This window comes from Polyodon spathula, chromosome 20 (assembly GCF_017654505.1).
Source record: "Polyodon spathula isolate WHYD16114869_AA chromosome 20, ASM1765450v1, whole genome shotgun sequence".
Lineage (NCBI taxonomy): Eukaryota > Metazoa > Chordata > Actinopteri > Acipenseriformes > Polyodontidae > Polyodon > Polyodon spathula.
In genome coordinates this window covers 2246221-2512500 of record NC_054553.1, presented here as the reverse complement: position 1 = coordinate 2512500, position 266280 = coordinate 2246221, and the positions used below count along the sequence as shown (strand labels likewise).

The window sequence follows — 266280 nt, the reverse complement described above, 5'->3', positions numbered from 1 at the left end:
GTTTTTCAGCCCATGCTTTAGATAGCTGCTTTTGTTCAGCAGCTAAAACCAAAATTACAGACTGCCCTTGCAGATTATTCTGCATTCCCATGTTTGTTTTACTTCCTTGGTTAAGACAATGAGAAAGCTGCTCTGAATGAACCTTCTTCTACCTTGGGAGATTAAACCTGACTAAATGAATTGTGCCGCGTACTTAAGAAACATTTCATTGAAACCAGTTTACCAGCATGGTCTTGCTGTTTCAGTAAATTGGCTATAAAATGCATGGTGAGGAATGTATTAGTGAAGTACATGGCACACATCACTGATGTGTCCTATTTTAGAAGGGCTGTAAGAGGTTGTAAAGGGGCGCGGTCCTTTCTAGCATACACGCATCAAGGGAATGATCATAACCTCCCAGGCAAATCTATGGGTTTTGTTTGCCTTGCCTTCGAAAAAACACAATGCTATTTTCCTGTGCCATCTTTCCTGTTGATGCTTATAGAATTCTGTCTGAATATTTGGAAATGGTATAGATCTGTATTGGATTTCTTTAATTGGATCCCAAAGAAACACTTACAGCCATATGCTAATAAATACTATTATTGACAATAATAATGTGATTTCAGAAATAAATTGCCATATGCTGCATTGGCAAAAAATAAGTCACTGTTTTTTTTCTCTCTGCTGAACATGTATTATACACAACAGTCTTACATGTTTAATTAAATGCAGAATCATCTCGTTCTCTTGTGAACTAATTAAAAGATATATATGTATTTATGATGCATATATATATATATATATATATAATATATATATATATATATATATATATATATATATATATATATATATATATATATATATATATATATATATATATATATATATCTGAGTGAATGAAAACAAGGGTTTTGTCCCCGTCAAACACACACACACTCACACACTCACACACACACTCACACACACACACACACACACACACACACACACACACACACACACACACACACACACACACATTTTTTGTTTGGTAACACTTTACATTAAGTGCCCAGCGTTACAATGCAACAACTAAGTCACAAATTAAAAATGTTGGCAACTGCTTGTGCCTTTTGTGTAACTACACCTGCAATGACAGTGTAATTACAGTGTAGTTAGAAACACTAACTGTGAACTGTTACCCTGCAACAGCAATGTGACCCATATCATTTTCACTTTGGTGGTGTCATTGTGTCCTGCTACCACACTGTAAACTGCCTTCCCGTGCTGCAAGTATTAGAACCCCATCGAAGGCTCACATGAGTCATTAAAACTTGTGGCACAGGAAGCGAATGGCTTCACTCGCGTCAAAGTGAAAACATAGTCTGGAAAACTTTACCAAAGCACCTGGGGCTTATTGGAATATTGTTATCCTAGTAAGAGGGAGGGAAATTGATTTTAAACCCCTTTACAAAGTTCTGTGAGCAGAAGCATCAGTTTCAGTTTTCTTCCAGCCTATATTTGCATACATTGTTGTGTTGCAGTGCTTTCAAACATGCTTGTCTCCATGTCCCTTTGTTTTACTGTTCAATGCTTCAAGATGCAGTAGCATGACAGATGTTATATGCATTTAAATTGTATTGTGTTGCATTGTCCCCAACCACTGAATGAATGCCATTTTCTAATCCCACAACATCTGGCTAGCATAGAACGATATACTGTTTTGGTGAAGATATCCACTCAATAAGGTAAACAAATTATGCATTTGCAGCTTCGGGGTCAGTAACTTGAATACAAATATGTTTTTTTTTTTTTTTCTCTCCCCTGGTCCTATTCACAAAACGTTAACTCATGACTTATTTAAAAAACATTTTATTCAAAGTCAGTTCTTATGAAAAAAAAATGATATTCATTAAATTGTTGTAGGGCGACTGTCATGCAAACAACATTGCTGTATTGTTTTCCTTGAAATGAAGAGGTAAGCCACTACAATTATAATTTAATGATATTGTTTACTCTGGTGTGTCTATTATAAAGTGTAATCAGCTTCTGTTGGATACATGATATCTCACAATTAAACTAATAGTAGTCACCTTACAGTACCTGCATGTCATGTTGCATACAACAAGTCTATCATTCATAAAACAAAAGCTAATGCATACACATGACTGGAGGCTAGAGGCTAAGTAAAGAAATAAAGTGGAACAGATCTCATAGTCAATTGCAGTCTCAAGGCAACAGATCTATTATAATTCCTATCTACATGTCAGCCAGCTATGCGCTAGAACGTCACCTGGGGATAAAGAGGAGGGCAAGCTCCCCCTTACGAAAGCCTGCCAAGGCAGTCAGTGGAATCAAGTTCTCCCACAATGCCATGTAAATACATACTGGAAAGCAAAGCAGACTTTGAAGGGCTGGACTGGAATTTTCTACTAGCCTGTCTTTGGAGCCAGTAAACTGTACACAGAAACAGCATTCAATATAAAGATGTGGTATACTGGAACCACATATTCTCAGTACAATAGCACTGCTCAGCTTTACAAAGGAGGGGGGCTAGTTGGCACTCGTACTATTGGGTTAACTCACTAACCTCTCAGGATTTGTACCTGGATTCTGGAAGAGAAATGGGTTGGTTGATCTCAACAGTGGTTCAATTCACAAAACCTCAGTACAACTCAAGAGCAACAAACAGGTCAGAAATGAAACACGCTTGCCCAGTTATGACCGCAGCCAAACGCGTTTGCCTTCGATTTTCATTAGCACTAAAGTGTGGCCCCTAATTCACAAGGAGCACATTCACAAAGTGTGCTTACACTGCAAAACAATCCAGCTCATGGGTTACATGCATCTCACATAATGGTAATAAACCCAAGTCCTGTGTCAGAGCCTTGTACTGCATGCAAACCCTGTCCTGATTGTAATGCATTACAGTTATTATCATAATTTTTATTTTATTTTATTCTTTTTCCATTTGATTACATTCAAAATAACATTGATAGATTGGATTTATGGTTCATTTCACAAACACTATAAATGTCACTGTGTCCCTCCAGAAGCCACTGGGTCTTAACAATCTTCCTTCTTGCAGACTGAAAACATTCTGCACATAATGTCTTTCAAATCACACCTTGCCTATCCTTACTGATGTTACAAAATGATTGGCTTTTTTCAAAATATTGCATTTAATCTTTTCTCCCATGAAATTAATGTAGGGAAAAGAAAAACATTTTGGAAAATGTAATAAATCCTCTAGCCTACAAACAACACCTATACGTTTAATTTTTTTTTCTTTTAAGTTAAATGGGACACAATTGCATTTTTCACTGCCTACAGTATTTATCCTAATCTATGACGAATATTGAAATTATTTCTTCTATGCAGTATCTGCGTTGCAACAGCATGATAAGAAAGAAGAATGGAAGAATGACATCAGTGACTGGGTTTCTTCTCGCTCTGTTCCTCTTCCCATGTATTTATCATTCTAATTAATTATATTCACTGCCGTGACGCTAGATCTTTTTAGGTACTACTAATGAATCATACAACATTTACAGCCCAACCTTGAGTATAAGCTTAAAACTATAACTTAAAACAAATAGCTGAGAATAGCATTATGACAAATGGAATATGCATAATCAACTGTACAGAAATATATCAATATAAAAAAAAAAAGATTTTAGTTAGAAAGTAGTTAGAAGCTTTGTTTTCCAAACAACCATCTCCCCATGCAATCACGGGATGGCTATAGGATGATTGCACATTGAGATTATACTTGCTACAGTATGTTTGCAGTCACCTATTGCTGCATGCCGTATTTAGACAGATGATAATTAAACACTGTTTGTCTGTCTTAAAGAAACTGCAGCAAAAGAAAACAATTACTCTGCTGCAATAGTATCTTCTCCTGTGCCGCTGGCAACTTTATCAGAAGGAATCGCACTTTGCTCAATTGGATTTTTGGCTCATTTCACAGACATGATGTATGACAGAGTATTACTCCATTTTCACACTGGATACATTTGGATGTGCACCGAGTATGGTACACTTACCAAGAGTACACAGCGTTTTTCAGGGGAAGCGTCCTCAAATCGTTTCTCCTTCACACTAGATGTGTACTGAGCTCACTTGGAAATGTACTGAGTATACTAACATCTTGTCAAATGTGCCAAAAACCTCTTTCACACTACACATCCTCAATAGTACTGAGAACACAAGAAAATCACATGATCTCCTTGAACTGAATGCTGGGAAGTTCTACAGCCATGGAGAAAAATATGGAGAAAGTCCTGTTTTTTTGTGCTGCAATACTGTGGTGTTTTGTAATAAACACATTTTAAAATTTCTTTTCTTTCAGTCAATCTGAAAACTCTCTAAAAAACTTCATGTTTTTATTGTCAAGCAGCATTTAGATGGGAGTATCTTCCCATACTTCTGTGAGCGCTTCTGTCTCTTCGGGACTCCACAACATCCCCCTGTTTGCGGTTTCTGCTATTATTTACCACACAACAACCATTTCCACTTGATTGACACTTTAGTACACGTGGCGTTCTCAAGAGAACCAAGTACATTTTTCTTTCACACTGAAGCAAAAATAAGCGAACCACACCTAGTAGGAAACGACTTTACTCAGAACACCTCCCCTAGGTGGTCTTAGTACGGTTCATTTTAATCGTACCTGGGAACGTTTGGAGCTTTCACACTGAAGACCAAACGCTCCGATACATACTCAGAAACGGAATATTATAGGGAAACGTGCCAGTGTGAATGCGCCCTTGGTGTAGCTCTTGTGCCGATAGTAATTTGGTTTGTGATGAGGAACCTTGTCAATGTCCTGCCCCAGGAAGGGGTTCCCTGAGCTGCACAGCGAGAGGTTAATCCAAGTGGCTCCAGTGTTGTGTGGAAAGTCACCGCAACTTTTATTTTTATCAGCCTCTGCAAACAAGAGACATTTTATGGTGCATTGTGTGTGATCCTTGTGCTCAATAAAGAACCAAGGGCACTAGTTGTCTGTTATTTTGTACATGCTTGTGAAAGGAGGTGGAGGGACTAGTCTCATTGTTCTATCTGTGCAACCTCTTGGTAGCCCGCTAAACAGGAAAACATTTTAGTCTTTTTGCACCTTTAAATTACTTACAATATGCAGAGTGCAATATGCAGTGTCTCACATATCTTATGTACCAATTTGTTTGCACTGAAACATAATTCCATATCACTCCTATGATTAAAAACACAATACACAAGAAGCTTTTTAAACTATCTTGAAGCAAACAAACCAAACTGAGACCACGAGGAAACACCACAACCAGTTTATATAAATGAAGGGATAATCACGGAAACATTGAATTGAATCAGAAGGTATATACTTAGAATACAAAAGAACTTAAAAAATAAGGCAACACTTTATATCACGGTGCTGCTTATTAATGTTTTATAAATGTTTATAAATATATAATAGATACTTAATAAATGTGTTATAGAGTGTTAATAAAGCATTAAAGATTATTTATAACCATGGCAATAGCCATAAACAGAAATACAGTTTTATAAAGGGGGCAGTTTGTGGCCACCTATTGTACTTAATGTTTAAACGTAATTCTGTCTATGGCTATTGCATGGTTATAAACCATCTATACTGCTGTATTAATACCCTATAACATAGTTATTAAGCATCTTTTATAGCTTTATAAAACATTAAAAAGGAGCACCTCAATATTAAGTGTTATCAAAAATAACAATCTGTTTTTTTTGTTTATTTATTTATTTAATTATAAAAATAAATAAATACATAAAGAAAAAAAAAACAGAATAACAGAATACATTTCAGTAAATCATTCTGTTGTGTTTGTATGTTAATATCAGATGCTGCAATGTTACAGATGAAACAGCATTTGCTTTTTTTCAGAGTTAAGTGAATGAGTTCCCAGGTGGAACAACTTATACAGCAAATATTTTGTTTTCAGAATTCCAACTCTGTGGATCCTTGTTCTTTGTCTTGTTTTGCACTCTTTTAAACATACAGTGTTCTGCTCCACTTTGACTTCACTTCTTCTTGCATCTTCTGCACAATATTATTTTTTTCTCCTGTCTTCTCTTCCTGCCGGCTTATTTCTGCTGTTCTAATACAGCTCTGCTGACCTGAGCACTGCTCATCCGAGTGTGAGTGATCATATAGACATTGTCTGCCTCTTCAGTGTGTCAGACACGTGTGCTGGTGACACTCTCTCAGACCTAATGATACATTATACACCTGACCCCTATCTGATTAAATATATGGCTTCATCATCATGAACGCAAGCTTGTCCCTGGTTCCTCTCCACACTGAATACGATCTAGAACTACTGTATGTGGATAAAATTATTTAACGATAATTTTCCTAATTGGTTTCAGGTGTTTTCCACATGGACATTAACTGTTTACAACTAAAGATTACCCCACTGTTGCATTGTAATGAATGAAGTGGTGCACATGTATCTGTTTAGAGTTTCTGTTTTTAAAGGTAATGATAGTAGTTTTAATCATGATTTTAGTTGCATTACCCATGATACGCTGTACTTTATGATTCCTTTATCTAACTTCTTGGCTCATTGAACTTCTGCTCATTTGCCAGCGCAGTGTTGAACCCAGGTTGTTTTGCTCCATTTAACTTAATAAGTTTAAATAATAGCTTCCCATTTACAGCCCTTAACTGTCTCAGGTTTACTGTTACGTACATCAGGATCAATGTCCCTCCTCGTGGTTCTGTTTTTAAAGACCGCTGCAACCATGCTTTATAAAAGCCTGCATACAAGATGAAACCTCATTATCACCCAACCTTCAGCAAGCAATCAGACGACCAATAAAACATTCAGCAGATATATTGTATCATACCAGCCCTTGTATACTGACACTGCACCTTTCCAGGACAGCCAAGCATCGGCAGGCATTATCAAACCAATACCATTGTAGCTAATAACAGCACTGAAACCAAGTGAAATGCATGCTGTTGTGTTGTAATAACTGGTCACTTTCCCCCAGTTTGTCATTTCCTACCTTGTTAACATCTCCATGCAGCATAATTGTGTATTGCAGTTAAAACAAAACAAAAAAAGCTTTCTGGTGACACATGGTACACTCAATCGCACTTCCTGAAGCCCACCTGTCTCTCCTCATCAGTGGAGATTTCACAGTCTTGAAGGATTGTCACTGGTAAAGTTTTAATTGTGACAATATGTTGTAGAACCAGGGCAGGTCACTTTTCTTCCACAATAGTAGGAGGACTAGAGAAAGCGGGGGAAGTGCATTCCTAAATTACACATAAACACACACACACACACACACACACAAAAGCTGAATTTGACTAATGGGCATTACAAGGTAGAGCAGAGGTCCAAACAGTAGGTCAGAAAATGAAAAAGAGTTACTCTGTGTGTGTGTGTGTGTGTGTGTGTGTGTGTGTGTGTGTGTGTGTGTGTGTGTGTCGGGGGGGAGTGGTGTTCAACTTGTAAAACAGCAATTCAGTGTCTCTTTCAGGACGTGCTGCAGAGGACAGGCTAAGTGGAAATGTGCTTCAGAGCGCCGCCGTGTCTCACGCTAGAGATATCTAATCAATTGATAATAATCTCTATGGGGCTCATTATTTCTCAAGTAAAAAAAAGACCATTATTCAGCAACGGTTTTGGCCTGGTCTTTGATTAAGCCGTTATAAAAACCACAGAACCCAAAACGCATTTTCCACAGAATAGACTTTAAAGTGTTATCTGAAGGGCAGCCTCTCCTACAGCAGTGTCCACTTTAATCCTGTCTCCCACTTTGTGCAGCATTAGATTTTCAGCAGGTCCCTCATCCTCACCAGACCCAACTTGAAGACAGAATATGAACACGCTTACTTCTTAATTACTTTTCGCACCAGAAAAGTAGTGGCAGAACAGTAATCCCCTGCAACAAAATAATCAGGCTGTGTAATAGCTGATCAAAATGTGTGAAAAATCACAGGAAATGTACCAGCAGCAATAATTTCTAACAGAATGAGACAACAGTCCTTAACCCGTTGATTACAGTGCTGCTGAAGCACTTGTGTTTTTTCACATATCCAGTACTAGTTTACAGTGTTTTCACTCATTCTGAGTGGGCTATGTTCTACAAAACTTCCTTTACCTGGATTTGAGCAGCTTGCTTTGAGCTTATCTAGAGAACCCTAACTGAAGGGACGGAGACAGATTGAAAAGGACTTCTATCATCACAGTGTGTATGCATCATGTACAAATACAGGTAGAATTAAAAACAAACACCTGCATACTGTAGGTAAATGACACATAGGATACCAGGCAATCTCTCTCTCTCTCTCTCTCTCTCTCTCTCTCTCTCTCTCTCTCTCTCTCTCTCTCTCTCTCTCTCTCTCTCTCTCTCTCTCTCTCTCTCTCTCTCTCTCTCTCTTATAAACCCTAATTCCAGAAAAAAGGAGTACAAAATTCTACAAACATCATTTCATTTCATTTTCTAAAACTCAGTATGGTATAACTGATTATGTAAACATGGTACATTTCAATGAGAAACCAAATTCAAATTCATTTTAACTGAAGTCAATGGTGCAGTGTTGAATACCAAATGAAAAAGCAGTTCTCTTTGAAATAGACTGGCCTGGCTTGATTATATATATATAATAAAAAAAATTAAAAATTCCTAGGTTACCCTGCTTAGAAACAAATTAGTTTGGTGAGAGCTGTTTTAATAGTCTTGTTAAGATGGAACACTTGCTTTCTGTGGTCTTTGGTTAAAAATCTGACTGCCTTGTCTTTATATAGAAAAATATTCTCTCTCTATCTCTATTGTAATTTTAGAGAACTGGATTTGACTATTAAGCGTGTTGATTTTGACTTAGCGGTAGACCTAAATTTACACCCTGAGAATGCCCTCTACAGTTTACATTCCCAAGGTGTGCACCAACCTCGCACATCATACTGCCCTGCTAGACTAGTGTTTGTTTTGGTTTCATGCCAAAACTCATCCCAAATGGGCCACAATTAACAAAGCGCCTCCCAGCTCATAAATGCTGGAAAGTTAGCATGGCAGTACTAAGATGCCACCATGTGGACAAACTGTTGTATTGCTGTTTGTTTACTGCTTACTTGTTTTACAGGTTAGCTACAGTATGTAAAGCTTCAAATACATTAAATCATGTAACAAATCCATCCTAAACTTAAATTTATAAAGTACCAACAATGGGGCTACAAGCCCTGCAAAAATGCTACATGTACCCATTCTGCACAAAGACATTCAAAATGTATAACTCTGTTACATATATGGATCATATACATACAGGTGTTCAAGTGATGTATATACAAAACTGCAGGACGGGTGATGATAAAATTGTTTCTGTTAATGCTGACTGCAGTTGAATACTGTAGCTTCATTTCCAATAAATCAAGCCAACTGAGGTTCAATTAACAATTTTGTTTTTAGATATTAAAATTGTGTTAAACTTGCTGTGTGAATAAAATAAAAAGGCAGCTGAATATTGCACATAGGATGTATGGGTGGATTTTGCACAGATCTGCAAAAAATGTATACAATAAACTGTACAATGAGTCACAATGTATGTCTTCAGATTAATAATAAAAAAAGAATCAAGAAATCTAAATTTTAAATCTAATTCTGATTGTGCACAACTTCAGTTTAGGATTACCATATATTATGTGCACAACATTGTATTATTATTATTTACTTTACACAATAATATATATATATATAACCCATATATGCATATATATGTATATATATATATATATATATATATATATAATATATGATATATATAATATATGATATATATATATATATATATATATATATATACACACACACACACACACACACACACACACACACACACACACACACACACACACACATACATACACACACACACATATATTCTTTGCAGAAGGGGAAAGACTATTATGGAAAAGATACGATTCACATTCAAAAGAAATATATACTGGATAAGTCTTGAATGTACAGAAAACATAAAGAGTAAAATGACACTATTACAGATCTTAATTTTCATCAAAGTACAATCTGTGTATTCTGTCTTTCACACATCCCCTCATGTCTGGCACACATCATAAAGCAACTGTGAATCCGGCTCCCAGCTCAGGGGCACTTGTCTGGAAAATCACAGGTCAAAATGTCATTCTTCACAGATACTCTGAACTGGTAACAAAACCACATTACATTTCTACTCTCAAATTTGAGAATTCAACATTCACACCTTAGGGGGAAGAGAAGGAGAAAAACTCAATTGGATCATTAAGCCGGCAAACTGCACACACTAGTTGGACAATTAGAGTGATGCTGACATGTACACTCGTGGATTCAGCTGCTGGAAGATCCTCTATGAGCAGAACACTGCACAGATTAGAATGAAGGCTATCAAGGGTATATAGAGAGATACTGTTGGGTTTAAAACATTTTCCAGGACTGTTTTAACCAGTGTCAGACAATCTGATGTTTTCCATCTCCTCTGCAGTCATTGCAGTGCCCTGATTCTATACCCCGCTGGTGAGCTGGTGAATTGTTTAGTATTTCTGTCATCAAAAAATCAGGCTAATACAAATTTCTCCCTTTACTCCTCTGCAATTTCCATATTTACAAAAGACAAAAAAGACAAAAAAAAGATTTTTATTCAAATGATACAATGTAGCAATCTAATAGCAAAGAGATAGCAGAAATTATATATATGAAAGTCTTTAATGAAATGGAACAAATAAAAAATAAAACAAAAATAACACATAATACATAAACAGTATCTTCAATTTTAAAAAGTGCTGACAGTTATACACGTTTCGGATTTACCAGTTAACGACGTATAAATTTGTTGTGAAGTGAACGATTCTTGGAACCTGGTTATATATCAGTTGTGTCCCCCGTTGTCCCCCCCCCCCCCCCCCCCCCCCCCCCCACGTTCCCTATCCTTTGGTTTTAAAACATAGTTTTATTTAAAAACAGGCAGCATATCAAAACCATACTGTAAAGATTCTAAAATCCCAGCATGCTAGCTTAACAAGACAATCAACAAGAACAAAAATCATTTAAACAGAAGCAAGTCACGAAGTAAAACTATCCATTCTGGAATGCAGAAACAAATGAAAAGTGCATCAGAAGTGTTGCAAATTAAAATGTACAAAATGGCACAAGGTCTTTTTTCTACGAGCTAAAATGACTCCACTAACATTTGCAGTTCACATTAATAGTAAACATTGTATGTAGGTCCTTGAATACTGCCGGCTCGGTGACAGTTTTTAAGTCTGTTGGCAACTTTATGATTTCATTTTCTTTTCCTTTCGAACTGAGGAATCTGGGGCATCTGACTTTCTTTTCTGTGCCTGAACGACAATTAAGAAAAATGAATACATAAATACATAAATAATACTGCAAGGGTTTTGCCTAGCTAATGCTTTCTTGATTACACTCATCTAGTCCTTTAAATTGATGCCAATTGGTCAAGAATGGCAGGGCACTAGCACTTGTTATGAGACAAACTGCACAGTCAGCAGATTACAGCATTATAAAGAGTGTGCTAGCTTTTGTTACCTATAACATAAGGCTGCTAATTACAACTCATTTACAGATCACTGTAACCTGAATCTCCTGTCTCAATACAAAGGCCTACAGAAGGTAGCTGGGATAATGCATTGATTACACAGAGTATTTAAAACACAGTGAAAGTTAATTTACCGCTGCTGTTTTAGGCGCACGCTTCTTCTTCTCTGCACGCTCTTTCTCCTCGATCTCCATGTTCTCCTTCTCAATTAGAGAGATGAGAGTGTTGCAGCGTCTTTGCAGTTCCTAAAAGGAAATCGCATTTCACGTTTCATGACCGGTTAAAAACATATTCTGAATGAAAACCTCAAGCATTACTAGAAGAAAAGGTACTTTAAACATGCCCTTAACAAACATGCCAAACACCTGAGATGCAATTTCAGAGCAGCAATACTTTATCTTTAGCAGTGCCAAAAACACACCAAGTAAAATCTACGACAATAGTTTCAACACGTCACCTGTTAATTTTACAAAACTAGAATAAGGAGCAAATTAAAGAATGGGCGAAAAGCTTTGAAAATAAGACCGTGTTTCTAAATACTAAGAAAAAAAAAGCTCACAGTTCATACAGCCTGTGTGGTATTGAAACTGTCCACCAGATGGCTTCACAGGGGCAATAAACATTGACTGGGGCAGCGCATCTGTAAAAGGTTTATCAGCCAGCGAGACCTCTTCCTGTCCGATAAGGAAGCACACTAAAGCAGATATAACCAGTGAATCTCAGAGGGGCATCAGGAATTATGAGCAAAATACGAGATTCCTTTTCAGGGTGTTCGGCATTTTATTGCAGAAATCACATGTTTGTGAGTCAAATCTATCAAGGACCTGTCTAGCCATTATTCCTGTCTGCTTTATATGCATTACATTCAGTTATCTGTAAAATAACTTGATCTATAAAAAACAAGTAGCAAAGTTTTTTTTTTTTTTTTTCTTACAACAAAAATGTTTAAATGAATGCTCATATAGTATATGATTGCTGAGCTTTTGGGATTACAGCAATGAAGGATGGTGTCTTTTATTATTCTGTGGCCGTCAAGTTTGTTTGCTGTAATGTAAATTCAGAAAAAAAGAAATATTAAATAAGTAATCTGTTGCTGTTGAGTGATCCAAGCTTATGTAGATGTAACGTAACAATTTAAAGGTAAACGCTGAATAACAATTGATCAATCACAGTGCTTCTTACCGATTAACTCTTTGGCTGATTTAAAAAAATAAATAAATAACTCAAATGTGATTAACCCATTAAATACCTTTTTTTTTCTTTGAAAGCATCAGAACACAAGCTGTGTGTATGTAATCTGACATATCTAAATCAGTACTTCTTAACAAAACAAAATTTCAGGCCGGCTATGAAGCTCGGCACTTAGAACATCGAAGTTTACTCTACTGGGGGAAGGAAAACACCAAGAAATGGATCATTTTTAGGCTTCAGTTTCTTATTTTATATTGAGGTGTCAATAAAGCATCTGAAGGGCTATATTTACAGAATTAACAGGTACATTTAGATGTAACCTTTGCGGGTCATGAAATTAGAGTAAGCTATTACAACAATACAGCTAAAATAACAGGCAGGTGTCAGTTAAAAATGCTCCAAAAAAATGACAAAGCAGGCTGTCTTCAAATGAGGACAATGGCATTTAATGGGTTAAAATGGGCATCAACGTTTCTTAACAGAACATGTCCATTACATTTCAGTTTTGACCGGACTGGAATGATTTTTGTTGATGTGTATTTGATTTCTTTTTTTCTTACCATTGCTGTCCTGGACTTGATAAACCAGTCAAATCTAAACTGCGGTGCATTTCGAACACACTGCCGGAGTTCCTCGTAGACGTTTTCTTTATCAAAGCCCATCTTATGCAGCATGCAGATCAGAAACCGGTCCTCTTCCTCGGTATAGTTTTTCCCTTTGTTGGTTCCATACTGTATTCTCAGCTGGTGAAATGGAGCCTTGTACCTTGCAATCTGAAACAAGCAACACGTGACCATTCCCACTCAGGAGGGATGAAAGCATTAGTCTTGCATCGAGATGTGCCACTGTGTTAATAGAGTAATGTGATCAGCCTGCATAATAATGCAGCAATACCATTAGCGACCTTACCAAGCAATTATCACCAAGCTGCCTGTGTTGCTTTGATGTATTTGCATAGGGGGTGTGCTGGAAATGGCTGACCAAAAAAAAGTTGCCTAATTTTTTAATGGCTTTAAATCTTTAAATTTAAGACAGACATCGTATACAAAATACAAATCATAGAAACATATAGCACCCCTTTAAAAGTTTGCTATAGTAAACAGTGGCAAAAGCACAGTAGCAAACCACAGCAAAACGATAGTGACAGCACAATTTCTGGGGACAACAGCATGTTAAAACTATTATTAACCAAGGAAAAGCAGAATTAATTCACAGGATTCAAATACACCGCGGTAAAGTTTCATAAGCATGACCATCCCTCACCTTTGCATCCAGCGCTTTCTTGATGCTGATCCTCCTCTGAATCCGGGCTTCCCCTCGCTCAATCTGTGCCATTATTTTCTCAATGTCCTGAAGCTCATTGCAACGTTCCCAGAAAACAGCTGTCCAGAAAGGTAAATGCATTAACCACTGTTTTGCACATTTTTAAGTGTTGGTTTCTTAGAACACTTTTCTATTTGCTGGTGACCTGAATACAAAAAAATTCAGAAACAAAACCAGCACTTTTATAATGTAACGCATAAAAAACGTTTGCTGAAGGATACTACAGTAAAACACAGTGTAGGGAAACTTTGTGGAAATGGGTGGTAAGGATGGGAAGGACAATATTGCAAGTTATGATAAATACACAGTTTAAATTATACAAAACAAGAACAAACCCGAATATTCAATGACTTCCTCAGGTGTTTTCCCCTCCACCTCACGAGCAATGTTATCAATATCATCGCGGCCGTATTTCTCGTTTGCTTTTATAAACTGATTGAAGTCTCGCTTGTTCCAACTTGTGAAACCCTGTGAAGAAGCAGCAGACGGTGTACAAGTGTGACGTACAGCACACAGTAAAATCACAGCAGCCTCTCACCGTTTTAATTGAGACTTATTAACTGTAAACAAATGTGGCAAATTAAAAAAAAAACTGCTTTAAAACTGTTTTACTGTCAAAGTTTCAATGTCTCATCCATCTGAATAAAAAAAAAAAACTGTTAAGCTGCCAAGAATCACGTATCTTTATAAAGCCGCTGGGGAGTTTCGTACTTGGGTAAGTAGCTTTTCCTTCTCCTCTGTCTCCTCTGGTGTTAAAGGTTCAGCCTCATCAATCTTTCTCTGTTCCTCTTTCTGGACTTGAGTGGCGTTGGGAAGGTCAGAGTTCCTGGGAACCTTGATCCAACGGGAAAGCAGAGTTTACAGCGTGTTGGATACAGTAGCTCGATCAGTGCACACTGGGTCTGTTCCATCATTTACCATCCACCACTTGCAAATGTATGACATACTAAGCTGATCGCGCACCACGTGCGAGAGGAATGCTTTAAACAACTATACTGTCCAATGAAAGCCAAGAGTCTCTCTGCAGTAAATAGCATTAGTTGCTGTTATTTTTAACCCACTAAAAACAGATTTAATAGAAATGATATAGATTCTAAAATAAACGCATTATGCTACTATAATCGCTGTCTATTATTTCTCCTGCAGGTAACAGAACAGATACCTAGTTTTACAAACGTATGGGTACAGTAGTGACACCTTTATCCTAAACAGAGTACACAAACTTTCCCGTTTTGTAATTCTAACAAACAGAGATATTCACCTTATATCCTATAGTCTTCCTGTAGTAAAGTATTTCTTTCTCTAGCAACTCAAAGAGGCGTGGTGGAAAAAACTGGAAATCTTGAATGTTTGGCTGCTTCGGGGGCCGGGGGGCCTACAAAAAACAAGAAAGAAAATCCAAATGAGCCATTTTAAATTTATCCACAGTCTCTGTTTTTTTAAAACTGTACTGAAAAGCTTTACCTTAGGGGCCCTGGGTTCACTGACTCTGAGCGCCTCTCTGAAATATGCATCCACTGCATAATTAGCCTTGCGTTCTCTTTTCGGTGGTTCAATCCACTCCATCAAACTAAGCTGAAAACAAAAAATACACCGATGTGGATTCTGACTTCTGCATTAACGATCGGCTTGCTCGATACTTGATTCCAAGGTTAACTGTAAGGAAGGACCAAGCCAGGTATATACGCTAGAATATAAATAAAGAACATACTGTAGCTAATCTTTGTTAAATCCAGACTTCATCATACCTGAGCAACGAACACATAGGAACGGTCCTCCCAGGAACAGAAAGTGGAACACTTATTGGTGCTGTAGGTGCGGGCAGTTCAGTTCCTTTTTTGATATAGACTATCACACAGAAAACTTGCAACCGCCACACCTTTTATATGTGATGGTATTTGCTTTGAGACATCCATTGTGGCGAGTATATATTGTCCAACTTTCCTTTCAAAATAGTAAACATCAAAACATGAAGGCACTGCAGTGTGATTGAAAGTGTATGCGTATGGTTACCTTTTGTTTTTCCCTATAGTCCTCCCCCTCAAAGTTGTACAGACTAGTTTCTGTATCGACAGTGAAGTTTCTCAGAGAACTCTCCCCCAGCTTTTCCAAACGCTCATTCATTTCCGCAGTCTAAGGAGGCAAATAAAATACAATCTATGAATTAGAAATATTCAAATGCATGCTATTTTTTGTTTCACCATCAAAGAATGTGGTTCTAGCGTTGGGTTTATAAGGCGCTGGATAATGAATTCTATTACTACGGAGGGTGTCAAAGGTGAAAACTAAAGGGTCTTTGTTAATTACCTTCTTTGCACCCCTTTCAAGGATTGAATTGATGTCTTCATCTGTCAACTCGCTGTCCTTGGAGGTAAAGACATGAGTGGCACCGTGCCGGATCATCTGAAGCATTTCATCCTTTGCAAGTTTATTAGACTGCTGATCAATTAACCTCCCTAAAGGGAAAAAAAAAAAAACAAGACGAGCATGACATTTCTAATCTGCACGTTGATTATCTTTAATACATTTTGAAGATGCTTTCTTTACAAGTGGCAGGAAAGTGCAGAAGAGTTTTCAGCTAATGTTCTTGGTTTTGTTTACAGTACTTACTGCAGCCGCTTAGACAGTAATAATAGATACACTTCAAACATAAATGAGATAAAATATCAAGAGCTAACAACTGCAGGCTGACCAATTCCAAGCCGCATGGGAGCGAGAAGAGGAGAACGGTTAAATCTAATTGAGTTTGAAGTTTTTGTTTTTTTTTAATGACCTATACAATCTGTAACAGAAATATTCTTTGTGGCTCCAGGCTTTGCCCAATTGTATGAGTAATTCTGCAGTGTTATAAGATACCTTGCTGAATTACAATGGAGTCCAGTCTCAGCTTCATCTCTGCACGCTCTACAATCCTCTCCTCCACTGTGTTGTCAGTGATGAGGCGGAACACTCGCACTGCCTTCTTCTGACCTATACGATGAGCACGGTCCTGAGGAACGTTTGCTCATAATGATTAACAAAAGATACAGTTTCAGAGTACAGAGCTGAATTATTTGCATGTAAAGCATGTCACAAGTTGAGTAAAGCGCTATGATGCAGCCCGTTTTGCAAAATGAAATGTACTGCTTTGGGTCAAAACTTTTTGAATGAAAATGACTGGTACATAAAAATACTTTAAAGCTGCCCCCCCAACCCCACCAAAGTAACAGGAGTTTACAAACCATTGCTTGCAGATCTACTTGTGGATTCCAATCAGAGTCGTACAAAATCACAACATCTGCAGATGCCAGGTTAATCCCAAGGCCTCCTGCTCTGGTGCTCAGCATAAAAATGAATTTTGAGCTGTTCGGAGCATTGAAGGTTTCTATTGCTTCCTGGGAAAGGACACATTACTTAACATTAGGTACATTTTGATTTGTTTCTGGCTTGCTTTAAATTACACCCTACATTGCCAAATCTTGCTTTAATTAATTTTATTTTATTTTACTCTAACATGCCCCAAGTTGGTATATATAAATGCTTTAATCCTTCTCCTTATTTCAAAAGAATAATCCAAACCGTGCTGCATAATGTTTTGAGTAACTGGCAAGAATATAATATGCATTCATGTATGAGGAGTAAGCAGCAAGCACAACACCTCTCTTTCTTCATGGTGCGTCTGTCCATCAAGGCGACAGTACTCATGCCCTCGCCACATGCAGTAATCTTCCAGAATGTCTAGTACCCGGGTCATCTGACTGAAGATCAGAACTCTGGAACCTTATCACAGAAATCAACAAGGAACTTTCTTATCATGCAAATACTTTCAAAAATAAAAATAAACAATCTTCTAGTCTACATATGGAAGACGCAAATGCATGATCATCTGATATGAGGACGCTATTTGTTCCCCCACTTAATGCACTGGGCATTTTAAAAAAAGGTTTTCAATTAAATTATATTTATTAGTGCCCAAAACTACTTTTTAATTTTCAAAATTTCATGCATGAAATGAATTTCATTCTGCTTTACTGAAAATAACTGACAGCAATAATAACCAAAGTCCCTTTTACTGTGCATAGGGATTCAAACCATGCTTGAAATACTCCTCCTTCCCTCCAAGGGGAAGTGCTTACAGTTTACTGCACTTTGAAAATACAGATCAAATTCAAAGAGTATTTCCAAAACGAACCTGCTTAAATCAAGACCGTGTTAAAGTGTCCAATAAATCTCCCTTGGGTTCTAATGAAAGATAAACCCATTAAAACGCCTACCTTGCTCTTTCATTTTGGGGAGCAGTTTGTCCAGCACCACCATTTTGCCTCCGTTGGTGACGAGATGGGTGTCGGTGGTGTAAGGAGGCCCAGGCTCGGCCCCATCAAACAGGTACGGGTGGTTGCAGCACTTCCGTAGCTGCATCAGGATATTCAACAGCCGCATTTTATCCATCTTCCCAGCGGAATTCAGAATATCGATGTCCTTCATCAGTATCTTAGTGTACCTTCACAAGCAAAGAGATTAAAAGGTGAAGCATTTGTTAACCCGTTCTGTGCGTTTCTGAAGACAGCGGCTATCCGACCTCACCATTCTCTCTGCATTTTGCTGAGGCCAAGGTAAATTTTCACTTCTTTTTTCGGTGGCAAACTCTTCTCCACTTCAGCTTTGATACGACGCAGCAAGAAAGGTCTTAGAACCTAAAGGACAACACTAGAGGTAAGAACTCAAAGGAAAGAGGACACACTTCTCATATGAAAAAGTGCCACTGGCCAGTTTTTTTTTTTTTTTTTGTCGTTGCTGGAAAGTTAATTGGGTAGAACTGACACTTAGGGTTCTAAACAGCTGCAACATAAATATCTAAACACTGCCAACAAAAAACTCCTAAACCTGCTCTATAGCGGATGTCTTCCCATGATATCAATACTAATTAAGAAGGGCTATAAATATTCCTTAAGGGGAAAACGCCATTAGGATTATTATAGATTAAAATTATATACGTTAAAAAAAAAAAAAACAACGTCAACAGCCACGACTGCTAAAATCATTAAAGGGTACCTCAATGTCTAAACTGAGCTCAATACTTATTTGTTAAATAAATTACATTCAGCCCTGAACCTCTCCAGTACGGAGGCACTAAGTTCCTATGGGCTGATGACACTATGCAGGGAGTATTAAGAGTGGTGGAAGCACAGTGTTGATCTACAGATCTTCTTGTTCAATACAGGAAAGAAAAGTGATGTAAAAACAGGTGGAGCACTTACAGCATGCAGACGTTCGACAAGCTTCTGATCCCCAAGGCAGTTGTTGGTGTCGAACCACGAGTCAAAATCCTGAAAGAAAACAAACACACAATATAATTTCATGACAATTCCACGCTAACGAAGTCACAAGGTAAAGACAAAATGGAAAATAATTTGACACGTGACACCCTTCACAGGGTACACCAGCACAGCAAGTAAACCAATACAGTTTCTACTTGAACGTCATGTGTATTTTAACTGGAAGAGGCATCTGATGGCCAGGTCTGTGGGGAAGTGTGCATTCCCCTTTGTTAGCAGTGGGCAGATTCCCAAAGTGATATGAAAATCATGAAGGAGACGAAGATCAACTGGCAAAGAGCAGTATACAGAGACCAAGACAAAAATCACCAACCCCAAACCATAAATTCAGAATAACTGATATCATAGAAGTAAACCACACCTTACCAGAGGAATCAGAAAATAAATAAGTATTGTTTGCTATCCCAGAAAAGTTTATTCTTCATCATCTGAGTTCTGGATATACTGGGTGTATCTATATACATAAATTGTTTCTACTTTTTTGTTCTAATGCAACAATGATGACAAACAAAGTGTCATGACTCTGAGTCAGGAGACAGAAGTAAAGTAAACGCACATTAGCGGAGTTGAAGACGTCGGGTAAGAGGAAGTTGAGCAGGGACCACAACTCGTGAAGGTTGTTCTGTAACGGCGTCCCGGTGAGCAGCAGCCTGTTAGTCGTCTTAAACTCACGAACTATTTCAGACAGCTATGAAAAAAAATACATCAATGCAATTAAAAAGAGAAGAAAAGCTATGGCCAAAAGTTTGAAAATGATATCGCAAAAGTCTACCGGAAGCCATAATTGTAGCACAGTATTTCATTTTTCAGTTTTTTGTAGCGTATGTAAAACTACAAAGCGGTATGCAATGCAAGCAGGTTTCGTTCGACTTTATGAAGCAAAATTTGTTAATTCTGCAAGGTGATGCAAAACTTTTAGCCATGGCTAATGCCAAACGATGAAATAAAATAGAGCACTCTTTTCTGTTCTCTTTTCCTACCTTCGACTTCTCGTTTTTTATTCTGTGCGCTTCGTCTATGACCAGGTATCTCCAGTTAAACTTCTTGAAGACAGACTTTTCTCTGATGACCATCTCATACGACGTGACACAGACGTCCCACTCCCCTGGCACCATGACGTCACGGATGAAGGCAGCCTGACTCGTGATTTAAGCGTTAGTTGGGGGGAGGTCACATTGTTATTATTTTATGGCTGCTGTTCATCAACAGCACTATGCTCAAGTGACACGTCACATACTAAAAAGTGTTTTGCTTTTTAGTTTTTGTGCTCAACATAGTGAATACAAGTGTGTGTGTAATTAAAATATCACTATGAAGCATAATAACATTTTTTTTTTAATAACAGTAGAATGCAAAATTATTCTTTTCCCATGAATTCCATGGCCAAAATCTCGGAAAAGTCTAAATCTAACAGTAGGAGAAAGAAATGTCGGGAAACTCAAGTACAGAGGGTCGACTGTTGCATTGTTATCTCTCCACCCACTCACTCTCGCATCCTTGTCTCCGATGAGGCAGACGGCTCGCAGGGTGGGCACCCAGCGTTTGAACTCGCTCATCCAGTTGTGGAGAGTGGATTTCGGGACCAGGACCATGTGGGGTCCAGGAATGTTTCTGTAGTGCTTGAGATAGCCGAGTAATGCAATGGTCTGCAGAGTCTTCCCCAGACCCTGCGTCGCAAAAAAAAAAAACATGCAGAATAAACATGAATAAGAGAGATCTCTATATCTCCGATATCTTGCACAATCTCGTATGTCACTACAAGGGCACATGCAGTATTTAAAATGGTAACATGCCTGTCTATTCATTTACAATGTGAAGAGTGAAACTGTGAAACTGCAATGCACTGCAGTTGAAACGTTTTCTTTTTTTTTTTTTTTAACGTAGTATATACAGTGGTTCCCATAGTCATAGAGTAGTAATACTCTCTTTTTTTTTTTATAATAAATTAAGCACATTAAAATAGACATTATGATTGTGTGTACCATTTCATCAGCCAGAATTCCATTAATGCCATTTTCATAGAGTGAAATCATCCAGTTTAGTCCTCTAATTTGATAGTCTCTCAACGTTCCATTTTTTACATCTATAACAAATAAAATACAAAATTAGACTGTAATAGAGTGCATTCCATTTTGCTTTTTAGTGTTTGCAAACTAACGTAAATGACTACTTTAAAGAATGGCTTGTTAATTAAGCAAGCACACAAATGATCTACTCCAACCAACAGAAGCAATTAACACAGCGAAATGACATTCAAGACAGTCATTAAAAGAACAATTAATTAAAAGTTAGGCTGCTGCTTAAATAGTAGTTTGGCTTCGCTGGTACTGTAGTACTTTCACATTAATATCGTTTAGAAGCACCGATCAGTGATAAAACTGTTTTTGTCAGCCAAGACAACTGAATGAGACGTATCTTCAGATTGCTTACAGGAAGGGGATTCTTCAAATCTCACGCAGACGTTGGCTGTCTTTCTGCTCTCGGACAGCAGCTCCTCATCCTCCTCTTGTTCTGTACGCCGGTGTCGATAACTGCAAACGTTTACTGTTTTACATTTATGTGCAAAACTTAGGAACTTCCATCACCTTCTTTACAGTGTAAGGGTATGAGGGAACAACATGCAAACTTTAACAAAAACGAAAGCTTTAATAACAGCAATAATATACCAAGCCATGACATTTTACCTATCATGTCAGTCCATGACTTTTGAAAAAGTTAAACATACCAGTATAACATACCTTAAACACAGGGCACTACTGAACTGACAAGGCTGGTCATCCCCTTGCAAGACTATTTCTTGACCCTTCGCAATAACAAGAGCTGACTTACTCTCCAACGGAGAGCAGATTTTGTTTCTCGTCCTTCTTAACGCGCGGCCGTCCCAGCTTGACTTTCAGGGGAGATGTGGGGCTCTTCTGTGCTGCTGGCTGAATAAAGTGGGCAAAGAGCTCTGTCTGCTTTAACAGGAATTCAAACCTGTTGGTTCGATCTGCTTTCTGTAGAAAAATAAATACAAAAACTCAATGGTCTCTGAATGTACAGTATTGCAGAGAGCTATTAAGTGTTATTATAAGACTTGGGGAAATGTTTTATTGACTTAAAACTGAAAAACTCACTAGTTAATTGTACTTTAAGGAGGCTTTGATTGACAGTATAGTATTACTGCCTGCACTAGTTTGATGCTTTAACTGACAATACTGTGGGAACTTAAAGTAACCATTGGGGAGCATAGATTGCACACAAGCCACATTTTTTGAAAAACCTGGGTAAATCTAGGAAAGGAAATACTTGGGAGCAGTGAAATCATGCTGTACGCGATACTCTGTGATACAACAAGACGTATAATAAAGTACAGCACATTCTTAGTACAGTGCAAGCAGCGTGCAACTGCAAAAAACTGCTGTGCACATTTACCACAGTAAGCTTTTCTAAAGGGACAGGAGGACACCGGGAGAATCTCTTACCCTCTTCTCCTCATACTCCGGGTCAGCTTCTGTTTCTACCTTGCTGGTGGCTTTGGGAGGAGCACTGAGCTGGAAAGGAGGATCCTCTTTCTAAAATAAAGCAGTGAATTCATAAAACGCTCATTTAAAACTTGAGTTTCTGTGCGCATCCCGGTTTAAAGCAAAATATTTTACATCCAAAAAAGAGCCACTGGTTAAGAAAATAGTATCTTTCAATGTGTGTCTCAAATCTATGATTAGAAATCAAAAGCAGCATTTGAGGAGCTGCCTTTAGTTTGTTATTAGAATCATGGTGGGGGGGGACGGGGGTCCACTTAACTGTAACAGGTCAAATGAGACTCAGCAGTTGCTTGCATGCAAACGTTACTGGAAGGTAAAAGAAAATGATCCCATGAACTGTGCTTTATCTCCTGGTAGCCTTTGGAAGTCTCTTTCCAGTGCACTGTTATCACCTTGAGTCACGTGTGCATATTGCGCAAGAACAAGTGAGTCAACTCGGTCCATTACAACCAGTGTAGTTAAGAAAAACGCGCGTCTCTAACAGTGGTCTGAAATGAACAAGATTAAACAAACTCATGCAATTTGCGAAAAGATTTTATATTATTATTATTATTATTATTATTTATTATTAACAACAACAACATAATAATAATTGTTGTTGTTGCTAATAATAATAATAATAATATAATATCACTAATATAATATAATAATAATATAATAACACACTGACATGTACATGTTTTTCAAACCTTTTTAAGTTTGGAATGACATTGCAAATATTGTACAACTTTTAATCGAATTGAAAAAAAGCAACCTGTTTTGTAAAATGTATATATATATATATATATATATATATATATATATATATATATATATATATATATATATATATATATATATATATATATATAAATAAGCGAAATTGAAGACTACATGCTAACAACAAGCATAGCTCTCTTTACATGGCAGTACCATCTCTTAGTATCTGGCAAGATTCTTTGTACTGCACATGGACAGAAACCCTGGCATACTAGAATTTCACAAAGCCCACTACTTTCTACAAAGCTATAATCTCTCTTGCAATGCTTTCAAACCATGGTAGTTTAATAAAACACAGAGTGCAACTGTTTATCATATAGACTATTTAACGACAACTGCTGTATGCTGCAGATGTTATTCTGTACGCCCCCTTCCCGCCATATTCCCCAGTTGTAACGAACCAAAAAATATCAAACTTCTGTACCGTCGATTTAGTTTGCGCAAGAAAGCCTCTTGCAAATGCATTGCAAATCCCTAGCTCACCTCGTCCTTGTCTCCTTCGGGATCCCTAGACGTGGACGGGACCTCTTCATCTGACATTGCTGCTACACTTATAATTATATTTGTGTGTTATTTTTTTTGCTAAACAGTCATGTTTTACTGTTAGTTAAAAATAAAAAACTACGTCACTCTTTGGCTGTACCAGATCATGGTTCACGCCCCCTTGCATTACAGACAGGGCACCAGGATCTCGCAAGGAGATGGCGCCATAACACCGCGAGAAAGCGAGATCTTTTTTTAATCTGCTTTCTGACTCCGACTAGAAAATTCTATCAGCAACCCGTCCGCCAAAAAACACGACGTTCAAGCCCCCAACACGACACAGACACATCGGGTCCCTTCCTACGTCACACATTGGTGTTGTCGACATGAAAGTCGTGATGAACATAATGGACTGACGATCTTTAAGTAATTCGCTGATATCCCAATAGGTCGTTATTGACCTTAATAGTTCGCGCGCATTTGCTGCTGAATATATATATATATATATATATATATATATATATATATATAGATATATATATATATATATATATATTCTACAACGTCCAGAATCTTATGTGATTTATGTGCTATTGCTATACACGATAATAATAATATAATTATCTTATTATAATAATTATAATTATTGTACAGCTGTGGCCAAACGTTTTTGCATCTCGTACGTAGAGCATAAATTTCAGAATTGAGTCATAAATGAACAAAGAACATAATTTATAATTTAGATATTTTATTTAACATCGTGTAATCAAAGAAACTACAAAATGATATCGCATCATATATATATCTATATATATATATATATATATATAATATATATATATATATATATATATATATAGATATAGCATAGCCACTTATTACTAAGTAACAACACATATATATATATATATATATATATATATATATATATATATATATATATATATATATATATATATATATATATATATTTTTTAACATATTAACATTCCTAAATTGCATCACAAGTAATGTATACATGTATTTGTATGTTGCATAATAAATGTGTTGTTTTAATTCCAGTTGGCAGTGAATTGCAAATGTGCAACACGACACTAGATGTCAGAATAACATTAGAAATAGCTGCGTTTTCCACCGTTGCAGGAAGCGAAATAAGCAAACGCAAGTAAAAAGAATACAGCAGTTGTTAAAGAAAGCAGTCACTAGAAGTCGTCGTGTTAAAAATAATTAGTGCTCCTGCATTACTGGCTTCTGCGCACACAGTACCTGCTCGTTAGCACTGTTTAAACTCGAATGACAATCACACAGATTGCGTCACAAACTGAAGTGGTTGTTCGTTTTTGCTGTTGTTTTTGTTTTGTTTTGTTTTTTAGTTTGAGTAAAAGTGAAGTTTATGTAAGTATCCACTAGGTGGGGATGATTCTCATAGCAGCACAGAGTTTCAGTTCAACTGTAAGCCTATTATACTCACTGCGTGCTTCATTTTCCTGTCTGTGTGTCTATATTATAATGCACGGATGGTTTTTGGCAGGGCAACTTCATGAACCCCATAGAGTTCAAACAAACTGTTTCATCATTTTCAAATTTAAATTAGAAAGAAATGATGACTGGAGGGATATACAGTATTTCAAATTTGCAGATAGGTGCACTTGCGCAACATTTCTGAAGAGGTGCATATCAATTGGTAAGTGCATTCTTGTCTGGATATGCCATTATCCTAATGAAAACTTCCACATTGCTCTTAGCCTGCTGTATCCTGATCAGACCAGAAGTGCAGATAACAATGTTAATCCTATATTTTATGCAAAACAAATTAGGGATAGAGGCTGCAATCTTTAGTACATTATTTCAATCAGTGTTGTTGCAATGTTTTTCTTAATCTTTGCTCGTAAGCCCCCACTGCATCATTTCTACCTTCTCAGCAGTAAGGCTCAGCAAAGATGCACTGTAGAAGTTAGGCACAGAACCACCTCAGCCCCTTATATAAGCAACCTTTTAATGCTTCACAACTCTATTGAGTCGGTGTAGTATGACCTGGATTTGAACGCGAGCCCTTGGGGTTAAACAGCACTGGATAAAGGAAGAATATCTACGTCAGCACTCTGCGTCTTGAGTCTGTGCAAAGCTAAGAACATTCGACTTCAATTACAGACTGCTCAAGACTTTGCCATCTTGTCTCAGTCTTTATTCATTGTCCAAGAATCTTTAAAAAATATTTAATTTAAAGTTAAATGCGCTTCATATCAAACTGAAAATAGACATAACCCTGGGCCAGATTCTCAAAGCTATTAACTCCAAAACATCATTAGCATGATATTTTATACAAAGTAATAACACCCGAAAAAGTCACCAAACCAGAAATAAACGACTTGGACATCCGATGCCAGGGCTTGTGAGGGCTCTTGAGTGGTCTCTTATTTGTTCTGGAGTTGCAAAAGGTGTTTTTTTTTTTTCCCCCATCAGACAAAAATAATGCTAATGACGGTATGGAGTAAATAGCTTTGAGAATCTACTCCCCTATGATGCTTTGGTTCAGTAAAATGCCATTGCTGTCCTTTTATATTACCAGGGGTTAACATGAAGAAGCCCAAGCTATCAGCTATATGATAGTTCAACAAAATAAAAACAGTCAACCCATGTTGCACAGTGATCCTGATACTTAAGGTGACAATGTGGTCCAGTGGTTAAAGTCCAGGGCTTGCAACCTGAAGGTCACCAGATCAAATCCCACCACTGCCACTGACTGACTCAATGTGTGTGACACCAAGCAAGTCACTTCACCTCCTTGTGCTCCATCCTGCAGATGAGATGTTAAATCAATGTCCTATTGTAAGTGACTCTGCATATAATGCACAGTTGACATCCTATCTCTGTAAAGTGCTTTGTGATGGTGGTCCACTATGAAATGCACTATATATAAAAAAAGATATTATATTATACTGTAACATGCTGGACTAGTACCTATATGCTACCCTGTTATCGCTGTAGGTTACCAGTTTGGGTTTATTTAATTTAGATACCATTGCTAATGTCAAAATAACAAAATGTTACCAATGGGCATTGTAGCATTATTGCCTTTGGAAATTGGAAAGGGTACTTACTGTCCATGCAGACAGAGAGCAGTACTGTCAGATCATTTTCCATATATTTGGAGATGGAAATGCTTCTTGAACAACAGGTTTAACATGAGTAAGTGGGTGGATTCTTAATATGACAAGCCTCAGTGAGTCATACAAGGAAGCCAATTTAAAGGTTTGACATTTTATGTTGGAATACTATAAAAATGTGCTTTCAGATGTGGTTCTTCAGAAGCTTACATTATGGATGGGGTGTCAGGGTGTCATTAATTAACACCTGAACTTGTTCTTCCCTCTGTGAAGTCCATAGCATGAGGCACGCACAAAGAGGTAATACTCTAGTGTACTAATGTAATACACTAGTGTGTATTTGTTATCATCTCTATTACACTTCTCTCATTATGAGGTGTGTAGTATCACCGTTCATTATTGCTTTCTCATTATCCATCATTGTAAATGATTAAAAATAAATCGCTGTACCGTAGATACCTCTCCAAGCTCTCCAATTATAAAACAGTCTTTGTGGGTCTTTATATAATATTGTTATATTGAAGTCAGATCTTTATGTGGATCTTAACAAGATTTAGATTTAGTTTTTTTTTTTTTCTTTTCTTTTCTTTCTGAATGCATTCATTGTATTGTTATAGAGCATCTTGAATTATTAGTATTATTATTAGTTAGGAAACATTCTGCGCATACAAGACCTACTGCATCCCTAACCAGAGACTTTTTTGCATAAATAAAGACCAGCTGGGAGGCAGTGTTGGATTTGAAGTAGTTCTACTGGTGGTGGTGGGACCTCCCTCAGTGGTTCTTCCTTTGATGCAGTTTTAACCAGAAACTTGTCACTGTAAACACAGCAGCCTGATCACTGCTGCAGCCTTTATTATTATTATCATTGTTGTTTTTAAAAGCAGCCATCACGTGGTCACAATGTCTTGTCTGCATGCTTGTATTTATAAAGCACCATGTGCCTCAGTACTAGTGCATTGTGTTTAAATTAGTGGGAGGGGAGCCTTTTCTGTCACTGATCAGTGACTTGACTTCCTTCTCTCTGGCTCAGCAGTGCTCCAGAACAGAGAAATTGACTGGTGCTAGTCTCTTTCACAGCAGTAGCGTTTCATACAGTCCAGCTCCCACACTGGATTCGCTTTGTGCTCCGGCACTCACCTAACAACATGAGCGCAGGGGATGTGGTCTGCACAGGCTGGCTCATCAAATCACCTCCAGAAAAGAAATTAAAGAGATATGTGAGTAATACGAATGAAACTGTTCTCCTCGGCTGTGTATGTTCTGATGTATTCTCCTCAGCCTGCTGTACTGTAGAGTTGTAGTTCGTGCGCTGTCAGTGTGTGCACAGATCAGGGCCACAAACAAGAGCTGGTAGCAATGCAGCTTGGGTTTGTGTTTTACATTGTATTTGATTATGTTAAACAAAGACAACAAGCCATGCTTCTGTGACATATTTATTCTATTTGATTTTGAAACTGTGCTTTAGCCTTCAACAATACATGGTACACTGCATATTTAGAATCCTTTTACAGGGTGATTTGAATGTTTTTATTAACATGAGCATTTAGATTTTCAAATTGATTTCATTTGTGGAAGTATTTCACATCTTTTAATAGTCTTTTAATATACCTTTATATATATATATATATATATATATATATATATATATATATATATATATATATATATATATATATATATGAAATATGTAGATTTAGCGCTAAGCTCATTGTATTCCTATTACATTGAGGAATGTAGGCTAGGGACAGTTTCTAAAGGAAGATACTGTAGTTGGAAACGATCGAAACATGCAAGTGTAGACCGGGGGGTGGGGGGAGCGGAGGGAAGGGGCCTCTCCACTTGCAACTGTCTCCGGTTTTTGAAAATTAGGGTGTGTGTTACAAAACATAGGAAGCTCTATTACTGCTTAGCTGTTAGAAAACAGCATGCCAGGCAGAAATAAATGATGACAGCGTTTATTAGTTTTAGAAACTAGTAGAAACAAGAGGCTGCTTGATTATCCAACACAGCAGGCTCATGTGCACACTATTGGGGCATGGACTGTCTCACTATATCTGTGTGTATATCTAACAGTTTAAGACACTTAATGAGAGAGGCAGGAGTTTCTTTGCAGTAGGATATCCAGGACAGCAGGAAAAAACACACTCTTTTCCTCCCGGGCAATGACTAGTGAAGTAGGATACAGATGGACTCACAGTAGCAACAGACAGCTCTATAAACATTATACAAGTCATTAGTCATTATTTGTGCTTTTGTGCCATTGTTTGTTCAAGTTCATTGTAAAATGTGGATCTTCTTTACAGTAAAGGTTAGATTGACGTAGACTCGTCATGCAAAAAAAAGCTTAATTGGTCCGCAAATATAATGCGAGTTAGTAACAAATAACAGCTGAGGCAGCAGTCACAAACAGTTCTAGTCTTTAAGAATAGAATCTTATGCAACATTGAGATTGTCATTCTTTGAATTCTCAAATGAAACAGTATTATTCCCTCTGAATTTTAGTAAACAAGGCTTTTTATGTGATAAAAAATCAGTGAGTAAAATACTAAATTTGTAGTCACTGCTGAGATCCAATTACTGTACCAGATTTTGAGGACAGCGATTGCTTGTTTTTATTCTAAAGTCACTTGACAGTATAAGCCTGCTAAAATATGCTAGTTAAATATCTATGTTAAATTGATTGTTCCACACTGCAACTGGCAGGAAGAACACTAAAGTAAATACAAAGTGGGGTATGTTTTAATATACAGAAGCTGCGGGGGGGGGACGACGACCACGACGACTGGGACACACATTGAACTTTACTGTGATGTCATAATGTAGTTACAATTTCTGGTGCCATGGCAACAGGAAGACATGATCTCTGAGTCATCAATCTGAGGGGAGAACCTATAATTAAAACGCTCATTAACAGGCACATGACCTTTCACTCTGAAATGAGTTTCTGTCTTTGGTTACATGCAGAATGTCAGTGTCAGCCATATTTCTGCTTCCACACTTGTGATTTCCTTGTTAAACACACACTTTCAAATACAGGACAAATATGACACCTAATTGTATAGCACATAAATGTGTTGTTTTAGTAGTACCAATGTCAGTGCAATAAATCTCCTATACAGTAAAGAATGCTTACCATCACTCCTGCAAACATTAGCCTTTGTTTACTTGCTTTGTTTAATTATTACAAAGTGTTTAGAAAACTATAGTTAGTAAAACAGATATATTATTAATGTTGTATCAGCATTTCTCACTTGTTATGTGTGTTCATGTTTATTTTGCCAGGCTGTGGGTGCGCTCCTCAGTTTATCATCATCATTATTGCACAGCCAAATCTGAAGAGAATTGAATGCACTTGAATAGGCAATGTATACGTTATTTAAGGTTAGACTCTTTATTAAAAGATCTTCAGTGCTTAAAATTAAGGGAGACAAACGTTCAGACAAAGCATCTTATCTGTGCATTCAGTTCTAAACACACTTTATCTGTCTCAAATGCACATGTTGTTGGGTAGCCACATTTTCAAAGTTTTTACTCCAGTCTTTATTTAAATTTTTGAAAGAGGGAAAACGCCTGATCATTTTACAAAACCAGAACCAAGCAGCTGAGTATGTATTTCAGGTCATCCTAGGCACTCTCAAGGCCTTTAATTTTTTATGTTGTAATATTAACTTTTTTTTTTTTTTCCTCCTTCAAAAAATAAGAGTTAATCAAAGGAGTTAATAGGAGTTAATCAATGCTAATTTTGTTAAAAAGAAAAGCGTCTGGGAAAGAAATGTGGTGGAAAAACATTTCAGTTTTGTGAACAGTGGATTTGATTGGTAACATGGAGCACAAGCATAGGGTATCTAAAGAAAATTCAATTGTTAATTTGCATTGCAAATTCATACAGTAATTTAGCGATAAAGATTGCAACAGTCCTCTCTTTGTTCCTGTAGCATTCACATTGTCATGCAGTCCACAGAGAGCCTCTGTGACTAACACCGCAGAGTCACTAACTCACCACTGTGGGATGATTGTAAACCAAATGATATGATTCACTTTTGATGAGAGAGGTGGGTGTTTATCTATATGAGAAGCAGCTGCAGTGTAAATGCACTGAAATATTGGGACGAGCAAAGTGTCATTGCATCACCATTTATTGACTATGTGGAGAGTAACTAAACTGCATTCAGTTTAACAATAGCAGAGTAAAGCGCATAGTCTTATTGGCCCTCAGTCCCTACTAAATCTTTCTAATGGCTCTGGTGCAGCATTAAGAGAAGACCACAAGAGCAGCTTTGTACTGAACAGTACAAATACCATTGTATGAACCACTGGTAGACTGGTACCTCCCATGTAATACATTCGTATCTTTATATACAATATCAATGGTATGAACTGAAAGTTCCACATAGGTGCTAATGGGTCACTGTATCACCACTATATCGTACCAAATCCTTTATGTTGCATTTGCTGATGATACACTGGAATCACATTAGGTTGATTTTTCAAACTTCTCTGTAAGGCAGTTATTTCTCCCACTTTTTAACTTTCACAGCATTCACATTTTTGTTTGTTTTTTTTTTCCTGTGGTTTCATCCAGAATGCAGCTGCTAAGGTTTCATTTGTGGTAAAGCGTTATTAACAATAGCTATCTGGTGAAGTGGGCGTTGATCACAGGACTTGTTTTTGTTCTGATGTAGTATCTTTCAGGCTAAAGGCTGCAACCTTTCCCATCGTCTTCTGTGATCAGTGATGTGTGGTGCTTTATGCAAAGTTTTGTATGCGATACATACAGTAGATAAAGGCATTTTCTCATGCTAGGGTTGGGGAAGCGAAGATTTTCAGAGGAAACTTTTGTTTCACAACAAACAGCACTTTGAAAAACCACTCATGTTCCAGCTGTGGTATTGAGGCGACCCCTAATGTCCCATGGTGGGGGTCCTAGAATGTTTTACGTCACGTGGTGCCCCCCCACCTGCCACATTTCATTGCTCTGTGCTGAATGTCATTTTCATCATTGAACTGCATAGTGGATGACTGAATCCAGTCCACAGTGTGTCCACTTTGCTCTACTTTTACTTTACTTTGTGTGACCCTGAGAATGCACCTCTGTAGTGAGCAGTGCTCTGTGTCACAGTAGATGCTGGTACAGTATAAAAGCTGGTATCCTTTCCTGTATTGTTGACTTTGGTTCACAGCGGTACCGTTTTCCTTTTCTCTTTTACTTGTATTTTACATGCACTCTGATTGCAGGCAGGACGGTAATGTCACATAGTTTAAAAAAAAAAAAAGTATTTGTCGCTTTTCTTTTATAAGATGTGGTGTAGCGTTTGAATTAGTTTGAACACAGTAAACTATGCAATTAAAAAATGTGCCCTAGAGTGTGACATTATATGAGTCAGTAGCTTTCTGTGTGCTTGACAAATGCTTTTTTTTTTTTTTTTTTTTTTGGTGGGTTGAGTTGCTGCTTCTTTTGTCCTACTCGACTGCCCACAAGTTTTAAGAGCCTGTGTATGGTTAGAGATAACCCTTTGGCAGCCGTTACTGACATCAGCAAAAGTCACCCGCCTAGCTTGCTATCTGCCTCTTGCTAGAACGAGATATCTATTCCAAAGAAAAACTAATTCTGACTAAAGAGCACTGCCCAGCCTAACTCACAATGAAATTGCTTGTCTCCCAAAATGTGTTACAAGGCATCAGTCTAGTGATGGTGTTTTAGCAAATGAGTTTATCGAGAAATCCTTGATTTTTTTGTGTCCAGATGCCTCAAGGAGATATGAATTATTGACTATGCAAACATGCATGTGTTCCATACAGTTTGTATATAGTAGGCTACTGTTTTGCCAACCACACTGTTTTGCACACATCTTATTTATGTTTGAAATCTAGAAACTACCAGCAGTGGTGTACTTTTGATTATTAGAGAATTATTAGAGATTATTATAGTATGAAATGGTTAGTAAATGCATGCTTCATTTTTTTGTTCTCGGTTATAAAATGTTGAGGAATTAATAGGAGATTTAGGAAGCCAATAGTCACGAAAGAATAAAGATATTTATTTTGCATTGCATGTAAAAAAAGTCATATTTTGTATAGTTTCAATATGAGCGTCTAAAGAACAAACTTAAAGAAGAAGCCATTTGTATTAGGGGCTTGTACAGTAAGTTCTTTCTTTCTTCAAGGTGTGAAATTGCATTCCAATAAAATGCAAATCAGTCATGCAAATTTTGCAATAAGCAGAAAATGCAAAGTCCTCAGTTCCACGTCAACCAGTCCCATGTGACTGCTCAAAGAGGATCCAGGTAATGGAATACTTCCATCAATCTTACCTGCCGCACACCTCCATTTGCTATATAGGGCTCCAATGCTCAGATTTCAAAGAGAGTTCCCTGTTTGCTTGCCTGGCATGTCACCTGTGCAGTGTGTCTGGGTCAAAGCACGTACCTGGCTGTGAAGCATGGCAATCTTAAGTGGAAGCAGCTGGTTAGTTAATTACAGGAAAGAAGGTGGTGAAGGGGCGGGGACAATTGCAACTCTCGTGGTGAAATAACCAAGGAAGTGTCCGACAATATGAAAGCAAGGCTTGCAAACAAAGATTTCTGTATTCTAGTTTAGCACCAGCTGTATTTTTTTTTTTTTAAATCAATATCTCTGCAAGAACATACGACTTGAGACATATGTAGACAATGGACATGCACTACAGGTGACAAATAATACAGTTTTGATATATATATATATATATATATATATATATATATATATATATATATATATATATATATATATATATACACATTTTAAAAAGTTACATTGTAAAGTAGATGGTGATAAGTGCTACAAACTATTAATAAATAATCACAACAATGCTGTTAATTCTGTTCAGACGTTACAGGCTCTAGTATAATAACGTTGGCACGCAATGTACTGTACAGCAACACAGTCGAAAGCTAAATAAAGCATTAGCTTTTCTACAGTAGCAGTACAGATGTCCAAAACAACAGATGGAAGTCGTGATTAAAAATTAATTCTATTCCCATCACAGTTTCTACAGTGTGCTCTGGTGCAGGTACGGTGTAGGCCAGCTCATAAACACACTGTACGTAATGAAGCACACAGCATCTCCTAATAGCCAGCTCATAAACACACTGTACATAATGAAGCACACAGCATCTCCCAATAGCCAGCTCATAAACACGCTGTACGTAATGAAGCACACAGCATCTCCCAATAGCCAGCTCATAAACACGCTGTACGTAATGAAGCACACAGCATCTCCCAATAGCCAGCTCATAAACACACTGTACGTAATGAAGCACACAGCATCTTCCAATAGCCAGCTCATAAACACACTGTACGTAATAAAGCGCACAGCATCTTCCAATAGCCAGCTCATAAACACGCTGTACGTAATGAAGCGCACAGCATCTCCCAATAGCCAGCTCATAAAAACACTGTACGTAATGAAGCACACAGCATCTTCCAATAGCCAGCTCATAAACACGCTGTATGTAATGAAGCACACAGCATCTTCCAATAGCCAGCTCATAAACACGCTGTACGTAATGAAGCACACAGCATCTCCAAATAGCCAGCTCATAAACACGCTGTACGTAATGAAGCACACAGCATCTCCCAATAGCCAGCTCATAAACACGCTGTACGTAATGAAGCACACAGCATCTCCCAATAGCCAGCTCATAAACACGCTGTACGTAATGAAGCACACAGCATCTCCCAATAGCCAGCTCATAAACACGCTGTACGTAATGAAGCACACAGCATCTCCCAATAGCCAGCTCATAAACACGCTGTACGTAATGAAGCACACAGCATCTCCCAATAGCCAGCTCATAAACACGCTGTACGTAATGAAGCACACAGCATCTCCCAATAGCCAGCTCATAAACACGCTGTACGTAATGAAGCACACAGCATCTCCCAATAGCCAGCTCATAAACACGCTGTACGTAATGAAGCACACAGCATCTCCCAATAGCCAGCTCATAAACACGCTGTACGTAATGAAGCACACAGCATCTCCCAATAGCCAGCTCATAAACACGCTGTACGTAATGAAGCACACAGCATCTCCCAATAGCCAGCTCATAAACACGCTGTACGTAATGAAGCACACAGCATCTCCCAATAGCCAGCTCATAAACACGCTGTACGTAATGAAGCACACAGCATCTCCCAATAGCCAGCTCATAAACACGCTGTACGTAATGAAGCACACAGCATCTCCCAATAGCCAGCTCATAAACACGCTGTACGTAATGAAGCACACAGCATCTCCCAATAGCCAGCTCATAAACACGCTGTACGTAATGAAGCACACAGCATCTCCCAATAGCCAGCTCATAAACACGCTGTACGTAATGAAGCACACAGCATCTTCCAATAGCCAGCTCATAAACACACTGTACGTAATGAAGCACACAGCATCTCCCAATAGCCAGCTCATAAACACGCTGTACGTAATGAAGCACACAGCATCTTCCAATAGCCAGCTCATAAACACGCTGTACGTAATGAAGCACACAGCATCTCCCAATAGCCAGCTCATAAACACGCTGTACGTAATGAAGCACACAGCATCTCCCAATAGCCAGCTCATAAACACGCTGTACGTAATGAAGCACACAGCATCTCCCAATAGCCAGCTCATAAACACGCTGTACGTAATGAAGCACACAGCATCTCCCAATAGCCAGCTCATAAACACGCTGTACGTAATGAAGCACACAGCATCTCCCAATAGCCAGCTCATAAACACGCTGTACGTAATGAAGCGCACAGCATCTTCCAATAGCCAGCTCATAAACACGCTGTACGTAATGAAGCACACAGCATCTCCAAATAGCCAGCTCATAAGCACGCTGTACGTAATGAAGCACACAGCATCTCCCAATAGCCAGCTCATAAACACGCTGTACGTAATGAAGCACACAGCATCTCCCAATAGCCAGCTCATAAACACGCTGTACGTAATGAAGCACACAGCATCTCCCAATAGCCAGCTCATAAACACGCTGTACGTAATGAAGCACACAGCATCTCCCAATAGCCAGCTCATAAACACGCTGTACGTAATGAAGCACACAGCATCTCCCAATAGCCAGCTCATAAACACGCTGTACGTAATGAAGCACACAGCATCTCCCAATAGCCAGCTCATAAACACGCTGTACGTAATGAAGCACACAGCATCTCCCAATAGCCAGCTCATAAACACGCTGTACGTAATGAAGCACACAGCATCTCCCAATAGCCAGCTCATAAACACGCTGTACGTAATGAAGCACACAGCATCTCCAAATAGCCAGCTCATAAGCACGCTGTACGTAATGAAGCACACAGCATCTCCCAATAGCCAGCTCATAAACACGCTGTACGTAATGAAGCACACAGCATCTCCCAACAGCCAGCTCATAAACACGCTGTACGTAATGAAGCGCACAGCATCTTCCAATAGCCAGCTCATAAACACGCTGTATGTAATGAAGCACACAGCATCTTCCAATAGCCAGCTCATAAACACGCTGTACGTAATGAAGCACACAGCATCTCCCAATAGCCAGCTCATAAACACGCTGTACGTAATGAAGCACACAGCATCTCCCAATAGCCAGCTCATAAACACGCTGTACGTAATGAAGCACACAGCATCTCCCAATAGCCAGCTCATAAACACGCTGTACGTAATGAAGCACACAGCATCTCCCAATAGCCAGCTCATAAACACGCTGTACGTAATGAAGCACACAGCATCTCCCAATAGCCAGCTCATAAACACGCTGTACGTAATGAAGCACACAGCATCTCCCAATAGCCAGCTCATAAACACGCTGTACGTAATGAAGCACACAGCATCTCCCAATAGCCAGCTCATAAACACGCTGTACGTAACGAAGCACACAGCATCTCCCAATAGCCAGCTCATAAGCACGCTGTACGTAATGAAGCACACAGCATCTCCCAATAGCTAATCCACAGGTGAAAGGCTCATTTAGAGAAATCTTTGCTCAGCTTTGTTGCACAATATCGTAGATCTGCAATGGAAGGCCACCATTAACAATGGATATAGTCATGTTTGTTTTCTAGTTTTGTTTCAGATATGTTGATGACAGGGCAACACGCCCAGCCTTTAAAGCATCTTGCAATCATTATTTTAACATTTTATAACATGTAGTGTAAGCATACACTGTTCCATTGTATCAGACGTGGTCACAATTACAAGCTTGTCATTGTTTTCAATACGGTAGTTCACTTTTGTTTAACAGAAGTAGCCACCTTGTGATATCATCTTGCTTTATTGGAACTGCAACCTCTCTAATTTGAACCTTTGCTGTTAATTCATGTAAATATCAAAAAAATAATTTGTCAGCAATTGTCTCTTGTTGCAAAATGTGCTGACAAATCAGAACGGGTTAAGGAGCACACCCTTGGTATTAAGAAACAACATTTTTGTCGCAGCTTTCATTTTTTTGTATACAATCTGATTAATAATCAGATTTCTGGGCTGAGTTGCCTATTGAGACTGAAGGCTGGTTAATAATATCATCTTTATTTTTATATAGCGTCTTTCATAGTGGACCACCATCACAAAGCACTTTACAGAGGTAGGCTGTGAACTGTGCATTGTGTGCAGAGTCACTTACAAGAGGACATTGATTTAACATCTCATCCGTGGGATGGAGCACAAGGAGGTGAAATGACTTGCCTGGACTTTAACCACTGGACCACACTGCCTCCTAAATTTAAATCAAAGAAAACCTGAACAGCTTTGGGTGCTGGTGATTTTCAGGTGAAACACAGTGTCTTCAAGTCAGAAACAAGAAAATATAAAGAAAATGATGTCAGGTCTATTACATTGGTATTTAGTGTTAAATTATCAGTTTTTCTTTTTGTTTTATCCATGCTGGTCATCTAGACTGCCAATGGGGCTACAGAGGCTTTTGTTTTCAGAGGTTACAGCAGAAGCAAAAGACAAAAAGAGAGAGGAAGTGAATTCAGCACCAGGGTTTCTATCTGGTCTTACAGTATGTTATGCCTATACTGTGAAACGGTTTACATGTTCTTGTGTTATTCCTGTACTATGAAATCCTGTGTTTTCAGGGGATAGTCCTATAGATTTGGAAAAAGTAAACCAGAAGGGATCCAGGCACCCCCATATATGTTCTTATGTATAACATGCATACTCAATTAGAAAACATTCATAAGGGACTTCATCTTGGAATGTCTCAGAATAATGAGCTAGTTTTTAGAGGTTTAGTTTTTTTAGCACGTTTTTCACGTAAAATGAATGATGATACAGAAGAGAACTTTAAATGCACAATTATTTAAAGTCAGGCTTATTTTTGTTGTAATACCCATTAGCATTCTATGTGGTTGCCAAGTCTGTGACAGTTAAAGACATGTGTTATTTTGCACTGGGGGTTGTGATTTTCAGCTCTGAAGTGTTTGTTCCTGAGTTGCTGCTGCTCAGAAATGGAACACCTGTCCACAAAAAGGCAGCTGAATGTTTGGGAAGCTCCCAGCGTGAGCACAGCTTCTGCTGTGTGAAAGCAAAGACGACGACGCACTGAAAGACAAATGAAAACCCTTACAAATGACAAATAATCACAGTAATAGCATCCCCCTGATGGAACATTCATGCAGTTACCTTTCTCTTTTGTGAAGCCTTATTTTTGTCACAGGGTAACATTTTCTTAACAGTGGGTAGGGTCACATAGCCTTTTAAGTGCTACACCAAAAATTAAATTTGGATTAAAGCATTTCAAATCCAAACTAAAGCCAAACACAAAGGTATCATTAAATGAACCTTGTGTGCAGCATCTTCTTCAGCCTCAACAAACCTGGGATACAAAAACAAAGAACCGATTAAAGACACTGGCAAAAGAAAGTTGGTATTAATACATATTAAGGAATTCTTCATCAAGGTCTGTTTGTTTGTTTTTGGGTTTTTTTTTGTTTATTTTTTACAGCCCATTTGAAATCCCTTTCAGACATTTAGAGAGGGTTTATTAGCTTATTCTCGTGTTTCAAAGCACCTTTAAACCTTAAAACGATGTTTGTCAACAACCTTTTAAAAAAAAACAAAAAACGAAAGCATCCTTTAAAAACATATTGCTTTGTGCTTAGGCCCCAAGTCTCACGATTGGGTGTTCATATTTTCATAAATGTATCTCAAAAAGCTTTCTTGTTGTGAATTTTAACTTCCACCCCCAATCATTCTCTAATGATGTCCCAAGCATTGCAAGATGTGGTCTTCTTTATCTACAACTTAATTTGTGTTTGTCCAAAATTAAAAAAAAAAAAACTATTTTATTTAATTTTTCTACTTAATGATTGATACACAATGTGAGTTTCAGAATAGGGCTAAATCTGCAATATATTTATAGAATGGATAGATTACTTAGCGGGATATACCACTATGGTCATTTTCCAGGAACATTCAACGAGTGACAACTAAAACGTTTTTCACAGTATTTCAAGCATTCTGCAGAAGTCTCCAACTGCACGTTGAATATTGTTTATCACAAGTCAAACAGGCTGGTTACAAAGATTTAAAAAAAAAAAGTGATAAACCCATTTTCGAGCTGCAGCCCTCGTAGTGTCTTGTTACTATTATACTGTAGAATTTTTTTAGAAAATACATTGCACATATCAACCCCCACCACACACACACACACACACGTGCGCGCACACACACACACACAAAATAGCCTTTACACTGAGTTGTGTCCCTGTTGTATTCTTAACTCGTAATATTCTTTGTAGGATATTAAATCCATAACCTCATAAATGCAATCCAGTGTCCACATTTTATCAGCTTTACAATAGTTTCTGATTTCATCCACTCCTTTCCTGTCTAAACCAGATTTGAGATATACTTCTGATGATATTATGGAGGTAACCTGAGAGTGTTTACTTGGAAAATCAGTCAATTTGCAAGAAATGCATCATATTATGGGTTCTGTAAAACCAGTCAGAAAAGTTTAAAAGCTGAACATTCATCACACACGTGCAAGCATTTGACACAGACGCTTCTCTCTTGAGTGTATCGCATACCTCCTCTTATATCTGGAACAGTTTTCACCTGCCCAAAGCATTTCAAACAATGTTTGTTCACGCATTCAAATATTAGCAGTGCTACAGCAATCTATTTTTGTTCTGGGTTCGCTGCATTGAAATAAGTTATTTTCATAGAGGAAACACTACTAAGAGTTGCGGTATCCATCATGATAAATAAACACAAAACCAGTCGACAATTAGAATTGCAAACTGGCCCACAAAGGGTTATGTATTGGTTGTCATAACCCTGCTGCTCTGGGGCTTCATGTAAGGATGTTGAACGGGATCTCGTTGTGCAGCAGCTTCACAACAAGGGATCGCTGTAGAGATGTAGTAAGATTGATTCCTATGTGCAGTGCAGTGTGGCTGCCATGGCTGCTTTGTGACACTGCACAAACATGCTGGAAGAAATATTACATTAAAAAATCAAATAATCTCACAAGAAACAGCCATGCAGTTGAAAACAATCTACTGTTCATAAATAAAATTATCTCTCTTTTTTGTTTTATTTTTTTTCCTGGGAGTCACCGCTGACATACCTGAAATGAACTATTTGCACTCTTATTAGATGACCACCTGGCTATGCTCTGTTTTGTCATATCTCTGAAGTTACCTATCCTTCCTTCAAACACCCTAATACTTGACTAAACAGTTCTTGACTTTGAATAAATAAAGACATTTTTGTTTTGTTCCCTTAAATTGAATGCATTCTGCATGGGCTTTCAACACTTGCCAGAGAATTCCAGATATGATCATGGCTAGCCAAAGAGCTAGCCAAACAGACCAAAGCTGTTATTTTTTTTTAATTTTATTTGTTGATCCAAAACATTTTGAAACTATGTTACTGGCAACTCTTCATGTGACATTTTTCAGATTCCAAAACTTCATCTCACTCTAAACTAACTGGCCCGACTTCCATTAAAAAAAAAAAAAAAGAAAGAAAATAATATTAAAGTAAACCAGAGTGAATATCAGGCTGAATTCCAGGGGTACCATTAAAATCTATCTGTATAAACCTAGAGTTCTCTCTTCATGATACTGCTGCAAGATGGATGTGCACAGATGTTCTGTTTGTGTTTACATGCCAAAACTAATCAAAAACACAAGTGTTGTTGCTGATGGCTGGGTTATAACTTTCCATAATATTGGAGAGGTTGTGGGAATGTAGGACAATTAGTGCTGGATTATCTGTGAAATGGGGGTATTTTGGTAATGCGCATGGTTTTCCTTTTCTTAATGTGTTTGCTGCAGTGTTTACCATTAATGCACCAACAATGTGTCTTGCACATCAACTGAAGACGACACCCTTCTAATATGAATTCCCTGAGCAGCATGTTGGTTTTTGGGTAAACGTTGATGGAGTTGAAGAGGGTGGTGAAAAGAAGACCGTCTTCCAGTCTTGAGCAATTTGTGAAATATTGGGTGTCAGAACATAATCTTTTTTTGGCCTGCTGGTTAAATAAACAATACCCATATTTAACTGGCAACAGTACATCTGCACAGCTTAAAAAGTGGATCTGAAGCCACAGGTGGTCAATACTTGTGAACACTGTAAGCAAACAAAAGGTCAACATTTATAAAGTTGTCCCCATCTTAAAAAAGGGGAATTAAGTTATTTGGAAGTTATTATAATGCAGTGCGTTTAAAAAGAGTTCCCCTTCCATTAATACATACAGTGCATGACTGCTGATGAGGAGACTGACAGCTGCCAGCTAAGTGATCTGAGCTCATTTGCTCCATATTCAACCCTTAAAACAGTTACTGTACTTAACTGTATCAATTTATGAAAATTCCACTGTATTCTTAGAATATCTGTGAGCAGATAATGAATGAATCTTGAATCACATGAATGAGACTCACTGCCTCCCCCCCCTCCCCCCCTCTACCCAGGTGCATTGCCATGAACATGGAGCAAAAACAAGGTCACATGATTTGAGCTCAGTCACACATTATTTGTCTGTGGTCATGTGATTTGCTGATGGTCACAATATGAGACAGGAGGGAACTAGTCTCAACCTTGTCTGTTGTGTTTAATGATTTATTTGGATGGGAACTCGTTTTGTAAAATCCTAATTTTCAAAGAGAAATGGTGGCAATATTTAAGGCAGGAAGGCTCTGGTGTAATGATAGGAGAACCTGGGCTGTTTTGAGGAAAATGAATTTCAATGAGGTGGTAGTAAAGTACTTTAGGTTAGGTTACTATAACTGAATGCTTTGTACTTTGAATGAAGTTGAATTGACTCATATGTGCGCTTGCATACTCTTTACACATTTCTCTTCAGATGTAAAAAAACGAATAAATAGTGGTTTGTGGGTCAGTAGCTGATAGATCCATTTTGCCCAACTTCCTGTTTATTTTCCTTGCATTAACAATATACTAGCTTTGATATCATGAGAGCACTGGCACTTAGAGATATGGTGCTGCAATGCAACATTCACTAATATATATATATATATATATATATATATATATATATATATATATATATATATATATATATATATATACTGTAATCACTGCTGGTGTGGTTGACAGCAGTTTACAGTAAGCATTTTAAGAATTCATTGTACAATTTTTTTCAAAACTTTTGCAGTGGGTTTTTGCATATCCTGTAGCATCTGTCTCATTTTCGGTAAGTTAGGAATCATACAAAAACATCAGCTGCCATATATAATATATAATTTAGCAGCTGGCTTAGCAAGCACTACTGCTAAAATCACTAGGACTGTTGTACAAGTAGCTGGGATATCTATCCTCAATTTAGCCCTTCCCTTTCTAGAGCTGGTTACTGTTTTTGTTTTGTTTTTTCTTCTTCGTTAGTTTCAATTTGAGTGACTCAGACCGAGCCAGTTAAATGCACGTCTTGTCAGAACTGGGTATGTGTCAGCGTAATCAGCCACAAGGAGCCCTGCCGGCTGGATTGAGGTGCAAAGCGATCAGCCCTGTAGCAGCAGCCTGCCTCACACACTGTACTGTATGGTTTTATACTAGGCATTGATTGGCTCTGAAGCTTCAACTCTGCTCAAAGTGAAAGGAACATCGGACACAGACACACAGACACACACACACACACACACACACACACACACACGTCTTTGTTGCAGCCAAATGCACTCGCTTGGATCTTCGTGAGCTTTTGTTAATTAATGTACCTCCCGTCTGTAAACAGTTATTGCTGTCTAGTTATGTGCTAATGTCATCCTTCACAGGTGTGAACTGACAACCACATTCATGAGATGTATTGTTCTGTACATGGCTAGGTGGGTTTCTGTGGTATAAACAACCAGTTTCTTAGTTTGCATGAAATGTGTAGAAGAAAAAGAATCCTGTCTATGAACACAAGTCAGTTTAAAGTCTAAAGTTATTATTATTATTATTATAATAATAATAATAATAATAATAATAATAATAATAATAATAATAATAATAATAATAATACACTTTTTTTTTTTATTTCACACAGCCAGTTCCATTTAACCTTGACTAACATCCATTTGAATAAAGTTCTGTGGAAAGAAAAGTCGTTTTGCAGGCGCTTTAGTACACATGCAAATGTGCTATTTCCCTGTTTTTTTCAGCATTGCTCATATGAAAATTACTAGTGGCTCTCCCACACAGTTACTGTAAAAAAAAAATTAAAAAAAGGAGTTGTATTTACTGCTCTCCTTTCTCAAGAACTGTATTCTTATAGAAATATCTGGCAGTAGGCTTGAGGCAAGCCATACATTGTGTGCAGTTAACTTCCTCTTTCAAACGTTTTCTGATTCTGGGAAATGCTGTATTTCCCCACAAAAAGCCTGACCAGAAATAAAAGTAGTGATGTCTGAATATGAGGCCAACTCAGTTTGTAAACGCTTCATAAAAACACAATCCCATAACTGAAACAGTTAGGTAAAGTCTCTGTTAAATCAGGTGTGGGCAAATCTAGCACCAAAGTCCTTAAAATAATGTTTTCTGATTGTTACCACTAGCACAGTGTAGTCCTTTCTCATACAGCGACTACTTTACCAAACTTTATTTTTTGTTTGTTTGTTTCTAAACATTCTTTCAGTGCTTTGAAAAATCTGAAAAAACTAATAAACCCTTTCTAAAACGGCTGAAAAAAAGTTGTACAAACTATGATTTCGTTTATCAATACAGTGTGGGCTTTAAAGAAGAAAAAAAACTCTTAACAAAACAGTGCTCAAACCAGTTGTGTGAGCTGGGCTCAGCTAACCCATCACTTCACAACCCTAGTGATTCTCTCTGGCTCACTCCCTTGCTGTGCTTCTCCGTTGTCCCTAGGCTTGGCGGAAGCGCTGGTTCGTGCTGCGTCAGGGGCGGATGAGTGGAAACCCTGATGTCTTGGAGTACTACCGCAACAAGAACTCCAAAAAGCCGCTGCGCGTGATCAACCTAAACGAGTGCGGGGTCCACATGCACACGCGCTCCGACGCCGCCGTGGTCAAGAAGGAGTTCATGAATAACCACGTCTTCGTGGTGAAGACCTCCTTCCGCACCTTCTACCTGGTGGCCAAGACCCAGGAGGAGATGAACACCTGGGTGCACAACATCAGCCAGATCTGCCACTTCGGGCCCCTGGATGATGGGTCAGGTACAGTAGGAGGAAACCATCTTGTTCATATGGTCCAGTAGTGACCTCCTAATCTTCCACCAGGTCCATGTTGGTGATTCATAGGGCTGATTACGGCCCAGCCATGTGAAAAACATAATTTTTAAAACACACTTTAAGTTCTGATGCACTCCATTCGAAATTGAGAATCGTAAGGTAAAATAGAGGTGGGAGGTGGGAGGGGTGAGGATTTCAGTTGTTTTGGGATTGCTAATTGACTCAAAATGTGTGGTTTGCATTCATTTACCTCCAATGGTAATCACTCATGTGGATCACTGGTAACAAGCTACTGCATGAACAACAATAATAGATAATGACTCAGATTGCCGGGAACAAAAGGGAAGATATGAAAACAGTGATACTCTACACAGCCAACATGAGGCACACAAAGGCAACCATACACTAGCTATCATACAGTAGAACCACATTCAACACCTCCAGACCACTCCTCCTTTTTTTAGGTGGAAAATGCATTCTTTATTTTAGTGCTTTATGTTGCTACTTTTGATATTGTTAATATTTGTTTTTCATTTTGGCCACCTGAAAAAAGGCCAGAAAAAACAGGGTTAAACTAATGTTTTGTGCCTGGCTGTGGACACCCCGGGAAGCTGTGCTTAGATCTCTTAGTTTGGCGTCTTTCCCATGTTTAAAGATGGCAGGCAAATCTGCCAATAGGCACATGTACAGTAAGCCTTTCAAAAATACAAAAGTGCAAATAATCCTTTTAAAACAGCTAATTGGGATTTTCAGTACAAGCTGAATCTATGACAGAATATGAACATGAATTTTTAAAACTAGCCAAAAAAAAAAAAAATCAATGTTTTTAAGTGCAAGAAAAATAACATATTACAATAAATTAATGTATTAATAAACATCCACTGTGGCTGAGACACTCTTGCACACTATAGTTCCAATTGAATAATGCTTCTAAGTGCTAATTGGCTCAATTTGACAGCATACCGTATTGTATAACTGGCTGTTATAGTATGTGTGAAGAGAAGGCGCTTCCTTTTCACTGGTTAATGCAGCACACACAGGTGTAAGTCACTGGGGAGGTAGCCACTAGTGAGGTTGTCATCCAGTTTCATCATTTTTATCAGAGCTACCAGCAAAACGTCAGATGATTCTGATTTGTAAAGAAACGTGGTGCTGATTGAGTTATTCTAGTCATTCGTAGCAGTTGTAGTCATAGTGTATGTAGTTCTACAGCACTTATTTTAGGAGCAGAACTCACTGTAGTGCTTTACCTTCCATCATAACAGGTTTTTTACTCTCTCTGTCCATCCTGTTTAATCTACAGCCCAGTCATTACACAGGCTGTTCCACTGGTGCTATTCATCTGCACTGATCTTAGCTCGAGACTCGTTTTAATAACAGCTTTTAAAAAATGCCCTACGCTTGTTATCGAGGCGATCCTGGAGACAGAAAACCGAAATGTGTTGCTTTGGTTTTAATCTATTGTGTTTACTGGTGCATGGATTATAATATAAGCCTCACTCGCATTATTTCAGGAGTAAAAACATGTTTTAAAAAAATACAAAGTTCCAGTGGGCATCAGGCACTCAAACACTTACAGAGATCTGCAAACAGGTTCTAGCCCTCAACCACCACCATGCATTAACAGCATCAACAACCCCTATCACAAAACCAGCAAGGGCTCAGAGGAATGTGGTGCCACTGCTATTATAGTTTAAACAGTGTGGTAAATAAAAAAGTAAATGTAACAGTGATCACCGAATGATGGCAGAATTATGAAGGCAATAGCTCTTCTCTGAAATGTGCTTTGGTCTTTCCTTTTTTTTCTTTTTGTTTTGACATTGTGAATTTGAATTAAAAAAAAAAAAAGTCAGTTATGTGCAGCTTCCATAGTCTGACCAAATCAGTTATGTAGCTTGGCGACATGCTTTGTTTGCTGTCAGTGAACCTTTGTGACATCTGTTTATCCAAACTGTATCATATTGTCTTATGGCAGAATAATGGGATTTGGAATCTCAATGAAAGAGGCCAGCATAGAGATTCCCCTTGCAGCTGCATTCCTTTTGAATTCCGCTAACAGCAATGTGATAATGGGTTTACTTGTCACTTAAAGTCAGCAAGGCCCTCCTTGTCTCCTTCCACAGTGCCTCAAATACAGCTGGGGTCAGGTCTGCTTGAGGTTATCTTGTGCTTGACAGTAGCTCCTCACAGTCGCAGAATGAGAGGGTCAGCAGTACAAGAGACGCAGGGGTCACTCCGAGTTCACTATATAGACTGGACTGTCTGTGGAGAGCCTCGGATGTCAAATCTTTGACTCCATCATGAGGACTACATGGCAGATATAGTTTTTATTTATTTATTGGTCACTTTATAAATTCTTATAAATCCATTTTCAGGGGTTCTTTGATGTGTCCTTGTTTAAAGATCGCTAAAGTTGCTATATAACAAGGTGGGGCTGCCTGAGCTTTCTTTGTCATACTAACATGGCTGTATCATAGCCTCTGTCTCCCAGGCAGGACTGGTTGAAGACGTTTAGACACCTCACATGATTTTTGAGAGCACAGCACTTGTTTAATGCAATACTGTTTACCTGATTTTCAATACCAGGACATTTTCAAGAAGTGTGCACTTTCGGTCTAAACATACTTACAGACTTTGCATGTTCTTTGAACTGTTTCCTGAATATGGTATTAGTCCTTTAATGAGCATTTCACTATTTACATATCTCAGCTCAGCATTTAAAAATGGTTACGCTGAAAACAGATTGATTTTGTTGTTAACCCCTTTGCTTATGCATCTGAACACTGGTAGTGATTACCATTAATAAGCACACTCTGTCACAATCCAGACAACTTGGTCAGAAGTCAGATGCAAGAGGCGTCTTGCTTACTGTAGTCCTGGATATCACAAAGGGTCAAGTAAAAAGAGTAAACATTTAGTTAAATAAATTGTTAATTCTACGTTTCTGTTTTTAAATGAAGGACCCTGTGTTTTCACTAGAACTGCATTGCAGCTTATTGAAAATCAGATTTAACGTATTCTACCCTTTGCAGTACATGCAGCATGTTTAATGGAAGTCTGATCAACACAGTGGCTGCTAAGCAGACCTAGCAGTGTTTTTAACAACACAAGGTCAAGGTCCTTAGCTGTGTCCAAACAGACAGAGTGCTGTTTTAATGTTTTCTGCTTGAGTGTGTGCTTAGGCACTTAGGCTCTGAGTTTATGGGTTTACTGTGTGTCTATGGTGATGATATAACATTCTAGCAACGTTTTAATAATGCCTTTGAGATTTTTTTTTTTTTTTAATTATACTGATAAAGATGTCTATATGGCTCCTAGTTCTAAACAAACAAAAATAAACTGTACCCTTATTTTGATACATTTCTGTTGGAGACATTTGTTCTGGGAATTTCCCTTCAATAACATTAAAACAAATGTGTGTAAGGGGGGGTTCCCTATCTTTCAACTATATGAACAGTGGAATAGAATGTATTTTTTTTTTTTTTTTTTTTTGCATTTCCTTCATATTTCTGGGCAATTTTGGGAACTTTTGAGTTTACACTTTTCTTTGCAAGGAGTATCATTTAGTGGTACAGGTCTGCCTATCACGTCATTGCATTGGAGAAACAAACGTGGGTGCACCAGGCTGTTAAATCAGCATTCTGAAAGTGTATTCCTTTGACAGAATACTAAGGCATTTTTCAGTAAAAGAGTTAATTGTGAACACAGTCTTGGCTTTGAGTGGGACGGGGTCTCTTGAGTGAGTGTCATGCTTTTATTCAACGCCTCTGGTTCCAGAAGGAGGAGTGTGATTGATGTATCACAATTCCCAGTTTGGAAATTAAATCTCCCACTTATCTTAGTCATGCAGATATTATTTTGTTTGTTTCGTGGAGTGTGAAAATTCATAATGTATTTTTAAAAATGGTTTTAATGGATTTATTGAGATTCTCCGTAAAATGTTTTTTTGTTTGTTTGTTTGTTTGTTTGTTTGTTTTTATCTGTTACTGGCACCGTGTCTCAAATACAATTTCTAAAAAGAAAGTGAGATTATTCTTAAACTGGGCTGCCAGAATGAAATGCGCTTTAAATAGCAAATATCCAAACCCATTTCAACACTTCTGCACAACGTCGCTGTGTCAACACTGTGTTAACAGAAAATTGAGGGTATTTCTGTTGCAGCATTTTTTTTAAGTTAAAGTGTGTTGAGAACAGGTAGTTTATCAATAAGTTCCAGTTAGTATTTATTTATTTATTTTTAATATAAATAATTATATTGCTTTGCTGGTGTCCTGGACCAAACTGCCTTATCCGAGGAGTGCAAACATACCAGCACAAACCCTAAACACTGGCGTTAATATAGTGTTCCCTGCATTACTGTTTGTCACTGTTCATCCCAAACATGAACTCCTTACTATTGACAAGGTCTGCACTTCCATGCATATTCAGGCAGGGTTGCTCAGCAATGACTCTTGGTTCACCAGATAGACGCACTGTGGTTTTGAGAGCTTTGAACGGCTGTGCTGCTGTATCTTTTTCAGTTTAACCACTTCTTGTTGTGCATTAATAGAGAAGAATGTCAGGGAGCTCTGTATAGATTGTATGGAAGTGCAGATAAGACCATGTCAGAAGGAGAGTCAAGAAATATCCACGGGCATCTTCAAAATGGGGTAGGACCCTGTAAAGCTGTACTGTATGTACCCGTGCCATACTTTATGATTCATGAGCCTAGTTCTACAAGTGATCCATTGAACTGGAGCACACACGCAGGTACTGAATGCAAAAATCGTGGCATTGGGAATGCCGGTTCAGTGCTTCAGGGATTTTCAGTTCAGCAGTTCAGGTCACAAGCATGGTATGGGTGTGCAGTAGTAATGTGGTCTTACATAATGCATTTTCACTGCGGTAACTTAGAGGAGTGATAAGCAATAGCATTAGCGACATTATCAGTTTGGTATCGTTTTTCTTGTGTTGAATCTCGTTTTTTCACACACTCTGGGCTATTCCGGTATTTCAAATGCCTCTCTGTCAATTTCTTTCCATTGCTCTGTTTGCAAGTGGCCTTCAGCACATGAAAGTTGGTAGATACCAGTCTAAAGCTTTGTGCTTGATAAATCAGCATATCCTGAATCGAAGAGAAAAAAAAAACAAAAAAACATGCAACTAACAAACCAAGTAAGAAATCAGAAAATCACAGGAATGTAATGTTTAATTTAAACATTAACCAATTTCACATGGTTTAATAGAATACAGAGCACGGGTCCTCAGTTCCGGGACTGACGCGGTGAGCCCCGCTATTGGGAGGCTGATGGTGAAAGCCTTTTACTAACCTTCAGGCTGTATTGATATCTGCAGCCTTGCTCCCACTTCTAAGATCTGATCCCTATAACAGGATCAGTGTGCATTAAAGACAGGAGAGACTCATGAGTTTTTAATCACCACTTTCTTTATGAATGTCTTGAGTTTTAGTAGAGCTTTCAAACCACGCATATGCTATGAATGAAAGATTATTTAAAAAAATAAAAATGCCAGAGTGCACATTCCTGACATCTCTACTCCCTAAGACTCCCTGTGCATTGAATATCCACATTATTTATTTATTTATATACATTCCACTTAAAACAAATTATCTTTTAATGGTTTTCATGATGTTTCTGTAGCACAGGGATGTCAATGCCAATAACGAGGCTATAGTATAGAGTCTATAAAACAGGTGCTGAAATGTACATGTTCACACAGTGCATACATACAAACATACATAACGATATTGATCAAAGACTATATTGCTCAGACTTTGGGACAGCCTATTCCTGAATTTGATTGCGTGGGTGTCTGTCGGTGATCCCTGTGATGTCGGTGAATTATACACAGCAGCAGCTTTGCCTTTTCTAAATACTGCAGCTCCTGTCCTGCCCCAAGAGACCTCATTCTCTATCAGATACACGCTCCTGCCTCTGCACGCCACTGAGCTAATGCTGCATAGCGATCTATCACAGATAGTGTATCGCGACCCGCTTATATGCTGCTTTTAACAATAAGTGTAATGTAATATGTTTTAATGTAATTAAACATGTAATATGTAATATGTTTTAATAACAGTGGTCATATAGTTACAGGATGAGTGTGCACCCAAGACATTTCTAAAAGGTCTACCATCAAGCTACAAGCCTTTTTTTTGCATTTATAAATTGCTTTATATTGGTTTGCACTTCTAATAACAAGCATTGTGGTGCACTTTATGCCTTCTAGTTTTTGTGTGTGTGTGTGTGTGTGTGTGTGTGTATATATATATATATATATATATATATATATATATATATATATATATATATAGATAGATAGATAGATAGATAGATAGATAGATAGATAGATAGAAAGATAGATACAGTAGCTAAATACATACATATATATGCACACACACACACACACACACACACACACACACACACACACACACACACACACACACACACACACAGTACATTCAGCGCCTGCTCTTGATGTTGAAACACTGCTGTTTTTCTTATACAGTGTTTTTCCAGTGTAACTCCTCTTCAAGGAATCAAAGGAGATGTGGTTAGTAGAGACACAGTGTGTCAGAAACCAATGAGCCTCAACCTGATCTCAAATCTGCTCATATTAAACCCCGGGGTAGAGCTGTGTGACCAGCAGTACATGATGCTGGTAAACATAATGCTGAAGAGTATTGCTTCATGCAGTCACTGCACTTGCTTATGGCAGAAACCTGTATCATCTATTTTTACTCAGTTTCAGGAATTGATTTGCATGCAGTTTTCTTGGTAAAGAAAGGCTTTTCAGTCTATGTTCAACAACAGCTATGAATATCAAAGCAAAATAAAAATAAAAAATAAAAACAACAGCATGGTTCTTATTTAATGTGGTTTCTCAGGGGACAGGACTCAGCAAGCTTTAGGTTTTTCAAAGAGGGGGTGTTCTCAGTGACATTTAAGCATGTCAGACTCGCAAACTTTCAACGAGTTCTCCTTAAAGTAGAGATTAATACAGGTCTTTCCATAACACTGACGGCTCACAGCCCTGCTCTGGTCTTGCTCTATTTGAAATGGTAATTGCACCTTGAAAAGGGATTCTTTGATATATACTGCAGCCCTGGAAGAGCTGCAGCTCAGCAGTTGGGTTTGCCGGAGAGCTATTTCAGCCACTCAGGATGCAGGAGAGCAACCAGCTGTCAAAGCTTTCCCCCTGGTGGTTGAATTACAGCAGTGCAGCCTGGAATTGTACCTCATTGGAATCTTTTACAGCAGATAAATGTGAGCACAGCTGACCTGAAGGGTTATTAGCGCCATATTTTTTAAAATAACAGCTCTGTCACTACCCTAGATGCTGTTTAGATAAATGAATTAGTTGGAATGCTTATTTTAATAACAGCTGAAACCAATGAAAATTACTGCACTGCCTCCCAGTGTCCATAAAATGGACCACGTTTCAGGCTGAATCTGATTGTTCTTCAGATGGCTTCTCTGTGCATTATAGCATTAAAACAAACTGCTACATCAAAGGCAAAATGCAGGATTGGAATATGTTCCTTTAAAAAAAATGTTAAAAAAAATTATGCAAAAAAAAAATAGAAGTTATACTATTTTATAAAACGTGTCTTGTTTGTCAGATGTACTCGGGCAATATGATCTGAATTTGTGAACATGTTAGGTCTGCCGTTTGCTTTGATCTAGCGCTATTAATTCAATCACACTCCTGCAGGCTATTCTGAGGTGCTGAGTATGCTGTGCATGCATGGTCCTGGTCTCTCTATCACCTGTGAATGTAGTGTGGAATTTAGACCTGGGACTGCGTGTTTAGGAAGGGAACCTTGGTGTCCACATGAAAAGTGAACTCTTCATTACAAGGGAATCGTGAAAAAATATATTTTAAACTGAATTTGGTGTACGCGTCCAGACGGCTAGCTGGCTTATCTGTTGGAATTGGAATGGAATTGAGAGAGAACACGCTGCCAGTCATTGTTAATTTGAATTGCATCCAAAGAAATAGCACATACGTGAATAGGCTATTCAAATAACAACGGTAGCTGTTACTCTATGTTGCACACAAGATAAGGGAAGGGCTATCAAAACAACCCAATATCTTCCTCAAAACCTATTAATAATCATTCTGTTGTAAAAAAAAAAAAAAAAGTTAAGTTCTGTTTTATTATGTCCATCCAGGTATAGAAAAGACATTCTGTCAGCCTCCTTCTCTGTCCCTTTGTGTCCCTCTAACTCTTGTTTTTGACTTACAAACGAGATGACGTGATGTCACGTGCATGTCGGGAAAGGGATTGGTAGTTCAAGTAAACAAGTCAGTGTGTGGTCAGGGTGGAGCGATGCAGTTCTCTAATGTATTATGAGTGTTGCTAATGCATCAGCATGCACTGCAGTAAAAAACTCGATTTGCCTAGCTTAATCTCACAAGGGCCCTGCTATTACCAATTGAAATACCCATCATCGTTAATCATCATTGTTGTACCTAGTGTGCAATCATGCTTTATTATATATGTATCTCCAATTTCCCCCTCCAAACAAGATGAAAACGTTTATGGACCTACAATCTAATCAAAAGTGCTCCAAACCTTCAAACTAGGTCTCCCGGTCTCCTGGAACCAGATTTCAAACCACTGTTGCTGAAAAGGTGGTGTTGTGTTCCCAGAGATTTAGGCTGACCATTGCCCTTGTGTTTTGTCTTGCTCTTGTAGATTCAGTGGAGAGCCTTTCCCAGACTACCTCCTCTCTGCAGCCCTCCCCCTCGGCCTCCACCCACACCTCCAGGATCACAGACGACATCTCATTCTTGGCGCACGACCTCACAGCCGACACGGACACCACCACCACGGAGGAGAGCCACAGCGAGTCTGACTCCAGTCTGCCCCCGGACTACCTCTTCCTGTCACAGTGCGAGAGCGGGCAAATCAACATCCCCAGGCAAGTTCCACGAAACACTGCACACATCTCAACTGACAACAAACACGCTAGGGGATCCATACTGTTTACACAATGTTATTTCAATACAAATAAAATACTTGCTGCTTGTTTGTGTCAGTCTGGTAAGCCGGTTCGTTAAGATTATATGAGCTTTTTTGTTTTTCTTTTCAATATCTGTTTTATTTGTTGTTTTGTTATTTATTTAGGTATGTATTTGTTTATGTATTCAATTGTTTGTTTATTTCAGGTATAGCACCTGGTCACAAACAGACAGGTGGCTGGAGCAGAATTCATCAGACAGTGTTTTTGAAGACGTAATACTTTCCCCGCTCAGCTCCTATCAGCCCCAGTCTCCATTCTCACCTCTGGACACGGCATTCTCGTCCTCCACAGACCCTAGTACCTTCACGCCGGTCGAGCGTGGCGCCTCATCCCGGGACTTCACCTCTTCATCCCCCCTGACTGCTCACCTCCAGCCCGAGATCTTCCAGTTCGATAAAAACCTTGTTGCCTCCGCTCTGGGGGGCACTCCAGATGGGACCACGCCGCCGCCACTGCCCCCCAAGCCCAAGAGCTTCTCTGAGCGACGGCAGGAGGAGTTCACGGCCCATACGATGCTCGTGAACGGAAACGGTGCCTATGCTGTGCCGGCAACCAGTGTGCAGCGAAGAATCTCCCTGTCCGGTCTGGATAACGTCAGGAGAGGTAATCCATACTGAGATGAATGTGCATTACTAAGTAGCCCTGTTTATTAAATATGAGACTGCTCTCCTACAGTGTACTACAAAACCTGCACAAACTCCATACTATACAATTCACAATACTAGGACCTGAGTATGCTGCACACCTTTTATGTAACTCACAAACTGTATGGACAGTAGGTCACAGAAATTCGCCCCGGTGCTGTAAAATGCTCTAATTTATTTATTTTTTTTGCAGTTGAATTTGAAGGGATCTCTATAAGGAGCCGGGACAAGAGGTTGAGTCTTAATTTGGTAAGTAGCTTGTCAGATGTTTTGTAAATAAAATCACAGTGTGATCTATCCGTTAGAGGTGCGGAGAATGAAATGACCAATAAAAAACTAAACGCAATAACCTCATTTCAAAACAGTCCAGCTTTTTGGAAGTTTTCAAATGAAGCGCCATGTCATTTAGACAGGTGTCTAATTTTAAAATGTATTTTGCTTTCAGCCCAGGAGGGTTCCTGCATACAGTCCAAGCCCAGTGGACGTACCCGAGGACAGTTATGTGCCCATGAACCCTGGAGCCTCTCCCCCCATCTCTACCTTCGACTGCCCCTCCGATGGGTACATCCCCATGAGCCCCACCAACGCAAAGTTCCTGTTGTCCAACTCAAACACAGAGCCGGGACCTCCCCCAGTGAAACGGCACCTGAAACCCCTCCAGAGAGGTGAGAGAGCACGCACAACTCCAAAACATTGCACACAGCTGCTTTTTATTAAAACAATAAATAAGCCTAAGATCAAGTATTGAAAAATAAGCAGTATCTATATCCAGATTTTATTTCATTTTTTAGTTGTGTATTTTTTTTATATATTTTTTTTTGCTGCTATCCCTGAAAGTTTTGTCATTTGCTTTGTCGAGCACAGCAAGGCCTCCGCCACTGGATCTGAGAGGCCTTACCACGATCAGGGAACATCCCATCCATATGCCTCTCATAAGATCATCGACAGAGCCCTTGTAAGTACAGTACTGTGTAAGAAACACCCTTGTCTAGCTCAAACGTTGACCCATACACTCTAAGAGCAAAATTAATTTCAAAGAGGTCAGTTTCTTCTCTTTCATTTCTCGCACGCCTGCACCAGTGTCTGTCCGAGCTGCCTGCCTTTTGCATTTGACAGTATTTAAACCACAAAAGGAACAGGAAGTCAGCTGGTGTCACACCCTTATAGCCAGTTTTAATCTCTAGTTCAGCTGTTGGCTTCAATTTTGCATTTGTTCAACTGACCAAGTTAAAACTACCGGTATATTATTTACATACCCAGCATTTCCTTTATACATATACTAAATACATTTTATATATTTGCCAATAGTTAAAACCAGGACAAAATAAAACATAATAATAATAAAATAAAAACAGTACACAAATGGAATGGATACAAACAAATTAACCTCATAACAGTAAGTTCTATTCAAGCATTCTTAACAATCTGTGCATAACAGCTAGAGCATGCTGCATTAGAGGACAGGTGATAGAATACCAACATTACCGGAACCCAGTGTTCAGGGGGCTTTGTCCCAATTGAGCCAGAAGCTACTGCATTATGCTGAGGTTTTATTTTTTTTATGAAGATTACATTTTGACACTCACACAAGACACAATCAAGGGGAAACGGATGGGAAAGGGGATTGACATGGATTAAGGCTTGCCTGCAGTGTCGAGATTATATGACTTCATTGGATTTAAAGCTCAATTGACTGCACATTTTAGTTAACTAAACAGCTCAGTTACACACAAAGCTGACAATTCAGCCCAGATGCATTCATTATCGGTACTGACACCTTCATTGTGAACACGTTATTAAAGACTCTGTCTTGTGACCAAACTTAACTGCCGACGTCAATGGCTGTGCTTAGAATACAGGTGGGCCAGGATAAATTGCTAAAAGATTACTCAATTCAGCCTGAGCAGCTGCATTCACATGGACATTAACAGGCTCTAAATTCATTATTTCCTGGGAACATTTCTAAAGTAATACATTTAAATCTGAAAATCAAGATACAGTAATACTGTTATTGATGCAAGTAAGGAAATTATTTTGCACATTTACACTGTAGAATACAGGAGTTAATGAGAACAAGTGCCAAAATAAAGAAGCTATTTGCTTCATATAAGTCAGCCAACTAAACCCATGTACATGTAAAGGGCTTTCACCCCATCACAGTCATGATATGCTATTGCAGATGTTTTGGATGTAGGTCTCGGGGCAACACATTATCATACTCTTGATGGGGTTCTGGTCTGTATATCACTGGCATTGCTTTTTTATTATAAGCTATAGTGAGGTAAAGTAAACTGTGATAATGTTATGATGGTGTTAGATTTATTGAAATGCTTTTGGCGTGTTTTAGCATTGCATATAATTGTGATTAAACTATTTGGCAGATCGCAAGCATTTACAAAATAGATACTAGTTTCCATCTGTGCAGCCAGACTCCTATCAGTTAATATTAATAGGATGTTCCACTTTGGCACCACAAGTACTGTAGCATTGCCTAATTCTCTTTGAATGTGGTATCTGCTAACAGAGTCAAGGCATTCGACATTGAAATGCAGTGTAGTGAATGAAAAGCGCCCTGTCTGGGCTGTCACAGGGCAGTGTCATGAAACACATGTCGATTGTCTCTGTGTTGGCCTTGCTTCACCACATGTGTAAGAAGCAGCATCCTTCACCCAGATTGTGTGTTTCCAGTCCTTGCAACCCAGCACCAGGAAGAGCTACAGCCAGTGCCACATTCGGGGAGGAAGACAGCAGCTTCACTCCAGGGGTAATAATAATAATAATAATAATAATAATAATAATAATAATAATAATAATAATAATAATAATATTGAGCATACTGACTGCCATCCGTCTTCAATCATCGCTCTATTCCAGATGTGCTCACTAATGAACCCAATTCACACAGTTCAATTTTGAATAATTAAATAATGTTTAACTTTGTATTCTGTTGTCCGTCTCTTGAACCCCAAACTTTATTTAATTCCATATATCATTAATGTATATAAAATTGTATCATCGATTGAACCATGTCTGAAAGAGTAAATAAAAAAAAAAACATTCTCTTGTTATATTGGGGTCAAGCTCGATTTGCTATGCAGTCACAGCCCAGGCTGTATGAGTTTCTGTTTGTAACGATATGAGCTGGGAACCACTAGCTGCCTTAGACAAGGCCAGCATACAAGATAAAGCTGTGCCTCAATTCTACAGCCCAAACTGCTCACATGGTCTCAGTCTGAAGGATGTGCAATAGCAAAGGCACACCATATCAAACTAGCAAGAAGCTACTTAGCTGCTGGGAGGTGCAGTTAGAAGATTGTTGACACTAATTATGTTATTTTTATTTTTTTATTTTTTTTATGTGTTTGCAGGAGCATTTGCGTAGGAATTCTCCCGTCAATACGCAAATTTTCTTTCCTTTGCAGAGAAAATCTAACCTGGACTATCTGGCTCTGGACTTCAACTCAGCATCTCCTTCTCCTGTTCAGAAGGTATAGTACACCTGTAACCAAATTAATATGAGAGAGAGAAAGATAGAGAGGGAGAGGGAGAGGGAGGGAGAGGGGGAGAGGGAGAGAGAGAGAGAGAGAGAGAGAGAGAGGGGGGAGAGGGAGAGGGAGAGAGGGAGGGGAGAGAGGGGGGGGAGGGAGAGGGAGAGGGAGAGGGAGAGGGAGAGGGAGGGAGAGAGAGGAAGAGGGAGAGATGATGATGATGATGATGATGATGATGAGTAGAAAAGGTTAATAACCGCTTTTAAAATAGAGGACTTTGCAATTCAACCCAAATCAAATAAATGGGATAAGACCAGCTTGAGTGCCATTTCGCTGTGTAAAATATATATGCTGTATAATTTTACCAAACATTATTGAAACTGTGGTTTGGGGGCATTTATTTTATGGGAAACATTGTATATGAACATATTCCTGTAGTAATATTGGAGAAGTCATTTTTGTTATTTTTTTATCTCCCTTTAATGATCCAAGTCCCCTTTTTCTAGGGACTGTTGCCATCAGTACCGCTGCTGAGAAAACTGAGAACGGTCTCGTTAGAAATTTTGCTTTCACATCAATGCCACGTCTTTCTCTAGAAATCCACTTTACATCTGCAGAGCTTGAGCCCAGGATTAAATCTATACCTAATTATTTAGTTCTTCAGACGTTCATTCAATGCTGAAAAATGATGAAATATTCTAGTTTCTTACTCAAATAAAACGCCCTGCTAAAAAAGTAACAGTTTTATAAAGGCTCCAAGAAACCATTTCAGCATGATATCCCAGCCTAAACACAAATAAATACAAGCTAAATAGTCAGTGTTGTCTTTCTAAAGTAAATTCTGTGATTCAGAGCTGTGCTGTTTTAATAGTTGTGGCAATACAATACAATACAATTAACATAAGAAGAAAAAACACAGAAAAATAATTTTAAGTATTTAAAGTTTTTAGAAGAAAATATATAACTACAGCAAAAATGTCACATTTAAAAATGCTTCCTTGAGACAGGATCGAGAAAGCTGTATGCAAGCAGTATGCAAGCTGTGTGCAAGCTGTAAGACAGCTGGAAGAAAGCTGTGTGCAAGCTGTGTGCAAGCTGGAAGAAAGCTGTGTGTAAGCTGGAAGAAAGCTGTGTGCAAGCTGTGTGCAAGCTGGAAGAAAGCTGTGTGCAAGCTGTGTGTAAGCTGGAAGAAAGCTGTGTGCAAGCTGTATGCAAGCTGTGTGCAAGCTGTGTGTAAGCTGTATGCAAGCTGTAAGAAAGCTGTATGCAAGCTGTAAGAAAGCTGTGTGCAAGCTGTTTGCAAACTGTATGCAATACCTTTAGAATGAGAAACTGAAGTGATAGTTTATTCCATATGCAAACACTGAATAGAATTGAACTTTCTTCCATTAGTAATGATGATTTGTTTTTCACCATTGAAACAGCAATGCTATTGAGTACTTTTATTTAACATAAATAAAACAAAACCAATCAAACTGAACTAATAATAACAAGTTTCTAAGCCCTCGCCTCTACAACACTGAACATACAGGCCAGGTGCAGCCTGTTACACACACGTGCATGACTGAAACCGCATGGAAATGAAGTATTTAAATCAAGGCTCAAACTTAACCCTTTGTTGGGTCCAGTTAATACACACATTTAACAAGAAAAAACTATTACAAATGTATACCAGAAATAAAGTAAACATATTTAAATGGTACTGTTATTGATGCAGTTAATTTTGTGCATTTATGCTGTAGACTGTGAGTGAAAGGAAAGGTGTTACCAGACCAGAAGTAAACAACTGAGACATTTTATTTAGGGGCTTGTGCGTAGTCTGTTAGACTATTGGTGTTTTTTGTCCCATCTGACAAAAATAACACTTGTGATGGTTTGGAGTAGATGGCTTTGAGAATCTGGTCTGTAATGGTTCACAGAGACGGGGAACAATATTTTATTGAATACACTTTACTGTGTATCATTGCTTTTTTCTTAAATGTGACACTGGGTCATTTTTCAAAGGAGCTGTTGACAGAGCCTTGGCTGTATCCAGGCAACAGCTGTTTAAATAGAAATAGAATTGTCTTTGTGAAGGGTTGCATAAGCAGCTGTTTTTTTCTTTTTTTTCTTCAGATGCATAATACTTTCTAAGTGAGTTGATCTGATGGTAAAACAGTATTCTTCTGAGTTCATGTGTGTCTGTATGTATATACGCTCTTTATTAAGTGGTACAGTTATTTAAAATGTGAAAGAGTCTTGTGCATATAACATAATTACTATAAATATTCCTTTCATGCATTTGTATGTACTGTAGACTCAGTTTATAAGCATATTACTGTGCAGAAATTAGTGAAAGGTATTCTTCAATATGCACTGTATAATATACACCAGTAAATGGATATGAGGCCTATAGAGGTTGGTGATTGAGTAATGATTTAAGTCTGGTATGTAGTCCATTTAGACCAAATGCACGTTTACTAGCATGTAATCAATTTAAGCAATGTTCTACTCATCAGTGAATTCATACAGTTCAGTGTACCCATGCAAACAAAAGCAGCAGGGAGATCGTTCTTGTTATTTTTATCCCATAATCTGCTTTAATGACTTGGCATTCTTGTCTGTGCAGCTAAAAATAAAGGACAATACACAAATGCAGCTTTTTTTTATTAGAACAGCTGAACATCAAACAATAGCTGATGCAAGGAAGCCAATAATCAAGCAATTAAATGGAGATCATCTTGCACATTGCTAGCACTGCTTGGAATTCTAAAGAGCCATTCCTAGAACAGATAGGCTCCTGACTTTCTCTGGAATCTGCTGTTCTTTATACAATGAACAATGTCTATGATTGTAGCTGGCAAGAAGCATTATCTTGTTTTTTACTGAATAAACCTTAATTTCACAGCTCTCACAAGCAGCATACAATGCTAATGTACTAAAGGCCAGCTTTCATCACATAAATAAGTGAGCAGTAAAAGACATATATACAGCTGAGTCAGTTGTTTCATAGACACTTGTTATTAAACAATAATTGCATTCTCGTTAACCAGCAGCATAGTTACACAATTTAGTTTAAGGATCCATTTATAAAAATGTTTTTTTGTTTTGTTTAAATGTTGCTGCTTATTGACAAGAATGTGTTTTTTTAATGACACTCTACACTACTGGTAGAAGGATTTGTCTTGTTAAAAAGTAGTGCATGCTTTCTTACACAGTAAATGCCTTAGTTACCTGTAAGACTATGCCCTACCATTATTAAATTATATATAGCATTATTTATGACATTATAGCATGTGTATTACTGGCTGAGTGTTTTCCTCTTGTGTATGGTTTTATAGAAATGTTTTTCATAGGCAGTGGATATGAAATGTTACTCGACATGCCATGGGTAATAATTGTCTTCCTTTTTCCTTTTGGCACAAACACCTGCAATATATTTTATCCCTTAAACCCCTGACAGGCACTACCTACAGTATGTCTCTTACACACGTCTTTTCTGTCCCTCTCTAGAAACCCATGCTTGCTGATGAGATGAGGGTGGACTACGTCCAGGTGGACGAGAAGAAGACACAGGCCCTTCAGAACACTAAGCAGGAGTGGACAGACGTGAGGCAGTCAAAAGTTTGAACAAAACTTTTGAATTCCTACTGAAAAACTCACCAGCACTGGACCATGAGGATACAAGGGAAACCACAGTCCAGATAGACTAGACAGTAAGAAAAACCTGGAACTGACAGTCAGTGCTAGTCTGTGTCCCAAACATGTTAATGTTTAATTCTTCAGGATCTTCATATCTCCAGCCTCAGACTTGTAAACCGACTTTTTCCTGTTTTTTCAAAGCGAGAAACATCCTTGTTTGCGTTACTAATTCTAAAAGTGCTTGTAAGACCTTGAATTATATTAGGAGTCTGGAGTCAAATCTGTTTAGATCATTAGACTAGACACTCTTGTCAGTAGCATTGCCGTTACCACACCCTTATCAGCAGTGTTGTGGTCCTTTTTTATTTCTGTCCACTCATTATCTTTTTGGCTGAATCTTTCACCCTGGGCTATTTCAAGTTTAAACTTATTTTTTTAATGTTATTACACAACACACTAACACTAAACTTTATCTAATATTTGGTTGCTATGGGTATTATCATGTGGCATTAGTCCTTTGAAAAGCATTAACCTTAGGCATTCATCTATGCTGGAATACTGTAACCAAACTCATGTTATAATATATTATAACCTTAAAACATGTTTTATATATATATATATATATATATATATATATATATATATATATATATATATATATATATATATATATATATATCTCAAAAGTGCATTAATAGAAGTAAGCTAGATCTGCTCATTAAATGACCTCCATGTGGAGGCATCACCTTATTCTTTGGATCCACATGCCTGCTTCTTATAGATCTAGCTCTTTACTGTGAGAACCCTTTGCAGCTGCAGAAGGTGAAGTTTATTCTGGAAATAGTCTACTTTGCCTTAGTTTATGGCACGTCACTGGTGTCTGGACAAAGTTCACTTCATGATGAAGTACTGCATGTATCAGTGTGGATTCTTTTTTTTTTTTTTTTTTTTATGAATCCAAACAATTATGCGAGCCAAAAAAAAAAAAAAAACATCCTGACAGAAATTATACTAAATTATATTGTTTTTTATTATTTAATACACAGAAAATATAATTGTGCTGGTCTTTTAAAAACGTTCCGCATAGCTACAAGCTACAGCTGCAATCATACATCACTGACGCTGCAGTTAGTTTTGCAGCAAACAGAATGGCTCAGGAAGGCTAGTCAAGATTTCCGATATCCAACTGTGTTTTACACAAGGAAATTTAATTTTTGTTAGACCAATTATATATATGTGCCATCATATATATATATATATATATATAATATATATATATATATATATATATATATATATATATATATATATATATATTTTATATAAAATTAACACATGTTTTTGGTGTAACATCCAAAATAAGACATGCTATGTTCTGCGTATATAGATAGACAGATAGATAGATAGATAGATAGATAGATAGATAGATAGATAGATAGATAGATAGATAGATAGAATGTGAAGCTTTACACTAGTAGTGTATTATTAACATGTTATTGTACTAAGCTGTTGTTCATTGTTGATAAGGGTGAAACCTTTAATAACACATTTCTAGAAGTTTTATATCTGGATTCTGTAGGTAGGCACTCTGTCTTTACTGGATACTGCAGTACACCTAACGTTGGTCTACTTGATTAAAAAGTGTATGCAGTTTGTTTGAGACTGAACGACTGAATGTTTAAAGTTATAGATGAAGTACACCAGCCCATTCAATAAGTAGGCTTATACCACTGGAACTCGTAAGCACATCTATCTGCTAGACATTTTCTACATGGGTTTGACATGCATAATACTGTACCTTTCTGCATGAGTTCAGGGCTGCTCGTTTTCCATTTATTCAGGTACATTTACTTTGAATTAACCACTATGAGGGCAAGCTACTAAAATGCATTACATTTATTTTTACATTTTTAAATACGGTATGTTGTAACATTCAATGGTGTGAATAAAAGTAAAAAGGAAAAAAAATGTACAAAACATAGTGAACTGATGTCTAAGACATTTCTATTTATGGATAAAAGAATTTATGTTCGTTCTTTTCTTTTACTTTTTTATATATAAGTAATGTGTGGGTGATGGGGGGGGGGGGTGTAACCAGCTAGAAATGAAAGAAGAATTTCTTATTAAGATGCCAATTCAGTTGGCAGGTAAACTATAATTATTTGTCCATACGTATCTTAAAGGGATACTACATTTCTCAGGAATACAGACACACAGAACGTTTGGATTGTTTGAATGATCTAAACAGCAAGCGATCTCAGTCCCCCTCCCATTAACTCTGTATTAACCCTGCTGGTGTTTGACCACTTTATTATCAGCAAAATATCAGGGGCATAAATGTGGGCACTGGGGTTAAGATCCACTGCTGTTTATGTACTTACAATAGACCTCCATTCTAACCATGTCACTCTTGGAAAATAGTGCCATATATCCATTTCCATTGTGCCATATAGTACATGTTTTGTTATGCGTTCCATTTCCTAGTTGCTATGCACACAGATCACAGACCCCCAGTCTAACAGACCTGTTCAATAACAAATTAAAAAGGGCACCCAATTGGGTTTTATTGTTACAGATCCAGGTAGAAACAGAATCCCAATCCTGTTCTAGAATCCATTCTCGATGAGCATTCCGTCCCTGTGGTTATCCGACCCTAGGTTTGCAGGATAAGTGGTCATTTAATTCTTGGAGATAATGATGAGTCAAGCTTTTTTCACAATGGTTAATAATACCGTGCACTACAGCACTGTACCTGCAGCTGTCACCACAAACACTTGTACACATGCATGTCTCTTCCCAAGCACACAGTTGGCTTGCACGTGCGATTTTGGGGGTTGAATTAGTTATGTTTAACTGCGGGCTGTACAATGAGAAACAGGTACACACTCTGACAAATAGGACATTCAGCTGCAGCCTGAGTCCACACAGAACCTAGAATCATTGGGTAAATTATTAATTAATGTGTGTATTTATCTCTGTATTCATTCAGTTTGATTCTAATGCCAAATAGGACAAAAATGCCATATTCAGCAATGTACAGCATGTTGTAAGCATTGTAAACTACGTGGACATATATATATATGTGTGTGTGTGTGTGTGTGTGTGTGTGTGTGTGTGTGTGTGTGTGTGTGTGTGTGTGTGTGTGTGCGTGTGTGTGTGTGTGTGTGCGAGTGTGTGTGTGCGTGTGTGTGTGTGCACGTGCGCGTGCGTGCGTGCGTGCGTGCATGCATGCGTGCGTGCGTGTGTGAGTGTGAGTGTGCGTGTGCGTGTGCGTGTGCGTGTGCGTACCACTGAATAGGTTAAAATAGCTGTTATCTACCTGTGGGTAACTGCGAATGAGGCACCAGAGAGTAACAGGTTTGGAGTTCCATGTTTGAATTGAAAAATGTGTTCCTCATGAATGTTTGTTTGAAAATGTACTTCAAAGTTTTAAAAAAAAAAAGCATTAATAAGAATATCAGTGTGTTTACATGATCACAAGTCATCAGAGAAACCATTGCAAGGCATTTTACCAGTCATGGAAGAAGTTTATGACAGTGAGGTCCATGCACTTCAGCACACTGATAATGCTCTGAATTCAAAGGAGGAGGAGGCTCGAGAGTAAAAAACACACACATTGTTTTGCGATGTGGTTAAAACCCTAGCATGGATCTTTGAGACCTGTTTCAACACACTGGCACTGTAATCAGTCTTGCCATCTCAATGGCATATTCCATAGCTTTCCTGAGAAGACATAATGCTGTACTTGTGTTACACAAATAATCTGCTGTGACTGGTGTTTGCTTTTCTTTATAATATGAAGAGTTTTGTGTAAATACTGCACTTGTGTACAATTACTGGCTGAAACACCTTCAACACTGCTAATAAAATAAAAGCTGTCTGAAAAGTTTTACAGTACCTGCAATGTTGAGTTTCTTAATCAGCATACTACATCCTTAGTTATCTAATGCACAGTATCTTTGCCTACATTCAAATTTAATATGCAGAGTGAGGTCCTTCTGTCAGGAGATAATTGCTGAAAAGCACCTTGCAAAGAAAGTGTGTCTGTTGCCAGAATGATATCCGAAGACCACAAAGCTCTCTCGCTGTGAGACAGATAATGCAAGCGCCGAGGAAATTCTGAGCGTAAAACCAACATTTCTGCAGCACACCTGTGCAGGGGGAGGAGGGAAGAGTGGTTCCAAGACATATGATTTGGGTTCTCTCTTTAATAAATGATATTGTGATGAGCCAATTCCTTTGCTATGATGAGGTTTAGGATTTCTAGTGTATCTTTTGATTTCCATTTCAATGGGGAAGCTTTACCAACAGATTCCTGGAAAAGGTCAAAATCAGCATTGAAATGAAGATTTAAATAAATGAGACACACACAGAACCCTCGAAGAACCTCTGCTATCTGAACAGAATTCATAGCAGATCAGAAAGCTTTATTTTTTTTTAAATTTATTTTAAATCTGAGATTATTCAAATGATCTCCTGGGTTTAATCCCGTCCGTGTGGTTCACCAGAATGAGCACATGAGGGGAGGGGAATTTAAATTTAAAAAAGCAACAATTAAACAAAGCAGGGCTCTTTTCTATTTTACTGTTTGTGTTTTGGATAAATGAGGATAAGATTCTCACATTGTCCAGCAGGGGGTGCTATGGAGCCCTTCAGATGTGTCACAGCTGCATCTATGAATAACAATTTATTCCGGATGCTGTCGTGAAACCTACAGAACTTTTAGTTTTCCCAAAGGGTATTGATTTTCCACGGAGTGTCTGCTTTGCTGATGTTCTTCAGTCATTTCAGGAGAAGGAATGTGTTAGAATAAAGATGCTGGTTTTAGAGTCGGGTATTTTAAAACATAGCAATCTTGTGGTGATAATATAAAATGATGCTTTTAAAATAAAATGTAGGTGTGCTCTAAATAAGACACCTTAAGAGTCCCACTCCCTACCTCCCTGTTTTTGGTTCCATTTCACAGACTAATTTTGAAAACAGGCCTGCAGTACAGTAGGGGACATCAAGGGACAATAATTCTCAGCCTTTATACAAACGTTTATCTTAATAAACAGCATGGCCACTAACAAGGTTTGATGCTGCTTAAGCAGATTAGTCATCCGTTAGTCATAGTGGACCCATCTGTCATACTGTCAGCTGCTTAACAACAATCCAGCATACATCTCAGCATCACAGCATAGGGACTCTGTTAGCATTGTACAGTTAAGGAACTAAGTGAAGTTTCAAACCTTCCCATCTATCATCTTTAGCATTTCAAATGTACCTACTGAATCTATTTACTGTACTAAAAATGTTGGTGACAGACGGCAGTCTAATGCACAACTCCTTCCTTTTGGGGGCCTGGCTTTCAATCTTGTGTGTAAAAATCATCTTGGTTGTCACTGGACTGTAGTCTGTATCATTAATCAGCCACACAGTTCAGCACAGAGAAGCTGTGCATGCTTTGAGACGGAACTGATAACGGGAGCACAATTCCAATTGCATGCACAATTCCAGTCCTCATAGACCTTGTGGGTCAGATCCACCCTCTGATATGCAGGATTTCAGCAGATCCACACTCTGATATGCAGGATTTCAGCAGATCCACACTCTGATATGTAGGATTTCAGCAGATCCACCCTCTGATATGTAGGATTTCAGCAGATCCACCCTCTGATATGCAGGATTTCAGCAGATCCACCCTCTGATATGTAGGATTTCAGCAGATCCACCCTCTGATATGTAGGATTTCAGCAGATCCACCCTCTGATATGCAGGATTTCAGCAGATCCACACTCTGATATGCAGGATTTCAGTCTCTAGCTCTGCCAATCTAACTTCTTTTTTAAACTGCAACAAAAAAAAAAATACTGCTGTGTTTTAAAAAGCAACCCCAAAATGAACTGGCCATTGAACTTAATCATGCTCAGGAATGATCTGTATTTTGACAATGACGTAATGCAGCTTCTTCAAGATCTTCCTCCCCATAAGTTGTTTCAGACAGCATACAGTCAGAAGGGATTCACAGATATCTGCAGTCATCAGAAAAGCAAATGATCCACTAATGATTATCTTATTGTTCTGACCTTCCTTAGGAGTCCAGTAGAAAAACTGCCTGCAGCCCTGGGCATCTGAGGACTGTATACATTACACAACACAATGTTTCATTTCAGCAAATGAAGCCATGTGCTTTCCATAGAATAACTGATGGGCTTTAAGTTAAAACAATTCCATCAACATCATTCAGAAACAGCGCAGAGGAATCCAGCGAAGGAATTGTTTTGTTTAGAATTCTGCAGCTCACTCGTTATTAAAATATGTTTTACATCCCCTTCCGTCACTGCATTTATAAGAGTAGCATGTTAGGTTTTCTAGCTGTGTATCTATTTTATAGTGCATATATTTTTGTTTTTTTGGCAGGGCAGCTTTTCGAACACCAGAGTTCACCCAAACTATTTTAAAATTTCAAAAAATGTAATTAATAAATAACGACCAAAGGGGATGCATATTTGCATGTATTTTACACTCTGTAAAGAAAGAACTATTTAATAGATTAAGAAACTGCTAACAAGGTCAGTTTGAGAAAGTATAATTGTGCATAAGATTTGATGGTCTACTGTGTGTGTTTTAGTCACTTATGGAACGGAAAACTGATAGAATAACATGTTCTAAGCCCTGACTAAATAGCCGCATGCCTCTGTGTGCCTGCAGGAGAAATGATTTGCATCATCTAACCTTGCTTACCCTTGTTCAGTCTCATTCTCAGATTCCAGGTGCAATTGGACACGTTTCTGCTTCAATGCATGACTGTCACAGCTGGGATTGCACAAGGAACGGATAACTCATGACTTCCTTTGCATAAGCGGCATATATATATATATAGAGAGAGATGTTTCATAACAGGGTGACAAATGATGTGATTAATGTGAAATGAAGCCTAACAGTGATGCAGTATCTAAACAATGTAATCCTACGGTACCAATACATTAATGTAGTGCAAGCAACTGTGACATTGAGATCTGGGGAAGTCTACGAACAAATGCAAGTTTTTAGTCTGGCTTGTTGTATTTGATATAATGACACGTGTTTAAAATGAATAATCAGCTTGTCCTGTTCTAAGGGTATCTGGGTTATGCTAAATCCAGTTTGCCCAAGTCTCATTTCAAGTGTTGCAGAAAAGACATTTTATATATATATAATTTTCTAATTATTATTATTTTATTTGATTATATATTTTTTTCCATTTTCTCCCCAATTTGTTGCCTTTTTGCACCCCGCTAATTGACTCAGGACTGAAGTTAACCGCCATCCTGCCTTCCTTCTGTCTTGAGTCTGAAAGCTGATGTTGCCAGACCACTGTTTCTTCCTCCCTCTCCAGACCAGCAAGCTCTTGATTACATTTCTCGGCCCACACTGCACACAGTAGGGACGCTGGGGACCACAGTAAATATAGTCTACTTCTATAACAGTGCCTAATGTAACACTAAGTATTACAGATTGCTTTGCACTGAACTGAATTAAGTCCAGTGCAATACATGGCCAATAGGTGAAGCTGGAATCACAAACTTAGTTTTACAGTATGCACTGGGTTCTTCCTGTGTGTGCGTGCGTGCGTGCGTGCGTGCGTGCGTGCGTGCGTGCGTGCGTGTGTGTGAGTGGTTTGGAACTATTTGTTCTTCTTTTCTTTTGGTTTAATACTTTTGGTTAACTGCTTAAAATGCATAAACCACACACAACATGACTGTCTCTGCAGACTGCTGTTTCGAATGAGACCAAAGAAAACTGGGAGAGCTGTTTGTCCCACTTTAGTTTGAAGAATCCATTTTTTCAGTCTAAATCTCTAAATGCATTAGTAAAGGCAATGAATAACAAGGAATAACAGCTTGAAAACAAAAACTCATTAATGACACATTGCTAGGGTTGAGATCTCTGTCAAGTAATAAAGCAAAGGTTTCTCATAGATCCCTTCGATATAGTGCATGCTCCTATAACACTATATTGCTATGGCATGATTACTGTTTATGGCATTCTTTATAACTCATGTACCGATGCATTATATAGCTGGCTCTGGGGATCAGCCACCTGATCTCCCTAGGCTGGAGCATCAGCAGCTGAGCTGGGAGTCGGAACCAACTCCAGGGAGTAATGCAGGGATCCGTCACAGGGGCTTCCCTAGATCCAGCAACAATCCAAACCAATCATGGTTGCTAGTCGCTTCACAATAGCGACCTGGCTGCAGCTCTGGAGGCAGCACTCTCCCAGTCGACTCGCATGTTGTCAGCTGCTGTCATGACCTTGTGCTACTGCATCTATCTGCATCAGAACTTGAGAACAAAGGAAAAAGGGGTACATAAAGAGAGCATGACTTACAAGCAGTACAAGGATTTCTCTAATCATGGGGTCCCCACTCACCCACAATTTTACTTTCCCTTGCATTTAAAATCTATTATTTAAAACACTGCAGAGGAAGTAAATGTTAGAAATTATTTTATATGTGGGGTTCAGAATCTTACTTCTGGCTATTCTAAAGTTACTGTACAACCCCACTTACACAGCAAAAAAAATAAATGTAATAGAAATTTGTATTGTTCGATAAAGATATATAGCATGTTGTAATATAGCAAGTAATAAACTAAGAAATACAACAACAATAATAATAATAATAACACAATGTAAGAATCATCACTGTGCATGGTCATGCCAAGCTGGGGTTTATTTTATGCTGGATTGTTTCCTTGGTTGAGACACGATGCCGGTGAGTGATCAGTGTGGCAGAAGGTTTAGTTTCCCAGTGATTGGCAAGCTTTTAAAAGAAAGCAGATACTACTTGGCATAAACAAAGCAATTGCAGCCAGGTACAGGTTCCATTCCAAAACTCAAATGTGAATTTACACGGAGGCGAGAAAGACAATTCAATAAAGTGCTTGAAACAGCTTAAAGCATTTATTGTAAACATAATGTTTTAAATACATGTACAAAACATAACAAAATTTTAATCTAGCCACTTAAAGAAGGAGAAGCACAAATGCCTGAAAACAACTGTTAACAAGCACTGAAGATGAACCTTAAAATATTATTCGATATTTTCACAGGAAATTATAAGCAGCAGGAGTATAATTAGGGCTTCTAGTTTTTCGTTTTTTATTTTCCATCTCTCTCCATCCCTTTAAACCTTAATTAATAGTTGTTAAGCCTTAACTGAGTACCAGATTGTTTAAATTAGCGACACACTACTAGAAACTAACGCAGTGGAAATTAATAAGCTGAATGCAGCGATTAGAGCCAGAACGAAATGCAGGTTCAAATAGAATCGGGTGAGATCAAGGCACGTCGTTTGTTAACTCAGTCAAGATATGAGGGTAAAAAGAAACAACTTCCTTTGGGAATCAGTGTTTGACTAAGAAAGCGAACCGGCTCAAAATATGTTTAAAGGGACATCACATGACCAAAAATAAACCTCGAAAACCAGAAGCCATAAGTATAATAAAAATGTAAAAAATAATTCTTGATTGCTTTAACAGTGAAAACAACTAAGCTGAAGTCTCACTAACGGAACCTGAAAACTTGATGAACGTCATCAAAGGATTCAAGGCCTGAGCCTGAGGTGGCAACTAAAGGGAATATAATACAAAGTGTGGAGCAAAACTGTGAGCTGAACTTTCAAAAAGAAGCATTCTAAACTGTCTTGCTAGTGCAGAACAGGACTGTAGGCAGCGTGGGTCCACAGTCTATCGCGTGTGAATACAATACAACCTATTTGACCAGAAAGGCTTTTTATGTGCTTTTTATTCATTATGTTCTACTGCAGTTTCAACCCTGTAATCCGAAGTTTCTTGTGATCTCGGTAACAACACTTAAGCAAACCGAATAAATAGTGTCAGTGCAACAATATTATTTAATCTTAGGCACGGTATCTTCAAATCAATATATATATTAAACCATTTAAACTTGTATTACTGTACTTACGATTATGTCTGTGGAGCGCTGGGATGAAATCACATTGTGCAGCTGGTTTATGCACCAGGCCCAGTACTGCACTGCCACTAGAGTAAACAAGTGCACAGTTGTCAGTGTTGGAAACTCTGTTCCTTGGTTTCTTAATGGAGTCAGCACTGGGAAAAGCTATTACACATAAAGTATTAATATTTAAAAAATATTTTCATTTGTAACCCAAGACACTAGCTTTCACTTCAGTCTTTTCCATTTTAGAAGGCTCTTTATGGTAGACATTTTGTAAATAGTTTTGTTTTTTTAACCCTACAGGGCTAAATTCTCAAATCTATTTATTCAATTTATCATAACCCTTTTTTTTTTCTTTTTTCAAAAACTAGAAACAAGCCCAATAAAGTTACCAAACCATATATAAGCAACTGAGACTTTTAACTTAGAAACTTGTAAGTAGCATTGAGTGAATTGTAATGGTGTTTTCAGATAACAATTACGCTACCAAATATATGAAATAAATAGCTTGAGCAGAATCTAGTCTACAGTATATTAAAGATGAGGTCCTAGGATCTCAAATTCAACTTGAACATCAACGTTAACTTTAAAGATAATCTCACTTTTGATTAAGACATTCCCGTTATTTGGCCCCTATTAATATATATATATATATATATATATATATATATATATATATATATATATATATATATATATATATATATATATATATTATAATATACCAATATATGTACAACACATATATATATAATGTGTCTTTTTTGATGTACAAACATTAGTATGCATGAAACTGTTCTAGCAGTATACGTGCACTTTTACACTGAACTTTATAAAAATTGTCCATAAATTTTGCTCTTTCCCTTGTAAATGTGCTTATCTGTCCCAGTCACTCTATTTGCATTTGAACATCAAAAGTAAATGGATCAGCGATCAATGAAGAAGATCGTTTTCTCTGCATGTTTTAAATTCTCCCGTGGAATCTTCCCCTTGTCAGGCCTGTCAGATGAGGGGAATTAAGGCAAAGAAAACTGAAAAGCAACTTTAATACCATGACTGACAGCATATTTAATTGTGTAGCAAATAAACAAGTGGCAAAAGAACATACATTGAAACTTCAGAACTCTGGTATTGTACAATGTACTGTACACATCAACTTAACAACTTAAATGTTATAACTTACAGAAAATTCAACATCATAAACATATTTAAGAATCCAGGAATATCTTGATTATTTCATAACCATTTGCGCTGCAATTCAGAATGTCTTGTTCCTGTGCCTCAGCAATGCCCCCACATCAGCTCAGTTGAACTGAAGGTCAGTGGGCGTCCTCTGATCCCATGATTTTGCCTCCCCATTACGTGGAAGCGACAGAGAAATTGAGACACTCCCAATTAAATCCACAGCAAAGATCAGCACTTCTGCACAGCCAGAGCATGGAGTCTGAGTCACCATGCAATTTCGCTATGGCCATTTAAAATGAAACCTAATTACGCAAAACAAGACTGGTATATACTTTATGGCCTCCTATTCTGAGTCTCCTAAAAATTACTAAAAACAAAAAAACAAAAAAAAAGAAAAGCCTGTGGCTATAAATAGGTTCAAAATAACTTGCAGGTGTTTTGTGGTAAACAATGCACTTTCCAGACCATTGCTTTTCGATGTAATATGAAGGTTTATAGAGAAAAAAAAAGGTGTTTTAGACGCCTGTGTTTCCAGTGCTTTGAGTCATATCAGACTGAGAAACTAGGTAGGCTTTGCACAGGGAGCTGGCCCAGTTTGGAGGCACAGCTCAACAGCCAGCCTAGACTGATAATGACATGACATCCCCTAAGCCTATCCAAAAAACCCTTCTTTTGTTTGTGTGCCTGTTATGACATATGTGGCTTAGTGTTTTCTATGGTTTGTGTCATCGCCTGTACAGCAAGCTTCCAGTTGTGTGTTTCGCTTAGGGGGAGAACAGACAAGTCTCCAATGGGAAAACAGGGCATAGGGCCTCGTGTAAGGGTGTACATTGGGATAAATCATCCGGTTAGACATATACAATGGTGTCATGCTACTGTTCCATTGTCATTCTGTCAGGTTTTTGGTCCAGTAGCCACATTAAAAATACTTTTACATGCTTGTCTACCAGGAATGTACTGAAGGCTTGTCTCAGGCTGGGATCACCATCTTAATTCTACGTGCACGGGTAAGCAGTTTCAAATTCTCATTTGGAGCCTGGTTGAAATAAAAACGTGGACTGGAACAGGCAACTGGAATATCTCTAGGGTATTTTTTTTTGTTTTTTTTCCGACCTTGAAAAGTTCTTCTTCAATCTGAAGACACACACTGGAGGTCTTTCGTTCTATAAGCAGAATCAGAACAATGTGAATAAAGAATGGAATGTGCTAGGAAGCAGACAGCTGCTGTGGTTACCCTCTCAAGATACTTGCACAGTCGTGGGCCAGATAAACGTTGGCAAATTAATATAAAATCTTGCTAATGCATTTTATTTACATGTTGAATGATAATCCGTCAGTTCACATTTTCAAAACTGTTTTTTGTTACTAACATGTTTTACCTTTTAAAATTGTGCTCAGTTAATCAATCAAGAAAATAGCTGGAATAATAATAATAATAATAATAATAATAATAATAATAATAATAATAATAATAATAATCATTTAAAAATAACTTTAAGTATGCATCATTTATTCAATCAGCTCAATGTTAAATATTGATATTTGTTTTCTTTTGTATACAACACTGATAACAGTTCACCAAGTTACAAAGTTTCTATATCTAAAATCCATAAACGAAAAATAGAGAACATTTGTTTCTGTAACATTACAGCACCAAGCAGACATATATTTTCTTATGTGACTATTTACAATGTACCAAACATTATTTTCAATATTTGTTTGAGGCATATCGATGATTCTTGAAGATACTGAGATGGCTACTGCAACTGCAGTGCAACTGTGAGTTGTCAAACTTGGTTTCATTAAGAAATATTTCTTTTAAGATACAAGTAGTCTTGAAGAGATTTGGCACGGACACTATAAGCGCTTTATAAACTATATCTACTAATATGACTTCTCTTTAGAAAATACTTTATTTCTTCCTATGCAGTGAATACAAACCCCTGTTCCTTTTTCAATATACTTTCGTTTCTAGCTTCTCAGTTCCCTTTAATTCATACTAACAGCTTATTGCGTTCTCTCAGTACTGAACTGTACCATACACTGGACAGCTAGCTTTTATGCACACCTGTTTGTAGCAATAACCTTTGTGGACCTATTTGCTAGACTTGGAAACAAGAATGATTTTTCTGAAAACAAACAACAAACACACAAAAAAAAAAAAAAAACCTGTCATGCAACATGACAAAAATGGCCCTTAGTCATGATCCAAAATGTTTTTTGATATGCAGGCTTTGGTTTACAGAGCTGCCTATGATATATATATATATATATATATATATATATATATATATATATATATATATATATATATATATATATATATTATATATATATATATATATATATATTAGTCTTGCCTTTTTAAAATCAACTACTAAGCGTGGTGTTGAGAGTTTTTACAATTTGAAAAGGTTGGGTTCATATAGCACAGCTAAACCAACACAGCAAGCCTAACCCTAGACTGAATTACTGGGCTGACAATGTTGAGTAAGATTTCAGCAACGCAAGATCCAGATATCTGAATACACTATTTTACTTGGCATCACAATTCCACCACGCCATTACAGTGTCCAGGATACACACGTTGTAAATGATAGGGTTAAACCTGTATTTAAGCCTAACACAGTTAGAATGTAGTGAACTGGGTTTAAATAGCAGGCAGTAGCAAGACTGTAGTAACAGTTCTGTGCTGGTCCTTATAGAGAGCTAGTCAAGGACAGCATCGACTGTATTTCAGTTTTTACTGTAAGTCAAATGATTTACACTTTCAACAGTTGAAAGATAATAATGAAAAAATAAGTAGATTTTTTTTAGGAATTCCTTTTGCCACTTTGCATCACTACAGTAATGAATGGATTTATATGATTATCCTAAATAAGAAACAACAAATTTAAATTAAAAAACAAAAAAAACAAACTGATGTTGTTTGTGTCATGTGTGCAGAACCTCCAATGTCATTAGCATGCAGCACCTTGAAACTAAAACTAGCATGTAACTTAAGGTATATGTTGAATACATAAAATACAAATATTTAAATATATGCTCTTTAGTATTTACAATATGTACATGGTTTAGCTGCGTGTTGGTTGTAAGGTAATTCATAATTATTATAAGGGTTATTCATTTACTCAACTACGATTACTTCTGCATGTCAGGGGACTTGATTAGTGTGCAAAATGTATATTGTTCTTTCCATTCTGAGTCTGCTTACAGAATCACTCACTGCAGACAAGCTCTGTTATATTTCCAAATGATTAAAAAAAAAGCTTTTTATTGATTAAAGGTTTACCATAACCCCCTGCAAATGCCTCTCGCTAACTTTTAGATAGGAATTTTTCTTGCGTGTTCATACAGTTACTGTATATGACTAAAGATATGGACACTGCATTCCTGAAAGATAATATATTAACTGGGCTAGCAATATAAATCAGGGGTTATAGAAATGAACTGTAACTGGGCTGACAATTATTTATAAGCATGTCTTTTAGAAATTCAGGCCAGATATTAACCTGATTTCACTAATCAAATTAAATGAAATAATCCGACCAGAATAACCCTATATTATTTACCAGTCACATCAAGATCTGAACCAAGATCAATGCTGGGTGGTACCATGTCACTAAGAATTTAAGCTGATGCGTAGAAATCAATATTACCTGGCAATTTTTTTTTTTTTAAGTGAAGCGCAAACACATGCATGGATGTCATATATAAATTGTGCTATCAGATAAGTGCAACACTTTTATGAGAGAGGGGAGTTAAAAAAAAATATATATTATTCCCAAAACGTTTTTAATTTCGTTGTTGTTTGCAGACTTCTGCACTAAACTCCAAAACAGAAAAATACCAAACCTTTTTTTTTTTTTAAGATAACAAAACAGGCTTTTAAAAAAATAATAAAATAAAAGTTTGTAAAACAGGGTCCAACCACTCTATAATACTTTCTGGACGACTCAATTAGGAAGCACAAGTGCAAAGTCAGCAGGTGCTGTCTATGTCAGTAATGCACTTTATACTGGAATCTGACAGTATGTAATACACAGTGCAGTAATACTCTGATTCTAACCCGAGGTCTTCACAAATTGTCAGTGAAATCTGGACAATAGGGACCAGCTTACTTTTTAGCTCTGGGGTTAGCTCTAGTGTCTATGAACATGGGGTACGCATGTTAATGAAGGTTGCTTGGTTGCCGTTGGCATCACCCAAATCAGTCCCTTGCCAGCGGATGTTTCTAGATAGCTGTTCATGCACAGAGCAAAAAATGTTGCTGGGGCAGTTTTTAATAACACCTATCTATCTATTTTTTATCTTCCTCCACCAGTACTTTGTAATTTCTTACGAGATACATCATTATTAATGAAATAGCTTGCTGTAGAGGTCATGAAGATGCCTACACAAGACCCACGGGTTATTGCACTGTGCTTGCTAACTCATCCATATTGTACTTTAGGTTGTACCTGTTTCATTCTCTTTTATCAGTGCTGCGCTGCATGACGAACGACACACAGGACGCTGTTTTGCATTGGTCTTTTCATGCTTTTGCCATACACTCTGTACTGTATGTCCTGTGCATGCTGTCTGTGACACGTGTCAACTTCCATGCAGAATCGTGGCTGTCAAAGTGAAAGATCATTGATGCAAGCAAAGCACTGTTAATGCAACCAAAGTCCCGCTCATAATGTGCAGAGAGTGACCTGCAGAAGGGCTACTGTAGATAATAAAAATAAAATACAGAATGGAACTACAATGTAACTGGAGGGAGCTGAATCCAGCAGAGGTTAATGTATACACAGTAGCTACATATATAAAGTATCCTCTGTTTATTTTGCTTGGAACGGGAATCTCTGTATAACATGTAAACAAAAAAAAGTTACTCTGGTCCTCGATAAAAAAAATACCCTGTCAACAGCATTATATATCATTAAGAAATCCGCAAGCTGATTTGGTGCCTTGACCCATTAGAATACCATTGAACATATAATACCTGCATGTGAACTGACCAGTCCATGCAGTATTTAGTAGTAACAGAACATTTAAAATATGCAATAAAATATTACCAGACTAAACCTTGCTTTGCTCAGCCAGAACAACCTGCCACGTAATAATACTGACATCCCCAAAAAACAGCGAGAAACAAGAAAAGCAAAAGAAATGTCCATCCATAGCACTGTGCACTACAAAGCGCACTCAGAATGGCACAAATATTGAAATGGTTTTTCTCGTTTGTTTTTCTTTTTAGATAATATGTGTTGACGCAGTTCTCCTGCTAAGAAGAAGAAGAATGATGTTGTCCTGTTCTCTTTCCCGAAGGGCACAGCCAACAAGAAAAGGATCTGACAGAACACAAGAGTGTTTCGATCAAGGATTTTTGCAAGTTCCCGGGTTCCGTGGTAGCGGCCATCTCGAAATCAGTAGCATTCCAAATCACATTGTTCCTTTTTAGTTGTTAACTTATTGATCAGTATTTTTGTTTTTGTTTTACAGTACAGTCCTTCTCAAAAAAATAAGGTTGTCCTTCTAAAAAAAAAAAAAAACCTTGCTTCTTCTATTTTTTAAACGGCGTTAACCTGCTGAAGTTTTGCCAGAAGGGAGACTGGCCCCGTTTGGGTTCCGCAAACTCAAATACCTGGGACTGGGCCATCTGGACCATTCCGTCAGTCACCAAGAACTGTCCCTGATTCATCGGGTCCTGGGGAGGGGGGTAGGAGGGGGGAACAGACCTTGTTTGGGCTGCACCTAAAAAAGAGAAACATAGTCTCAGCAGTTAAGAGATACTGACCCTTCAAAGTCGCTTTTCACCTTCTCTGTAGTCTGTTTTGTGTTACATATTTGCGTTAGCAGAAGAGTACATGAAAGTGCATGCCACAATTGCAAATCAGTACCTCAGAAATATGAGTAAATGCAAGCATGCTTCAGTAAAAGGCTTTGGAGCACTGGTGCAGTAACGGAAGACGATGCCTGTGTTTGCATTACTGTGATTTGGAAGCACTGCAGTACGTGCCTTTATTGACCTATTACTTTTGAGACATCAAAACAGAGCATCCATACATGCAGAGCTTTGCAAGGGGACTCCAATACTAGCAGGGGGATTACAGGGGGGTCAGTGAGAATGGTCCTGAAGTTACTGCACATTTAAAGATAAGGCACAGAACATAAAATGACAGTGGAGTAAACAGAAAAAAGGTGTTGGTGACTTTTCAACCTTTACTGTAACGACTGTGATTATAGTTCATTCAGCATCATCCTTCATCCTCATATCTGGAGACAGATGTATTTTAAAGTATGACTGAAGGGCTTATAAGCCCCACTTTAAAAAAAAATCATGTTCCTTTACAGACTTGATTGGGTTTGAAGGTAGGGATTCTTGCCGTTGGCATCCCATTGCATTGCATTTCCAACGTTACCCTGCCCTCATTTCTAAGTGAATGGGGGTTTTCAAATTAAAACAATAAAAGCTGATGGCATTTCTCACATGTGTGATTACACAGAGATTTTATCTTTATATTTTTTTTTCAAGGGAAGGCAAAAAAAAAAACCTTGCTAATATTCTGAGCTGACCTCCTTCAGATAGGCCCTGGTCGAGGGCTAACTACATGTGAAATTAGGCTCCAGACACCAATTTCTCAAGAGAAACATGACTGCTCTCTTCATTAAACAATATTGAATACTACACTTTTCTCACATCAGCAACATTCCCTTCTGGAATGTTCTTTTCAGATCTTTTATTGTTGTTGTTATTGCTGTCAAGAGATGGAAGTGCAATAATTACCAACTGGTTAACGTTCTCAAATATTACAGATACTAGCAGATAACCTGTAATTTTTCTCTCTTGGTTTTATAAAAAGGTAGGGATGTAAAGAAGGCTAAACTCTCACAAACTGTGTTAAGGTAACACATTCAAAGTTCTTAAAGAAAGGAACAGAAATAGCAGTCAGTGTGTTATCTGGTACACAGTATCTTAGTTTTGCTCACCTTTCTGTTTACTGACTTTTCGCACAGTCATAGCTGCCTGTCTCTTCTGATACTCGGAGATTTCAAACCCTGGAAAATTAAGCATCACATAATTATTATAAGCACAGACCAATTTTGTAAAGTACTTACTGTTTCCACCCAGCAAATAACACCAATTAGGTAGCCAGTCAACAAACTAAGTCTCACATGTACTGTGATGTTTCTGGACTCCTTACCTATCTTCTCGTCTTCTTGCACCATCTTGCGTTCTTCGTGGAAAGCTCTGAGCCACCGTAGCTTCTCCTCCAGCTTCTTTGCGAGGAATAAGTGGATCTCTTCCGTGTCCTTGTTGTGCAGTTTGAAAGCGTTCTTGATGCTGACGTGGAAGTCATCATCACGGCTGTCCTCCGCGTCCATCACCTCATACCTGTCCATATCGATGCGTCCCTTGTAGTAGAGAATGTCCCGCCGTATCAAGTCCTGGAGAAAGCAATGAATACCGTCAGTCACAGACGTCCACATCACTACATGACTTGGTCCTGATGTATTATTCTGACATGGACACACGTCAAGCTTGTTATTTTCTGAAGGCAATTCTGAATGACAGCGTCCTATGTAACACTGACTCTCTTTCCAAGGAAGAACCAAAAATAAAAGGTCCAATTGAACCACATTGAAATGTACTAGTAAATTGAAAGAAGTGCACATGGAATCATTTCTGTCTTAAAATGACATGTCACGACAGTCAAAATCTGTATTGCGTTGAGTATTGCAATTCCACAGGACCTGCACTGGAGATTCTGTATGAATTGACACATTGTTTGTGCATGCAAGATAAACAACCACAGTCTCAGGGCACCACTTCTGGAATCATATGCACATGCTCCCTGGTGCCATCTCTCTTAATCTCACTCGCCTCGTCACTGACGAATTAACCTGAATTAACCTTGTGATACAGTACAGCCGAGACATGGTGAAGAGCCTTCTGATCATTTCTTAGGAGGAGGGGGACTGTTACATAAGATGCGGTCACCACGTATACTTAATCCTGTCACAAGACATGCATTCAAAATGCCTATAAGTGAGCTTAAACTAGGCTCTGAGAGTTTTAACTACTATTCCTTGATCAAATAAGATCCTTTATCGTCCCCCAATAGCGAGAGAAAAGAACTGTTATATAACACCTGACACTTGGTGGATTTCTCTACATTTACAAATGTGAATATATCCACTGCAGGGGAGTAAGAACTTGGGGAGTAGCTTGTTAAGTCTGGCTCTGTGATCCTTTCTGAGTTGTGGGATTGTTTGAATTATTTATTTTTGGGAAGCCCTTCTCTGCAGGAATCTTCCCTCAGCGCGCTCATGGATCGGGATTGTATATTCTCTTTCAAGTGAGAGCAGCACTTCTTCCTGTAACGATAACTTGGGATGATTCACGTTAATTCTGGCAGACAAAAAAAACTAAAAAACTTTAGAAACTTCACATCAAAGAAGATGTTTTCTGCTCCCATTTAGCAGTAAAATTCCAAGAACTCTTTCCTGGAATAACCCCCCCCCCACCCCTTGATGTTCCATTATCTCTGTTTAGATGTCAATTCATATTTTCAGATTAGCAAAAGCAATTAAGAGTCTTAGATAAATGATCTCAATGATCTGAGAGTATTTATTATCCATACCAACATCTCAACATAGAGTTCTCAAAATATTACACAGTATAAAAATAATATTAATAATATATATGCGATACTGAACACCACCCTCCCACCTCCATGCCCTTTGACTGTTTGAAAAACAAATCGCTGAGAAACAAGTGGAAGGAACAGACAAGGCAGCAACAGTGAGTAATGTGTTGACAGTTACCCAGAATCCTACTGTGCTTCAAATTGCCACATTAGCTTTCTATTTTGCAGCATGTCCTTTCTTGTCTTATAAACAAGGCAGAATACGCCCTTCATACAAGGGTAAATAATACAGATTAGTGGGTGACCCACATACAAGAAGCAATTAAAATACTGTCCACAAGCTAACAGTGCCTCCTCGGTGGTCAGAATATCCTCATTTGGTGCTCAAACATTTTGTCAGTTGAAATGTTAAAACTCAAGTGCCCTCAGGGTCCTACAATGGAACACGTTCTCCAGTTTATTCTGTCTTGACCCTGATCATTTTGGTGGCAATCCCTCCCCGTCAACTCTTATTTAGAGCACTTCTAAGTGACATCTGTAACAGTAAATATGGGATAATACTTCCAGACTGCGAAGCTGAAGATCATTAGCGGATAAAGTGTGAAAAGGGAATGAAATAATCACGCTGAAAAAGCCACTGACAATAGTCTAACAGTGACACTTATTGGGCTCTTGAGAAGATTCTGAATCCCTGCAGAGAACCATTTAGGTTCTTACTATGGGATGATTCGAGCCTTTAATCAGCACTCAAGGGAGACACTTAAAAGCTGCTTTGTGATTTTCAAAAAAAGAACAGGGAAAAAAAGCACAAAAAATGTAAGTCGTAGTAGAGAATATGCGAGGCTCGGACAATCAGAAGCCCCTTTGTAAATAGGCTGTAAATAGCTGCTTCTTTGTGTGGTGAAAAACAGAACCTTTGCTTCGTGGACATTCCAAACAAAGATAAGCACATTTCAAAGGCATGTTGTACTGCACAGTTAACTGAACAGGTTCGGATCAAGATGAAAGTCTTTCAGTTCATAAATAAGACAGGCACCAATGTTCAGACACTCCCATGATCCCCTGCTAACAGTATTATCTAGAAGCTGAAGTATATTATATTAGCTGTTGCATAATCGCAGTCATTGTTTACAGGAGTGTAATAAGTATTCAGCAGCCCCCAAACACCCCACTGATTGGACACCTACTGCATGGCAGCTGCAGCAAAAGCAGATGGTCACTTTATTTGCCATATCTTGCCTTTTCTGTTCCTGTGATTATCTACTCATTTACACAGCACTCTGAATCCAAACTTATACAAAATGATGCCCTGTCCTCAGCATGAAAAATATGCTATTTAAAGCCTTGTTTGCACTTTGTTTTAAAAAAGCCCCTGCTTGCCTCCAGCTACCCTTCTCTGCTTTACTGCGATGAATCAGGGGGCTGTTTAGAGTGGAGCTACCATGATAATACACATCTGAGCACCTGGGAAGAGGATCAGCACACAGGAGACCAAGTTATGCTTTGAACTACCTTGGATTCACACTGGCAACACATTCAGCCATCGTGCTATACAACTCATCAGGAGACCCCCTGTGTCTCAGTACTGTCCCCTTACTTGTTGAATAGCAGTGTATCAGTACATGATTTAGAAATGATAAATTAAGACATATTATTGAAACATTAACTGGCTTAAAAGGAGCAGCCAAAATCATGTATCATATTAAATGTATTATTTGCTATAAATCCATTAATTAATGCTGTAATAATTCAAACATTGCCTTTAATTTACCTAACCCTAACCGCAACATTGAACATTAAGTTGTTATCTTTCAATTGTCCGCAATGCAAACTGCATGACTGTCTGCTTAGCCCCTTGTTTAGATAAACATGTGTATGAGTAGTGATCAGGAATGGAAGGTACCGCGTTGTAAAACAGCCCTATCTGCAAACACTGCCCCTGCAAGACTGGAAGAGATTCACATCGTCCCCATAGGTTTTGCATCTTTCAAACAAACCTCTTAATTGGAGAACACACTGCCGGTGTATAAGTGATTGAGCTGGCTGTTTTCCCCCTACAAGACCCTGACAAAGTTATCTGGGTCTAAATCTTAACTGGATCTCAGAAACTTTTCATTAAAAACAGTAAATAATATGCTACCTAGAGTAAAGTTGACCTGAGTGGCCTAGTTTCCATCTCTGTTAGTGTAACTACCAGTATAAGAGAACCGGACACTTGAGTAGATCACAGCTGCTCGGCTCACCTTTTTACAGAGGACCAGCTGGTGGTCGAACAGAAAGAAAACTCTCTGCTGATTTCTTCCGTATGGCTGGTAAATCCATGACATCTCCCCGGTATAGATCAACTCTGAGCTTCTGTCCAGAATGTCATCACCCTGAATGGAAACAGAAGCAGCACTCAATGCATGGAAATGCAGTATAATACCCATTATCACAAAGGATAGTACAAAATCATATAGAAACACTGAAACAGATGCATTCTGAGGTCTGCCCACGCACTTTCATTACAGTATAGCTAACTATATACAGTATGTATTTGCATTATGTCGTAACATATACTCCACACAGAAATGTACAGATAAATGACTGTAAGCGCGTGATTGGTAATATCGATATTTCAAATGTTGACAATTATGAGATAATTACTCTTAACAAAAGACCTACAATGAGGGTTTCATTTTATCACAGCTGATGAAATGTTCTCTGAAAGATCTCTTCAGAATGCGCAGCGACATTGTTAATTCTGAGCGAAGGGTTTTACTGAACAACTGGGTGAAATTCTTCACGGCAACGAGCAAAGATGTCACCGCAGCTTCCCTAGCACACTGCAGCTTCCCTTCACACACTGCAGCTTCCCCTAACACACTGCAGCTTCCCTTCACACACTGCAGCTTTCCCTAACACACTGCAGCTTCCCTTCACACACTGCAGCTTCCCTTAACACACTGCAGCTTCCCTTCACACACTGCAGCTTCCCCTAACACACTGCAGCTTCCCCTAACACACTGCAGCTTCCCTTAACACACTGCAGCTTCCCTTCACACACTGCAGCTTCCCTTCACACACTGCAGCTTCCCCTAACACACTGCAGCTTCCCTTCACACACTGCAGCTTCCCCTAACACACTGCAGCTTCCCTTCACACACTGCAGCTTCCCCTAACACACTGCAGCTTCCCTTCACACACTGCAGCTTCCCCTAACACACTGCAGCTTCCCTTAACACACTGCAGCTTCCCTTAACACACTGCAGCTTCCCCTAACACACTGCAGCTTCCCTTCACACACTGCAGCTTCCCCTAACACACTGCAGCTTCCCTTAACACACTGCAGCTTCCCTAAACACACTGCAGCTTCCCTTAACACACTGCAGCTTCCCTAAATACACTGCAGCTTCCCCTAACACACTGCAGCTTCCCTTCACACACTGCAGCTTCCCTTCACACACTGCAGCTTCCCCTAACACACTGCAGCTTCCCTTCACACACTGCAGCTTCCCTTCACACACTGCAGCTTCCCCTAACACACTGCAGCTCCCCTTAACACACTGCAGCTTCCCTTAACACACTGCAGCTTCCCCTAACACACTGCAGCTTCCCTTAACACACTGCAGCTTCCCTAAACACACTGCAGCTTCCCTTCACACACTGCAGCTTCCCTAAACACACTGCAGCTTCCCTTAACATACTGCAGCTTCTCTAGCACACTGCAGCTTCCTTTAACACCCTGCAAACCAATATGAAATAAAGATTTCAGGATAACCTCTGAAATATAGGTAGGCTTCAGTCACTCTGCAGTATTTAAATGTTCATTATTCATGCATAGAAAAGACTGTCATTATACGGTGTAGCTTGCTAGTCTTGTACTGTATAATCGTACATTGTGAAATGTATTTTCAAAAGGCCAAGTACCTACTTTTAAAGCCCTGTAAAGCTAAGCCTGAAAGTGTAACATCCAATACATTGTAATTACATGCGTTATTACTGCATTAATTAGCACAATCATCAGTTGGCAGTAATCTGTACAGGATCACAAGGCAAGGGCCCAATAATTCCCAGCCCACAGCTTTCATCACAGTGCATGCTGTTGCCATGACAATTCCCAAGTGATAATACAGACATAGCTTGTTTCTATTATAATATCTTATACAACTTCCCATTAGCCCAGTAGCCAAGGGCTACCATAATAAGAGGTTGCTTACAACAAAACAAAGACTCTACAAAAACAAGAGCCTCCAAGCAGGTCTTTTGTACATAGTTTAAAGCATCACTGCAGAGTTGCTTTTTGGTTACTAAAAGCTGCCTGGGCTATAAGATGTCCTCAGGGTGCTGAATGTGCAGCGCTAGCACCCCCACTGGATCCCAGGGAACCACTGTGTTACTGGACCTGTTATTTATTTTATTTCTCTAGGATGAAATCTCAAAGAAGAGTTTTCTTTCCTCCAGCAAACACTTTATACTTGCCGTATAAACTATAAATAGAACAACTTACCACCTGGTTACTAAAAGATAACAATTTTTGTATTCAATAGGTATAAATATTTTTTTTTAAAAATCATTCATTTCAGGATGTTTCGGACAAAAGCCCTCCTTCAGCTGTGTAGCATGGGCTTTTGTCCAAAACATCCAGAAATATGTGATTTTTTTTCTGTGCTAAACCTTTATACTGTAGCTGACATTAACATCATCAGAAGATCTCATTAGAACACATGAAAACACATTCACTTTCAGACAAGTCTATTTGAGGAATGTTGCTGTACCTTTCTTTCTAGTGCACAGAGGAGTTACATTTAAGTCTAAGGAGCCCAAATCTAATGATATGAAAGCAAATATTTCAAAATTCAATACAAATTAAAAAAATAAAACAAGCAAAAAAAACAACAAAAAACAAAAAAAAAACAAAACGATTAACATCTAAACATGAATGAGTTTGTTTTCATGCTTCTTGATCTTTAACTTCCCCAGGGCCTCCATGTTAAAGGAACGTGTGCGTGTGTGTGTGTGTGTGTGTGTGTGTGTGTGTATGTGTGTGATTAAATTTATCTTCAGCATAATAAGAGTTTAAACAGGGCTTGAAAAAAAAAGCCTTCCCACAAAATCAAACTAGTCGACACATAAAACAAATTAGAAATACGTTGCCATGGTCTTACATTGTATCTAATCATCAGTCTGCTTTTGTCTCCTTGGTAATTTAGACAAACATACATCTTTTCTTGTAACAGGTTCCCTCGTTATCATTACAGAAGGATGTTCTGCATACTCGAGGCTCAGTGTGATTGATGAAATTATTAGTCATGAGCACCTCCCGGCTTATTAACAAGGTCACCTTTAGTTGCACTGTACAGCAACACGCGACATGACGTTAAATTGACTGTCTTGCAATCCCTTCATCGGAGAGAGCCGGGATCCGGATGTCTTGATGAACAGTGTATCACTGCAGGAGGAGATGTTGCTAATGAAACACCTTGTCACTTACTGTGTGGTGCGTAAGCAATAACTTACCTCTCCCATGCTGTGTTAGATGAAGACTTGTTTAACTACACTGCACTATCCAGAAGCTACACTGCAAGAGAACTGATCTATATTCTAGGTGCTTCTGTCAAACAGGATACTTGAGTGATGGTGGTAAAAGAGGCAGCACATACATTTGTTATGCATTCAAGTATGATGCATTCCTAGATCATAGCTGGAAGTGTTGATGAGGACCTTACTGAGCAAGTTAAATGAGTGGCAAAGATATGGAGATATGACTAAGGGTTACAAACCATCAGTAATGCATCTATGAATGTGTTATAAAGGATGGTTTACACTACATAAGACTGTTATTAATAAGCATAACAAGATACAGCATTTGTAAGAACATGTAATTAAGGCGTAAGATACCCTAAAATTACCTTGTAGCACAACACTAGCAGTGTGTCATTAGAATGCTAGTGTAATAAACTATTATTGTGTGCTAGTAACTGTTAATAACATACTTACAGACATGTATTAAATCGATATGGTTTGGGGATCTAGATCAAAATAGATCAAAGACGATTTCCACAGTGACATATCACTAATATTCAACGATTTCTTTCCATGAATTTGAGGACATCCTTAAACCCTGGTAAAATGAGATAAGGGTTTTGCGTCATCATATGAATGATAGTACATTGTACTTTCTAGAAGTCAAAGGAATCACTGCTCATTTCTGTCAGTGGAAACTGTTCCCTCAATCCCTACGGTCTCAGGTGCAGATATACAGTAGTCTGCCAGCTCCACTTCAGCATGCCATGTGGGGAGGCAGGACTGTACAGTTGGCACAAACATCTGACACATCTTGAAAAGGCAGGTGCTTCAACACAGATGCTTCATTTCTCTATTTTTAAATCGACATCTTACAAACTGACAGTCATAAAAATCTCATAAAATCTCCACAAAATGGTGAACTTATACTGTCCCTAATACACCGTCTTCCATCTACTGTCCATAGCTATTAAACCCTCCACAGGGCTGAATTCAGAAATAATAAAAGAAACTTACATTCAATGGCAGGTGTTTTGACAAGAAGTCTTTTTCAGAGCCGAATGTCATTAATTTAAGTTTCTTTGAGTGTTTCTATGTCCCTAATATAGATTTTTTTTTCCCTCTACCTAGTTTTTGCTCCACGAACTAAAAAACAGGAAGCCCTTTGTCCGTGGGCCTCAGCTTAATGAGCCATCTGCCTGTTATGGATTTTTTTCTGGTACCATGTTGACGGCACATGAGCTGCCCTGTGAAGAGGATTAACGCTATAGTGGGAAAGCACTTTTAGCATTTGCAGCATATGCTACTGCACACTGACTGCCAGCCTGCAGTCAAGAAGACCCCAGGCTTTTGGTTATACCTTAAATGAATCACTACGCACAGAACAAACACTACCACACTTCAACACTGTATGCAGGGGGCTTTCTGCTGAACAAGAACATAAGCAGGAGATACCACTGTCAGATTCGCACAGTCAGGGCTGAGAATAAAAAACTTGAATAATAACCCGAAGCAAACCTAAACAGTGAATATCACGCAGAAATATTCTTCTCTCGCAGAAAACCACAGGTGCAGTTTCAAGTATTACTTCCCAACATTTCTTAATTAAATTAACTGTGTATCATATAGTCCCCTCACTAAATTTTTCTGGCAGGCCTTCGGGTTTTCTGGGAACCTGAATTATAGCATTGCTATGCCACAAAATCAGTCAAAAAATCTCAAACAGAGATCTCAATTGGTATGTCCAGTAATCTAGCCATTGGCAAGCAGGAAATGCTTACTATTAACACAGATAATACATTAAATAAATAAATAAACTGTCCTGACCTACATAACTAAATGTTTACATATTTTATTATATGAAGCCCGTAGTTGACCAGATTTCAGTTAATACCAGTCAGATAGCATGTGGTTCTGCAGCACGTTCAGTAAAAGCCTGTAGAGACAGTGGTCCACCCAGCACTGCAGCTACTGTGAAACGAAAGCTGCTGCTGGCAATGCCGCTTCTCAAAACGTCAATACCGAAGAGCCACAAAAAGCTATTTCTAATCGCAAGCAAAGCTTCCCAAGTCAACTTCCCAACTGGGAATCCAAGTCGTTCACTGGCCCAATTTCCATGTCTTAGATGTGGCATTTTCAAAGACGTAACATTGATCGTTTAGGACTGTGAGAGAAGACCACGCTGTTCATTTTTTTGCCTCCCGGATGGCCTGTTTCTAACCCGACAAGCATTTTTAACCTTCTATGAATATTTCCCTTTTATTACAAGTCATCTTTAACTAGGACACATTATTGATTGAGCTATCAACAACCAGCAAGAGAAAACAGGGCTTTGAGGTACGACCCTCCCGTACAGCACCCTGTGACGGCTGCTAACGGAGCTAATAACTGTTAATAAAAGCAATTAACACTGAACCTCACTCAGGCATGCAGGCTGTAGTAATCATAACAGAACCAGAGCTGTTCTAACACCCCTACCTCCCATTCCAGGACAGAGGCCTGCCACTGCGCGATCTTGTCGATATTCTCCAGTCTCCTCTTCCGCTCGTTTATCTGCTGGGTTACATTTCTCATGACAGCCAGGCCTGCAGCCACGTATCTGTAGTCACTGAAACAACGGACAAAAATGCATTTGCACGGTGCCTTCCGAACTCAAAGCACTGTGCAAGACAAACAAAAGCAAGTCAAAATAAAATACACTTGTATAGAGAAAAGAAAAAACAAGATTAAAAAAATTACATTTTGGTATCAACATTTATTTATTTGTTTAAAGTAAAATTAAGAGTACACATTTTAAAACGCTGTTTAAAAGTTCATTTTAATAAAATGAAACTATAAAAGTATGTTTTTAATTTTGACTTAAAACCATTAGTTTAATTAAACACCACGGTAACAAACTGTTCTGCTTTTCTAGCCCCTTCTGAACAGATGTCTAAACAAATAAAAGATGAACCAGGGATTGCACTGGGTTGTGGCTCTCTAGTGGGATAACCTATTTTCCTGTTCTCATCCACTCACAGCTACCAGCCCTTCTCCCTGGCATGAGGGGGCTCCATGTCTTGATACAGGTGGTCACAAATAACATTTCACTGTCGTTCCTCTCCTGCATCAAAGTGTAAGAATGGAAGGTAATTTTTGTCAGCTCAAATACAAGCTCATGATGAGCAAATAGCCCTGCAACTGGTTATTCAAAGCAGCTGATTAAATGCCTGCCTGGGTTTCAGTGTCACCCGAACTTTACTGCGTCATTAGGTGTCAAACAAAAGACTCTGCGCTCGTACAGAAAACAACACAGTTTTAATTCCAGGACCTGTGCTCTTGGGTCTCCTTGAAAACCCCCAACCTAATTGGGGCTCCATCGATTAGATGCTTACTAATGCTTACAACAGGTAAAACACGGCTAAACTTGGTAAGGAAAAATATCCAGAACTCAAATATCCAAAACTGGAACTACCACGACAGCTTTTCCTTACTGATAGGAATACATATTTTAGAGGCACTTTTTATTGTATTCATTAATATCAACACTCTAGCAAGAAAGCTTTGTTTTTATATTGGCTATTTACAGAGATGAGGTGGCGGTCGTGTTATTTAGACTTGTAACAGCTTTAAGTAGGTTGTATTGTATAACATCCTTTTAATTAAGGGACAGAACATCCAAGATGTTACTTTTCAAAAATAACTGTGCTTTCTTTGCCCTAAATTAAAAAAGAAAAAAAAAATCTTCTGGAAAAAAACTGATGATCTTTCTCTGTGATCCCAGTGATGTCGACTGTTTGAAGGTTCATCTGTATTTAGCTGTAAGCACCGAGGCAGATTGTGCATGGTTCACCGAGACGGTTGACTTAGAACTGTTTTTCCCTTAAACTAGCTCTGAATCAGCTGACATTGAATTGGATGTGACAGTAGAAAATTCATTCTGACAGTGTTGCATTTCGTTGAATCATTTCATTGGGTGACTTGTGTGGTTTGGATTTTTGTTTCGTGGAAGTTTAAAACAGTCTAAATCATTTGACACATTTACTGACACATCAAACCCTAATTAACAACAGTAGAATACAATTTGGTCAGGAGCTCACTATAAACTGTGTGCACTGATTAAGCACAACAACTCATATTACATTAATAGAAGTCTAGCACGCTTTAACTTATTTATATCTTTTTAAATAGAACTTTTTATATGAGCCAATGTATTTTTTAATAATATATATAATATATATATATATATAATATATATATAATATATATATATATATATATAGCTATCTATATTACTTATAAAACCTGTGAATTAAAAGTTGAATAGCATCCAAAGTCCCTTATTACATACAGGTAAATGAAGTGCATGTAGTTGCAATATAGTTACCATTTACCAATATTTGCCATTGTTCATCCACTTCACACATTATGTACTTTACTGAACATATCCTGATCAAGCATGTGTATTAAATCTAAGGGATTGTACTACTGCACTCACTGTGTAAAATGTATAGTGTATGTGAAAAACAGAAGCTCAGCTCTGGCTGGATGGCTGGCTGCTATAATAAATTAATTCAAACTGAGATGAAAAAGAAACTAAAGCTAAAGCTGACATTTTTGTCAATAACGCTTCTTCTCAAAATACCCAGGGGGGAGCGATAACTACCAGCGTTGTTCTCTGCGAGGTATTTTGTGAGCAAAATGCGGTTTTGTAATTCTTTTTTTTCAGTGAAAACCTCAATTTCAAAACATACCACATACTTGTGAATTCCTCCCGGCCTGTGGTTCTCAGTGGCACCATCAAATAACCATATGTTCCATCTGAAGATATCCAAGGCCATGACACTGAAAACAAGGTTAGGTCCTGGCTTCCAAAGCCTGTGTTCTAACTTACTGTACAGCATTTAAGAGTCCTATACATCTAAAAGATAAAGACTGCACAGGGAACAGCGAGTGGGAGATGGAAGTGTTTTTTTATACTTGCGAGGGATTTTATATGACAAATGCTTTGGTCTTTCCTTTTTTATTGTGCTGTATTGTAATCAGTTACGTGTCAGTCATTATGCTGGACCACAGACTTCTGTCCCTGTGCTATTAACAGGACACATTGTGATATTTGTTTTCTGTTTAAAACAGTCAATTAAGTGTAAAATAAAATCAAAACCCAACTGTAGATTGGCTCTAAACTGACCCCACTCATTTGCAAATCACTTTAACCCTTTCAGTCCTCAATTATTTTTTGATGACATTAAGTTATATAATTAAAAAATGAAGTTCTTCATTGAGTATACATGAGAACTGGCCAAAACATTTTTTTTGTACATATATTTCTAAACTACCTTACAACTTACAATGTGATTTCTGATGGCATGTGTTAACATACAGCATACTAAGATAAGGCTGCACCTTGAGGTACCCCAGGACTGAAAAGGTTAAAGGAACAGGGCTCAGTGTTTTACAAGCCCTTTTCTATATTCAGACAATGAAGCATCTGTGCTCCCTGTTGATGAAGATTGTTGTTACTGCTTTGTAATTGACACATACTTTATGATACAGATGGGAGTCTCTTCACTGTTCTTTTTACATCACCTAGATAATGTCATGTGCACGCAATGTCGCAATGACATCTCACCAAGGAAAGGGTTATGGAAAGTTGGAATTGCGAGCAGTTACCTGTGGTCCTGGGCTGTGTACTTAAGCAGCTCTGCCAGCTGCAGGGGGTACTTGCAGATCTTCTGCACGGGTGTGAGGAGGAAGCCATCGATGGCGATGTCGATCATCTGCTGCAGCAGACGGCAGGCTTCAAAGAAATGCTGGTACCTGCCATCTTTCATTAACTTGGAGAGCTCCATGCACGCGTCCAGGTGGTTATTACAGTACTCAGAGTAAATCCAGAAGCCATCTTGCTGCAAAACAAATAAGAGAGGCCCAGGGAGAGGCACATCAGGCAGGCAGTGGAGGAGTGTAGATTAGAGCTGGGCAGCGTTCTCAAACTTAAAGGTTGACTCAGGGCTGACTAAAATGAGTAGTTTCTGCGCCATGACCCCTACAGCGGCATTTAGAATTATTTTTCCAGGACAAAACTCTGTGCCTTCGCCTGTGGCAGCGCAATGTGGATGTTGTTGAAAAACAAAAACCAAACAACAACAACAATGAAGGTTCAGCCACGCTGTGCCAAGGGTAAAATGTGCCCCTGTGTCATTGGCAGACACACAGGACATTAACTGTAGCAGTATCATTAGAGTTGTCTAAATAAATGCTTGACCTCACAGAAAGCACAGAGGATTTATGAAGTGCTCCACACCTGTATTTCAGCTTGAGTGCAGAACAAACTGGAAACGTGCTACTAAATGTCAGGCAGCAGTTCCACATGACTTTTTCAACTGCTGTAATTAATACAGAAAAGACACTTAATGTTGCATCTAATCATATTTCTTTGCTATAAATTTCAGTTAACATAGCCCACAATCAATAAAGGGAGGGACCGGGGTGGCTGTTCTTGATTTGTTGACTGATTTATGAATGGTGAAGGTAATAAATATCTAATGCATGTGCTTCTTTAATCCATAGACTCGTTTACATTGTTGCACCATAACACTTCCCCCTTCACCTCTTTTAGAGTCCCAGCAGAGCTGTCTTTTGACTTGTAAGCTGTTGCTATATTTAACAGACAGAAGCACATATAGTATTTCTATGTACAGTAAAACATTCGTTGAAGTTGAAGTGCATACCCCGATTTGGGATTCAATGCAAATCTTTAAAATAAAATAATTTACAGGCGTGAATTCATTCAGGAAATACAGCTCTAACATGATGTCCCACTTATGATTGCATGCTGCCATAGAACGAGGGACATATTGAGAATTGAAGAACCTACAATAGTTTTTGAATGGAAACACAGTAATCCCAGTTGGGTACAGAATTGTTACTGAAGTTGTCAGTTGAGGTGACATGAGGAATATCCCGTCAGTATATATAGGAAAAAGAAATTGACCACAAAATCTTCCTTGGTCTTAAACCTGATTGTTTGGTTAAGTATAAAGTGACATTAAATCTGAAAGCTGGTAAGCGTCGCTGCATTTATGAGCATGAAGACACATTCATATAGTTGCAGGACTGCTTTGCTAAGGTCACAGCTCTCTTGTCAGCTTGATAACCTTGCCTCTTTCGGTTCAGATCTCAAGAAGGCTGTCAGTTCTGCCTTGTGTGCAGATTCAGAAAATTAGGAACAGTGAGCTGACTATTCTGTCCGGTTCCATCAAGACTCTTCACACAGAGGTCATCTCTCAAGACCTTTAGCAGCCCTCAAAAGGATCACACCCACTCTTTCAAAATCAATAGGGGTGATGACAGTTCTAAACTATGTGGTTAAGCACAGCCTGAGCTTGAAGAAAGAAAAAAAAAAGTATTTCTTTTTTGTTTTGTCTTTCTGATTATGTGACTGTTTGGGAGGGGACAAACAACAACAGCACTTCATTTTTTTTTTTTTTTTTTTTTAAATACAAATTTAACCCAAAACTACAGCAATAAAAAAAAATATATAACAATGCAGTTTCCCTATATGCAGCTATTATCGTGGCAAATGATTGACCCAACCTACTACCATTCAGCAGAATTCCTTGAAAAATGAATAGGAGTCGGGTTTGTACCTAGAACATAAGAACATAAGAAAGTTTACAAACGAGAGGAGGCCATTCGGCCCATCTTGCTCGTTTGGTTGTTAGTAGCTTATTGATCCCAAAATCTCATCAAGCAGCTTCTTGAAGGATTGTCCTTCAAACATTAATAGGAGTTGATTCCAGACCCTCACAATTCTCTGTGTAACCTGACTCTGCAGTTGTGCAACGTTATATTTGTGATACATTTAAAGGCTCAATAGCTCAATTCATTTTTTAGCTGAAGATAATTCATGCAATAAGCTTTTTGGTTTATTTTTAATTTTTAATTTAATTGATGTATCACCAATTAAATATTATTTAAATCATTGCAGAATTGCTCATTATGTATTGCATTATTTTGTATTTTCCACAAATGCTATAAACTATTAAATTGAATTGAGCCCTAATACTGGGGACAGCGATGGCTGAGGTCCTCTGAGAAATTTAAGGCTGACAATGCCTCATTACCAAGTCACACACTATTTACTTACATGTTCTAGAAAACAAGGGCCGATTTCACTAAGATGAGGCTCCTCAGTGTTGTACTGCTTCTCCAGATCCCGTACAAAGCCCATCTGAAATCTGTAAATGTCTTCAATATTCCCGAAGATCACTTTTAGCTGATCGTCGCTGAACATGTCTCTCCGCTTTCGGCACTGCTTTAGATAACCCTGTGAAGACACCAAAGCCGTTCTCAGATCAGACTGTGGAACTACAGCACTGCTGCTGACATTAGTTATTGTTGAAGGAACCGTGAATAAAAAAGATGCAAACTTCCATAATTCATCTTTTAATGATTTCTTGCTGGAGAATTTACCAGATTCAATTTCATTAACAGAAGCACCATTTTAGCAATCGCTTGAACTGCAGTAAAAAGGGAGTTTTAACGGAGCGTGGAAGATGACTCACAATGTCTCATTCTGCGCTTTAGATGAGGGTCAAATATAGCCCACACTTTGAGAAATTCTGCTTGAATTCTTGCTGAATATCTGATTTGAATCAACCGATTTATTTAAAGTTAAAGATATTAACCTTTTCAGTATTGGAATATTTTTTGTTGAAATTAAGTCATATAACTAAAAAAGGAACTCCTTTATTGAGTATACATGAGAACAGGACAAAAAATATATATGTTTTCCATATATTTCTACACAACCTCAGACTGGGACCTAGGAGTCCCGTGAGGTTCTAACGTGATTTCTGAAAGTAGATAAGGCGGGACACTGAGGTCCCCCAGGACTGAATGGGTTAAAGGAATAGGGTTCAGTGTTTTTCTCTATTCAGACAATGAAGCACCTATGATCCCGTTGATGAAGATTCTTACTGCTTTGTAACTGACACGTACGTTATGATTTGGGCTTCTGTTTTTCAGTTTTTATTAATTTCATTTTGCTAGAAGGATGACAGAAAGCTTGGAGCTATGTAGCAGATACAGGCTTAAATTAATGCTGCAGCAGGGTGACTGGAATTAGTGAAGACAAGAAAAGAAAAAAAAAAAGCAGACTATCAGAGTGCATTCAAGTACTTTTCCATGTACTCCCTGGTGAGCACTAGCCCAAGAGAGAGAAGGGAAGAGAGCAACAGAACTCAAAGAAATTAAATGGCAGCCACTTTACTGATACTATGCCCTGCACAATAGTGAGGAGGTAGACACAATGGGATGGTTCTGCTCTTGGCTGACCTGCCTCATCCCTCTGAGTCCCACGGTACTTTTCCCCCAACTAAGGTCACCTTCCCAGCTTCACAACTAAGGATCTGAATCAACTTTAAAGCAGCCTGCATTATATATAGCAGATGGTTATAGCACCTGGATTACAAAACAGTAGACTCTGTATTCCTTACTGGCACCTGCTTCAAAGCTGCTCTTTGTTAGTATCCTTTAGATTGTTGGGACACTGTTTTGCACGGTTATAAATCCAAGTCCACAATGGCCACAGCGCTGTCTGTTCCAAACACAGAAGGCGCTTCTTGACTTTTAATGCTTTGCAGTGGAAATCATTCCTAAAGCAAAATACACATTGTTTTTTACAATAATGCAGAATTTGCTGTGCCTGACATCTGCTACCTAATAAGCACAACAAATATATTCCAACCAAAGCATAGTCCCTGACACTGAACGCTCACAACATCTGAGTGCAACATGGCTGAGTGGATAATTCTACCGCTTTGTTCTTGTTAATGAAACATGAAAATGGCCCTATTTGGAAACTGAGTGGGATGATAAGAGATGATAAGAAACGAGTCTATGACAAGACTTTCCTGCTTACTAAGACATCGTAATTAATGATATACTTTATATTTTAAACATAGAGATTTCAGTTGCCGGTTATGTTTTATACAGACGACATTTTACTAAAAAAAAAAAAAAAAAAAAAAATTAATGCTATTGAAGCACGTATTCTATTTGTGCGCTTGCTCAAAAACGTTTAGGTTTCAAACTCGTTTCAAAGCATGCATGGTGTGGTAAGGTGGTGGATATCAAATGCTTACCAATATATGTCAGTAATACCACACAAGAAACCTTGCCACCCCTTAGAATTGCAGTTGTTTGAAGACCGATGCAATCGCTCGGTTTCTCGGCTCACCTCACAGATGTCCTTCAGGTGTTTGATGTAGTGCCTCTCCGTGCTCATGATCTCATTGATCACATTGGCCCTCATCTGGTCCCTGTTCTGCAGCGGCCTGCCAAGGCACAGGCAGTCGTTGCTGGGGTCCAGGTGGCCATTCTGGACCTCGCTGGTCCCCTCTACAGCATCCACACCATCTTCCTGGTTTACCCATAGCTGGAGACATCCACAAATGGTTAGCATGGGAATCAAGAGTCGCGGTTGAAGACAACTTGATAAAAAAATAAATACAGTTAAGGAATCCTTCATGTACATGGTGGCGACAAAGGTGGACGTTACAGTTTACTTACCTTTACTCCATTCATTCATGTCGTTTATTATTCCGTTTTTTTTCTTCGTTTTATTAAATCATTCATCCAAAATCAAATCATGTTAAGTAATCAAAAGACATGTTACTGTACGGTTCAACAGTCATTCAAGTACCGTCTTCAAATAAAAAAGATCAATAAAGGGCAGGTTATAGCATTCGGTGAAATGCCATCAATTCGCCAATCCCCTAGTGACTGCTGTACATCGGCAAAAGTGAATGCAGATTTATGCCTATATGCATTAGCTAGCGGCTTTCAAGAGCCCAGTCCAGCACAGGGGGCCACTGCACTGGAGGAATCAGAAACAGACAATTGAGATGGCTGTGTTAATATCCAGATGCCATTTGTAAGGCTAGATTTGTTCATCCCCCCAGCTCCACTTATCAGAAGCAATACTAAAGAGGTATTGACATGTTACTCTGAAGGGTCGTTCAGATACGCTTTTGCAGCGCTGTTTCCATGCAAAGAAATGAAGATGAAGAGCGTCAGTTTTCTAAACATTCCTTGACTGGGTCTGAGTGATGGCAATGCAGCGCACACTGCCAAAGAGTTATAGCGTTTAAACAGATACAGCAAAGGGGGGCAGGGAGACTAAAGTTGTATAATAGTAATAATAATAGTAATAATATTATCTGTTGTTTTTCTCACTTATTTGGCATTCGAGTAACACATAGGTGTTTCGTTTTAGTTTATTCCTTCCTTTTAAAGTTAAAGAAAAGACACAAAGTGCTGTAGCTTGCCCACTTGTTTAATGTAACCTTCAGGGGGATACTGTTTTTGTGAATTAAGTCAAACCTATGTACTAAATACTGTCAAAGTGCTGCTGAATCTGTTGTGGGGTTTATAGTGATGGAAAAAAAAACCCACACAGCAGAATATTGATTTGAGATAAATAAAATATGAACTGGGAAGAACAAACATATTCCGCAGGATGTTCTGTAACTTCAAGGACAAAACAAGGGAAACCTTGAAGCCTCCTTTATATCTCTGCAGCAGCAAGGGATGCGAGTCACTTAAATGTCCTGGAAAAAGCATGTCACTTCATGTATTCTTTATATGAAAAAAATACTTTCTGTGTTTTGCCTGAGGGCCTTGTTCTAGCACTTCAGAAGAGCAGTAAAAAAAAAAAAAAAAAAAAAAGAATACAAAATTAGACAATGGCACTTAAAAAGTTACCAAAATCCAGACACTCTGAACCATAAAGCATGAAAGACTTAATCAAAATAGTAAATAAATAAATAAAGAAGCCTGCTTTTTATATAAATGGTTCGATAAGCAGACTATGTTATGAAACATAACTGCATAATTGAATTCCAATGTGCACTTATTTTTTATTCACAATAAAAAAAGAAAAGAAAAAAAGGCTTATTTACATGCAAGAAAGAAGCTGAGAATGGGGTATAGCACACTGGTTAAGTTGCCAGAATGAGGTCCTCAGCTTCTATTTCTAGCTCACTGTCTTGAGAAGAAGACACCCTGACATTCCCTGTGACATACCGAGAGGATGAGACTGAACCCAGCAAGGCACTTCGCTCTTCACAATTCACTAATTCTGCCTAAAATAACTTTCCCTGCTTGAGAATTTTCCCTGCTGGTTTCATGAAAACGCCATTTCAAAGCTTGCTTTTTTACACTGCCATTCCTAAAGCATTTTCTAAAATGCATGGGCTCTGATAATTACTCATCCCCTCTTTCACCTTCTGCGAAGGGCACCTCAGTGCTCTGATGTTTCCTTGCCTTGCCCCTGAGGGAATGTATTTTCATTGTAGCAGGATGGAAATCACTAGGTATATCTGCTCAGTGTGGAGACACTCCCAGATCGAGTGTGCTGGATTGTTAAACATGTTAATGGGAGGGAGTAAAAAATTGAAATAAAATGTCAAGAGGAACTCTCTACTATCTGCCATACCTGATCTGTTCCTGCCAACAATCCTCGAGCCATAAGCTTGCTTGTGGTAAAAACTGAAGTGCGGTTATGAAAACAAGGTCATAATTAATCTGAAGACTGTGACCTGAACACTGAACTAATCCAATAGGCCTTTCCATATCTCAGTTAAAAGCCTTGCTCTACATGCTCTCCACCTGCATCCAGGTGGGTATGTGGATTAGAACGATTGCACTTCACCCAGCAGCTGGTCTGGAAGCACTTGCATTGAGCTCCAATGCATGCTTCCTCCTGAAGTACTTAAACTCACTGTCAGTGTAGCATTGCCACGACAGCGAGACCAAAACGACTCAAGCCCATTGCTTGTACCTGACCAATAAAGAGCGGCTGGCAAACAGGGACACAGTGACGTCTGCTTTCTGTTGCTGGTACCCAGAATGCATTTGATGTGACTGAAAGCAGAAGATAGCCTTTAGAGTGATGTCGGGCTGTTCCAGCACCACTTTACTAAATTGTTGGACATTGCTGTAAGAACTCTCAATACTTGATTGCTTTTTTTTCCCCCTGCATGTACAGTGACTGGGAATAAAAAATACAGCAAATTGATGTAATTAGCATATGTTGAAGTTATGAAAATGTATCACCCTGGAAGCTTATCTCTTGGGGTGTGATATTTATGGACAGCATGTCCAATGTCCAATGATTAATATTAGCATATTCAACTTCAGGTCAGCAGGTCCTGCCATGAGAATAAGCTCAAACTACAAATTATAAACAAGCAGGTCAACGTGCATTGCAAAAGATACAGCCAAAAAGATTAAAGGACAGATTTTCAAAACTTGGTAAATAGATTTAGATTCCTCCATTTGTAACAATTTCCAAAGTAGAAAATCGTCTTTGCTTTTGCATTTCAACCTACATTAAAGCTCAGTTTTGCTCAGGGAAGTCATGTCACATTGTGAAATGTGACTTGCTTTTCGTTTTAGAGTTTTATCAATGAAGATTTGAAAATCAGACCCATAGACCTGCAAAAGAGGACAGCAGTCCTAGATAACAAAATTAAAATCATAAAACTTGGCCAAGACAACACAACAACATCACTGAAGACACCACAAATCTTAGCACTGCACTAGCCAAGCATTAGCTTCAACAGGCGCATGGACCAGTTATCAATTCCATATAATGAAACATTAAAATCAGAGGAGTCACTGATGGTTTTAGATCGATCTGAATGATGTGCCATGACCAAGTAGCTATGGGTGCAAAAGTGCAGGTTGACACTGGAAAGAGCATGCTTTTCTTTTCCATTGTATGGCCTGAAAGCCATTTTCTGCCACAGTACCAAAACGAGCACTACAGACGTCTGGAATTTACATTACGGGGCTGGTTTGTAACCGATGTAGGGGTATATAGCTTCAAACGCCATTTTAATGCTGTGATTCTTTTACCTCTTTTCATTGTACTCTGGGATCTATTCAAGTGATCTGAACACCTCCATCATCTAAATCAGTACAACTGGACTGTGTACATATACACATTTTTCTTTTACAGTCAGAAATACACTAGAGAGCCGTACATGTTAGCTGTCTGATTTTCACAACTCTGGTATACAAAGGGCTCTGTTTTAATTATCCCAATACGACCGGGATTGAGAATCTGCTGGTGTTTAGACTAATTCAAAAGTTCAGTGTGAGTTTTAAATTCTGTAGATTTTGTTTCCTATTTAAATGTCCCAGTCGGCTTTGGGAGTGCTAGGATAATCGGTATTGTTTGGCTGGTGTCTGCCTGTGCTTCCCCATTCCGTAAGATCACCTGAGACTCTGCCGTTTCAATCCTGCTCCTGTACTGTACGGTACTGCACCTTAAGTTGGAAGGGCACAACGTCACATGGTTTTGTGGACCCAGGATGCTCATGGCAGTGATTAAATCTCAATAACAGGTGAGCAAACTACAACTCAGTAAAATGGCTTTTGAATCTGCACACCCCTCAAGGGTCAGGGATGAGGATACTCTCTAGATAACGCACCTTGGAAGTTGTATTTTGATATCTCGAGGCTGCTAACGGGTTGACATAGAAATTCGATTTTGTTTGTGGATGAGGAGGGGAGGATTCAACCTTTAAAAAGAAACAAAAAAAAAAAAAACTTTTTTTTTTTTTTTTTCCAGCAGTCTTCCGTGAAAGATGATTGTGTGTGGGGGGTTTTTTTTTTTTTTTTTTTTTTTCCAGCAGTCTTCCGTGAAAGATGATCGTGTGTGGGGGGTTTTCTTTTTTTTTTTTTTTTCCAGCAGTCTTCCGTGAAAGATGATCGTGTGTGGGGGGTTTTCTTTTTTTTTTTTTTTTCCAGCAGTCTTCCGTGAAAGATGATTGTGTGTGGGGGGTTTTCTTTTTTTTTTTTTTTTTTTTTTTCCAGCAGTCTTCCGTGAAAGATGATTGTGTGTGGGGGGTTTTCTTTTTTTTTTTTTTTTCCAGCAGTCTTCCGTGAAAGATGATTGTGTGTGGGGGGTTTTTTTTTTTTTTTTTTTTTTCCAGCAGTCTTCCGTGAAAGATGATTGTGTGTGGGGGGTTTTCTTTTTTTTTTTTTTTTCCAGCAGTCTTCCGTGAAAGATGATTGTGTGTGGGGGGTTTTTTTTTTTTTTTTTTTTTTTTTTTTTTCCAGCAGTCTTCCGTGAAAGATGATTGTGTGTGGGGGGGGGGGGGGTTTAATGACGATGGATTAGCAGTGACTAAGGGTCAAAAGAATGGCTTTGAAAGGGTTAAGCTTTTCACGGGTTAATGAGATTGTCTGAAACCATTGCCTGAAAGAAAGAACGAAATAGCAGCATCAGAACTACTACAGTGCATGGCATTTTGACTAAACTTACCCTCACAAAGCTGGCAGGAAACCATCCTTCCTCATCGTCTATCTGTCCCCACCACCAGTCCTTATTGGATGCATCAAGGACCTTGATAACGTCTCCTGCTTTAAATGCCAGCTCCCGGTCGACCATGGTGACGTGATCCCATACTGCCTCAGCACTAACGAGAGTACCACCACTGATCAACTAAACAAGAGAGGGGGAAGAACAATACTGTGTGAGTTACAAGACTGTACTGTCAAGGTCTACTGAAGTCACACAGCATGTTAAATGTGTGCTAGTAAGGAAACTGATTGTGCTAACAATTACAAATAAACGTTTTATGTAGTCCAATTTATCCCAATTTACCATGGAGTTTAAAGTTTGTCCTCCCACAAGTTCACTACCGCACACTAAGAACTCTCCTGCTTATTATAGTATTCCCAGTATAGTACAGGAAAATAGGGTTTAAAAGCAGACAAAAATACAGGCTATAGACTTGCTTTCAAACACCCGGATTGACAATCTTCGACAACCTTACCTAAGTTAATATTTCTGCTCTCTCACATTTTTCTTATTTTCTAGTTTGGAAATACCTTCCAAGAAGCCAGGGGATTTAAAAATAAATAATAATAAAAAAAAGGCATCTTGTTTTTATTTATTAGTAATAAACAGTGTTAAGATCATGACGATGCTTAATTCGATTGCAAAACATTAATCCAGAGAACTTGTTTGTTCCTTACATAGCTCTAAAATAAGTACTTGTCTACCTAATTGGATTTGGCATCACCTGCATAGCAGTTTCACACATTCCAGGTTTTAATAGGAGCTTGATTAGCCACAGTTTACAGGTAACAAGCTGATGTGTGTCTTATTAGCAAAAACCGGGATTGGATCAAACTGGTATGCAATGGAAGCCTTATTTCCATCCCAGAGATGGTCAAGTCTGAAATACGAATGACTGAATAGATTAAGACCACCTTTCAGTACTTTGTGGATTACATGCCACGTCGTGCCAAGGCTATCATCGGGGCAAACGTTGGCCCAACCAGAAACTACTGAGGGTATCAGTCCTAATGAAGTGGTCAGGCAGTAAACCAGATCGTCTGTTTTATTTAAGCAAGTTTTACATGCTTATAAATGCTTATAAATGTAATATGCTAAAAGGAAGGCAACATTTCTTGCTGCTAGAGTTATAACTGTTCATCTCTCACCGGTCCTGGCAGCACCCAGTGATAATTACATCACAAATAAAGTTCTAAGCAATAACTATTCCTGCTGGCGAGGAGCAGAGGAGAGAATGATAATTATTCTAGCTTCCAGGAGATAAATTGTTGTATTTTAAGTGTTCAGTATATCAAAGCCCCCATTATAAATATTCTTCTCAGTTAAGACAGTAAGCTTCTTGCTAGCCATTTAGTTAGTAAAAAGAACAGCAACATAAGGATAACCCAAAAGAACTGTCTCTCTGTATTTATATTTACCCACAGGGTTTTACATATTTTAAATCCAGCTCATGTCCTGTGAGAGATCTTAAGATCAGCTTTTTTTAATAGACTCCATCATCTTTGACGTCAAACTTTGTGGAACTTGGCTGATTGCGGCTCACTACCTGAAAACGAATAAGGCAGATAACCATACTCAACTGGTGCTACATTATTTCTGTGGCAATTACAGTAGCTCAGGGCCAGCCTCAGAGTTTACTTAAAGTAAAATAAAGCAAAAGATTAATATCACCAAATATCAATGAATTAAGCTGATCTACTAGACAGTGAACAGCTTTGAAAAAAGCCCTTAGTCGCTTGACAAAGAGTTCTCTACAGCCACCTTGATCATAAACTGGATTCAGTTAAAGGTTGTATTTTAAATATATCCCATAATACCCATCATGTATAATTATTTATTAATTTACAGTTAAAATAGACAGCATTTTCACTTGGCTCCTGCTGTTAAAAGAATATTCTGTTTGTCATTCTCTGCAGTGCTGTTTTTCTTTTACATTTTGTGATAATAAACCTCCTCTCACACTGAGTGAAAAGCAGCTGCGTAGGTAGAGTGCTCTCTCTCTCGCTCCCTCTTCCCTTTTCCTCTTTCCCTCTCCCTCTCCTTTTCCACATCTCTTGCTCACCCCCTCTCTCTCATTTCTCTCTTTCTCCATCCCTCCCTGTCTCAAGTGCTCAGCTCTGTTTCAGATCCTATTCTGCATTTGGATAATTTTCATCAAAACTTGTAAGCTTTTAGAAACGCCCACACACTGTACAATGCTTTCTCCATTTAAGGTGCTTTTTTAAAACATCGGGTTCTGAGTGGTCAGTCTTGTCTTTGCAAATTTAAAATAGGTTCAGTCTGGTACAATGCAGATGAAAGGCACTCCTATTTTGGAACAGTCTGTTCTCCTGATACACAGTAACCCTTTCAGGTTCATATCTGCATGGGTTAAAGGGTAGGTTGTCTCTTTCACAGCATGTCTCATTTCTATCTCTCTTATGCGATTGATTGGGCTTTCAACTGGCTTATCTATGCGTTGCTAAATAAAAGGATTTTCCTAAAGTTTTTAAAAACAGTAGAAAATATTTCACAGAATGCTGAAGGTTGTCCATTCCCAGCAGAAAATATATAATGGAAAATGTGTTAAGTACCGTAAATTGAGGCATATTTTCAAAGCACGTTCTTCTGTCTTTGATCAACTCCTATTTTCTGAAAGGAGAAAAACAACGAATTCGAGACATCTTGGAAAGCTAACATGGAACTTTCTACTTTCCAAAAATACAGTTAAATTAAAGATAAAAAAAAATAAAATCTAAGATGTTTGTACTAGAGCTACTGATTGCAATATATATATATATATATATATATATATATATATATATATATAATATATATATAGATATATATATATATATATAATGACATTCTTTTATAACATTAAAAAAATTATATATAGATTATAAATAGCAGTTATTTAAAAACAATTTTCTTCCTTCGTTTTGCACCTGAAACACTGATGCAGCACCCCAACCAAAGAGGTCAGCTTCACAACAGAGCACTATTAAAAGGTGCCCTCTCCTCCAGCAAGGGATATCTGTTAGAAGTAAACAGCAACGCTTTCATGTTAAAACCTTCATCCGAGGCAGACCCTAGGGCTCGCCTAGTACAAGCACTGGCGTTTGGAGAGCAGGGTGAGTCATGCATTGAATCCCATATGTGCCAACTTGACAGTCTTGACTGGGGAGCCACAGGGAGCTCTGGTTCAGCCTTTGCTCTCCCGTAGGATTAGGAAGATGAGACTAGTTTGCCTCTGCAAGCTGCAACAATCCACTGCTGGTTTTCAGTACAGCACAAGCGATTACGCTTTGATGAAGCACTGTTGTCTCAGGTCTGCATCAGAGATTATGTCATCTGTTTCTTATGATACCACGTTTTTAGTAGGTATTTTGCAGGCACATGACATCCATTACAAATTCTCAAGGAAAAGTGGATTATGAAACCATCTAAAATAAGAAAGAATGATCATTTCATTCTCCTCATGCATTTAAACTGATTTAAATGGATTTGCCCTGGGTGCCAGTCAACAGCGACAGACTGTAGGTATCACATATCTCCATGGGGTTAAAAGACAGCAGCTGTGTCTAAATAAGATGACAGTAGACATCTACGTTTTACATCTACGTTTTACTTGCTGTGGTTCTATCAGCGGGCTAAGAAATTCTGCATATTTTCCAGCGGAATCCACTTAAAAATAGTCTAATGCATGCCGAGAATCACAGCCCATACCTCGTCTGAGACAGATAATAGCGCTCTTATTCAACAACTTACTTTGAGAAATACACGAAGCCCCACGCTCTCCATTCACATAAAGATCATTTACAATTTAAAGACATGATCAAGGGGTATAGACGGCTATTTAATCATTCAATATGCCAAAAGAAAATATGAAATGAATAATCGAATGTGTTCCAGGCTTCATTTTTGTTTAATACAGATATTTTACGTAAACCACATCACTTCTAAGCGTATACTGTACTGTGGTACATACTATGGTGGAAGGAGAGAAAACTGTAGTCAAGCAAAAGAAAAAGAAAATAAACATGGTACAGTCGTGGTACCACAGTAAATCTCACACGAGCATGAGACTCACTATGCTGTGAGTAAAAGATGGTAAATAATATTTTTTTTTCAGTTTGTGCTGTCACCCGTCCTAAGAAACAGTTCAACATCACTTTGCGTGGCATATTCCTGGGATTATCACCCGGGTATACAGCATGAAAGAAACATGAAAAAACACCTGACCAATAATGAATAGCACCAAAGACAATGTGCAAGCTGTTTTACTACACATGAATAATGTGCAATGCCTCAATCATTTATCGGTTCTGGCTAAGCCAAAGCATGTATTAATTATTTATTTTGTATTTGGCAGGCGCCTTTATCCAAGGCTAGTACAATCTTAGGCGAGCTGAAACATTTTTTGCTTCGACCTCCTGAGCTGCAGAGCCACTCTAAAGGTGGAGGTGCACAGTGTGCCCTGTTACAACTAGTCAAGACGTGGGTTTAAAGACCATGTCACTTTAAATATAAAATAACCAGGGACCTCTGAAGAACAAGACACCTCAGATCAGTTTCATATAAAAATACACAGAAGGAGTTGTATGGCTTAAAATGTGTTTTCTCACTCATCAGAAACAATTAACAGTACCATAAAGAAAGGTACTTACTGAGGCACAGAAGATTCAGCACCAGAAAAAGATCTTAAGCACCAGAAAAACAGGGATGATCACAATGTTGCGAGTGCTAATAGGAGGTAAGAAAATTAATTTGAAACCCTTGATTGGCACTCCTTTAAACCCCAATGGAAAGCCACCAGTCTCTGAATCAGTAAACATATTTCACCTGTTAAATTACATGGAAATAAATACCAGTTTTAGAAGGTACTTAAGTCGCTTTTCTAAGCAATCAGGTTTAACTGTTAGTAATGAGCCAAATTACTTCAGAGCACCACGCGCTTTTGTAAAACACTAACTCACTTTGGACTAACATGCATTCATGGCTATGAGTACTGCATGTGTCTGAAGGGGTGCTGTAAAGTTCAAGGCAGAGTTACAAGTACTCCTTTTCTTTTAGGTCCACTATTGTTTATGCTTGGCACAGACCCTCATTTGTTAAGAAGTTCATTACCAGCTTTAGAAAACTAAACTAATACAAGGTCCCAAAAGAGAAATAATCTTCCCAAGGTTTTAACCCCAATTACTTTGTGGTTTCCATGACGTTTCTCTTGAACGGCTTGCTTCAATGAACACATTTCCAAATGTTATCAAAAAATAAAACAACCCGCACCTGTCATCCAATTTTAAGAACAGAAAAGAAGAACTTTCCACTGTAGTTAGCAGAGTACCACCGGGGTACTGCAGACACACCCAGAGGGATGAGCTGATCCGCTGAAGGATTCATATGAGAATGCTCTGCTGCATGCTTAGAAATAAGTAACACAAGTTAAAATATCTTCCTGTTCTCTAATAATGTAAATTGTAGCATAGCTAATAAAGCATACCCTTGTTAGGCGTGTATGGATTAAATAGATCTCCATACAATGGGTTACTTCAAGGGGTGGTGTGGCTTGTTAGGGCTTTTCTCATGAGTGTGATACCCACAGCACTCAATGGGTATGTTCACTGTACAGTGATTTCTGGTACCTAGAATGGAGCGCTCTTTTACTAGAATTCTGATGTCACTATAACACTATCACACTAGTTTTCCAGATTTTAGGAATGCACGTTCCAAGCATGGAACACCTAGCGGGGATTGGCTAGTGCCAGTTCTGTTTAATTAGCATTGTTACATGGGTCAAAATATGCCAAATTCAAAAGAATTAAAGAATCATCATTTTACTGAGACAGAAATACACTTCCTCCTTAATTACCATACCATGACCTCCACTGGACCACTGTTGCAACGGTACTTGGAAGTTTGTTTTAAACTCTTGTCAAAATATAGGATTCTTTTTCCCTGGACTATTCATAGCATGCTCCCTCTATTTCTGTTGTAAATGTAGCCTAGTGTTCTGTTTATACAACAAGCGTTTATGTTTGAACCTGTATTTAACAGATTAATGTGGAGAATTAGATCAACCTCTGCATCTGCTAAGCAATGCGGCGTGATTTGGAACAGTGCGATCGTACCAGTCATTCTGTCATTGCATTTAAATTAATGCAAGGACAGTTTTCAAGATGAGATCTGAAAACAAAATCGCAGCAGCATTGAATATGAAACACTGTATGCGATTCTAGATCTCTCAACACTCACTGCATAAACAAATATTGACCTCTACAAACGTCTTTACGAAACACTACAACAGCAGCTTGTCTCAATATCCCCCAAGATTAGCATCATTGCTGACAAGGCCAAGAGCCTTGTGTTATAAGCCACTAGAATTAAGGTACTTCAGAGGGTTCCCATGTGAAACATTCTCATACGCCAGGCTTAGAATGATCTGCTTGTGTTTTGTTGAATCATTTTACTATGTATGATTCAGATAACTTCAACCACTTAATCATCAAATCTGAAAAAAAGAAAGTCTTCATCATGCTAAATTATTTCTTATGGGACTAGGTTTCTTTCGTTTTATTACTCAAGGTTAACCATCATGCCATGTACTTGAAGCTGAGAGCTTTCGAGGGATGAGTGTTGAGTATCCACAATGATCAAACAGCCATCAATAAAGGAAAAAGAGACGTGTTGGACAGCTTCTGGAATATAAAACCAACTTGATCTGGACTGATACAATAAACATGACAACAAAACAATCCCCATTATTAGTAGTATTATTATTCAAATGCACTTTCCCAGCTGGTTTACTGACTACCTCATGTTATCTTACTGGAGGTTAGTAGGTAGTAGGTAGTATAGAAAAAGTGGGAATCGGTATCTGTGAAGCCAGCCCTAGGAGAAATACTGAAGTAAGAATCCAGTTAGAGCCAAAGGGAAACAATAACACCTTAAAGGTGAAGTAACTGTATTAGTATTATTATAAATTAATTAGGGCAAATACATAGCAAGTCTTGCATTAGAATAGAGAACCAAGACCTTTTTAATGCTATCTGCAATTAATTATCCTTTCCTGTGGGAATTGCTCAATTAGGTGTGTGCAAGTCACCTGGAGAGCTTCTCTACTCTCTAACCCCCGCAGCCAAATGAGTGAATAGCGCTGTACTGGAGCTAGTGAGCCTGGAGCATGCTAATACATTATACAGACCCTGTCAAATGTCCATTACACCTAGAAATCTAGAACAATATAAATAGCTGTGTCTGTTCTGTATTGTACTCCTTGACCTCTCTCCTCTCTCACCTCCAGAAAGAATGCCAGTGCCCTGAACGAAAACAGCTACTACCCTGATTGGTCACTCAATGTGACTGAAAGAGTTACGGACCTGATTGGTCACTCAATGAAAGAGCTACTGCCCTGATTGGTCACTCAATGAAAGAGTTAATGCTCTGATTGGTCACTCGATGTGACTGGAAAATTGCCCCCAGTCTGTTTCCAATCTGTATTTTAATTTGATTTCTTTTTTAGTTGATAGATTAAGTGTCAGGACTGGAATAGCTGAAAATGACGGATCAGCCAAGGCATCAGTTCCAGCTGGGTCTGGGTCAAGCTAGAAGCCAAGATTGTGTCAGCTCACAAATTGAGAGTTCAAACTGTAGCGTCTTTGTCATACAGAGTGGTATTTGACTTGCACATAATATACACAGCAGATTCTCCAAGTGAAGTAAGAATTAAATATTATTCAAAATGCATTTAACTGAGATGCATTTAACATTTACAGACTTATCAAATTAACAGGTGTTTTTCTCCTTTAAAAAAATAGGAGTTAATTAGAGACTGGAGTATAGCCAAATATTGTCTCATAAAACAAATATTGACTAGCCAGTGATACATCTATCCAGAATGGGTGGGCAACCCTAACTCTGTGCAGTGCTGTCTATGCCTCAAACTAACTGAACACTGTGCAGAAATTTAAATATAAAAAAACACGGTAATCTGTAAATCTGAGAACTCTGAATGCTTTCTACAGCTACAGCTGTGTGAAAATGCTTCTGATCTGCCGACTGTGCAATGTTCCTGTGGTTCTGGTGCTTCTACCCTTATCCCCAGTGCCCTGGATTACACAGGAGTTTCATTAAGCAAACTGCACCATTACTGATTCACCTTGATAGAACCTCCATTAGGAACTGGACAGTTCTACATTGCATAACAACATTCCTGTCTTCTATTATGTGTGTGTGTGTGTGTGTGTGTGTGTGTGTGTGTGTGTGTGTGTGTGTGTGTGTGTGTATATATATATATATATAGATAGATAGATAGATAGATAGATAGATAGATAGATAGATAGATAGATAGATATACTGGTATATATTTATACAAACAAGCAGTGACCTCGACTCTGAAGATAGAACTATTGATTGTTTCATGCAGGTAGTTTTCCAAGCAGTTATCTTCATTGTAAATCTGAGTGCAGAAACTCTGCTGGCCCCGTTCTGCTTGATGCACCAAGCAGAATGAACTAATTCAGCTCTGATATAACAAGCATAGCAGCACTGCTCATTTTACTGGAGGAAAAACAAGCAAAAAATGCAAAGAGCCATCGGGTGTTAATCATGTTCTCCTAATTAACAACCTCTCTCTACTAATTAGTGGGAATGCAAATTAAACTGTGTTTTTAGAATGTATAGTATTATAACTCTGTTTCATAGTACAGATCGTTTAAAATAGTCTGTATAATTCGTTGGCATTAGTAAATGACACACGTTTCAGGTGAAGTTGCATGTGTGCAAGTATGTACAGTATTTATGTGTGCATACATTTTAATGAATCCATGGTTAATAAATGCTTGAAGTATGCATTACTTGTACAATCTGAGATGTTTTTTTGCATGAAAGAGGGCAATATTGCTGCAGTCTACCTCCTGACCTTTCTTCTAGAGAAACACTGTGTTCCTGTTTAAAGGTATAAAATATGTACCTGACCTTTACTACCTGCAGCAGCTTCACTGAATAAAAAAATAGTACAGCCACGAGTTCCTACCATTGCTGGAATAAACCTATCCATCCATATACACTATACACACTATATACAGCATACTGACATAGACAGGGCTGCCAGAAATCTATATAAGCTAGGGAGCTGAATTGAAGCCCACTGCAGGAGTCAATGAGCCAAGGCCTCATACAAGCATTGTAAGAGTTTACACAGAAGCTGCTTACAGTAAATGAACGACGTGATGTGCACATACGGACAATAACAGAGCGATTTCTATTTCATGTCTATCTTCCCCTTCGCTCATTCGGAACCAAAACTCAGCACTTTACATTAGCAAGGCCCTGTACTCTGTGTCTGTGTGCATGTGTGTGTGTCTACACACACACACACACAAACACAAACACACACACACGCACACACAGCACCGATATTGATATCAAAATACATGCACGATATCGATAACAATTTTCATATCGCTGCCCACCACTACTATTTAAGGACAGTCCCAAAGGCAAAGCCTTGCAATGTGAGGATTTACATATTCATGATGATGGCATCATAATGACATCTTTCATTTCGCGAAGCCTCTAATTGATAAGTATTGCTATTCTCTTGATTTAGAATGTCATTACATTAGCAACCTCCCTATAACATTTGTAATTAACATATAAACTCTAAAGCAACACCTCACCTTTACTACAGTAATAAGAATCTGTGTGTGCTAATCTTGTCATCAGAACCAGCAATGTCTTCCAGCTTGTTACGCTGCACATTATTTCAATTCTTCACTAAAACAGATGTGATTGACTCTGGGCAGAATTTTTTTTTAAATTTCTGAACGGATTTGCATGATATCAATAAATCTTTTAAAAGACGTTGCAAAAACTGCTGGATCTCAAAATGACACATTGATTGAGATTAAATGACTTTTCACAGGGTACTTTGTAGCATTGCAGGCAGCCTCCCAATGCAGTTATTAGCCTTTGTGTTTTGTTTTATGATAAGCATACTGTACTAACCCAAAAATACATTTTACAGCAAAGCATAACTGAGTATATGACTGACCAGAAGAAATAACAGAAAGCTGCTGATATATTTTCTAATGCCTCAATCAAATCATGCACCGGAAGGCTGATTGTACTGTATATGTTTGAAACGTTATACATGTTTGACATGTCCATAACAGGCCAGTGTACATGTAGTGTAAAAGGACAGTATGATTCTGTGGGCTCCCATCACGCCCCCATTCTAAAATCACTCCCATATGTTTCACTTGATTTGATTCACAGCTTTCTTACTGGAAAAGTCTCAAAGGTTTTTTTTTGTATTTTTTTTTAACTCTTCGCCGTCCAGTGTCAGTGTTACCCAAGTCCTCCATCCACAAAGTGTAAAGTTAAAAAAAAACTGGCATTTAGGAGAGTGCGTGTTACCTTAAGACGCAGCTCTTCCAACACTGCGCCTGCCTAACGGTTTCAAAACTCAAAATGCGGAAAACTGTTTTGCAGCATATGGCGTCTTTTAAAAAAAAAATCAACACATGCTGGGGTTAAATAGCCGATGAAAGCATATATTTAATATCCTGGTCGTGATGTGAAAGCAGTTCAGCTTGTTTTTTATTTTTCATCACCTAAAACAAGCATGCTAGTATCATGCATCCTTCTGCAAGGGCTGTAATTATTCAATTAGATCTGTATCATGAAAAGGTAGATCACACTGACCTATATACATTGCATGCGTATATAAAAAAAGGTAATGATGCTCTCAGTAACTTGTGGCAGTGATCATCACAATTGAACAAGAGGTTCTCCAGTTATGTAAGCGCTATGAAGTGGCATTCCCACTGATAAACGCTCTCCATAGTAAAAGCATAGCAGTGTAATTGTGTAATGGAGCACAGTGAAAGCGTGGTAACACATTGCTAGGCATTGTAAAGAACAGGGAGGTTTTGGTAAAGCATATTCAAAAACATGGCAAAACTCAGGTAAACTATGTAGAATAACCATAGGAAAAGCATGGTGAAAAATAGCATGCAAAAATACCATGGTAAACTTTTATAAGGGCCTCTCTTAAGCCCATCTGCAGGGATACGCATTCTCGACACGGCATAGAAATTCATACAACCATGAGGACTACTTCAGTACCATCTGGGTACTGGTCTCAATTCTTATAAGAGGTTTCCTTCGAATTAGTGAATGTGTGAACAACTGTCCCAAATTATAATCAGATGTTTGTTTTGTATTAAAAACTCTTCTATGGCCCAGTCATACAAATAGCGTCTCAACCCAAGCACAAAAACTTCATTATTTAAGATAGATAGACAGCAAACACTGTACTGTAAGAGCAAGCAGCAAAGCAACTTAAGAGACAGGGAGACCAGGGAACACAGAGGGCTCATTCGTCAGCCTTTAATACGGGTAATCACAAGACAGCACCCACTGAGCAGCACACACAAACGCCCACCCACCCCCAAAAATGCACACCAACGCGGCCACCCGAGAATGCGTGACTGAGAACGGATCCACCTTTTCCTTATGTTCCAGAACATTTCATACTTTTAGCTCCACATGGTATCGTTGCTACACTTTTTAATTTGGCCAGTACACCAACACTGCATCTGGCAGTGTCGCATCTGTGTCTGGGCTTTCTGAATCATAAGCTGGAAAATGCATTTTGCCTGAGTGCCCACGGTATCAGCAATGCATAATTGGCAGTGCTTTAACACGACTCTGTGAAAGGGAAGAAAATGTTGTATCCTGATTTGGGCCAAATACTTTAGGTGCTCCGAGGAGGATGCAGTTAGGTAATAACAGGTTCCGTGTAGTTCAATAGCGTCGTTAATGCTGCGGGCAGCGTTGTAAACAGCGCCTCCTGCTGGAGATGTGCGTTTATTAAAGAGCACTTTATCAGCCGTTATCCATGCTCAATAACAACAGTAAATCCCAGCCCCCTTTTGAAAATGTCATCATAGATTTCATTTGTAATGGCACTTGCTAACCCTGCTGTAGATAACAACACCGAGCTAAGCTCCTGGAAAGAACAGAAGATGCCATTGCAAGACTGCCATTGACTGAAGGGAAACGTGGTCTTCAGGCTACATCCTAGCAATAATTCCACTGGTTCAAATCTGAGAAGCAAACAGCCAGACAAGCCTTTACCTAACAGTTTACCAGTCAGGTGCTTGAAAGCCCCCTGTCACCTGTGCATACACAACGTCGTTAGTTATCTCAACACACTGTACTTCTCATTAAATACTTATTTACTAGATAAGGCTCCTTATGAATTGAATAGATAATGCAGTCTGTTGGTACCACAGTTTACACCAGATCCAAGAGAATGCTGAAGTATAAGAAATTAAAGATAGCAAGTTTTTATTATTATTATTGTTATTATTATTATTATTATTATTATTATTATTATTATTATTATTATTATTATTATTATGCCATAGTTCAGAGTTGTTTGGTGTTAAGTCTGGTTAAGTTTGCTATTGCACTGAATACAAATGCAAAACCTCTTTGGATGTTTATATAAAAAATACAATCTTTACTGACAACTGAATGCATCTTTCCAACCAACCTATTTACTATTTTAAAAATGGCTCCCGGTCTATTTAGCCAATCCGGTGAGCAGGAACAGTTGGTTCTATGTTATAAACACGGTTAAAAAAAAAAAGCAAAAAAAAAAGGAAAAATGAAAAAAAAAAAAAGAAGGTGTTCCACAGAACCATACCTCTGTGCAATAAGCGCGTGCTACAATTGCAATTCGCATATTCCATAAATTGCTACCAATTTGCAAATTGATGCCTGTATGAATTATAATCACGCCAATCAAACCGGCGACCCCCTTAGTAACAGTAAGGGTATCCCTGGTCTTTCCTACGCAGCCCATATATCTCCAGTATTACATCAACAGCTAAATAATAATAATAATAATAATAATAATAATAATAATAATAATAATAATAATAACAGGCTTCCTGAAATAAATGTGATCAACAAGCACCAGTATATTACAGCAGAAAGAAATGTAAACCTGAATCTCATCACGCACTATAGCATTCTTAATTGCATACTGCAAATATTTTTGTCATGCTTTTTTTTTTTTTCTAGCAAGCACGGATAAAGAGAAAGTGAGGGGGAGGAAAGGGTGGAGAAAAGAATAAATAATAGCTTGTTATTTTTTTTAGGGTATTGCTAGATAGCTTAGTATAAATTAATTAGGTTGCTTTATCAGAAAAATGAAAATACAAATTAAAAAGAAAAACATATCTATACAACAACGACCACCATCACAACCACCACCACTACGCTCACAGACATTATAAAAAGACAAGACACGACAAAAGATTTAGGGAGAGATATAATATACCAACGTCATTCATATCACTGTGGCCATGTTGGAGCGCCGAGTGTCCCCACTCTGAATGCAAGCGCACTCTCTCCCTCGCTTCCACTATCTGCTGTGCGTGTCTCAGAGCAGGCAGGCAAACAGCGGCTCAAGCAAGAATCCATTAACGAGAACCCAAGATGAACATTAAAACGACGTTCACGAGCACCAGCACCACGATCACTGTAAATACAACCACCGTTTGTACGTCCAATGTCATGGTGCAGTGCAGTGTGTAATACTGAAGATGCTGGGCTGGTAGGTTGTTTTCAGATGTCAGCCTAGGTTCTGTGTAACTGTCCATACAGCCACCATGATATATTAATAAAGAAAGAAATACTACTAACAGCCTTTTTGTTTCTAAATATATACATATAATGTTTTCTTCTTACGGTTTCTTATTGTAGCTCATGTTTAAAGCTCGCCAACAGAAGCATCAGCATCCTCACCATCATCATCCTCATCATCATCACATTCAGTACCCTTAATGTCTCTTCCAGTATAAAAACCCCGGCGCAGGCTAGCTTCTTCTTGGCTTACTGGTTTAATGTAAAGGCAGTGCAATACGGCTGCAATGAGAGTGTACTGGTAGAACTGCGCCGTGCTCTGTGGTGCTGACTGCAACGCAAAGCGGCTTGTGCATCTGTGAAGCGATGAGCAGCAGCCGAGGCGTCCTTCTTGCACGCTAATCAAGAACAGTAGCTAGGCAGCGAGGGGACTCGGCTGTCAATCAAACAAGGGGGGAGCCAATACAGACAGGATAGGCAGAGCGAATACTTAGTCATCACACCAAGATTTCAAATCTATTTAAGCTGTTAGAAATCAGCAGCCACCACCATATCTAGATAGATCACTGAATCACTATTTGATATATCACAAATCATTTATTACTGCCAAAATATTACCGTAGACTGTTATTAATCTTAACCCTATGGGTACTGCATTTGCAATGTATATAGATTGTGCGTTATATGCGTTTAAAGTATTTTACAAATATAATGGTATGGTTTTTAAAAAGAAGAATAACGAGATGTATTGAAAATAAACAGTATTTCAAAGCAGTTACACGAACCTATTTATAACAACAGATTAATAGTCGATCACGTTTTCTGGTGTAATTAGAATGTAGCCGGCTGCTTCACACAGAATTCAGGTCTGTTCCACGTGATAACATGCTCTTATTATATCGTGGTTTCTCGAATCTGTTTTTTGATCCACGTACTGTGTGATTCTCCATATGTCACAGCCATGTTTTAAAAGGGTTGGAATAAATTCACAGCTATCCCCCTCTTCCAGTATTGCTTCTGGTTTGATACTGAAATACGATTCAGAATGTCATTGCCGGTCTTTTAATGCATAAAGAACAGAACATCTGTACAGGCTTTTAATTAAATACCCATCACTTAAAATTAAATTCAAGAAAAAAAATAAAATAAAAACGTCTAGCACTTTCTATTCCATCTATAAACTATAAATGCTACTGTAGGTGAGTGCTTGGATTATCCTGTTAATTCTAGCAATATCCACCAGAATCTACTGCATAATATGTACTTGATAATCAAGAACTGACCAATTACTCATTTGAACAGTACGCCTATGCATTTATATGATAATGATGCATTTGAAAAATAGGTCATAGGAGCATCTTAATAATAAAAGCAGCGCCATTTATTGGGACTTGAAAAAGGGATGATAACATTAATACAGTGAATAAAAACCTCTGTAGTTTCACAGATGTAAAGGGAGGGGATAATCATTTAAAAAAAAAAAACTGATTCTAGCAAAACATAAACCAGGGTTATAGGGCATTGTGGAGCCCGAAACACACAAGTCAGACTGACCCATTTCGCAGGAACGTCAGTCTGCAGATATGGCTATAGGGAGTTCATTGGCTCTTTAAAATCGGGGACAAACCCAAAGAAAAGAAGAAGAAAAAAAATAGGCAGCATGAGCTAATCGCAATGATGCTACTGTGCCTAGTGTTTAAACTGTCAAAAAATGCACTTCAAAATTACAATTCCGCTGGCAGTAACTTTTTCAAAAAAAATTAAATTACATTTTGGGTTAAGTCTGCCTCTAATACAGGTACTGGATTGAGTGAAGAAAAAATTTACGATTTCAAATAATCTGAATACTGTAAAATAATTTTAGAGGTTTTCAAATTAAATGAAAGCTGCTAACATGTGGACTAATACATAGTATTACTATAACCCTAAATAAACCTTATTACAAACATTCTGCATATCTGTGTTTCAAGCAAAACAATGCTATATAATAGTATTATTATTAATAATAATAATAATAATAATAATAATAATAATAATAATAATAATAATAATAATAATAATAATAATAATAATGCAGGTTATTTTTGTTATGTTTGTTTGTTTGTTTTATCATAGAGCTGCACTGTAGTTGTGCAAACATTTTAATATCCTGTATATTTTTTCCTTTTCTGTTACGCATATGATTAGCACTATACTCTTGAACAATTACAATAATTCTCACAGAAAAGACTTTTCCTTACTAAATGTATTATTGTTTATATTTTGAAGTGATGGGACAAAAATCTAAATTAGCATTGAAGTTAAATCATTAGAAGTTAATTAAAGTATTTAATTAACAAGTAGCAGAACATTTGGACAGTGGATTAATTGACAGAGTATCTGAATCCACATGTTTCAGTATTTATGGAAAGCAATGTATAGGATGCTAACAAAGTTAACGGCAGCTCTCTTTTTCACATTCTGTTCCTTTAGTGAAGCTTTTAGTCTATGCATCCCAAGCCTTTTGAAGAAGATCTTCTCTTAGCCCCTCCCACAGTGGTCTCCTGCAGTAAAAACAGCATTATATAATCTGCAGGTGCCAACCATGACCTTTGGGTCAAGGTCTGCATTTGGTCATGTTGCTGTTGCTATGACAACTATCAGAGGATTAGCCTGGAAGTAAAAAAAAAAAAAAAAAACCCTTAGCTTCACTTGTTGGTTTTTCTGAAGTCAGAAGGTTGAGAGAGCTGTTGTTTTGAAACAGCAGTAACAATAATGGCAGTTCAACCCAACAACTATATAATCTAACAAATACAAACAGGAGAAATAAATATTGAACCTACACCACATAATTATATATATATATATATATATATATATATATATATATATATATATACACACACACACACACACACACACACACACACACACATTACATTCCAATAGATAACAGTAATAAAGTGAAAAACCAGAAAGGTATTGTAATGATTCACAACACTGAGTCAATCATATCAATGAAATAACAGAAGGCATTTTTAAGAACAGTTATACTTTTTTAATTGTTTATAAATGGGTTTGCTAACCATTAACAAAAAATGAGCACCATTTTTTAGCAGTCAGTAAACATGCCCCTCATCTTTTTATTGTTGTTTGCTTGTTTCTTGGTTTATTTTTTGTACTATTTTTCTTGCGAATGAATCACATTTATCTAAGGGCTCACTGAATGTTAAGGCATAGCGAGCTGCATTGACAGTTCTATTGCACTATAGAACAAGGATACAAGTTCAAGGTATACATCTTTTTTGACTGAATGCAGATAATGATATACATAAGCACACAACTGTATCAGAAAAGGATTAGGGATAGAGTTATGGATAGGGTTAGGGTTAAGATTATACTGTGCAATTAGTTGTTGTGCTAAATTTGTATCACCATCTGCCACTCTTTAAAACACAATTAAGACACCTTTTCATTAGTTTAGATTTGCAATCATTATTCTTAAGGCGTGTTTTCTTGTGCTCCTTGTCATTGCAATTACACCTTGCCTTCGACATGTCTAATGCAAAATGACTTACTTCATGTGTGTTGGGGGTGGATGTCTTGATGACACTTTAGTTTAGGGATGCATTATAAGTGGTGATCTGATATTAATTAAGCTTTAACAAACAGTTAAAACACTGACAATACACTCTTAATAATTTGTTTTAGCATGTTATAAGAATGTTAGAATATACAGTATATTATTGCTTGATTTGTACATGTATCCAATCTCTAAACTGTTACCAATGCCTTTGGGTTATGTGATGAAATTAAAAAGACTGCTCTTAATTAAGTAGTGCTTGTGGGTTACTTTGCTGTTGAGTCAGTTTTGGATGTGTGCTCACAGCTGGAGTCCCCAGGTAGCCGATGAAGAAACCAAGAGCATTTGTTTCTCCCAGTGGCAGTCTGGCCAACAGCTCGGCCAAGATTTGATCAAGCAGGTATGATGTATATTTCTTCTCAGAGGGAATACAAGGCGACACATGGAATAGCAAGCTGGCGCTAGGGTACTTCACTCACCTGCTTGCATTGTATGTCAGTTCAAGCCTGCAAGGAACAAGGTGGAGGGTCACATCAAAAAGCATCCAGTGTGAAGACGATTTCGACCCCTGTAAGGCTGGCACGAGAACAGAAAGCTCTGAACGGTGCTGACGAAGCTGCATGAGAACGTGCAGTGCTTTAAACTGAACAGCAAGCTGGAGCTACTCAAAGAGCAGAGGGTCTTCCTTCCACGCCCTGTGTGGTACGCCATATGATAATGACGACAGGACACAATGCAATGCAATTGACAGCCTGTGTGGCTTATTAAACTGCATTGCGTGCCATGATGATTGGTACAGCACTGCAGTCTTGCTGCTTGTTTGTTGTATTTATAAAGTACCAGGACCGTACTGGGATTAAGTAAGAAAGGTGTGTTTGTTCTGATGCTTCAGAAGTTCCAACTATGCGTTGGGACTAAGGTGATCACATGGCTCCATGTTCTTCCATCGCGGCGCATTCTGCTACATTTTACCCCAGAAAGGGTCCGGTAATCGCTAGACTCAATAAGAAGTAAGATGAGGTCATATTTTATTACTGGGCTTGTTGTTTCAGATCCAATTTGATGATGCAATAAAAATGTGTTTAATGTCACCTAAATACAATGAACATGGTTTATGCAAAGTACACATTTACATATGACAGATTATTTACTTATACTGTATTAATCAGCAGTCAGTAACTCAATCTGAAGTAGTATTTATTTTAAAATGTGCCCATAATCTGAACAAATGGAAAGCGATTGATCCCGTTTCAGTGCTGATGAGGTGTTATAATGTGGTTTTGTAAAGGCTCTGTTGATAGAAGGCTAACAGAGGGTTTAAAAGCAGTTTGATGGTATTCTGCCAATTGATGTCATTGCATTCATTAGTGGAGAGGTGTTCCTGGTCAAGGGTATGCCATCTGCCTCAAAATGCCTTCAGATGTTAAAATTATCAAGTACCAGAAGATGGATAAATTATCATCCATAAGGAGTATAGCTCCTTTAGATTATTATTTTTTTTAAAATATGTATTCCTGTTCAGTATGTGCCAGTACCCCGAATGCCAGAGATGTATCACAGATATTACAGAGATCCCAACCCTAAACTCAACAACCAGTCAGACAGGCATTTCAGAGGCAGACGGGCATTTCTCAATTGAGGACTGACAATTGCCTTCACCTGGCTGTCTCTATGGAAACCAGTTTGGATCGCTGATTGACCAACCCTGCAGGGAATTGACCCTGTAATTGCCAAATCAATACCACAAAGCAATGCAAACAAATATGTATTTATACATATATGAACCACGTGCACTGGTCCATAAAACTGGGGGATCCATACCATGTGCAGGGTACCTCCTCCCTGCTGTGGAAGGTGTCCTGATAAGGAATACAAACATACTGAAATTAACAAAAATATTTAGAATGCAATATTACGGTCACAGACTTGGTGCTCCCTAGCTCACATCAAATCCCCAATGTACATTCCTCCCAAAGAGCCCGCTGTCCATCGTTTCTATGTGTACATATCTTTCTCAAGGGAGTCTGTGTTTGAGTCAAAACATTGGAGGTATTTATAGGTGTTTGATGGCATGACAACTACTTGTTATTGTTTATATTCAAATCCATGATTTATTCTTACATGATGTAATGGTGTTCTATATATTGAGACATCATTTTTACTTATATCTTTAAATCTATATTAATTCTAATTAATATTATTTTATATAAACTTGTATTTATATTATCATGCAATGCTGGCTCTGAGGGTCAGCCTTGATTTGGCCTCTCCAGCGCATCAGCATGTACTTTTTTAATGAATTCTGTTTATTTATTTATTTTTAACTTTTATATATTTATTGGAGTTAATTAGTTCATTCTTTTCTGTTGAGTCCCGCTGGCATAGTGTTCAGTCTATTTATCCATTTACTTTCTTTTATTCTTCTATATATCGCATTGTCTAATTTAAGCTGTTCTAATATTACAAACTTCACATCATTTCTGTCCTGTCCGTGACTGGTGAAGTGCTCTACTATTGGTTATTTATTTATTTTTTTTATTTCTAATGAATGAAAGGTGGTTCTGAATTCTTTTATATAAAGTTGTTCCAGTCTCTCCAACATATTTTATTTCATCACATTTTTCACAGGCTATTCCATAAACGGCATTGCTATTTTTACAGTAGATATTAGTTTTTAGTGGGTATGTGTTGTTCTTGTGTTTAATTATACTTTTACTTTTGTCCATGTATTTACACACTTTACATATCTTTTTAACTTTTTTATGTATTCATAATTCTACAGTATCTCCAGTGTGGCATTTAAACACTAAAGGTTGCATCTGCAATTCTAAATCTCGAAGACTCTAATGAATTCATGAATACGAATCACATCAAAGTTAATCTGTCAAAACCTGTAATATCTTTACTAGGAATGGGAAGTTCATTGGATGCTCGCAGCATGGTGTTTAATATGTGCCTGTGATGACTATAAGCACACATTTTTTTGTGTTGTATAAATCATATGTGTTATTATTAATATGATCTTCTCATCTTCTGCATTATTATTAATTAATCATTTAGCTTCTTCTTGTCTTCTGCATATTGCCTTGGGCGACTCAACGTACCTTTGAAAAAGCGTTTTGGTCATTTCCTTTGCAGGATTCTTCCTACATATAAAACAAAGAACCAGACACTACAGTATAAACCCTACAGCGACTAATTGAAAAGGAAACATTTTGATACAAGGCTGCTGATTGTCTGCCACACAGCAACCTGACTTGTCTTCACATCGATCACAATGTAATACTCTACTGACATCTGAAAATCACACTTGTATTCGTAACGTCATTCGCTCATCCAATTCAATTATTTTCAATTATTTCTATTGTTATTTTATAAATGCATAGCTGCTATTTTCCAAACTTTTCTATTAAAATAGCTAGTTTCAAACCGGATTGATCTTTAGAGGAAGTACAGTACTATTTTTGGGTGGTGGTGTCAAATCAATTGCTTCTCCGTGCATCAGACATCACAGAGAAGTGGTAAATAGCCATGGTAATGGAAGTGTTCCATTCATTTTCCTTTAAATGTTAAGTCCCCAATATGTTAAACACATTTTCCTAGTCTTAGTACTGTAGGTTAGCTTCGGTGTTGTTTACTGTACACTGCTGCCCTTATCATTGTGTATGTGAGCCATTGCATGCACTGTACAATAAAGATGCCCCATCCTCCCTCCCTTCATTCATGTGGTCAGAAAGACTTAGAGTTCTGCTTAACAGACGAATTGTCTGCTTATCATCAATAGTTATATATATATTATAATATATATATATATATATATATATATATATATATATATATATATATATATATATATATATAATATATAACGCTCGTCCTTCTCCCGAGCAGGAAGAGGGTTAATATCATCCCTGCTAGAGAAAAAAAATGTGAGAATGTAGATAGGTGTGCATTGTGTTAATTGTTTAATTATTAGTTGTCCCCTGCACCTGGTTTTTATTGTAAATTAGAGCCAGGTGCAGGGTATTTAAAGAGAGCAGCCAGGCTGTTCAGGGCTGCTGGTGTGTGAGGAGCTTGGTTGAGGGTGATTTCAAATGAAATATAAAAGGTAGTGTGAAGAAGTCTTTTTGTGTGTTTTGTTAGTGTGTGGTACAGGTAAACAGCTTAGCTGTCCTGTGTATTAGTTAGGGTCCTGTGTGTGTTTAGGTAGAGCTCTAGGAAGAGTTAGGTGTTTATTTTGTGTTTTTGTTTATTTTGTTTGTGTATTAAAAATAGCGCACAAGCGCTGGAAAAATCCACTTTGGTGTCCTGGGCCCTGCTTGTAAAGGGGGAACAAACCGTGGAGAGTTGCAAGCTAAGTTACGATATATATACACACACACATTTGTATCCATCTTGCTTGAAGGTGTTTTGCCATTTTTTTTGCTTCTTGGTTATTTGACAACATGTGATATTATGACATTTTCTTTAAAAATAATAATACAAATAATAACAAATGCTATTAAATGTCTTGGAATATATTGCTGCCATGCTCTGTGAAATTAGAGGCCAGGGACCTACATTTCTCGCCCCTTGTCAAGTTATTTGAGCATTTTTAAAGTATTAAGATTATGAATGAATGTTGCTTTTCTGGCACCAGGGCTGTGAGCTCTTCTAATAAGTAGACATGTAAATGTTTAAATCCTCAGTCTGTCGCACAGATTTTATAACATGAGGTAGAGCACTGAATTTCAGGGAGAGATATCATTGAATTTCATGAAACGTTTAGAAAACAGCAATTAGTAAGAAGACAGAGAATTCACAGGAGGAAAGGGCTGCCGTCTCTCACAATTTGGCACAGTGAAAGCATTGACACATCTTCAAAGCTGAAACGTATCCTAGTGTCCAGTGGATGGAGAGAGAGAAAGAGAGAGAGAGAGAGAGAGAGAGAGAGAGAGAGAGAGAGAGAGAGAGAGAGAGAGAGAATGGGAGCTAAACTGTCAAGAACATTAAATATTTATGCCAGGCAGTTCCCCCGAGAGATTTACAAAGATATCATGTACACATTGAGGTATCCTTTGGGAAGTAAGTTTTCAAATTGCCATGATTGAGAACTGTCACTGAAGAGTTTAAACTCCAAATATTGTTTTGTTTTTTTTGGAAGTGTAAACACAAACTGTAGGAATATTAATTTTTGTTCAATAAACTATTGATGATGAAATCACCTTGAATAGATATGTCAATCAAATTTCTCCCCAGTAAAACCTTATAAAAGTTTATCATGGTATTTTTGTATGTTATTTTCGTAGTTTTTCCTTGCTTTTACCATAGTCTATACTGGTTAAACATGTTATACTCTATATGACATGTTTACTGTGATAAACTTGTGTATACCCAAGTGTTATGGCATCTGATTGTGATACTTGTCTTTTAAATGGCTATTGACCTATAAAACAACATTGCCATAGCTTTAACAACAACGCACCAGTACTATGCCCCTTTTATTTGAAATACTTGAACAGAAATAAAGCCATCAGGAATCTTGTAGCGAAATGCAAATGTGTTAATAAAGGTGAAAGTGTGATGGGATAGTTCCATTTTCACCCTGCAGCCTCGCTGGTATATCAGTACATGAAATGCATAGAAATGCCTCTCTTGAAAGCCACCTAATTGCTAATCAGTAATCTGCCTGTGTCTCTGAGTTTGTGCAGCATGCAGCAACTATTTTTAAAGCAGCGCACTCTGGTTAGCTTTCAAGAAACGCATATACAGAAAAATAATTGGGCTTAACCTTTCATGTATGTTAAATTATAATCCCAACCTTTATTTAACTGTTCATATTGATACAGGTTCAATTTACACTACATCAAAGCAAAAAAAAAAAACTGAAGCATCAAACCCAGTCTATTCAATATTGATCAAATCATTGACATTGAAAGAATGATGAAAGAAAAAAGACCCTTCTAGACCACCGTATTTGGTTATCATGGAGCTATTAATAGTAAAAAGCTCACATTTTTTTTACTTGGGCATGGTATGTAGAGCAACCCAGGAGGATGCCAATGTTGTAATTAATCCTGTACATTACACTGAGGCCTGTGATTAAGTATTCATCTAGAACTCCTGAAAACCTAAAAAGGACATTTTTTAATTGGGTATGAAACCGAACAAGGAGGAATGCGGTAATATAGAGGCTAGTTTTTGTAAAGTTATATTAAAAGCATCTCATATTACCAATCCATTAATTTCTAAATAATGTGTATTGGCTTTTCAACTGAACTCTTGAAATATATTTCAAAACCACTCAAAGAGATTGAAATGGTCCCCTATATTGAAACTTCTTACTATGAATGAATGTATCAAAACAACTTAAAGTGAATTCTCCTTACTTTTAGTCCCAATTGGGGGTTTTATTGTAATCGATTATTACATTTCAGTGTTTTTCTTTCCTCAGTGTGTTATTTGTATGAAACTGTCAACTCCCTTGCTTCAGTGTAAAGTGGTCCAAACATTTCTTTCCACCCAAGCAAGGGGCATTCCATTGCCTTTCTAAAAATGCAGTGGGTGAGAGGGAACCCATTAAACCCAGGTAAGAAACAAAAGCATATTCTACAGCAGAGATCTTCACAGAGCTGATTTGATAGCTTTATCTTTAGATGCTGATTGCAAAATTGGCGCTCATGCATCTTTGTGTGTGAGTGCTTTACTTTTAATATGTGTCCAAATAAAGCGATTAAGCAGGAATAGGGACAGTGGGTTCTTCACAATCAATAACGGTCTTGATCCCTCATAATGTACATAAAGTGTGTTGACTTGAATCTTATTTATTCTGCTTGAAGCTCAGACCACTATATTACGGAAACTGTAATAAATGTGTTTGTCTTAATAAATCGGCTTGTGTATGCATTAACAATTTCCAGAGAGTATCTAACAAATGGCTGCTTTTATGTTTTCATGTGTAATTTAAACAAGACATGGGAATCCCAAAATCATAGCAGGGGTTGCACATACAAATAAACAGTCAATATATTACATATATAAAGGATGTGATGAATCATTGTTTGACATATGCAGCATATCCCCTTCAGACCCTGTGTTCACAAATATGATACATAAAATAATGCATTAAATAAATGACTCCAGAGTATAAATAACTTATTTGATGAACTTTTTGTTTTAATTTCTAAAAATGCGTTGGCACTGCAGGAAAAAAAACAATAATAACGCTAATAATAGCAATAGGTTGTTGCAATAACATATAAATAAGACACGGATAATGTTTCATAAAGCTTTAACCTCAACCACAGGGTCATTGAAATGTTACTGCATTTAACCGTTACTCTCTTTGATAGTCACTTTTTTTATTCAGAGGGATAATGTCATTCCAATGGCTTTTTCCAGTTTTCTAATGAAGCATATGCATAGTCCAGAGTCCTACCTCAATACAGTCAAGCTGTTGCACCCCAAAATAAGACATCTTAATAAAAAAGGGTTCCAGATAGAGGAAGAAACGGGAAGATAGAGGAAGATTCTGTTCTGCAGGCAAAGCCATAGTTCACTTTCTATTACCTCTCTGCTGGCAGTTTGTAAGTAATTATTATTATTATTATTACAGTACTATGCCAACGCTGTGTTACACCCTCTTAATTTAATGATGAACAATTTTCACTGGATGATGACTAATTTGAGTTGGCAATCTGCACCTACATGTAGTTTTTTTTTTCTTTGTATGTCACTTAACTACAATCGTTCTTAACAAAACTGATTGTGGAGGTCTTTATTTTTCCATGAACTGCATTATTATTAATAATGATTAATAATAATAATACCACATGTTTTTGAATATTCATTTATAGAACTTTCTCCTGAGTTGTGATGAATCACTTGACTTTTCAGCAGTGTTTCTTATGACACCCACGTAAGTGCTATTTGGAGTGAGTTACAATGACATCAGTCCTGTTGCTAGGTTCCCTGCCTTCCTCTACAAAGCACAGCTTAATCAGACTAGTTAATAAAAGTCTACACCAGGTACTGCGCAGTCATTTATATAGGGCAAAGTAAACTACAGGTTCAGTTGTTCTCAATGAAACCGTAGGGCCCATTGGTCAGACCATTAGAATAGAACTCTGAGTCTATTTGAGGTTTCTGCCAGGATGAAGTAACTCAGGTCATCTCCATCTGATCACGGCCCTCTTCAAATTTTTCTTCTCCTGATCAGAAAGAAGCGCCGGCAGACTTGTCTGGTGACTGACTACTCCTGTTTTAGCTGAGAACTTGTAAAAACCAAAACAAGCACCATTACACAAAATCAAAGCTGCAATCAAAACTTACAGAGGAGTTCACTATGGATAACTGACTCGCTGGCTCTCGTCTCACACTCACTGTCTATCTGGTGTGCTGCCATTTTGTACACTACCAAGCTAGAGAGAAGCACATTACCCCTTAACAAAACCTACAAACAAGCCTTGAATGTATTAAAGGTTAAGAAGAAAAGAGGTTTGTATATGAGACATTGAAATATATTGTTAGTGCCACTAAATATACTTTTATTGTGCTGGTAGCAATTATTTGCAATTATTTCCCTTGCCCATTTTGAAAAAAAAAAAAAACCTCAAACCTTTTGTTTAATTTCAGTGCACGTGTAGTGCATAATACATCGCCCATTTTTATTCTGCCATTATTATAAGTGAATGTTGTTTTTTTTCTAATAATCATTCAAGGTTTAAATTAAGAACAAAGGTTTAGAGATTTGTTTTGTCCCACAGCTGAAAACTGTCCTATTTTCTTTTAATTTCATTGTAAGTCCCTCCCCACCTTGTAAATTTCTGTTTTCTTCTTCCATTCTTCAAGCACCATTCTCTTCCCTTTTTTTCTTTCTGTCTCTCTCACTTAACAACCCCAAAGGTCGTGAAAATGACTTAATAACCACGTCACGCTTGATCACAACTTCTCTCTTAGTTGAAAAACAGCATTCCCTGCTCCCAAGACGTAAATGAAAACCTGCTATTAAAACAACAATATTTACCTTGCTTTCCAAACTTCACACTTCACTTCTTAGTCCTAGTGGGAGCGATTCATTCTGACTCGGTTCCCAATATCTTGCTCAATATTGGCCAAATATACAATATTCTCAGAGCACGTCTCCAGTTTGTAGTCAAACTAGGAATGGAACTTCAGAAGGATCAATATAGAATAGATCAGTTTTATGGAATGTTGGGAGGTGTAAGAAGTTAACCCTTTAACAACTGCTACTCTGCATAGAAATGACAGCTATTTAAATCTGTAAAACCTGACTAAACATTTTGGTAGTGTTGGTGAAAGGTTAAACGAACATTGTAAAGCACACTGTGCTGAGCACAGCTGCAAGACATGCTGTTATCAACAGAGAGATGTTTTCGACACCAGGGCAAGGAATTGATAAATTGGGTACATTTGACCTTGCATATGTTCTGTGCCTGGAACAACATTATAACTCACACCAAGAAATTGATAGTGTTTAGATAGGGAGAGGAAAATAAGAGTTTGAACAGAGTTCACAAAGTTCAGCTTCACACACACACACACACACACACGCACACACACAGTTAGGTAACATCTGTATACAGACACTTGAGAGTACAAGTGAGAAAAAGCTATCCGAATCCTCCCCTGAAGACAGACCATCTCCGTACCTGATCTATCTCCCAGATCATTATCTGATTTGTGTTTAACAGCAGTATATGGAAAACAAATATGCAATTGTACAACGTGAAGACCAGACCAATGGTATTGTGAATGTAATATATGCCATATACCTTGCCATATAAATGAACAACAAAAAATGCAACAAGGTGCTAGTTTTTAGAATATCACCATCGCTTTATTCACAAGCTGCCTTTTTCAAGTCATAGTAATAAGATGAGAGATGCATTAAGTGCTTTTTATCTTTGCATTCTAATTCATGCGGACAACAGTCACGGCCATTGTCGTTTTCTGTGTTATTGTGTTTTCTCTGGAATTGTTGCTAAGTTACGGAGATGTAATACCCACCAACTGTTGAACAGGCCAGGAACGCAATCCTGCACCAGCTCTGTCTTTCATTCACTTTGTTTATAGCGAAAATGCACTTGAACACATTTCCAGAAAGAGGTGAATTTACATAAAGACTCAACTATATAAGGATTTTATTTTTAACAGAAAGACATGGATTTGATCACAAATACCAATTCTGACAGATTCATCTTCACTTACTGCCGCTGGTGAGAAGAGAAGGTTGAAGGCTTGACTGTAATGAAACAAATTAGCAAAGACTAAAGCAGATGCCACAAATGTAATTGTTGATGCTTCTGTGAGTTCTTTTCACTGATTGCTTTAATTTATCTGACATTTGTTTGTGGCTAACCAGGGTGTGTATAAATAGGGATATATTTAACCCTTGATTTACTCCCCTGAATCGAATTGGCTTGAGTACAATATTCAGCTCTACAGAAGTATCTAACCACAGAATAGTGAAGTGCACTACACTAGTCATTAAGACTGAAATATAGGACAATATCTGGGTTTGTTTTAATCACCTGCTGGCATCTTTGTGAATCTTATAGTAAATTAACTGGAGGATTAAAAGATGACATAATAAAACACGGCTATAAAAAAGAAGTCACCCCTGACTGCCCGCTAGTCTATATTTAGTAGTTCCTGGTTAACAAGCCACAGTCTGTGAATGTCTTCCGCTGGAATCCTATCGGTCTCTGGTAATTGATATATTGATGGATCGGTAGAACGTTTCACAAATCAGTGAGAGCGCCATTCAGATGATCTATCGGATCTTCCGCTGGTCATGTATCAGACTGCAGGCTGCTGTGGCTGCCATGCCTGACTGTCTAACCCTACCGGCAAGACGATGGATAGTAGATGTTTTATTAGAGCAGCCATAGTAAGATCCATCAGTGTATCTTCTGTTTCAGCAGCATGACTGTAACCAGAAGGGAAAGAGGTGTGAAGTATGAACTCCAGATTGACTGTGGCACTTAAATTCCAGTTCCCACCATGCAGAAACCAGTGAAGAGCAAGCTGACGAATTCAAAGAGGGGAAATGACGATAGAAACGTACAGTATCATTCTGTATAAGAATTCAGATGAATCCTTTCCCAAATAAACTATGAAAATACCACCTGTCATATTACAATTTAAAGGAATCTCCCTTTCTCCATAGTTAGTTAAGAAATACTTGGTTCTATATTTGGGATTTAATAATCCAGCTCAGGAATCATGCCCAGATGTTTTACCTATGAAGGTCATTTGGTTCATTCGGATGGCTTTAATCATTTTCTTTAGTGGGCTATGTTATTGATTAAGGTATGCATATAATCTCTATAATAATACAGGACAGTTGTATTCTCAATGAATACCCAGCAGATCTGTATTCCAAATGGTGACTTCCTCTCTTGTACATTCTACACAGGAAATAAGCATGCTTCGATAACACCACCATTGTGCCCAATCTGCTGTCATAGAAAATTCCCAGAACCAAATGGAAGCATTTAGTGATCCATTTAGCCATTGCAGTATATTCAACAAGTTGAAAAAAATGATAATATACATGCACTTAGAAGGAAATAAATAAAACATGACCGTGTTTCAAAGGGTAATGGAGTCATGAAAAGAGCATGGTTTTATACAGACAGCAAGTTAAAAATAGATAGGTCTTGCATGCCAAAACAGCCTGCAGGATTACACCATATTCCATACAGAACCTGAATATCTCAGCTGTGTTTTCTCATTCATGCTGAAGTGCTGTAGTTTTATCCAAATATGTGTTTTTCTTTTTTCTTTTTTTAAGGCCCTAAAATACTGGTGCAATTATTTTTTAGTGGGGATCCCTATATCTGGTTGAATACTGCATGCAATGCGCATGTGTTATATGTCCTGCATGGTTTACCGTGCTTTTCCAAGACTTTTAAAATTGAAAGTTATAAGGGTATGTAAGTCACATGCAAGAGTGTGTTGTTTCTATGTGGCGGTGAGAGACTTCTGCTTCTGGTAGAATAGATCAAGAAGCTCCTGCAATTAACTAAAAAATGAATATTGTATTGCAACCTTTAATAAATATTTCATTTATTTTCCCTTAGCATGAAAAAAATGTACTTTTTATATAATTATTTGGTTTCCTACCTGAATATGTCAAAGCAGAAAGAAAGGGTGGTAGATAGAGTCGGAGGGAAGCCAAGCCACTGATAAAAACTCTGTGGTGCCGGCTGGAGAGGAGATTTGCTCTTCCTAAAACATATACTTGCATCCCTGCAGATCTTTGTTTCCACGTGCACAAAGAAAATGCAAGGTGTTGGAAAAAAGAATGTGGTTGTCACAACCCAGAGCCCTCTTAAAATGTTTGTTTTCTAATGTATTAGGGTTTCATGCCTTTGAACTCTGGGTGGAGACTCAGGTTACAATCCAGCTCAGGTCACAAGGGAAGTCTGGTCATTTCAGGATAGCCCCTAGTGAACTTCAGTCATACATCTAAAAACGAACACACAAATGTGTGTGCAGCCTGGCGTGAGAAAGGGACAGGAGTGAAAGAAAGACAGCATTGAGGTCCAGTTTGAAGTCCAATCGCAGAGCTGGAAGGGAGAGTGTCATCATATCCCAGACAAAAATACTTTATACAAAGTCCTCTTGCTTCAGTAGGGGCAGTATGCTGTTAATGCTCCCTTTCAGCATTTACAGAAGATTAAAAGTTTAAGGTATTAGAACTTCAGTAATTCACACAATCCCTCTGTCAATCGATCCATAAACCAATTAATCAGCCTTAATGCCTTTCTTAATTATAGGAATGCCTTTGTAGATGCAGGTTATTCTAAGCATTCTTCAGCACCAAAACAAGCAATGCTTATTAAGATTCAAGGTGAACATTTGGGATTTCATAAGCAAAGCAGAAGTCCAGTGGTGGTGTAAACCAATTAACAAATTCATCTCTTTTTTTTTTCCTGCTTAAAAATAAATGCGCGTTTGAAACAGGTATTCAAATCAACATAAAGGAAGTTTAAAGTGTTTGTGGTATTTAATGCGGTTTTTGTTTGTTTTTTGTTATTGTGATGAACAGAAGAAGGCAGGAGAGTGATTAGTTATGCAAATGTGGTCAATCTCTGTGCAGTTATGCAAAAAAAAAGAATTCCCTTCATCATGCTGCAGTCGGTGACTGCAGATTCAGAATCCACATAAGAGAGTATTTTTGGATTTCCTCTGCTTCTAAAGATGAGAGAAGCCAGCTGCTTGCATCAGTAGCACTACAGAATATAGCCTCAGTTATTATAAACTAGTGGGTAATTTGTTTGAAGATATTCGTTTCTCAGGCATATCAAGTATTGTTTCATAGAAACTAGGGGCACAATGTACCCCAGTATGCAGGCGTACTGTAGATCATTTTCAATTAAAGGGTCAATTTAGGAGACCCCCCTCAATGATCTCAAGCAACAGACAGCCTTGCCAATTAACACATTTCTCATGATAGAGTAATACAGACTAACTGTAAACTGTTTCTCAGGTAGTTTTTATTCATTTCTATTCATTACACAAGTAAAACGCTGCATCATCTGTTGTGATACACACCACAGTAAGAGGGACAAGTTATATTATGTAACTATTTCCTAATAGGCACGGAATTAGGGAGCATACATACATCAGACAAAAAGCTAGAGTTTAAATCTATTGGTGCTGTATTGCATTGGGGAAAAAAAGTGAGACTACAGTTTAACTGCACCTTTTAACTAAACCATTGAAGCAGTGGTTACAATGCAGAGGTGTCAATTGGTTTAGTGCAATCCTTCAATTCTGCTACATCCTATCACGACCTGTCAATCAAGAGCAAACAGCGTAAGTATGATGTCATCCTCAATGGTACACAGTTTGTATTTAAGTCTCCTTGGTCAATAAAATATGTCATATATATGTATAGGCAATAATAATATTAGCATAGATAGTAGCTAGTATATTATATATATTTTTACTTTAAGGTACTCGATAGTTTCTTAAAAGTTGGACTTGTCAGTTTACACCTGACGTCAAATTGTTATTGTAGTCCAATGGTAATGATAATTTTAAATTGGACGTTCTGAAATTCCATCAAAGTATCTTTTTTCAACCTGAACAGTCAAATGTGGACTGCAGTTTAACAATAACATCAGGTTACATGACTATTAGATGCTACACTGCAAGACTGGGTTAGTACACTGCACACTCTTAGAATGACAAACATGAGCTAATGTGATAGTGTTATAAACTCGTTGTACCTTTAAAAGTTTTAAACACAATAATTTCTGCAACAACATCCAGGCCCTTAGACTGTGCTCTCAAAGGGCAGAGATAGGCAAGTAATCGTCCTCTGGATCTATATATATATATCATATATATATATATATATATATATATATATATATATATATATATATATATATATATTATATAGACCAATAATTTAGAGATAAATCTATGGTTATTAAATCTCTATTTAGATACCCCCCTCCAGTAACTCAACAAAAACATTAAATATTGTGGCCATATATATCATTAAAATGATTTTTTGATCCTCAGCTGTAACAATATAACATTCCTTTCACTAGTCACGTGTAAATGATCATATTTCACTATTCCTGAAGCTTATCTGATTTAATGTCAATTTGAAGACGTTCCAGTCTTTCGAATGCATTGTTGAATTCCAGTCTCTCGTGCACTAGCAAAACCTTAATCAGAGCTGAAGATCATTTCAAAAACATTTACTGCCTAAATGCAAGGACTTTGAAGGGCATTATGGGGAGAATGTAAAATACACACATAGTTATCAAAATGATGTGCTGATTTCTTAAAGAAATCTTTGCATGTGGAGAAAAAACTCCAAATAAATTTAATTGACAGCGAAAAATGAGTCCTACTAGCTTAGAAATATGAAAAAAAAACACTAATCAAACCGATATTTAACTCCCATCATTGAAAGCCACAGCTCTGCATTGTTACAGATTAGAAACACAAGAATAAGCAGCCAATAGCATGACTTTAACCAATCTACTCACTGTGGATCAAGCTGAAAACCTTGACCAAATGAAATGGTCTGTATTATTATTATTGCCGTGTCACTATTTTATAATGCACACACAAAATCCAATGCTGTTGATCATTTTGAGCAGTTACCAGTAACTATACTTAAATCAATATGGGAGATAATCAGATAGCTGCTAGCTGATTTCAGTGTCATTCCGGGTACAGGTTTGAAGACCTTGGCCCTATCTGTCCTGTATCACGATTCCTGTCAGTGCACACAGGCACACAGCACCAACAAGGATCAGCACACTCCCTGTAGTGATTTGTCAAGGAGGTCCGGTTAGCATGCCTTCAGGGGGCAGGTCTCCATTGTGGGCAGAGCATGGAGGCAATTTCCATGTCAGGGTATTCAGGATCTGTTGCAATGATCTACTCAATGGCAGACCTTATAGTAAACTTGCAAGCCTCCACCAATATGACCAGTTTCCACTGTATTTGAACTGCATGTAGTGGTGAAGGATCCCAATAATCACCAAAGCTATAGGGGTCACCAGCAGGATTTATGTAGTTAAAGGGCAGTGGTATTTACATAATGGAAATAATACACCTCACTGCTTCTTTAGGTAGTGTGGGAGCTCAAGCAGGTGATGATGTCCCCTAAGCCCCCCTGATGAATTGTCGAACTTTCATCAGCTCTCTGTTGCTCTATAGTAGCTGTGTAGCAATGTGCATGTCTGAATAGCCTTATGACACAGCATGCACATTAGTTCCCGGTAAACAGCTGGTTATAATCACCTCATGTTCTGCTGAGTAATGTCATTATTCTTGCAGGTGAAATTAAGATTGTAAGTGTTTGGTGTCAGGGGCCTCCTTGTGTTTTGTCAAGAGATAATGTGAAGAAAAACCAAGCCCTTGTGTAGATTGCATCCGCTAGCTGTTAGCTGTTTAATCATTAGAGCTCTCTGTGCTGCAACACTTCTACCTTTTTATGTAGATTTTCTTATAAAACAGACACTCACTGTCTAATCATCACTGTCGTATATTATCAAGACCAGCATAGCTTTTATTAAATCTAACAGCGACTATAAAAGTGGTTCTTTTAAACCAATAGCCTATGCTCTTTGCTGATTCATTTTTGCAGAACAATCTTGAGAATTCTACTCAGCACTGCAAGTTCCAAGAAATATCAAAGGGCCGTAAGAACACTGGAATGGAGCTTTGTGTGAGGTCACAGCGGAACACTTTTAGGCAAGGAAATCCAGAGGCACAAAATTTAAGCTATTTTTAATAGGGATATTTTACAGCATGAACATTTCCTTAGCACTTAATGTTTAAAACCCTATGGTGTGGGTATTATCTGATTCTCCTTACTGTGTCACGTTTTAATTATTTTATTTTTAATTTTTTATTATTATTTTTTTTTTTAAATTGGCAGTCTTTTCAGAAGCAAATTTAGCTGGAATAATTATCAACCTTCAAAGTCAAAACAACAATAGAGAAATATATATATAACCAACATTAAAGGAAATTAAACAAGTACTATGTTCAATATTAGGAACATCTACATAAAGTATTCATTGAATAATAATACTACTAATAATAGTAATATGATTACTGCTAATAGTAATAATACTAACAATAATGAATAGTTAAACAGTTTGCACTAGAATGCCAGTAATTACCAATGTGCTTGGATGCCTCTTCCATTTCTGGAAGGTTGAGGGCTCTGATAAGGGGGCGTATGATGTGGTTCACATATCTGCATATCAAAGAGTTCGAGATGACAGTACAGGACAAAGCAAGAAGATCCCTGTTGAGTTTTTAGAACCAGCATATTGAAAGATCTGGAACGCCACAGCACTGCAGCACCTTCACTGCGCATTCTTAATTCCAATGGAATTCTGCTGTAAAACTCTATTTTAGCCATAGCCAATGTGGGGTTATAACAGGGAATGTTTGAATAGCTGCTTCCTGAAGCTCAGTGAATAATTACATTTTATTACACAAGGAACAAAGTCATCTTTAGGTAATGACAGCTCTCATATTACCAGGGGATTCTAGCTGAAGAAATTAGCTACAGTATATATAAATAGCAGGGGATGAGGGCAAGATCAGAGTCCTTTTTTTGTTTTAATTATGAAGAGTGTGATTATAGGCATGCTTAGAGTATAACACAGCTATGCTCCACTGGTTAAAGGTGGGCGGATCAGAATGAAGAATATCACAAATTCAATCGAAAACAATAAGGGGGATCTCTACTCTGCAAAATGATTTAATAATGGAGATAAATACTTAGAGATATTTCATCTTTTGAGATGCAGTGTCAAATCATTTTGTGAACGCTGCTGGGTCTCAGAATCCTGTTCAGTTTTACTGTACACGAAAACTGAACTCCTACATGTCACCGTGAACCAAATAAGCATGATCCTAATGGCGCTTACAGCACTTATAAATGATGCCTTCCAGCACTGGTATAATTCAAGAAAATAAGTACAGTATATTATAATTTAAAAAAACACACCGAGAAAAAAATATCAGGGAAGCCAGTGAAATGTTCTTGTACTTTTAGGTCACAATACAACTGTCCAAAGATATAACACCTTGTTCTGGCACATAATGTGAAAGGCAAGGAGATAGTGAGGATAAATTAAGAGGTACAAGACTGTAAGAAACTCCAGCCCAGACAAACAACATTAATGGGAAATTCTTTGCTGACTCTGTATAAGTTGTGAATTTAGAAGTCCAATCATGTGCAAGGCAGCCATTAATGCCATCCTATCCACATGCGCGGCGTAGACCTTTCGTCCTCATTTCTCTTTTGCTTTTTAAGCTTTATTTTCTGCTGACATGTCTTTTATTAAGTTGGTTTATTTAATGAGATTAATGTTGAAACAAGGGCAATCTGTCCTTAAGACAAGTCACTGATGCTCATCTTTCCACAGAAAGCCAAGCATGAAGCTTTCCTCCTTTTCAACACTGTACACCGTGCTTGGACCATTCGTTGTGATTTACACGCTGACAAAGGAACAGCTGGCATTGAAATCAGTTTGATTATCAAGCTTCAATGTCAAATTAGATGCCTCCTCCTCCTTCTTATGCATGGAGTGAATATACATTAGATTAAGTGCCTCTAACAGCATTGTAATCACAATGCAATAACACAGTAATTACACATATTGGTGTATAGTAACAATTTGAAGGCGTATTTAATTACAAAATGAGTTCTACTACATAACTACCTGCAATATTTCCCAGTGGTCCTGGAATGGATTATCAGGCCGTGTGCTGGTTATTTCCATATTGGCTGTGGAGATATTCTACTAACAGCTGATACCATTGCAACCGCCCTTGCTCTAGCCCCTTAGTACAGGACCAATGCATTCCCATTGTTTATACAATATATCACACAAACCAAATGGGATCAAAGACAAGTGGAAGACAGCTGCAATGAGAGACAGCTGCCAATCCAATTAAGTTATAAGATATTGTTTGAATGTTACAGAGTTAATTATAAAGGGTTTTTATAGTAGTTTATATCCCTAAATTCATTTTTATAGTAGTTATTATAAGTTTTAGCAATCAGGTAGCTCAAACATTTAGATGAGGACAAGAGGTTTAAATGCATTCTGAGTTACAGGGGTTTCAGCTTTGATGCTGCAAAAGATGAGCCCTTGTTTTGTTTTAATTATGAAGAGTGTGATTATAGGCATGCTCATAACGCCACCTGCACTATAAGGACATGCTGATGCTGCATTGCCTCTGTCACACAGAATGAAAGTTCTGCAAAGCTTTGACTTCAGTCCTCCTTGTCTCCCTATTATCTTCATCCCTCAATGTGGGCATGAGTGACTGTTTTTTTTTTTCAGTTCAAACCAAGGGGCTGCTGTAGGTGGTGCAGCAGGCTAATGCTCCTGCTTCTCATGTCTTTCATACCTCTTGGACTGGATTTAAATCCAGTTCAGGTCACCGGTAGAACTGGAGTTAGTTTGGCAAGGACGCTGTTACATGTGTAGTTAACATATAAATAATGTTGCAAATAAAGTTTAAAAGCAAAAGAAGCCTGTATTCTCAGCAGCAACACCACAGAACCAGCATTTAGGTCAAGGTTGGGTAACTAGTCTCTTCCCACTCTTTTTATCATGCCACTTTAAATTAAGTGCTGTCAAAAATGTAACTTTTGTTCCCTCTTTATTCTAAATTTTAATAGCATTGAACCATATCCCAACTTTCAATATTAAATTCAGAAAAGTTGGGCTTGGGTGAGATAAAGTTTAGATGACCTTGCATTAAATCCAAGTTTTATTCAACCTTATGATGTTTCTTTCTGTGCAACTTAAAGCTGCAGTGTCCCTCAGTTTGAAACTACAGTATAATTATTTGGAGTCGAATACCTCATTAACATTTTGTTTATATTCCCCAAAGGTAGTATGAGCAGTTGGGACACAAGCTTTCTCCCCTTTGAAGTCATCTTACCTAACCTAACCCTAACCCTAACTCTAACCCTAACCTATGCAATAGGTATGTTTCTGATTCTAAATGCATTTTCAATCTCAGTTAAACAGCCATCAAAACACATTTTTATACTGATATTGTATGAACAAACTGTTCATTAGTATCTATTGGGGTCCTGTCAGGGTAATACATTAATGGTATCTTAAATTCAGTGTGTAGAATGTGTTTTAAAAGTTTGGCCTGGGACCCTACATCTTCAAAAGAAGGTATAGTTTTGTTTTCCACTTACTTTATTAACTTGAAGTTGTTCGGCTCCCAGCTTCAGCAGTCTTCTTCTGATTGTGGTATCGCCACCTCTGTCACACACCCTCGCGGTCTCCGTACCCAGAGGAACCTCAGCTGCCAGACAGAGCAACGTTAATGTGAAACCAGGGTTCACAGCCCAGACCACCTGCAGCCCAGCCTGCTACCTCACACTACCCTGTGAGCAACACTAAAGAGCCAATTATAGTAAGTGACAAACACCACTTCCACAGTGTGGAAGAAGCAAGACGTCTAATGAGCGTTATAAGAAGGGGGCCCCTCGATTCAGAAATACACAGCTCAGCTATTTCATTTAGATGCTTGTAAGTGGTCGTTATCTTTTTTTTTTTTTAAGAATTGTGTTCCAGAAAAAAAAAATGTGATTACTGTATGGCAAATATAGTTTTGAGAATCTGTGCTGTTAGTGTCAGCACTGCCCCCTGTTGGCAGGTCTATTGGGAATGGCAAGGTTAAGTAACGTCAATACTGCTGCATCTTGTCTCACCTGGTTTGTGCAGCGTGTGTCCCCTCCACCCCATCTCATCCAGCCCAGTAGGAGTGCTCTGGGACAGGGGAAGGGAACAACATCTCTGCAGTGCAGTGGCACGGAAATTGGGCTCCTGAGGGCAGAGTCCAGGAGGACGAGACGCAGGCTGGAAAACAGCAACAAGAATATAAAGAAACATCTCGAATGCTGATCAGAGCCTTTTAAATCAAAGCATATGGCAGCCTGTTTCCCATTTCTGTTTTGAGTATGCTACATATTCGCAAGACTTTCTGAAGGTAGCGATTTGGTTTTATAGTGTGATAGATATTAAATAGAAACAGATATAGAAAGCACCAAAATGTTATTGGAACAGCAAAATTAGTGGGAAAAATAGTGGTTAGAATGTATCAAAATCTACAAGAATTTCAACATCAGTACCTCATGGCTTGCTTTTAGCTCAAGAAAGCTACAACAAAGCAACAACAAAAAAGATCATAGAAACTCAGCCAGGCAATGGACACTGTATAGAAATAGATTTACCACACATTTTCAGAAAATGGAAGCAGCAATAAGACAGATGTGATACATTTTCCCTTTGGAGGGTGAGTAACAGAGCTATATGCAATCTAATTTCATGCCACTTAGTATTCTGTGGAGAGAAAGTAGGAACAACATAGTTCAGAAAAGTAGCACATATAATTAACAAATTCAAATGAGGAACCTTCTCTTTACACTTCAGTGGCGATGTGAAGCAAGCATGATTTTAGGAGTAGAATAAGGAGGGTAAAGAAACATGAAACTAGGAGTGTGTGCAATAGCTCCCATATTGCCAGGGGTCAGAGGGCAGTCTCCTCCTGCTTCTCATCCTACGCACGCTGTACCAGTGTTTGTGTGGTGAGGCTTGGTGACTAAACTTTGTAGGCGGGTTCAGGATCACAATAGCTTGGGCAAGTTGGATTTTCATTTAAACTGTCACTTGGGCATGGTGTATGTCACACATGCTTCAGAGACTGCTTCGCTTGTCACAATGCACATCTTAATCGCCCCAGTCGCTCTGACCCATTCGTTAAAGTTAGTGAACTTCTTGATTGCGTATTCCCCATTATCTTGTTTCAAATGATGTGTGTTGGCTTTTGTAGTACAACACCTAGCATTGCCTGTTACATTTGCATCAAAACCACAATCTTCAATACCCCATGATGGGGATACGTTCACTGTGTTGCATTAGGCTGCTTTGAATGACACACTGAGAAGATGAGTTTCATTTCCTAGAATAAAAACTCCATCGAAGCAGCTGCACTTTATGTGGCTGGGTTTGGTTGCTCACAAGATTGCTGTAAATGGCTCTTCAGATCTACTTAAAGCTGCTTCAAAAATCTACACATAATACAGCATATCTGAAATTGTCAAATGATAGAGCCCATTAAATGCAGATCTCTGGGAAGAGAAAAGGTGGAACGAAGCAACGGCTTTGAGTGATTACACTCATATGTATGAAAAAACAGGTCAATACTTTCAAAGACAGATTAGTTATGGTTAGTGAAGTCTAGTGGGATTCAAGTCACACCAAAGCACAAAAGACAAAGCGATAGCACAGGCAGCTACTGTACTCCTCCAAGAGGGTACAGAGTTAGAAACTGAACTGTAAGCAGATAGTTGAACACAGCTCACTGTGTCTTACTCTGGGTGGATGTAGAACCTCTGCATGGTCCACGGCAGCACCCTCTATCACAGAGTGGGGTCTCTGTCTCACAAGGGGCCTCTTCGTCTGGAACTTAGATGGAATGTTTGGAGAGTTCTGCTCTGCAAGGCGCAGGCCCACGCAGTTATCTTGCTCAGCAGGCTTGGGTTGTGATGTCACAATGGACCCCTCTTCAGGGATTGGACACTGCAAATTTAACATCATGCTGTAGGCTGATGCTGGGCGCCGCTTCTTCCATTTTGGGGAAGTGGCCTTCCAATCCGATAGGCTGCTATTGGCATCTGTTGGTGTTTGAAGGTGCTTATTTTCATTCTCCAAAGGGAGGTCTTCCACCTGATCCTTTTTTCATGTCAATAATTAAGAAAAATAAATTGTATTATCTCATTAATATTAGTACTGTACATCACTGCTTCAGCATCAGACATTTTTTTTGTTTGTTTGTTTGTTTTAACGTTACTCAATACTCATTTGGAAGATCAAGGATAATCCCATTAAACTTTTTTTGCTTCCGAAGGGTTAACCAATTGATTGTTGAATATCTGCACTGATTATAGTGTGCTTGAAATTGGTTTGGCCAAACCGGTATAGTGAAGTCAAATTACCATTTTGTACGTATGATGAATACTGCATTCTAAAATAAACTTTTGTTTGTTTTAAAAATACACACATATATATATATATATATATATATATATATATATATATATATATATATATATATATATATATATATATATATGATATATATATGTTACATGTATATATACATGTGTGTGTTGTGGTGTGTGTGTATATATATATATATGTATATATATGTGTATACATATATATATATATATATATATATATATATATACATAAAGTTGTATTTCAAATAAAAATCTTACGTCATAAGTACAGTATGCTATTTTCCTATTATATATATATATATTAAATATATATATATATATATATATAACCTCTACCTGTGTGTGTGTGTGTGTGTGTGTGTGAATATTATACAGAAAAATTGTATTACAGAATTACACCATCTGAGGTTATTTTCTTCCAGCAAAGTGGGAAACATAGTTAATATAAAAGAACCTCATTCTGCAGGGGTTTTTAGCTATTGTGGGTTTATGCTGTTGCTGTCCAGTAGATGGCGCAAAAGGATTTCAGTACATATTTACCCACAGACAGTCGTTTGATCATGACTGAGACCAATGTGTTTCCTATATGTTGTCTATATGTAGTGTAGTAATGGTAACTCAGAATCGCATTCATTGCATTTGTAACTGCAGCTTATCACCCACAGAGCAGCAAAATCTGCCTTGCAGTTGCAGTTACTCAATATGCTGAACTTCCTTGACATTCATTCGACGTGGGTTCAAGTGACATCTTTATAAGAGAGGGTTGATTTATATCTAAATTAAATACCTGTACTTCTAAACTCTGAACAAATGTTAATTAGGTAAATCTACAGTATAAGTACAGTAAATGGGTACTTTCCTGCACCAGAGGATTGTGTGTGTGTTGCTGGCTGCTTCTTTACAGCTAATATTGAAGTACCTACAGTATACAGATTTAATATACTAATACCCTACATACTTATATGTTGCGCTATCGTCACGTTCTGAAGACGTGATTGTGAATGAAGTAAACAGGGTTTTAATGCCTCATTGACCGTGGATAGGTCATTGGTCTAGACAAGAATTATCACAAAAATGTCTGATTTAACCTATTGTTCAAGAACACTGTGCACTGGACCTGAGGACATGAAACTGCTATAACTTTGTTCTTTTAGTACAGAAGATGTTGACTCAGTGTAATTCCAGGTTTAAAAAAAAAGTAATTATGCTGAGGGCTGATTCTAAAACTCTGTTTGATCCAGTCTACACCAGCCCTCCCTTTTCTGAATGACTTTGCAAAAAGGTTTCTGGTACAACAGACCAAATAGTTAAACCAGCCACCAGGAAGCATTTTGTAATACCTGGAACCAAACACATAGTTTGAAATAAATTCACGCTTGCATTATCAAGCAGTTTGTCTAGGCAAGCCATAATATACATGCATTGTCTTTTCCACCGTTCTGTGTTAATTAAATGAAGTTGTCTGTATTTAGGTTTGTGTAATTAAAGCACAACCCTAATTTAATTAGCATGCGCTGTCAGTCTGCCAGCTAACAAAAATAATGTGTCATATTCTTTTATTTTATGCATGTCTTTTAGTGTAATTTGCAAATAAATTATTAACAGTTTTTTGGGGGAAAAACTTCCAAGGCGTTAATGTAGTAAGCTATAAATGTCACACTAGACAAGCATAAAGAGGAATTCAAGAGTTATTAATAAGGTAATTGTAATTGTACAGTAGCAGTTTGTCATGACCACTTGAAGGGATAATATTGTAAGAGCCCCAGGTAGCGTGTCAATCAAGGTAGATAGGTTATTGTTTTGGGGCCATGTTGTGTGTAGCCTGTATTCTAAGAGCAGGAGCAAGTGGTTTAGGAAGCATGTACCTCAGGAAGCTGTTTACAACTTCTTCACATGTTTATAGTGACTATGGTCAGGTTAGGACTTTGGCAAGGGGAAAGGTTAAAGGCACAAACGCAAAATCACTTGTATTATCGTTTAACAATCACTATTACTTAAATAACCTGTAATAAGGACTCCTACAAATGTTTTAGAAACACTTATAATAAGTAATATGGAGTCGCATTTGATCAAATTTGATGTGGAGTCCCTCTATTACAAACCTGAATACGGTACCCAAAGGATAGCTACTTGTCATCATTATTCAAAGTTATCTTACCTTTTCTTCCTGCCTTCCTGAGTGGTTGAGTGCAGCTGCCTTCTGTAATCCATGTTCCCTGGTTGTGTCAGTATTGTAGCCCTGCTGCTCCTGTTTATGATGTGAGCACCCCTTTAAAACAGGTTGGTCTTCAGTGTTTTTTCCTTCAGTGTGCAAATCCTGGAGAAGGGTGTTTTCCAGCCTTGTCCTGTTTACTAGGTGAATCCCCCCTTCACTTGAGGAATGGTCTCTGCTGGAAGCTGGAGTACTGATAGATCCCTGAGGTACACTTGGAAGAGCTTCAGGTTCAGCTATCATTTTAGGGGAGTAACCGTTGGGGATCAACGAATCTTCACTGGACCTTGATTTTATAGTTACTTGAGCGGACTCGGCTCCTGATAACATTTTCGGAGTTAGGTGGTCACACAGACCAGATTCCGGAGACAGAACAGGCTTGGCCGTTGGTGGCAAGGGCTGTTGTTCGTTCCCTAAGTGTAAAGACAAGCCATGAGCCAAGACTCCAGATCTCGGTATGCAAGGAGTTCCCAGAGGGGACTGTGCAGGTTGTGTGGAGGACCTGGCAGAGCTCCTCCACCTCCTTGCTGTTTGTGTTATACTGCTAAAAAACCTGAACACCCCACCGAAATGACTTCCTTTGCTCTCGCTGGTCTTTTTGGGTGGGGGGTTGGGATCTCCATCAACGCTGGAGTTACAGTCTGAATCAATGGTGTTGTCCAAGGTGTGGAATTCAGAATCAATACTTTTTTCCGCCATGCCGGAGTTCACTTTCCCCATGAAAGAAATGTTTTTCAAGTAGCTCCAGACATCCGCACCTTTGGCCCGTCTTCCTCCCTGCGGGGTCTTTGGGCAATCCCTAAGGATATGCTCTTGACAAACTACTGAACTGTTACTGTTCGTGAAAACGGGGTGAGTTCTCTTCCCATTAGATATTCTCTCCATGTTCCCACTGCCATTTTGCTGTCTGTAAATTTCCCTGAGCAAGTTGCTCTCATTGATCGCATTTTCCGAAGGGTTGGTTAAATCTACATCTTCAAATGAACAGTCCATGTCCCTGATGTGGCCTCCATAAGAGTGCCGGAAAGCTTTGTGTCTGGTCAAATGTCTATTGGAATAAATCTCAGCTGAGTAGTCCCAGCTATGCAGCTGTTCTGGGTCTCCCTCCACTTTCAGAACAGTGTTGATTGTCGAGGTTTCTGAGTGTCTGTTTCCTCTGCTCCTTGAGGTAGACCTCAGCTTTTTGAAGAATCGTACTTTGTCTACGAATGATAATTTGGGGACTGAGGTCTCCCCTGGAAGAATCATGGAATGGGGCCTTCGTTCATAACCAGTTGTTGTCTTCCTCCTGCTGAGGATCCTCCAAATCCCAGAGTTTTTAGGTTTCTTTTGAAATTGACTTTTCTCCTTGCCAAGACCATGACCCACATTGTTTGGGTCACAGAGGTCCGCTTCACAGATTTTCATTGCGCCTTTTGCATTCTCTGAGTCTAGGGAAGCATTAAACACTCTGTTAATGAATCCGTTTTGATCAGCGTGAATACAACTGTCTATATTATCCATCATGCCATCTTGAAAAGTCTGTCCATTTAATCTTCCCGCTTCATTTCTTTGATTGTAAGATTAACAGTACCTACAATTAGAAGTAAAGATGTTGACAAATGCCAAGACTTGATAATAATAAAACTCTTAGGATATACTGAAGCACTTGGATTTGACAAAACACAAAGTAGAAGATATCCAGGAGATACAAATAAACACAGTGCAGCTATTTTTCAACACTTATGGGGAAAAAAAAGAAAGACATAAAATAAGTTTATTTTAATAAAACTAAATAGCTGACTTATTAGAAGGCATTTTTAAAAAGAAAGATAAAGATTATTTTAACCAGACAGCAAAGACAAGGCTTCAGTGTGTGTGTGTGATCATTGCAGCAGAGATAATAATAATGATTCACTTTTAATGCACGTTATTAATAGATACCACAAGTCAAGTGTCGGTCACACCTCCTTTCAGAGTGGAGGAATAGCCACGATTTCCACCTTCCCCTTGTTGCCTGCTATCTGAGCGGCCGCTGCTTTATTGCTTTTTTTGTTTGTTTGTTTTGAGTCAACATGTTTGAGCACCAGAGGGGTATTTTAACTGCTTTAATTTGTGTAATTAAGCACTCAAACTGTATGCTTTTCCAGTCAAAGATTTAGGCTTCACGTTAATTTGTTCTCAACACAAAATCACACAGAAAAGAACAGCAGGTTTGTGATGAAGCAGGACACCGGGCTGGTGTAGCAAATAGCAAACCGCAACATCAGTGAGTGCTGTAATTAGAGCTTTTGTCAACACCCTGCTAGACAGGGGGAGTGCTGAATAGTCACAGAATGGGTTTATATGATCATGGAAATCAAACAGTTGTTTTTTTCAACTGGAAGCACGGCGTACAGCTCTGTAGAGCGGCCATGCAGGTATTACCAGACCTCTTCAAATAGGTCATTTCCATTCTATACATCTAGAGCTTAGAGGGGTTTTTAAACTAGATGTGTCTTTGAGCAAAACCATCAGCTTCACAGTTTGATCTTATAATAATAATAATAATAATAATAATAATAATAATAATAATAATAATAATAATAATAATAATAATAATAAGTTTCAAGTAGCAAATGGATCCCTTATTAATAAATGTAATGTGTTTGGCTGTTCCAAGCCTGATTAAGGACACAATAATTGGTTATTTGGAAGTTGCAGGAGTTATGTGCCTCTGGCCTATAGTGTGGTATCATACAATCAGCACGCTACCTGTAATAACCTAGAGAGCTATGCTCTAGCTGTGAAACAGGGGAACAGGCAGCACCCTTGCACCCGTACAACTGACTGCATGTAATCCTATAATCAGCAGACTGTGAACCGTTATAATTACCAGCAATACTTTTATCTGTTTTTCACATGTACTGCTTTTGAGTTACAGGCAGTTAACTAATATAACATTGGTGACTTGCAATTGAATTGAGTTACAGCTGCAAGTACAACCCACTGCTACAGTGATAGTTCTCCTTATAACCCTTTGATAATATTGAAAATAACCGTGAAAGAAGTAGTTTTGGACACATAATAAATATATTATTAATTGAAAAAGCTTTCCATTTTTTTCATTGCTATATATGGCGGGAAACATTGAATCCACATTGAGGTCCTCATGCATTTGCCTCTTCCATATGCCCCCATATAAAGATTTTTGTATCCCTCCCAGTATGAGGTCACCAGGGATGAAAGGGTAAGTATCAGTTTGGGAATGTATACAATGCTGTTATTACAATGTATAATCTTCTCTGCTGCTTTGTTGATATGTTCTACATTATCTATTAAGGCTTTATTGTTATTACAGTATAAATAAACTGTGTCCTATGGGGAATGGCGGTGGTGATGTGAGCTAGTTACTCGACCAGTAATATCTTAAAAGGGGTTGTTTTGCAAATCTACAGTCAGATCTATCAAACTGGTTTACATCCAAATTGTAAAAGTGTCATTCCCAAACGCTTGGGGGTTAGCATGAACGAGGTTTAGCCACACACTGAGAAAGTGCATCAGTCCAGAACCTGAATAAAACATGTGTATTCAGAGTTCACACAGACTTGAGCCCAGGTTACACTGCGCTGGGTTTGGATGGTGACTGGCACAGTAAGTAGCTATTGACTCATATGGCATTTTTATTTCTTTATTTTTAATGAGCCATGTCAACCTGTGCATTGTCTTTTTGATGCCAAGGCACTGTGATGTTTCAACATTGTCAGATGAGAAACTTTTGCAGCTGGCCCACATGTTAATCAAGCTAATATTGGATTGTGGGGTCAAATAAATATTTGATGATGTTACTTGAGAAAGAGTAGAAATCTGTCTCAGCGGGAAAGTACTTCATTGTATTTTGTTCCATGATTTATTGTCAAATGTTGCTCAGTTCAACACATTTCCCAAAATATTTGTAATAGTCAGGAAAAGCATTGCTCCTGGACTACGATAATTCTAACCTCTGAAGAACCATGTGACACACACTTCTCAATGTTTCATTGGAGATTTAAAGGCAGTATCCGTGTGCCTCTTGTCTGTCAAACTGGTCCGTCTTTTGAATCAAGTTAATATCACCACATTACTCTAGGGGTAAGAAACGTTTAGGTGAATCTTATATGCCAGTTATATGTTTGCAATGAACAGGGTGAACATGAAATACAGTCCTCCCTCTTTATCAGATGGCCCCTTATATAACAGGATCAAATATAAACCTGTGCCATTCCACTTCCATTCTAGGGCTAGGGCTGCTAGCTGAAACACAGATTGCATGGTTTGAAAACCATGGCTCCTGCCCACAGAGGGAGCTCTATATTGGCATCTAGTAAAAGGCTGTTCTGTTGAAAGGTGTGCATTTTTTTTAACTCACCTCCTGCAACTGTGTTTATCCCTTTGTAATAACTGAGATCTCCAATCTCAACACTGAGGCTGGAAGAGCTCCTGTCTATCCTAATAACACACAGGCTACTGACCTCGTGCACAGTCGCTGGAGCTGGAATGAGAGTCCAGTGGTGACAGCTTATAAAGGGGTCACATGCTGCATCTTCTCGGGCAGCCTCTGTTCTAGTTCCTGTAAACGGGGAAACAGTGCAGCTCAATCTCAGCTCCGGTCAACCAAGCACGGAAAAGAGGCAGTGCTGCCTGTCAGATTATACCAAGAAAAAGAAAGGTGGTAGCTTTCTGCCGTGGTGCAGACACTCGCTTCATTAACGGGGGCACGCGTTATTGATCATTACTGCTTCCAATGTATCAAGAGGATTATTGTTTAACATAGAGATAGGCAGACTAACACTGTATGTCTGTTCCTCTAGCAAATCAGTCAGGTGGGGCAGCCTAGTGGGGCTTGACAGTGTCTCTTTAACTTATCACTTTGTCTACAAAACAAACAGGCATGACCTTTGGTAGTAATGTACGGCGAAAGTGACTTGCTGCAAGATCATATAGGAAGTCAGTGGATAATCTTGGGTTCACAAACTAGAGACACTTGAGCACTCCACCTAACCACTGAACCCGTAACTGCTCAACATAGTACTGGGTGAAAAGCTGCTAGATCCCCTCTCACCGCTTTTAGATTCCCTGCCCAGGTTGACATCTATAAAAGCCAAGGTCTCTACATGGTTGGAACCTGGAACCATTAAAAGCAGTGTGGCCGCCCCAATAGGATTGAATGGAATGACACTGCCCTGATCTCCTCTGTGAATGGCCTGTCAGTTCGAATCTTTCATCTGCCACAAATCTGTTAGCGCATATGCAAACTGTGTTGAAACAGCGAGACATATTCACAGCTGTTCAGGACAGAGACACAGCATCAAACTCTGTTGCATCAAAGATCATCTGACATGTGGACAATGCACATTAAAGATCGACAGCGATGGCATTTTACCAGCTACACACTGTCACATAAATAACAATAAAAAACACAGACTGGTATAGGGAATGTGACTGTAAACCATGAAATATCCAAACATCCAAAAATTCAGCTTGCGTCACTCCTCCTGTATACTGTCACAAGCTGAATTACAAGTAAAAACATTTTTTTTGCCAAATAAGTACTTTTAAGGTTATAAATGTATTACTCTAGTTGCACTTGTTCCAAACAGTAAAGACAGAGCCAACGAAGAACTGCTGGGTCTAGTCTTGTTTTAATTACGGTTTGCCAAGCACTGACCATCTTTACAGTGTGAATAGCTGATTGTACAGTAGAAACAACTCTCTATCATGGTGTCGTTCTGTTTTAACTTTGCATTGATTAATGTAAAGCTAAAAACACTGGTCCCTCACACATGACATCTTACAAGCAGTGTCTTAGTGCACTGTGCTTTTTGATGCATGCCACCAGGGTTTTATTCTTTGGTTGTATGTGCACAGCAATAAAGCTGAAGAAACGCCAACCCAATTAAAACACCTGTTTACTCCTGTTTTAAATCACATCGAGGCCTGGCTTATATTTAGCCGAATGTATGTGAAAAGTGTCCAGTGTGAGGTCACACTCATTCTTACAGCCGCTGGCTGTTTTTTTACTATAATAAATAACCATGATTATCCATGCATGTTTATGCAAATCCACATAGAACAGGAGAAAGGAATAATGAACAATATCTCTACATGGCAGCAATCATGAGTGAGGCTGCTATAAACCTCAAGGGTGAAACCTGCTCCAAAACATATTTTCTCTCTTTCAGCCTATGCAATTTGCATCATCTTCCATTGAGCCTAGTACATCATACTGCATTTAGCCTTTCTAGTGAAATCATGTTCAGTCTTTAAAACTATTTAAGAAATGCCTGAGCTGGTGTGTCGGCCGTGCAGCTAAATTCAGTTTGAGCTGACGTGATAAATTTTGATGAATTACAGTCCTGTGTAGGACCTGTGTAGGACAGGACAGTTGGAATTTGCAGTAGGGCGTGCAGACTTGAACATGTCAGAACTAATTACCTGCAAAGACCGTTTACCTACATTATCATTGCATGGTTCCAAAAAAATGCTTGCGTTCTTTTCAACAATATATTTTAAATTCTCTGGCAACGACTCAGAATATTCCTTGAGGAGTTAATTATATAATCATATAATGGAGGAATGTTTTTATACACAGCAGTAGCATTGCCAGAAAGAAGGGGAACTCCCATTTTCCAGCTATGATTCAGAAGGTAATGTATCTCACTTGGGATTCTCATCCATTGAGGCGTTCAACCTGTGAATTTACTCACAATGACTTCTCTCCAGCTCGCTCAGTTGAAGAGCAGGGCCTGTATATTAAAGCCGGTATATTGTTTTAATGGAAGTCACTGAAAGACGGCACCACTTGGAGAAATATGAAAGTCCAACCTGTATTTGTGTCTTTGTGACATACAAGCAACATGCATACATCCATGATGCAATCAGAACTAGCTCTGTGCTGTCTAGAAGTAGGAAGATTTTGGCTAACCCTAAACCTTTTCTGATACAAGTGTGTACTTCCATATATTTTGCAAAAAGATTTACACATTAATTACACTGCAGCTATGTGTAACATCATTATGTGTAAGTATACATGTATTTACTAAGTAACCACTGTGTAAATACACAGTATTTAGAGACACATAATGTAAAGTGTTACCAGAAGTATTTACTTGCATGTTGTATTATCCACTAAAAAGTGAACTGCTTTCATTACTTTGTTTTAAACCCTTATCCATGCCATTTTAATGCCTCCTTCATGAGTTAACATCCCACACAGTTTGACAAGCAGACAAAAGCGCATCTACAACCAAGCAAAATGCAGTGTTAGGACACATTTATACCCTGGCTGTGAAAAGTGTCCCCGTACTAAAGATATTATCAGACAAAGAAGTAGAGGGACATGGGAGTTTTGTCTCCTCAATGTGGGGAGGCCCGGAGGTGAAGCACAGTGTACTGAAGCCTGTGCAACACTGAAATGCTTCCCCATATCACTTCTCCCACAGATTCGGAAAAATCATTTCGGAAAAATTTCAGCAGGAATAACAGCAATAGAGACCCATACAGATAGTAGGAAAATTAAGATGATATACAGTATACAGTGATCCCCTTAGGCAATTACTTATTACAAAAATGACAGTATTGCTTATTTGATCTCAGTGTGGGGAGTGTGAGTTCCATATGTGTGAAAGTGCTAACCAATGTAATGTTGCGCGAGGGTGGTGGAATAGGGCAGTGCATTAGAGTGTCTCCCTGCACAGAGCTCTCTCTGCCTGCACAGACCCTGAGTTTGAGAATGTTGCTGTAATCCAGTTGGCTCCATGTGTGACCTCTCTCTCCTTCATGTCTCAGCCCTTCCAAGCAGACTGTGAGCTGTGAGGATGTTTACACTCTGGAAACAGGATGGGAATGAGGAGCCAGCACTGGATGGATTGTTCAACAGAGTGAAAGCAATCGGCCTGAGAGTTCAATTCCGCACATACCTCTAAAGCTCAAATTGAATTCAGTAATGAAAATAGAAGAACTGAAAAACAAATATATGCCCATGTGGAACATGCATAACTCACAGGTTTACACTTATTATTATTATAAAAATGATTTTTAGAGTGTATGCTTTATTTAATTCACCAACAACATCACATTTTCAAGTTTGTCATTGGGATGCCACAGAAACATCACAGGTACTGTAGGAGAGAATAGCTGTAAGTAACCCTTTTCAGAACAGAGCTGGCTCTACCAAACATAGACTGGTAGCTAGTGTGTGTGGGATTGTATATAGAGCTTATAAGGGGAAGCCAGTGTTTTGTAATAATCCACTTTGGTTGATGATTCACTCTGCCAGCACATGAAAGAGTTCTTAACACCTGATTATCACACTCTCTGTACATCACTGTGCATCTAATAACTGATGAGCGTAAATCACACCATAAATCAGGTTTGTATCACAAGTCCACTCTCTGCTTTTTTTCTTAGATGAGTAATAATCACAATCCCAGTTTGCTAAGTATAAACACGTAGCTGCACTGTACATGTGCTATTAACACTAACACACCACTCCATTATTGCATGTTTACTGTTCATTATAAAACTATGCTGTGTGTGTGTGTATGTGTGTGTGGGCAGGTATTACTATCAATGTGGGGACAGAATTTGAGAAAATGTCCCACAAAGACAGTAACTCCTGAAAAAACGACCTTGTGGAGACGTCCCCACTTTGTAAAACACCTTTTTAAGAACTAAATATGCCTTTAAAAAAAATAAAATAAAAGTGCCAAAATTTAAGTATGTTGTTGACTTTCATCCTGTGTGGAGTTTTATCTGACTGGAGTTAGAAATACTAAATAAAAATATAGTGATAGTAAATGAGAAGTCCCCAACAGTATAGAAATGCAAATGTGCGTGTGTGTTATTATCTGTAACTATCTTGAATACTTATCTGGGCTTTGCCTTGTTTTTCCAATCTTTTCTACCATGTTTTTCTAAAGTTTTACCATTATCAAATAAACTTTTTCCAGTAAGGGATTCCAGTTCTTTTTAAACAGTGGTGAGCATGTTTATACCAGTGTGGATGTTCTGAAATGTATCTAAACTAAATGATATTATTTGTGGAATGTGTGTAAAAGCCCAGTAATAGCAGAATAGCTATGCACTGTGTACTACAATGTAAAACAATGTGTGCCGGCTCTTTACAACCTTTTTTATTCTTATTATATGATCTCATACTTAATATAGATAGATAGATAGATAGATAGATAGATAGATAGATAGATAGATAGATAGATAGATAGATAGATAGATAGATAGATAGATACACACACTGTATCTATATATAACATTACATGTCGTTAAAACGTTAAAGGGAATAAAAAAAGAGCCAAGAAAACCCCAAAAGGCATGTCAATCCTTACCTGAATGTTTCTTCAATGCTGTTTTACAGTATATTTGATCACAGTAGGATGTTCCTACGAGGGGAGCTGCAGTAACATTCATTTCATTGCTGTCTGTCTCTGTTCCACTCCAGCAAGACAACCATGCCACCAGTTAATGTTTGTAAATATAATTCTCCTTTATTATGAATGGTATCTCCCCTCCTACAGATTATCTTTTAACCATAAATAGCAGCTGAGGTGAGGTTTACCTCCTCAATCAGTATGAAGAAATCCTCTCCTTAAAAGTTTCAAGGCAGTTTCCTCTGAATCCCAATCCAGCCGGCAAAACTGGCTTTCCCAGCCTTTGAAACGCCCCCAGGAGAAGCCAGAAAAGATCCCTGAAAAGTTTGAGAGCAGACTGTGGTAAATGCAAACTCCAGCCCAGCATGCAGTGCATGACAAACACACACACACACACACACACACACACACACACACACACACACACTCTCACTCACACTCTGCATAGTTCAAGCTCCAGTTCACTCAGACTGCTAATCTCTGTGTCTGACCTCACTCACATAGGACTAGCTCGCACATGCTGCTGAAAGCAGTCATCGATTTAATTGCTATTTTCCCAAAGGCAGTAGCAGCAGCCCACCAATGGTATTGCTGTTTGATAGCTTTTCAATATTCGTTCAAGTAATCCAATTATTCAAAAGAAGCAACTGATTTTAACCTTTATGGTGATTTTTTTTCTCTTATTTTTTCTTTATTGGTATAAACACCATTAGACTCCATTGTCTTGGTCCATCTCTGACTCTTCCACCTGTTCCTGCCTTTGTATCATTACCTCCCTGCTGCTTTCAGGTGCTTTTGAAGGCGCACATCCTGAATGCCAAAGAGACGAAGACATGTCTCTGGTATACTCCTATAAATAAGTGGCTGAAGCAATCCAAGGTGCTGTAAAATGTTCAGATAAGCCTTTTACCTCCCAATCTAAAATTGAGTGGTCTGGAATGTTTCGATAAAGTCAGAACTTTATCAGAATACTAAAGGTTTTAATGTTTTCAGATTGAGGCTTTCCTCGTTTCACAGAGCTCTGATCGTGTTCTTGTGTTTCCTCTCCCCTATCAAAGTAAACTGATGTCTCTAATTGTATCATGGGAAGTGACTATTTGTGCATTATCTAAACCCTGCTGTTTGATGTTTAATGCTGTTCAGCTCAGCAGTCAAAATAGGAAAAGAACTGGGCAAGTAGAGGAATTCAGTAACCTAAACAGACCCTTTCTTTGTTGGAGCTCAGAAAGAAAGATGGGAGGCGGGGGGTTCTAATTTTAAACATTTCCTTTCCTTCCTGTCTGTGAGACTATGTGAAGACATTGCGTTGATTATGTAGAAGCTATGGCCGAGAAAAGGAAGGCAAATGGACTGCTTGTTTATGGATAGAACAGAAAATACTGCATGCATTCCTTATCATGAGGAATCCTCCAAATCGTACTCGTTCCTGAAGGGTTTGCAGGTAGCGTTTAGAAAACAGCTAGAACTCCCCTGCAAAGGAATTCAAAATGTAAAGAAATATATCATGTGTTGTGTTACTAAACAAAACAAAAAAATGTGAAGACCAAAACAGAATAGGGTTATGTTTTTGCCATGGTTCAAATCACCATGATATTTAACAAGCCCACAGGTATTCTCAGCCCACTTCTTCCTTCTCAAGGGGGTCTTTGTTACACCTATTATTTCTTCTTAGAAGCTTCAGTTAAATCATCTAGAACCTCAATGGAATAAAGACCTAGACTGTAATGGCCCTCCAGGGTTCCATCATTCTAAGCTTTTCCAATTAGCAGCCTCTCGGACAGACTGAACCCTCCCTTCAGAATCCCATGGGCTGAGACCACCAGAACTCGTTTCACAGAGACATCCCTGTCTGCCCGTCCCATTGCAACCAGATAGACGAGACTGGGTGTCACTATTCCATTGCCAACCCACACTGGGACCTTCATCAAATACACTTTCTACTCATCAATTCAGTTGTTTTTTTACTAGTGTGTAAAAGAAAGAACAGGACCATTTTTTTATTGTTCCTCCGTTCAGCCCACTGAATAGTCATCATCAGCGTTTTATTTTCACAGCAGTTCATTCTTCACATGTCGCAGATGCTTGCACACACCTTTCCCCTGCACCTCCCTGGTGTCAGCAGGTTGTAAGTTTAGATGTTAGAGATTTAGACTTTAGAGGAGTCTGTTGTATCCCACACTTCTGTGAGCATGCTTTTTAGCAGATGGGGGCTTTGCTGTGAAATAATAAGATGTTCTAAAGACGCTGACCTTTACAGTGGGCCTTTGCTTTCTTTGCACTCACAGTTACTCCAAGCTCATCTGCTTCAATGCGCAATGTCTCTAATGCTGGTGCCTCCTCTATTATTTATATCCGCTGGGGCCAGCTGATGTAGTGGCATAATCAAATGCAAAGTACTTCTTGGACTTGGTTATATACTCTTATATAACTTCTTGGACTTATATATTATATACAACTGAGTGAGCTGTGGAGGTGGTCTATGCACATAGCAAGGGATAATAAGGGCATTGGTTACTCCGTACAGGGAGTCTTATTTTGAATGGTAGAACTTACGATGATTGGAAGATAGTTCTTCCAGTGTTTTATTATTAGTTTATCTTCTCAGAAACATGACATATTGTATTCATTGTAAGATCATGGACGTTTTCCAGGTGTTAGAGATTCAAGTACACCTTTTAAAGAAAAGTAGGGATACGGAAGCCACTGTCTTGGTCACGTTTCTTTCAGTAAACGTTAGCTTACCCGCTGGGGAAAGGTGTATCCTTGGAAACGAGTGTACAAAGAATATACCCACACAAAATAAATGTGGCTGGACATGTATTGCCTTTCTACAGCTGTAAGCTTGCAGACCAGTGCTGTAAGTCATATCAGGTCCTGAAACCCCATGGCCAATCCAGCCATTCGAGTGCTATTGCAGCTCTTATGGAATCAGCAACCCCAGGAGAGGTACTTGGGTACTGTTGCACTAGCAATAATAAAATGCAAAGAATGCAAAGACTGTCCTGTTTCTGACCCACTGACACTTTGACCCCGACTGAGCTCCTGAGCGTTGGTAAATACCTGTTTGTACTTTTTTTTTCCCCCCAGTGATATTCAATGGGGAGAATTTACAAGAGCAGGAAGGAGTGGCTAGAAAGCAACCAGTGTGAAATGAAATACTCAACATAGTTAACATAACGGATTGAACAGCAAGCCCATGTGCTAGCAGAAGAGAAACAGATGAAGAGACATTTCAAGCTGGGTTACCTTGCAAAGGGGAGCCCCACCCCCTATATCTGTGTGCTGTTTATTATGATTTATTGCATTATTATGGTTTGTTGTATTATATATGATGGCGAGAAGCCTGTAATGTTATTATTTGCTATGCAGATAATAGCGAGAGAGAGAGAGAGAGAGAGAGAGAGAGAGAGAGAGAGAGAGAGAGAGAGAGAGAGAGAGAGACTGGAAATACGATTGCTTGCTACAAACCCTGCTTGCCTACTCACCTTCCTGAAGGGTACTCGTTTTCATTTGTTTTGTGTTCTGTTATAATGTTTGTTTACTTTGGCTGGTGCCCTTTTGTTTTGTGTTTATTTAAAGTGTATTATTGTTTAATAAATAGAGAGTGTCGTAGCGTTTCATATTTACCCCGCAGTTGCCGTGTATGTTGCCATTGCTTCCTGGTCTGGCGTCACCCTCTGCAGCCAACCTGCCACGTACCTCAACCCAGCAGACCACCCATTCTAATCTGTGTGGAAACGCCTTAGTATTGGAATGGCCAATGTTTTAGCCAGCATTTTATCCTAATCTCTGGGAAAGGGCCAAGGTAAGGGCAGGGCAGTCATGCCTGGCTTATCAGTTTTAGGGCAGGAAACGCAGTGCAGGGAGATGGGTATGTTTCTAGAGCGATGATGCCTCAATCTGCAGCAAGGTGGTTGGATGGTTGAGAACATGCCATGTATACAGTATGCACAGTATCAGCGATGATCAACAAACAGGAAAAGAAACTGATAAACAGAATCCAAGCAAGGCGGCCTCAGTTCAGTCCACAGGCAGCTTCCGGCCAGAGAGGAAACGGCACATTTTTTAGGAATTCTAATTAAGAGAAGTGTTCTCAATGCAAGTCCCTGTAGGATCAGCAATGTGGGGTGTGTGTGTGTGTGTAACACAATTAAACTAAACAACTAAATCCCCCCAAATATTGTGGTTTCTGTAACTCTATTGGCAGTTTGTTTTGTCAACTTCAGTCCTGACACATCTCTAACAGCCTAGGTTTTTGTTTTAACAAGTTCCTTTTTTATTAGAAGGTGTGCTTTGTACTAAGCTGTTATAAGTTCTTGAGAACAATATATTGTACAGTAACTGTAGCAATATGCTTTTAAGAGAAAATGTAATTAAGAAAGTTTCTAATGATGACTTTACACCAGGAATGTTTCATTAAAAATGTTACTGTAATACACTGTTATTCCTTGTTAACAGCAAAGACTGTAACAATATAGATGCTGTGTGTGAGGATTCGTTGAAATGAAACAGATGTGACAGCTGGTGATGAGTGAATTCTCTCTTATTTTTTAAATCCTAAAAGGTTAAAGGCATTGTTAAAGCAGCAGTGCACTAGTCAACACCTCTGCCAGTCTGCACTCTCTTTATGAACATGTCCCACCGCACCTGAACAAGATGTGTTTTATTACAAGTTTATTTTGTGAGAAAAGTTCAGTAGAGTACAGTATGCTTAACAGCAGACTAGAGATCCCAGGGCCATTGCTTCAAAGGCAATCCAACAGCCTGAAGGCTTATCTCACTGCTTACTGAAATCTATTGATGTTTATCCTGCATTTTAGTTTGGCCTATTGGGTTTACCTTTATCTCGGTTTGTAGCAGCTGACTGGGGGAGTTTTTAGGTCAGCTTTACTATTAATGATCAGGACTGTTGTCTATATTATATACTGTCTGCACCACAACATCAGAAAGATTATGTTTTACACTTAGAAGACATCTCATTTGTTTATGCTTTGGAGGTGAGCGGGGTTTGGTTAGGCACAGGTATATTTTTCAAAGGCTGTATTTTATACTGTTTTTTGAAAGGAGAAAAGCACAGGGTTAATTTGTTCAAATTAGAAGCAAGTTACTACAGTAAGTGATGCTATTCAAGGGCTCATAAACACTCAATTTTCTCATAGATTAGATCTAGGCTTTGAAAATCGTCCCCAGTTCCTTTTCCTTGGTGTGTTATTGTATTTCAACAGCAATGCCTCGTAGCTCAAAATGATATCTGAATGGATTTTAAATGGTTCTTTAGTTTTTCAGTTCTGCGTTTTTGTTTTTTTTATATTTTCCTTCACTCCTCTCGGATGTATTTGTTACTGATTTGCAGCAGACAGCAAGGTGTGCCCAAGCCTCTATTCAAAATAAACCAGGCCCCTCTGTTTCCTTGTTCTCATGGAAACCCTCATGGTTTCCACGGTGACCATCAACTTAACCCGCACCCTGTTTGTTAAATACATCCAAGATCTATACAAATTAGCTTTCACTATTCAATGTAGCTTGTTTTACAAAAGCAATATGCATTTTAAATGCACAGCTAGGACCCAGGAAACAAAAACCTAGATTGGAACATATGGTATACGTTAATGTTGTTGGATCTTTTAATCATAACGGCCCCACTTCAATAGCAGCTAATGAATGTTAAGTGAAAAGTCATGGATCCCGCCTTGATAGAAGCACACAAGACGGTCCTGAGACATGGATTTTTAAATGCTACCAGCGGGGGAGAAGGTTGTGTGGATATAACTTCACATTAAACATCCAGCCCACTGCTAAAGGGTTCAGAGTCTGAGGTTATGCCTGCTGCTAGTTTTTTCTATCCCAGTTGGAGAGAAATTCTGTAAGACTGTGAATCACCCCCAACGCCGCTACAGTTTTGTGTTTCAGATCCAAGCTGGGAGATATAAAGTGGATTTTGCCTGGAATTTGATTGACTTAAATAAAGAAATCTGATTAATTACACTAAGCATCACAAAGGGTAGAAAGGTTTATATTAATCTAATTCCAATGTTTAAATAATACAGCCACTTCTGTATACAGCCATGGGCATTAATACTTTCCACATAGCTGTTGATACAGTACATTGGGTGCCGTTGTCACAAAAATCAGAATGACTGTATTTTCTAGACCCTTTTTTGTTTAACTGCTGTAGTGCTGTACTTTGAAAGGATTACAGTTTCTTTTAAATGTATATTTAATTATTGCAACTCAAGGGGGGATCGCATCTTAATTCCACATTGGGATTTCTGAGCTGCTGTGAGGCTTTGCAATTAATTTCCATAGAAACAGCAAAGAGAGCCTGTGTGACTCCACAGAGCGCTGTGGGACAGTGCCTGGGAAGTCTCTTAGTTACATTTCGAGTTGCTGTCTGTGGGAATCCACTCCCTGTTGTGATCGCTCATGCCATGTTTTTGTGTCGTTCAAAGAACACTCTATTGTTTAGCACCACAAGCATCACTTAAGAGAAGAAATATTTAAAGCCCAGACGCTCTGCTGTAAATCTATCATTTATTTAAGGGAGAATTTAAAAGAATCTGGGTTGAAAAGATGCTGATACAGATGCTCCTTCAGGTTTTTAGACTGTAAGAACACTGCAGTTAGAATGTATTGTTGGACATCTTTATGTGTGCAATTAACGATCTCAACGCCACAGGGCTCATACATTAACCTGTTTTTAATATTAATACATGATGCAATCTTTTAATTCTTCATACCGCTTTATCTGACTTCTTTTTGTGATTTTCGATAGCTGAAATAACATTAACATTCATACAATGTTTATTTCAGTCATTTTAATTCTAGTTTTGCTGTGGTCTTCCCTCAGTTTAAGTGCCAGTCCTACTGCTTCACTGGAAGAGTGGATGATTAATACTGCATACTGAATTAACGATGCGACAAGTAGTCTTGATTATTCTACTTTATCTTTCCTGGCTTTCTCATCCACTCAGGGGAACAATTTATTTCCCTCGGTTTTTAAATCTTATGTGCTTTAAATGTTGATTATAGAGCGCATTAAAACACATTCAGACTCCACTGAGGGTGCCGAAGGCCCAGTTTGGGAGTTACTACAAAGGCAAAGAAACATTTTCAGAGAATTAAAGCTTACTATATGTCGTTTCTTCCTAATTTTACACCATTACAATAGTTACTCTCAGAAAATGTACTTTGCTTCAGAATAGGGCTAGATCATTTTATTATTAATGTTGACACATGTGTTTTTCATGTAGGCTACACAGAATGATAAAGAGTTGATAACAGTATTATGTCTAGATTTGAAGGGTATCTCGTTTTACCTTGCAAGTGTCTCGGGTGTTCTTAAGAGCATTTGCATTCTTAAAGTTGCTAAATACTGTATTTATTATTCAATAAACACTGATCAATAAACTAAACTTGGAAGTTATCCAAGGACTGGAATTTTTGAGGTGGCACAATAGCATTTACAGTAGTAATAGACATAGATCGTTGTTTTACCTTAAAATTATCATGCATCACCAGATTAAGCCCATTCACACTGGAGTTATTATTGTAGGTGTGCTCTTTGAGATTGCCTTGGCCAACCAAAAAAACCTTACTGTACAAAAATATATTGGTTTATACTCTGGTGCATGTGTTTACAAAATCTCTCTCTCTCTCTCTCTCTCTCTCTCTCTCTCTCTCTCTCTCTCTCTCTCTCTCTCTCTCTCTCTATATATATATATATATATATATATATATATATATATATATATATATATATATATATATAAGGAATAGATAATATATGAATATATTATATATATTATATTTAGGATATCCATATATATATGAATTTCTTCAGAATCACCCACAGCTATTAAAGAAAGTCTTAGTGGGTGTCCAACTAATCTACTGCTTTAACCATAAATAGTATACAAGAATGGTAAAGCATGGTAACATTGATGCAAAGTACGGTTAATGCATATCATAAACGTGGTCACATTTTAGTTTATAGATCCAATCTAGGTGGTAGATTCAATGTTGTTATTATTTTTGCTATTAACACTCTTTTTTTTCTTATTTTTTGCTATAACATTTTATATGATTATATATATATATATATATATATATATATATATATATATATATATATATATATATATATATATATATATATATGTGTGTGTGTTACTGCAAGATTCATGTGAGATCTTGTAACAGAACTATAAACTAACGTGTTAAGACAAACAGTATGGATTGCCTCAGCGCATCAGTTTCAGAGTAGAGTTTAATTATGCCTCTAGTAAGTGCCCACTAAACGAGAAGGGGATTTTAGAATCTTTAAACTCATCATAAAGCTGCATTATTTTTTCATTTTTTCAGAACAAGGTAAACAAACCAAGACCACTGGCAGAGAGGTAGGTGCCTCTTCTAATGAGCTCCTGTTTCCTCAGGCAGTGTTCACTTGGCAGCACCCATCTCTGTAAGGAAAAATACAGTATAACTGGCAAGGCTGCCTTTGCCATGCTTTCCAGGTACTCTATGACTGCTGCCATATAAACTTGAGCTTCCCTATTCAAACAAACCTTTTGGAATGAACTTCAGGGATGCCTCCAGGCAATGACCCCAGTCCCTGGCCAACACTGACTGGAAGAGGATTGCTAGAGGATCCTGTACTGTTCTGTACAGACCCCACGCCCAGGCTTGTCCAAACTGTCACTGCCACAGGCAGAGGCGTTCTCCCTGGCTGCTAGTTCTGACCTCAGGGGATATGCTGGGTGCAATACCATTGGTAGGACAACATACCAAAAAAAAAAAAAAAAAATAACACGATTCAGTATTTCAATGTATCTGTACTTGTTCATACATTTAGTAACAATAGGTTAGCGTTAGTTACAGTTCCTTATTACGGTGCACTTACACGTAATCCCGCACGATGCTTTTTTTGTATTTTGTTTTTCTTTAGCATGTACAGGCTTGTGATTTGCAAATGACTATTTGCTTTTTATCTCCTCTCCATCCACACCTTGAGATTTCTTTTAACTTGGTTCTTGTGTTGAGGTGTTTTCTGGTCACTAATGTACAGGTAAGTGTAACGGTGGTCTTGTGACACCGTTATATTATACCATCTCTCTCATGTAGCAATTACAGTCTTGCAAATTGTTTTGTGATGGTTTTGAACCAGTTAGGCAGATTTTGTAGCAGCTTACTAACATATGAAGAAATATGTTTTGTTTTTGTTAATAGTTAATATATAGTAATTGGTTTATAAACGAATTTAAAAGATAGCTCATAATCTCTTTATATCCCGTTACCAAGTCGGAATGGATTTAAAGGCTGTAATGTTACTGCAGTAACATTTTGCAAATGATATTGCATGTTGTGCCATTTTTAATAGTTTATGATTATATTTAGTAAGCTAATTATTAACAGTTAATAAACTAAGAGTGTGCCTTGAAAAAAGCGTGAACCAAGTGTGTTCATAGTTTCTTTAACAACAATGTCCTGATTATCAAACTTTACTTAATCCATCGAGAACAGTGTGTTATAATCAAGCTTTACCAATAGGAGTCGATCATGTAGAGATGGGTCTAAGAAACATATAACGCACATCATATTGGCAATCCACTTGCTTTTTAAACTCATCAAGCACAGTAGCACACGTCAAACTGCAACACCCACGGATTTTAAAAATACCAGCAGTCGCTCGTGTTCATGTGAAGCTCACACCCACTCAGTAACGACAACAAAATTAGCATGAAAAGTACCTTTTTATTTGAAGTTTGTCAAGTTTTTATTTATTTATTTATTTTTGTGGTCACTTTAATTGGGGCTTTGAACTTTATTCTGAACGCAGGTGTATTGCAGAAGGCATTTCTTTCAGTTGACTGAACACCGGCTCGGTCTTCTAGAAAGTAAAAGACACTTCATGTATTATACATCGTTTCTCTTCCCGCAACCATCACACCCCCTGAAGCTGGAATGTTTTTTTTTTTTGTTTGTTTTTTTGGCAGCTGCATGTTCCATTTTAAAAGAAAATTAACTTTGAAAGTCCCAAGGATTTCTCGTTTTTTTTTTTTTTTTTTTTGTTTGTTTTTTTTTTCTCCAAAATAAAAGTGAAGATTTGAATAATTCAAACAAATGATTTGTTACAGAATAACAAAAAAAAAAAAAAAAAAAACGCACGTGCAGCATCCCGCTGCAGTGTGACCTATATTACAAAAGAAAAGTGATTTGTGCATACAGTATGTACACTTTAAGGGCGTTGTTAAGCAGCTCCCTCCGTCAGCGCGACGAGGGGAGATCGAGTTCTGCTGGTCCACAGTCGAGACTGGGGCTGACAGAGTCCCAGATTAAATCGGTTTGAGCTCAATGCTGATTAAAACAACCATGCCGGCTTTCAGATCACATTCCAGTCCCTGTGGCAGATGGAAACGTAGCAACTGATGTTAAAATAGCTGAAGGATCATATCGTGCATTTTGTGTCCAATTTCTAATTTAATCGTTCTAGCGTTTTGAAATCCGTGTTTCACAAGACTGGGGTCGGAAATCCATTTGATTATAAAGCTTTTGGTACACAAATCTCTCTACACTGAGTGAGTGGACTGACCTGCTTTTTAGGTGAATCAATAAATTATTAACACTGTGTGGGCTTTAGACAGTATAAAATCGAGTGATGAAACTTTATTTAAGGCTTTGTCTTGATTGGGGTGCCCAAATTCATTACCTGTGGATCTAGGAGGGTTATTTAGCATGCTAAAGTGTTAGCCTTTATCAGTACTTTGGTTTATGAAAACAGCCGGTGCCAATACCAGGCGATAGGTTTGCTTCACTGACACAGTAGTGGCAAGCCCAAAATGTGTGTCCCAATACACAGAAGAAGCAAGGGTGCTGGAACTAGTGGTGCTGGGTGTATTGCAGCACCCCCTGGCTTTACATGGCTGCCATTATATAAAGGGGTTTCAGTTTTATTCAATGGCTTTCAGCACCCCCACTTTAAAAATTGTTCCAGTGCCACTGGGAAGAAGCCTGCTCAAATAAAAATGGCTTGCCAGTAGTTTAATATTGAACTAATATTTATGGTGCAGTTTAAGACCAGTCACACCGCTGTACAGCACAGGCTCGCCTTGAAGCTCTGCCTGCTCTGTTTACTGGTTGACAGTGACTGCAGATCTATGAAAGCCTGCAGAACATAGCAAGCACTGGTGTGGGAGGGACTGTGATGACAGCCCTTAACTTCATACCTGCCCTGGTTTCTGAGATTCACAGCACAGCCTGAGGTGTTCTAAATGACTTTGTTGCTATGGGAACAATGCTTTTGACAATAGCACTGACACACACAGAACAGAGCACTGAAAGATTCTATTGTTTGGGTGGAAATAGGCTTCTCTTAACACATCAGTCTAGGCCTTGTCTTACACGTCACTTTCTGACAGACAGGAGCCCGAGATAAGCATCGAAGAACGTGTATTAAAACAGGACAGCATAACAGGTACAGGCTTCATTACTCTGTGTCTGTATAATTCGTAACCCCAACTGTAAATATCCATGTGCAGTGATTAGGGGCTTGAGTGGCTGTGACTGTTCACAGACACACCCATATAGACAGACTTGGGTTTGGTTATTTGTTCGTCCAAGTGCAATTTAAAAATCCAGTCTTTATCCCTTGTTCTCTGCAAAATAAAATAAAATAAAATGTTTAATGTCACGTTAATGTTACTGTTTTATAACCTAAATTGAATAAATTAATTAAATATACAGCATGGATTGCAAAAATAAAAGCAAAACAGTGCCATCAAATGGCAAGAAGGGGTTTGTTTTAACAGCGTTGATGCTGCCTTTTCATGTCAGTAGTTACAGAAGTATTTAACCACCAGAGGGGGATAAAACACACACAGACAAATATCAGTATGTGTACAGTTTATCACCAGGGCCATACAATGTATGCTTTGTACTGACTTGTAAAGAAAACTGTGATTCAGGTATCATGATGGACTATCTTGAAGGAGATGGTCAAAATCAATGTGTGAGGGCACTTCTGTACAAATTATTCAAACCAAACTTTTGTGTGACTTTTCTATAGTCTGTAGGTATATAACTAGCAATTATAAAGGCCTTCAGAGATTGTTTTAGTATTCTCTATTCTCACGTTTACCTGCGTTTTGCCATGCTTTTCTACACATACATTCAAATAAAAGTCAATCACGCCATAAATAAACCAATATGAAAGGGAAAAAATCTGTTGTTTCCCCCTTGCGACACGGGGGGGAATCCAGTGGCAGTAATCCCATTTCTCCTGGTACAGTAACAAGCTGTTGTTAAGCAAAGCCCCTACCTTGTACCAGTGTATCACCCAGTGCCAGTGCTGCACGTCAGTCCTTTGAAAGGGGACACAGTCTGGCCAGGTCAAACAATAACACTCCAGAAGCACTATCCATCTGCCTGTGTATGTACAATATAAAGGTCGGAATTCTCACTGCACTGTCGAAGCATCGCGCACTCTGGAGGAAAAGTGCAGGATGACATGCAAAGGAAAAATGTCTGACTGTTTGACCGTCAGAGGGTTGGTCAACAATGTCAAGGTTCAAGTAGAATTGAAAACAATGCAAAACAATAATGTTTGCGTGAATTATGAATCCCCCTGTATCTACAAATACTGGTTTGTGGTTTTACTGCTTCACAGCTGGAGGGAGCTACAGCTTCAGACTGCTTACACAGGCTGCTGACCCCCGAGTGGTCAGCGCAGTTCTATAGAGATTTTCCAAGATCTTTATTTTATTTTTTTCTTTCGATCTCGAGACACCCAGATTTGCCCATTTATTCATAGCAGTGTTTGCCAAGCTTCACAAGTTCATGGCGAAGCTTCAGTGCCCTTGTTCCTGAGAATCGCCCCCTCTGGTTTCTTTGGTCTAGCTTATGTTGTGTTGAGTGCCTCAGCTGCCTTGTAGCAGGTTGGAAGTAAAACGCTGTTTGTTCCCATGGCAGCCATAACCTTGCAGCTGTTATAGTGACAACCTACATCTGTTGCACATTCTCCCAGGACCATTGAGAACCAACATAGGCTATAGAACAAGACAGTCTAGCCTTTCTTAAATCACTAGATTACCACTCTGCTTTCTAATGATACAGTTGTAGTCACAGCTTAGAAAAAGTATATTTTGTTTATTTATAAGCATACACAATATACCTGCAATTTAATGTTTCAATAATCACTGAGGAAGGTGAAAAACTACAGTAATACTTTTTAAATATTTTGTATTTGAGTATAAAATAATGCCTGTGAGGGGTTAACCCATAAAGGAAATGTACATTATATATTAAATTCCAAGTGCTATGTTGTTGGTATAGTCCCCTGGAACAATAGTGGTTCTATTTAATCTTTGAAATATTGCTTATTGAGCCAACCCTTTGAAAGCATCTTAATCTTAAATAAAGTTAAAATTGTATGGGATTCTTTTTAAGTTCATGAAAGTGTTTTGTGGCTTTTTATCTTATGTGCTTAAGGGGAATTACTTTAAACCTCAGCTTTTGAGAAATGAAGATCAAACACAACAAAGAGTGGAGAGTGGAATTTAGCAACTAGGGGCTTAAAGCAGTGCCTCATTCATCCAGATTTCCACTGGAGAGAGCCTTTGCTTCCAGTGCTACCTTCCTGGAGCAGTGCAGCAGTGCTGATTTCAAATGCACACAGCACAACACCAGCAACAAAGCATAAACAGCGTTTTGCTATTTCCTTACCAACAAATGGGACAGGTCAAAGCATTACACAGCATTCTGGAATGGTAACACTGACCCAAAGACTGGCCGTAGGATAGCAGCTTGCAGTGCAAAGTGAACTTTAGCTGAAGGGGAAGGAAGAAATGATTTAAACCCAAACTTGGAGCAGCAGTAGCAACTCATTACAAATTAGGACATGGAAGCAATGGCATTTGAAGCCATTTACTTCTTTAATGATCATAATGCTTTCTCATTTTTGTCCACATTATAAAGATGTAACTGGGACTAATAAAGGAAGAGAGCACTGCAGAACACGTGGAGCAACTATGATATAATGTGCAGGCTTGCAGTTTCAGGAAAGGCTATAATACCAGGGGTGTTCATTATTATTCATAGCCTGGGGTTACTTGTCGTGTATAACAGAAGAAAAAAGAGCATGTTTTTTTTATGTATGCATGCACCTGCAAGAATGTGCGTGAAATCTGTGGAAATCATTAAGGACAGCAAAGGTCAGAATCACAAATAGCGAAGCATATTCTGTGTTCCTTTAGGATATCATGCGGATAGAGCTATAAACCTGACTGGCTTAACTCTTTCATTGTGCTAACAGCACCATTCCTTTTCAATAATTCCGCATGGCCATACGGGAACGCATTGTGAAGCAGTGGGATGCGCAGTATCTCTTTCACTTTATTCGTGGATCAGCTGGATGTGTTCCTGCATTTCTCTCTGCTCTGCATACTGCTGATAATCTAATCCCATGGGAAGACAATCTGAATATCTGTGGGGGATCGCTGGAGTAAGGCTTGTGATGTGTAAGCGGTGGCTGAAAGCAGACAAGCAATACAAGCCCTTGATGTGTACCATGGGGGAGAAGAAAATACAGAACGCATTGTGCTGTGATGCTGGACTGCTCAAGGTATTGTGTGAGCCAAGCTGCTGTGATGAGGGTAGAAGCTGAAGATGTAGCTTAAGCAAACAAGGTGGAACATGAAAGAAAACTCAAGCATTTGTACATTAAAAAAACACATTGTAAAAGTCATCTGTTACATCCCAGACAAGAACCAGGCAGCCACTGCACATGGAGCGATCCTATACAAATAGTATGGAGCTGTATGGCTCTAGGGATGCTGTGTGTGAAGATCTCAGCTTTGCTAGAGTACCTGCATCAGGTACAAATATCAACAGGGTGCACTAACAAAACAGCAGCTTTCCAGAACACAGAGAAGAAATGACTCAGCACATTCACCTATAGACAGATACCTCCGTAAATGTGATCTGAAGTTCATTGTGTATGTGTTTGAAATTAAGATCTTGCATTTTGAAGGAAAGCTTCCTTTGAGTTTCCTGGGGTTAATTGCATCATCAGTGTGTTTTGGGTTGAAATAGGAAAGGCAGGCAACTCTTAATGGTAAATGATGACCTGAGCACAATTGGAGAGTCACACAAAACACAGGATATCAGGATATGAAAGAGGCAAAAAATGAAATATTAAGACGTATCCCTTTAAAGCATTAGTGACAGTGCTTTTAAAGGGAACCAGTGTTCAGTATTATAAACATAAAATAAAGGGGTTTGCCCTTTTCTGGCTTGGGCAGTGTCTCCTCCTCTTAGCACACCTTCTCACACATAGTAGCCTCGCTCCCAAGCCTCCTACTAATCAGCATGTATTAATCTCAATCACCTACTGACCTTTGGAGGTTTCCCCATCAATCACAGTCTGCTGCAGCCCAGGCACCAGTCGTGTCTCATTAATCCCTTTGTATTTAGCTGTCTCTAATTGAATTACTTTTAATCAAATGATATCATGGCAACAATAGCCTTGTTCCCGTGTTTGTGACGGCAGTCCCTGGTGACAGCTAATTTGACATGTTCCCATCGTCAGAGTGATTGAATACTTTTCTTGTGATCAGTCTCAGGTGCTACATGCTTTCTCATTATCTATATTTATATATCCTGCAATTCATAATTAATATTTAATTCAATCTTCAAACCTGTGTGGAGAAGTTTTGTGTGTCTTCGAGCACCAGGTCAGAATCATCTGGAGCAGCGGAGAAGATCGGGGTTTGTTCCTTAATGCATCATAAATTCCACTCTCTACATTTTGCAAACTCTTAAATTTCATATGCAGACTCAACATGCTTGTGTGATTGCAGCCAGCTTATTTTAATCAGCTTTTTGCTGTGCTTCTCATCAGTCAGTAGATACATGCAACAGACTGTGTCTGGCCTAAACGCAGCAGATTTGGCGAGCAGGAACATCCCCTCAGCGAGCAAGCGTGAAGAACATTAAACCCAGGCTGTTTGTTTGTAGCACTTGGTTAGTCATCCTTTGCGGCCAGGATGGTACATTGGCAGACACTCTCCTTTCTTTACAGCTGTCTTTAAAATGAAAGCACCACTACAGTGTCGTACAGTTTGGAGCTTGCAGGAAGGATGTAATAATGTGCAAGGTAATGCTTTACCAACTATCAAATGTTAAACTCGGACTACAGCAGCGTCTTAAGAGTAAATTAAATTTATTTTGATAAAATGATTACAGCAGTTTATTTAATGATTGCTTTGTAAAAATCATAACAAGGTTTCATGAACGCCAGTCTATGAAAATCATGGAATGTGGAACCAGTAACTCAAAGTGACTATTCTTTATCATCCACAAACCAAAAAGCCAAATAATGTAATGTTTACCATTACATTTAACCCAATATGCCCATATCAGCCCTGAAACTATGAAGTCTGTGCACCTCCTAGCTGTGTGTGGCTTTAAAGAATTGGTAAAGATAAGAGGGATGCCACTCCAGGGAGTTTGTTGTAAGGAAACAAGCAACGTATTTGATGGCCAACAAAGTGCTGTGTTTTTAAAGTGCTACAGATCCATACACCTCCCTGGGGATTAGACAGAAGACAGCATTTGTATCTGAAATGATTGTTAGTCTCCACTAGACAGTTCAATGCACACACAGCTAGATAGACATTTTTAATAAACTGCAACAATGTTTGCAAGAAAGGCAAAATTGCAAGTGAACGGGATTTGTACCTTGCGGCTTTCTGTATATGGAACATAGGATGGAACAGTTGGTGCAACAGATTCTCCTCCAAAACATTATTTGACATTCACCAGGCTCACACTAAATGCACAGGATTACCACAAATCTGTTATTTTGGATGAGAGTCAGGTCATTATTACAGTCATTAAAAAGGCTTCTCCAGCCATCAGTAGTTCTACAGTGGTTTCTGGGGTATTGTATCCATATGGTGAACACATTGCAGATGGATTGTGCAGCTCATTTCAACCAAGCGGTCTCCCTCTGCATTTAAAGCGTACAGATAGATTGGTGTGTTGATCATTTGGATTACAGCTATGTGTGTTAACTTCAGCTCTTAAGATGTACTGCAGCGATTATGTCGAGATCCCGGTTGCCATGGCAGCAACAGCAACTGATCACTGATAAGTGCTGTGGCTTCCTTTTTGTCAGGTATCAGTGGTAACAAGTACGAAATGTACGACATGTTTTGCTAGGCCCAAAAACTGGCAAAATCAAATATATTCAGGCAAAGTAGGGTACAGAATGGTGAAGCAACTTGGCAAAATCTTTCTTAGTTTGACACATTGTAAGAAAGGGTGGCTTTGATTGAAATATGCAACAACAGAGGGCTCCTCAATTCCACTGATGTTATTACATTTTAATTGTCGGGCGTCTGCTGTACTAAGGCAGAAGAGCCTGCGGTGCTTTTCATATTAGCTAGAAAGGACATTGTGACTGAGTGAGGATTACTCACATGGAGAGTGGGAGAAACCTGCAGGTTACCGATGAGAATCAAGGCTGGTCCACTGAACGTGCAACACGCTGGAATTACACTGCTGGTTACTACTGGTCTTTGTTATCCTATTGCTTCCTAAGCAAGTATCCTTGCAGTAACTGGTTTCACTTTGCACAGACTCGCTTGAAAACCCTCAAACATCTTGCAACCTCCCTTTCAGAGGAACCTTCTACAAATAGGATCTGAATATAGAATACTGCATTTGCACACCACTACTGCGAAACAGAATATTCAAAAAACCACAAGGATTATGCAGCAGTTGATTTCAATATAATACAGGAATACAGAAGTGTGGTACTTGAACAGCCAGTGGACTTAGGTTTACCATTGAACCACAGGCAGCTACTGTTTTTAACCTCTTAATTAAATCAATAGGCTTGTAAAATGAATGGCTTAACAGCACTGTGCTGTAATAAGGCATGACCTTTTTAATTTAATAATGTCAAAAATCAATGCTGGAATAACTTACTGTAATTACACCCATTCTCTTTTTCTCATATGGAACCGGTTTGCTTTACACCGGGACATTAACTATAAAACCAAGGAGCGTGTCAAAAGAAATGATTAAGGGTTAGTGGAACATGCAAGGTCAGTGTTGCCAGGTGTCCAGCAAATAGATAATCAGCAAAAAGTCTTTTTTTTCTAATTATAGCACTGCTTGTGTTATTAAAACTAAAATACATAACTACTGGTAGTTAGTAATTCATGAAAACTAGCCTTAAAAAAAGTCAAGAAAAAAAAGACTGTTGAGCTGCATTTACTAGAAACAGATAAGAGAAAGAACATATGGGACTTGTAATCAATAACTATGAATCTTCAATGAGAACAAAATTAGGAGAGATACTGGCTCCCAGGGAGAAATGCTTCAAGGATAATCCCTTTTTACAACTGGTCCTCAGACACATCCCTGGCAGGCTATTACACATGAGTGGTAATTAAACAGCGTTCACATTTCAATTGTCCTCCAGCGAGCTGTCCTGCCCCACCTGCCACACCGACTCTTATTACTGGCCAGTCACACTTCACTGAATGCATAAGGAGAGTCAGACTGACAAATGGAATCATGAGGATTAGAATGTCCACTTTTCTAAAATCAGCGATATATAAACTGCCCATGTTAAAATTCCAGGCGTAAGGAAGAAAACATCCATGTGCTCAGGAGTAAAATGTGTGTGAATAAACCTGCATTTTATAATAACACATAGAAACTATTAGCAAAAAAGCTCCCATAAAAACACAATCAACATTAGAATCTGTGACACAGCATTCTTATTCTACTGTGCATTGTACTCTGAAATGATCACGGCTAGATTCCAGGTTTGTAGTGTTCAAGTTTTATTTCAATAGCTTATATAAATGCCCTTCTGACAACATTCTATCCAATACAAATACGTGAGCACAGACACACACAATAAAGAAATACAAGTGGAAAGAAATGTGTTCAGGTTGCTGTGTGTTTAACAGCAGGTGCAGTGTCCCTAATCAGCCTTAGGGTGCTACAAACAGTTTGGAATTCTACAGTGCCCTAATTAAGCACGCTAGCACAGCTTTTGCAGCTATTTAACTCAGGATCACAAGATATGCATCTACGTATAAATCCCAAAGAATGGAAAATACAAAAATCTTATTTCCCTGCACCTTTTTATTATGCATGTACTTATATTTTCAGTTGCTCGAGTGAGACTTGATTAAAGGGATACTGCACCCACTGCAATTAGGAATAACCATCCACAGAAGAAACACAGTATTTACAGCAATATATACAACTTGCAACACAAGAAATTCACTGCAGTGAACAAGCAGAACTGTGGCATCTTGCTACTAAGTAACTGCTAGCTGTGTAACACACATTAGGCAGTTTGGCAAGCAGCACAGTATGCATTCATGTAACTATAGTAAAAGCATTCTTTGAAAAAGGCACTTCAGTGCAAAAATATACTGTGACCACTGTGTCTTGTGAATGGGATGCTTAAAGTTTGCACTGTTTCATCACAGAATAGCTGCACCTGAGGAACACTGTTTTCAAGGCAGGCTAGATACTGTACAATCCATTCTGCAGCATAGGCTCTAGCTTAATTAGAAATTACATTCTGTAGCACAGCACGACTTCGGACTTTATCTATGCTACTGAAAGGCCTTTGGTGAACATGTAACAAGGAAACAATGCCAATGTCCAACAGGCAGAAATACCGGAACAGGGAAATGACTAGCCTGTCCTTGTTAAAAACTTGGAACAAACTTTGTTGGTAGGGTTTGCTAAACTTCTCAGTGAATGTAACAAAGGTTAAAAATATGAACTAGAATTGCACATGCTTTTACGCTAGATATATTGTAAAATGCATTTTATTTTATTTTTTTCTATGAAATGTGTATGACTGCATTCGAGTTTGCCTTAAAACATGCCTTAAAATAAGAACCTGGGTGCTTCAGGTAACGTATGGCATGTTATTTATCTTAAATTCATTGGCCATTTCGTGGAAATGTGTTCTAGGTTATGAACATCAGGTTATGGCTTTGCCATTACTATCAATGACAAAAATCAACACCCCCACCCCATATGTTATACAGCAATTCATGACTAGCACATTCAACCCTTTACATATCAAAAACAGACTGAGAAAGACAGTGAAAAGAAACCTGGGTATTAATAACAGACTACATGCTTCCCATCAACCTTGACGCAAGGATGCAATGTTTGCAGTTAAAGAATTTGAGTTGTGCCCTGGCAAGACCCATGTTGCTAGGAAACTGTTGCTAGAACAGACATTGATATACCTTCAAATGAATACCTTCTAGCAATTGTAAAGCCTTGTTTGAATTAAATGTGCATTCCATGACATGTCTGCTCCCAACACTACAGCACAGTCTGGAAGTCAGTTGGCCACTTTGTTCTGCTATTGTGGAAAAGACATTCACCACTGAACGACAGAGAACAACTATTTATATTACACACTCTGTACGTGTGGGTCAGTTACCAAGCTTGAGTTCAGTGTTGCTTTCAGTCAGCGAGAGGTCTCCACGTGTCACTGTTTCCAGATAACACTTCCTGAACACACTCAGTACTGCAATACAATTACATTCCTGCACGATGTGGCTCACCTTGACATCAGGAGAAAATTCACCAAGGAACCGCAACGCTTGACTAAAGAGCTTTCAAAAGACAGTTGTCAGATTGACTAAGATTTCTCTCTAGCAAAAAGTTCAACATATTACTTTACTAACTACAGGTCTACCACCTTCAGAACAGTAAAGTTGAACCCAAAAAAATGATGTTTAAAAACAAACCCCTTGGGATTGAAAGACCTGCAGAGGACAGATGACCAGAGTGGCTGCAAGCAAGGAAATCATAAAACCCATTTTAAACATTCAAAGGAAAGTTATCTAAGCTTCACAGGGCTTAATTCTTCCCAATGAGACACACACACACACTTAGAACAAACTAAATACCTTATTGGAGGTCTATATAAATACTGCCTCTTCAACTCTATTATAACCCAGCCGTGGTTGCCCTGGTGTGATGTATAAAAACACTTCCTAGCAAAACTATATACAATAAAAATACCATCAAGTGACATTTGCAAAAATATGGTTTATGCATTTCAGTGCAGGAGCATTTGGATCTTCCACTGTTCTGATCCATAAAACAGTTGCCACCATCCCTGCGTCACAGATTTCAGTTAAATAACCAACGTGCACAAATTACAGGCCGCAAACGTACTTATAAAATGTAAACAGCACCAGCTTTTTAAAAACACTTTTTGTAAACAATTCAAAACATGTCAACATTTATATAATAAAAAAAAGGAAAAATATTTTTTTAAGCCTTCAAAAAACAACATTTCAATGTCATCGAACCTTTTTAAAAATCCTGTACGCAAAAAACAGTGTCGTACGGCAACCTGTAAGTGTACAAGCGTTGTTGTGACTGCAAACACTGCATCTTAAATGCTAAACATCATAGTGCTAAATAAGGGAGAGTGTACTGAAGCTGGATATTATACAGGTAACATGTTCAGAAATGACTCTTCGATGCATTGTACTGTGGTTCAAGGTGCCTTCTAGAACAAGGCAGCGCTCCTGCCTTGGTATCAAATGCTTTTTAAATCTGCACTCTCTTGCTAAGGAACTGTGTGTTTTAAATAAGAATTTACTAATTAAAAACAATTACATTTGCAAAAAAATTCTCTGATTTAACAAAGATAAAATTAGCTATTGTCTGTTTAAAATACTAAAATGACAACTATTTAAAAACATTAAAAATATCTATATTCTCTCAATTTTTCAAAACAGAGGGCATGAACCCTGCATACTGAAAGCAGCTTCCATGAGGTCTGAGCAGCAAAGCAGCAGTCATCGAACCAACTCTGCACTGCTTGACCATTTTAAAAGAACATTTCTAAATCCCTTTGTAGTTTAAGTAACAAAGACTCCATCTTTCTGAATACAATCATGTAAAAAAAGTTTGCATCAAACTAATTCTAATGCTCCAAAGGATGGTTTTGTACAACACATGTGAAGTTATTGATCTGTAAAGTAAACCTGCTGCATGGTGTCTTTGGTGACATATGTGATGACATCATTGACAACATAAAAATGCAATACAACGCTGGAAGTTTTTTTTAAGCCATTTATAAAGGTTACAAATCTAGTGCAGTGTGTTTATTCCACCCAACAGGTCAAGTCATTTCATGTTCGCTTCGCCCTTTGCTGGGAGTCTCGCACTGTCCCAAACAGAGTTCTGGTTTTAAAGTGTCTGGGTTGTCAGAGTGAAAATGAGGCATTCCTTGGGTGACACCTATGGGTTTGCACTTCATTTGCAGGTGGGAAAAATCAGAGTAACGACTTGCAGAGGAAATCTTAGAGAAATAAGCCTCATTTTTTTCATCCAAAGGAGAAACAAGAGCAAGCATCTTCCCAGAGCTGTCTCTGGAAGTCCCCAGTGAGTTTGATCCAGTTTGAGGCCAGCACTCATCAGATTCTAAGGGGAGATGGGATGGTCTGGCCATCTGCCTGGAGCTCTGTATTGGATTACCAGCCCCAGTGTCACGAGTAACCCTTGAAGTCCGAGGCTGAAGCCCCCGATCAGGAGAACAACCCTCATCCTGCAAATCCAATCTATCCCTCTGGATTTCATGCTGTATGTCCCTTCCCTTTCCCAGAGAACTACAACTCTGGACCTGTCCTAATCTTTTTGCATCCATCAAAGGAAGGGCGAAATTGCACGAAGTCTCCTGTTGCCAGGGCCAATTAGGAATGTCAGCAACCTCCCTCCATTCTGAGCTGGCTGACCGTCCCCTCCTTTCGCAATCTGAGGGCCAATGGAGAGTGGAAGCCTTCCTGGAATCCCATTCAGACCTGGAGACTTGGGGAAGCTGAGGAATAACTTTTGACAGATACATGTCAGCCAGTTCGAATTCCAAGCTGTCAGTATCTAGTGATCTGCTCCTCCTGTTTAGAGACAATGGGGCCGGCATTGCTGGGATCATTTTACTGAAATTAAGATGCCGTGGAAGACTAGCAACCCCCCAGCTGTTGCTGAGAAAAGGATTTTGATCGTACAGTTCAAACATCCTCTCGTCGCATTCAGCAAAAGCATCTTTTTGCAAGTAGCTCTCATCGTATGCCTCATACGGCGACGACATGTCTTCATCTGTATCCATTTCAATCTGACGATCACACTCCCCTTCGTTTTCCATGTCCACCACATCGAACGTCACCATTGCTGGAAGGGCCTGCATATTGTGTGTAAAGGAAGAACCAGAATCAGAGCTGCCGATACTTTCAGAAAGGTTGTTTAAGAACGTGGTACTGTTAGTGAAGTCCATCAAGGCCTGGGAGAAGAAGACAGCCTGATCACACTCAAGGGCTTCATCAGTCTTCATTTTACCAGTATCAGTTTTTCCTCTCTTTTCAGGCTGGGTGCATCTTCCATTTCCCTGCAGTAATTCGTCAAGTGGAACTGGGTCTTTTGATCGGTGGGAGCTCTTTGTGCTGCATACAACATCCATGCCACCCAAATCAGGAAGTAGCTTTGCATTTGTTATTTGGTTAGTGTGGTGTGTCTGGTTATTTCTGTGCTTTCCTTTTGAGCCTTTTCTTATCCTAGTCTGTGAAACTACCTGCTCCTCTTTAAGGCAAGCTTGATATGTGTTACTGTTCATTTTAGAACTACAATCAACTCTTTTTTCTGCGTAAAATCTATCCTTGCTCAAGATGACTTGCTCTTTTGTTGAGGGCTTTTTAGTGCCTTTAACTTCCCACCCCATAAGCTTCTGCTCTATCTGACCTTGTCTAACCTCTTCCATAAGTCCAGCTTTGTTGGAAAAACCGGGACACAAACTCTTATCCACACCCATTCCTAAAAACTCCAAAGCATCTGGGGTGGGTGGCAGAGTCTCAAAGGAGGGTTCATCTGCAAGAGGGGGGCTCATCAGGCTATCGTCAGGCTCATAAAGCTCATAGAGCGCATCCCCACTGTAGCTGTCCCGTGGAAGCTTTTCCTTTTTACTTCGGCTGAGGCTATCACCCCCGTCTTCATCTGGACCCGGAGTGGTGGAATCATAATAACCCTCGTCACTGTTGGGTGCAGATTCGGGCTGGTCACTTTGTGGGGTCAGGAGGTCTCCGCTGGTATGACCGTTATCTGCAACAGCTCGGACAACACTGGGATTATTAGCAGCATCCACACGAGGACCAGGAAGGGCGGGTCCATCCGGAGATATCTGCAGGTCCATGTCATCGCCCAGGAGCATCTGCTGTTGACCAGGGGTAAAGCACACGTCAGCTGCAGCTTCATTTTCCCACAAACTTTGCAGATAATCCTCATCAACCTCGTCAGGGGTCGCCATTTCTTCCCCGCCTCCTTGGTAAGTGACATAGCAGGAGCTTCTTTTGCCCGCATTGCGACTTCTTTCAGCCAACACTGTGCTTTCAGCAATGCTGTCGTCATCTCGGTCCGCAATTATGTCTCCACATCCAGTGAGGGAATCAAAGCTCTTCAGAGAGGACACATCCCCAAATACTGAACTGATCTGCTCGGAAGAATGAACTGAAGGTGGATCGTTATCTAGGTAGTCTGGGTTTATATCGGGGGCACAGATGAACATCGATAGCATGCACAAACTGGCTCCATCTACTTTTGCATCTGCGGACTCCCCTTGCACAAGCTCTTCCAAGTCTTTCGGAACCTTATCTTTGTGTAATGCTTTATTACTATTCGCATCAGTTTCTACTAAACTTTCTTCTGAAAGATTTGCATCCTCACTACATTCAGGTGTATCTGTCGAATTGTCTTTCTCATTCAGTGTGTCTGCCACATTACTGTCAGACAAGCGATCCTGAAGTTCAGACTCCACCTTGCTGTCACTTGACTGACTTCTAGGCACTGCATCTGCAGGGATCTCTACAGAAAGTCCAGGCGTCTCAGCTTTTTCAGAATCTGCAGCTTTATTCTTTTTGTGGCGCCTGATGCTGCTGAACAAACCTTTTAGTCCCTTCTTTGGCCTGGGAAAGGACAAGGACTTGTCGGCACTTAGTTTCTGATCGTAACATTCAGAGCTTGCCGACAGAGGTGCGTCTGCTTTCTTATTCGTGTCAGTTATTGAGTACACACTTTGAGAACCTGACAGCTTCTTTACAGATGAGCATTTCTGGCCGTGGTATTCAAAGTCTCCCGCTGGCATGTCAGCGGTTCTTCTGCCGTCCTCCCAGCTCACCTCACTGATACAATCATGAGTCTTGCTCTTGCTGATCCCCTTTTTAGAGGACCCCTTCCCATGACCTTTGTTTCTTCCCCCAAAGAAGCTGGGTAAAGTGCAAATGCTCTTTCTCCCTCCAAACAGTTTAAAAGCTGTTTTCTTCAGCTTCCCAGGGGGCGGCAGTTCAGGAGTAGCATCACTGCGCTCAGATGTCTCGTCTGCCTCCGTCCCCTGGGCCTGGCACCCTCTGGCTGATTCTTCACAGCCATCGCACAAAGGCTTTGTTTCAACTGTCTGTTCTCTTCCGCTGCTGGTTTCCATGGCAATGTTTTCTACAGCCAGGTGCACTCAACTGTGAACATGGATGAAAACACTGCTGCCAGATTCACCTCTTGAAAATGCACCATAATGTTCCTAAAATAAAGAACAAATATCATTTTTATAAAGTTGCAACAACACACAATAAGCTTCCACACGCCCCTGCCACGACACAACACCACATTAAAAAGGTGTCAGTCATAAAATGTAGGTCTCCATTTGGTATATAATTACAATAGTGCCTATGCACAGCTAAAAGTTATAGCCATTGGCTCACCCAATTAAGCATTCATAGGTCCCTGTCAACTTCATTCACAGTACGTGACACTACATGAACGATTCCATCACATTTCATGTGGCTTTGAAAATACAGCCTTCACAGAAAAAGTAGTGTACACTCCAGAACTAAGAATGTGATATTTATTTTAATTCACTTCTGGCTCTCCCTAACTAACTATTCTTCTGTTTGAATAAGGTCAAACCTTTTTTTTTTTTTTCTTTAGGCAGTAGATGCATAGGGGGTGGCTAGAGAACGATGTGTCAAAACAATGTAGGAGGTGTGACTGACTGACACCTAATACAAAGAAGTTATATCATTAAAAGAGACTTCCTGCTAGTTCACCATTGTTTATTCAACAATTACCGCTTTGTAGAACAGCCATCATTTTTAAATCATCTCTTGCATAACAAAATCCATCTGGAAACATACCATTCACTCCTGGATGCTTGAAGTTCACTGTATTTCTCACATGACGGAAATGTTTGCCAAGGAACACAGTTTTATAAAAGGGCTATTCTATTTAGGAGCACTGAGAAAAGGTCTTGTGCAGTTTGTGCTTCTGTCTGCTCAATCTGTGCAAAATTATGTTATCACACCACAAAAACAAAGACTGTACTTCAGAACTACTGTTAAACATTGTTTATTTGCTGTATTTCATTTTTACTGCAGAAAATACAGTATGTTTTTTTGTTAGTTTTTTTTTTGTTTTTACAATGTTTTATGCTTCCGTGGATGGGATGACATCTGTGCAAAAAAGATGTACTGAAATCTTGACAAATCCATAACGGTTTCTTTTTTGCAGTTTATCATTACAATTTAAAGCAGGGTAGCAGCTAAGTGAATACATTGTTGCCCTTTAAATTAATGATTAACTATCTGTAAATGTTTAAAAACGTGCAATTCTGGGATTTCCGAGCTAGATTTCCATGGGCCTAGCATACTCTAAAACTAAATTCATACGAGACTGAAAAATTCAGTTTGCTATTTGTGTTAGCTGACATTCTTGTCCAAAATAATAAAACCAAGTTTCTATGGGGGGGGGGGGGGGGGGCGGGGGGGGGGGGGGGGGGCGGGGGGGGGGGGGGGGGGGGGGGGGGGGGGGGGGGGGGGGGTTGTTTTTTATGTATTTAACAGTTCCTATCCTTCTCTGTTTCTGAAAAGATCTCTCAAAAGACCATGACAAAAGTTAGGTTTATAGAAGGACACCCTGTTATGAATAAGGTGTTCTATACAAAGGTACATGTCTCCCAACCATTCCCTCTTTAGAACACACAATACCACACTATCAAAGCCACAGAATGGAGGTCTGAGTGCCTATTGTGTGACAGTGGTGTACACAGATGTATGGATACAGATGAAGATTTAGCTAAATGTAATCCACTAACCAGTACCTCAAACACAAACCCACAGCCCTATTCAAGACAGGCTATCCAATGTCAAGTAAACACGTCTGGAAATTGTTCAAATGTTGTCTGGTGCCAGGAGTCATACTACCTTTTAAAAAATGTTAAATTCTTGGCAGCAATTAAAGTCCCAAAGCATGTCAATACAACTCCCTGCTGCGTGTACACCGTCCTAGGAAGAAAGCAGGTTACCTGGAAACATTATCCCTAATCAACGGCATGGTTACAGCCCTGAAACTGTACTGTATATACTTTTTAATTGTGGCAGTGCAGTCTGTATTGTGTGCAGATGCTCAGTTTAACAATTACTGTAATAACTTGCGACTGCTAAAACTTGACGCGAACAAGCAATCTGTAAAACAAACTACATACTTCATTTAATTAACAAAGGTTGTGACAAAGAAGTGATGTCTCTTACAAACATAGCATAGCAGCCTATACTGTACTGTCAAACAGCAGTACAGATGGCTACTAAAATAACAATCTGGGTCTTTGATGTTTGAAGTAATTAAATAACTAGCAGCGATATAGTGCGATAATCTTACATGACTAACGGCAGACAGACAGCTGAACGGAAATGTTGTTAAGGTATTTAGTGTTCACTTGGCTTTGACAGTTTTTCACGGAGCTGCAGAAACAGACAGTGAAAACGACAACCGTAACAAAAAGCAACTTTAAAAGCCATGCCACTGCTGGCTGTTCATGTGCAACACAACAATATTCCGATTTGCACTTCGAAAGAGCGATTAAGGGAAATACCTGTCTGGCAAACCTAATAAACGTGCTACGCAAAAACAACACTGTCCTCTAGCTTGATAATGCTACGGTCGGCTTTACTGTAGTCATTTAAGAAAGCGCAGGAAATCAACTGCTGCGATGCGAGAAACCCCAACAATGCTGTAGCATAACTCCAAACACTGACCGTGCTATCTGCAAGGCATGGTTCCGGTGATTCCAAGAGATTCAAATACGAACCGGGACACAAAACACTCACTCTAAACCGGGGGCCTACCTACAAAAACGCGTTCCATTTTCACAGTGTATCTAAAAGAATAAAATAACAAAACAACTACAACAATACTACTACCACCACTTGTGCTTCACACTGCAAACCCCAGCTCAACCTCACACCAGTGCTAGTTACTGCACAAGTTACAGACCGTCAAAATATAATTATTTTGGAGTCCCAGTCATCACATTTTGTAAATGCATTAACAACGCAGCGTGCAGGGACAAGTATTCCCAAACATTCCCGTAAAATAGCTTGCTTGCTTTCTTTCTTTAGCTTTTTATTATTATTATTATTATTTTTTTTTTTTTGAAAATAAACAGTCGACTGACAAAGAAAGTCTTCCTACACTTCTGCTGCACTGCCTAGAAATGGGAAATTCGGTATTTATGTACACCACCTGCGCTGGAAACACGACTCACCTACACCGTAATTGCAGATGTTGCCTGTGTGTTTCGAGGGAGGGACGAGTGAACGATGTAAATCCAGCTTAATTTTGTCCAATTCCTCTCTCGCTCTCCTTCCTTCCCTCTGCGCAGAATCTCTGGCTGGGGGAGCTGCTCATTGGAACAATAAAGGCGGGACCGCCTTCGTGAGATCCGTGCCAATGGCATTACATTATCAGCTGGGAAGCGCTGCTACTTTGACCAATTGTAAAACGCAAGGGGCGGGATCAAATCGCCAGAGCCGCTACCTTCCGTTTAGTCACAGAATAGCATGAGGCTGTATATTGGCTGGTTTCACAGAATTTTGATTTATAGTGTGCTATTCAACGCTGTTTAGGTAAAGTAGTCCAAGATTGCTGCTAAATCAGAGGTTGTGAAACCAGCCGCATGTATACTGTGTTCTGGATGCACATGTTGTCCTCAGTGCTCCCAGTACTGCTTGCTATGTTATGTTCAGTATCCTGTGTGATTCAAACATGCACAATGTTGTGTTCTCCAGTTTAAATGAGTATTTGCACAGAGACTCGTCTTAGGTAAAGGTTTGCACAGTGTAGCTCCTATCTCTCCATGCAAAGTGTATATGCAACTTATATAGCATGCTGTACTAAATGTGCAATTAAAGATGCTGCTACTGTACTGTAATGAGTTGTATGTCAAACTATACAGTACACCTCTGCACAATAACTAACTTTCTGACAGCAGCACGTGTTTTGTGACTCTTACTTTTTTTAAAGAAAAATTGCTATTTACATTACCTCTCGTTTGTTTGAGTAACAAGCACAATGCAGGCTGTTTATTTTTAATGTATGCTAATATATATTTCCTGAAAGATTTTGGAGCAAACATCTACCTTCCCACACTCATAGAGAAAGCCTTGGAGGTCTTGCTAAAGAAAGTCCCAGTTTCCCACTCTCTCTCAGTCACTAGCAGTTTCAGGAACTGTCTGCAGTGGCATCTATGGATCTGGTGGCCACACACCATTTTAACTGGGTGCCATGATAACAATAACAATAATAAGTAAGTAAATAAATAAATATTGTTTATTTGTTCGAAATATTTCTACACGGTGTAGCTGGAGGGCATGCTAAATTCAACGAACACATCCGAATCTGAGTTCCATACTGTTATCACCACCACCCCTCCAAAAACAAAACAAAACAAAAATAAAATGTTGAAATATCAGATTTAAAAAACAAAACATTAAACAAATCATAGAATTACGATACTGTGGATTCGTTCACTTTACCATACACACAGGGGTATTAAATCTGTGTTATTAAAATACCAATAGTTTAATAAATAAAACACAATTTCCCAGTACTTAAAAATGACACATAAAATTATTGGCTAAGGTATGACTCACAGGGAGGGGTCGCCAATACCACTTCCTCCAGGCGCTTGATGCCTGTTAATCTAACATCTTTAACTGCTCTGTAATGGAATATTTGCTCAAACGATGTTTACACAGGATTGGTTTGATGTACAGTAATGCATTCATTTTACATACATGTTTTTCCCAGAAAGTATTTCTGTCACATGATCTATAGAAAAGAGGCAGTGACATCACTGTGAGTTCCACGCCACTCAGGTCATGTGGTTTAAGTAGTTCCTCAGAATTGGTGGGATGTCCAGTCGGTCAATGGAATGCATTTTGTTGGCCATTCTCAAGTAGCTTCGGATTGCTAGCCTGCACTGAGACATCAGGGTTTGTGGACAAGCTGAAGAGAAGATGGAGGTTAATTATTAATGTGATTTTGTTGTTTTGCTTTTTTTTACCTGGAGACAGGATATCTTGTAACTGTGTAATTTATTTATCTAGACTATGTGATAAATGTATCAGTTACATCTAAATGCTGTAAAACAAATACTTTTAATTGAAAGAAAAATTAAGCATTTAGCAGCACCTGTGTCTAAAATGCAGGCACCTTATCTAAATTGTGATGCTTTTTGTATTTATGTAAACATAAGAGATGACACCCAGTGATATCTGAGCTCAGGCTAACCTGGAATGTTTCAAATTGCTATGCAATGAAAGTCTTACTTCCACCCCTTGTGAGTATCATTCTGCATTGCAGACAAAAAAAGATTATTAAATATTCTGTCTATATACTTATGTATGTGTGTGTGTGTGTGTGTGTGTGTGTGTGTGTGTGTGTGTGTGTGTGTGTGTATTATGTATTATGTATTATCTGTAAATACCATGATCAAGTCTCACCTCTTTCCTTTAGCAAGACCTCCAAGGCTTGATTTTGCTTTGTGGTTTTCTCTATGATGAGTGTGGGAAGGAAGACGTTTGCTCCAAAATCTATCAGGAGCTGGATGTATTCCACCCCACAGCCGTGTCTCAGGCACATCTCCAACACTGTCTTGGGCTGTTTGATCCTGGCAAGGAGCTTCTCTTCAGTGCAGTTATAATTCGGATCCGCCCCATAGAGAAGAAGAATCTTAAAGCAATCCAGGTGTCTGTAAGCTGCAGAGAGGTAGAGAGGTCCACTGGAGACCGAAGAATGGGAAGCCCAGTGAGGAACCTTTGACCTAGCGTTAATCTCTGCACCAAACTGGAGCAGTTCTCTCAAGATGTTCACATCCCCTTCTCTTGCAGCGGTTAGCACTGGGGAGCAATTGTTGTAAATGCTGCCATTAGGGTTAGCTCCTGCCTTTAAGAGAGCATGAACGCAGTCTAGATGCTTCCCACTCACAGCAGTGAACAAGGGAGTCTGGGCCTTCACATCCAAACTGTCTACCTCAGCGTCATGGGCCAGAAGAACCTCCAGGCATCTCAGATGACCTCGAGAAGCGGCCAGGCGAAGAGGGGTGCCCGGGATACCCCAGCCGCTTCTGCTGTTGATGAATCTTCTGTACCTCTCCTGGGACAGGAGCTCAGCGAGAAGCTTGTCGTCATCGTTAGACACTGCCTGGCTGAGTTCACGTCTTTCACCATCGTCCTCCTCCTCCTCGTCTTCTTTTGGCTGGAACATGAAAATAACTTTGGGGGGGTAACTATTTGTAGAAATATTAGGCACTCTGAACCATTAATTAACAGTAACAATTAGGACTTCTTTCTTGAAAGGCTCCATAAAAGTGCAGTGTGTGTGTGTAGATGTTATTCATTTCAGTATAACCTTTTTTAAGATTTTTAACGAGTCTTACTCAACGACATAAGGTCTTTTCATACAGGAAAGACCATCATTATCTAGAACTAAATACCAAATTCGCCTTCCGCAATAATGTTAACATAGCGTTGCACCAACGGGCTCTGATGTTGCTGAAGTTAAAGCAATTATACAAACACATATTACTCTGCACACCAGAAGGGTTGGTACCGACAAACATGCCACGTCTGCCAGAGAAGCACAACAGCGACACCAGCATGCCAACCACAACACAGCTGCAGAAGGCCTGTATACTACGAATAGCTTGCTAGTTTACATTCAAAAAGAAGATTATTAAAGTATGTTTACAAACAAACAAAAAAAACAACACAACAAATTGTATATATATATATATTATAATATATATAGATATATATATATATATATATATATATATATATATATTCATTTGTAACCCATTTAAAATATATACAAATGTAACATTTCTAAACCAGGGCAGACAATAATATATTGACATTATGTCCACCCAAGCTAATTTACTAACAATGCTCTTTAATTTGTACAATGTTATTTTGTTTATAACATGAAACACTTTCTAGAAGAACTTAAAACCACATTAATCTTGATTTCGGTGTGAAATAATAACGCTCTCGTATAAATCTGTGACACTAGATATAATTTATATTTGACCAGCAATGGCGATATCGCCGATCGGTACAGTGCAGCTACATCTACAAAACATCCTGGAAAATCAACGCGTATATTATTAATACGTGCAGCAAAGCAACTCACCTACATTATAAACGCCAATGGTAGCCTGTGTTGAAAATAAAGGTATACATGAAAGAAGAAACAAAAGTTAAACCGCTTTCCTCCCGGGACGGTCTTCCTCCACACCCACACAACGCCAGCGACCTCGATTGACAATACAGTAATCCAGTGAGATTGGGAGTCGCTGGCATGTTAACCAATCAGCAGAGGAGGCGGGGTTATTACCGTCCCTGGTTGATCTGTACATAGGCACCACCAGCCCGGTATTTATCTTGAATAACTTTACTTCTGTCTTGACATGCAGATGTGACAATATTATTGTTTGGACACCTCTTCCCTTATACTCTGCAACTGGCTGTTATCGTCAAGGAAGATACATTGCAAGCGATAGCCGGTCATTCACAAAAGAATATTAATAAAATACAGTAAACTGAATCATTAACTTAAGTCTCCTGGTTTTCAAATACATTCTCCAACTTTTCACTGCTATTTGCTTCACAGAAAAATGTTTTCAAAATGTGATTACTGGTAAAAAATAAATTACAACAAGTGATCTGTAATTTAGCTGGTACATTTTATAATGTATTTGTGGTTTGTATTACTAAACTTTGAAGTCTTTCAATGTAATATACACTTTTAACTTGTTTAATAAAGTATTGAAACATTGAGTGCTTTTGTGCCATCCTGTCCTGGCAATAGCTGACATTTCTAAGAAGTCTTGATATGTAATTCACACATGCCATTGTTGTCAAGTTCAGAATTATTATTATTATTATTATTATTATTATTATTATTATTATTATTATTATTATTATTATTATTATTATTTATTTTTTAACATTTTATCCAGAAAAGTCTTATATCAGAAAAAAAAGGCCACAGATAAAGAAAAGTGTATGTTTAAATGTTTTATTAACATGATTAAAACTAATTAATTTATATTCAAGAGGTATTACAAAATAAATAAAGAGACTGGCCATTTTATCTTGTCAAGTTGTGTAAAAAGGTGACTAATTTCCAAGAAAATAAAAGCTTTCAAGACCGCAAAGGTCCTTTTGGCGGGTGACAGTGGATGAGAAGAGTTTAAAATATTATGCGTTAATAAAGTTCAGAGAATAAATAGATAAATCATCAAGCAGTATTAGATTGGCTCAGCATGGTAAAGCATACTATAGTGATACATCCTCTTTGACTATTATGTTTACATGAAATACTTACATACATATACACACATGCTGAGACATCACAATGTAAAATGAAGCCATTGGCCTTTAAGATATTCAGTCTCTTAGAGGTTTATAAAGAGCATCAGGCTGATGTATATGAAAGGCAACCCTCCTGCCTTGGCATTGTGCATTGAGGACAGACAGGACTTGCTGAAGTTGGTTAAATATCAAAAGGTGTTAATTAATAGCTAAGGCTGCATAACTCACAATTGACTTTTGCTTGCATTCCCCTGACGCTGCAGTGGGTGCACAGAGAATAAACCCAGCCATGAATCGAGCAAGACCAGTTGCGTTTAATGTAGATGATTTTATGTTTTATTTTGAACTGTGAAGATCTTATGGTTCAAGAGGACAACCAGATTCACAGGATCTGGACTCATTACCTAGTGCTTGCAAACCCAGCACCTCAAACACAGCAACTAAAAGAACCTGCTTGTGCAGGCACTTAGAGGTTAAATATTTGTTTAAAATGCATTACCCCCTTTACCCCTCAGGGGGCAGTGTTATACCTCTCAACGCCTCTGAAACCCCAGCACACTATATATCAGTTTATTTAAGCAGGTCTAGAGACCCTTGTGGTAATTTGGATGGTTCCTCAGACAATATGTAGCAAACACAGTGGTATTTAAAATCATGCTGACTGTAGAATTACAAATCAGTCCATTTTAAAACAGCTTGCCTTGCTTGCAGAGTGTAATTAAAACAGCAGTTAATCAGGGTCCAGAGGGAATGCATGTGCAGATTCTGCAACATTCTGTTGTTGAGGTTTCCATGGCGCAGCTCCACAGTAGGGACATCACTGTGAGTTCCACGCCACTCAGGTCATGTGGTTTAAGTAGTTCCTCAGTATTGGTGGGATGGCCACTTGGTCAATGGAATGCATTTTGTTGGCCATTCTCAAGTAGCTTCGGATTGCTAGCCTGCACTGAGACATCAGGGTTTTTGGACAAGCTGAAGAGATGTAAAGAGATTATTGTTAAATAATATACAAAGAGCAGCGTTATTTATTTATTTATTATTTTAGCACCTCAAATAAGAATGCTGGCAGTGAGCTACAAATATTAATCTCAGAATGGTGAACCTAACAAAGGTAATGTAAATGTTCAGCATATTAAAGGGACAAGAAAGTAGAGCAGCCCAAGACAAACACTACTTAAAACACGAGGTAAACATTATCTACCAGCAGCACGCTTATTGGACAAACATGACATAAAGGACAGAATAGTCTGCTTAAACAAAAATGGAAATGGGTTCCTGAAAATGAAACAAAGGCATTGTGAATAAAAAAAAGAGGTGTTCATGATTCCAGAGACATCACGTGGTGTGAGTGTGACCTTTCAACAAGACTACAAGGCCTTCTCCAATCAAGCTCAAAGCCAGTCGGAGAAAACTAAAACGTGAATACATTTCTATATTATAGCCCCATAATCACTGTGTAATGATTGTAATATACAGGTTCATTTAGAAGCAATGGAAAGCCAACTGTGACATTGATCTATTGAAACTTTGTTTGAGACACTGTGACATGTGAAACACTGTGAAATGTGACATGTTTTAAGCTTTACTACAGAATCCATGCCTACATGTTTGAAGTTATAGATGGTTTCTGAATAGCCTGGTATTCGTCATCTAATTTGTTAATACCATGATCAATTCTCACCTCTTTCTTTTAGCAGGAGTTCCACTGCTTCATTTTGCTTTGTGGTTTTTTCTATGATGAGTGTGGGAAGGTAGACGTTTGCTCCAACATCAATAAGGAGCTGGACGTATTCCACCCCACAGCCGTGTCTCAGGCACATCTCCAACACTGTCTTCGGCTGTTTAATCCTGGCAAGGAGCTTCTCATCGGTGCAGTTATAATTCGGATCCGCCCCATAGAGAAGAAGGATCTTAAAGCAATCAAGGTGTCCATAAACTGAAGAAAGATAGAGAGGTCCACTACAAGCACTAGCATTCGAAGCCCAGTGAGGAACCTTAGACCTTACGTTAACCTCTGCACCAAACTGGAGCAGTTCTCTCAAGATGTCCACATCCCCTTCTCTTGCAGCGGTTAACACTGGGGAGCAATTGTTGTAAATGCTGCCGTTAGGGTTAGCTCCTGCCTTTAAGAGAGCATGAACACAGTCTAGATGCTTCCCACTCACAGCAGTGAACAAGGGAGTCTGGGCCTTCACATCCAAACTGTCTACCTCAGCGTCATGGGCCAGAAGAACCTCCAGGCATCTCAGATGACCTCGAGAAGCGGCCAGGCGGAGAGGGGTGCCCGGGATACCCCAGCCGCTCCTGCTGTTGATGAACCTTCTATACCTCTCCTGGGACAGGAGCTCAGCGAGAAGCTTGTCGTCATCGTTAGACACTGCCTGGCTGAGTTCATGTCTTTCACCATTGTCCTCCTCCTCGTCCTTGGGCTGGAGCATTGAAAAGATCTTGGAGATGTCCACTAAACTCATGTTTATTGGCCTTCTCAGTACCATTATTTATTCTAACGAAGCGTAAGTACAGATCTGAAAGAACAGAATGGGCTATTAGTTGACACCTAGACACTTTTTTTTTTTTTTTAATGGAAGCAAAAAGTTTGTTTTCAAATTGTATTCTACTTATATGTATATTTGTTAACACTCTTTCTTTTCTTCAGTACACACGGTTCTTTGACGTACATCGCAATGTATATTGATCATTTTCATTAGTATTTGGAGAGAAAAAAACATAATAATCCAACATTCAAAATAACACCATTTGATGTTAAAAAGCATCGCTCATGTAATAAAATGTATTAATATTACCATTGTAATGCCAACGAAGTCCATATATCCCTAGAAAAAGTCAGAACAGAACAGTGACTAGGCTGTTAAATAGCAATCACAATAAGAATAAACCCCAAGACATGCCTTACCCCGTGCGCAAGCAGCATCCAGTGACACTGACGACTTAACACAGGGATTGTGATGAACATGATGTCTTATCCATGGCCACTTGCTTGATTACAAATTAAAAACCTAAAAGCACGTTTCCAGTAGTAAACTTTCAAGCAGACTGAAGCAAGTGTATCTCAGAACGACATACCTCAGTAACACAGAATAGCCTGGTCATCAAGGGAGAGTATTTTTAGACTGAAAATGGATGCCTCTAAACTTCCATTCTTGGAGAGCTCTGGTAGGGAGTTTAAATATAGATAGCTGATAGACAGGTGCTACTGCTGTTTTGGTTCCTGACAGCAAGCCTTAGCACAGGCTTGTGGATACCAGTTTCTAAATCTTTATACTTGCATGAAGCAAATGTTATAGGTTATTATCATTTAACTTATAACTTCAAAGGCAACTCATTGATTTGTTTTTATTGCAAATTGTTAAAAAATCAACACATTTTTCCTGTTGATTTCTGGATGATTGTCAGTAGCTACATATTGGAATATATACTATATAAACCACTCCAAACAATTGACGGATACATCCTTTATTGAAATTATGGCTAACAGCCCGCTATTTTTTAATAAATGTAAAAAATAAAAATAAAAATACAGTACACAAATTCACATTCTGAAACCAAGCTCTTCAAAAGGTCAAATTCAACTTCATTTTCTGTGTGACTGCACTATGACACGGTTCCAAAAAACACAGTAAATGACCTGGAAACCAGTGCTCTGTTGAAAAAGTATTAGGAATTGGAATGATGCTGTGACACTACAGGGGTAAGGAATTCTTGCAGTCTGCAATCTCACAAAAGCTGTCAGCTGCCACGCTGAGTAGTCAGGATTGTATATATGAAATTAGACAGAATCTCTGTAGACATCAGCCATCTACATGTGCTTAATGAAAAACCAGAGAGGACTGTGTTGTACTGTACATGTGAAAACAACAGGGTCATGTTCTACTCTGAAGAAACCCTTCATTCTGTAGAGCATGAGTAATTTATTAAAAAAAAAAAAAAAAAAAAAAAGTACTTAGTTTTATTATTATTTATTAAAGCTGAATATTCAAAACATGTATACAGCTGTTTAAAAGATCAATATCCTACAACGCACAGCAAAGCATGCAGGTAATAAAAGTTATTTTTATGATGTCATGTAGTGTGTTTTAGGACATATGGCCCCCCTTCTCAGTTATATTTGACAAATATTGCTTGCAAAATGAATTTCCTGTTAACTCTATTGCTCTTTTAATTTGGCAAGACTAGGCCCATGACAGATGACAATGCAAGATATAGTATCTGATGTGTAACCCCTTGACTTTCAGTGGGGGCTACCATCAACCCCAGACTTCCTGTGTTGAAAGGATAGCGTATTACTAATCCACCACCTGCTGCAACATGCTTTTTTTTATCAGGGTTTTCTTTTTGGCAATATGGGATTGTGGTAGCACCGAAATAAGCGTGCCATTTCTTATATTATATGAATTCCCAGCATTCCAAATAGTCTTCCAGCGCCTGTAATGTCTTGCCCTCAAAGGCAGCTAAATCATTTTTCAATAACTAGCTATGCATTGTAGTTCTGACCGGAAGAAAGTTACCAGCTTTCAAAACTGGTGCTTTCACCTGATAAAATGTGTCCATTAGAAAGCCGAGTCAGTCATCACTACGCTACTTGTTAATGACGATTTTCCTACTGGGTCAACAGCCTAGTGTGAGGAAAAAGAAAATAAAACACATACAAAACACTGTAAAATATGATGTTACATATTTATTACATTTATCTTTAGAAAACATGAAATTCCACTGCTTTCAAAATTTTACAGAATCACAAGAAGAATAAAATTGAAATCATATTGTGCTTTTTTTTTAAAATGGCACACAATGCAAAAACAGTGCAATATGCAGGAAATGTGTTCTTAAAATAACAAGAACAATGTAAAGAATGATATTAATAAAATGTTAATGTTTTCCCTTTCGTTTTTCACATGGAGCAGTGGATTCGGCACGTGTAAAAATGTCCCTATCATGCGAGGTTGACATCACAGAGCAGTTAAAACTCTGTTATACAAAGAGCACACTACTGATCCCTCCCCTTCCAGCACTGTGCTCTTGTACTGCACCAACCGTATCTAAATACATGGGTACAGTAGTTTAACTGAAGACAATACAAACTGCTGCAGTGCAAATACAGTTTTGAAAATGTACACAGATTTTTTTTATTGAACAACATTCACATAGGAATTCATTTTTGGTTTCCTGCTGTCATTCTGCAGAAAGCTGCAGTGTCCCTTTTCACTCTCATTTAACCACGATTGGAACGATCAGCTGTGTTTTACACCCTTTAGCATATGTTTGCTTTTACAGGTGTTCAGAATAGTCTAGTCAATTAGTTTCACCAAGATTAGTTCATTCTAGTACTAAAAATGTAAAAGATTTACAGTAAATGATTTCCCCTCCCTTGAGCCTATAATGCTAAGCCATAAGCCTTCAGTAAATCTCATCACTGGTTAGACTCAAATCTATTTGGATAACCTTTTAGGACAGAAAAGTCTGCAGTTACTCTTTCCTTTCAAGTAGTAACAAATATAGTAAACTAAACACACAGCGAGAAAGAACTTAAACAATCACTCTGCCCTGCCCTTATCATACTATAGCTTGTATTTAACAGGCACTGCTTTACAAGTGGAAGACAGCAAAGTGCACAAATTCATTCATGATAAAACTTGATTTTTTAAAATCTTACTTATATCTCTTCTTGGCACAATCACATAAAACACAGATGTGCATGTACTAATTTAACACTGGTTCAGGAAATGTAAAAGGAGTTCTTTGCTCTTCTGTTTTGCTTCTCGGGATATATATAACGTCATCCACACATCATATATTATTAATAGCGTACAGGAATAAAAAAAGAGCGCTCCAATTCAAGATATAATAAAAAATAGAAGACTTTTTTTTTCTGTGATACACACAGAAGTATATACTAGTTAACACTGTATATGTGCAATTCCCTTTATCAATCCAATTCTGAAACAAAACAATGGGGCATTACCATTTTACTTTAAAAACTTGGCATACGATTTTAGAAGCTTGTTTAAATGTCTTGAATTATATACATATATATACGAAGTAGCTTATACATAAGAAAGATTTTTTTTTTTTCCCAGAAAGAATAGACACGTAAAAATTAAGAAATTGTGTTAATTATACTCTTTAACAAACATCCTTTGTGCAATGCAAATTTCTTTGCTAAATAATACTTAAAAAAAAACCTTTTAAAAAGAATAAACAATTATAATATATATTTTTTATTATTATTTTCTTTTTTTTGTTTTTAACAATACCAGAACAGAAAAACTATTTTATATAATTTTTTTCCCTTTTTACAGTGTATCTCAGAACAGAAACTTCAAAACTATATCCAAAAATCTACGATGCCACGTTAAAACTAATTTTGGCAGCACAAGATTTCCTATTGCAATAAACCAGCAGCGCGTGAGCATCGAGCTACTGGAGACAGCATAACCAGCAGCTTAGAAATTCAATTTCTCTGTTTGTGGACTACATGGACCTCACATTAAAGCAGCAATACCCAAGGCCGAATGCTTCAGTTTCTGAAGGCGTTAATGTTGTTTATCTATTGTATTTTTTTTTCAACTGAAATGGAGCAAAAATGGCTAACCATAGAGAGACACAAACTTAAGTCAGGAAGTCTGGATACAAAGATGGTAGAGGTATACGTCATATCTCCCCTTGTAAAGTTTGTGATGACGCTTGCTTTCTTTACAAGCATGTGAGCTATATAATAGAAAATAAAAAAGAATCACATTAATAAGAAAGCATTAAAATTACACTTTGGCATTACCCATAGGATACAGGCATCTAAACGAGATTCAGTCTTCAAAACGAAAATGCGGCATTGCATAGAACAGCAGATAGACTATCCTAATTATCTCCACATCAGTTAAATACTGTTACTACACAGTAAGCTAGTTAGTCACTGAAACATTTTGATTAAACTTTTTGGCTACACTGTAACAGCAATGCTAATTTGGCAGTTCCAAAATATAACACAATTTGTTATATGAAAAAAATAATAAGAATTGGTCCCTCGCTATATCTGGAATGTATTCCCTTTAGTAATATTAAACATATTTTGTGCTACCGGAAAATGTTTTCTTGCAAGTGTTTTTTTCACTAGTCGTTTACACTACTATAAGAAGCTGGAAATAGCTGAAGCTTTGTGGATTTCTCTGGTATTCAATCATTACATTTTTTTTTAAATGGAAGCAGACCAGCTTTAACACCGTCATACCGTATTTGAACCACCTTTGTATTTGTAGCACCTTTACATCGCGACTCTTAGACCACTGCATATGAATGTAGTGTTTCATGTTTTCTGAACGTTGCTAAGGTCAATTCTAACCTCTAAATTTGGATGTTCACCCAAGCAAGTCATTAAGGAGTAGTTCACAACGGCACTGTACTTTTGTTAAGACAGTAAAATGCAACAGATAATTAATACTGGATGAAAATCTCCACGTGTAAATAGCTACTGGGTTCCCACCTGCTCTTTGTATCTGCTGACAAAGGAAACCCCCAGTGTTAGGTAAGGCTGCCAGGGTTACCCATCAGCAGCAGTACTGGAAACCACAGAGATTCCCTCTGCTTGTGCGATGGACTTGGCAACGATGGGAACTGGAGTCTCGCCATTGCTGAATGAAATATGAGCTTCTATTTTTGACTGTTCTCTGGACCTAACAGAAGAAAGTTCCTCTTTCATTCCTGCTGCGCCATTGGTTAGAGAAACTTCCGTCTCCCCTGCACAGTCCTGAGGGATATTGGGAGTGGAGAGGGAAAGGGAGTTCTGGGCATCCGAGAGATTGTTGGCTTCCTTTTTCAGGGCTCCACAACCACCTCCTATCTTCTGCAAAAACAAAAACGCAAAAAATACATTTAATGGCACCCTTTAATACAACAGACAAACAGAATTGCAAAATATACTGCTTTATCATTTACATAATCCCTTTGTAAACAAAAATACACAAAATAGAAAAAAAAACTACCAAAACAATGTTGGCATCAGCCAATTCAATTACAGTTCAATACAATTCAGTCTACTGAAGAGTGCCCCATTCCACTTTCAAAACTGTATTATGTCCTAAACGGTAAATGATCAAAGTACACTGTCACGCTGTCAATGTCCATGTAAGACCTTTGTGGTCAGCTGCCAATCTCCTGAACTGTTGTTCTTTCCTTTTACTTACATTCTGAAGTTCAATGACTTTCCCTTCCCCGTCGGATTTTTGACTGATCAAGGCAAGCGTGTGATCCAGAATCGACTGCTTTGGATGCATCCCTTTGTCAAAACGGTTATACATTGCACACCAGAACCTGAAGAGAAAAAAACACCACCACAAACAGTCACATTATCAATAGCGTCTTTTCTGAAAGACAATACAAATGTCATACATCTGAGAATTTCTGATTCTCTACAGCCAGCGTTGGCAAAAGCATTCCCATATGTACTGAAGTAATAAAAACACACTTTTTTTAAATTTGAAACCTACTTGAAGTTGAAAGGCAGCGTGTTGGGCTGCAGCACGCCGAATGCAGACCAGCCTCTGTACACTGGGTTCAGGTATTGCATCTTCTTCTCCAGGAGAAAGGGCCACACTGAATAGGTTCTTTCATAGAGTCTGTGAGAAGCATTAGAAACAGTTACAGTTCACTTCAAAACACATGAAGGTCATGCCTCAAAGCTAACTTTAACTGTAGTGTTGTGGTTAGTTACTTATAAATAATTGGCTAGAGACTACAAATGCCGTTCCATCATCTCAAAACAGGATAACATTTCTATAATAATACATTTTAATAATATTTTTTTTTTTATATAGCGCCTTTCATAGTGGACCACCATCATAAAGAGCTTTACAAGACAGGAGACTAGGGTGTGTGAACTATGCATCAGCTGCAGCCACTTACAACAACGTCTCACCCGAAAGACGGGTGCATCAGATGGAATGACATTCAGTGATACAGTCTAGTTATGTACTACTGTAGGTTTATTTCAGTGCTGCCTTCTCCCCCTCTCTCTATATTTTGTATATACCACACCTTCATTACTAGTCTTCTGAAAACAGTTGAAAGAGATTTGCTCACTTTAAATCCTCCCTTTCTTTCTGGCAGTTCCCAATAAAGTTCCCAAACTGGCAAGAGTATACATGATCGTGGACTTCCAGCAGGAATCTGTCATTAAACTGGAACGCACATGGGAACTGCTCCATCAGCTGCCAAAGGCACTCAACGAACTGGGTGAACACAGGAGACACCTCTTTGGGGTCCCCTTCTAACTGCCCACACCTGGAAAACACAAGGGAACATGTTGCTGCCATACACATCATGTTTGGAGACAGAGGAGTTTGTAAATGTCCATCATTCTGTGCAGCCAATGAAATCACAACTGTTTTGGTCATTGTATTATACATAATTAGTCCTGCCTAGAAACAGCCAATTACTTGATCAGTGTCTATTACAAAAAATAAAATACACAAAATAGAACGTGTTGAAGTTACAAGCGACAGCATTTTTACAGATATCCAAAACTATACTGGTAACAGTTTCCCATTTAATACCCTGACTTAAGGCCAAATTCTCTAAGCTATTTACTCTAAATTGTCACAAAAAGATTTTGGAAGGAAGAGCTATCTTATAAATCGTAATATCATAGAATGATAAATGATGATTAATGATGCGGTCTGGAAATAAGCAAAAAATTCAGGTCCTGATTCCAAAAAGCAATAGCACCTAAGCTGATCAAAAAGATATCATACTCTTTCCTGAAAGATACATGAACTTGTTTTATAAATCAAATTTTCAAATAGATCGTGGGACCTGATTTGTGACCATATGATGGAGGATGCTGTACAAAAGGAACAACAGTTATTAGTAACAGAAAGATTAAATGTTAATACCTTTGTGTAAATTTATGACCCATAGATATCCATTCTTTTTCTATTAAAACCTTGGTGAAAAAAAGAAGGAAATTAGTATTATTAAAAGGTCAAACATTCATTCAAGCACATACTTTTTACAGAACCATTTTTTGGCTTCAGGCATCAAAACCCTGCACTGCAACACCAAAATATCTTTACAAAGCATGTCAGTCCTAATTCTGTAAAGCATGGCCTGCATCACCCCTAATATGTTGAGCAATTAATTTCGGTGATGTTACATTAAAAACAAAAACCGCTTTCTTTTGCTATCCCAAAACAGTGTGAAAGTGTTAAGCACTGAGACTTTTTAAATTGCAAGTGATCGCTCTCATAAAGCATACTTATGGTGCGCCAAACCCCAGTTCCTACCATGAAGCCTTTGATTGTCCTGTAGTATGGATCCAGGAGGAGACTGGCCAGGGAGCAGACTTGGGCAGTGCGATCCCAGCCGTCAGAACAGTGCACCAAAACACTGGCTTTTTCTTCCGCAACTGCCTGACATGGACAAGAAAATCAAAACTGGACAAAAGAATAAAACAAATCTACTGTGTACAGCAGACTGGACTCATTTACCCAACTGCTGTTTAAATGTTCATTAGAACCTAACAAAGTATTTGCAGCATTTTAATGGGTTTTCAATCTGGGGCTGCATGCCACCCAGTTGCAATATGTTTTGTTTTTATAATAATATTTTTATATAGTGCCTTTCATAGTGGATCACCATCACAAAGCGCTTTAGAGGTAGGTTGTAAATTGTGCATTATATGCCACCGACTGACTCACTGCGTGGCCCTGAGCAATTCACCTAACCTCTTTGTGCTCCATTCTGCGGATGAGATGTTAAATCAATGTCCTTTTGTAAGTAAATCTGCATATAATGCAGTTCACAGCCTACCTCTGTAAAGCACTTTGAGATGTTGGTCCACTGAAGAAAACAACTAATATCATATCTGTTACAATCTTTTGGCACAGTAGTTATAGATTTTGAATATATACCAATATGCTATTCTTTACAAACATTTACCATTAACCCTTTCACACTGGTGAATACCTTTGCTAGGAAAACGCCAGCGTCCATCACAGCTTTAATATGACGCAGCCAGCCAGAATTCTCCAGGCCTGTCAAGAAGTCGCTCATTGAGGGAGATTTCATTTCACACACTGTTAAGAAAGAACATACTGTGTTTAGATGTACAATGAAAGAAGAAAAGCAAGTGCAAGGACAAAAAGCCTTGTCATTACCTTCCATCAGCTTTTGAAGGCTGTTCCTCATCACATGTATATTTTCAATACCGACGAACTGGAAATGAATGTTGGAGTAATTGTCTTCATTCTCGTATCCCTTTCCAGCAGCTCTGTTGGCCATTGCGTTTAACTGTTAAGGATCAAAATTGTGCCGTGTCACGCACCCGATAACCACTCAATGCATTCACAATCAATTAATAATGCAAAATTAAAACGAGACCACGCCTGCCAACATTTAGCACAAAACTAAGCACATGGAAGGTGTAAAATATTTGTTGTCACATTAAGTCTTCTTGTCCTGATAATCAGTACCTTTGGCCTTGTGTCTACCACATACATGAAGGGACTCCCTGGGTTTGCATTGCTGATAGCCTGCAGCATCTGCTCATCCTCCACACAGCGAGCAGTGAAACCAGACAGCGGCTGACTACAGCGACAGATTGCAGCCTAGAGGACAAAACATAAGGTATGCACATACTTATCTAGCATCTATTGTTTTGGATTTTTTCCTACCACTTTCTTTTTGTAATTACAGTAAACTTTCACATCCACACCCAAATGGTTAACCATGGAATCGTAATAAAAGGAATGTCGACAGCAGCTGTTGAAGACAAAGTTCAATTTTATAATTCTAGTGTGTAAAACATTTACAGCTGTCTCTGCTTTTCATTCAACGGGTGAGTTCTGCCAGGGACAATTAGGTCCTTACATCCATCAACAACAAAAAACATGCAAAGAAAAATGTTCGTTCCGTTTACCCGGCAGCACACTGAACTAAAGAATTTAAACACTGCTTCAAATGCATTTCTAAAACAAAAGACTTTAAACCAAAGAAATCACAAAATTACATTATTCTCCTTGTAAAAGTAGGACAGCACAGGAAACCGCCCTCTGCTCCTAAACTTTGAACTCCCCACTATTGTAGTCTGGCTTGCGTTTTTGGGAACTGCGAGCTCAGAAGGATAGGTACTGCAAATCTGAAAGAGAGAAAGAACACACCTGTTTAACACACACTTCAAACCCCAGTTTCCATTGAAATAGGGTTAGACTGTTATTCCATCCAGCAACTCCCTAAACCTTCACCTTGTGGTCATGAGAAGACAGACCAAGAGAGATATTGTTTCCATGAGCAAAACCTACAAGATGGTTAAAATTTTACACTATCAAAATACACTGACCTTGTTTGTTATGGATCGATACATTTAGGACTGGTGCAAAAATTGTGTATCTATGTCCTACTAGGAATGCCAGTAACTGAAAAACCCCAAAGGAGGGGCACAGCGCTGACATTCCTGTGCTCTTGTACCCAACATGCTTCAGAAATAGGGGATTAAAGACAGGCACAAACACAGTCAGAACACCCCCTCTTCTTTACATAAAAACAATAAATACATAAATAAAAAAAACTAAAAAAGAAGATTAATAATAACACTAAATATTCCAGAAAATAAGTTGATGTTATAAAAACTAATATACGGTCTTGCTCTGCTCACCTCATAGTTTTTGTTTAGGTCAGTTATCTGCCAGTAGTCATTGGGTAACCCCATTCTCTGGTAGTCTGCTTTTAAATCAATGGTACTCCAGCTAATTCCTCTGTCTGCTTCATTCTGCTTAGGGTTGTACAGAAAAGCATAGAGCTCTTCGGGTTTTGCTGCAGGGGAAAAATAAAAACAAATCAAAAGGTGACTATTTTAAATGTCATTCTAATAGAAAAAACGAGTAACTCAATTTGTTCTGTTCAGTTCATATGTTCTGTTTTGTTCCCATTATTAAGCTTCACAAGCTTCCCTTGAAGCAAACACCAAACAAAAAAACACAAGCAATGTAATTCTTACCACTTACTGTCAAGTGCTAGCAAAAAAACTAAACAAGAAAACCTTACACGTCACAGAGAGTTTATGAAATATTTTACTTCAAATACAGAACTATAAAAAATCATGTTCCTCCCTATAGGACAGCGTTAACTTCTAAAAAAATATATTGTACCTCTATTTGGTATTACTTTCAAAATAAAATATCACTTTAATATTTCTTACATTCAGTTTATACCAAGTAAGAATAATACAAATGATTACAAAATCTGAGAATGAGGCAACATCAAGATGAAAAGTGAATTTCTCACACAAGAGCCATCACTGAAATAATGAATAAGTGTATGACTACTACAGTGGTCTGGAGGCAGTGAATGTCATCACAGGTCATGTTTGTGATACAGTACCTGGCTGGGACAGTTTGAGCAGAGACACATACACATCCTGGCAGTCTCGTTCCCGGGGAATAATAAAATGTACGACCCGGAAGTTCTTACAGTGAATCAACAGAGGGCAGCCAGTGGTGGTTAGAGGAAGCTTCTCAACAGTGGCAATGTGGTGGTGCAGAATCTGTTGTAGAAAAACAGCATGAGTTGTGCAATAAAGATAGGAGGAGTCACAGGTCTTCCTTCCCGTTGATTTGTGTTTGTGACCTCAAACTTAAACTTATGCTAAACTATTCTATATGCCAGTACATTCTGATGAGAGATTTTGTTTTGTAAGTGGATGGTTTTTTTTTTTTTTTTTAATAGATTTAGTATATATAATAAAAAACACAACACAAAACTATGCTTTAGCAAAATACAAGCAAGGCCATAAACAATACAAAGGGGTGGTATTTAAAAAAGGACATACCGTAAAATGCAATAAGAATTTATTCAAAACTCTAGTGTTGGAGTTCCCTACGCACCAACACAATGCACATGTATCCAGCCCCTTCAGAAAAACATGCACTGAATGTCATTAAAGAAATAACACACATCATAAAGCAGCAACGTGTTTGTGGATTGGTCTCCAGCCCCATGAATTTTCCAAATACTGTGCAGCAATGAGATTCCACATTACTGTTCTTGTTTCAGGATGTAAGCATGACTCGTTCCCAATGGTATTTCAGCCACACTATTTCGCTATCAAGTCAATACCTTAGTAAGAAAGTCAATACTGCCACCTACCCAGGTTTCTTTACGGATGTCTGCCAAAGTCTCTACATAGATCAGATGGGTTGCAGTCAAGTACAGAGTTCCAGCTGCAGGCTTCTTAGTATACCTGTCAAGTAACTTTACTTGCTCTACCTGGAATATTAAACCAAACACATTCTTAACACAATTTATGAGGGTGGAGGGCTACTAAAAAGGAGTAACCCTACATCACCTAAATGGTTTACAACATATAAAACGCAATATGCTATTTCCGTGTTCATAATAACCAGAGACCTTAATTAAACCCTCTGAAATACAAACATACAACAGTGTTATATTAACACGGCAATTCTCTGGTCAAAGCCAAAGCATTTCTACACACTAATCACTTTGCCTGAATTTACAATAATCAAATGCCAAGTGATCAAGGGGCTCTGTTCGTGGCTGGGGCAGAAGTGGGGAGTGCAAAGGATTAAGTTTTACCTCAATTTATAAATGCGTATTTGAAGTGTTGCATCTGTTTGACTAGTCTGTTTTCTAAAGAAAGCTTGATAGGCAGTAGTAAAACACATACAGCTGTTTTCAGGCACTACGCTGGTGGTTAAAATACTTGTGCAATCTGTAGAAATGGAGACGCATCCTGAACACGTTTGCAGGACGAGCGCCACAGAGAGAGAGCTCTAAGCCTCCTGTTCTCTCTCCGGTATCATTTTGGTATCCGTGTGAGCGCAGACCACTTAAAACCACAAAGAACTGGAGGTGTCGTTTTTGTGATGCATATACTGTACTGTGTAAATGGGGATGAAACAATTTAGCTTCCCTATTGTAATTATTTTTTGTATTAAGTTTTAAACATTAACTCCAATTTATTTATTGACTGATTTTAATCGGATTGATTAGAACCAGTAGACAATCTACCGACAGCAGTCTTTTGGGGTTTCTTATTACTAGGACAAAATCTATCTACTAACTATTGCCAGTAGTTTAACATAAGGGCTGATGAAAGTAATACTTCTGTTTTACTGATTTCAGTTTAGAGAAAGTGAGACAGGTGGTTATCTTAAGAATGAGTTTTGTACTGGCAGCAGGGAATCAGCTGCCTTAGTGCCTGAAACTTCCTACTGGAAGTAACAGAACATCTTTCTGTGGATCCAATTGCTCCCCTACGTACTATGTAATTACAAAGACATTAATCCAATACTGTAATAATAACACTGAAGCTTATATTATTTTGCTAAAAGGACATAACACCTTGATTACTTAGTTACTGGAAATTTCATCACAACTGAAAGATTACCGGTAAATGTAATTAACACCTAACTGTCGGAACATTAACCCATCTCGACCAAGATGCTCAGTCGTTAATCCCAGTTCATCTTTTTTTCTTTTTTTTTTTTTTTTTTTTTTTGTTGCTATATACTACGAACGTTAAGTATGCAATTTCATAGGCTGTAGTGGCAGACACAGACAGTACACCACTTATGGGATAATCAAACGAAAACAAGCAGGACCTGCAACATGTACCGGTAACTCGTAATTATTATACTGTTTGTAAAAAAATCTAACGGTACACCCTGCTAAAAATTCTCACCTTTGGTGTGTTAATGTGATCCATTTCGGTGTAAAGTTATTTTCCCTGGTGCCTGATCCAGAGTGCCTCCAGTGTGTAATTCTTTATTCTGTTTAAAATGTAGGCTCACTCAAAATTTCCTCAGGAAATCAGTCTTGGCCACACCGCCATATTGACTGTGCAGATTTGTCTCGCGTGAGTTTGGTTATCAGGCACCCACATAATGCTCCCCCGTGTATCTGACTATGTGCCAATGTACCTAAGTATTTCGCGACGTTTAGGCATTTTTGCTTTTGAAAATATAATCTTCTGCCCACGTTATTTGAAACGTCTTTACAGTTGTAAATCTGATTAAACACCCTTTAACTTCACACTGGGTTAATTGTATGTTAGATACTTGAAAGTAAAACATATATATATATATATATATATATATATATATATATATATATATATATATATATATATATATATATATATATATTATTTGTATAATCACATCACTACTGTGTAACAGGCATGATGAGATGCAATACGTGCATGGGACATGCAAGGCATACACCACAATAGGCCGGCCATGGAAGAGAGTTGGTATGGTAACAGTGCAGTGCCACTGCAATAAGAGTTATTATAAACACACATATCTTATTCATAGGGTGATGTAACATCAGTGTTTTTTGCAAAGTGGGCAACTAATTCTAAAATCGCTTTGCATTTATATTCTGTGATGTAGAACAGCACCTGGTTGTAACAGAAAAGTGTTTTTACAGAACAGAGCAGATTCCCTCTGGACTTGGTCTTGCAGTTTGCATATTGATCTAGGTAATTTATACAGCAAAGGGACGGAATAAATCTACAGAGAAATTCAAACTTTAAAATAACACAATAAACCATGTGGGCTGAAATCCTGGATCATATCAGAGCATTCTACTAGAGAATCCCAGAGGACTGCATCAACCACCTATTATCAGGAATCAGGGACACCCTTGTCCTGTATAACTCTCAAAAGAAAAAGAAAAAAAGTCGAATAGATAAACGTTTCATCTAGTGTCTCAATTACTGTACACTTTGCTTTAACTTTTGTGCTTGCTGGATTATACAGTTATTCAGCAGGACCACTCTGCATCCCTTTTACTTTTTTTTTTAGATCAAATTTTTATTTGAAAACAAGAAATACCACATAACAGAAAATCACTTCCATGTTCCCCTTATGCTCCCCATCTTTTACTTTACTTTTTAAAGATTTTAAGAACTGGATCAATAGAAAACCAGGCTTGAGAAGGCAGATAGCAGAGTCTTGACAATCCCTGCTAGTTATCATGTTTTCTCTGATGGAAGAGAGTATTATTATTCTCTGCCTAGATACAGAAAGAGTAGAAGTGCAGCTAATGTTAACAATATTGGGATCTAACAATCCCAGGTTGTGCTAAAGCTGCAACAAACTAATCTAAAACAGCACGCTTTTAATATGCACATTCACTGTCTAAAGCTCAGGTCTGTCACACAGTTTATTTAACAGACTACAATCTAAGACTGAAATCTTCGGTTGAATTTTAAGAGATGTTGTGGTTGTAATTGTTAGAGCACCCTCTATTTACAAGAACAACTACTGTACTCAGGAGAATGCTGTTTTAAGAACAGCGTTAACGGCTAACACTGTGTGCACGGGGTTTAGCCAGGTGAAGATTGGGAAGCAGGGATATGACCTCAGCTACAGGTGGCTATTGTCACCGACTCCTGGCCAATTGTGAAGACAAAAGGCAGATTCAAGAAGATTAAAATAAACTGCATGCAGATTAAGATAAATGCAAATTTTCGAGGGGGAGGGGGGATGTATTTTGAAAAGAGCTGATGAAGTAAATAACATGTCATTTAAATCAGGAAGGTGCCACATTAGTATACTGGATCTAGCTACAACACAAAGGGTTTTAAGCAACAAACGTACATGTTTATTTTTATTAGTGTCTGATGCAACCCCATATATATATATATATATATATATATATATATATATATATATATATATATATATATATATATATATATATATATATATATATACACACACACACACACTTCCCTAAGCAGTATAAAGCAATACCCCTTAATGAACCAGAATTAAGGCCCCATATTGCCCCCATATTAATTATCTGTTTTAGCATCCCAGCCCCCAGTCCACTGGGCCCATCTGAAGTTCTTTGTGTGCCAGTCCTTCACACCTCACCAAAGACACTTCTCACAGATTAATACAATCTTCTTCACCTGGGCTCACTCCAGGTGTAAATAGATCACACTTTTCTCCTCCCCAGTTACCCCCCTGCTGTCAGCCTCCCCCCCCTAGACTGCCCTAGAGACAAGAAGAGTCATTCTTGTAAAGACATCTGTGTTGCATCACCACAATTAAAGCGAAATGCATGAATCTCAGATTTCTGAGAACAAGCACTATTCCAAACACATGATGGCTGTACTTGAAAACCCCACAGCTAAACAAGAGTGGTCCATTTAGTTAAAACCATATACAATCCTTAAAGGTATTCCAAATGATCAGAATACAGAAATAAATACCCTGGGACAACCATGAAGTCACGTTCTGCATGATGGTCTTTCTGAAACATGCCATAAATGTCCTCATTTTTCCCCATAAAGCAATGGAGATTTAAAATACTGAAACAATTTATCTATTCAACGTACACGGTTTTGGGAAACTGTACGTATTTAAAACAGATTACCAACATGCAACATATTGCATCCTCACAATTTAGATTTCCCAGAGGTTGTGAAGGACAAACCGAAATAAATATGAACAAGACAATTCTGCTATATTTATTTTTTATTATCCATCGACCACTGCAATTCAGTGAAATAAAGTACATTTTATAAAAATGATTATTTAATTAAAAAAAAAAAAAAAACAGATTTAAAGATCGCTCCACATCCAGAAGCAAGCTTAAGACATTCACAACATTTGCATTGGTTTGAGATGCAGTCTCTTCAGTTTTAATAAAATGTGCAACAAGAAGTTTAAAAGTTCTCAGCATGAATCTTTGGTTTCTACTGGTTTGTGGACCACTGGACTCACAGAGGGGAGAATCCAGCAACACAAGAACAGTCTTGTTTCGTATCTCATCTTGTTGTAAACTAGATTATGTTACTTGAGTCTCATCATCAAGTGACAGACCAGTGTAATTTCCCACAAGATAAACATGAGGAATATTTAACACTGCTAGAGAATTTCAAAGCACCCCCTTGGCTTAGTAAACATTCCTCTGAGAGATCCTAAATATACAAGGATATCTACTTATTCCCTCTAACCCACTGTCTGCTGCCAAAATTTCTCTTTTCAAAGGAAACTTTTTTTTTTTTTAAATAAGCACCCCACATATTTAACTGGAATATACAGTCTTGCCTTATTCCTCTTTCCTCTAAACAAACCCTGCATTTTGGCTGAACCCTATCCCTGGAGTGTAGCTCATGACCCAATGGCTATAGGACGGATCGACACATCCAAATCTAACTTCAGTCTTTATCCTTTTAAAACTTTTAATAAAAATAAGAAGTTCTCATAAAGTCACTCCTGGGTACAGCTGCTCGGTATGCATGGGTGCCTGTGGGAAGGGGTGCTGCTGCCCATAAGCCACTCTGCTGTCGATGTACGCAGGGGTCATCAGCATAGCATGCTCTGGTGGGATTCCGTAGCCCATGTACCCATGAGGCTGCACAAAGGGAGAGGAGGTCTGGTTGTGGGGCATGTACTGCTGGGGTGGAGGGCATCCCATCACCGGGTAGCTGCCCGGCGGAGGCATGCTCATGTACACGTTCATGCCCTCTGTGCCCATGGTGCAGATGTTGTTCTGGGGCCGACCCCCCGCCGAGCAACGACTGGCAGAGCTGGAGCTGGAACTGGAGTGGCGGGAGGGGGTCCTGCCATCCGAGGGGGGTCCCGACTCGATCAGGCGGCTCTGGACAGGCACGGAGCCGCACTGCTGCCCCCCAGCTTTGGGCTTCAGGCAACGGCAGCAGAACACGGCGACAAAGGAGCCGACGACAATGAAGGATACAAACACGCTGGCAACGATGAGGAAAGGCAGGTACGTAGGCACTGGTAAAGAGAAGAAAGGAACAGATTGAATACAGGTTTGTTAAAGCATACACCTTTAGCATTGAATTGCTCAGAATGCTATATTGAGGCGGTCTGGCCAGTTTTTGCCTAATTGCAGTACCAGCAGGAAATCCTGTAACCCCACACTGTTTACTTTCTAATACAAAGATGTGTAACTCAAACCGTGCTTAAAAGCCCCTCTTGCAGCACAGAAGATTGTAAAAGCGAAGCAATTAAGTACTGTATTAAGTTTCTAACGACAAAAAGAGTAGGCTGCAGCACACAAGAGGAAACAGGGTCCTGCTTAAAATACTACACAACTCTGATCTTAACTGTGAAACTAAAAACAACGTTTTCAAAAATAAAAAGAACGTTATTACAAATGTCACGAGAATATGAATTATACACTGTATGTTTTTTACCTTGTGGTGGCTTGTGGCTAGTTTGCTCTTCGGTTTCCAAACCCAGAAAACTATCGTTGTCGCAGGTCTCCTGGTCCAGTCTGGATTCCGGGGTACTGCAGCAGTAGCGGAGATGGCACGTCCCGCAGCAAAACCTGGCTTCTTCCCCATCATACCGCTCCGGGCACTGGAAGCCATCGTGCCAGATATTGTAGGTGTCGGCCCAACCGTGGCAATATTCTCCACCGGCATCCACACTGCTCGACTGGAAACCAAAGAGCAAGGATGCCAGCGCACAAACTAGCAGCAAAGATGTCATTGCTTTTTAGCTTAGAACAAGACGGTAAGTATTTTCAAGATTTTAAACTTTCATCAAGATTTTGTTTGCTATTTTATTCTAGACGAAGCTTGGTAAATATTTTCATTGTTAGTTTTTTAAAACAAGAATCCAAACCTAGGGACTTTTTTTTTTTTTTTTTTTTAATAATAATAATACATTTTTTAAATTTTTTTAAAAACTTTTTCTTTCATTTATAAACTACCTCCTGGCGACTTTTTGTCATAAACCTGCTGATTCAAAAAACTTAAAACACTGTCAGACAGCACCCATTTAGGAGAACAAAACCGTCCAGAACAAATGAAATCTCTTGCTGGTGTCCCTCAGACGCTTACTTCTGTTCAGTTCACATCAAGAAACAATAACCTTGCACTGGTCCCGCTATAGTGTTTTATCATCACTCCCACCCCACGGTTCACAATCCCCCTCAATAGTGGGCGGGGCTCTGCTAGTGCTAAATCCCATTTCAATAGCTTCCATTGTCACGTTTTTCAGCCCAATTAACAACCATTGTTAACTGGCCATGAACGAGTAATTAAGGCGCGGTATCGTAAACTTATAGCACTATAAATTATCCCTCTGACAAACTCTGCGATGTATCATATGTTTGCATTCACTGTTTGCGATTACCTTTTGTATTAAATGCGCGTTATTGCCTATAGTAATGTAAAGGGACATTTTAGTTCTTACATGAATTTAAAAACTTATTTTTTGTTTTGTTTTAGTTTTTTAACAACAGGCCCAGTACTTTAGGCCACGCCATATTTTCCAACACAAGTAATTAGATTTGTGCAAAATGTTTGTTTTGCAAACTCCACATTCAATAGCCAATCTCAAGGTGAGAATTAACAACTGACGTCATTACAGTGGCGGCGTCATAAAAATGAAGAGGTAAATGTTTCGCGGTGTTTCTTGGAATAGGTGCGTAATTAGATCAGTTAGACTGAGCCATATAGCACATGACGTGCGGCAGTACTCTGCTTTCACTGACAGTATGTGTTTGATGGTTTATAACGTAATTATTTACAGCACAACATTAAATAAAACTGCCCCACTCTACAGCACATCTCCATAGTAGAGATTCAATAGTTCTGATTCAATCCAGCCGTTAGCTGTAGCTTCAATGTGATAACACTGGAAATGTAGTTAGAAACATCCCCATGTTTTTATTTCATGTTGTCAGATCCCTCCCTTGGTAGGGTGATCCAAGTCTTCGTGATTTTGAACTGCAGGCTGTAACTGGTGTCCAGCGCTGTGGGATACATTAGCAGAGGTATGATAATGAGGGTAATGTGACCCTGTACGTTTCACAAGCCACCTCCAGCTCCATAGAGGGAATGGGGGTTTCGTCTGGAGTTATTTTACAGGTCCCCTTGAGACACCCACTCAGGTGTCCTGTTACTAGCAAGCACCAGCTGCCCGGCCCAGAAACTCGACTTCACCAACTGTTCAAACAAAAAGCTTTATAATGTCCAGGGCTCAGTGGGGAGCAGACGAGTGCAGTGCATGTGCTGTTTATTTTACTGGACAATGTTCAGTCTAAGAGGGGCAGAGTTATACCAGTACATCTGGAAAACCAAGAGTCTCTGGACACTAATTATCCTCGGGCAGCAGAACGACTTTTAACTCGTCTGGGAAACTTCTCAGGAGGAGTAACAATAATAATAATAATAACAACAATAATTAATGGCGACACGTTTGTCCCTTTAAATAACTTTCACAGTTGATGACCACAGGAGGCTAAGATGAAGTCAAAGCCAATGATGGTAAGAGCCTCACAACAGAACAGTCTGAAGAGCTTTGAATCCAGTTGAATCACTTCGATGAAACTCGGGGGAGGAATGTTGTTCTACTTGAATTTTATTATTTTCAGTTTTGTTTGTTTGTTTGCTTGTTTATCTCATTTCTAACCTTATTTGTATAATAATAAGCATCAATCACATGTTCTTACCTGTCACATGTTGTACATTAATAAGTAGCACTGCAATCTACCCCTCAAGAATTCAAAAACACTGTTTCAGACAATGAATCAATTTCAAAATAATACAAGAAGCACTTCAATAAGGATAGCAGCAGATGATTTATATATTTATTTAATGTAGTCGTTTATGTATAAATGCTTCTCAAGATGACAGTAGCTGAAAGATGCCTACATGACTGATAGAGTAACCTTTTCCAGGCAGCTTGAAGTCATAGATAAATCCATTCTAATGAGGCTTTTACAAGGGATGGATCTGGACAGAACAAAGAAAGAATCGCTATGGAAATTTACAGCATAGATCAATTGCACATCCAGCACATTCAGATCATGCATTTTTCACATGCTCATTTACTTAAGTTTGCCTAGTGACACATTTTAAAGTTCCCAGGCAGTCATTTCATTTTGCAGCCTCCAAAACAGAGGTAGATTGCAGAGAGGAGAGGGTAATGTGTTGTTGATGTGGTTTCAGCAATCTGTCCCAATACACCCCCCCCCCCCACACACACACACACACACACACACACACACACACACACACACACACACACACACACACACACACCTTTCCTGGCCAACAACACACAATCTCTGTCTTGAGAGCCCTGGATTCTGGATTCTGGAATTCATTTTTAATAAGCAGCATTTCAACTGAAAAACAGAACACACACACACACACACACACACACACATATATATATATATATATATATATATATATATATATATATATATATATATATATATATATATATATTATATATATATATATATATATAATATAATAGCATTATCTGTGACCCATACTATGTCTTTGGTGAAAACAATTCCAATCTGTTTCCAGCCCTGGTATCCGCAGCTCTGTGTGTGACTTCGCTGTATGGGCCTTGCTGTGAATTCAGTCATGTCAGTCACGGCTCCTCACATTCTTAGCTAGCCTGTGCAGCCTGTCTATCTGACAAGGAAATACCAGCTACTAGTTAAAATATATATATATTGCAATGTATGGAAAAATCTGCATATAATTGCAGCTTTCCATATATTTGAAAATACAGTTATCTGTATATTTAAAGATATAATATATTCAGATATATTTTGCAATATATTAACATGGCATGATTTGCATTATAACTACCATATATTATGTAATATATTTCACTTTGCTGTGCTCTTACCATGTAATGCTACAGCAAACGGATACAAGGGTTTAGGAGGGACCAATTCCATTTAGTGATCTATAGCCCTATCATTGAACTCACAAGGATTGATGTTTTTACAATTAAAAGTCTGCAGTCTCATATGTAGACAGAAACCATTAATAATAATGATCTCATAACTAATGATTAGACAGAAGTTAACAAGTGTAAGTTAGGGGCTGCATGAAGGTCCTTGAATTATCAATGCCTCAAAGAGTTAGAGGAGTGAGCATTAAAGTAGAAGTCCTGGAATCACCAGCCTTAAACGCTGTAGACAATCAAAGTGTAAATAAACAATCTCACTGATACACCAATTTTTGCTATTTTTGTTTCCTCTCTCAGTGGTCTGCTTTATCTGTGTAATAGGATGGAGGCTGGGCTCGAACCGGCGACCCCGTGCACCTCAAACGAGCGCCCTAACCACAATGCAAAAGCTTGTCTGCGTTTGTAGTTTTAGAGCTTTTAACCTCATCTCATCTCACCAATGAGACAGGACAGAATATGCATTGGCAGTGTATCATACAACACTGCCCATTACCTAGGGATGCAAAGGATGACAGTGTTTAGATGCTGAACTGACAAAGGTTGCTGGAGTCACTGGACTGTGCTTTGAATTGAAAGTACACTTGACTCCCTGTTTCACAGAAAGCTATGCATATAAACATGCTTTGCACAGTGACTGGGAGAGAATCCCAGTCGCCAAGCAGTAATAGAATTTAAAATGTCTATAACTAAGAAGCAGGCAGGCAGCCGTGTTGTTTTGGAGCAGCATGGAGATCAGCAATCCCTCTCTTGTTACAGAGTGTTCTTGTAATTATCGCAGTATAGGTATCACTCAAATTACAAGTGCGTGTCATAATGGTGATGTTGCTGTATATTATTTATTAAAAAAAAAAAAAAACAGTAAACGTATTGTTTTACAGTTAGAGCTAAAACAGCTGTTATGGATTTGCTATAGAAGGTGATATAATGCATCGTGCATTGTGTTAAATATCCCCTTTGAATTATAATATCAGATCTACAAGGCATATTTTTGACTCACATTTTAGTTTTGACTCACATTTTACATTTATTTCTATTTTGCCTGTGTTTTGGTAACTCTTAACTGCAATGGCTGTTCATTTGAAAGCCCTGCTAAAGGTGATTAGGGGTACAAAGGGTCATTGCAGATTTTAAACATTGCTGTTTGTGTTCTGAACATTGCAAGCAGATAGTAGCTTCTAAAGCAGCCCTGCCACGGTGGAAAACAGGTTTATACAGCATTTTCCTTTATCCATGTTTAAACAATTAGCAGATGCTTTAATGGGAATGCAAGGCTTTAGGCAAATGCACAGGCAAAATACCTGGGCCTGTTATAAATAAAAGTAAGCAAAAGCTAGTTAGCACTGCGAAATTACCATTCTGACACCAATTGTTCAGAGAAAGGCCAGCATTGTTTGCTGAATGCTAATCCTCCGCCTCCCAAGAAAGGAACAACTTACTCGCAGTGTGCTTTGACTAATCTGTGCTAATTACGTGACTGTCTGTTTACACCTTTGTTTAAAAAGAAGAGTATGCCATGAGCCATTTAACTAAAGCTGTTTCCTTAGACCCTTTATAATGTCCCTGCATTTCTGAAACTTGGTTTTGGTTCGTCGTTAGTGTCGATATATCAGCTCAGAACTTTATCACCACACATGCTTAGATACACACGGCACAGTCTGTGTAGAGTGTTTGCTTCTCATTTTGTAGTTTTAAAATGTGTTTTTTTAATCTAGGCAACCCTTTTCTAGGCTTTATATCACAGTAAAATCCAATAGGTGAATGTAGTTGCAGGTATATGGAATGAAGTTTTTAAATTCAGATTTTTTCTCAAGTGAAAAGTATCCCATAAAATGTCATTCAGGATTGTTCATTACTAGTTTCAAAAAAACATGTGTTTGTTGGTTTTCATCTAATAAATGGTCCAGATGCACTCAAAATTGAAAGCTAGTCTCGCTCTCTAGTCTAATTCTTGAATTCCTAGACACAGACAGATGGTGTATTTCCCTGCTCTCAGATAGTAACGCGAGATGTACAAATCCCTTTCTTATTATCAATGATCTTATTACTGAGCACCTCCCCTGTAATTAGTAGAATCAGCCCCAGAACTCATTTACAATACCATAATGTATGGGAGATGCAGAAATGCCCAGGGGTTGATTCATTGCAGGGTATACTTGTGGCTCTACCCTTATATAAGTTTACCTCAGTAAATTTGCACAATATCTTTGCAATTTTCCTGTGGTTATACTATGCTTTTACCATAGTTTACCATGTTTAATATACTTTGCCACAAATCTCTGAGCTTTACAGTATATGCTTTACCATACTTCAATATGCTTACTCTGCTATACTTTTACTGTGATAAACATTTTGTATTAGTAAGTATTAGTTACAGGGTAAGGTATTTAAATAAATGTTCTTGCCTTTACTATTTTCAAAAGAAAATTAAAGGACAATAAGTAAATTTACCCTGTACATAAATGTATCCAATGTATTTAATGTTTTGGTTTTTTTTTGTTTGTTTGTTTGTTTTTATAAATAAACTCATTCACTATGAGAGCATTATGTAGGAAATAATCATTTGAGATCCTCCATCATCCACAAAGTATAAAAGCAGAAAGTTTGTTGAACCTTTACTGTTTCTATGTTTAAAAGTTAAATTCTTTAGAAGTCTCCGGGGACTGAGTGGTCATTTAAAATGGGTCTATAACCTTACCAAGAAACTCTAGAGCAGACAGTTTAACACAAGAGGTGGGTGACAATCATGGAAACTATTTGAAGACATCTAGGGGAGGAACTCCTTGAAAAGCTTTGCTTGATTAGGGGCAGCCAGCATGGATTCAGGAAGGGGAGGTCATGCTTAATTCATTTCTACATAGTGGCCACACTGCTGGGAGGCAAAGTGCTGTGCTCAATACAAAACAAGAAAAAGGTAGATAGACTTTTTAGAAAAGGAGGGGACCTCAGGTGTGGTGTTGGATTCCCTGGTATTTATTGAAACTCTAAATGACTTGTACGTGAGTATGAACAATGAAGCCAGAACTCAGCAGCGTCTGCTGGGATTGTTCCAAAAAAAAAGATGGTTTGGTTTTGTATTTATTGAACCAGGATAGGACCCTTGAGATATACATCTCGTTCTCAAGAGATGGTGGCAAGAAATAACAATATAAAATCAATGGCAAAAAGAAGGGGAAGTACCATCTGCATTGAAGATATTGAATTAACCCAAATTAAATGTCCCTAATTTCATAATCAAGCAGTGTTCTTCAATATTTCATTTTGTGTTTTCATATGCACTACATAACAACAAGCTTTGTGAGAACCAATACAGCTGCAATAATATCAATATAATATACCAATAAACAACAATAACTAAGAAGTACTGCCTAGACAATACAGACAGGGATCTTCCTCTTCTATTTAATGAGTGGCTTTGCTTCTGCAGCAATTAAAAACAATGCACCCTCCTGAGTGACTGCTTATCTGAAACCCTGCAGAGGAGACTGCAGCCTGGAGAGCAGGGTAGTCATGCTGCAGTGTGAATGATAAGGAGAGCAGGGTAGTCATGCTGCAGTGTGAATGATAAGGAGAGCAGGGTAGTCATGCAGTGTGAATGATAAGGAGAGCAGGGTAGTCATGCTGCAGTGTGAATGATAAGGAGAGCAGGGTAGTCATGCTGCAGTGTGAATGATAAGGAGAGCAGGGGAGTCATGCTGCAGTGTGAATGATAAGGAGAGCAGGGTAGTCATGCTGCAGTGTGAATGATAAGGAGAGCAGGGTAGTCATGCTGCAGTGTGAATGATAAGGAGAGCAGGGTAGTCATGCTGCAGTGTGAATGATAAGGAGAGCAGGGTAGCCATGCTGCAGTGTGAATGATAAGGAGAGCAGGGTAGCCATGCTGCAGTGTGAATGATAAGGAGAGCAGGGTAGTCATGCTGCAGTGTGAATGATAAGGAGAGCAGGGTAGTCATGCTGCAGTGTGAATGATAAGGAGAGCAGGGTAGTCATGCTGCAGTGTGAATGATAAGGAGAGCAGGGTAGACATGCTGCAGTGTGAATGATAAGGAGAGCAGGGTAGTCATGCTGCAGTGTGTATGATAAGGAGAGCAGGGTAGACATGCTGCAGTGTGAATGATAAGGAGAGCAGGGTAGGTATGCTGCAGTGTGAATGATAAGGAGAGCAGGGTAGGCATGCTGCAGTGTGAATGATAAGGAGAGCAGGGGAGTCATGCTGCAGTGTGAATGATAAGGAGAGCAGGGTAGACATGCTGCAGTGTGAATGATAAGGAGAGCAGGGTAGTCATGCTGCAGTGTGAATGATAAGGCACACCCTGGACTGGGTGGTCCTTACTGAAGCTATGTGGGTCCCCAGGGAGGCCACATTCCCTCAGTGTTTGGAACCAGGAGGGGGATGTCTAGTAAACTCTCCCTGCTCTGGTAGAACTTGTTTTCATTCCTCATCACCGGGCCGTTGTATTCAGGTATCAGTTTCTCTTTACTTACTGCAGGGTTTATTTATTTAAACTATTTATTTAAGTTGCACCCAAAAATAGTCCAAAACAGAAAAGCAAGGAACAGAAGCAAGTATACTGTTTTAAAAATGATTCATTATGTACCCATATAAAAGTTTACCACTGTATTTTTATCATGCATTTACCATAGAGAAGTATGTATCGAGCCAACGGCAAAGACATTGATAATGACTTCTCGACAAAACCTTTTCACTATGTTCTCTTTAGTATTTCTACAAATTGCACTACACAGTGTGTCATTTAAAAGAAGCATGTCAAAGCAGTTCCTGAAAGGCATCTTCTTAAAGCAGGTCTTTGTATTTTTGTAGCTGCTAATAGAAGTACTCCAGATGTTTTCAAAGACTCACTCTTTAAAGTGTTATACAGTGGAGCTTTCAACGATTAACTAGAAAGGGGACGGGGGACGGACTATTGTCTTGACAGCGAACACATGTTCCACTCAGGGATCTCCTCACAGTGTCCCTAATCTCACAAAGAAAACACCTAAACAGAGATGAACCAGTATTCCTTATAGTCTCATTGTCAGACAGTCTACAGTCATACCCCAAGTAGAATCTTTTATATGTATAAAATGCATCCCAAATGTTGGTAACCTGGAAAGAAAAACAGGCTTGCGTTTCCTCTTAAATGTTTTCTTTTTTTTTGGAAACCCCCCCCCCCCCTTTGAAGTGACGTTCGAAATTATTTTAATTACTATGCTTGTAACGTGATTGCTCTGCAGCCCCCTGGATTAGATGTACAGTAGGGGTGAGTATATTGCGTTGATAATACTGCTGTCTTCAAACTCATTTTCATTGTAGAATAAACTTTCTAATTGGTATTTTTTTGGGAGACAAGAAAACAACAGATTTCCATTAAGTCTGCCCCCCCCCCTTTTTTTTTTAAATGGGTAAACCATTGAGATGCTGTAATTACTGTTTCTCTTGATCTCTGGGTTAATTGTGCGTATTCATTCAGTGGAAAGCAGTCCAGTAAAGTGTCTCTTCAGAACAGCACTGTAAAGGAAAGGGTAATTAGCTGTAGTCTGTGTTGTGACTGGAAGTAGCAAACTGATGAAACCCTCTCTCCTAGATCAGTGAAGCTTGGCCAGCCTGGGTGATGCTGTTGCCTCTATTGACCAGCGATTCCACTAAGCGATTTTGACTGTTGAATCTACCTCTGGCAAAAAGTTTTGTTAACCTAGAGAACTATATGAAATGTGCTTTTGGAAAGCTGAGATCTGTAGCTTGAAGTAAAATTGCATCTTTACTTCATCTTCTTGTCTCTTTGAATCCTTACAACCGTTCCTTGCACAACAGTAGGCATTACAATATACCGCTCGCATTAACCTAAGCACTGCAGGAATTTTCAAAGAAAGAATCCTCTTGCCGGGGACTTGTACAATTAATACTCAAAACAATTCCCACTTCTGGAGAATCCAGCTATGGCCAGTGCCTGTGTATCTTTGGTTTTGTTTTTTTAAACCTGCTGGGTACACAGTAGGAAATGCATTCAGATTTGTTTGAATTGCCAGCTCTTAAAACAGGTAATTTTCTAGGGTTTGCGAATGCAGGTAGAGAACCAGGTGTGCCAACCAGAATACCTGGGCATGGCGCTTAATTTATCAAGCATGAACATAGGTTCCCAATGCACATGAACACAGTTAAACCTCACATTGAGGGTTAAAAGGCAGCATGAAACAGATAATAATAAGAGTAATGGAAAGGGCATGCTGCTGATGCCACAGTGAACACTCAAAGACCTCAGTGTCCATTTCTTAATTAGCAGGAAGATAAAAGCGCTTATTCGGGTTAAAAGAAGACGCTGTTGGGTTTTGATCAGGTTTATTGCACTGCCTTGACCTTTTCAGGGTACCTGAAAGAAAACAATATGACTCAAGTTCACCCAGGTGAGCCCAGGACTGAGCTGCGAGGCCCGTGCAGCTCCAGTTATGGCTTCAATCAGGATAGAAACATGACACCGCGAGAGACGCCAATGTCAGTCTGTAACTTTACCTCACCTGGGTGTTTATTAAGGAGTAGTTAACCTTCGAGGACAATTGAAGCCCTGTGGACCCACAATGGTTCAGTCAATTGATAATTATAACAGTTTCTTTCTCTCTTTTTTCGATGTCTATTAAGTTTAGTTTTAGTTTCATTTTCAACTGTAGTTTACTTATTTTTTTGTTTTGTTTTCCATAGCACACGATAATGGAAGACATTTAAATATAATAACCCACCCACTTCAAAACAGTAATTTAATATTACAGAGCAAATCCCTTTCTATTTCCACGACAGAGCTAACTTTACATCAGATATCACTCTGCTGTGACCTAGCTGTGAGAACGAAAACTGCATTTTACTTGAAAGGAGGAACAGAAAATCCGTGTTTGGTCTGCAGCACCGATTCTTTTCAGTCGTTGCACTGAAGCCCTTGCTGGTTTCCAGTGGCAACGCGGATTGGTAAGTGTTTTTACCAAGGCGTCTTTTACATATTATTAAAATATTTATTTGTGTTATTATTTTTAAACTAATATATTACGTCCATACTGGCTTCTCGTGGCGTTCAATTAATTAATAGTTGATTGGATTAAATGAATTATATAATCAAGTAATCAGTATTTAAAAATCCAGTATTTTATTTACTCTTAATTAGGAGCAAGGATGAATAAGTAAAACATCATTGTGCTTGTGTTGGTTTTGAAATTTTAGTTGGAATTTAGAAGCATCGCGCATAGCCTTTTGTAAAGTGCTACCAAATTTGAAATGACATTTGACAAAACTGGCAATACCTTGATATATATGTTTATAGTCTGAAATGAGTGAGAACCATATTTTGTAACAGAACGGTAACATCAAACAGCTTTTATATAAAGCAGTACGTAAAAAAATAATTAAAAAAAAAAAACATGATGTGCTCCTCTTTCAGTCTGATTTTGTGCAATGAAGCAAAAGGCTTTCCACAGGGACAGAATGTGTTGCGGTGTTTAGTGCCTTTCCTCATCTTGACACACGCTTTTTATACTTCACATTTACTGTCTTGAGAGTACATTTGCCATATGTGCAAAACTGTTTTTTTATAGTCTTTTTTTTTTTTTTTTTTTAATTCTCATTTCATTCATCTGCCCTCCATTATTCCAATTACAGAGGCCACACAACGTCGCCACAGAGTGGGAATAGAGTTGCCACCTCTGAGGTAGAAATGACAACGGGGCATCTGAACTGAAGGGCCCTTGTTAAAAGTTTGAACCCTGTAGAGACCCTAGTCAAACAATAGGTAGATAATGTTTCTATTAAATTATTGACAACCAGTTAATATTGTGCAGTGTAACACATATTGTCTTGACTTGTGCTCAGTTTAGGGGATTGGCATTGAACTGTTGCTGTATTCAACTTATCTACATGCATATGGAAGCATAAGATTAAAAAGGGAATAAGATTTAAAAAAAAAACAGGGGCAAGTGTATTGCAGTGCATAGTGGACCTGGAATGGTCTTTTTGTACTTACAATCATGAATTACTTTGCAAACCATCGTGTCTTGTACAAAACCTTGGTCAAGTAAAATCAGAAGGTGCAGCTGGCGAATGACAATTGATTCTCGCTTGACCATTTACCGTATCTCCAGTCTGTACTCACTGGCATTCCAAGATGACCAGAAGTGCTGGGAATAAAAATGAGCATGTTCCTATTGGATCAATAATTGTTCAGTACTAGCATGTATGGTGGTCTTTCTGTTTTATTTCCTGTATTTTATACTGTTTAATGTGTGCCTTCATTTACAAAACACCAACAAACAAGTCTTGCACATTGAAATGAAATGAAGATCCATTAAACCAACACTATAATGTTTAGGGTTTTTTTTCAACTACGTAGTCATAAGACATTTCTTGTTTTGTTTTGCAGGGTGTTGCAGCTATCTTAAATAAAGATACTCTGCACCATGACAAGTGAAACTGAGGCAAGTGAAAGACAAAATGTGTCTAGAAACTATGAAGATGAGTCTTTTGAGTCGTGGCCAATTTCCAACAACAGCAGCACTGTGAAATATCCTGGAGACTCGCTTGATCCCTGCTCTGTTGAATCTGAAAGGGCAGAGAGTTACAGCAGCAGTGAGTCATTCGAATCATACTGCTCTCATGAGGAGTTCAGTCCACAGACTGAGAGTAGATCAGCTTCCTCTGTAAAGGAATACCAAGGTAATTTAGCTTGTCAAAAATAACTATACCTTTGTATTTAATATCCTATGCATGTGTGTATAGATACATGCATTTTAAACTATATGTTTATGTCAAGATTAATAGTTTAGTTTTGAGTTAAATACATTGAACATGTCCCATTTACGTCCCCTTTTCCACTAACTGGATTAGATGAGGAGTCTGAGTCCTGTGACGATGCAGGGATCACAGCAGAGGAAGAGCTTGCAGAAAAATGGATGCGAGTTCTGAAGCATAAAGATTCCTTTTCGACTGTGACCCAGGCAAGGAGATCAAACGCTCCTCCCCAAAGAGGTATGTCAGAAATGTTCTCTGTAAATGTGGAGGGAATAGAGCAAGCTGGAATGTTTCAGAGAGCACCAGAAGTAACAGAGAGCTTATCCACACACATGCTTTAACAAGCAAAACCAGCCACAGCACTGTATACCGAACAATATGTTGAAATCAACAGAAATATCAATAGCTTTATGTTGAGTGCAATAAGTAACATGTTGTAACAATTATTCTCAAAGATCAAATACCAGTAATCAGCATTTACTCACTTGCTTCTCCCCCTCTGAAAGTTGCATGCGTTATATTTACTTTTTTACGTTTTATTTAATTTTTATATCTGGGGGCTAGCTGTTTGAGTCAGCCTCTTGCTCTTTAGCCATTCCCAGCTGTAACACGACTCGAGATTCAGTATATCTGATCGGCTCTGCTGAATAAATCAGCAATTCTACAAAAACGTGACATTTGTGCAGTAGTATAATGGTACATGCCTTGTAAGAACACCATTATTGATTTACTCCTAAAACAAAACAAAACAAACAAAAAAAAAAGTTAATGGTTTCTTTTTTCATTACAGCTTTTAAAAATGACACAGTTATCGGCACCAACACATTTTATTACTGTGAGCTTGTTATAATAGGAATCATATCAATGACTATTGATTGAAGAGCTCTTTCATTTTTCTTCATATTGTAATTTATTTAAGGAATAATGATATTGCTATGGCATGTAATGAGGTAATAATGGAACTCCGGAGTCAGTAACTCATGTTGCTAAAGGTCTTACTAAAAATAAATAAATAAAAAATGATGACCTGCATTGTAGTCTACATGTACAGATCATCGTTTGCAGTGATATTTTGATTCACCTGAGCAAAGCACAGCTTTACCGTGTAACATTGCAGCACATGAAGCATATGGAGTGTCTGTTATGTAATCTTTGCATGGCATCACACTGTTTCCTTTGTTTTTCTGGACAGATGTTCCAGAGCTTTTCCCTGAAGAGTCGAAAGCTGTGAAATCTTATTGCAGGGAGAAGATCAGGAAAATGAGACGTTGGCAGAAACGATCTGAGTGCTGCAGGCACAGGGAGCAGCAGCAGTCTCTACCAGGTTCAGAGCAGCAAGAGACAACATTAAACTGCAGGATCCCTGAGGAACTAGTTACCAGGTTACAACTAAAACACATCATGAAGATAGTGAAGCAGGTATGAGAGCTGAACAGTGTGCTGTACCAGGACTCCAAACATAGTTCAGCTGCCATGTACACGTCACTGTTGGGAAGGGTTAAACCACACTAAGGTCCATATTTTTGTGAATAGGGCACCAAGTGATTATAGTTGGTTTCTCTAATCTTATGTTTCCTTTGGTAAGGTAGTACTTATCAGGGTCTGTGAAACCAGCCAGCAGACTGAGCATTGTGATATGACGCTACTTTTAAAATTCAGTATTAATCACATTGTTTTTTTGTTTTTTTCCTTTGTTTGAATAAAGGCAACAGAAGTGGAGATACACCAGCCGTCAATGTGCAGTGCCTGTCTGTCTAAAAGAGCAGAACTAGCGAGAGAGAGCTTTATTCAAATAAAGAAGACCCAACTAGAGTCTGTATTGCTGCAAGAGAAGCTTGAAGAAAATCTCTACAACAGAGTATGTTCTCAGTGTTACAGCCCCACAGTAAGGCATCGGGCAACTAATAGGACGCTGGGCCTGATCACACCGATCTGCACTCGCGATTGGTTCTGCTTGGATCTATATCGTGGCATTCAGTAGTTGTAAACCTCACTAGCTTTCATAGAAACAAACCGTGTATAAACGCAACCGTGTGTGCAGCTCACACACATAATAGAAATATGAATTCTACACTGAAACAAACTCTATAAATAATAAATACATTTCATTTTAGGTTCACGCTACTTCTCAGGAAGATGAAGCTGTAAGCTATAAATCATTTTAGCGAGAAATTGGTTTGTCTTGTAGATTTTACCCGAAGCATTTTATTAATTTTATTCACTAAAACTGTATAATTTTTTTTTGACCCCCCATTATTATATATATATATATATATATATATATATATATATATATATATATATATATATATAGGGTATATATAATATGAATACATTTAAAGGTGTATACATTAAAGCTTTATGCATTTACAGACATTAATAAATAGGTAGTTATATTTTGGAATTCTGTCAATAATAGATCTGCAAGCCCTACAGTTTGGTGGTGATTATTGCATGTGATTTTAACACGACTGCAGCGAAACCTGTCCTTTTAGTGTGTCAAACAATCATTTTTATTTGATGAGACTACCTGTGAAACACCTGCCATGAGAATGTACCCAATTGTAATTAACTGCAGCGAGCCTCAATGAGAGTAGTTTGAAATGGTAATTCATTTCATCATGCTGATTGTTTGATACAGGGTCGACAGATAGTTATGCAGTGGCATGAAGGTCGTTGCTTAGTAATGAGCTCTGCATTTGAATTTAAGTGCACTGTGGAAATTGCATTGGATTGGATATTAAGTATTTGGTGCTGGTAATTTTGCAGTAAATTTTGATGGGCAAAAATATTACATTCTAATTGAATTGTGTTCTAGGATCCTATCTGCCTGGTCGGAGAAGTACTGAAAGACCTTCCGAAACTTTCTGATGACCCCAGCAAGATCTGGCATGCCCTGATCAAAAAGGAGCAAGTGGCGTGATGCTAAAGAACGGTTACGTGTTTGAAACAAACAGCTCTTTGGCAACCATTCCATTCACTGCATTAAAGAATGAGAACAACGTCTATTTGTACTAATTTGCACATCAACCCTGCCCAAGACCTGCAGCCTGGTAAACAAAGAAACCAGCAAGGCTTCTTCAGGACAGTACTACAATACTTGTATGTGTTGCAAAGACAATTTCTTAAACATGTTTTTTATGCTAAAAGTTTTGAAACTTCAAGTTGGAGTTTTATTTCCATTGCTGTACTTTAATGAGCTTTGTGAGCACTGTGCACATGTCAGAGGGTTTGTTTTAGAATTTCTGATGCAGCTGCTTAAACTTTCAGCAGGTTATTTGATTAAGAACATTGCCTTTATAAAAGGTGCCTAAATATAGCTCTAAATGGGATGGTCTCCTAAAGTTAATGCTGTCATGTAATGAAACCCAGTGAAGCTACAAATGTATTTAGTGTAATCTTTAATGGACCTTAGATGGTGAATCTGAACCTAAAATAAGTTAATAATGGATTTTGAGACAGTGCATTAAAGTATCGGGCCCGTATAATGAAATAATAAAGTTGCACGATGGCTTGTTTATTTAACTTTATTAAAGCAAAGTGTATCATCAAAAACAAGAAATGCAGGTCTAGTACCGGTAAATACTTAATTCTGCTGTTGTTCAACAAATCAAGTTTGCTGGTAAGTGCAGAAATGAAACACATTGTGTTTGTAGCCCAAAAGATTTATAATAATAAAAGTGTTTTATCTCGGTAACTTAAAAAAAAAAAAAAAAGATTTAATTCCTAACCCTCCGTAGTAGAACCTGTAAATTGACGCCATTATTGATAAATCTTACATTTTTCCAGTTTGTCATTGTGACAGAGAAACTGATTTAGTTGTGTTGTGATCCATGTGCTTAAATAACGTGCCTGTCCTGTTTAAACTCAAAGGCAGAGTAAAGAGCCAGGCAGCAGCAGACTAATTTAAAGTCAGTTATGTAATGAATTAGCATTCGCAGAGGAATAAATCACACATGTATGTTGATATAAACACTATATCAGCTGTTAGAAAACGCCTGTACATTTTTAAAGGTGTCTCTTGAGGTTTTGTTATTAGAGTAGGGTGTTTAGCTGCTGCGTAATGATCATTTTAAATGAACTGTATGCAGAACATAGCCCTCCAGTTTGATGAGGGGCTATCGCAAGAACCATAATCTTAACCAAAAACCAATCATAACCAAAAATAAAAATAATAATAATAATAATAATAATAATAATAATATATTATTATTATTATTATTATTATTATTATTATTATTATTATTATTATTAATAACGTTCCCTGTGGGGAGTGTCTTTGAGAATTGACCTTGAATTACTCGCCAGGCAACTGCGTTTTAATATAATATCCCGTCCATTATCAGCCAGTATTGTCCCTGGAGTGAACTATTTGATCATTCTAAGTATGCAAGTTCAGAGGTAAATAATGATACTAAAGTGCATTCCAAGAGAACATTTCTCTGATTTATAATATTTGAAGATGCCAGATGTTAAAAGACAGGACTCGAATAGAGCATGTTTTATTGCACTGTATTACTATTTATTTATTTATTTTAAATAACTTACCTATGATTCTTGTGTAACTTACTACAGTGCAGGCTCCTGCTGTTTCTCTTTCTGTTTGTTTGCTTGTTTGTTCTCAGTAAATTTGTGTCAGTAAAGAATTCATTATCTCAACAATCCATACCATCCTAAACCCCAGAGACCCAATTCTATTTTAGTCAAACAGCGCTCTGCACTCTATAACAGAGTAGGAGATACTGAAGGATTGAAGAAACAGAACCAGCAAGCAATTGATTGAATAAAAGGATCCTAGAAATACACTGAAAACTTTTTGCAACTTAAATAAGATTTTAAAAGATGACTAACGTTATTGCCTGTATTTATAATTACATTTCCTGATGACTCCAGTAAATGAAGGTGAAGCATGTTTGTAGATGTTATAATATTGTATAACTTTGCACATCTTTTTTTTTATTTAGAAAAAACTAAAATGGTGTGAGCTCAATTTTTTTTAAAAAAAGGCAGTCAGTAGCAACACCCATTTAGGAATGTTATGAAATTGGGATTGTGTTTAAGTTTGGCTGTTGTCTACACAAAGAAAAGCTTCCCATTTTCTGACTGCCTTTGACTTCTGTGATGAATGGCTATTAAACAAAGCACTAGTCATTTAAAAAACGTTCAATACCAGATTGCGTTTTTTCTCAATTCTTTTCACACTGTGAGGAATATGTGTTTAGACAGGGATAGGCATTAAGCTGATAATTAAAGGTAGACCAGTTTTAGAAACTGAAAACAAAAAGGCAGATGTATTTAGTATATCTTTGCATGTCCTTTATTGAACCTACCTAGTGGAATATAATATTCAACTTTTCATGCATACCTTTTTCCATTGAAACTAAACTAAAGGAATCAGATGCTGACAATTTAAAATGTAGCAATGCAAACCTGTGATGGAATTGCCTATTCCTGGACAGGCAGAAGAAAGCATTCCACATGTAAATGAAAATAAAGCAAGGGGATCTTTATAGTACTAGAACTCAGAGAGAAGCTAATTTTATTGTACTGATACATGATTGAAAACTCCAGAGTATGTGCAGTCATTTCAGTTACATATACTGGATATATTTTTTACATATAAATTGATACACAATTTGAAGATAATAATTAATAACTTGGTGACAGTTATAGTTACTGTATGCATTGTGCACAAAACCTCTATAAACTAGACACTGATCTGCAGTTATTTGGGCTAGGCATTGCCAGTAATCTCTGTTTTTTTTTTTTTTTGCATTAAAAAGAAAAAGCACAAACAATTTTAGAACACAAAAACACTAAAACGTTGCTAATCAAAGTATGTGGCATTTCCTAAAACTGTCCTGTTTACACCGAGGGTACAGTCAGTCCTTTAGATAGAGAATAATCCAACAAACAGCAATTCAATTACGATTTTTCTCTGTATAAAATAACAAGGCTCTTCAACATAATCCATTCCCAGAAATGTTAAATGGAAATGCACTATTCTCTAATCAGATTTAAATATGCAAAGCCAGCACTTAACATAGTGTATATATTTAAAAAATATATTACTCGTAAGATAGAATGTCTTCTGGAATTCATAGCAGCCGTAATGTTCTTGGGTCCCTTAAATATGTTTTAATTACCACGAGTGAAACGCATTGCTCTTGTTTGCAGTAATGAAGTCCTAGGGGGTTTGTTAAGGATTCTGCAGCCATCTACCTGCCGTGGTGCTCTGCTGTTTGTTGCTTTTCTGGTGGTCCTTCTCGTATTCTTCCTGTGCCTTCTTTTGTTTCTTCGCCCTTAGCTCTGACCTGTGGCAGTAAAAAGACACCAGAGATGTCATTATTACAGCAAAGGTCAGAGTCAGCACCACCACCAGTGCAATAATGGAAGAGGAGGAGTCCTCCGGGTGTGTTGAAACTCCTGCCTTGCCAGTGTAATTGGCTGAGGGGACGCTGGCCTGGCTGCTGCTTGTTGACCAGGGCATAGGCAAGGAGCTCCTCAACACCTTGGGCCTCATTGAAACAGTGTTGCAATGACACAGATGCAAATAAATTGACCATACATTGACGTGACTTGCTTTCAGTGCAAGAAAGCCAGGTGAACAAGTTGTCCTTTTCAAGCACCTTATTTGTAACTGGTGAGTCGTAAGCCAAAACTACAGTGATGCTATGTCCTGATAAGTTCGTTAGCTTATGGCTGCTTATGGCAGGGGAAGTTTTTTACTCAAAGCTTGCGCAGGACTTGGGTAAACAGTTCTTGCTTTTAGATATTAGTTTACTCGGAATGAAATTCTCTCTGCAATTGTCAGGCTGCCGCCCAGTTTATTATTACATCCAAAGTAATAAAGGGATCCAGGAGTTGCAGTTGTTTCATTGGAACGAAGTTCAATATACAGTCCACCTTTGTATTCTTTTTTATTGCTGTGTCAGCAGCAGGAGCATATTCGTCTCCAGCTTTCTGTGGGTCTTCTTTATTTAAATGTATTACACCTCTCCTTTAAAAATTAAAAGCAGCCCTGGAAGACTCTGATGAGCAATGCAGGATGAATTACCTGCAATGAGAAAAGCTCTGAGTTAAATTAAAGTTACATTCAGGTTGCCTTTCAGGTGTCAGATTAGCGTTCATCAGAGGTAAGCTGCAGAGGATTGAAAAGCTCTGGAAAGAATTGTCTTCATTATTACATTGCTTTGTAGGTTTTAGATCTCATATGTCTGAGAAGGGACGAGTCCTCAGGGGTCTAGCATTCTCTTTCAAAATGCGTACACGAATCTACGTACACACAGAACAGAACCTCCTTGCATTCTCACACACACTGTGCAGTGCATTGAACCCATGCAACCAGTCACACAGCACTGATTGGACACAAATTTTTCATGGCACCACGTGACATGCAACTTAATTTGCATTTGCATGCAACTTCATTGCTTGAAGTTGCAAATCAGAATATAGGCTTTTTGAGCCATGTGAGAAAAATGGCTGCAGTCAGAGATGCAACTGGATCAGTGTAATGTCTGTACATTGAAAAATGGCATTGCATTCATGATTTATAGTAGCAATACTGATCATGCGTTGCACTCCAGATTGTGACGTGCTGCTTCTTTATGGTGGCTTCAACACACTACTCTTAAAGAAAGCATAGCATAGGTGTACCATTATAATATCAATTATCAGACCTCAGCATTACCTGCAATGGCAACACAATGAATCTGGAACAAATATTGCAGAGTGGACCTCCTGCAGCGGTGTTATGATGTCACCATGGAACTGCCATGGTTTGGTTGTGTATGTATATACCATAGCACACGTTGTGAATGTTACCACTGTGGTGTTACTCTACCAATGGCTTACTGCCCCTTTGTACAGAACCATTGCAATGTTCAGTGTTAATCAGGGCTGGGCACTTCTTGCCTAAGGGAGAACCTTTGGTTTTTAGAATTAATGATTGGTAGCATATGACTCAGCCCCTCACAAAGTGATGGCTGCCAAGTTGGTAAATCAGCTCATATAGAAAGAAAAAAAACCAAATGGATCAATGAAGAAACTGAGCTTAGAAAAGCATGTGGACAATGAGGCAGTGAGAGCTGGCCTCATTTGAGGTGCACAGTTAAGGTAGACTGTGTGCTTGATCCAGACTTTCTAAACAAAGTGCTAAAGTGCGTATCCAAAGTGTATTATACAATGGCAAGGGTCACCCTCCTTCTCACTAATATGGGCAATGTGATGTCATAGCCATGACCATATCTCTTTAAACCTACTTCTGTTAGTTGTTTTTAATTTCAAATGACCTCATAGCCATTGCATAATTGCAAAATTTCACTCTGGGGGGTGTGTGTGTGTGTCATTGTTAGACATCCCACAACGACACACGCCCTGTCACGCTATAGTGTTTAATTTAACCATAGTCAAAACATGGTAAAGCACATGTAAGCAAGGTAAATCACAAATGAGTGTGTAAACTCCATTGCTAACCAAAGCATGATAAATGCATAGTTCAAACACATGGTAAACCTGGGCAATTATTTCAATGAGATTTTCATGTTTTCTTTCAGTAATCTGTACTTTATTATTATTATTATTGAAATCAAATTCTTAATTGTACACTAAAACATGAGTCCAGACACATGTGATACTTCCCGTCCCTAAATGTGTGTTTAATAATTAAAACAGATCATTTAGACAAAAGGAATTAAGAGAAACCTAACAGAACCTCTGAGTTACTTTGATTACAATTGAAATATGACAATGCTATTAATAATAATAATAACAACCTGACAGCCATCTTGTTTTATAAAACAAACATTTTGACATATTTGTGTTCCATTGTTACTGGGACAATAACTACCAAGTTTGGAGTTTGTTGGTCAAACAGTGTTCAAATAGCAGCAGTTTGCTGTTAAGGGCGCGTTTCGTTAAAGTTTGTGGCAGCCATTTCGACATTAAGATTTATCACAGCTAACACATTTAACCAAACTTGATGCGGGTTTGGATGCTGATGATATATGCCAAGTTTCAGATCAATCACTTCACCGGTTCCCAAGAGAAGATTTAGAAAGGTTTTATTGAAAAATGCGTCACGGTGCCAATTGCAAGGACGCAGCAGCAAAAGTTTTTCAGCATCTGTCAGCCAGTGTATCCAGCTTGTTCCCTGCCAAGTCAGAACCTGATCAGTCACACATCTTCCAAGCAGCAGCAGTTTAAAGTTTTGGAAGAAAAAAAGGAAAAAAAAAATAAATAAAAAAAAACTTTAACAATAGCAATAAGCTTCCCAGCCTTTGGCTTGGGAAGCCTAATAATAATAATCCATTACCGGTGCCTACTATGGATCAAACATAACGCTTTGCTGCTGTAGCTATGCCCTATTATTTTCTACTCTAGCTGCCTCGGCACCAGCCTTTATTTTTAAGCTCAAACACAATCTAATTTACTCCCATTTACCTGTTCAAACTGCATTTAAAAAATAATCTACTGTGGCATGTATCACCATTAGCTGTGATAACAGCATAAAATAATAGGTTTATAAGTGTCCTTTTTACTGGTAGAAGAAGCTGCAGTTATTAATGGCAGTATATTAATATGAGCTAGAAATGTTCCGTGTATTTTGCTGAATGAAAGAATTTTGGCACAACCTTGTGCACCACTGTGCTTTCTTCTATAAAAAACATGAAATGCCATTTTTGTGAAAGCCAAATTTGTAATAAAGACCTGACCCATTACCAAATGTAATACCTAACATTACTGAACTTAAACAATACAATGCTTTCTAAAAAAAAAAAAAAAAAGGTTTCACGTTGTGAATTTCTCTGATAAAACCTAAATAACATTGCAGTTTTTAAATAATCAAGATATTATTATTATTATTATTATTATTATTATTATTATTATTATTATTATTATTAATAACACCTAATATACATTTGGTAAAAAAAAAAACAAAAAAAAAACAGATTCTTTGAAATGCACACAAATTTACTTTGAACAAATTCAGATGGATCATGACATTTAGAAAATGAAACAGCGGGATCCATTTCTGCAATAGTGAAACTGTGTCACAGCAGGTACATCTTAAAGGCTGACTGCCATACCTGTACAAACCCCCCTGCTCTCTTAAAGCCAGTTTGCATGTATTCCATTTAACATGATCAGTCTGGGCAGCAGTACCTGCTGCTGGTGTTGAGTTTACTTGAGCAGAGTTGCCCCTCAGTTAAAAGAAGCATTCTGAATTAGATGTGACAGAAAACAAACATTCCTGAGGGCTCTGTACATTGAGGTCCACTGTCCCATGCCTGCAGATTGCTTAATAATAAAGGAAGAAACAATGGATAATGTGTTCCCTGGATTAAAAACAACAGAAACCTGCTTACATCTCACTCCCACTCTTCCCTGTCTCTCCCTGTCTATAACACACTTCACTGTCTCTCCCTGTCTCTCACACTCTCCCCTGTCTCTCCCTGTCTCTCACACCCTCCCCTGTCTCTCCGTCTCTCCAATTATCCCCTGTCTCTCCCACTCTCCCTGTCTCTCCCACTCTCCCGTCTCTCCCTGTCTCTCCCACTCTCCCCTGTCTCTCCCACTCTCCCTGTCTCTCCTACTCTCCCCTGTCTCTCCCTGTCTCTCCCATTCTCCCCTGTCTCTCCCTGTCTCTCCCATTCTCCCGTCTCTCCCTGTCTCTCCCACTCTCCCCTGTCTCTCCCTGTCTCTCCCACTCTCCTCATCTCTCCCACTCTCCCTGTCTCTCCCACTCTCCACTGTCTCTCCCTGTCTATTTCACTCTCCATGTCTCTCCCTGTCTTTCCCACTCTCCCCTGTTTCTCCCACTCTCCCCGTCTCTCCCACTCTCCCTGTCACTCCCTGACTTTCTCACTCTCCACTGTCTTTCTCTGTATCTCCCACCCTCCCTCTCTCTCCACTATACAGTATATGTCTATGTTATTCAATTTCTCTGTTCAAGCTTTGCTTTGTTCAGCACCTTGAAACAGTTAACACAAACACAGCCTTCAGAAACAGCAACGTAGCACTTACCTGGACTGTTGTGTCTGAAGCCTTGGCAAAAGTGTTTTTGTTTTCAATGTTTTAAATCCAATAGACTGCTAACAGGGGATGCTGCATAACTGTTACTGTAAAGCCAGGTGAGAAACGACTCTTTGAAAGGGACCCGTGAGAGAAGCAGATCTTCATTAGATGGATAGGCTGAATAGGCTTGTTGCCTGTGCTGCAGTCAGTGCAACTGAAGCCACCCTCTCTCTCTCTCTCTCTCTCTCTCTCTCTCTCTCTCTCTCTCTCTCTCTCTCTCTCTCTCTCTCTCTCTCTCTTCTGGTGGATCAGCCCTCGTTTTAGCAAAAATAAGAACTTTATTTAAGAGAGCAGCGACTTGTTTCCCAATTATGAAACAGGAAAACCAGACTGTTTACAGGGAAAAGGAGTTCAATGTATCCTGTCCCTTTAGGCAAACTTTCCAGAATCTCAGTGGTGCAGTATGCCGGAAAATCTTTTAGGTTTTGAAAGCCTGCTAATGCACTGCAATGTTTTGTATGTGCCTTTGATACTGTATGGGCTGGATTACATTGTACATTCCAGCTGTCTCGGTAGTTCTGCTTTACTATAATCTTGAAAAGCTATTTCAGAGCACCATTCAATTGAGGATTAAAATAATGATCCCATTCAAAACTGTACAATTACTTTAATTTATGTATTCACTCTGAATATTAAATGGATGGTTTCCGTTTTTACTGAGTTCACTAATTGTACCAAATTACCAAAAGAACCCAAAATTAATTCAAGAATATAAAAAATGCATTGTGAATGCCAAACCAGGCTTTGCACTGTATTTGATGTGGGTAACTATCTAGTGAGGGGATTAGCACTTAAACTCCAAATTACAACAAGATATATAGAAACATATTTCAATCTCACCCTAATGTAAATTCACTAATGCAAGTAAGATTCAACCTTTTATCAAAGTGTGTAATGTCTTCTATTCATTTTCAAATTAAATCGCTTTCAAGAAACCACAGATGCACTACAGCTATAATTATACCTACAAATGAATAAACTCATCTGTAGACTTGAGATTGCTGTGGGTGGTGTAGCAGTTTGCATAACGTTGTTTTCACATCCCAAGAAGATAAGCTAATGCAAATATGAATGCAAAATGATTTGTAGATTATCAGAAATATATTGACTTTTTTTTTTTTTAATGCCTGTACGCAACCCAATATAAACATAGCCCTCGAAACCTGTGGTGCTGGAGCGTGAACATAAATCCAACACAGTGCTCTCTATAATGTTGCCATAATAAATTGTTTTCTGCTGATTTTTGCTAAATCTGAAAAACTGAGATCTCATTATCTATCAAAGAGCCAACTTTCCAACGTTCCCACTTCCCAAGGGATAGTGCGTTTGAAAACAAGCAATGGAGGTATTTATAGGCTTTTGATGCCATGGTAACCACACATTTATTTAAATCTAATGTATTAGTGATGTCATTCACTATATAGCCAATGATGTAACGATCTACTGTTCCCCTATGAAAATACAATAGAATATTGAATTTATCTATTTAACATTTCAAGTATCACACCAGCAGGATTATCCTCTGGAATTCATTGTCCTGGCTTTCCCTTCTGTCTTCAATGAATGCTTAACCTTCTTTGAGCAGGTGTTTAATCCACTGGTCTTCCATGTCCTGCATGCATTGCATTGTGCTCTGGGGACGAGACGGGACGGGACGGGACTGAATCAAACTTCCAATTCAGCCCACTCTACTGAACACAATCAACAAAACCTGTGCGCTTACCCCAAGATCATCCATACTGATAATATTTCATAAAGCTATATCTGACTCTTTTCCTTTAATACCCATAGTCGATTGCATACCTCTACTCCGCCACTAGGCGGCACTGTGTGCTGTGCAGAAATCCCATTCAAAGAAACCATAATCACAACATTCAAAGAAAATAAAAAAAAAACCCTGATTAAAGGGAGAACCTTCATAAAACATCGATGGCAAAATCTTATCCCTACAAAAACAACACCCTTCGAACAGCTCGTTACAGTTTTTGTGAACCTCAAAAGTCTTGATGCCAGCACTGTTTCCCATTAAGCAAACGATGCTTCTGGTCAGTTAAGTGTTTGCCTGTCATCTATCCCTTTGGCTCCCCCACTGATTCATGAGTTTGGAGGCGTTAAAACATGCAGCAAACATCCAGACTCGAGCCATTAACAGCCTGCATTACAATTATTGCTGAGAAAACGGTTATCATATAAATTACTGCCCAACAACAACAACAACAACAACATCAACAACAACATAATATTTGGTTTAATGGAGTCATTTTCTCTATGATCTCAATTATCGTTTGTCTAACCTACAGAGAAATTGACCGTAATTAGACAACAAGCTGACAGGTGGTTTACACACATCCAGAAGACCAAAAAACAGGACTGTAATTTCATTTCCTGGTATATATGTGTATATATAAATATATATATATATATATATATATATATTATATGATATATATATATATAATATATATATATATCATATATATATATATATAATATATATATATCCTAGGAGCCTCCTACAATTACTTATTTATATATATATATATATATATATATGCCTGTATGTTGGGTTTGCAGCTGTGAAGCAGACGGTTGTTTAGATAAATTTAATGACAGTGTTTAATTATAGTGCGCACAAATCAAAAGTGCTAAATGCACCTTTCATCCTGACTGGAAGAACTGTTTTCATAAAATGAAGCTAATTACCATCCATTAACAACTTTAATCACAAAGAATGGACTGGAACACAATTCGCGTAAGCTAGCATTTTAAACAGAGCTCAATGGCAATGCATAATTCTTAGTGTTCTGTATTGAGCAATATTGATTCCAGACAGTCCGCTTCATTGCCCTGCACTTCACTAAGTCGTTTCTATTGTTATTACACTAGGAGAAGCTGCATGAACTCCAAGGTAGGGAAGATGAAAGTATTATAAGATGCAGAAGTTATTAAACATTCATAATGTTAAGGGGTTTTTTTTTTCACATTTTTTTTTGTAATTAAAAATGAAGAGCTCACTCTGCATTTTATAAGGATAATACATTTACTGTGTCTATGAATCCTGAATGGAAAGGCACAGCCCACCTCCAGGGCTCTGGAGCTTGGTAACATTGTAATGATGTGTAAGTACACAGGAATTTACTAAGTAACTACTATGCACACGCACAGTAATTAGAGACACTTAGTGTAAAGTCTTACCTAACAAAACAACGCAACGTGAGCTTCACACAAGCTTGAATCAATCCTGTTTTCATTAGCAGCACAGCTTTAGGTCAGAACACACAACACTTACACTTTTGCCCTTTTGTCCTGCAATGACCGACAGCTGGCAATCTAATGCAGTGAAGCATATTGTCTGCCACTCTGTCTGACAGGATTAATACCAGTGTGGATGAAATAAGTACGCCCTCTCTCCCTCCTTCCTACCACTCAGGAATCTCATATCTCAGTATTAGCAGAGGGACAAACAGCTCTGCAGGGCCCACTATTCACCCACCCCGCTGAGGATAATTAAGAGGTGCCCCCCAGCAACAGGAACATGTCACCGGTGACACTGCCAAGCTTCTACAGCACTGCAGCCTGCTTTCAAATGCCACTTCTCAGCAGGACCCCTGTTTTAGCTCGGATCATGACATTTGTGGAATACCATCATAGGCAATTGCTTTGTGAGGAAGCCTACCCTGGAGTGCTTTTAGCACACAGTTACTGCCCGCAGAAAGGAGGCCATGTGCTTGCAGTGCAGCGAGGTATTTCGTTGCAAGGTTATTAGCAGTGCCAAAGCAATGCTCTTTGAGGAAAGCAAATATTTGCCATATTAATAGGATTTGATGACTGTCAGGCATGATAACAAGTTAAATATAAATAACATGTTAAATTCAGAATGCTTCTTCCCATAGCAGCATGATTTGGAAATACCATTTAGTTATATAAATCTATATTCAGTTGACAAAAATATGTTATGCAGTACAAAACAATTTTAAAAATCTACTTCTTAGTAACTGCTTGTGAATTTGAACCATTTGTAAATCTGTTTATACAGCTGTGCTAATTACAACTCTAAGTGTAAACTTCTATTAAAAATAACCTAGAGAATATAATCTAATGAATAACAGGGCTGTGTTGGCAGTTGGAGGCATACTCACCAGTATTGCACTGATCCAATTCGTTTTCGGGTTATACCAAATGTTTTTCATCCGGCTCCACTAGGATATTGACATTTTAAATACACTATTGTTATTCGCCGGACTGAGCTGACATACAAAATACCATTTTGAAGTCTCATTATCTCTGGTAACATTCTTTGCAAATGGCAGGTCTAATGTAGAAAAACTTCTGATATTTGAAAACTGCATTTATTGATTGGGACCCTGCAGGGGCAGCTCAGTTGTCTTAACCATCAAGAAGTTTATTACATTTTTTTTTTCGGTTTGCACTTTAATATAATGGCTGCAGATTCCTCTAAACTGCAATGCATTAGCCGCTATTCCTGTGGTGTTCCACTGGAACTCATTATGAATTGGCATACATATTTAGTTCCTATGTCTATCACTGTCTGGTCGTTTTTATAGCTGGATTCTTTCCTGTCAATCTCTATTGCACTAATGCAGAACTGCAGCTAAACAGAAAGGGTAGAAGCTTGCATTAATTCATTGGAAAGCATGTAGCACAGAGCATGGTTACGGCTGGAGGGGATTTTATTACAGGACCCACAAAGGAAAGTTACTTGAATTGACTTTGCAGTAAGTGAGCTTAATAGAAAGTACAAGAAAGTGCATATTTATAATTAAAGAAACGCAGCTACATAAAGCAAGAGGATTTCAAAGCTACTGAAAGATGCATGAAAAGTTGACACCTGTTAATGAATCTCTAAACACTTACGAATATCTTGTGCTTTATGAAGTTGGCACGCACATATAGGGCACATTATTTCAGTTATGTTTAAGGCTAGAGTAAGCTAGTTAGCAAGGAGAAAAAAATTATATTATGTAAATCTTATGAAATGATAAATAATATCAACAATATAATGTGTTCAGTGATATGGTTTGTTTGCTAAATGATTAATCCATTGGCCATTCAGTAAATACCTAAACCTAAACTCTCTGCAAAGATCAAATCTAATCAGAAACAACAGAGCTCACAGGATTCAAGTGCCAGCAACGTGCCAATGAAGTGATTTCTCAAGAGAGCAGTGGATGAGATGTACAAAGAGTGCTATTGAATTAACAGGTGGCCAGTCGGGGCGCGGTGCAGCGTCATAAATCAGCACTGCTTGGGCTGACAAGCTGGGGTGACGCGGGAGCACAGAGGATGACAAACTGAAATCAATATTACTTCCCAAGTGAAAAAGTCGCCGTGTGTCTCTTGTTTCTGCTGAACCTTTCCTGTTGAGCCGATGAACTCAAGTTACTGTGTCAAGGGTCAGCTTGGGGAACAGTGACAAGGGCTTTCAGAGCTTTTTAAAAATGAAAAAGGGCTATTCTGAAAGAAGGCTATTCTAAAAGAAGTCTATTCTGCTCAAACATTGATTCTTAACCTTGATGATGAATGATTGGTATCAAACACTTGTTTTTTTTTCCCTGGCGGTGATATTTGTGGCTCAGCTACATTTCATCACCGTTTCCAGTGTCCTTTCCTTACTGTTGCTATCAGTGACCAGGCCAGCATACCAACGACTTGGACAGGAATACAAAGCATGAGCTTATAGCCTGTCAAGAGACGACAGCAGGTAATTGAGTCGCAGTTTCCTTCAAACTGTCCACACTCCAAGGTTGTTCTGGAAATAATTTCCCAGAGAATAGTAATAATGAGTACTTATCACTTCCCCAGAAACAGACTGGCGCTCTTCACATTTCATATCATAGTGTCATGCGATGTCTCTATTAGAAGCAGTCTTATATATCCCCCTTTGAAGCCGTAGAAATCTTTGCAGGGAAACTTGCCAAGCACTCACTGCAAGCGGCCACACTATAGTCTAGAAGTCATTTTAAAAGCACTAAAATCACTGTCGTTGCTCCAAATACTTCCCAAGTTCCCATAATAACAGTTAAGGAACAGCATTCTTTGCTACTCTCCCAACTGGAATTTAGGCTATACCTTGAGGGGAAAAAATATGAATGCAATATGGAAGTATATACCAGATAGCCAACAGGCTGGGGTTATCTTCCCTCTGGCTTAACATACTGTTAAATTATATCTAAAACATATTGTACAAAATAATACTGTAAAGCAATATGATATGGTCATTTATATTCTCTGTGAGATCAAAAAAATAATATTTATTATGCAAAATAGTGTACTATTTAGGGAAATGGGTAAAATGAATTGCTTAAATTTAGCTTTGGTATTGGGGATGAGGAGAGGAAATTAAATGATTTATTTAGACTGTTGGTGGGCTCTTTCCCATGAGACACCATCAACACCTTTTTAATTGCGTTGCTGGTATTCGAGGCAGGCGATATCAGAAAGGTGTCGAGCCTAAGGTCAGCTTGTGTGCCTCTCTGCGTGAGGGTGGGTTACTACAGCAACATCAAAAACTGTCACAGTTGCTACTGCAGTAGTTTGCATCAACTCTGCAATAATATACCCAACACAGCACCTGTGTATCTGCAAACTGCCAACGACAGTCAGGAAAGCAAGCTCACTTATTACACAATCCAGCATGGACACAGGAATGAGATCAGCTTTCAAGGAGACACTTGTAATAGGCTTTTTTTTTTTCTTTTTGAATTGTGATGTGATGTTAAAATGATTAATGCTGTGCTGAAGACATTCTCAGTCTATAAAAAAAGGCCTCTTAATTCTCCAGGGTAACATGAACTCATACTTTTTTTTTTTTTGGAGCAGTAATCTGAGTTACAGAAGAGTCGATTACGGTAAACCACAAAAAAAGTGAAATTTGGTGAAACCAGATCTAAACATGGGGAAAGCACCATGAATATTTACCAAGGTAGACATCTGTAAGGGTTGGGTGTGGAATAAACGTAAAGATGTTATAGCTGACAGAAGAACAATTCCATAACTCTTAGATGCCATTAGGGTTGCCAGCCTGTCCCTGTTTTGCCTGGATTGTCCCGGTTTGATCCTGGAATTTCAATATGCCTTCCCGGGACAATAAAAGAGCCTGGTTTTTAATCTGATGGATATTATCGTTTGGATGAATATATGATTTCAAAAGAGGGTTAACAAGCCCCCTTCTGTTTGGATGTCCTGGTTTTTTGTACCTCAGTGGTGGCAGCCCTGAGATGGAATGCATTTCCATTTGCTACAGAAGTCTCCATTCCACTTTTTTGACAGAAACACACATTGCAAAGATGCATTATAACTTGAAATCATGATATCTGGTCCTGGGTTAAAGAAAGGTCTCAGTTTCCATGCCTTACAGAAAGTTACTGCTAGATTCTCCTCAGCAGTGTCTTCAGGAGCAAAGCAGGGTGAACAGGGAAAGCAGCTGGATCGACAGGAAAGGAGGAGCAGAAGGACTGGGGACAATAGGCTTAGTCAATATCTGAGCGTAGAGCCGGCAGTCATGACTCGAACCTGGTTTTGCACTACATATCTTCACAATCAATACAGGGAATGAAAGTGCACAGCAGGTACTGTAAGACTGATGAAATTATTTTGTTAGCTTCAAACACTAAAGCTGAATCTAATTGAACCATGCCTGCTGGTAAGGGAAGAATAGCGTTCATACACTTGTTATATAAGTTTTACTTTTAAGGCTTAATGTTGACTTTGGAATGTGATCAAAGTGAAATTTTCAAATAGACCCTTAGGAGATTGTGACTTAAGACCATTGAAGTGGTTCAGAAACACAGGACTAAAGACAGCAACTTTTTAATGATTAATCTAGATGGGAGGGTTAAAGGCATAACATTACACAGGTCAGCTGGCACTAATGCTTTGCCTGGTAAATACTGTACAAGCACTGACTGTACACAATAGATATGGTACCAGAGGTCTGATGTATACTGTATGGATAGTGTGAGCACCTGAATTTAGGAGCTGTCTGCTTTCAATGCAATGAATTAATATTGAGAGAAATATAATGGCTTTGTAAATAGAGAAAGATTGTATTTATAAAGCAGTTGCTTTTTGATCGGCAGAGAGGAATCTGTTGAAAGTAAAGAAGCTGTTTGTTTTACAGCAGGGAAGTACTGCTATACAACACTGGAGAGAGTTTGGGGTAGTTATTTTAAGAGGTCTGCAGAGAAGTTCTGCTGGTCTGGTAAATCCACAAAAACTAAAATACTGCCTGAGAATTTATTAGACCCTCACTTGCTGCCAAATACATACATTGATCCATGCTTCTTATATATCTCTTTGACCTTTGTGGTTTTATTAAATTCTATATAAAACCAAAGGCAGGCCAATTAGGAATAAAACTGTCATTATGTCTCATTTTCTATAAATGCTCCCTTCTATCTTTCATAGCAGCACTACAATTAGCTGGAGTGAAAAAACAGACCTTTCCTGCCCTCCAGTATCAAGAGAGACGGATCGTTCATTTATTCTCAAAGGTTTTTGTCATTTACTAGTTTCTTTTTCGGAATTTTCTTTCTTTTTCTTTCTTTCTGTTTTTCTGATAATTTCACAGCACACTGTTTAGCCTGCATTACCCATAACCTCTGTTCCAATGAAGTGGTAGATTCTGTTCATTGTGAAACACGTCCAGTAGTTCAGCAGTTTCCTTCGCTTTTCCCTGTGTCTTTACTGTGCTGTACCCTGCTTTTCCATGTTTCATTTTGTGTACAATTCAAGGTAACCAAGATAAGAATCTATACCAAATTGTAGTGCTACGAGACGGGAAGTCTCACTCTACCTGGTAACCCTTATCAGAGCTGGGCTATAATTTAGCAGTTTTCCCTTGGTTATACTGAGCCTTTACTATCATTTACAATGGCGTGCTTTGCTACACTTTTACCATGTTATCCTCACCACTGCCTCTATAGATTCAGGACCGCAGCGTATGGGAGATGTTTATTGTTTTATTAACAAGTCTCTGATTTTGTATAATTTTTTAGCACTTCAAACTATGACTCACATTTCTACTTATTAATTGCGCTGATTTTTAGCACAAGTTTGGTAAATCTAATATTCTTTAACACATTTTTTTCTTTTTAGTATAGAAACGCTTAACAGCAAGGCTTTTATGACAGAAGAATAAAAGGAACCATTAATGAGCTTTCCACAGTATTAAATATCCCAGAAGTCCCAAAGGGAATAAATAATGTTTTCAGCGCACGTTGTTGTCAGAAGCCTGATATTAATTAGCAAGGGTTATTATTTTAGGGAAATAACCTGCATCAGAAACATAACAGAAGCTTAATATTTAAGCTTGGTTTAATAAAGAGTCAGAGGCTGATAAAATCAATTCCAAATCTCACTGTTCATCACTGTATTTTTAGCACACACTGTGGAGGAGTTCCCTGATGCCTGAGCGTCTTTCACATCCCTCAAGGTTTGAGGTCCTGATTCACAGCCTTGCAGATGGTGCTCTGCTGGTAGTGGCTGTTACTCAAACAGACCTGTTATTTTAATTGACATTGATGTGTTTTCCTGTTTAGTGATGCATCAGTGCCGCTTGTCCTGTTTACCTGTACTGTCCACGGCTCAGTAGCTTAAACACTAAAATCCTTGTGAATCTGGAAAAAAATGTCCCATTGTTCAGAAATGAAGGACTTCTCAAACCAAAAGCACTCCCTTTCCTTCCACCAACGCGAGCCGGCCATACAGCACATAACGCTGTGCTGTGAATATGAAAGCAAGCCCACAGCAGCTTGTAAACTACATACACCGTATATCTGTATCTTGCTGTGCTTCGTAAGGCAAGTTTACATCAGTTTAACTGCATTTTGTTTACCTGCACTTTTACAAAGAAGCTAGAAACAGTAGTAAAAATGTTTTTCTTTCTTTCAATTGCAAAGCAGCAAAAAAGCTTTGGCACAGCATGATGAAGTCATGAGCCAAAACACATGTTAGCTGGACTTTCATTTATATTCTTTCATAGACATACAGTATACCAACATACGTGCATTACTGAAGCAACTGGTGAGCCAAGACACAGAACTAGAACAAAAGAGAATCCCATATAGACCAAAGCTGTCACTCCGAAGCCCTGAACTTTAGTTTCACTGCCAGGTCTTTCTTTATCACATAGCTTCCTTTATATAATCATATGATTTGCTTACAAACCAGCAGACTTTGAGGCGAAAACAATAGCGCTACACAGGTGCTTTATTTAGTGATGAAGTGAAGTTAGATGCTCCGTATGTTGTTCATTAAAAAATCCCATGGCAACACTAATGAGGATCATCAGCAAAACACAAACCGTCTGAGTCACAGACTCATAGCTAGCACCGCATTGCTAGCGCACGCATGACAGTTCATCAGAACTCATGTTCATCTTTGACTTTGTGGGTCTTCGATTATCCTGACAGAGGCACACTGCCTGGACCATCTCCTGCACCAGTCTATACTCTTTCTATAGTCTCTCCACTCATCCACACGGCCTCATTCCAATGGTTTCTCCAGTCAGCAGCAGGCTGGCCCAGATGCTGAGCAGCTCCACAGATGGTCCCTCTGTACCTGTGCTGCTCATGGGCCAGCAGGGAAAAGGGTCGGCAGCGCAATGGGTAACATTGTGAGCATTCTGGAAGAGCTGCCTTTAGACTCTCATTAATAATGACTGCCTGAGACATGTGTCTCCTAAAACGAAGCAAGTTCAGGGAGGCTTTCCTCGCTTTAAAGTGCTAGAACAAACTCGTTATTTTCTTAGCTCCCAGCAAAATGTTTTTTTTGTCCAAACTAGCCATGTTGGCACCAGTACAGTAAACCCAATTTGCTTTGAAATGACCTGTGCGCTCTCTGCCTGAATCCGCTCCCTCCTGCAGTTAAAGTTTCTTTATTCCCCCCCTGCTGCCCGTCTGTGATTTTCTATCACAATTACAGACCTAGCACTTGAACCCTGAGATTACCTGCCAGACCTGGCTGAATATAATGGGCTGGTGCTTTTCCAGGATTTTTGTAGAAAGCACTTATATGATCTCCAGCCAAGACTCTCTGAAGCTCATTAATACGGTCAGATCAGCCAACGAGGGAGCTAGCGAGCGACCAAGCGCAATAGAAACCTGCGTCTGACCGCTGCCAGACTGCCTGTTCCTCTCTAAAACGTATCGTCATCACTGCCTATTATCTTTAGGACCATCTGAGACCCTTCATACAATGACAGGACTCCAATCCCACATGACTGACCTCCACATGATAAGAGGATTTGTGTTGACATTCCCAATACAGGCAACAGTCTCTGATAGCTGAAAGACTGAGGCTGTGTTCAAGGCACATGTCAATAACACTTAGCAGTGGTTGCAAAATCTATACAGATCCTAACAGATTGAAGTCAACTGCCTGAAAAAAAATCACACCATTCTCTTCAACTGCGTCACGTCAGTGACATCATGCTGGTCAACTGCATAAGCAAACCCATATCTGAGCCTACACTGTGTCATACACTGATACATAAATCATACATAATTCTTTTATGTGCCCTTTACCTTGTTGAGCCCATGGCTCTAACACGGTGCCCTATTATTTAAACCTCTGACAACACCACCTCGATGCACCACAAGCAATGAGGCCCAAGCCCTGGCATTCTGTTACTCTGTAAGTGTCAGTATTGTTCAGGTTCCCCTGGTTTTCTGAGAGCAGCATTTGCATTAGTGCATATTAAAATCTGCCTCAGCGTGCTTTAAATTACGGTGTCCTACAACAGATATATTGTGGAAAGCTTGTAAATATGTCTGATAGAGGGCATCAAAAGTGCATTTTCTGTAAACAGTGTCACTAAAGCTCTGTTTTAATTCACAGTGGTCCCCTTCCAATCGATTTCTCTTGGTTACCAGCTAATTGCAAATGGGATTTTGGACATTTTCATCACTGGTGTTATCAGTTAGGCGACACTAAGAAGAAAAAAAGTCTCCTAGTAACACTGTCTGTCCATATTTGATAACTGCAGAATAATAAAGGGCCTTTTCACACATGGTTAGTTTCTAAACCATCCGAACTGAGTTCATGTGCACCTCAGTGCAAAAGAACTAGGTTCACTTCAAAAGGACTCGTTTCTTTTTGCTGGTTCACTTCAGTGTTTTTTCTGAACTGAGTGTGCTTCACATTGCACTGCAACAAACAAACCAAACTCAGTCTTGCCCAAACGATCTGAGATCACCTCTTGAGAAGGACTCGGTTTGGTTTGATTAAAACAAACTCTGAAAGGGACTGATTGGAGCATTCACATATGTTTCCAAAATGAAGCGAACCACACTCAGTTAGAAAAAAAAAACAGCCCAAGTGAACCAAGCGTGAATGCACCCAAACATGTGATATAATATTTGTAGCAGCACTAATTGCTGAATAACAGCAGTCATCAGTTCAGGGGTGTTAAAGCAGAGGCAATCAGTACAATGTGGATATCGTATTAGAAATTTGAGAGGTAGAAAATATCCAACATGCTTGAAAAAACAAGGAGGAATGTGATGATGCTGGTATACAGTGTCTAAATTTTGAATTGCCTTTTCTGTTAGTACTTGCAGAGCAGTTTCAAAAATGTTTATGGTTTTTTTAATGCTTTTACCAGCAGGTATCTAAATGTACTGTTTGGATAGCCTTCCATCAGGGAAATGCATTTTACAATGTAACTGTTTAAGCTTTGTTGTGCCTGTAAAGATTTCAGCAGTAACATTGTCCTGCACTCCAATGTAATCAAAGCTAACAAGGCTGAAGTGAAATACAGGGAGATGACATGCAGTACGCTTTATTTGTCTGTGTTCGCAATGCACAGCACGGTAATGAAGTTCATTATCTTCAACAAAATGATGGTAATTAATTAACTTCCAGGTCATTTCTGCTCTTGCATTCAGTCAGCCAGAAGGAGCAGGCAATGCAGCTGAGTGTTTATCGATTGTGAAAATAATGAAATAATGAAATTTCACACAAACATGAATCATCTCATCTCAGTTGGCGGATGGCACATTCAAACAAATAACAGTCTGTCGGTAATCAGATTTTATTAGCACAAAACCCATCAAGGCTTTGTAGTACACCTCAATGACCAGGCGGCATTGCAGATTTGAAAATAGCATGCTAGTATTTGCAACCTCTCTTTACACGTGTGATCATTTGTAGTCTCAAATGTGTGCAAAACAAATCAAAGCTCCTTCTGACATCCAGCAAGTTTTCAAACAAGGTCTAGGTGTTTTGAACTACATATTCTGCAATTTCATAATGAAGAAATAATACACACAAATAAAGAAGCAAGAAACAACAGACCCCTGAGGCAGATTTCTTTGTAGTTTGTGCAACTCCTTGAAAAAAAAAAACCCTAGGGCAATCGTCACAGTTTCTTATAAACCTCAGAGGTTTATAAAGAACTGAAACCATTGATGTCATTGGTGTTTGTCAGGTGAGGAAGCTGTGAAGAAAGTGAATTGGTAACACACACACACACACACACACACACACACACACACACACACACACACACACACACACACACACACACACACACACACACACACACACACACACACACACACACACACACACACACACACACACACACACACACACACACACACACACACACACACACACACACACACACACACACACACACACACACACACACACACACACACACACACACACACACACACACACACACACACACACACACACACACACACACACACACACACACACACACACACACACACACACACACACACACACACACACACACACACACACACACACACACACACACACACACACACACACACACACACACACACACACACACACACACACACACACACTTACAGGTTTGCCCTTTGGCAACAGAAGAAACTTTGTTTCACTTTTGTTTGAATAGCCTGCCCTGGTGTGTCTACTCATATGTCTTTCTTAAGCAATGAAATTAAAGACAGTACCATACAGTGCCATTAAGAGGAGGTCTAGCTAGAGCAGAGGTCAGTATCAAAGAGTTCAATCCTTTACCCCATGGACCAGTTACAATATTATTCATTTGGTGTGTATTATTGCATTGTTAGCTGGGCAGGCTCTCAGGTGCTGACAGAAAGAAAGCAATTATATAAGGGCTCTGTACACCCAGTCTCAACAATCATGCAATTAACAGAGTCCCACCCGGGCCACTTGAGTAATTAACAACTCTTACATCTTTTTAAAATGAGGAGATTGACCCTTTACATGCTCTCATGAAGGATCCAACCTTTGTCAACAAAATGCTTCGTATTAGGGCTCTCTGTTTTTTTTTGTTGTTGTTGTTTTTGGTCACGTGATGTCCCTTTAATGTTATACTGAGCCATTTCTTAATTAACATTGATTGTGAGACAAGATCCCTTTTTTTTTCTCCCGTAACTTGAATGAGACGGTGATTTTACATTATCACATTACATTATCAATGACACATAATCATAGTCTCAGTCACATTAAGGGAGAGAAAACTAAAGTGCCCTTGTTTCACATTCAACACTTTTACCAAAGGTTAATTGAATGGAACTGGCAAAAAAAAAAAAAAAAAAAAGGACATCACGTGATCAAAAATACAACGTAGAGCCCTAGCCTTGTTCTACCTTGGATCCTTCACAGACACTGAAAAGCAATGCCCATTTAAAACTAGAATTATGGGTTAACCCCAGACTGGTATATTAGGGTTCCCCAATGTGTTTGAGAACCACAAGGAGCTCTTGTCAGAAGAATGAACTGCACAATCATCTGTAGATTTTAATTGCATCAAGCAATCATTTAATGGAAATTATATCTAGTAACTTCTTACAACAATAGCTTTGTAATAGCTTTGTAAACTGCTATTGCAAAAAGAGTCACATATAAATATATTATTGTGATTATGAATATATTTATTATTATTGCAGTGAGTCCACCTAAGCACCTATATATTATTATTATTATTATTATTATTATTATTATTATTATTATTATTAATATTAATAATAATAATAATAATAATAATAATAATAATAATAATAATAATAATAATAATAATAATAATAGTTTAGTTTAACATGAATCCTGTTGTTTAAAATAGGAACTTGTATTGTCAAGTAAAAGAAATGGGGGAATTAACCACACAGCAAGTGTAACAGGAAGAACGGCGCATATATTATTATGTGTAAACCAATAAAGTGTAATTAGCCTGGAGTGGGATTTAGTGTCTCTCATTGAGCCATGGCAACAATGAAAATGAAGAAAAATTGAGCCAGTTTGTGACTCACTGCTTATTAGCACTTAGATATCACAAGCTATTCATCATGTGTAAGTTTAATGCTTTGTAAGTGCTTGCAAAGCTCTGTAAAAATGGCCTGCGTGCTCCTATAATTCAAATTCAAATTCTTAAGAGAGCAGAATAGTAATAATAGAACACATCAGAACCCAGGTGTCCTTGAGATTCCAGAATCCGTGATCAATGTTCCATGGTTCTGAGAGTTATTGAACAGTGTTGAGAAGCAGCCATGGACTGCATCTTAAAGACAGCATCAGGAACGCAGTATGAAGAGGGGGGGATACAAGTAACAGTGACAAGGACAGTGTTCACCATGAAAACCATGAAAGAATGTAGGACCGTTTCAGATATGATTTTTTTGGTTACCATTGCATTTTAATCACAGTTTATTAACAAATTAAGTTGATATTTTCTAGTGTTTTGTAAGAATTTCTTTCATTTTAAAAGATTTACCAGCATATTTTAAAAGCTTTTTGCTCCAAATTGTCACTAACACACTTTATTTTTTAACAGGGTACTGCTCATGAACCTCTATATGAAATGCTGGGTTTGGTATATTTGCTGGATGCGTTTTTCCATTGTGATGAAAAATGACAGCTTAGAGTAAAGAGCTCTGACAGCCTAGAGCAGGTTATCATTGTATTAAACTGCTGCACGGAATCAATATGAAGACTTTTAGTGCAGGTCAGGAACCTCACTGCAAACCCCACGTGGGAGTTTCTGATCATTTAAGCTTTTAACCTTAAGGACTGGCAATGTTCTTCAACCTAGGGGTTCTCATTCAATTTAAGACCTTAGACCCTTTACACATCACTTTCTCTACACATCCCTTTCTCCATGGGAATATAACGATTTTATGGGGGAAACAGGCTCATGTGGAGAACTAATTAACTGGTCCACGGGCCGTCCTCTTTAACCCATGTGAAGAGGGGGGTGGAATAACACGTGGCTACATTAGAAATGTGGCATTTGAGAACTGGAAAGTGACATGATCTGTAGATGCTGAAGGTAGTTTAAGTACCGACGTCAGTTTGTGTTTAGAGGCTCCTGAAGCCATGATTGTTTACGGGTCATTTCTCACCGGACGAATCGGTGACCTGCTGTACAAGGACAAAACCTTTTGCACACACAAACGCACAAACACACTCACACACAAACGCACACAAACACGCTCTCACACGCACACAAACACGCACATACACGCACACACACGCACATACACAAAAACATGCTCACACATGCACATAAACACGTTCACACACACACACACACACAAATGTCAGCAAATACAAAACACACCAAATAATAGGGTAAGAAGTAAACTCTTTCAGAAGGAAATAATAATTGCCCTACGCTCTGCTTCCCCCAAAAAACACAGCCTTAAGGCTTAAACCTCTGACAGTTACATTGTTACCCTGAAACAAAACACCATGCTTTTACACTCTGACACTGTGGAAACATGGCTATTTTCAGCCCAAACCAGTGAGCTCTGCTATTAAACTGCCAATATTTTAACACCAGGGTTCAAAATGTTTCACATCACATACTGCCTCAGTTCAAGCTCAATGCAGGTTTTTGTTTTTTTTGCAATACTTAGAAGACATTGCTACAGTGAAACTCACTTCTGTTAATAGGAAGCTGTGAAATTAAACACAAATCATAGCCATTGAGTAAATTTCTGCTGGTAAAGCTCAGGTACTAAAATAAAAAGCTAATCACACTCAGCTCATACTTACTGAAACACCATCAGTTAACCGAGACAAGAACATAGATCTACATTTAATTTGGAAGACAAAATCAAAGCAGAATTCTACATTTTAGAATTAGCATTACCTTTCACTGTTACTCCAGTTACCCTAGCCATTTGATTCAATAATAACCCTGCACTTTCCCCTCTGCTGTAAAAGAGGTGCAGTAAAAGAGTATTCTTTAATCAACCAGCGCAGGGCTTTTTTAAATAGGACTCCATTCTGACAGAGAGGGCTTCTTAATAAACAGCAGGCTGGCCTTGCTTGCCCTGCAGTCACTTTCAATTTGCTTGGGAAAGGTGCAGGCTGGTGCGTCAATAAATTACAGTCTTGTCAGAGTTGCATTTCGACCAAGGCATACATGAGCTGCCCAATCCATCCCTCTGTGTTTGCATGTGTTTTTTAGATGGGTCACTGTATAAAACCTTCCTAACCAAGACCAAGGGGCGTAATCAATTCAAATGATACTGCTGTTCCTTTAATACAGCTCTTGCATTGGGTCCTAGCAGCCACTTAAGTTTGCCATTATGTACATAGTGAAATGAGGTCAAATGAACGGCATGCCAGTACAATGTGAGTTCAGGGTGTCACTAGTATTTCAGATGGCATCACCACACATTTTATGGCATCACATTCCTACATAGGCCACATACACTGGTATACAGTAGAATGCAGCAACCACACCAAGCAGCAACTAAAGAGAGAACCATTACATAAGCATTTTCTTTTCTCTTTGTGTACTTTAATTGGAGTGAGACAATGTCATATTTTTGACAGCCGTACTGTTGTCACAGTCGGAACAGTTTAAATTGCTCTTGTCACTGGGTGAATTGCATTCAGCCTGATCGTTCTCTTCAGCCTAGCAGATTGTCCTCGATTCTCCTGGTTTGCGAGCTGTCCGAATGAAATACAGCGCTATCACGCTGATCACAGCGGATGTGTTATGCGTTAAGCAGCTGCCAGAGCTATGACAAGGGCAATTAGACTGGGTTGAGTCAGGGAAATGAATCCAGTTGCTTGTCATTCGCATAATGTTCTCACACAAAGACATTTTATGTTGATTTGAAAAGAACTTCCACTTTCAACCATGAGTTTCCTTCATACAATTCCTTAAAACAGTCCCTAAAGTGAAAAGGTCCCATAGTTTTGATCAGTTTTGGATTCATGTGATGACAGCTCTTCAATGTTTGAAATTATCTTTAAAAAGAAAAAAAAAACAACAAGAGTTCTCACAAATACATGCTTTGTATCAGATGACAGTTCCTCTTAATTATTTACACATAAACAGGCAGCTTAGAAGAATTATACTACTGTACCTCCCCCTCAAACATCGACGGCTTTGCAAACTTTCCTCTGCCCTCGCTTGTCTGCTTTTAACCCAGCCTGGAGAGACCAGTTGGCACTGACTTATACTTGAGCTCCTACTTTCTGCCTACATTGCTGACCCATTTGAAAGTCTTCCAGTTGCTGGCTGCTCCCGGAATTCTAACGAAGGTGAAGCTGAAATCTGGGAGAGAGGTTTAAGAACACACAGCCCCCCTCCCCCCTCCAGGGAACGGGCTCCAGTCAACTGTTGTAGACGGCTGGCAGAGCTCCGGCACAGAAGAATAATGAGCTTCAGGATCAGCCCTGACACATTGGACGTGGGTGCTGCCAGCTTCATTGTGCCACAAAAAGCCTTTCTATCAATATTCTGAGATGTTGACGCTGCAGCTCACTGTTAGGAAACAACATTATATTTAGAGCCTCGTGATAATGGGTTTTATTGTTTTATATTTCTTGTTGAATAATGAGCGGAGCCGAATAACACTGGGACTGGAGGTATTCTGATAATGTGGGAAACAGTGCTGCTGCTCCTGCTGCTGTGTGTATCAAATCCATTTTTCTTTTCTTTAGTCAACTGGGGTTTTGAATAACAGCACCCGTGTTAGTGCGATCATTACCAGAAGATAAATGTTACCCCCGCCTGGAGAAAATAAACTCAAATTCACTACGGCGACGTGCTGGGCATTCACTTGTGAGATTACAGAGATCAGCAGCTGTTGTGAGGATGAAGGGTGTCGAGAAGCTGCAGAATCACTCAACCCATTCCCAACCCTGCATCTGGAGTGCCCCAGTGGTGACAATGCTCGGCTCAAATGCAGAGGATGGTCCTGTCAACAGAAGAAAAAAAAAAGGTCGTAGTTGTTGTCATTGACACAACGCCATAAAGTGTCCTTCTGGGCCAACACTGGGAGCTGAGCACAGACAACAAATTAAACAACCAACAAACATTGCAGGATGAAATAAGTGGGATTGCAGTATTATAATCCTCACAACCAAACAGATTCCAGATTCAGTGACTGGTAGATGCTGTGCAAAGATTAAAACCCTTTCACACACAAAACACAAAACCTATTTTAAGGGTACAAACACTGCAAATTGCATTGTCTTCCAAATTCCCAATCTTATCTTAAAGGATACCAGCAATACACCCTAAAGTGAAGGCTATTTTAGCACTTTCTGTGAAAAAAAACAGATGGATATTTTAGAAAGCCTCTAGGCTTTAGCTGCTCCAGGCCATAGCTACCCCTCAACACTGTGTTTTAACAACAACAGAGTACTTGTACCTTGATTGGCTGCTCCCTGATCCTTACCCAGATATGTTTATTATCATGTTTAAACTATGTTGCACTATATTATACTATATACTATACCATACACATGGAAGAAAAGTGCTATGAGCTTTCCGTTCAACTATTGCACCATAGCTACAGTTTCAACTGTGCCTAACACTGCACGGTGATATTGAACTGTAAAACAAAAAGCAATTACGTTCAACATTAACTGCAGTCTAACCAAACTCTGCCTGCACCTCCCCTGCAGTATCACTTCAGTTGTTTCGAATTTGGGTGCAGTTTTATTGAGCAGAAAGCCATCGATTCATGATTTGTTCGTGCAGCTCTTGCTTTCTCTCATTGATCCCCTAAAATATGTTCTAGTTATGACTGAAGTAAGTTAAAATAAACTTCCTTTAGAAGTTTGCTGATTTATCAGTTTCTTTTCCTCCAGAAAATGAACCATCACTGCAGTGGCGCATTGAAGAAAAATGTGCACAATAGCTCTCAAATGCAGCGTCATACAGTACAGTCATTGCCTGAGCTGTTAGGGGAATGTTACAATGAAATTGTATTGTGCAGCTGTGCGAATGTTGATTAAAGAATGTTGATTAAGTTCTGTGATTGTTGAGGCCCTGAAGGCACAGATAACCTTTTTTTCTACTAAAACATATTAAAAACTAATAAATAATTGACAGAAACCTCTGCTTTGCCTCCCAGAGAAACTCAATAGTATATCAAAAAAGAAAGCATAATCGTTTTAAAAAAAGCTAAAGAATGCAGACATTTCTGCCAGACAGAACTATTAAAATAAAATAATAATAATAATGCTTCCCTATGCAACGTCCTGTTCAGTTGCAACAGAATATAATATTATGTGTGGAAACTGTTAGTGTAAATTACAATTAACTGTCTGAAACATGTTTTTTATTTCTAAATGCCAAAGGATCTATCACATACACAGCACCAGTAAAGCTTACAGCAACTGCTTGGCCTTTGATGCACAGCTAGGAAAGATTTGAAATTGGTTCTGAAAGATTACTGCTACCTTTTTAAACGGAGAAGTCTCCTGGAAGATTCCAACACCCCCCCCCTTTTTAGATGCTGTATTTGCTCTAACACAGCGTGATTGACACACTGTCATTGAGGGAGCCAGGAAGCAAGTCTGGCTGGAGTCCGTGTGCAATGTATTTGAATGCACGCTGAAGATATACCATGCTGACAACGAGCATTTAAAATAACTGAGGTGCAGGCAGACAAATCAATATGTGTCAGTCTTTAAAGCCAAACGGATGACTCGAGTGGGTACTGAATGGAAATGAGATTCCTGTAATGTTTCACTACATTGCATTTTCTCACTGCTCTGCAATCGTCAGATTAAATTACATACCAGGCAAATGCGCACAGGAAAGCATATCGACTGTGTTTCTGGGATACTGTTGTATAGATCTCAGACATAACAGCTGTCGGTAAAATTGTAAAGTGGTCTTCCCATTGCCTGGGGTATTCAGAAGATGCAGTCTGGTGGGTCCATGATTGCTTGTGATGAAAAGTCTGAAGGCATCTTCCTCAATTTGATGGGCTTATCGCAGTCAAGCTATGGCATGGGCCAGCTGTAACTCTGTACAACAGGTCTGCTTCTTTATGTATCTGTTTATCCATGGGTAAATCCGGCTGCAAGGCAACACAGACAGCTGCAGTCATAAACAAACACATGCACAGGCGTGGAGACACAACGATGGGGAGCGTGACGGGCAGTGTGGTGTGATGCACTGCTGGGATGGATTCTGTCTGGCAACATTTGTTTTAATGATTGCACATGAAAATGTTAGCTTTTGACGCAGAATAAAAATAAAATGCTACAATACTCTACTGTATGTAGCACACCAGTGGGCAGTTAGGGTTAAGATGCTGGAGTGGGGTCTGCGTCCAGTCTCTACCCTGTTAGAGCTGCACTTAAAATCAGTGAAGACTATATTGAAAAGCATGTTTGGTCAACGCAAACATTTGCCCAAGTATGCGAGAGACTGAAGCCTCCCTGTGTTCACTGGGCTTTAGTGTAAAGCCAGAGCTGTTGTAGCTGTCTCAGCCGCTCTGGGTCAGAATGATGGTATATTGATGGAGCTCTAGTAGCACTCCAGCACTAGCTCTCCAGACTCAAGGGAAATAAACAGACACTGTTCCCACTGCAGTGCTATCCTTCAACCTAATGCCTCTCGGACAGAAGCATAAAGAATGCATCTTCACAAACTTTTTTTGTCGCCAGCCAGGACCAGGTTGAAAGGATGATTTATTGTAGTGTTTATATTTTTAGTAACATTTTGCAGGTAAAAGACAGTTTTTACACTGCTGTAATTGCTTTCCAGAACTCATTTACTAAAACAGGAGCAACATTAAAAAAAAAAATATCCAGGGCACAACTGTTCCCTGGTGTACTGGGTCACACTAGAAACATCAGTTTTTATCCCTGGCTCATATTTCAACGTAATTAAGCTGTCATTTCCCCATGTGTCTTAATTAAAAATAATTGGAGGATGGGTGGATCTGAGATTCAGCATTACGATGCTGTCAGCAGTTACCGGATCAGCTGATTGAGCCTCTTTGCAGAGAAATATGCTGGTTTAATCGCACATAATCCTATTCATTTTCTACCCAAACCAGTAGCATTACAAAGAGAAACTTTAAACCCATGATTGTGGCTAAGCGTGACACAATATGCTTTCCATACTGCTGATTCTGTCGAGTTTCGCATGGCTTCAGACAGAGATCTCCTCTGGTACATTTAGACAAGCTTCAGTGGGTCGTTCAGGGTTACTTCAGCGCTCTGCTGTGACATGTAATTACATTTAAAACATGCTTTTTTATATTAAATACAGTACCAGTTCATACCTTTTTCATATGTCTTTTAGATATTCCTTTACTTGAACTCAATTATACAAATATACTGTACTTATGTGCATTTATACATGAGTTACCCAAAGGTATTGTATCATTTTACTGCAATCACTTTTCCCTTGTTCCAACGTATTTAAAACATCACAGGAGCATACTATATGTATCTGTTGACTGTGACATTTATGAAACATTGTGGTATATTTTAATATGTACTGACTACATGCAGGCAGATGAACTGAAACATGTATTGTTATTAGATTGTGTATAACAAAAAAGTAATACAATATTAATTATGAAAAAACAAACAAAAGCTATACATAAATACATAAATAAAAAAATAACCAAGCTGAAAAGGATCCATCTTAATCAAGCAGTGCTGTTTACTATAATTGGAACAGCAAAATGTTTGGGTCTTACTGGGTTGTTTAAATGGTGTTATGCAATCCATTTTGAAACCTCCAGCTACTGCAATAAAAGCAAAAGCAGTTTATTTCTTTTTTTAAATATATAATCTCATATTGAAAATGTCAGCTCTACAGGACCCCTCTACTGCAACATGTTTAGTAGATGTTATATATAATTTCTTGGGTCCTCGTTCAAAAATGGGGTCCCTTATATGTTGTCTGTCCGTCTGTGTGTCTGACTGTCTGTCCGTCCGTCTGTCACCAAGTCAACACAATAGCTGTCTTTATTTTTTACCAATCCTCATCAAGCTTTTGTCATGCACTCCCAGCCTCCTATAGATGTTTCAGATTGCACTTGGCTCAAATCCCATACACTTTCAATTCTATAGCATTCAATTTTGAATGCTTTTAACTTGCATTCATGAATGCTTTTAACATTCATGGGATTATGATGATCCTCTGTATGTGACTGCGCTGGTGAATATTGTACTATACAGAACTACAAAATATATTATTATTATTATTGAGGTTATAATGACCACAGTTAATCAAGCATCGATTTATATACAGAGTTTTGGCATTTGTTTGAATTCACTTGGCTGTTTTTTTTTTGTTTGTTTTTTTTTTACCTTGGCTCTCCTGCACATTTTGATTATAGCTTTGCGTTTCAATAAACTTTGCGTTAACACACTTCATTGTGCAGGAGGTTGCTTGTAGCCATCTGTATAAATAAAGACTGTTTATGATGCATTCTGTCAGAGCTGCTACTAATGAGCTTCAGCTCGGAGTTTGTTCAGATTAGGTCTCGTCTGTTTGATGAAATGGGAAAGCAAGGAAAGTGATGTTAATAACCCGCCAGACAGCCGTTACCATGCAGCGACAAGCGATAGCTATCTATGAAGAGAGCCGTTCCCTTGTGAATTACAGAGGGACATTTAGCAGGCACTTCAACACACCTTCAAGGAGAGTGAGTGCAAGACTCTGAAGACATCTTCTCAGGCAAATAGGATTTTATTGACTGGTTGTTAACCTTTTCTATTGACTTGTAAAGAGTTCTTCTGCAATTCCTCTGAGTGACACCATGCACCCATGGGACATCATGTCAGCCTTAAAAATAAAAACAAATGGTGCAGATTGCATCACGAGGAACTGGCCATCACATGGAAAAGGATTGGAAATAGTCATGAACACTCTTAACTGTTTGTTGCAATCAATTGTGAAAGCAGCCGCTTTGTCAAGGTTTCTTGGAAAGCACTTTGTGAGTGTTTTGTAATGTATTGTTTTGATTTAATTTGAAGCGTGTAGGATAAAATTTTTTTTTTTTGCTAAGAACAAATAAAAGAAAACACAGGGTGACTGACGTGGGAATGATGTTCTAAATAAAAGGCAGACAATTTCAACGGAATGGAAAAATGTGCGGTCTTCTGGTGGTGCATTATTGATCAGCCCGCTCAGGAGTTAATTAAAAGTGGTAAATAAAGGCTTGTTCAACATGTATTATTATACCCTAGCACTGCCCAGTATTGATCACAGCTTGGTTTATAATTAAATTCTACAAAATCTCTAATGTTTAATCCCTTAGGGAATATATAGCCACCCTGAACTGTGTTATTGAGGAATAAGTTTAATGCAAAAAACTAACTGAAACTGATGGTGTTGGATTGTATTAATATGATAATTAGTTGTTTTCTCTGTAATAATGATTCCGTATCGATATATGTAGGTTTTGAAATTGATATGTAACACTTATACAGCTACAAATATGGTAAACAGTAATTTAACGTTCATCAAATGTTATTGTATATATGATATGTATAATATGATATTATGAAATAACAACAACTAAACAATAACAGATCAAACAAGGAAATAAGGGTCATGCTACTTTATTCCAACAATTAATATTAATGATATTATACTGTAGACAGACATATAAAATTGCAACAACTTTGAAACATATTAATTTACAGCTGCTAGCCTAATACAGAAACTCATTTTTATCATGTCTGGACGCATCCCTCTGCTGAATTAGAATATTGCTTTTGGTTGTCAGGAAACTCAGCTAACTATTTTTCACTTCTGCCTAGCATAAACTCTGTCTCAGCTTGCTGTGGTTCTGCTGGGTGAGGATGCTGTTTGGGTGTGGTTACCTTCGGGACTGACATTTCTGTTCTTTTGCCACAGTCTTTGCCCGTATATACACTCCTCAGAGCCCAAACCCTGCTAGTTTACACAGACTCCCTTCCTGCAAATGTAAACATATTGTTTAGCACACAGGGGCTGCACCCAAACTGGTTATACAAAGCAGAGGTTTTACAAACACATACCCATGCTTTATACAAAGGCATGTTATATAGAAAATTAAGCTGATTCCAATTCTTCAGACACACACACAGATTATACAAAGTACATGTTAGAAAATGTCAAGTTTTTGCAACAGTGGTAGACCAAAAGAAAATCCATCAGGTCATAATTAATATTATAACTATTGCCGTTATGTCAACACTTTCAATAATCTGGTTCTGTCCACCTAATAACTCAATAATAAAATTAATATTCACCCAGAGACGTTTAAACCTGTTTAATCCATCTCTCAGGTGTGGATGCTGTTTATTTGTATAGGTTATACCGCTGTGTCATTCTTCACCCAGAATGACTTAACAGGCTTTTGACGGAGTGTGCAATACTGACAAAATGGGTTCAGGCAGTGGAAACAGAATAGTTTTTTTGTTTTGTCAAAGCGGATTTATGATTTGGAGGAAATGCATTTTATCGACAGCTTGGTCAATGCTTTTACAGGTTTTATTTTGTTCACGGAAGGGTTTCAGCTTTTTTGACAGATTGAACATTCTGTTCTGCCACTCATTTACTAACCCTATTAAACTACCTATTGTTATTTTATTGGGATATGGAAATTGTATCATGTAATACATTTTAAAAAGCATACCAAAAAAACAGGATTAAAAAACATAATGTTCATTCGTGGCACCTACTGTACCTGTGCCCAAGATTTCCCAGATACAATATTTCATTTTGTCTTCTATTTATAAAAAACAAATATATATACACAGTACCTTTTATAGTGGACCACCATCACAAAGCTCTTTACAGAGGTAGGCTATGAACTATATGCAGAGTCACTTACAATAGGACACTGATTTAATATCTCATCCACAGGATGGAGCACAAGGAGGTTAAGTGACTTGCTCAGGGTCACACAGTGAGTCAGAGGTGGGATTTGAACCAGTGACCTTCTGGTTATAAGCCCTGAACTTTAATCAATGGATCATACCACCTTCTTAATTTGCTGTATAACTTAAAGTCAGGTCTGGGTAGGGCATCAACAGAACAATTCAACTCATTGGGTTTGTCATTCTTCGCAAGTTTACTAGCCACTGTTTCCTGTGCATAGAACTCTTTGGTATTGACTGGTTGTGATTCTAGAACGTTACCCTTGCAGTTCTATGGAAGGTCTAAGCTTCCATTGGATGTTATTGTATTAACCTTGCATGGATCCCCATAATTGTTGACTGAGACACTTGATAATCTTGTTGAATCTGTAACACAGAGGGGAAGTTGCAAACGAGGTGCCCTAAAATCAAGCTTAATCTTACAGTATGTGATCTAATTGCTAATCGCCTTTTATTACCTATTTGGAATTTGAGTAATAACCATTTCCCTGTATGTTATCTGCATTTGTTTAAGCAAGTCTTCAGGAGCCCTTTAAGAACAAGGGTTTTTTGTTAGACTAGTGAGCAAGAACAGTAGATTATGATCCAGGCAGAAACATCAACAGAAAGCGATAACGAACTTTTTTAAGCGATAGCTATATGGCAGATCAAGTGCACAAGGAGATTCCAGTCTTCCTGGTGGATAATACTAGTAAGGGAGGCTGCTGTGTCCAAGAAGCAACTGCAGCTATCACATGACTAATGTGGGAAGATTGCACTTGTCATATATACCAGCTTATTAAACAGGTATGAAATTAAATATTTGACAAATCATATTATATAAATCGTTTCTTTAAATGATATCCTTTACTGGTAAAATAGCCTTTGCACTTCCTTCAAAATAGTCTACATTTCTTTTCATCTGTCTGCAGTTTATAACTTATTTGACTATTCGTGTCTCTGTAAACAAAACAAGTTAAACAAAGGTATTGTCTAAAGATTCTGTGGCACTGTTTCAAAGACAAACAGATTGGTGGGTGTCCTGGCTAAATTCTAATACAGTAACACATGTGTTGCATCTCAGTGTGGATATAAAAACCTTCCGATGACCTGATAAATTTCTTGAGTCAACCTTGAAAACTTGTCTTTATGCATTTATGTATTTATTGATTTCTTTATTGTTTACTCCTGGTAGAGGGGATATTAATATTTTGTGGTGCATTTTCCTCTCCATCTTTCACGTCAGGCTTTGTTAATGACTTTAACCTCCCGCATTCGTACGCGATGATGCTCGGGGAGTGCAGATTCAATCAAGGCTGCTGGTGGGGTTTGACGGATTGTCTCTGAGATGATTAATGAGTCCATTCAGACAGGGCTGTTGAGATCTGACCTTCATCTCCACCCACTGTGGTTGTGAAGGGAATGCTGGGAGGCTGTGTCTTTAGCCAGTCCGATTACATTTCAGCAGTACCAATGGGGCAAAGCGACATCCCTACTGTTGATGTTTTTGAATTCTCTAATCAATAACTGGCCACTTAGAGTAAGTACAATGCTTGCAAAACACATGTTTTTTCCCAAAATACAGTACAAAAGCAATGTCATTTTAATATACTGTGCAACATTGGTGATTCATTTGAGTGCTAATGAAAATATGGGTATATGAAGTTGTATCTTCAATAGCTTATTTTACACTCTTTGAATACTGGCTGCTATGCAGAACTCTACATGTCCAGACAAGGATCCCGAGTGAGTGTAGTGAAGGCTGTATTCTCAGGAGAAGCTGACTGATGTATGGAGATGGATCTATCTTCATTACTGGTGGCCAGTGACTCTTTATAGAGAACTGGAATGAAGTCTTCATTGAATGCAGCTAATTATAGAGGGGTCAGATGTTCCAAAGGTTTGCATCCAGTAAAACATCTTTTATTATGTCCATTTAAGTCAGATTTCTTCTCCTTCTCTGTCTGGTGTGTTTTTGGTACGTGGTAACGTGGTTAATGTCAAATTCTTTTCAATGTAGAGGTGAACATGGTAATGCAGGCAGTCACAATGGGACTAGGAGGTTGAAATCAGTGACAGTTGTTGTGAAAACATTATTTAAGTTCTTTTAAAAAAAACAAAACAGAAAGGCCAATGGAAAATGTGACCTTGTTAGGGTGTTTTGAGAAACATTACACAATACATCAATACTCTAACCCTGAAATTCAGCTACTAGCAGTTTTACAGCCTGCTTCTGATGATTCCACAGCAAAAGTGTCACTGCCTTCCTCCCTGGAGGGTCCTCATTATTCTCACCAACCTAGTGATTTACTACCACAGCCGAAGAAGCTCCCCTTGTGCTCCCAGCTTTGCATTCACACACTGATAAAGTGGGAAGAGCATCAGGTTTAGTCACGGCTGCTGCTAATCAGTCTCTCTCTCTCTCTCTCTCTCTCTCTCTCTCTCTCTCTCTCTCTCTCTCTCTCTCTCTCTCTCTCTCTCTCTCGCTCTCTCTCTCAAGCACAAGGACTGTGCTGCTCCACAAATGTGACATCAGCTCTCATTTCATGCAAACCCAAGCACACACCACTGGCCTGGTATTAGATTCTAATTTCATACTAGGTCAGATCTAAACTAGCCACAGCCCTAACGCTAACCCTAACTATAACCCTAACTCTAATTCTGATGTGCAGGCACTTACCCTAATCTAACTGTAGTTCTGCTTGATTGAAAATGTGTGTTTTTTATGGTTTACTTTACAACACAACTTTCATAAAGGAACAATGAAAAAAAATTTTTTTGGTGTACTTTCTTAACTGAAATAAACCTGAATAACGCAAACCCATGCTTCTGTTCAACAGAAAGATATCTGAAATCATAAGGAAGTTTGTTACCTAGTGATAGTGAGAGATAAACTGCCATTCTGGATTCTGTGCACTGTCAGTGAGATGAGAGGAGGTTAAAAGCTCTAAAACCATGAATGCAGACGAGCTGGCTCTTTTGCATTGTGGTTAAGATGTCCGCTTGTCACTGATTCGCACCCAGCCTCCGCACTATTACAACAGCATAACTAAGTCTTTAACAAGTGTCACCATGCATAGAGACATTATTGACTTGGTTTCCAAAAAAGCATCGTTTGAGCACAGCACAGTGAAGGCACAGGTGGCTGTGCATCACTCTGTTGGAGACACCTCGTCAGTCTCTAGTTTAGCCATCCATCCTCGCCCAGCTACCAGCCTGTGAGCGGGCTGCGTGTGATTGATGGGTCGCGGTTGGGAGAGGTGTTTAGAGCGAGGTAGCCTCTTGGAAGCATAATGCTATTTAGCAGATTAAAATACATAAGTCAGAGCAGGCTGACGTTTTTAGTTCTTCCGCATCATGATCTTCCTTCATTAGCACGGAAAGCATCAGAGTCGGCTGCCTCAGCACACAACAAGCTGTTGTCTTAGTAATTGTGCTGCTTCTATAAATACTCACATTTTTAATAAAGCAAGTCTGAAGCTCACTGCAGCACAGGGGAAAACACACCCACACACACGCGCTTGCGTACACACACACACAGACACACACACACACACACACACACACACACACAGCAAAATTTGAGAAAATGTCCCCACAAAGAAAAAACAACATCGTGTAGACTTTGTAAAACACTTTTTTAAGAACTAAATATGCCTTCAAAAAAATAAATAAAAGTGCCAAAATATTTACTTTGTTGTCAACTTTTACTCCGTGTGGAGTTTTGTCTGACTGGAGTTAGAAATAGTAAATAAAAATATAATGAGAGTCAATGAGAAGTCCCCACATGTATAGGAATGCAAACACGTGTGTCTGCACATTGATATTAATAACTGCCCACACACACACACACACACACATATTCACACTAACCAAAAGGTAAAACTATGTGGCTACATGGAGCCCTTGGAGAACAGAAGCTAAAACAGTTTTCCGCATTGTGTTGCTGACTATCTGTCATTGTCTCCTGAAGTTTTGAATTATTAATTCAAGTACTTTAGTCAGCATTTTGCTGACATGTTAAATCCAGAAATCTAAAAAATAAATCATTGAAAAAACACTTGGCATCAACATTTAACTAACAGATAAATCCGAAATACCTGACCTTTCATTACTTTAAAGTAAGTTCATTTTTTCTCTTTAGCAATTTAATCTGGAAAAACAAATTTGTTTTTTCAAAATTAATATTTATTTTGCAATCTAAATCTGAAGCTAACATGCAAATAAGTCCCTGCCCATTTAAGTGTTTGACACAGGCATTCTATGCATAGAGGAGGCGGGGAAGCAGCGGATAGTCCAAGGTCGCTGCTAAATCGGGGACCCCAGAGGACCGTTCTCATTAATATGTGTCACGTGAAGCAGCAGCAGCCTGTCACATGCCGACGGTCCACACACATGGCTTTGACAGAAATTTTTCTTTGGCACCAAATCATAAAGTTGAGTCCGATAACATCTTTGTTTGAAGAGATAAAATAACATTTGCCCCTTGAAATGCTTGTGCGTGATAATGCTGTTTTAATGTTTTATTGAAGGGCACACCGAAGAAAATAAAGCTCCCCACCTCCTTTATGTATAGAATGCCTGCATCAAATGCTTCAATTGGGCAGGGACTCATGTGCATGTTAACTTCAGACTTAGCTTTCAAAATAAACATTTATTTTAAAAAAACCAAGATTTATTTTTGCAGATTTATTTTCTAACGACAAAGATTAAACTTACTTTAAAATGCTGAAAGATCATGTATTTTGGATTTATCTCTTCGCTAAATGTTGATGCCAAGTATAAAAAAAGATTTAAGTTCCATGGGTTTTTACACTGATTTATCTTTTTAGATTACCAGATTTAACTATGTTGTACAATCGTTTTTACGACAGTGGAATTATATATATATATATTGGTATATATATATATATATATATATATATATATATATATATATATATATATATATGTGTGTGTGTGTGTGTGTACATGATATATATAGATAATATATGATATATATATATATATATAGTATATATATACTTTCATGTGTAAAAGTTTTGAAAATTCATACAAAAACATTTGTAAATACGTAATTCGATTTAAACGGAAAAATTATTTATTTATTTATTTATTTATTTATTTTTTTTTGGGTTAAATTTAGGAATAACTATCTGGTTTAAGTTAAATCCAGGAAAAAAACACCTGGTAAAATATTTGTGCTTTTTTTTTTTACATTTGGAGCCCCATAGTTTTCAGGCTTAGGTTTTACCTGAATTTGGCAGAAAAGATTCACAGTTTTGGTTAAAAGAAAAGGCATACAGTCAGCCCTGTGAATGGTATTTAGACAGGGCCTCCTCGAAGGTCTGTAAATTGCTCAGGAGGAACACAGTGATGTTCCTAATTCTGTCAGTGTGTGCACCAGAAAGTAATTTGAGACTATTTTTGTAAACCATCAGTAATTATATCTTGGATACAGAAGAACCTGTCAACAGAACACCTTCTGTCAACCCTGGCTGTGACCGAAACTGACTTGCAAAAGGGACATGCAGCTTTTATATAGTACACATAAGGGATGCCATACACACAACAAATGTCTGCATTTGGTCGAGTGAGGGCCCTGCTCTTCATGTATTTCTAACAAAACACTAGGCTCATCTTTTCCATTTGTTACTGTCAATGTTGGCGAACAGAGTGCAGTTTAAGCCTCTGACATGATTCAGTTTATTGCAATTACTGAAAAAGCTTTCAAACCCCAGCTTTAACCAGTTAGCACAAACAGCTACCTGTCTCCAAGACAGCTGTGAACACTTTCTCTGAGGCCAAGAGAGGAAAGCGCATACATGCATTTTAAACAGGCGGTCCCTACAGCTCTGTTCTTCTTCTTTAGTTACATAAAGAAGCAAGTTTCATACAATTTTGTAATACACTTTTAGCATACTCAGAAGATGCAGGCATGGGTAAAAAAATTCCAAACTGCCTACTGGTCCTGAAACATACCCACACGTTCAAGTCATTTATACAGACTCACTGCATTAACTATTGACTGCATTTCTGAATAACATTACAGTCACGTTAGAAGCCATTAAGAACATTTTGCAAGGCTGTGCTACTTATAATATGACTAAACATATTGGGTTTTGAAGCATGTCTCACTGAATTGATGTCTAGACTAGACTTGACCACTGCAAGCTCAGTTCACCGCCCTGTTCTGGTCGGCTTGCTTCCTACTTTATTCAAGCCTTTGGGTTGCATTTTGATTGATACTTTTCAGATGCTGTAATCCTCTGCAGCCACTGTCTGTCTGCTTCAGAACACACATGGACAGACCCGTATTTGTCTTCTGGGATGTAAATATTACAGCGGCTCTTCATTTCCCCGGTTACTGTTTTGGCTTGCACATGGACTGATTTAGAAATTGCTTTATTATGAAATAATTTTAAACAAGTTTACAGCCTCCTTGCGGATCATTAACAGCATATGAAAACCACCCTGTTACAATAACAAATGCAATTCATATGCTGCTGCTCGGGGGTGCCTGTCTGCCAAGCACTTACAGCAACTGGGCCATCTTCTTCAACCAGTAGCCACCAAATGAGCACTTACAGAGGTCATGGCTTTGTAGCAATCTAATGCTCTTTGCTCCATATCAAGGCTTTTAATAATAATCAGTGTGGAGCATTGCAGAGTAAACGTTTGAGAAAACCATAATGAAGTTTTACTGCATGAAGATAAGCTTTGTGCAACGTAAGCCTTGCTGTGCGTGTGAAGTGTACGAGATACATTATTACTTTGAAGGAAGGCAGATCCAAAATCGTGATTAATTACTTTTTAAAGTAATCTGCCTGTATTTAAAACATCAATTATGCATGTGTTACTTAATTAACTATAATAAATCATTCGTGACACATAATATCATATTGCTTTGCTTGAAGCTTTCATCCTGCCAGACACATTTAATTTTTTTTACACAAGAAAGGACTATGATTAAAAAAATAATAATAATAATAATAATAATAATAATAATAATAATAATAATAGGTAGCAGTACTGGAATATTTTCCCGTGTATGCATTTTTAAATTTGGGGGCTATTTATGAAAATTATTGTAAATGCTAGATTAAAACAAACAAGCAATTTCCGTACAGAATAAAGCAAACTATAATAAACTTATAAGTGGCACACACATGATTTAACCAGGCTGGCTGGTTCACCCTGTACATACAACATTACTTTTACTAGATAAAACCACTGGTGACCCCACATGTAAGCATCACAATACATGTGAAAGTGTTCTAGTAAATACAAGGTCCTGGAGAGCTAAGAAATATAAGTGTGTGCAGAGCTGTTCATGCTGATGGTACAGTAGATGGACACAGATGGTGTAGCTCCTTCAGTCACTGTGTGCGCAATTGTAGCATGCTAGGTTTCCTATCTGTGTATCTGTTTTTTAATGCATGTGTGTTTTTTTCAAAGTTATCGAAGGGCAACTCCTTAAACTGGTGTGGAATGGCCCTCTAGGACCATGACTGGACACCCCTGCTGTACATCCTTTGCTATACGTTCCGTGCCACGATTACAGTATCTGGCCACCTGGTGTCACTGCACTAAGTTAAAAGCACAAATAGAGAGTCTATATGAATGATGCAGCACCGTGTGTTATGAGTGACTGAAAGTATTAAGATACATATCTGATATAATGTAATCAGTTATTTTATACAACCTTAAATTCTAGTTCCAGAACAAATAAAAAAGAAGAAAGTTAGATGAAAACTTCTAGATGAATAAAAACAATTGTCTTGATTTCAGTCCAGTATCAGCTTAGCTGACAGCACTATCTGACTAAATGACAGCTGAAGGATGATGAATTATGAAGCAATTTGCAGTTGCTATGCTGAAGTATACAGCTCAGAAAGATAGACCTGTCAGTTATTTTAAACGATTACAGTGTTTAGGGGAGATTATGCAATATCGCCACAGGCAACAATATTTCTATTCTTAAAATCCGGACTGGCATTTCAAACTAGTTCAAGATTATTTGAGCTTCTGTTATTTCATCCCATATATATATATATATATATATATATATATATATATATATATATATATATATATATATATATATATATATATGCACTGTATTATTTATTTTAAAATATGGGATAAAATAACAGAAATATAGTATGTTTTATATAGTACATGTTTTGTATTGAGACAGAGAACCTGGGTCGCACGTAAACATTGTTGTTTTCTCAAATCTCTGCCTATAACGTTGCACAGCCACATTCCAATATTGACTTCTTTTGTACTTGTTGGTGGTGAGGGGAGGAATCACCCTGTCTGCACGTGAGGGGAGATAGCCAGCTCTGTCTGCATGTGAGGGGAGAGATAGCCAGCTCTGTCTGCTTGTGAGGAGAGATAGCCAGCTCTGTCTGCATGTGGGGAGAGATAGCCAGCTCTGTCTGCATGTGGGGAGAGATAGCCAGCTCTGTCTGCATGTGGGGAGAGATAGCCAGCTCTGTCTGCATGTGAGGAGAGATAGCCAGCTCTGTCTGCATGTGGGGAGAGATAGCCAGCTCTGTCTGCATGTGGGGAGAGATAGCCAGCTCTGTCTGCATGTGAGGAGAGATAGCCAGCTCTGTCTGCATGTGAGGAGAGATAGCCAGCTCTGTCTGCATGTGGGGAGAGATAGCCAGCTCTGTCTGCATGTGAGGAGAGATAGCCAGCTCTGTCTGCATGTGAGGGGAGAGATAGCCAGCTCTGTCTGCATGTGAGGGGAGAGATAGCCAGCTCTGTCTGCATGTGAGGGGAGAGATAGCCAGCTGTCTGCATGTGAGGGGAGAGATAGCCAGCTCTGTCTGCATGTGAGGGGGAGAGATAGCCAGCTCTGTCTGCATGTGAGGAGAGATAGCCAGCTCTGTCTGCATGTGAGGGGAGAGATAGCCAGCTCTGTCTGCATGTGAGGGGAGAGATAGCCAGCTCTGTCTGCATGTGAGGGGAGAGATAGCCAGCTCTGTCTGCATGTGAGGAGAGATAGCCAGCTCTGTCTGCATGTGAGGGGAGAGATAGCCAGCTCTGTCTGCATGTGGGGAGAGATAGCCAGCTCTGTCTGCATGTGTGGGGAGAGATAGCCAGCTCTGTCTGCATGT

The 266280-nt window shown here is 38.4% G+C and overlaps 9 protein-coding genes across 19 annotated transcripts; 2 read left to right on the top strand and 7 right to left on the bottom strand.

The window, feature by feature from the left end:
- Positions 1-10892: 10892 nt before the first annotated feature.
- Positions 10893-24308, bottom strand: LOC121295684 (probable global transcription activator SNF2L1). Its single transcript, XM_041220647.1, has 24 exons — positions 24138-24308; positions 22836-22925; positions 22201-22367; positions 21802-21902; positions 21354-21454; positions 20859-21038; positions 20352-20507; positions 19928-20059; positions 19294-19362; positions 18620-18729; positions 18310-18536; positions 17694-17815; positions 17278-17430; positions 16913-17045; positions 16364-16512; positions 16070-16189; positions 15521-15631; positions 15318-15431; positions 14768-14890; positions 14392-14524; positions 13997-14115; positions 13294-13506; positions 11677-11787; positions 10893-11324 (listed from the first exon to the last, which is right to left on the bottom strand). Exons 1-24 carry the CDS (start codon positions 24192-24194, stop codon positions 11259-11261), a joined length of 3057 nt encoding a protein of 1018 aa, XP_041076581.1. The 5' UTR covers positions 24195-24308; the 3' UTR covers positions 10893-11258.
- Positions 24309-28219: 3911 nt separating this feature from the next.
- On the top strand, positions 28220-62286 carry LOC121295835 (GRB2-associated-binding protein 3-like). 3 transcript variants are annotated; one of them, XM_041220925.1, is made up of 10 exons: positions 28220-28464; positions 44592-44901; positions 53621-53846; positions 54094-54551; positions 54786-54841; positions 55038-55257; positions 55457-55547; positions 57281-57356; positions 58015-58080; positions 61573-62286. In XM_041220925.1, exons 1-10 carry the CDS (start codon positions 28393-28395, stop codon positions 61687-61689), a joined length of 1692 nt encoding a protein of 563 aa, XP_041076859.1. In that variant the 5' UTR covers positions 28220-28392; the 3' UTR covers positions 61690-62286. The 3 variants fall into 3 exon arrangements, with proteins under 3 accessions (XP_041076859.1, XP_041076858.1, XP_041076860.1); XM_041220924.1 differs by having other exon boundaries at positions 57961-58080; XM_041220926.1 differs by lacking the exon at positions 57281-57356 and having other exon boundaries at positions 28221-28464; positions 61573-61675.
- A 10117-nt stretch (positions 62287-72403) lies between these two features.
- LOC121295516 (rho guanine nucleotide exchange factor 9-like) lies at positions 72404-154015 on the bottom strand. Of its 6 annotated transcripts, XM_041220221.1 has the most exons (16): positions 153645-154015; positions 148773-148870; positions 144250-145876; positions 141442-141801; positions 139779-139926; positions 139260-139369; positions 102289-102468; positions 101453-101542; positions 97192-97389; positions 95098-95277; positions 92622-92854; positions 89448-89577; positions 83708-83839; positions 80019-80262; positions 79804-79872; positions 72404-78567 (listed from the first exon to the last, which is right to left on the bottom strand). In XM_041220221.1, the coding sequence occupies exons 3-16, from the start codon at positions 145807-145809 to the stop codon at positions 78377-78379; spliced, it is 3825 nt and encodes a 1274-aa protein (XP_041076155.1). In that variant the 5' UTR covers positions 145810-145876; positions 148773-148870; positions 153645-154015; the 3' UTR covers positions 72404-78376. The 6 variants fall into 6 exon arrangements, with proteins under 6 accessions (XP_041076155.1, XP_041076156.1, XP_041076157.1 ...); XM_041220222.1 differs by lacking the exons at positions 101453-101542; positions 148773-148870 and having other exon boundaries at positions 153645-154014; XM_041220223.1 differs by lacking the exons at positions 139260-139369; positions 139779-139926; positions 141442-141801; ... (1 more) ...; positions 148773-148870; positions 153645-154015 and adding an exon at positions 116131-116377.
- Positions 154016-172529: 18514 nt separating this feature from the next.
- Positions 172530-182686, bottom strand: LOC121295801 (APC membrane recruitment protein 1-like). The gene is made up of 2 exons (XM_041220857.1): positions 182332-182686; positions 172530-179313 (listed from the first exon to the last, which is right to left on the bottom strand). The coding sequence occupies exon 2, from the start codon at positions 179218-179220 to the stop codon at positions 175879-175881; it is 3342 nt and encodes a 1113-aa protein (XP_041076791.1). The 5' UTR covers positions 179221-179313; positions 182332-182686; the 3' UTR covers positions 172530-175878.
- Positions 182687-183379: 693 nt separating this feature from the next.
- LOC121295195 (ankyrin repeat and SOCS box protein 12-like) lies at positions 183380-186410 on the bottom strand. 2 transcript variants are annotated; one of them, XM_041219610.1, is made up of 3 exons: positions 186261-186410; positions 184571-185341; positions 183380-184073 (listed from the first exon to the last, which is right to left on the bottom strand). In XM_041219610.1, exons 2-3 carry the CDS (start codon positions 185331-185333, stop codon positions 183940-183942), a joined length of 897 nt encoding a protein of 298 aa, XP_041075544.1. In that variant the 5' UTR covers positions 185334-185341; positions 186261-186410; the 3' UTR covers positions 183380-183939. The 2 variants fall into 2 exon arrangements, with proteins under 2 accessions (XP_041075544.1, XP_041075545.1); XM_041219611.1 differs by having other exon boundaries at positions 186265-186410.
- A 791-nt stretch (positions 186411-187201) lies between these two features.
- Positions 187202-190535, bottom strand: LOC121295349 (ankyrin repeat and SOCS box protein 12-like). The gene is made up of 3 exons (XM_041219859.1): positions 190359-190535; positions 189126-189969; positions 187202-188416 (listed from the first exon to the last, which is right to left on the bottom strand). Exons 2-3 carry the CDS (start codon positions 189937-189939, stop codon positions 188283-188285), a joined length of 948 nt encoding a protein of 315 aa, XP_041075793.1. The 5' UTR covers positions 189940-189969; positions 190359-190535; the 3' UTR covers positions 187202-188282.
- A 3186-nt stretch (positions 190536-193721) lies between these two features.
- Positions 193722-203309, bottom strand: LOC121295853 (myotubularin-related protein 8-like). The gene is made up of 14 exons (XM_041220951.1): positions 203154-203309; positions 201596-201715; positions 200831-200993; positions 200106-200263; positions 199461-199589; positions 198925-199059; positions 198610-198742; positions 198419-198528; positions 197737-197862; positions 197347-197396; positions 196535-196735; positions 195943-196071; positions 195640-195766; positions 193722-195299 (listed from the first exon to the last, which is right to left on the bottom strand). Exons 1-14 carry the CDS (start codon positions 203175-203177, stop codon positions 194997-194999), a joined length of 1908 nt encoding a protein of 635 aa, XP_041076885.1. The 5' UTR covers positions 203178-203309; the 3' UTR covers positions 193722-194996.
- A 2778-nt stretch (positions 203310-206087) lies between these two features.
- LOC121295838 (protein shisa-1-like) lies at positions 206088-207984 on the bottom strand. The gene is made up of 2 exons (XM_041220932.1): positions 207654-207984; positions 206088-207231 (listed from the first exon to the last, which is right to left on the bottom strand). The coding sequence occupies exons 1-2, from the start codon at positions 207949-207951 to the stop codon at positions 206693-206695; spliced, it is 837 nt and encodes a 278-aa protein (XP_041076866.1). The 5' UTR covers positions 207952-207984; the 3' UTR covers positions 206088-206692.
- A 10077-nt stretch (positions 207985-218061) lies between these two features.
- LOC121295346 (uncharacterized protein C8orf48 homolog) lies at positions 218062-223472 on the top strand. Of its 3 annotated transcripts, none has more exons than XM_041219847.1 (6): positions 218062-218140; positions 219582-219874; positions 220046-220186; positions 221142-221368; positions 221655-221834; positions 222768-223472. In XM_041219847.1, the coding sequence occupies exons 2-6, from the start codon at positions 219619-219621 to the stop codon at positions 222870-222872; spliced, it is 909 nt and encodes a 302-aa protein (XP_041075781.1). In that variant the 5' UTR covers positions 218062-218140; positions 219582-219618; the 3' UTR covers positions 222873-223472. The 3 variants fall into 3 exon arrangements, with proteins under 3 accessions (XP_041075781.1, XP_041075780.1, XP_041075782.1); XM_041219846.1 differs by lacking the exon at positions 218062-218140 and adding an exon at positions 218840-218954; XM_041219848.1 differs by lacking the exon at positions 218062-218140 and adding an exon at positions 218844-218954 and having other exon boundaries at positions 221655-221807.
- The last annotated feature ends 42808 nt before the right edge of the window (positions 223473-266280 follow it).

What these genes read in the sequence shown, in the direction of transcription:
- LOC121295853 (XM_041220951.1), bottom strand. Translation starts at nt 203,177, where the DNA reads ATGGATCACATTAACACACCAAAG. An exon ending in TGGTAGACACAAGGCCAAAG is followed by an intron (nt 198,743 to 198,924) that starts GTACTGATTATC and finishes GATCCTTAACAG; the next exon opens with TTAAACGCAATGGCCAACAG. An exon ending in AAAGAAAGGGAGGATTTAAA is followed by an intron (nt 196,072 to 196,534) that starts GTGAGCAAATCT and finishes TGCTTCTCACAG; the next exon opens with ACTCTATGAAAGAACCTATT.
- LOC121295835 (XM_041220924.1), top strand. Translation starts at nt 28,393, where the DNA reads ATGAGCGCAGGGGATGTGGTCTGCACAGGCTGGCTCATCAAATCACCT. An exon ending in GCCCCTGGATGATGGGTCAG is followed by an intron (nt 44,902 to 53,620) that starts GTACAGTAGGAG and finishes TTGCTCTTGTAG; the next exon opens with ATTCAGTGGAGAGCCTTTCC. An exon ending in CCTGAAACCCCTCCAGAGAG is followed by an intron (nt 55,258 to 55,456) that starts GTGAGAGAGCAC and finishes TGTCGAGCACAG; the next exon opens with CAAGGCCTCCGCCACTGGAT.
- LOC121295684 (XM_041220647.1), bottom strand. Translation starts at nt 24,194, where the DNA reads ATGTCAGATGAAGAGGTCCCGTCCACGTCTAGGGATCCCGAAGGAGAC. An exon ending in ACGTCTTCAACTCCGCTAAT is followed by an intron (nt 19,363 to 19,927) that starts GTGCGTTTACTT and finishes GTTTTCTTTCAG; the next exon opens with GATTTTGACTCGTGGTTCGA. An exon ending in AAGTAGATCTGCAAGCAATG is followed by an intron (nt 17,046 to 17,277) that starts GTTTGTAAACTC and finishes AACGTTCCTCAG; the next exon opens with GACCGTGCTCATCGTATAGG.
- LOC121295801 (XM_041220857.1), bottom strand. Translation starts at nt 179,220, where the DNA reads ATGGAAACCAGCAGCGGAAGAGAACAGACAGTTGAAACAAAGCCTTTG.
- LOC121295516 (XM_041220221.1), bottom strand. Translation starts at nt 145,809, where the DNA reads ATGATGGATAATATAGACAGTTGTATTCACGCTGATCAAAACGGATTC. An exon ending in TTCCTGCCAGCTTTGTGAGG is followed by an intron (nt 101,543 to 102,288) that starts GTAAGTTTAGTC and finishes TTCTTTTTAAAG; the next exon opens with GTTGAATCCTCCCCTCCTCA. An exon ending in ATCAAAATACAACTTCCAAG is followed by an intron (nt 97,390 to 101,452) that starts GTGCGTTATCTA and finishes GGATGTCTCCAG; the next exon opens with CTATGGGTAAACCAGGAAGA.
- LOC121295349 (XM_041219859.1), bottom strand. Translation starts at nt 189,939, where the DNA reads ATGGTACTGAGAAGGCCAATAAACATGAGTTTAGTGGACATCTCCAAG. An exon ending in ACTCCTGCTAAAAGAAAGAG is followed by an intron (nt 188,417 to 189,125) that starts GTGAGAATTGAT and finishes ACATCTCTTCAG; the next exon opens with CTTGTCCAAAAACCCTGATG.
- LOC121295346 (XM_041219847.1), top strand. Translation starts at nt 219,619, where the DNA reads ATGACAAGTGAAACTGAGGCAAGTGAAAGACAAAATGTGTCTAGAAAC. An exon ending in AAACGCTCCTCCCCAAAGAG is followed by an intron (nt 220,187 to 221,141) that starts GTATGTCAGAAA and finishes TTTTCTGGACAG; the next exon opens with ATGTTCCAGAGCTTTTCCCT. An exon ending in CTCAGTGTTACAGCCCCACA is followed by an intron (nt 221,835 to 222,767) that starts GTAAGGCATCGG and finishes ATTGTGTTCTAG; the next exon opens with GATCCTATCTGCCTGGTCGG.
- LOC121295195 (XM_041219610.1), bottom strand. Translation starts at nt 185,333, where the DNA reads ATGTTCCAGCCAAAAGAAGACGAGGAGGAGGAGGACGATGGTGAAAGA. An exon ending in GGTCTTGCTAAAGGAAAGAG is followed by an intron (nt 184,074 to 184,570) that starts GTGAGACTTGAT and finishes TCTTCTCTTCAG; the next exon opens with CTTGTCCACAAACCCTGATG.
- LOC121295838 (XM_041220932.1), bottom strand. Translation starts at nt 207,951, where the DNA reads ATGACATCTTTGCTGCTAGTTTGTGCGCTGGCATCCTTGCTCTTTGGT. An exon ending in TAGCCACAAGCCACCACAAG is followed by an intron (nt 207,232 to 207,653) that starts GTAAAAAACATA and finishes TCTCTTTACCAG; the next exon opens with TGCCTACGTACCTGCCTTTC.